Below are 277,332 nucleotides of genomic sequence, written 5' to 3' on the forward strand. Positions count from 1 at the left end.
AATTTTGATTATCTCATTTTTTTTCTATTGCTCATATGATATTTCTTTCCTTTTTTATTACATGACATTATCTTATACATTTTGCTTTTGTCCTTTTCTTTCTTTTTCACACTTATCACACACTATTAGGGTGTGTTTGGTTCAAGGGAAAGAAAGTGATGAGGAGAGAAAGGTTAGGGAAAGAAAGCCTTTCCTTGGTTTGGAACTCACTTAAAAGACCAAGGAAAGAAAGAATTTTGTGGGACCCATATCAAAAATCTTTCTCCTCATGTATGCACGGAAAGGTTGTGGAAAGGTTGGAAAACACACTATGTTGTATAAAAAGTCCAATAGACCCCAGCTCTAGGTACTTTTCTTTATTTCACTTTTTTTAATAATTTTTTTATTTCATTGTTCATTGGTAATCTCTCTCTTTATATTTTCTCTATTCATTGCCTAATATTTTTTGTCCGGTCTCTATTTCTATGGCGTGAAATTAAACTACTCACACAAATAGCCACAATTTTTTCCAGACACATGTTTATATATATATATATTCAAGAGGTCAAGGGTATTTATGTCAATTACTATATATAAATCTTTCTTTCCTTCAACTTTCTATACCACTTTCTTTTATACCAAACAACCAAAACAATCCTCTCACTTTCTATTCTCTTTCTTTCCTCATATAATCTTTCCTTACTCTTTCTTTCCTTTCACTTTCTTTGATCATCCAAACAAACCCTTAATCTATCAGTGTAAGAAAATATTTTTTTATAGTTGATGTACCAGGAAACTAGGTTTGACATTTTACTTTGCTTTGGAAGATTGTAGATACATCAATGACCATAATCTTTGTGCGTATCCCATCAATGACTATTCACAAATGATAAATATTTAGGCACATTCATATTAAATGGAAAAAATTAAATAAAAAATAATTAAATCACATCAATCAGTATCGTATAGTTTTTTTTTTCTTTTAATATATAGGAATAGTCAAGATAATGTATCTAACATAATTTAAGCATATTCAAAGACGAAAAACAAGTGCTTTTAAGTAAAAGTTAAAAATACTTGGCAAGTCTGAGGAACCCATAACTTCAGTCTAAGGGTGTGTTTGGTTGTGAGAAGAAAGTAAGAAGAGAGAAATAGGTGAGAGAGAGTGTGAGAAGAGAGAAAGATGTGAGAAATAGAGTAGATTTGATGAATTGTTTGATATAAGAGAAAGAAGAGAGAGAAAGGAGAGAAAGAAGTATGTCTGATATTTAAAATGACATAAATATCCTTATACCATATACACATATATGTATCATTTTTATTTTATTTTTATTAAATTAAGGTCAAATAAATTCACATTCCACTGATAAAAAAATAAAATTCACATTCCACTATATAAAAAAGAAAATAATTTATTCCAAAAAAAATAAATTACGTCAATTAACAATTGCAAATATTAATGACAACTAAAGTGAAATACTATAATGTAATACATCCTTTTTTATCCAAATATATATCATATGAGATGGGAAAATAAAAAAATCTTGCAAACTATCACAGTTCATTACGCAATGCTGGAACAACAAGCAACCCCAACGTGTAAACAATATAATAAAAACCACAAATTGTAAAAAAAGAAAAACACAAGTTAATAAAGCAACACATGGGTATTTCTGGAAAAAGATAAACTAAGTCCACTTCTCTCCTCTTTCTCGGCACTTTAGCGAAGAAACAAAAAGTGGGTGGGGTCCATACATTTTGGGTCTCTCTTCCCTCTTTCTCTTCAAACCAAACATGATGAGTTTGCAATCTCTCTTCTAACTCTCTCTTCCCTATCTCTCTCCTCCCTATCTCTCTTCTACCAAACACACCATAAGTCTAAGTAGGAGTACAACATAATTATGGAATGCAAATTTAGCAAAAGATACACAAATACAATATCACAATATGTTTTAATATACTTAAGATCCCATCATACAAAATGTCAAGTAGATAAAGGGTAATGTTATTGCACAGCTATAAAAGTGGAAGATTTCTCTCTTTTCTTCTACTCCCCTCCAAACACCCAAACAGACAAGATAAATTCAAAATATGACTCATGACTTAATGTTATAATGTGGTGTGATTCATGCAACTAATTTGACTAGATAGAAAAAGTTTTTTTTTTTTGTTAAATGATATGATATACATTTAATAAAAATAAATAAATGAGAATTGCTCAATATAAAATCATTTTTACATATGGAATATCAAGACTCATTGAAACGGACATCGCAAATGTCATTTAAGGGAGATGTAATGGTTGATTTTTATTTCTTGAGATGTGATAAAGTTGCAGGAGAAAATAGAGGATATTGTAAAGTTTCACAACAATTTACAATTTAAATAGTGCTTTCAGTAAGAATTGGAATTCAAGCAACGAGCATCAAGATATGACTATCCAAACATTATACATATTCCAAAAGTTCACTATGGAAATGAAACGCGAAGCATTCTGGTTCTGCAAATATTACTCAGTAATATAAATGGATTGTAAACCAAGAGTTCTTAACCAATGCCTGAGCCAGCATCCTTGCGAGGTGCATCAGCTTTTATGCGCCGTGGCCTGACAATTCTGTCAATGAGCCCATAGTCAAGGGCCTCTTGTGCATCAAATCGTTTTACCCTTTTCAAGTCTTCGGTGATCTGAAGATATGGATTAAAAATTAATTTTCCAGTAAATAAAACTCATTATGAAATTTCGAAATAAACATCCATGAAAAAATGAACTCTAAGATACACAAAATGGCATAAACGTAAAACAGACTTGAAACAGAATGAAGCTTAGATATCGAAAGGATGAATAAACACATCCTTGTAAAAGCAGAGTCAATTGAATTTAACTTCATCTACAAAGGAAATCCAAATATTTTTCAAGAACTTTTTTTCATACAGAGAAGAAGTTATTTGGTCAAGCAATCATACAATCATAACATACAAAACAACAGAAGTTATAGATTCTAATTTATCTCCACAGAGAAGAAGTTATTTGGTCAAGCAATCATACAATCATAACATACAAAACAACAGAAGTTATAGATTCTAATTTATCTCCATGAATTCCATTTTAAAGTGAACTGACCTTCTCAACAGGCTGGCCTGTTTTGTTAGCCAACTCAGAGAAAAGATAATCTCTGATTCTAAGAAGTTCAGTTGCTTCATTTTGTATGTCATCAGCCTGAAAGAGTTTTCACAATGTTAGATTCAAAATTAAAAGCAACAATTTCTTAAATACACAAATTCTTATCGATGACATCTATCTCAGAAAAAAGGCAGGCATACCCGACCACGAGCAGCTCCTGCTGGAGATTGGAGAACAATTCTTGCAAGAGGCATTGCAGTACGATTTCCCTTAATACAACAGAATATTACAAGATGATTAATAGATCAACAAAACTATTTTCATAACCTTAGAGAAGTCAAAGACTCAATACTGCAGGAACAAAGCACAAGTAGCACAAAACCAATTTAGAAATGAATGTCACAACAAAGCAGAATGGAGTACAAAGCGGAATATTTGGAATAAGATTGTGATGGAATTAATGACTGAAAAAGTAGTAAAATGTTCACTATTGTTCTTTCTTCTGAATTACTTTTCATTTCCATAATTTCAAACTACCGGACCTGCCAACTTTTTCATTTTAACATACAATCGACAGTTGATATTGCTGGTAATATGATCATTCATGACAGTTAAGGTTGTGCTATAAATATAATACATGTTAGGTACTCACCTTTGGCGACAGAAGTAGAGAAAAAAAACTCATTTCCTTCTTTTGTGGTTATATATAATGATAATGATAAGAATATCATGCAGTCATTTTAAATGCATATAAATGTCAAGCATGATCCTTAATCATATTTGTGGTGGGGATAATGTATAATACATAGATATCTCTTCTGTAGGTAAGTATAAAGTCCATTCAACAAAGGCCATCCTTGATTATATTGAGAATGCAAATCTCTAACCGTACAGTCCCGTAATGTAGGAAATCTTTTTATTGAATGCAAATCGATAACCTTAAACCCCGTGCTATGACAAGTTTAACTTCTACAAGTTGTATTAACAGACAGTGGGATAATACAATACCTTCTCTCCAGCTGCAAGTAGAAATGCTGCAAGACCATAAGCTTGGCCTATACAATGGGTGCATATAGGAGTCTGCAAGCTTTGCATGGTATCGTAGAGAGACATGCATGGCGTAAGCTGCAAATGTTGAAAGTTTAAGCGAGTTAAATAGCTGATCGTCAAAAGGAATATTAAACTAGAAACAAGAGGATTTTATTATTGACCACCAAACATTAGAATCATTACTTACATCCCCACCAGGACCATTAATGTACAAGTAGAGCTTCTTGGAGTTATCTACACTGTCAAGATACAGCAACGTTGCCAATATTTGATTGCTAAATTCTTCATCTATCTCTTGTCCTATGAAGATAACACGTTCTCGATACTGCATAAAATAATGCAACAGTTCTAAATAATTAACTTAATAAAAAGACGAAAATAAACTCGAGGTTCACATCTGATCCATGACTACGTCATAAAGTAACCCATTACTATGTTCCTTCACCAGTTCTTAGATAAGCGTACAATTAGCAATACATTATATCAAGATGTAACAACTTACAAGGGCATTCCATAAATCAACCCATTGATAAGTTCCTTCACCAGGTGTTCTATAGGGGACTCTAGGAGTTCCAATGGGCATCATCCGAATTTGTGCCCTTACTGGTTTCTGGTTAGCATACCTAAAAACATAAAAGTTTGGCATTGCTTGCATCAGTCTATTTATGCAATGATATATATAATTTTCACTTAAAATTATTTCAGTCTTCTACGAATTCTAACATATTAATTGTTCCCAAGTGACATAAACCATGTTTTAATCCATACTTTCATTGGTCAAAGAATATTAAAATAACGCTCTTCGCAAAATTACATTTGTGATTAAAAAAAGATAACTACTATATATCACGACAAACTGTCTCCTGAAGGACTCACAAATTAAAGATAACTGATTAAGATCTCTCCTGGCCGGAAAACCCTCTTGGGAAGCAACTAATTAGCAAGCATTAATATTTTACCGTGCTACCACTTATGCTTTTGCGACCCCATTTCTCGCGACAAATATCATTTTCCTTAAAAAAAATACCAATCATAATATTTAACACCACGGTTTGTCCTCTACGAACACGATCGTGGTTTAGAATTGCCTGCTAATCCGAAAATAATAATAATAACGATTGCTTCCAGCATCTAGGAAAAATGTATCGAAATAAAACCATTGTGTTTGCATCCAACAGGAAATTAACAAAAAAATTATTCATTTGATAAAAAAATGTCAATTTCAAGTGTATAATACCAGTGACATAATCAATTACTTGCTGATACAAAATGAAGATTTCAATATAAGAAATTCCCACAACCCATTACCTGAAATTGAGAACCTTGTTAACTTTACCAAAAAACTGAGAGTTTACATTAGATGAAATTGAAAACGCTCCAAAAGTACCTGAAATTGAAAATGGTGAATGAAAAAAGATACAAAGTGATGAAATTGAATAAGAAGAATGAAATTAAGAAAATGGGCACACGTGAAGATTGGAGTTTCAATCCGGAGTAGATTTTGGTGGAAACACTGAAATGGAAAAAGAGAAAATAACAGAGTGAGAATTAGTTGAAATTGAATTGAAAAATTTGTGGGAGATTGTGTGAGATTACCTAGGAGGAGAATAAACACGGGGGGTTGAAACGGTCGTGTAGGGTGCGACCGTCATGTTGAGGTGAACGACGATGGAAGGAATGGGAGACAAACAGCGGATAGGGAATGTAGTTCTGTGTTTTGAAACTTCCACAAGGAGTAAGATGTCATTTTGATATCGTCATCTAAGATAATTTTTTTGAGATAAAATCTGTTTTAATCATTTAAGGTAATTTAATTAAGAGTCTTTAATTTCGAGTTAATTCTAAACAAGGAGTAAAAAAAATTCAGGTTGATTCCAAAACAAATCCACAAATTGACTTGAGTTAATTCTAACATAGTTATGTTTGCTCGACATGATAAGACAAAAATATGATAAAGATAAGATATGATAAGATGTGATATTGAGAGAGAATTGACACCGACTCTCTTCTAAGAAGAGAATCATGATTCGCAACTCTCTTCTAAGAAGAGAATCATGATTCGCTCATTGAATCATCAATTTATAGGTAGTTTAGCTTGAGAATAAAAAGATCAAATATTCTCATGAGATTTGAGGATTAGTCTCATAACAAGCTCAAATGACCCAAATCTATGATAGGTTAGAAAGAAAGAAAAAAAGACTGATTCACATGACTACAAAAAAAAAAAAAAAGCTTATGAAAATTACCAATTGTCATCGGAAGTTGCTTAAATATTCAGGTGAGATTTGAGGATTAGTCTCTTATAGTTTGTCACTAAAAATGGGAACAATATTCGATACCAACAAATTAAACACATAAAAATTGCTTACATCGAGTTATTGGAAAAAGGGTATAATGAACATGTAAGAAAGGAAGAGCGTTTCTTCTCCCTTTCTTCGCAATTGAGCGAAGAAATGAAAAATTTGTGTGGTCCATCTATTTTGTGCCTCTCTTCCTTATTTCTCTTCTAACCAAACAAGATAAATTTCTCACTTCTCTTTCTCTCTTCTGTAACTCTCTCTTGCCTATTTCTCTTAAAACAAACACACAGAATCACAATATTCCTTTTATGACATCGGGGAGATATTGCTTAAGATAACCCTCACTGTTCTGGTTAATAGCCTCCTCTCTTTCCACTGCCATCCTGCAGCTAATTGAGCTTTTAACGCTTCTAGTCATAATAAAAAAATCTCCTATGCATTCCAGTGATACGAAGAGGAACACTCATACACCACTTTCTTTTTGCAATCTCGTTTCGCGTCTTGAGTTGGGTTCGCTGGATTGTATCCGTGGTGGTTGAGTCAGTTCACTTTATATTTGTTCCTTTGTTTGTTTTTATTATGTTATTTACTCTTTAGGGTTGGTGCTAAAAAGTGTAGTTTGACACTCGTTGCATTGCCTTTTAAGGTTGTTGTTACACTTTTGTTTGTTCTCACTGAGTCAGGTTTTCGTCCCCCGTCGTTCGTACTTTTCTTTTTCATTTAATATATTTTCTTTCTGCTTAAAAAAAAAAAAACTCCTATACTTTGTTTATTTTATTTTTTTGAATAAGATCCAAAATGCTTTGTTAGTATGATTGAACTAAACAAATGCTTAGTGTGCCTTGGTTAAGTAAAAAGGAGATAGTTGTTATCTATAATTAATAAATGAAAAATTAGATTGCGTTCTTTAGAAAACTTCACCAGAAGTCACCAATTTGCCTTGATTTTCTGCTGAATCAGCATAGCAAGTTTGTCCATGTAAAGAACAAACAAGTAAGAGGACATTGGTTTTGTTTATAATAAAAAAGTAAGGGAACACTAAACAAAAATTGATTTTTATTGGTAGTAGGCAAACAAAACTAATTTCAGATTTTTTTTTTAAAATCTCTAAAAAAAAATTCTAGATACTTTTAACACAAAATCTATTTTTTTTAAGCTGAAACAAACGCACCATTATATTAGCTTTGATTATTTTTGAGTTCATCTGTGGTTACTGCGCCTGTTTTGAATGTAAAGATCGCATAACGTTTGTGGTTTCTTCCAGCCACAGTAAACCTCTCATATAGAATCCTTGTTCCTACTTACCATACTATATAAACCTGGTAGCTGCCTAACTAACGAGTTTCAAACTACATTCTTCATACGATTTTGAATAGCATTACTCTTCATCGTGTATTTTTGGTACAAGACAGTTAAGGCAGAGTTGTACTAATAATTTTGCATTATCATTGAGAAAAACATGAACCACAAATGTAATAAATCTGATTTAAATCAATGAGAAAACACGAGCCACACAGGTAATAAATCTGATTTAAGTTTAACGATATACAGACACGGATGTTTTATTATCCAACAACAGAAACCGGCAATGGCAACCCACACCTAGAGTAGAAGTTAGTCCATAATAGACGTCAAATATGGGAAGTAATTAGCTAGTCTCATTTGCACATGTCTGGCAGCTCAGTTCCAGAAAGCATTCCACAAAACAAGCAATCAAAAACAACTACTCATAAGGGTCGTCCAATGATGTGTAGATCAACCTGCAGCCGCAAATGCAAGAATTGTAAGTTAATGGCACATCTTTTTTATGAATATGAAGCCTTTTTTCAAGTCACTTACCAAAATAAGGAGAGGAATAGGATAAATATCAGATAGAAGAGTTTGAAAAGCCGTTGCTTCTTTTCCCAAGGGAGCATGTTGAATATCTCTGTAACATCAACCAGATGCTTTCCTTGACTGTACCTGATCAGAGTAATAACAAATACTGTTACCAGGACCATACTAAGCACATTCCAGTTTATTAAGCTATCATGGTGATACTACAAATTTTAAAAATAATATAACACAACACAGTTGTAAACTTATATACATTATGGTATAAAACAAGCACTGCACCTTGTAAACACACTAAAATGTTGTAAATTTTAATTTTCATCTGATTATCACTGTATTGCCATCTATATCAGCATAAAAGTTTATAACAAAAATGTAAATACAAAGCAGTATCAAAAGGGTCTGTGAAACGTCTGACGTTAATACGTCAACACAAATATGACTATTATTTTGAGGGGACTGTGCTTCTATGGTCTCAAATGCTTTAGAGTTGCTGCAACAACAATAGGTCATTTTCGGCTCAAAGTTACTGATTCAGACATCACATATCTCCCCCAGAAAACATGGATGAGATTTAAGAACCAATGAACACATCCAAAACTGTAGCCTACTTAGCAATTACAACAAACATGATTTGAAATAGCAAAATGCAGTTGCAATTGCAAGTTCAAAGTTTTTATAGCATCCATGATCAATTGCAGTCGCATCAACTACATTTGTCTGCACTTCTTCACAATATCAAGGATTACAACGTAGCTGAGACTACAGATGCAATTTAAAACCTTGCAAATAAATAAAGTATGAACCAAAATACAATTACAGCTATTGCATTGGTTTTCCATTTTTGTTTCATGCACCAAGGGTATTGTCACTTCTTTCGTTGGAGTACAAAAATAGAGATGATGATGGTCAAGTTTGGTTCAGTTTGAGGTTCAAACTGCACTTTGTTAATCTGAGTACTGCTGCTAGGGGGTACAAAAATAAATATCACTTCTTTTGCTGGAGTACAATAATGAGCCTTAATTAATCCTCTATTTTTATAAATCAAACCATGACATGGGATCTTACTAAACTCAGAACTGAACCACTGCTCCTGATTGGTTTTATTTTTTTAATTCCTAAAAAAAAATTATAATGTTTTGACCTTTACATAAACTGAGTACTACAGCTAGATGAGTAATAGAAGAATAGAAGATCTAGAAAAGAGTGAGGTTTGAACAAAAACTAAACCAATTTGTGGCCTTATGGCTTTATTATACTAGACAACACTATCAATCATGCCCCAGAAAATCAAACCAAACCAAGATAACCAAACAACAAATTGGAAAAAGAACTACCAAATTGAAAATTGGGTTGAACAGTTTGATTTGATTCTCTCAACACTCCTGCACTCGAGTTATAAAGCGGAACAAACCAGAGACACAAAATTCTTTCAAACCCTCACCCAAACTACTGATCACACATGAATGCTTCCCCGTGAAGAAGTTTCTTAGAATCAAAATATCTAGGAATCATTAGCAGCGAAAAAAGCTTAGCAATTCCATGAAACATCAACCAACACGTACTTTATAGCGCTATCAAACTGGTTTATCTTATGTACAATTAATGAGTTACTCTTTACAGAGCAGTCGTAGAACTAAACTACTACAATGCCGAATAATGCCAAGATCCAAATTTCTAACTCAAACTACCATTCACTCATAAATCCGAGTGCAAACAATGGCTAATTTCTACCATGTTTCTCAAAAACATTATAATGTGTAATCAGTATCTTTCATTAACAATAAATTTTCATGGCTTATTTCAAGACTTATATTTAGATAGAAAACTTACAATCTATAATTGTAGTAGAGGTAAGGAGCACACAAGAGTGCCATAACCCAGTGTCCTGTTACAAGGTAGAAACCGCACAGGGCAGCTACTGTGATATACTCAGGCATAACCATTTTGTTTATTCGAGATGCAGAATCATATGGATTTATATAATCAAATTCAAGGTCTGCCAGGCACATTAACTGAAATAATAAAAAATGTAAAACAAAGTTAGCATTTGAATATGCAATAGATCAAAATCAATATATCATAGATACCCAGTTGAATTATTGAGCTAAAAAACAAAGCTTTACATAATGGGGCGATTCAAGTTGACTAAAAATAAAAAAGGGGGAAAAGAATGGGTTAAAGGGTTTAGAGTTTGACCTGATAAATAAGGATTACAATTAAGGCAATAAGGGTGAAGAAGGAGAAGAGCCATGCGAATATATCAGCCATACTCCTTCTCTAACTTGTGATTTTTCAGTGCTTGTATTGTATCTTAGCTCAATGAATCAATCGACGAAAACTGCGCACGATAGCAGCTATGAGGGAATTGTGCGCAGCACGGAGAAGAACAGAAGAAGGAAACCTACGAGGATCGAGGAGGCTCCTGAGGTACAATACAATTCGGAGAAGCTAAGAATCGTGTCATGTGCCAACCAATGTTAACGATCCACTTCACACAAGGAACCAATACTCTACTCCCTCCGTCTCACAATATTAGTCGTTTAAGGTTTGTGCACGGTTATTAAGGAAATGATTAATTGTGTTGATTTCAATGGTAAAATTAGTAACATTTACTAAAACACCCTTATTAATTGTAGTTAGTGGAGTAGTTAAGTTGGATGAAATTCAATAAATAAGGGTATAATAGTGGAAAAAAGTAATAAATGTTGCATTGGTATTGTAAAGTGACAATTATTTTGAGAAAAATAAAAAATGCTAAAGAGACAATAATTGTGAGACGGAGGGAGTATTTGTTTTTATTTTATGAATCGTGTTTCAACAAATTCGTATGGTCTCAAATATAAGAAAATATTCTTTTTTTAGATTTATTGAATAATTAATGTATCTGCTTTACAATGTAGACTAGATACATTAATTACTCAATGAACCTAAAAAAAGAATATTTTCTTATGTTTGAGATCGGAGGGAGTATATCTTTTTGAGTTTTTCCCCTAACAAACTACACGTACTTTATCTTTCTTACATAACAAACTATTATCAATAATTGTAAAACAATATTCCAAAGCAAAATAATTTAATTTTAATAATTGTAAAACAACATAAGATAAAACATATTCCAACTTCACATTAATTCAAATTTAACTTTTTTCAAAAAAAAAGAAAAATAATCCAATTTTCTTTTGTGGTGGCCCGGGTTCGAAATAATAATAATCCAAATTTAACTCATTCTTCACTTAAACAAAATTTATTTTCCTCCAACTCTTTTAATCAAAATATATGTTTCAACCATTGTGTGACATAGATTTAAATGTTAAGATTACTCTTTTGGTAAGGTTTAACTATTGGTGCAAAAACATCATTAACAAATCAACATATATTTGAATCTCTTTATTTTTTTTTCATCATAATTACTCTTTTATTCTGTACTTAAATTTTTTAATAATTTTACTAATTTTATTTATAGAATTTCAACTCTTCATGAATCAATTGTTATAGGCAACCCAATTTTGTTCAAAAATAAACTTTCTTTAAAAAAATAAACTTTAATTTTTCAAATACATAACATTAATTATTTTTATTGAAAAGACATAAGTATGAACAATTGAAAAAGAGTATAATTAAATAATTGTATCATTAAACTATCAAAACATTGGTTAAATAGGAATAAAATTTTGTACTCAAACGACAATTGAAAAGAAACATATTATTTAAGCTTTTTTGGTTACCCATATTATTTAAGTTTAATTGCTCTTTCGATCTCCTATTTTTTCAAACTAAAGAAAATAGTCTTTTTTTTATATCAAACTTTTTGGTCTTTATTTTCACGTATGTTACAATTTTAGTCCCAACACGTGATACTCTCAAAATGTTAATTTTTAGTCCTAAAAAGTCATTGTTTGCCCTAATATTGAATCTTTAGACAAAATATCATTTGTGATACCAAAAATCGCATTATTCAGATTCCAACTGTCACTGTTTATAGGGAAAAAAAAAGAGTTGAGACCAAAATTGTAACAAATGTTAACATAGAAGGAGAAAAGTTTGATTTAAAAAATGGATGCTATTTTCGCTAGTTTAATAAAATATGTCAATGAATCTTATTTTTACATGTGTATTCAATCAAATTACAGCACAACGCCACTATTTTATATTTTATTTATAAATATTTTCACAAATCTTTAACTTTCATATAATAATAATATGTAAAAAATTACGGATTATCCGTGTATACAAATTAAATCCTTAGCAAATAACTAATAAATTAAATCCTTTGAGATTCCATATGTATGTTTTTTTGATCCTAGACATAAAAGAGTTAATGGAGCTAAGAAATGTCACAGTTTGCCATATTATTCGGGAAGGAAACCCAATGCGGAGACTTTGTGGCTAAATTTGGAGCCACTTCTCATAATGATATTTTTCTTCATCTCTATCCATGAATCTCCTTAAAGCCCTTAAGGTCTGTTTGGTTCAACAGAAGGGAGGGGAGGGAAAAGATTTTAATGGATAGGAGGGGATGAGTGGGGAGGGGAAGAGAGACATTTTAGTTAAATATATGTTTGGTTCAAACTAAGGAAGATGTGGGAGGAGATGATTTTAATTAAAAACATGTTTGGTTCACTAGAGAATGAGAGAGATTTGAAAATTAATTTACCCTTTTGCCTTTAAAATTTGGGCCGTGTTAAGGCACAAGTTAAAAATTCCATAAATGACAAATATTTATTACAAAACATTAATTTTCAATCTCTAAAAGAATAAATTGACACAATTTCCTAGACAAAATTTCAACTTTATGTTCTTAAACATGTGCTCTAAGGGCACAAGTTAGCATTACCCTAGCTTAAGAATAATTTTGAGTTTTAACATAAAATTTAGAATAGTTTTGTCAGTGTAATAAATACATTAGGACAGATGCATCTAATACACTCTTTTCTAGAGAGTAAGTAGTTTTTTCCTTTTGTCTTGTTGTTACTTTTAACCTTGTAAAAAAAACTGATGAAAAGAAAATTGCCCTCTCAAAAAAAAAATATTGATGGAAAAAAATATAATTTCATAAAAAATAATTGTTGATTAATTGTCTTGTAAGTAGAAAAGAATGGTGGAAATATTAGTTTTTTAATTTAGACTTAGATTCAGGTTTTGTCTTGAATTTTTACTAGTTTGGTTTTAGTTTCCTCATTTTTATTATAAGATAACATCTTAAATGAGCTTAATTTCGTGTAGGTAGGTCTGATGTTGTTGGCTTGACACATTAGAATGTGTCTTAAGTTTCAAATGCAAACTTAAAAAGAACTATTATTTATAATGCTTAATTATGAATTCAAACGAGTTTAGTTTCCTACCCAACTCAAAGATTATTAACTTCAATAATACTTGTAAACACTCAAATGAGATTAATGAAATTGATTCTTTTTGTCGTGATACTTATAATACTAGACATTTCGTTTCTATTTATGTCATTTTATTATGAACTATGTACAACTCAAGTAAAATGCTTAAAAAAAATCAAGTAAAAATAATTATAATGGGATGGAGAAACTAAAATTTATTGATACAGAAAATTTCATTACATACTCGACAGGTGACATATGTAAAATTTCGTGCCGAATGTTACTTACTAATATGTGATTAATTTTAGTTTCTCGTATGTGAGATATTTATATAATTGCATAAAATTCCCTGCAGGAGAAGTGATATGCCAACGGTATTTTATAGCAGAAAATTGACTAAAATCATCCAAGGAAATGAAGAATCCATTGCCACATTCTCATTCTGCATGGTGCATGAAGAAACGGCTGGCTTTGATTTTGAGCAGAGAAAGAAATTCCTTGACTCCAAGCCCACTAACTTCTCGTCTCGCTTCAAACCTGCACCAACTCAAAATGATTGTTTTTTTTAGGCAACTCACAATAATTCAACACACTCGTGAATGTGAACCATTATCCTTTTGTAGTTTTAGTACTATTTTTGGTAGTTGTTTTCAAGATTTGAATGAAATAACATGAGTGTGAATTTTACTTGAAATCATGATTATGTAGTTTACATAATGAAAATTGTGTGAGACAATGAGAACCAAATTAACCAGTCCATGAATGAAAAACAGAACATTACTTTACTTCAGCTCAAAACATAGAATTAGGGGAAAGATTTTAGTAAGAAGTCATTACTTTGGAAAGTGAATTGGGAGTAATGAAGATCATAACACCTTGGATCAGTGTTCTTCAAAATTGGCCTCCTCTTATCCTTCTCGTAAAACACTAACGCCGCCTTTATCAAATCTTCAACTGTGTCCTCAGACAACATCAACATCTGAATTGCGCCCAAGCTGTTTTCGATTGTCACCTTCAGTAGCAGTTTTGATGGCCTAAGAACAGTGTCATTAGTTTGCATCTTCAGCGTCAGAGGAGTTGAGACAAACCGACGATCAACATTGCCAGAGGGTTTCTCTGGCTGTGAATTATGGAGTTTACGGCAAGAATTCAACGGGGTCTTACCGGAGGTTTTTCTCCGATGAGCCTGTGGCGGAGAAGTCATGCTTATAAGGATAAGAATTTTTGCTTTTGTTAGTTTTCCTTATTGTTTTGTTTAGAGACAGGTTAGCACTAGCATGTATTGCTGTTATGGCTTTGAGTAGTCTTGTTTTGAACTTAATTAAGAAGCAAAAGTAATAGAAACAAACAATTGAGATTTGGTTGGTTATGGTTAGGAAGCTTCTCAGAAAGTGGCGGGATTTTTAGCTTTTGTACGAGCAATTGTCCCGGATAGATAGCCAGTGGAATTTTAACGTTTGTTTAGAAGAGGATACACTCTAATGTCATTTTCTCAAACATCTTCACAAATATCATTCACTAAGGGCTTGTTTGGTATCAAGTTGGCCATTATTTTTGTAAAAGCCACACTAAGTAGTTTCAACACAACTACACTATCAGCCTCAGGGACCGAGCCAATAATTATTTGAAGCCAGAGAGACCAAGTATAACTGTATAAGGAATAATTAAAGAATAATGACTTAAGTAAAATGTTTATGTAAGTTCGTGTGTTTTAATATGTTTTCGTCCTTGCATTTTTCTTCTTTCTAAAACAACTCATGTAGGTTGTTAACCTTTCGGTTTTAGTCCCTAACGTTAACTTCCGTTGAAAAAAAAGAGTTGCTGGCAAACGGAGTCACACGTGGCAAAAACTAAGATGGCAAAAGTGGCTTATGTGGCATCACAGACGATAGGTGACTAGATTTTAGGGACCAAAACCAAAAACGCAAATTTGAAGAGGGACGAATTTGAAAAAACGTAAACATTAAAATTTGAAATTTAAAAATCAAATCTTCTTCATCCCTCTTTTTTTTCTTCTTATCCCCGCCATTTTTCTCATCTATTGCGCCCCTGGAAAAACCCACCACCTCATGGCAATGTCTTCTCATTCCATTGCTAATTCATCTTCAATTTAGTTGCTTATATGTGGTTGCAACAAAATCATGAGGATGTTCATCTCCAATTCAAATGAAAACCCTAAAATTTAGTAACACATTACAAGGTCTTCAAACTCTAATAATTTATTTTTCCTGGTTTGTTGTTCTGTGTGTGCTTTAGTTTGTAAAGAAAATGATAGCTCAAGGAATAAAATAGTAGTAGTGGTACTTCAGAACAAACCATGAGTCAACTTTGTCAAAATTCCAGCTGAAGATAAAATTGGCAATAAGTAAAACAAAAACTATATGAAACAGTGGAAAGAATAAGAGTCAAAGAAGATGGAAAACAAAAACTATTTTACCATATTTTCGTTATTTTAATAATATTCGATCTATTTTTTTTCTAAATTATTTGTATTTTTCCTTCTTCTTTTTTGTCAAAATTTTAATAAATTGATTTTCGACCCAAATGTCGGTACCTTGTGGAAGTCTCTTCCCCGTTCATAAATCCTTTTACATTCAAAATCAATTTGTGTCGTCGCATAAATACACTAAGTTCGTAATTCAAACCATTTTTGTCTTTTAAAGTTCGTTTGTAATCCTGTCAAGGTCGGTCTCTGATGTAGTTTTTCTACATGTCATATAACTATGTACACGTGAGTATATATAGGATCGTTTTCCACAGGGAGTTGCGTTATATCATAAGCGTTTTCACAATTTTTCACATTAAGGTATCATTTATAAAATGTTTGTTTGTAACACTATATCCATAAATGACAATAAAGTAAACACGAGAAAAGATCGAACTATTTCGCTTGCGGTATAAGATAACGAGCAAGCATAACAGCAGCAATCTCTCGATCGATTAACAGACTCTAGCTTTATAACCAATATTATTACAATCATTTCTACAACATCCTTCGTGTCCAAAGCGACATCGTTATTTCTAAGTTAGCGTTTAAACATTCGTGTCCAAATCCCTTAAACGATAACAAAGTCGATCGGATAACTTAATCGACCGTGTCCAGCCTGATTAAGTATCCGAAAGCATTAAAATCTTGATTAAAAGTAATTATCAAAGGTTTACAAACTTGTCAAGAGTGATATAACATAAGATAGATTGTTATTCTAATTCTAGATTCAAGAGTTCGTGTCCAAATCGTCTTGAATCTCTTTGAAAGCATTAAAAGCAAGAATAACAACAATATTGAATCATTAAGCTAGAACCTTATGTATTAAAAGATCAAAAGATTACATAATAGCTTGATTGTTACCTCAACACTACAAAGAAGGTGATAGTTACACATAGACATGTAAACTAATGCAAGGAATGAAGGAAAGATGAAGATTCCATGCCAAGATCCTTGATGTCTCAATGAATCTAGGGTTGAATCTACTCCTTAATCACTTGCTTTGTGTCTCTCTCTTGGAAATAGCTCTGACCTCTCTCTTAGAATGTATAAAAATATCAATGGAATAGTGAATGACCTAAAAGAGAGGTAAGAATGCTATTTATATGGGCCTGTGTTTTTGTACCTACGCTAATAGCGCCTGCCACGCTAATAGCGTGGTAAGTCGGCCTATAATCTGGCCAATGGGCTGCTGCCACGTTGGCCTTGCCCTGCTTCTACGCTCCATCCACGCTAATGGCGTAGCTTTCTGGACTCATTACGCTAATAGCGTATCTCACGCTAATGGCGTGGTTCTTCATGGCCTGCTACGCTCCAGGTACGCTATTAGCGTACCTTTCTGGAGTGATTACGCTAATAGCGTAGCTTACGCTAATGGCGTGTTCTTCACAAGTGCTCCAGATTCACGCTCCAGGCGCGCCATTGGCGTACCCTTCTGACCTTGGGCTTTTCTTCCTCACGCTAATAGCGTAGGACACACTAATGGCGTGGCTTCCTTGAATTTTGACTTTTCTTGCTCCTTGCTTGTATTTTCCTGCACAAAAAGGGTAGAATAAGGCTCAAAAGCATAAATGACATATTAACACAATATTTGGAGTTTTCCATAGAGAATCTTGCAAAACAAGTCACTAAAATGCCTAAACTCCTATATGAAATATATCACCTTTAAACACTTATCAGACTCTCCCCAACTTGGCTTTTTGTTTGTCCTCAAACAAATCAATTGAAAAGGAAACTAACAAGGCTTTGGACAAGGTTTTCAACATGGTGTCAAACAATTCAAAACAAAAATAAACAAATGGTGATTCAAATAAGATCGCGTGGACAAGCATGAAGTCCTCCGCTACTCTAGATTCAAACTAAGAATGCGAAAAATGTCCTAAGCACAAACTATACATCATAAACTTCAAAACATAAACATATCTATCTATGAACCACACCTAACACACTTCTTTAAAAGTAAATGCAATGATATGATAACAATAAGTGAGGTAATGAACACACATCCAACAATCATGCTAACATCCTATTTAAGTTATGTGTCCATCCAAATATCGTCTCAAAAAGCATAAAAGCATGAATCAAAAGGTCTTGCAAGGGTTATAACTTGGCTGGGCTACAAAAGAAATGTCATATGTGGGGCAATTGATCAGAAAGCCTATCAAAGAGGAACATTTTTTTTTTGTATCACAACTTGAAATCCATATACTTCCCTACCAAGAATTACAACCTTTGGTGGTTAACAATCAAACTTATAACCTTGACAACTTATTCTATTTTTTTATTTTTCTCTATCTTTTTTTTTTCTTTTTCAAATGTACAATTTTTTCTTTGATTCAATGTTGTCAGGTTATTTTAACAATTTCACCATAAACTTGACATATAATGCCTCCTTTTCTCCCCAACTTGAATACAACAAAACTCTAATTGAATGTTCCCCTATCCTAAGGCAAGGGACAAAGTACAAAGAGGTTAAGGGTTCAACAAATTAAAAATTATCAAAGTCCTTTCAGAGACAAGCATGAACTGGATTTATGAAAAATTTCAGACAAATTCACTAAGCATTGTGCTTATGAATATTGACAGTTCATGTTTGAGGACTTGATTCATTAGGCTCAGATTGGGGTATCAAATACTCGCTCTTCTCACAGGTAGGCTTTATGTGGTCAAGTAGGTTACTCTCAATTCAAAAAGTACCTTGATCCTTTCCATGCTTTCAAACAATTCAAAATGATTATCAGATTTAACATAACTAAAACAAGTTAAACGGTGATTATCGGTCTCCAGCATATAAACAACAGATTGAAGCTACCTCACATTTATGTTAAGTACTAAGTGGTTCAAAAATATTTATGTTTATGAAAAGAATTAAATGATATATGTTTTGTGCAAAGTACAAGTTTCAAATTCTTATTAAAAACCTAGAATAACAGGAAACCAATACCTTGGCCTTACGCTTTCTCACAAGTAATATCATTATCACTCACCTGCTTTTGCTCAAACATGGCTCCATGGAGCACTTTAAAATTTATTGTTCATGAGCAATTTTCTTTTGAGAGACACAAGCAAGATGTAAACAAAAATTTCATCCAAAACATAAGTTAAAATCCACAAGCTAAGTTATTAAACCATAATAATATAAAGTACTAAAGTATCAGGTCGAGCACTAAAAACCACAGTGCTCGAAGAGTGCAAAATATAACCAAAGTGCAAAATACAACCAATTAAATAAGTTCCAACATGAAATAAGGAAAGCAAAAGTTCGAAAGCGAAAAGAAAAAACATCACTAAAAAGCCATGATCACATCACTGATCATCATCAGCATCAACATCATCCATCTCTAGATCCTCCTCCACATCATCATCTTCACCTCCAGCATTTTCAGGCTCAGGTGTAGCCTCATCATCAACAGCATCTGCCACCCCCACATAAGGACCTGGCCTGCCCTCAGGCCAATGAACACAGCTCTGGTACTGGTCAGGTGTCATGACCGGGTAATCAGCATTTCCCGGATACATGTGAGCATTGTAGAGGTCCTGGTGTATGCCCATGTTGCTCCTCCAAATTGCCTCATTCTGATCCATTAAGAAGCTATTCTGGTCCCTCACGTACTGGTTATGCATCTGCTGCTCCAGCATGAAAGTCTGCAAACCTGAAAAATCAAAGGAACCAGGGCCCTCAGATGGGCCACCCTCATCATCAGAAAAGTGGCTTTGGGAACACCGCTGCTCTCTCTTCTCCCAGGAGCGGATAGAAGTATCATTAATGGTCCCCTCAATGTCTTCATCATAGGGTCCAGCAATGGCTACTCCATGGGCCTTAAGCAAGGCCATGATAAGTCCGGGATAGAATAGTGCAACCTTCTTCGCACCGGTGGCAACCTTCAACGCCACAGCCTTCAGCTCATTGGCTATTATGCGAGCAATATCAACCTTGACTTTCTTCATAATACACCAGATGAGTGGTAGGACAGCTTTTGGGGCATCGGATGTATGGGATCGGGGTAAAGCATTGTGGACAAGAAATTGGAACACTAAGCAGGCCTTAGCATTCATCTCTTTTGTGAGAGCATGCCTGATCTCTCCCCTATCATTCTTCACAAAGAACCTACCCTTGTTCATGATGTCCCGCTCAATTTGCTCATATGTCCAGTTTCCTTGAGCATTTCTCCTAGCATAAGTACACAAAGGAGGGTCAGTTGGATCTTCTGAAGGTGGAAGGACTAAGGGATTGCCTAGGAATTCATTGATTGAATCCCTATCAAAAGGGATTTGCTTTCCTCTCACATATGAAGTCCAAGAAAAGGCATCAGCCATGGTAGTGGGTGAGGCATCAGGTGTAGCATTGCAATAGAACTCCTTTACTAAATCAGTGTTAATCTCAGTTGTAGGATAAAGGATTTTATGCCACTTACGATCAGTGAAAATGTAGAGGAGGTCACAATGTTCACCATCGGGGTGAATGTCAAAAGTTTTCTCGTGCCAGGTTTTGTATTGAGCCATCTTCTTAAACCTGGCAGAGTGGACAGGGGTGGGAAAACGGTTTGGGGTTACAGGTGTGGCTGAGGTCGAGGCAGCTTTGCCTCTTGGACGTTTGGTCCCGGTAGTTTTCTCAACATTTTTAGGTGCCATCTGCAACAAAACCAGGAAAAACCAACATATTGCATAGAAAATATTAGCACAAACTAGAATTGGTCATTTAAAAACATCAAAAATTTTTGAAAATCTGGGCAAGTAGGAAGAACCACGCTAATAGCGCCTGCCACGCTAATAGCGAAATTTTCTGGAAAAATTTCGCTATTAGCGTATTTCTTCGTACCTGCAATTTTTAAATTTTCAAAATTCTTGTTCCTGCAATTTCACAGCACAAACCAGCAATTTTCAGCCCTAGATTTCATCCTATGTCTCTAAAACACAATATAATCTTGAAAAGGAATCAGAATCACAACATTGGCACACAAATCATTCAAAACCCTTATTTTTCAATTTTTACAAAATGGGTCAAAATCAAAAGATGAATGTTTGTTGCATGTGGGTTATGATTCTTGTTCCTTTTCAAACTATAATCAATGAATAACAGTCTCTAATCACAAAGCAAAATTCTAACCCTAACCCTAACCATTGCTAATCATGTCATAACATGTATTTCTCAATTCAAAAACAAGGAAAGGAAGGAGAATCAAACATGTTAGTGTAATGATTGGATGCAAGCAAGAATGCATGATGCAAGGATGAATGCTTGGAACCAATTGAACCACAAGAAAAGGGTTTTGATTTTTAGGGTTAGTGTGTGAGTGAGAGAAGTTTTTGTGTGTGAGAGTGAAAAAAGAAAGAATGAAACCGTAAAAAGGGAAGAGGAGTGGGTTGTGGGAAGTTAAGGGGAGTTAATCCCCTGGGCCCACCAAAAAAAATTTCTCCTACGCTATTAGCGTAGCTTTCTGTAGCTCCCACGCTAATAGCGAAATTTACCCTATTAGCGTGATGCTTCAGGATCAGTTTTTTTCTTTGTTGTTTCAATTCAGCTTTCAATGCTTATGTACTACTACTATATGCAATAAACATAAAAAATACTTACAAAACTGGGTGTGCCTCCCAACAAGAGCTTGTTTTACGTCCTGAGCTTGACGCATTTTGAAGAAATCAAGGCTCGATTAGTGAAATCGTCGACAAACACCGATCAATTTCACCACCGAAGTAGGGCTTAAGTCTCTGCCCATTCACAGTCCAGTTGGCTTTTGTGACTGGATCCTCAAGTTCAACAGCTCCATATGGTTTGATCTCTTTAACCATGAAAGGTCCGGACCACTTAGACTTCAATTTGCCCGGAAACAGTCTTAGTCTTGAATTGAAAAGTAACACCATTTGCCCCGGCATGAATTGTCTCAGAATGATCTTCTTGTCATGATACTTCTTGGTCCTTTCTTTGTAGAGCTTTGAAGATTCATAAGCTTGATTTCTCAATTCTTCAAGCTCATGCATTTGAACTTTTCTTCTTTCACCGGCCTTCTCTTGATCAAAGTTTAGGAACTTCAATGCCCAAAATGCTTTATGTTCGAGCTCGACCGGTAAGTGACAAGATTTGCCATAGACCATTTGGAAAGGAGTGAGGCCTATAGGAGATATGTATGCAGTCCTATATGCCTACAATGCTTCATCAAGTTTAGCCGACCAATCCTTCCGAGATGTAGAGATCGTCTTCTCAAGTATTCGTTTGACCTCCCGGTTGGAAACTTCGGCTTGTCCATTTGTTTGCGGATGATACGGTGATGCTACTTTGTGCTTGACTCCATAATGATCTAGGGCCTTGGCAAGTTGTGTGTTGCAAAAGTGTGACCCTCCATCACTAATAAGAACTCTTGGTGTACCAAACCAGGTGAAAATATTCTTCTTTAGGAACTTCACTACCGTCTTGCTATCAGCTTTAGGCGATGCCACGGCTTCCACCCACTTTGAAACATAATCAACAGCTACCAAGATGTACTCATTTGAAAATGATGAAGGAAAAGGGCCAACAAAATCTATACCCCAACAATCAAACACTTCCACTTCAAGGATGAATTGTAGAGGCATCTCATTTCTCTTTGACATTGATCCGGTTCTTTGGCATTCATCACAATGCTTGCAATGTAAATTGGCATCTTTAAAAAGAGTTGACCAATAGAACCCGGATTGAAGTACCTTTGCGGCTGTTCTCTCCCCGTTGAAGTGACCTCCATAGGGCGAATTATGACATTGCCATAGGATCTTCTTTGCCTCTTCATCATCCACACACCTACGCAAGAGATTGTCCGCTCCAATTTTGAACAAGTAAGGCTCATCCCACACATAGTGGTTAGCATCATGGAGGAACTTCTTGCGTTGTTGCCATTCAAAATCCGGAATGAACCCGGTTGCTTTGTAGTTCACCATGTCGGCAAACCACGGTCTCACATTGATTGCAAGCAACCTTTCGTCGGGAAATTCTTCACGAACTTCCGGTTCATTCTTGGTTACCTCATTGTTTGTCAACCTTGAAAGGTGATCAGCTACAAGATTCTCCGTGCCTTTCTTATCTTTGATCTCTAAGTCAAACTCTTGAAGCAACAACATCCAACGGATGAGCCTTGGCTTTGAGTCGGACTTAGTAAGGAGATACTTGATAGCTGCATGGTTAGTATAAACAACAATTTTGGAACCTACAAGGTAAGAACGAAATTTCTCCATTGCATAAACTATTGCAAGTAACTCTTTTTCAGTTGTGGCATAATTAATTTGTGCCTCATTTAAAACCTTACTTGCATAGTGAATAGCATGAAAATTTTTGTCCTTACGTTGACCCAAGACCGCACCAACAGCATAATCACTTGCATCACACATTAATTCAAAATTTAAATTCCAATTAGGAGCAATGATTATTGGCGCAGTGGTCAATCTTTCTTTCAAAGTTTCAAATGCTAAAAGACATTCATTATCAAAAATAAAAGACTTATCTTTGTTGAGCAAGTTGCTCACAGGCTTTGCTATCTTTGAGAAGTCTTTAATGAATCTCCGGTAAAATCCGGCATGACCAAGAAAACTCCGAACACCTTTGACATTCACCGGTGGTGGAAGCTTCCCAATAACATCGACCTTTGCTTGGTCTACCTCAATACCCTTAGCAGAAATCTTATGACCAAGGACAATACCCTCGGTAACCATGAAGTGACATTTCTTCCAATTGAGCACCAAGCTAGTTTCAATACACCGCTTCAGCACGGTATCCAAGCTATTCAAACACATATCAAATGACGAACCGAAAACTGAGAAATCATCCATGAACACCTCCATGCATTTACCAATAAAGTTGGAGAAGATTGCTTGAACACACTGTTGAAAAGTTGCGGGTGCATTACACAAGCCAAATGGCATTCTTCGATAAGCAAAAATACCAAAGGGGCAAGTGAAAGCCGTCTTCTCGTGATCATCTGGGTTCATGGCAATTTGATTGTAACCAGAGTAACCATCTAGGAAGCAATAAAAGGATTGACCGGAGAATCTTTCAAGCATTTGATCCATGAAGGGCAAGGGGAAGTGATCCTTCCTTGTTGCTTGATTGAGTCTTCTATAATCTATACACATCCTCCATCCGGTGACGGTTCTAGTTGGGATCAACTCATCTTTATCATTAGTGATCACCGTCATTCCTCCTTTCTTGGGAACTACTTGAACCGGGCTTACCCAAGCACTATCCGAGATAGGATAGATCATGCCGGCTTCAAGCAACTTCACTACTTCCTTTCGCACCACCTCTTTCATGTTTGGATTCAAGCGGCGTTGTGGTTTTCTTCCATCATAATCTTGTGCATACAATAAGATGGACTTATCCCTTTCAAGTCGGATAATTTCCACCCTATCGCTTCCTTGTTGGCCTTGAGGACCTTTACCAACTTTGTTTCTTCATCGATGGACAAGGAGCTACGAATGATCACCGGTTTTGTACCATCTTTCTCAAGAAAAACATATTTCAAATTAGATGGTAACACATTTAATTCTACCTTGGTGTCATCAACTTTTGCTTCTTCCTTGGATTCTTCTTTCAAATCTTCAAGTATGGCTTGATTAGGAAGAACCTCCTTCAAGGAATCTAGCTCCTTCAAACACTCTTCAATGGAACTTGCTTCGTCTTCATCAATAGCATTGAGTGCGTCCACCAAAGCACTCTCAAGGGGTGTTCTATTGTGCAATTGCTTCCGAGTAGTCAAGATGACTTCTTCGGTTGCATCCATTTTGAAACATGCACCCTTGTCTTTCGAGTACTTCAAGGCTTCTCGGATGTTGAAAGTAACCTCTTCATCATTTACCTTGACCTTCATGATATTATCATCAAGATCAATCATCATCCGAGCCGTTTGCATGAAATTCCTTCCCATTAAGATAGGCACATCCTCATCTTCTTCGACATCCATAACCACAAAGTCAGCCGGAAAAATAAATTTGTCCACTTTTACAAGAACATCTTCGGCCATACCTAGTGGTTTTGCAAAGGATTTGTCGGCCAATTGCAACATCATCCTAGTCCGCTTTATACAAAGGTCACCAACTCTTTTGGCAACGGACAAAGGCATGAGATTTATGCTTGATCCAAGATCAAGTAGTGCTTTACCTACATGTGTTGTGCCAATAGCTACCGGTAGAGTAACTCTTCCCGGATCTTGCTCTTTCTTAGGCAACATTCTTTGAATAATAGCACTACAATTGGCATCAATTTGGATTGTCTCTTCATCGTTGACTCTTCTTTTCTTGGAAAGGATATCTTTCATGAATTTTGCATAGACCGGCATTTGCTCCAAGGCTTCTGAGAATGGTATATCAATTTGCAACTTCTTGAAGAGTTCAAGAAACCTTGCGTATTGCCGCTCTTTGTCTTTCTTCGATGGAGCATGTGGGTATGGTAAGCGTTGAGCCACCACTTGCTTCTCAACTTCTTGTTTCTTCTTTATTCTTTATATACACTTCCTTCTCTATCTCTACAACATCCTCCTCGAACTTCTCTTTATCCTCCTCATTGACAACTTCATCATCCTTCTCTTCAACAACAACATCTTCACCTACCCCTTTACCTACTACTCTACCACTCCTTGTAGCAATAGCTTTTGACTGCTATGCTTTGTGATGCTCCTTAGGATTTGGTTGAGTGTTAGCGGTGAAAGTTCCCACTTGCGGAGGACCTTGAGCCATTTGTTGTGCTAACTGACCAACTTGCGTTTCAAGGCCTTTGATGGACGCGTCGGTATTTTTCTGGTTAGCCATGGACATTTGCATGAATTGCTTCAAAGTTTCTTCGGTGCTTTGGGAATTGTTAGGTTGTTGGGGGTTATTTTCTGGTGGAAATTGGTATTGATTATTGAATGGTTGTTGGAATTGAGGGTAAGGTTGTTGGTAGAAGTTTGATTGTGGATATTGGTAGTTATTGTTGTAAGGTGCTCTCCATGGTCTTTGAAAGTTTTGATTGGCCGGATATCTTCCTTGAAAGTTGGAAGTACCCGGATTTTGGGATTGTTGTGAGGTTCCGACTTGTTGTGGTTGGTTAGGTCTTTGTTGGTTTCCCACATAGTTGACCTCTTCCTCTTCAAAAGAACCGGGTGCGGGATAATAGCCGGTGGGATGATCCCCTGTACAAAGTCCACAAGTATTGACTTGAGCGGTTCCTCCTTCTTGCTTGAGAGATTCAAGAATTTGTTTTGGCATAGCTCTCATCTCCTTTTGCATAGCTTCTATTTGTTGAGTGAGAAGCTTATTTTGAGCCAATACCGCATCATTTGCTTCTAGTTCAAGGATACCAGCTTTCCTTTGTTGCGGATTCCGGTTGTGAGAAGATTTTCTTGTGTTGAGAGCCATTTGGTTAATGATTTTGACAGCATCAGCTGGATTTTTCATAGCAATAGAACCTCCAGCACTTGCATCTAGCATCGTCTTGGACATGTCTTGAAGCCCTTAACGAAAAAGATACAGTTGCATTTGGCTATCAAAACCACGCTTTGGACAATTCCTTAGCAATGATTTATAGCGCTCCCAAGCTTCACAAAGAGACTCACTTTGGCCTTGAGCAAAAGTTGTAATTGATGTTTTAGCCTCAAGATGCCTATCCTCTGGAAAGAATCTTTCTTGAAACGCTTTCTCTAGCTCAGCCCAGTTTTCCATCAAAGAAGTTGGTTGATCAATATACCACTCCTTTGCCTTCCCGATTAAAAAATGAGGAAACAATTTCACAAACATACCCTCTTCCTCATCTTCCTTCAAACCAAGTGTCCCGGCGATACCATAGAAGTTGGTTAAATGTCTATATGGATCCTCATGATCCATACCGGTAAACTGGTTATGAGTTATCAAGTTTATCAACCCCGACTTCAGCTCAATTGATTTGGCATTTTGATTTCCAAGATTAGCTAGCCTCCTCGGACTAACCCACATTGGTAGAGCATCATTTTCACCTTCATTAGCCATGACTACTTCTGGTTCACTCCTTGGAGATGATAGTTCAGACGAGTGTGAAGAACCACTAAGTGAAATAGTATGCACCGAACCGGAAGGAGAAGGAATAAAAAGTAAAGATTCCGGCTGAGCCAGCCTGGCTAATCTCCTAGCTTCCTTTGCTTGCTTCCTAAGTAACCTAGCAGTTTTCTCAATCTCAGGATCAAATTGTAGGTCTTCTTTAGCAACGGTACCTCGCATAAACAAAGTTCACCAAGACTATACCAGATGGTTAGCATAAAAAAATAATGAATGATATATGTATATGCATGAAAGAATTTTGTGCAAAATTTGACTTAACATGACAAAATTGTTTCAATACTTATGATAAAAATTTCCGTTACTCCCCGGCAACGGCGCCATTTTGATGTAGTTTTTCTACATGTCATATAACTATGTACACGTGAGTATATATAGGATCGTTTTCCACAGGGAGTTGCGTTATATCATAAGCGTTTTCACAATTTTTCACATTAAGGTATCATTTATAAAATGTTTGTTTGTAACACTATATCCATAAATGACAATAAAGTAAACACGAGAAGAGATCGAACTATTTCGCTTGCGGTATAAGATAACGAGCAAGCATAACAGCAGCAATCTCTCGATCGATTAATAGACTCTAGCTTTATAACCAATATTATTACAATCATTTCTACAACATCCTTCGTGTCCAAAGCGACATCGTTATTTCTAAGTTAGCGTTTAAACATTCGTGTCCAAATCCCTTAAACGATAACAAAGTCGATCGGATAACTTAATCGACAGTGTCCAGCCTGATTAAGTATCCGAAAGCATTAAAATCTTGATTAAAAGTAATTATCAAAGGTTTACAAACTTGTCAAGAGTGATATAACATAAGATAGATTGGTATTCTAATTCTAGATTCAAGAGTTCGTGTCCAAATCGTCTTGAATCTCTTTGAAAGCATTAAAAGCAAGAATAACAACAATATTGAATCATTAAGCTAGAACCTTATGTATTAAAAGATCAAAAGATTACATAATAGCTTGATTGTTACCTCAACACTACAAAGAAGGTGATAGTTACACATAGACATGTAAACTAATGCAAGGAATGAAGGAAAGATGAAGATTTCATGCCAAGATCCTTGATGTCTCAATGAATCTAGGGTTGAATCTACTCCTTAATCACTTGCTTTGTGTTTCTCTCTTGGAAATAGCTCTGACCTCTCTCTTAGAATGTATAAAAATATCAATGGAATAGTGAATGACCTAAAAGAGAGGTAAGAATGCTATTTATATGGGCCTGTGTTTTTGTACCTACGCTAATAGCGCCTGCCACGCTAATAGCGTGGTAAGTCGGCCTATAATCTGGCCAATGGGCTGCTGCCACGTTGGCCTTGCCCTGCTTCTACGCTCCATCCACGCTAATGGCGTAGCTTTCTGGACTCATTACGCTAATAGCGTATCTCACGCTAATGGCGTGGTTCTTCATGGCCTGCTACACTCCAGGTATGCTATTAGCGTACCTTTCTGGAGTGATTACGCTAATAGCGTAGCTTACGCTAATGGCGCGTTCTTCACAAGTGCTCCAGATTCACGCTCCAGGTGCGCCATTGGCGTACCCTTCTGACCTTGGGCTTTTCTTCCTCACGCTAATAGCGTAGGACACGCTAATGGCGTGGCTTCCTTGAATTTTGACTTTTCTTACTCCTTGCTTGTATTTTCCTGCACAAAAAGAGTAGAATAAGGCTCAAAAGCATAAATGACATATTAACACAATATTTGGAGTTTTCCATAGAGAATCTTGCAAAACAAGTCACTAAAATGCCTAAACTCCTATATGAAATATATCACCTTTAAACACTTATCAGTCTCAAGCTCAGATAAAAGGAGAAGGCTGAGTTAGACCTCTACAACCAACATAATACTTTATCGAATCTCTATGATATAGACCAAATACGGAATAATGTGAATTCTAGGTGGTTGTCCGAAAGCAACACACTATATAACTTGAGTACAATGTCAAATGAGCAAAGATCGCAACATTGTCGCCTGAATGCAATGAAATATCAAAATATTAACTAGAGTACAATAAAGTATAAAACTAATAATATTACTAGTTGCCAATGAATCTAGTAACATGGTAATTTTTATTTTATTTTTTACATTTTTTAGTAAAAAAAAACATATTAATTAGATTAATTTGGGGACCATGACCTAATATATATCTCACTAAACATTTCAATATAGCTAATCGTAGCATATAAAAAAATTATTGAAAATGTGGGGGAGACCATGGCATCTAAAGGCCACCACTATCTCTGCCACTGATCAGCGTGATTGACTTCAACTCACTGGAATATCAAATGCACTAAGATGTTATTTACGTTTACAAATATTTTGGCCTACTAAAACTAGCTAGGAACTCGGATCCTCTACAATAGACGATATGAAGGAGTTGACTATTAATAGAACGTTAGATTATGTTGTGATGGGTTCTCTCTAGAGAGATACACTCCCAACCCACTCCCTTCCACCGAAAACAATAATGTACATTACAATTACATATTGATATTGTGATTGTGATTGTAGTTATGCTGCAAATCTTTATATAGCGAGAAATATAATCAATACAGTTGAGATGCCATTTATTTTTTTTTTGAAAGAGATGCCATTTAGTAGACACCCCAAAATGTTATATATTACGTGCAACAATTCAAAATTATGATCGATGTATACTTTTTTTCAATAAAATCTATATAAAAGATTGCAGTTCTTGATAATCCTTATTAATGACCATTTTTATTCATCACTAGACCAACTCAAATGGATTGAGGTAATTCATTTGTTAACAGTAACAATCCATTACGGTAAAGAAAACCAGAAGAAGATGAAGAAAAAAAATTATTCTAAAAATTTGCAACAACTATTATTTTTTTAGTTTAGGTCGAATGAAAACTTAATTAGGGCGAATGGAGACTAGTTAACTATATGAGGTGAATCCTTTAGGTCTAGACTTTTATTTTATCTTTGAAATAGACTTCAAGATGGTTGTGGATGGCATCCATAAACATATTATTTCAAGTTTGGAGACATCATTAACGATTACATGGCCTATGCTTTCTTCTGCGTTTTACTCATATTGAACCGATCGAACTTCACAATCCATAGAAGAAAAATGTGAGAAAAGGAAGAGAAATGATTTGTGAGCCACCAATAAGACAATTGACAACGTGTATTTATACGATGCGATACGATTTTTCGTTTTTTTAATATTTTTTTGACCGACCATGACTTGCATGCACATCATTTACACACAGACAAAATGGTATACATGATTGTAAGGTTGTCTTGAATGTAGTTGTTCAAAAATCAGCTCTTGAAAAAAGAAACAAATATATTTAGTGGAGAGATGGATGAATATGTGCTATGAGATTCAATTGAGTTACCAATGAGATCTACACTTTAGGCTAACGTCGGTTATTAGGAAAGAATAAATAACAAAAGAAAAGAATGATTATGGTCCGTTGATTTTACATCCACCCATGACCGCATGATTTCCATTAAACATGGAGATTAGAGTTTTGAGTCCTTTAGAATGTTCCACATATCTGTTCTTGCCTTTCGTGTCTCAAATCCTTAGTAATATTTAGCATCACTCTAAACTTTAGGCACAACGGTAAATCAACTAACTAAGACGAATAACAAACTTACTAAAAAAGAAAAAAAAAAACTAACTTTGTGACAACTGTCATAACTATTGTGGCACGATTTGGGTGTAGAAGATTGGCTTGGCTCATAAAAAATCACGGCGCGATTTCATGCAATCATGGCGCAATTGAAGACAATGGTACAATAATACAATGTACGGTTTCAGACATAGACCCTGGGTAGTCGCCCGGGCTCCAGCCCAATTTTTTTTCAATTTATTATGTAAATCCCTATGAATTTTTAGTATAAACCCCTATAAATTGGACAATTTCTTTAGTTTTTTTTATTATTTGCTTGCAATTTCTTATGTAAACCCTATAAATGTGTTGCAAAATTTTTTCGCCTGGGCTTTACAATAATACAATGTACGGTTTCAGACATAGACCCTGGGTAGTCGCCCGGGCTCCAGCCCAATTTTTTTTCAATTTATTATGTAAATCCCTATGAATTTTTAGTATAAACCCCTATAAATTGGACAATTTCTTTAGTTTTTTTTATTATTTGCTTGCAATTTCTTATGTAAACCCTATAAATGTGTTGCAAAATTTTTTCGCCTGGGCTTTACAATAATCTTGGCTCCGCCACTGGTTTCAGATTACAACACGATCTAGGCAAATCGTGACAAGATTTTGTGTGGGCCTAGGTACTATATATGCCTTCATTCATCATTTTTTGGGTTGCTTCAAGAGATAGAATCCTGTCAAACCAAAGAGAAAACTTTTAGGGAACTTAGAGGTTAAGAGTTGAGTGTCTTTGGTTGAGATTTTTGGGTTTGGAAATACTTCACAAAAACCTTGGGTAATGTGATTTGGGAAAATATTAACAAAAAAAATCTCTTGTATTCTCTTAGGATATAATGGGATTGAGTGACTTGAAAAATGAGTAGTAATTAGAGTTGTTCTTTGTGAACTTGAAATCTAATTTCTTGTAACCTCTTTATATCACTTATTTCTTAGTGGATTGGAGAGATCCTCACCCCACTCCAAATGTATGACATATGGTCCGATCTAGATAAATAAAGATTTGTGTGTTAATTTTCTCCACTCTTTTATTTTTGTGGTTTTTCTTCACACTTAGATCTAAGTATATATGTTGTTGTTGCTTGAAACTACTTTGATTTGATTACTACTTCTTTTTTATTTAAGATTCGAATTCACAACACTCACAAACAAATCACTAACTTAATAAAAAGACAAGTTACAGATGAGATATGGAAATGTAACTAAGCATGTGATATATAACCAACTTCTCAATCTTTGATAGTAGACAAGTAAACCTGTCCACCCTTAAACAAGATGGCAACATTTAACCGTCATCACCAAATGTTTTTGTCTATTTCCCTTATCGTTATTAATTGTTTTGGCAAAAACATCCCAAACTGTGTATGACTGTGTCATGCGACGTTAAGTTTTTAATACCATTGATTCCTTGTGGTCAAGGATATGAAGGCAATTCCTAGGTATACTTTCTCTTTATGTGATGTAACCGGGTAAATTAATCAAAATCAAATCAACTAGAATTATTGACCCGGTCAACTTTGGTCAAAAAATAATAAAAGTTCTTCTCTCAAAAAAAAAAAAAAAAACATAAAAGTTCTTGATATATTTCAAAGTGAGTGATGGTAAGATTCATTAACCTTAGACAAAATTATCAAAAAGAGATAACCGTACAATATGCAACTAAGCAAATTAATCATTATAAGCATTGTAGTTTCTAATGAATGGACTGATCCGTCATCGTTTAAAGCTTCTTTTTTTGAGAAATCCAGCATGACGATTATAACAGTTGCATTGCTATGTTCAAATTTGTAGGCCACACATGATATGATACTCGATGCATGCTTAATTCAATTCCGCATGCAAATTAATCAGTTTACACTTCACACTACATTGAAGATCCTATTCCTATGTCTATGTGATGCTACATTATCAATCAATTATATCAATATTTAACATCAAGCTACAAATAGGATCAAAAGCACATGACTTGCAACAGTTTGAGAATCTATCTTTTAAAACAGTGGTTATTTTAGTCTATGCACCAAATCATTTACACCCATCAACATCATCCTCACCGCATAGACCACTCAACTAATTGATGATTAGTGGGGGCAGAGAGTCAATCATATTTATCTCAGCCTCAAAGTATGAGTATCCCATGCTTTTGGCCTTTGACCCACACCCATCCCATCTTTTTCGGGAAATACTTGTGTGACATTAATGTCACGGTGACATTAAATCTGAGCCACACATTGGGTGACATTAGATGTGTTGTGTGGTCCAGATGCAATGGCAATGGCAATGTGTGGCCTAGATGCAATGGCACGGTGACATTAATGTCACCAAAGTGCCACCCATCTTTTTCCTGTATATAAAGTCAGATATAGCTTAGAGTACCTATATAACTGCTCATATAGCTAGAATGCCCGGTGAAACTAGCTAGGAACATGGATCCTCTACAATATACTTTACGATGGAGTCGACAATAATGTACATTACCGTACAGATTGAGATTGCGATTGTAGTTATGCTGCGAATCTTTATATTGTCAAAAGTTTGTAGTTCTTGATAATCCTTATTCATGATAATCTTTATTCACCACTAGACCAACCAAATGGGTTGAGGTAATTGATTTGTTAATGATAATAATCCATAAAGAAAACTGAAAGAAGAAAAAGATTGACGACAAAGGAGAGGGAAACTAAATCTCACCAATAAAGTATTTTAGTTAAGAGAAATGTCATAAGATGTTAGTAAACTAAATATCAAAATATTGCTTTGGAAATTCAAACACAAGTTTTGCTATTAAATTTTTTAACATGTGTTCTATCCCTTAATTGATTACTCCTAAGCTTCCCTCATTTTTTTACAAGCATCAATTTTGTTTGAGTTTAAAAAATGAAAATGCTTATAAAAAGATGGAGTGAGTAGCAAGCTAAGGGTCTTCAATTAATTATCATTGCCATTGCCAGTGCCACCGATAATCAGGTACAACAAGCTATGGTGATGTATGCAAAATATGATTGGAAATTAAGTATAACCGTGCATTTCTACGACTAAGTATTGCAATTAATATCTACGGTTATTACGATGAAGGTAACGGAAGATATAACTAGGTGGAATAAAAGTGTCATAATTAATCACGAAGAGATAAAGAGATGTGTAATCAAAGACATTTAACCTTTGCAATATGCTATGTGAAATAATTAAGTACGTAAGAGCGTGAAGGAACGTATGATTAAAAGAGAAGGTTGCAAAGCTAGTTGTTGATATATATATAATTAAGCATGCTCCAGGATTGCTCTATGTCATACCTCCTTACCATGAAAAATATCATCAGAGCTGTGTACTGCAGTTTATCAAATATTTTAAAAAATTATACTTATTTTTTTGGTATAATCATATAACCAAATATGTGTATCATTGGCTCGTCCAACAAGCGTCATGGAGGTACTTGTTTTCAAACGATGACCAGCAGCAAGGACATGCCTAATTATATATATAAGGATTTTTGATATCCTCTTTCGTCCTAATTGATCTTAAGAGGCAAGAGTCAAAAGGATATATTATGCACAACAGTTGTACTTTATAAATTGGATCCCCCAGGGAGTGGGTGATGACCTCATTTGGCATGAGTTTCTACAAGCTACTGCGCAGTTGTAATTATTTTTCATTAGGTTATATGACATGATGAGCTGCCGAAAGATATATATCAGAATGTCTATAGTTGATTTTGACCATTATTTTTTTAAACAACAATACCAGATTAACCATTTCATATCAAATATACAATTAACTGAGTTGATTTCTTTTAAGAGATTAATTTACATGATGATATTGGAGAAAAGCTCACTGGGATTTGGCAAACAATTACGTATAAACAATTTTCATGTGATGTTGAATAATGGAGATTAGTATCAAATATATGGTGTGAGTTCTTTGGAAGGATATGGACATGCTCATGTTTTCTTATCCATTGGAGATAAACTCTCGAATTTGGTAAACAATTATGTTCATGATATTGCGGTGGAGTTCCAACAAACATATGGAGAAATCAATAGTGTATATACTGGATGCATAATTGGATCCATCCATGTTCACATTGATTTATTAGTTATTCAAATTTAGATTATATATTTTACTTATTTAAAGATTAGGTTTTCAAAAGGTGAGACTCAAACTTAAAAAATAAATATATGACAGACTGTAGACCAGACTTAAACCTTAAAGAGCCTAACTCGACACCTATTCTCACACTTATCAATAAGCCAATGAAATAACAAGTGTGGGCTTTCAATTTTAAGCAATTCTTTTCAATAAAGTTTCTTTGTGAAATTTCATATTTTTCCCTAATATAAATTGATTCAAGTAAATGAATGTTAGATCAATTAAGTTGTTGATGCAGAGTGTTCTAACACTAAATACGGAAAAGTGGAAAAATGCAGATTTAAACTTGCGTCCAAACGTATCATTATGTCTATGTAGTCTTTTTATTGATAATATAAGGTAAGATAAGATGTACTTACAAGACACTTTACTTGGTAATGTAATATTCTGTTTTGCAATTATATATCCATCTAAAATTAATGTATTTCAACATTTCAACATAGGATGTCCATTGTTCTTTCAAAAAAAAAAAAAAATAGGATGTCCATTATGGCAATGTTTTTTGTTTTTATCATTTAGGGGAAAAAGAGAATGACATGCTTGTGATTTTTTTTTTTGGGTCCAATACATGCTTTTGATTTTACTTTGCCAATTTATCATAAATATGAAGGAATATAATTATGTTAAAAATATACATGCTGTGACGTTAAATTTAGAAATGTATTGCTCCACCATCCAATCTCATTTTTTAAATTTATTTAAATAAATTAAATTTTTTAAATATACTCAAAAACACACTCTCAATTATAATATTAAATTTTCTAAAAAATTAAATATACTCAAAAGTTTATATACTCAAATTTTCTAATATCCTCAATTATATTTAATTTGAGTATATTATAGTTCAGATACATTAATTTTTCAATGAATTTAAAAAATTAAACTTTCCTTATATTTGAGAGAGTAGTTGAATGTGAATACTTTTGCCTTTTTCTTTATATTTATAAACCATTCAATTTTTTCCAGCATTTTTAAAAATTATATCTCTAACAATATATAAAGGAGGTAAAAAAAATATATATAAAGGGGGTTATTTTCCTTCAAAAAAAATAAAGGGGGTTATTTATTTTGGGTTGAACATCTTCTTTCATTTTTATCCTTCATTCAAAATATTATATTACTTTAATTATATTATTTATAAAAATTGATTTTATGTTAGAAAAATCTAGAGATTTTATTTTTAAAAAAATCTGAAGTTATTTGTGTTTATTTGCTACCCAAAAAAATCATTTTTAACTATTTGCTACCCAAAAAATCATTTTTAACTAGTTTATGTGTTACCTCTTTATTTTTGATAAAAATTAGATTTTAGGAAAAGATATCCTAATAGTTTTTCATTTTAGAGTCAAAATATTTTCTTTTTTATAACACTTAAAAATGACAAAAATAATATTTTTTTTTTAAAATAGATTTTTTTCTAGAAGAATCTAAAACAAACTCCCGCTGAATCTAATTAAATCAACCAAAAAATTGTGACACAAATGATATATACTTGGGACCCTTATGACTATCACAATATCTAATATCTTAAATGGATCTCAATACCTTGAAGGAATTAATCTTTACAAATGCATGCGAAGAATACATTTAGTTTACCAAAAAAGAGTCTCATTAAAATAAAAACAATCCACAAAATAGAAGAAACAATCACAATGAATAAGAACAATATTGGTCAATATAAAAAAAAATCTTATTTTGATCTCATATAAACAATATTGTGTTTTGGTACCATATTTTTCTTTCAATTTTATCTCTATTTAATTATTTTTTACCATTTTAATGTCCGTCTTTCACGTTAGTTGATGAAAAAAAATGCAAAAATAATACTCCCATTAACTTAGATATTAAAGTGCTTAATTTAATAAATTAACAACAAAGTACAACTGCAACTAAAGATTAAGAGGTTCTATTATAAAATAATATGATAAGTGTGGTAGTAGAATAGTTAGGGAAATGCTAACCGGTGTCATCGGGACACTGATTAAACATACTAAAAAGTAAATTATATAGCAGTTTTTTTTTTACAAGAATTATATAGTAGTTAATGCATTGAAATTGTGTAATTAATTTATAAAAAGTCAAACAGTTTTCTTTTATAGTAATAATTTCCTTTTTTAGTATGCTTAACCAATGCCCTGTGGCACCGGTTACCATGACCCTAATAGTTATACAAGTGATTATTATTAGGGTTAATTATGTTTTTGGTCCCTACAAAATTGCGACTTTGTAAGTTTAGTTCTTACTTAATTTTAATAGCTTTTTTAATCCCTACAAAAAATTTATGTACTCAATCCAAATTTGTTTAATTTATGCTTAAACTCTTAAGTTTTTCAACAATTTTTTACAGGCGTGTTAAGAACGTTATTAAAAGGTCCTCCAAAAAAAATATCGCAAAAATTTGATTTCTACGTCCATATTTTTGTTACTTATATCTTAAACTTTTGTTGTTTTAAAAAATTCATATTTAATTTATTTCATGTTAAAAAATTATAGATTTTAGTAAATGAACCTTTCATAGTGTTCTAAACTTGTATAAAAAAAATCGTTAAAATTTTTTAGAGTTTAAGGATAATTAAACAAAATTTATTTTAGCAGGGACTAAAATTATAAGTAAAATTTTTTTTAGGGATTAAAAAAGCTATTAAAATTAAGTAAGGACTAAACTTAGAAGGTCGCAATTTTATAGGGACCAAAAATATATTTAACCGTTATTATTATTACAAAATGTTTTTGTTTTTGAAATAATGCAAAATGTTTGTTTTGTTCTGTTGACGTTGGTCCCTCCGTCTCTCCCAAAAATAGTTTAGACAGTGAAAAATACGCAATATCCAGTCTGGTCTAAAAGTCTATAAATAAGAGTCGTGTCCGTTTTTAAAAAATTCCCGCAAAATATACCGCTTGTTTGCGTTAACAGACAAACCATCCATCCAATCCAGCGCATCATCCACCATACACACTCTCTCTACATTACACGTCATTCTCCCTCTCCCGCCGCCGGCAATCTCTCTCTCTCTCTAGGGTTTCTTTTCTCCGGCGCCGGCGACGATGATCCCTTACCAATCTCTCCACGACGCCGAGATCTCTCTCGGTCGCAATCTCACCTTCGCCGAAACCCTATGGTTCAACTACTCCGCTACCAAATCCGATTACTTTCTCTTCTGTCATAACATTCTCTTCCTCTTCCTCATCTTCTCCCTCGTTCCTCTTCCACTCGTTTTTCTTGAAATCAAACGCTTATACCCTTTCGATGAGTACAAGATCCAGCCCAAAGTTCGTTTATCTCTCCATGAAATGCTTAATTGCTATAAAGATGTCTTGAAAATGTTCTTCCTTGTTGTTGGTCCTCTTCAACTCGTTTCTTATCCTTCCATCAAGGTAATCACAATCACAATCACAATTAAATTAGTTAAATTACCGTTTTAGTTACAGTTATAATTTTGTGTTTTGTTTATTGTAGATGATTGGAATTAGGACGGGGTTACCGTTACCGTCTGGATTTGAGATATTATCGCAATTATTAGTGTATTTTTTGGTGGAGGATTATACGAATTACTGGATCCATAGATTTCTGCATAATAAATGGGGTTATGAGAAGATTCATCGAGTTCATCATGAATATCAAGCTCCAATTGGATTTGCGGCGCCTTATGCACATTGGGCGGAGATCTTGATTTTGGGGATTCCGTCTTTTCTTGGACCGGCTATGGTTCCTGGTCACATGATTACATTTTGGTTGTGGATTGCATTGCGCCAAGTTGAAGCCATTGATACACACAGCGGGTACCACTTTCTGTCATTTTCCTTTTTTTGTTGATATTTTTTTGACCAAACCGTAATGAATGTCCTTTTGGAAAGTGCTTTGGATCTCAAGGATCTGTAATAGTGGGTTGCTTTTTGCTTTTATGGGGTCTGAGTGAGATCTATAGTTGCACACACCTTTTACTCCTTTGATTTTTTTGTGTATTATTTTATTAAACTTTCATTGAGTTACTGTGTGATCTGTGTTTCTTAGTAAGATTATTAGGGATAATAATTGCAGCTGATACAGTTGCAATTGCGGTTGGGAATGAGTTAACTTGCCACTTTAACAACCTTGCTTGTATGAGGTTGTGATGCTTCAATTTTCTGACACGGAAAATGCTAGTGTTTACAAAAATACTATCAGCGTAAGAATGTCAATAAATTTGATCCATCAATTTGCAGCCAAATGCAGAATTATTGTCGGTTCACCCATTCAAACAATTGGACGTAATACTATTACTTTATGCTGAAAGTTCGGTGCCTTAGAAGAAACCTGTTTATGATCTTGGGGGGGTGGGGGGCTCTGTTGGAAACAGAATTTTGTTGAAGGTTGCCTCTTTTTAGAACACTTAATGTATTTTATAATTAATCAAACAAGTAACAAGAAGTCCAATTAAAAATATTCCTGGACAAACCTTTGAAAGTTTATGCTGTAGTGCATATATTGTTCTTGACTACACCAAGACGTAAATCTTTCCGGCATTTTCTGTCTCAAGGGTGTAGAAACTTTTTACAAGCTTTGGCTCTGACAGTCTAAGACAGAAGTTGCTCTTAACTATGAATCTCTCTGTTTGCCATCTCACTTCATATTCACATACATACATACACACACACTTACACATATGGCTGAAATATTTTATTGTCCTTTATCTTTTACCTAATATTCATTTCGGTCTTAAGATTCATTTTTGTCCTTTATCTTTTCAAAATCGATCATTGTTAATCCTTTTCTCATAATAAGTTAAATATGAAATGGAAACAAAAAAAATGCTAACTTGGCAAATGTTGTCCCGTTTAAATTGTCTTTAAATGGTTGATAGCCGTATTTAGATTATTGTGTCTTTACTTTGTGATTTTGTTGAAGAAAAAAAATTTGAAGGACAATTTAGGGATTTTGGATGACAGTTGGGAGTTGGGACACTAAGTATGCCACCTTATACAACCATTGCTAAGTCAACATTTTTTGAGTTCATATGCTGTGAGAAAAGGACAAAAGTTTACTCACTTGGAAAAGATAAAGGACCAAAATGATTATTAGGAAAAAGATAAAGGATGTAAAATGTATTTTAGCTTATACATATACATGTGTTATGTACATATACATAATATAGTTGAATGTCAAAAATGGTAGTCTAACCAATTCCTTTAATTCGCTTCTACAGTTAATTGCTATAATTTTTTATACATAATACAATTGAATGTAAAAATTGTAGGCTCAAAATATTGATGCAGTAATTGTTTATATCAATAGATTGTCTTATTATATTTGGTTAGTGATAGTCTTGCTGAGGCCGTGCTTATATCTGGTGGATTGTCTTTAAAATAGTGATTATATCTGGTGGAATGTCCAGGCCGTGCTTGCAACTTGAATTTGAAATAATTGCCAATCTTGTCTGTAGGATTTAATATTCGGTGACCATTGATAAACATCAGCATGATCAAACCCCCTCTTTTTCATTAGATAGATATCTACTCACCATTCTTCTCCAGTTTCTGCATTGAAATTTGGTACCCAACTTTTATGTTTGATTGCTTTACTTATCATATGTCAGGTATGACTTCCCCTGGAATCCCACAAAATATATTCCATTTTATGGTGGCGCTGAGCATCACGATTACCATCATTATGTTGGAGGACAAAGCCAGAGCAATTTTGCATCAGTTTTCACATATTGTGATTACATCTATGGAACAGACAAGGTTAGATCATGATTCTGAAATTCTTCTGCTTAACATAAATATCTGTGTAATTTTCTCCACATGTGAAATTGATTTGCAATGATTTTGCTTTGTTTATGTCACAGGGTTTTCGGTATCAGAAGAAGATACTTCAAAAGGTAAGTTTATTAAGCATTGTCATTGAGAACCGTGATTTGCCTGTTGTGGCTTTAATTAGCTTAAGAGCATTTCCATTTTGCTCAAACACCTTCCACATTTTTCATTTTGTTTAGTATACTATACAATAAATGACTGATCTTTTTCCCCACTTCATTGTCCTTTTGTGAATTGATTTAGCTGAAGGAAGATTCGACAAATGGTGCAGCGCGGAATGGAAGATCATATAATGAACAGGACAATTATAAATCTGAATGAGACAGAAGCATTTTAGGTGGTATATGTTGTATGTTGGTCTTTTGAAACTACCAAAATTTCTTGTAGACATATAAATAGTACTAGTAAAATAGATGTCTTTGGTTAGCTTCAGGATGAAGACTAGTAGAACGGGGCTTTACGAATTGTGATTTTGTTTTACAAGAGTGGGTTGGGGAAGAAATTTTTCTGTTGTCATGTTTTGGAATTCGAACATTCGGTTTAGCTTCATATCTATGTAAGAATGATCATTTCCCTGTGGATTGTAAATTCTGGAAATGTGAAACAGACTTCCTCCTCTGGGTTGCAATTCAAAAAGCATAATAAAATTTGGAAGTTCAGTTTTATGTGATAGCCTGTCCGTGCACAGGTAAATGCCCCAATGTAGTCTAACATGAGCAAGTTCTGATGGATTGGATTGAGTCCAGGAACCCAGAATATGAGTAACGGCCATTTAATATTTTCAGATTATCATGAAACTCGTTAAAATCATTCTCTGCATTTTTACAAGCATGTTATTTTTCTTATGCTATAAATTGTTATATGTATTAAACCTACAGCTTAAAATTTGATTGTCGTTATTACTTAAAACATCGATTTTTCTCAAGTACTTTGAGACTCTAATGAGGTAGATTAAAATAGTGAAAATATATGTAAAAACTAAATATGATGAAAGTATCTTATTTACTTGCTGTTAAAGATAAATAAATTAAAAAATTGAAACAATTACTTTCCATGATCACATTTATTAACAAACGGGTGATATCATCATATGGTTTACTCTCATTTTATCTTCAGACGTTAGCAGGATATAGTATTGTGTAGTTGTAACCTAAGAACAAGTTCGACTTTGAAGAATAGCATATTCATTAACTTCTAATATAGTCAATAGAAGACAATAAACATCAGCCCGTCTAGCTCAGTTGGTAGAGCGCAAGGCTCTTAACCTTGTGGTCGTGGGTTCGAGCCCCACGGTGGGCGCTTTTTAAGGTTTTTTGAACCAAATTTCAATTTTTTTTTTTTTTTTTGTTGCAAGAACCACTTGACAGACAGAGTAAACGAAAGCCCACTAACATTTTGGGCTTAAAACAATGCCCAAAATTTTCTAAGTTTATTTTTCACACCGCCTATTTATTAGAATTTTTTTGGTCACAGCCTATATATTAGTATGTATTAACTTCAAAATTTTAGTTGCTGAAAAAAAAAAAACATAAATTTTTCCAACCCCATTGCTGCTAAGTCTAAGTAACATTTTTTTTGCATTAAATTTTCACGGAAAAAAAAATCAAAATAATATATTAATTTGGCATTGAGGATGGTCAACTACATGAAAAAAGTTTCTGAAAAATGCAGGCACTCTTATAGCAAAACATAGAGCCATTGCCAGAAACACAGCTAAATGTGACCCGATTAATGGGACCAACAATCACGTGGTTATGTGCCCAGCTGTTTCTAATCTTAAGTTTTTTCATCTTTTAAAGTTTATTTATTATCAAAGATTTGTTGGCCCATTTTAGCTGCTACTTTTTTATAAAGTCAGTGATATTGCAAATATGCTTTCTCAATTTTTCATACTTTCTTGGCCTTCTTTTTCAAGGCATGATATTATTACAAATATCAGTTTCTCGATAATTTTCATATACGTGGGTGAGAATCACTGCTTGACTCAAGTCCATAACCAAAATTGACATCGGTTTGTTAAGGATCAAGCTCCTCTAAACCAATTCACTTTATAAAGCAAAGTAGGTGGTGTGAGTATCAACTGTTAATAAGTATATCAATGGTTAATATTGTATACACATGCCGAGCAAAGACATTGGTCAATTTCCTCTAAATCAATTCACTTTAGAGAGAAAAATGAGTAGTATCAATCATAAGTAAACAAATCAATAGGATCATGTTAACAAATCTTCTAATCACATGAATTAAGTTTTACTATCAACCAGTTGAATAAGATAATAATCCAAAAATTATGAACGAAGCTGAATCTTTAGCAACCTATGGACTTGGAAGAATTAGAATTATGCCTCTTAAGGTTATGCCTCTTAAGGTTATAAAACTAAAGATTCAGCTTTCAGAATTTCCTATTGAATTATGCCTCTTAGAATTATCCAAAAATAACACTAATAGTCATATTACAATCATTTTCGGGAGAATTAGAATTATGCCTCTTAAGGTTATAAAACTAAACTTTTAATATTGAGATAACATCTCATAGTCTATAATTTTTATGATCTTAACGGTAAAATTTTATTTAAAAAATTAAAAGTCATTAGAGATGTTAATTCTACAAGTTGCAAAATAAGACAAAAGAGTTGGGAAAATTACAAGTATAAAGCTTTTTTTTAGCAAACAAGTATAAAGCTAGCATATAGTTTCTTCCAAACATTGTAGCAAATGGCAACCATTGATATCAATTTATATAATTAACACGCTTAAAAAATAGTATTTTTCTTATAAACATGGTTCGACTGAGTAATTTATTAACTCTTGAGGTTGCAAAGTAAGAAAAAAGAGAGTAGCTCAAGAAAAAAGAGAGTATGTTATGATTAATCCCACTCTTAGGGAAGAGAATCAATGTGCGGATTTTTTTGCCAAGTTTGATGCTATTTCTGATGTTGAGTTTCTTCGGCATGAGTCTCCTCTGGTGAACCTCAAGAATTCTCTCCAAAGTGATGCGGCTGGAATTTTCTATTTAAGAGAGTAGCTCTCTTTTTGTTTTGTTTTTCTTGTTTTGTTTTAACATTGTACACCCAAAAAGTAAGAAAAAAGAGTTGGAAAAGTTATAATTATGATAGGATTGAAGATGTATTTCCTATAGTAAGGGGAGTTGAATAGCTCAATTGATTGTTAAGGGGTTGGAGGTTCAGATTCAATGACTCAATTTAATTACTTCTTTCATCCCTAATTATAAATATCTCTTACTTTTTCGACATATATTAAGAAAAGTGGATATTAAATTTAATATTAATTTTGAATGAAATAAAGTAACTTTGCCTTTGCTAAAAAAATGTATAATTTTTACTTTTTCTTTATAAACTTTTATCAAAAGTCTTATCTATCTAATGTGAGATTTGAATTTTTTTTTCCAATACATCAGCTCACATCCAACAATATTATTGGACTTGGTGTGTGTGTAAATGGAGGATGACCTGAATCGATATACTTTGATGTCAACTTGAATTTTTCACAATAATAATAAGGGGTATGTTTTAGAAAAAAAAAAAAGTAATAAATGCATGTAGCTATTTGTATATGGACTTATATTTAGGCTATGTTTTGATAACTTAAAACTAACAAAGCGGAATGAAACGTAACAAAACAAAGATTTTCTTCCATTATTTTGGATATTAATGTTACGACGGAATGAAACTAATCTCTCATTTTATTGTTTGGAAAGCGGACAAAACGGAATGAGTTATAACTTTTTTATTCTAATTTTACCCTTTTATTTGAAAAAGCAACAATAAAGCATTGATAGTTATGATTTTCTGCAGCATAGCATATGCATAGGCAGCCCATCACTCATCATCCGCAAATTCCACTTCCCGTTGTCACTAGATCAACAACCTTAGCATTACACATTTGTCAAAACAAAACAAAAAACCTAGCATTACGCAAATCACTTGGAATGTCAACCTCCAAATCTGCTACACAAAGATTACGAGCTATCCAATTTGGAGTCCAAGCATCAATTGTTCACCACCACCAACTATCCAAAAATCAAAACTAGACAGACATACTAGGCCACAACTTGACCAACATGACACACATTACCAATTCAAAGTCAATACATGTTCATAGTAATCATAAACAAAATAAAATAAAACCATCACAGTTATGCAACGGGTTTGCATTAGGATACCACTTTATTCATGAACTCAAATAAAATCAACTTTAATCATATGCCCGGTGAAATTATGAATTCATACCACAATTGAAACAAGCCTATATTGTTTTATGATAAGAGTCCCGCTCTTTACCAAATGGATATGCTCATTCCCAAAGTAAATGTCTGAATTGCCCCTGCGTAAGTTAACATGCGCTACGTGAGTTAAGTCACGTTACGTGAGTTAACTCACGCTGGGTACTATTTTCGTTCAAAACCCAGCAGGCAACCACAAAGCTCCATTTTTTTCTTTCCATCCACCTCCAAAAACCCAAAAAGTGCGAATTTTTGGGTCAAAATCTTCATTCCAAATCATTGCAAATCGTCAGGAAACAAGTTTCTACGCTTATCAAGCATCAAAGAACAGGTAATGTACCGTCAAAACTCATCCTTTTTTCCTGGTTTTTCTGCAACTTACATCATTTTTTTTCAGTAGGTGATAGGGTTGAGCGTGAGTTAACTCACGCTAGTTGTAAGTGCTGCGTGAGTTAACTTGCGCAGGAAGATAACACTAGCGTGAGTTAACTCACGCTACTGTGTTGCCCATACTTTGAATTTTTCCGCCACTTTTTTTACTTGCTTTGCTTGCTGCACAAGTTATTTATTTATTTTTTCTTTGTTATTTTTTTTATTGAGTAGGCATTGAGTGACATGGTTGAAAATGTGGCGGAGGATGCCGTTGAACCGAAACCGGGCAAAAATAAGCTTATGGCGAAGCTTCCGGCGTAGGCGTAGGTTCCGGCGAAGGCAAACCAACCAATGATGTGAAGTTTAAAGTGAAAATACCTTTTCAAGTTGAAGCTCACATAGTTCACAACCAAGCAAAACTGGTACCTACCGGGAACTTTGAAGAGAAGCCTAAACTGGTACATATCGGTGTTCATGTTATTGAAGTAAACACCGGGTCATTTTTTACAACAATTGAAAGATGGAGAGATCGTGAAGAATTACTTGGTTGGGTTCGTCGACAAGCGGCAAGGGCCGGATTTACTATTTCTATAGATAAATCTAGGACAATATCGCCATACATGACGATGCAATGTGAGAGGAGTGGTGAATACTAGCCACATAAGACGAGGAAGAAACGAAACCTTGAAGGCACGGGCACAAGGAAATGTAATTGTCCGTTTAGGTTGAAATGCTTCTTTGATAAAAAAAAACTCAAGATTGGTGGATAGCAATGCTTTGTGGAATTCACAACCATGACTTGGCGCCAAAGTTATCCGGCCACCTTCTTGCGGGTCGACTAAAAGTGGAGGAAAAGCAAAGAGTTATTGACATGACAAAGAGCTTGGCAAAGCCTAGGAATATTCTCACGGATTTGAAGGAAAAAAACAAAGAAAGTTTGACACTCATCAAGCAAGTGTATAATGTGCGAACTAGATGGCGCAAGGGGCAAAGAGAGGACAAGACGGAGTTGCAATACTTGATTACAAAGTTGGAGAAGCATCAATATGTCTATTTCACAAGAGCAAATAGCGAGGAAACCACTCTTGAAGATTTATTCTTTGCTCATCCGGATTCAATTGATTTGCTTAACACTTTTCCCACCGTTTTGGTCATGGACTCCACCTACAAAACCAATACCTACCGAATGCCTTTATTTGAGATTGTTGGTGTCTCCTCTACCAAAATGACCTATTCAGTTGCGTTTGCATTTCTTTCCTTTGAAAAAAAGAATAACTTCATTTGGACACTTGAGATGTTGGTTGGTCTTTTGACATCAAAACGCAACATTCCTAAGGTGATTGTCACCGATAGGGACCCCACTTTGATGAAAGGCGTTGCCGAAGTTCTCCCTAAAACGGACCATGTACTTTGCTATTTTCATATTGAGAAGAATGTCAAATCTAGGTGTGTAACAGCCCGATTTTTCGCTATATTTAATTTAATTGTTTTTATGTGTGTTTATATATGCTCTTATGTGATTAATTGCCTCTGTGTGTATTTTTGGTTGGGAGCTGTAGAATTCGGTGCTAAAAGGGTATTGTAGTCATTTTGGACTCAAGGGTATTTTGGTCATTTTGTGAGCGGGGGGTAATTTAGTAATTTTGATAAGGATTATTTTTAATGCTTAGTGAGAGCCGTTATTATTTTACTAAGTACTAGGGAGTTATAGTGAATTGTTTTATAACCGGTAAGTGACCGTTATTATTTTATTTTACCGTTAAGAGGATAGAAACATTTTGAATTAGATTAGTAATGGGTTAGGCCTGTTAAGGAATTGTGAGTTGAACCCAATTATGTAGAGCATATATAAACTCTAGACTTTAGAGAAAATAGGGTTTCATATCATTTTACACATTTTTGAGAAGAGGTAGAGAGAGAAAGAGCAAGAGAAGAGAAGGGTTTGAAGAGGGAAGCTAGAGAGAGCTAGAGGAAGGCAGAGGATTCAAGGATTGGAGCTAAAGTGAAGCCTTAGCTTGAGATTGTGAAGAATTAAGGTAAGGGGGTTATAATTCAACCATAATTAATAGTTGTAGCTTATTCCCTAATATTTTGCTTATGTGCTTAATTGAATAAGTGGTTGATTTGAATTTGGTTGTAGAAATTCGTGCTTAATTGTGATGATATGATTATGCACATGAATTGAATGATAATTGTGTTGTTGTTGTTGTTGAATTTGTATGTCAAAATGGGTATATATGAACATGATGAGTTTTTGTGTGAAATTGATGTAGAATCATGTTGTGGTTGTTAGATTGTGGATGATTTCATGATTAAATGATGTTGTTGTTAGATGTGTGGTTGATGAATTGATGCATTGGGTATCATGAATTGGTGAATGATGATGAGCTTTGTTGTTGTTGTTGAAAGTTGTGGAAGTTTTGGTGAATTGGTGAATTTTGTTGAGTTGATGTTTTAATCTTAAAACTTATGCATGTTTGAGTGTTTTGAAATGTATATGACCTATAAACATCTTCTGAATTAAGTTTTGGGGTTTGGAATGATCAAAATTGGGATTTTGGGGTGAAAAGGGGTTGGAACCCATAACAATTTTGACAGAAACTGAGCCAGCACGCTTAAGCGTGCTGCAACGTGCTCCAAGCGAGCAGTTTCTGGACCAGGACGCTTAAACGTGCTCCAAGCATGCTAAGTCCAGAAGCTAGTGGAACTTGGACGCTTAAGCGTGCCCAGGACGCTTAAGCGAGCAGCACCCTATTCAACAACTTTTAATTTTTCGTTTTGTGCACTTGGGGACCAATTCGGGCTTTCTAAAATGTTTCTTTTGATTTGTTTAACCTCTGTATACACACTATAACCTACAGGAACATTGCTTGAATCGAATTGGACTTGATTTTGTGGATTGAACTAAACTTTTGAAAAATGGTCCAAGAACGTCGATTTTTCCGAAACTCGTTTTCCTCATGGAATTGGAGTAGGGTTAAGGTTGTATACTAATTATATGGTTTCTAAAAATGGTTGCGATTGGTTTCATCAAGTCTTTACTTGTTTTGCTTTGAAAATGGTCTTTCTTGAAAAGTGATAAAGAGAGAGACGAACTTTGTGATTCTCATGATTTTGTCATATTTAGCAGGTGAAACGTAAATGTATACTCTACTGCACTTATATGTGGCCTAGAGGTATACTTAGTTGAGGCATTGGATCTTGTTTACTTGGTTTTGGTTCAATTGCTTCAATATTGTAAAATTGTGGAATGATAGACGAACTTTGTTGAAAATGGTTTTAAGAGTTGATTGCTTTAGAAATCCTTTATACATAGTTTGATATGATTGTAAGAAGATGTATGAATGGTTGTTTGGTGATGATTATGATGTTTGTCATCATGTGTTGTATTTTCTCCTTTACTTGGATTGTAAAGATTTGTATGGAGTTGTTAAACTATATGATATAGTTAAATGTGATTATAGCCGTTGATTTATAGCCGTTGATTATGGCCGTTGAATTGTTGTGAACATATGCATGGTGGATTGAGTCATATGTTCATGCATCATATGTCGTGTCGGATGTTATATCCATATTGCCGTTGACTATAGCCGTTGATAATGATGTTTTTGTTGCATCATGGGTGACGACCTTGAGGAGATTTGGTACCACATGCATGTATGCGTCGAGTATAGGTGCATATCACATTGGCATGAGTCTTGATTGCTGTCGTTGTATAAAGAATGATGATGATAAGTGAGTGACGACTACATATTCTTGTGATGATTGAAATTGTTTTGTGAATGTGTATATGGAAGTTAATTGCTCATGTTGATTGGTGGAGAATTGAACTGATTTATGTCAAATTGTTTATATATTGATTATGATTGATGTGAAGCTAACCTCCAGTGGTTTTGACCGCCTACCTGTCTGTATGGATGGGTAAACGCTGTGCATGAGTAGTTCGCTTTTGGTGAGTGCTTGGATAGCGGGAGCTAATCTCCGTTATCGTTTTGGAGTCGTAGGTTTAGGCTCTGATTAGGTTGCCTGTGTCTTTATGCTCTTGTTGGATTTATTTTATTGTTGAGATTTACCCACTTGCCGGGATTTGGAGGATTTATATGTTGATGTGTATTGATCATGGCATGTATATTTTGGAGATGTATGATTGTATCCACTGCGACTGTTGAGATATTTCTATATATGCATGATGTCTTTGGATTTTTGTTGATGACGTAGCGTCTATTTCTTGAATATATGTATTATTCGCGTGTTTTATCGCTTTAATAGAGATGGGGCGTTACAAGGTGCATCACGGATTGTAGAGTCAAAGCCAAGCCTTCGAAAGGAAAAGTTGTTGACAAAGATGCGAAGGAAGCGGATGATGACAAGCAATGTGAGCTTGTTAAGAAAATAGTGAGGGCTTGGAGAGATGTGGTTAACTCTCCTACAGAGGATTCATTTGCAATTGCATGGTTGACATTCAAAGATGAGGCATGCCGACCGTTTCCATTGTTTGTTAAATATGTTGAGGAAACTGTTTTGCCCCTTAAAAAGCATTTTGTTAAGGCATGGACGAATAAATACTTGCATCTAGGGTGTAGAAGCACCAACATTGTTGAATCGGCTCATGCACAATTGAAAAAATACTTGATGAGTAGGGTGGGAGATTTGGCATCATTTTGGGATGAAATTGACAAAATGTTGAAGAACCAATTTGGTGAGATACAAGGGAGTTTTGGGAAGAGCATAACCGTCATGGTACACATACAAAAAAAAAAACAAGTTATTCTTTAAGTTGGAGGGGTATGTCTCTAAGGCCACTTTGGGTTTCATCGATGACGAATTTGAACGCTCTAGGAGATTCGGCTTTGCAAAAGAAGATTGTGGTTGTGTGCAAATGGCAATGTTCGGGTTACCTTGTGCTTGTATTCTTGCCGAGAAGAGAAAGAAAAAATTGCCTATTCTTTTAGATGAAATTCATCCTCATTGGCGAAGGTTAAGTGTAATTGGACAAGAGGTTGACGCACATTTTTCTGTTACGGAGGAATGGGACGCCATTCAAGAACGTATCAAGAGGTCCCATTACAAGATGAAACTCTTCATCAAATACAAGTTGTGTGAACTAGGATTTCCGGAGAAAACAATGTTGAAGCCACCTCCGAGAAAAGTGGCCACCAAGGGGGCACCTAAAAGGGTGAAGTCTACACCGAAAATGAGGTCCACGGGTCGAATCCCCTCTAAGTGGGAGACTATTGATGTTCAAAATCCCGATAGTCAATGCTCACATGGCAAGAGTAATGTTCCAAAGAGTAAAGGTTCACGTCTTGGCACTTGGTCCTGCTCACAAGCTTCGACTCCTACTTCAAAACCAAAACCTTATTTGCAAATACCATACATTTCACAAATTCCAAATCTCATGAGACCTTACGTTGAAGACATTGTGAATGTTAGAGGGGATGGTAATTGTGGTTTCCGGGTCGTAGCTAGGCACATGGGATTGAATGAGGAAGATCGTGTTTTGGTTCGTCATGCACTTATTAAGGAGTTGAAAACTCACAAGAGTGACTACTTGCCGATATATGCTACCGAGAGCCGTTACAGACTTATCTTGGTTGGTTTACACCCTCCAACAAGTAAAAGTGGTATTGCACCTCCAGGGAAGTGGTTGACCTCTCCGGATATGGGTCACATTATTGCTAGTTGCTATAATAGAGCGGTTGTTCTATTGACTTTGCCCAAAATGGGTGGTTCATGTGAGACATATTTTCCAATCCGGAGTGCTCCACCACTTAAGCCACATTCCAACATAATGTGCCTTTGCTTGATTCCCGACCACTTTCTTCATGTGAAGTTGAAAGAAAATTGTTCGATGCCACCTCCTTCTACGGAGTGGATGACTCACAAGATTGGTGAGGCGGAGCAATGGCTTTTTGAGTTTTTGGATAGACAAGCCGCCTTCGATGAGCTCATGTTTAAGGAGCCGAAGCCGCCAAAGAAACCAACAAATGAGCACAATCCTATTACTTTGGACACTCTGAAAAAGCCAAAGCAAGAGTTCGAAGTCATGGATGAAGACGAAGATTATGCACTATCACTAGTCTAGTTAGATAGGTTATGACACTTTTGGGTCGGCTGGTGTTCGTCCTATTTTTTGGTGGTATTACACCCCGACATATTTTTTGGTGGCCGATTGTGTAATTTGGATATTTATGGCCAATATGTAACTAATATTATATATTATATAAATATATGAAATGAATTATTTTTTTGGTGGCCGGTTATGTCACACCAATTATTGCTCGCATTACGTAATTTAACGATGAATTTCGGTCATTTTGACCGTTTATGTGAGATTATGTCATTTTAGAAATTTATGGACAAATTTGTGTAGCTTGGATCATTTACGTGTCATTTTAGAAATTTATGCACAAAAATCCCTAGGATGGAAGAGAATATCACGCTAATCCTACATCACGGTGGTGGTTTAGAGTGAGATGAGTATCGGAGGCTGTAATATGTTCATGGTGAATTATGTGTTTGGGGAAAAATGGATGTTACAGAAAATGCTTGAAATGTTAATCCTGAAAATCTTGTTGCTGAAAATGCTGAACATGTTGCAGAAAATGTTGGAAATGTTAATGCTGGAAATGTTGTTGCTGGACATGTTGCAATTCCTCAAAATGTTGTCAATGTTGTTGCAAATGAAGTAGTGCATGGACATGTATGCCTCTTAAATTTTAAGGATCGATTTGGTAGTAAGTGTAATAATTTAGGGACTGATTTGATTTAATATTTTATGATTTATGGACTGATTTGATTGAAATGTTGTTGCAAGGTGTTCCTATACAAGGAGATATGGTATTAGAGGGCCAATTATTTTAAATGAGAAGCCTAAGCAAACACCAATGAAAGGTCATGCACCAACACATCCAACTGCTCTTGACGTTATTAGAGTACCATATCCAAGTTATGGTTCATCCAATTCGACTCAAACTAAATTCATGGAGTTCATCCCAACCCCCAAATTTCCAAAGAAGTGATGTTTGATGGAAACTTATTTAAAATATGCTTTTGGAAATGTAATATTTAGATTTGTCTGAATTATGCCCCATAGTTGGGTTTCTTTTTTCCTATGTACTATTTAAGACTTATGACTTGTTAATGCCCCATAGTTGCGTTACTTTTGCCTATGTAATATTTAATACTTAAGACTTATGACTTATTTGATTGTATTTTCAAGGATGAAGTTGTGTGTTCTGACTTTTTTACTTTGTTCTACACATATATGCTTCAAGGATCAAATTGATACCTGTTTATATAATTCAAGAACTTATTTGGGCTCTGTTTGGTAAAAATAGCTGATAGCTTATAGCTTATAACTAATGACTGATGATTGATTGCTTATAAGCTAATTGAAATGTTTGGTAAAATTAGCGGTTCAGCTAACTGATAAATGTAAAATGACATAAAAGGGCATTTTTAATTCATAATAAAATTTATATCAATTAATATTTGAATATTTATAATTTGGTATTTAAATTTTTTTAATTATTTATATCTTTGATATTAAACTATCAAATCAAACTTTATTCAGTAACATTTATTTTATATTTATTTTCATTTAAGTGTTTATACTTTGTTTTTGTTTGAGGAATGTATTATTATTATTATTATTATTATTATTATTATTATTATTATTATTATTATTATTATTATTATTATTATTATTGTTATTATTATTATTATTATTATTATTATTATTATTATTATTATTATTATTATTATTATGTATTTTTTTGTCAAGATTTTATATGTATTATTAACATCGGATTATATTTACGTTGAATACTTACTTTACTGAATTACATTTACGTATTTAAAAAACAAAGAATTATTTTACTAACAATAAGAGCATGCATGACCCTTTCTAAAAAAAATAGCAGTATGTACCTATAACTAAAATAAAAGTAGTACGTGGCTTTCGTAACAAAAACAATATGTACATTTTTTTTCTTTGAAAAAAAATGTACATGTCTGGCACCTAACGTTTATTCAAAAAAATAAAATTGTCCAACAATTAACGTAACTATATATATTAGTTTAAATTACAATAAATTCTAAAGGGAAAAAAAGAATTTTAGATAAAACAATAAGGGTAAAATTGGAAGAAAAAAATGATAAGCTATAATCTATAAACTCAAACGCAAATTAGAATAACGTTTGGAAAATAGCTTATAAGCTCGTGAAATAAGCTATAAGCTCGTGGTGAAAAAACATTATCAAACAAAACTTTTTTGGTCAAACAAGCTTATAAGCTATCCGCTATAAGCTATAACAATAAGCTAACTTTGTTGTCTTACCAAAAAGACCCTTGATGGTTTTTTAATATAATTTAGGGATCATCTGATAGTAAGTCAATTATAATAGGGACTAAATTGCATAACATTTTCTGCAATCAATCAATTTCGTCCTTGAAAATTTTGGACACTATCGACCAAATTAGTCTCTGTTTATGTGGCATCTGACATGGCAACCAATATGAAAGGTTAACGGTCACGTCACCACCGTTAACACCCAGAATGGATGGAGGGACTAATTTGAATGACATATGACAAATTTAGGAAAAAATAGCCATTTCGATAAATGGTGAAACGTTTTTGTCCGATTCGTACAAATTCAGGACGAATTTGACCATTTACTCGGGTCTAAAGAGATATGAGAGGTCTAAACAAAATATTTTAAATGCATATTCCTTGACAAAGCAAATCCATTTTTTAATCTAAATATAATGACGTCACGCATTGCACTTTTAAACTGTCATCCCTGTCTGAGTGCACAGCTCCTCGTTTGGAATTCAATAAATTCCACAATGTCCCGTTCTGAATATACGTCCAATAACAAACGTCGTTTACCGTAAAAAAACGTCACGAGAAAAAAGCGCAACTGTAAACAAATTAAAATATACGCCCAAAAACACATATATCAAGGAGAAATGATATTTATACAATAATATACGTCCAAAAACGCTTATATAAGGAGAAATGATATTTATACAATTATTTTGTAATAATTTTTTAACAACTTTTATTTGCATTTGTAAAAACAAACTTTTATTTGCATTATATTTTTATTCTCCCTCATTATTTTTCTCTTTTCATATTGTTTTTAATCAATAAAAAATGAGAAAAAAAATATACTTTTACAAAAGTTGTGACAAAAACGTCCCTCCATTAATCTGATGGTACTAAATCTCTTTAATCATATACTACTCTATATTAAGATGGTACCAAATCTCTTTAATCTGATGCTCTATGTTCAAATTCAATTATGAGAATATATCAAAGTTTTTTTTTTTTTGAAGTAGAGAATATATCAAAGGTAATTAAAAATTTATCACTCATTATAGTTCTAATCAACTTGAGCGATTAACTCTTACAACAGTGTTGAGATTCCAAATTCATATATTCATTCGTATTTCATATAAAAAACAAATGAAACAATACATGGGTTAACATCTCATGGAACAGAAATTTCACACATTTAATTGTGGATTCTTCATATTTTACTTTTATCCTGCTAAAAAAAATATTTAGACGAAGTTAAAATGATTTTGTAAACAAATGTTATTTTCAGATCTCATTCAAATTATAGGGACTATTGAATATCAACCTAACATACAAATACAATTATTTAGACTTGAAAAATTTAACAATATTTCTTTAAAACGTTATAAGCACAAGGGAAATGTTAACCAGTGCCCCGGGGCACTGGTTAAGGATGCTAAAAAAAGAAATTATAAGTCAAAAAAGATACTTTTTAAGCTTTTAATGCATTGATTACACGACTATCAATATATTTGCTTGATTAACCGGTGCCCTGGGCACTAGTTAACATGACCCTAAACACAAATATCCTTTCCTTTTAATTTCTTCCTCAAAATAGTCAAGAAAATTATTGTACTTGAATACAAAACCGATTAATAGTAATTATTAAAAATAAATAAATAAATCCAACAAGAATAATAATGGAAAAAGAAAACCATATAGAAAGAGAAAAAGTAAGAGACAAGGACAAAGTAAGACCCACCAAAACAACCAGAAAAAAACAAAGACAAAACCACATAAAAACCAAACCCATCAGCGCGTGTACACCACCCCCAAATCATCACGTCTAAAGTTCCACACGTGGCACTTCCATTCCATCACAACCTCGTTACACCTGCATCACACAAGTTAATGTTCCCCACGCGCAGAATGTCAGCGCGTGAAAAAGCTAACTCTCTTCACTCTCATTCGCTTTGCCATTTCAGTCTCACACAAACAAATACACACATAACACACTCTTCTTCTTCTTCCGATGAAGATGAAAAAAAACCAAACCACAAAAAAAACATAACAACGTTAAAAACTTAACGGTGTTTTATTTCACCAATGGCGGCTACTACAAATACAACGACGGCGGCGTTAGATACGAATTCTTCAGAAGAAGCAACGGCGAAAGCTATTCAAAAACGTTACGAAGGTTTAGTAACGGTTCGTAACAAAGCGATTAAAGGTAAAGGAGCATGGTATTGGTCACATCTTGAACCGTTTCTAATTCAACACAACGAAACCGGTTTACCCAAAGCCGTTAAGTTACGGTGTTTTCTATGCGACGCCGTTTTCTCCGCTTCTAACCCTTCACGAACCGCTTCTGAACATCTCAAACGTGGAACTTGCCCTAATTTCAATTCCGCAGCAAAACCCATTTCATCAATTTCACCGGAAACTTGTTCCGGTGCAGGTGCGGTTGTTGTTTCTTCTCCGCCGTTGTTGGGTTCTTCTGTTCACCGACGTAAGAGAAATTCACCACCAGCACCAGCACCACCTCCGCAGCAGCAGCAGTTGTTGCAGTATGGTGTGGATCCGATGCGGGTTGTGACGCAGCAACAGCATTTGATGTTATCTGGTGGGAAAGATGATTTGGGAGCTTTGGCTATGTTGGAAGATAGTGTGAAGAAGCTGAAGAGTCCTAAAACTTCACCTGGGGTTGTTCTTCAGAAGACACAAGTTGATAGTGCTATTGATTTTTTAGCTGATTGGGTTTATGAATCTTGTGGTTCTGTTTCTTTTTCGAGTTTGGAGCATCCAAAGTTTAGAGCTTTTCTTACACAAGTTGGTTTGCCACCTGTTTTTCCTAGGGAGTTTGTTGGGTCAAGATTGGATGCCAAGTTTGAAGAAGTTAAGGTTGAATCAGAAGCAAGGATTAGAGATGCTATGTTCTTTCAAATTGCTTCTGATGGATGGAAAATTAAAGATTATGAAAATGATCAGAGTTTGGTGAATTTGACAGTGAATCTTCCAAATGGGACAAGTTTGTATAGAAGAGCTGTTTTTGTGAATGGTTCTGTTCCTTCAAATTATGCTGAGGATGTTTTGTGGGAGACAATAACTGGCATTTGTGGGAATCTAGTTCAGAATTGTGTTGGGATAGTTGCTGACAAGTTCAAATCTAAGGCATTGAGAAACATGGAGAATCAGAATCATTGGATGGTGAATCTCTCTTGTCAGTATCAAGGTTTTAATAGTTTAATCAAGGATTTTACTAAAGAACTTCCTTTGTTTCGAACAGTGACTGAGAATTGTATGAAGGTAGCTAATTTTGTCAATTACACGTCTCAAATTCGGAATAGTTTTCAAAAATATCAATTGCAAGAGTACGGTCACACATGGTTGCTTCGGGTTCTTCCAATGCGGGAGTTTGAGGATTTTAACTTTGAACCTGTTTATGCAATGATTGAGGATATGTTGAGTTCGGTTCGCGCGTTGCAGTTGGTTCTTCTTGACGAACCGTTCAAGATGGTATCCATGGAAGATAGGAATGCTAGAGAAATTGGTGACATGATTCGCGACATCGGTTTTTGGAATGATTTAGAAGCTGTACACAGTCTGGCTAAATTGGTGAAAGACATGGCTAAGGAAATTGAGACAGAAAAGCCATTAGTTGGACAATGCCTTCTCCTTTGGAATGAGTTGAGGACAAAAGTGAAAGATTGGTGTTCCAAATTCAACATTGCAGAAGCAGCAATAGAAAAGTTGATTGAAAGAAGGTTTAGGAAAAACTACCACCCTGCTTGGGCTGCTTCATACATACTTGATCCTCTTTATCTAATAAGAGACACTAGTGGAAAGTACCTTCCACCCTTTAAACACTTAACACCTGAGCAAGAGAAAGATGTTGATAGACTTATAACAAGGCTTGTTTCAAGAGATGAAGCACACATTGTTCTAATGGAACTCATGAAATGGAGAACAGAAGGGCTCGATCCGGTTTACGCACAAGCAGTACAAATGAAGGAGAGAGATCCTGTTACTGGAAAGATGAGGATTGCTAATCCACAAAGTAGTAGACTTGTTTGGGAAACTTATTTAACTGAGTTCAAATCCTTAGGAAGAGTTGCAGTGAGGTTAATTTTCCTTCATGCAACTTCTTGTGGATTCAAATGTAGTTGGTCTATGTGGAAATGGATTTGTTCTCATGGTCACTACAAGACTTCATTGGATAAGGTTCAGAAGTTGATTTTTGTTGCAGCTCATTCTAAATTGGAAAGAAGGGATTTATCAAGTGATGAAGATAAGGATGCAGAACTGTTCACCTTGGCAAATGGTGATGATGATGTGTTGAATGAGGTTCTTGTTGATAGTTCATCAGTGTAACAATTTTTTTTATCCCTTTTTCTTTTTGAGTTAATTTAATCAGCTAGGAATTTTAATTTTTTTAGGATTTATTATTGAATTCTTTCCACTTCCTTTTGTTCTTTTCTGCCATGTGATTTGAGCAACTTCCTTACCAAACTCAGCATGATTTTCAAGTTGTTACAAATTCTAAAAAGGCTGGAGAGATTGTAACACTACAGGAAGAAAAAAGAAGTGCATAATTGATTGTTGATTACAGAATGGTGAAGGATGTTGTAGGAATTCTACTCCTTTAGTAGTTTGATCAGATAAATAATATTTGTAAAGGGGAAGTTTTTGTCAGTTCTCCTTTGATTTTAAGCTTCTTTTTTTCTCACCATTCAATTTTGTAAATTCAGAAGAAAGCATGCAGCATTTGGGGTAGCCTTTGGCATAATAAATCATCTTATTAGAATCTGGTTTAGTTATATATCTATATATTTAAATATTGCATTTGTATAGTTTAGAAAGAATGGAATAGAATCTTCTAAGTTACATGTCCATTATTACATTTGTAAAATCTGGAAAGGTGCTATGCTTTCAATCACACGACTAAATTGAATCTGTCTAATTCAGCTTTCTGTCTCTAAGTCAAAGGGAAATATGGTACCAAAGACCCTATCCTAACTTAACTTTTTGGCCACTTAATTAGTCACATTGTTGATTCTTAAAAACATGCACCTTGTGTCCACATTTTTGTGTGTCAGCAGCATAATATAAACAAAGGAATCCGTTAAGTAGCAATTTGTTGCTGATGAACAACCTTAAACTTGAAGGATTCTGTAATAAAACCTTAAACTTGAAGGATTCTGTGATGCCTATGAATTATGATTAAGTTCTTTGAAGCACTGACACAGACGTCAGACAGTCAAACATGCCACCATCTGATAGACACAAATAATAATTAAAAAAGAAGTAAAGTAATTGAATTTAATCACGTGTCAATGTCGTGTTCGTGTCAAACTAAAGTGTCGATGTTGCGGTTAAGTCACTGTGGTTGAAGTTGTACTCCACTTATATAACCACCGGATTCTTTGGTACTACCGAGGGGCACAATAGTGTTACACAGCAAGCAAAAAGAGTGTTGTACTTGTCAAGAACTTCACTGTTTAGATGTTGAAAAAACTTGGAGAGACTGTCGTTGAATTATTGGTTTTTGGTAGAACTTTTTTGGCCATTATCAAGAGGGGTTAACCAGAAGAATCCAAGAAAGGGACTTCAATTATAGCTATAGTTTTTTACATGGAGTATTAATTTTTACATGAACATATAGCTATAGTTTTTTTATATAAAAATAAATGACTGAAATTGTTTGAGAGTTTAAAGGTTGCTTAATTTTTTAACTCTCTTTGGGGTTAACCAGAAGAATCCAAGAAAGGGACTTCAATTATAGCTATAGTTTTTTACATGGAGTATTAATTTTTACATGAACATATAGCTATAGTTTTTTTATATAAAAATAAATGACTGAAATTGTTTGAGAGTTTAAAGGTTGCTTAATTTTTTAACTCTCTTTGGGGTTAACCAGAAGAATCCAAGAAAGGGACTTCAATTATAGCTATAGTTTTTTACATGGAGTATTAATTTTTACATGAACATATAGCTATAGTTTTTTTATATAAAAATAAATGACTGAAATTGTTTGAGAGTTTAAAGGTTGCTTAATTTTTTAACTCTCTTTTAAAAACCTGCATAGTTTCAGACTAGGGATGGAAATGGGCTAGGCCGGGCCGGGCTTTGTAAGGCCTAAGCCTGGCCTGCTCCAAAAATTATAGGCTTGAGTCTGACCTATTACCCGTCATAGGCTCATTTTTAAGGTCTGGTCTGGCCTTTTTAAAGGCCTGATGAAGCCTGAAAGCCTATTTAAAAGCCTATTTTACACCAAAGTCTAGCAACATCTATAAGACTACTACTAAATAGGCCAAAACATATGAAGGCCTAAAACACACGAATATGTCTGCTACTAAATAACGAAATCTTACGAATGTCTAATCACACAACTATATGTGGTACTAAATAACCAAATCATATGAAGGGTTGAGTTTATGAAAAAATCTTCAACAATATCAATAATGAAAGATATATTATATATATAAAAAGCTTAATAAGCCGGCCTGACAGGCTTAATAGGCTTTTTTCTAAGCCTTAGCCTGACCTATTTAAGTAAATAGGCTTTATATAAAGCTTGAGCTTGGCCTTTTTATTAAACGATCTGGGCCGAGCTAAGCTTTAAATAGGCTAGGCCGTAGGCCCCTGTCGGGCGGCCTGGCCCGTTCCCACCCCTATTTCAGACCCAAAAATAAAACTTGCATAGTTTTTTGGACATTGATGAGTCTTTAGTAGTCAAACATAGGGTTTGATTTCAAAGGGACAGGTCCACCTAAATCTAGCTCTTGTTCTGTATCCACCTTGAACCAATCATAAATTTATTGAAAAATAATTACTAGTCCAATCCAAAAATAATATTTAAACTATATGTTTATTTTATAATGATATTTTAGTCCAATCCAATACCTAAAAATGTAAATTTTATAGAAATTAAAAACCCATTTAACCTTTTATTTTACAACTAAAAAACAACCTTTCTTTTACAAGTTAGAGTTCATTTCAATAAATATGGAAGATTTTATATAAGTTGGAATAGTCCTAAACACATGTAGGGCCTGTTTGGTTCGGCTTCTGAGAAGCAATTCTAGCCCAAAATCAATTCTCTACAGTGCCAAAAGCAATTCTAGCCAAAAACAACGTGTTTGGTTCAGCTTTTCAGAATTGCTTTTATCCTCCAAAAGCAATTATCCATGAAGCTACAAATCCTAGCTTCTAGCTTTTCTAGAATCAATTCTCCTTGAACAACGTGTATATGTTTGTATATTTTATTATTACAACATGTTATTTTACTTTATTGCACTTTATCAATTCTCATTCTTTATCAATTCTCCTTTAGCTATATCTATTTTAGTAATTATACATTCAAAAGCAATTCTACATAATTGCATCCAAACATAAATCATTTTGTTTAATCAATTCTACATAATTGTATCCAAACATAAATCAATTCTCTCAGAATCAATTCTGTCAGAATCAATTCTGTCAGAATCAATTCTATCAGAATTAATTTTCTCAAAATCAATTATATTCAAAGCTGAACCAAACGGACACGTAGACTAGTTAAAGTAGTGACCACTCTAATTATCTTAAAAAACAACTACATTTGCTTGCTGGTAACCATATTCTTCAAATTATTTATTGATGTTCCAAGATATTCCACAATTGGTTGTTATAAATTACTACAAGATATATCAAATTTTTTGAGAGGGACCAAAACAGATGAAGATTTTCGGCATGAAACAGCACAGAAGATGTTAAGAGTTGAGGAGTGATTCTTCAACAACGAATTTTTTGTTAACAACCTTGTTTCTTTTTGGTTTTCTCTTTCCTTCTCTTTAGCAAATGCTTGTCCCTACTTTACATATGGCTGTGGGGTTGAAACAAAATTTATTAAAACTAATTTGTTTGCTAAAGGCCTAAAGTCACATACCTTAAAGTCTTTAAACTGCTTCAAATAACTGTTTATTGATTTTGATGGTGCTCATAACAGTTTATTGTAAAGTTAAAGGGAAATTAGCACTGATTTTTATATACTATATTACTCGTATTTTGTTATAGCTTATAGTAGCATTAATTTAAAGGACAACATGGTTTGAAATGACAAAATAACATCATAGCAGAAACAGTTTGGTCAATGAAATTGTTGGCTTAGCAGCTACGTCTTAGATTAGGAGTTGAATCTAGCATAATCAAGTGAATTCGTAGATTGGTTTTTGAATTCAATACAAAAATTACAGTATAAAGCACAAGTAAAGTTTTGATTTGAACAAGAAACTTAACCTCAATTTCCTATATCAGAACTCTCATGTCGAATTCAACGGAAGACAAGTGAATGGGGTTACTTACAATCTCAGACAACCTTATTTAATCCCAGCTCCTATATTATAAATGATGTACCTTCATACATTTGACACATTTTAGCAAATTATATACAATGAATTTCTTCCTTAAAAAAAACCTTAATGTAAACTCTGATTCATAATATTATATACGCCATAAACACATGCACTTTAAATTGAGCTCAAAAATATGCAATAGACGTACTAAAAAATTTAACAAATCCGACTTGATATCTAAAAAAAAAAAAAAAAAAAAAAAAAAAAACTTGATATCATCAAGTTAAAATCAGAATTTAATGAATAGAGATTTGAGCATATGCTTACAAATATTCTTATTAGCAGAGTAATTTTTATAGACTAACTATATATTCTCCTCACACTATTATTATATGCTTAAGCACCAAGTCACCCGATATTGGGTTATTGATCACATCAGTACTACTAGCTTACAACAAGATTTAAAACATTACTACCTCCGTCCCGGTATAATTGACCTACTTTGGTTTTTCACACAGATTAAGAAAAGTGTATAAATAAAGGGGAAAGTGGAATATATTGTATTGGGAATGATAAAAGTAGTACTCCCTCCGTTTCAAAATGAGTGTCGTTTTAGGTGTTTACACACATATTAAGAAATGCAATGATTAAAAGAAAGATAATGGTTATTTTACCAAATTATCCTTATTAACTATTGGTTAGTTTTAAAAGTAATACTTTGAAAGTAGTGTGTAGAGTATTAATTGGAGGGTACAATTGAAAAGAAAAAGTTATTATTGCATTGGAAACTGAAAGCGACATTCATTTTGAAACAAATTTTTTTGGCTAAAGCGACACTCATTTTGAAACGGAGGGAATATTATTTAGTGTTATATTGTATTGAGAATGATGAAAGTTGTATTGAAAATTGAAATGGGTCAGTTATTTTGGGACACTTTTTTTTAGAAAATAGGTCAGTTATTCCGGGACGGAGGGAGTAATTTTTTGTAATAATTGATCATAATGCGCTTTGTATGTTTTCCTCAACAGTAAAAAACAAAGGCTAATTGATAGTGTACTCATTGTGCTCATATGTGGCAATTATGCTTTCATTGATAATGGCAAAGGATGGACCCTCTTCTCTTTTGAGAGAGAGTAGATTTGAGTTATCCATCATTTACCCTCATGAGCACAACACTTACCCATTATGGAAAAGCTGCAACTATTATTATTTCACTCGTATTTTACTGAAAATTTCTTCCTAGTAACATTTACTCTCTTGCAGTCTTGCTAACAAAATACATATAATTTGGACCAATAGTAAATGTATCTAATTCAAATTTCTTACTAACATTCTACTCACACTTTTTTTTTTGAAAGAAACATTCTTCTCACACTATTATTCACTCTTTTGCTATTTTACTTATACTTCTAATATAAGTGAAATAGTAAATGTATCTAATTCAAATTTAGACCAAATACATATAATTTGGATCGTATACTTGTTTTACTTATATTAGAAATAATTAGTAATAGATAAAAATAAATAAAATAAATGAGAACAATCTTGACATGGGCTGTGATTTCCCACAATAACAGTTTCTCACAGTTTAACATCATAATGATCTCGTTTGAAAATTTCATACTAGATGACTAATATCATTATACAATAATAAAACATGATGTAGACGAATTTGGACATTCGCATTTATTTGAGATCAAACGGTTGAGATGCAAAACTATCTGGTAAATACATCAAAACCAACTTCCCTTTTAACACCCTCTATTTTTTATTTATTTTAAGGATTGACACGCCCTCTGTTGTATGAGACTATGATATATTGTCATTATTATAGTCATAATTAATATATACATCCACGTAGCCATTTGAAATACGAATCTCTCTTTTCAGTGATGGTTTTCATATTCACATACCCACCACTCCAATGTAAACAGTGAAAAGGTAAAAAGATTAAACAAAAAAAAATGGTGCAGCCTCTACTTTAGGTGAATGAAATGAGTAGAAAAGTAGTAAGTATGATGATCACCCCCTCGTTGGGTTTTCTAATTACTCATTTAGTGGACAGACATATATCATTGTCGGCAAAGCCTTACAAAAAGCTTAGTACACTGCTTGCCAACTAAAAGTTCATTCTCTCACTTTCTTTTTTATCTCTCTTCACTATCATGCCATTGTATTGGTATAGTATATGAAATGGATAACTCCACTATATTTCATGCAGTTGAGATAACCTAGAATTCATGCATTCGTATGATTTTAGCCGTTCGATCTTAATCGGATGGTTTATATCAATTTTGTAAAACATTTTCGAACAAAGTTTAAATGTGAATCATATGATCAAGGACCATATGAACTAGAAATGCATGAGCATGATTGTGTGACTGCATTCAATTTAATACCCATATGCTACATTGCTACATGTGTTGTGAACCTCTCTACATTTGTGGTTTCAAGTGAAAGGAAATATAATGATTAGTATTGGACGACACTAGCTTTATACAAAGAATCTTCCCCTGTTCCAATGCTCTCATTATGTACCCTTTTTCTAATCTTAATTCCCTCTGTAGCTCTTACCCCCTACCCAAAAAATTAAGTGTAGAATTAGGTTTACCTGTTCATTTTCTCTAACCTCAAAACCACCATCTTCTACAACATCGATTCACTTGTAAGTTGTAACACCTTCAGATTATTAATTCGATTTTTGCTATCACTTGTAACTACCTTTACAAGAACAACATATTTAATTTATTAAAAAAATTTAGATTAATATTCAAAGTTTTGTAACTTTTAATGATAGTTTTATTTTTAAATATTCTAATTTTAATAAATTAATTATTAATATTTTTACTTTAATATCAAATTCATTTTTGTTTATTTTATATTTTTATTAGATTTCGATTTTTACATTTTGAATTATATTTCATAGAGATAATCAATAATTTATTTTCTTATTTATCACGTTGGCTTCTATCGGAGCTCATATTGAGAATAAGAATTATAACTAAAAAGATTGAATATGATAAATTTTAAGATAAACTTATCATATCCTGATATCTCATCAAACATTAAATTAAGACATAATATGATACAATTATGCTACCATATTCCTTTCTCTATTTTTTTTATAGGGGAAAAACGTATAGCATTTCATTAGATATTAGTTCAATTCAATGATACATTATGGTACATTAATAAAAGTTAGGGACCAGCAAAAAATTCTAGCTAATGTATAGCCACCTCATTCGTTTATCTTCAACTAAACTCGATATGAGAGTTTGTGAAAAATAAATTTCAACAATGATACATTCATCTAATATGGAACCAAACTCCGTGATATTGGGTTGACGGTTGTTGAAATAGTCTACAGCTATCTTGGTATCAAATTCGAAATCCACATTAACGAGTTGTAGACCATGCATCCAATTAATGGCATGAAGTAAATCCATAGCTTCTCCAAACATAATACTTTCTCCGTCCTAATAAGGTACACATTTGCTAAAAAAATTACATCTCAAAATGAATTCTACTTTCAATTTTTAATGTAATATCAAATATGAGAAACACAATGACCGACTTAAGTGATTATTTAACTTCATTAAAGGACAATTTATTTGAAAAAACCGAGTTCGAATCCTCTTTAAAACAATCATTGAATGACTGGATTTTATTTTACTTTCGACCGAACTCCGCATTAGGGTTTGTTCTTCTACAAACCCAATGGTCAAGACTCAAGACAAGAGAAATTTGAACATGATAAAATATTAGCTGACTTCGTTTGGGAAAATACTTCAGTGCCATAGCAATGGTGTCATTGGTGCCATAGAACCAATCCTGGCCGTTGATGTGTGTGGATGTGTGTGTGATGTGTGTGTGTGGTGGAGATGCAATGGTATGGTGCCATTGGTGCCATTAATGGCACCAAAGTGGAGTCCCTTGGTTTGGTATGTCATTTTCTATCCATCCCAGAAGAGCATTGATGCTGTTGACAGAAAGAAGAATACCGTTGTGACTTATGCTTCAACATGGGTACCCACACAACACCAGAAGAACTCATTCACTTCTCTTTATTACTCTCTAGTTTAAGTTTTCGTAATCATTCCACTGCACCCTTTGTTTCGTTATTTTCGCAAAAATTAATGACATCCCAAGTTTCAAACTCTGTCTCACCCCTTTTTCATCTTGCTTTTCTCTTTCACTAGTTCAAATTATTCTTATCCAGCTACTAATAATTCTGACTTTAAATTGTTTGAATATTAAGAAAATTATCTCAACAAATTAAGCAGCCATCAAATGCTTTTTACTTTTGATTCAAAATGCCATTCAAGGACTTTCTTCACATGTCAACTTCAAAAGTGTAACCAAGTGCTCAAAAACTAATTTGATGTAGTAGTTAATCTTTGCATGCAAGAAAGATTTGTTGATTTTTTAGTAACAAGAGATGATAAATTTTTATACCAATTATTGTGGCTTTTTTCAAAGTGTTATTATTTTCTTTGAAATATATGGTTGGTCTAAAACAATTCATTTACTCCCTCCGTTTCAAAATGAGTGTCGTTTTAGGCGTTTACACACATATTAAGAAATACAATGATTAAGAGAAAGAGATTGGTTATTTTACCAAATTATCCTTATTAACTATTGGTTAGTTTTAAAAGTAATACTTTGGAAGTAGTGTGCAGTGTATTAATTGGAGGGTACAATTGAAAAGAAAACGTTATTATTGCATTGGAAACTGAAAGCGACACTCATTTTAAAACAAATTTTTTTGGTTAAAGCGACACTCATTTTAAAACGGAGGGAGTATTTTATAGGCAGAGAAATCAAAGTAGACAGTGCAAAATAAGTGCTTTTGACTAGATTTTAAATAAAAAGTCATTGGACAACTCACATCTTTTAAAGTTCCATGTCTAAATTTAATTGAAAGTCCCATGTATGGACTAAAAACGCTTCTTCCCTATTAAAGACCATATGGACCACCCTAGTTAAACCCTTAACTAGGTTCTTTCCGTTCATAGTCAAAAACTGTAGTAACATTTTATTTATAACCTTAATAAAAATGCTTACCTTTTGGACAGAAAGATACGGTTTGAACAATTTGTTTGCACTGTTGTTTCACATGGCAGTATGGTACATTATTTTATTGTACCTTCCCAGTGAGAAATTTAGCTGTGCTTTAAACGTAACTTCAAAAAGTCTATGCTCTTTATGTACTATTTTCACCAGCCCCAGGCTCAACATGGTTTTCCTTACACGTCTTTGTTTGATTATAATGTGGTCCTTGTCCTTCCTTCTCATTGCTCTCATGTAAGATTAGATTATGGTACAATTTCTTCATCAACAATGTCAGATTTAATTATTTGTTCATTTTAGCCTTTTCTAGTTGTAGCTACTAGCTAGTGTTTTAAAAATATGGATTATTCCAAGTTGCACTTCTATGCATTTCTTCCATTTGAACAAATGAGAGAAAAATATTTCCAAAATGTACCTATAAAAATTGTTTGCCTAAATACAAAGAAATGAAATTGTTAATTTAGAGAACCCATAAATCACAGTTTTGTACCCTGATGGCTCAATTCGTTTTTAAAGGGTATAGCTTTTTGACTAAGTGATATATTTTAGTCTATTATTCGAGACTTCGAGTGTTTGATTACTGATAAGTGTGCATGACAAAATATTTGTCAAAAGATTTAAACTTCTTGAATGAATTTTGGTTAACTTAAAAGTTAGACTTCACGTAAAAAGAAGCATGGAAGGCCACTCAATTTAGAATCCACTCTATAGTAATCTATAGTGCCATTATATATCTCAAATTGTTTTAAATTTGAAATGAAATTTTGGGAGTATATATTATAAAGACAAAACAAAAACGCAGATATATGAAAACAAACTAGGAGCCTTAACGGGAAGCTTTGAAAATATAAATTGGTTAAATCTTAGGCAACACAACATACAAGCACATAAAAAGAAGGCTTCGAATATAAACTGGATAATTTTGCTTTCGATGGCGTTTAACCTGAGAAAATCCAATTCATACATATATGTTCTCCATCCTTTAATCAATGGCATTATAGATTACTATAGATGGATTCCAAATTGAGTGGCTTCTTTTTACGTGGTAATTTTGCTTTCGGTGGCGATTAACCTGAGAAAATCCTGTTTGAAGAAAATCCAATTTATGCATATATGTTTTCCATCCTTTAATCATCCTAGCACAATTGTTTCAAAAAAAAAATCATCCTAGCACAATTCCTCAAAAAAAAAAAAAAAAACCATCCAAGCTCAAAAGGTTCACACTATTTTTGTTCTTACAAATTATGACATATACACTATTTCTTTGCCTTTATTGAGTGTGAAATTATCCATCATGAGACCGTTTTTGCATGAGTTATATTCAGTCTTGTGACGGTAATAGATCTCAAAGAAAAGGTTTTTGGTTAAAGAGGAAGAGGTTGTTGTCGTTGGTGATCTTAGGTGGAGGAGGTGAGGCAGAGAAGAAGGAGAAGCAAGATTTAGTGTTGGGTGTAGGGGCGAAATTGTAAAAGCCACTTTTAATCTAAATCATTAAATATGATTAAATTTTTTGGTAATAATTTGCACCACCCGCTTAGTAAAAAAAAAAATTAGTCAATGTAATTAAAATTTGAGTTTTGAATTTACAAAGATTTATTAGTATTATTAATGCAATTTGACCTTAAGAAAAGGGTAGGTTTTGCCTTTTGATGTTAATTGACTTTCTTACAAGTTTAACACATGAAGTAAAAACTTAGTTTTAGAACAGGTCTAAGAGCATCTCAAATAGGAGTGCACTGTTTTATCCTTAGAGTTGCTACCTATGATCACAATAACGTGTAAGATTTGCTGAGTCCTTAAATGGATGCGTTATTGGAGTCCTTAGCAATTCTACCTTGATTGTACATTTGTACTATTGGAAATGGTACGAGCATCCGAGGTCAAAATAAGATACAAGGTCTCTTAAAAACTGTTGTACTTTGGTCCATACTTCAAGTCAAATGCTATTGTAAATCGTAATATAACTGCCACTACTTCAACCTTACCATTTAACCACATTAGTTAAGGACATGAGGATTCCCTCCTAAGTTAACCAGCCAACTTAAGGTGATATGTACAGTTGTCTTTGATCCTCGGTTCATTCAGAAATATAAATGAAGCGTACAAAATTCTAGTTGCAAACCAAGTTTGAACCAACTTTAACAATGCAATAATTCATAAACCCGTTGACAATGTAAAATGTACCAAAAGAAGAAACTCATCATATGAAACTAATCAGATCCGTTTATATCAAGTCTTGCCTTTGTTAAGAGACTAATTTCAGGAGATTCTTACCCTGCATTTTGAAAAGATTAAAATTCCAGGTAAACTTATGCATTCTAACTACAAAACAACTCTAATCATTCAGCAAGACTCCCCCCTTTAATAGTCCATGCTACTAAGTCTTGCAAAAAAATAAATCAAGGCATATTATTTGGTACTTGGCTCATTCTATACCCATCTATTCAGTACAAATTCCTCTTGACAAGCAACTTTAAAAGAAAGGAAAACAACTTGTTGGGCAGGGGAGTTAAGAGGTGCATTTTCTTTCCTTACAACAAAGTGATATTTTACTGAATCTCATTTACCACAATATTTTTCAGAAAGTTATTCTCTCTGATCAATGAAGAATTCCTAGCATATGCACAATATGATATTCAGTGGCCCGGTTGAACCGCAGAGGTCAAATGTCCAAAGAATTTGTTATATTCAGATGAATAATCTATATGATTACAACATATATTTGACAAGCAGATCACTGTCCAGTTTCCAAGTCCGTAACATCATATCTGGAGATCGTCCAATGAAAGTTCTTGAGCTGTTGTTAGCATCTTCAATTTCTACAAAAGAAGAAAATAGTATGCAAGGATCTTTATGAAAATTTGCAAGCTAAGGAAACATGCTTGACTTTAGAAAGGCAACACTTCAATACCGTAATAAATTGTGCAGGATCATCGATACTTGACGAGCCCAGAATAACTTCCCTCTTGAGCTTTCCGGTAAGCTTGTGGCAAATCCTAAGCTGTTGGTCAAAACAATGTATCATATTAGTAAAGCTGGAAGGAAAAGGAATAAATAAAATAGTCTCTTTCAATCAAAACATTGCACAAACCTCAGATCTAGTCGCTCCACCAACAATGAATATAAATATTCTTTGCCCCATCTTCTTGAAATCACTGGATGAATGTTTAAGCACCGAATCGCTATATGCCAGCATCAAAAGATTAAAAGTAAATGTGAGAAAGTTTGGCAATGGAAGATCGTAGTCGCAATTTGACAAGACAAGATACTTGGCAGTCCCATAAAAACTATCTACCTAATAGCAAGCTTATGCATGTAACAGAACTCCGAAATTAGGAGGATAATGAGATGGAGGTGACGAAGGAAGAGAAAGGGTTCGTTAATGAAGTGGAAAATATATTGATCTCATTAAGCAATTATCATGTTTATAATGACTTGTATAGGAAAGGAAAGTAAAACCTTGAATATCCATCGTCAGAACCTCGAGGTCGAGCCCAAGTTGGTGTTCGCCTTGATCTAATTGAATGAGCGGGAGGATTTTGAGTTACGGATCCAGCATATGGTGTACCGTGGAAAGATGGGCTTGGATCATTTAGACATGGATAGTCTTCCTTCGATAATTCATTTTTGCTAACTTTTTCAATGAGTTCCTGGTGATGGATAATCAAATCATCATAAGAGGGGTTCAATATTACAGCAAGATTAAATGATACATGCGGAAAAACATGCTCTACCATTCCCGCTTGTAAGCTTTTCAATTGAACTTCAATATACTGCACAATATTTGTTTAATTTAATTTGCTTGTGTATGGACTAATCCGAGGGGTCCAACCCCACCGTCCAGTTGTGGCCTGTGGGGGGGCCATTTAAAGCCAGAGCAAAGTTATGTATGGACTAGCCCACCGGAAATAGGCACCGGGGGGAATCAAACCTGAGACCTTGAGAGGAGCACACTCCAAGGTCCCAAGCCAACAGCACCTGGCCAACCCAAGTGGGTTGTGAGTGATATAATATTATTAACACATTTGGCTATGCATTTGTATATTGACCAATCAGACATACATCCAGATATTAAATTGCCAAAATTACCAATCAAACATGCATGTTAACTAGCATATTCACAACATGAATTGTAGTTGGAATCTTCAAACAACCTATCTCTGGTTCTTTAGACAACAGATAAAACAGTAAGTTCATCTTTTATGGAATTAATCAAGGAAAGACAAAAGATAATTTTCAACAGTAGCATTACCCATGCTATCCTTTCCCATCACCTTTTCATAAAATTAATACATATTTGATGTGGGAAAATTGCGTCAACTTAATTTGTACCTCAATTATGGGATAAAAGCGTGATAGTTGCCATGTCTCTTCTTCTGCACGATTTTTCCTTACTGCACGCTTTTTCTGGTAATTTATGAGAAACACTTTTCACATATAACGTTGACACTGAACATTCATATGATTTAAAATTAAACTATAAATTATCTCTACCTTATGCATATCAAACTTAAGACCAAAGCCACTGGTTGAAGTTTTTTTGGCATCAGGTTCTCCCCCTAGCACTCTCAAATTATTTATAGCAATCGCATCATCATTTGTCAATTTTGCCACCTGAAAGACATTTGAAAGGTTAAAATATTGCATAGCACCGTTACGGTGTTCAGAAATGGACGAAAAGCATATGTAATCTAATTAAAAGAAGCAATGAGCTTAAGTTAAAATTTAGTCTGCACAAGCCGAAAGAAACTACACCTTCATCAAATTAAGACCCTTTTCACCCTCAAATTTCTCAGGATATATGGCTGCCAGAATCATTAACAATCGCAACTTGTTTTCACGAGATGTATCCTGCATAAGAAACATGAATAAATTTAACTAATGAAATGCAAAAGTGTTAGTTGAGGTAATTTCACAACCATTTCGTGTAATTGATTTTTCTTATTTCACCCGCTAAGTAGGTGTGAGGTACACCCTTTCATTTCCCATCTCAGAATTACTTACTTCTTTCGTAGTCAGAAACTTGATTACATCTTTCATTCCTGCATCTCCAAAAACAAGATCTTGTTCTAGCTGCCCAAGTTCCCGAAGTCCTGTCTCCCTAATAATGCTGTTAACTTTTCCTGCAATCTAGATGGAGAAACTCATCATTAATATATACAAACCTACTATTATCATACATAATCGGCACCACTATTGTAACAACTTAACTAAATTACTAAAACCCTGGATCAATCAACTGTTGAACAAAGAACTTTAACTTCAGAACAAAAGTTTGTTTATTCTGTCATCCACTAGCTAGAATTGTGATAAAAGCAACAATGTTATGCAGGATAACGGTCTCTTTTTGGTCTCTAAGCAAGGATACACAGGCATTGATGTTAGCACAGTAGCACGAAAGAAACTTTTACTTTGATTGCAATCTGTAACTAAGAATTGATATAACTTCTAAAGTAATGAAGTTGCTGATATTATAATAAGTCTTGAGGGAATCAAGGGGTGTTTTACGGCCCCTTTCTTTATTCTCAACAAAATATTCCCTCTATGTAAAAAAGACTGGGCAATTACTCAGTGTCGCCTTCCCATGTATTCCTTTTAACGGGAGATGAGATGATGAAAATGGGGAACTAAAATACAGGTAGAAAAGTAATGAAGTTGCTGATATTATAATAAGTCTTGAGGGAATCAAGGGGTGTTTTATGGCCCCTTTCTTTATTCTCAACAAAATATTCCCTCTATGTAAAAAACACTGGGCAATTACTCAGTGTGGCCTTCCCATGTTTTCCTTTTAACGGGAGATGAGATGATGAAAATGGGGAACTAAAATACAGGTAGAAAGGGGTAAAAGGAAAACATTGGAAGGCGACACTGAGTAATTAACACTGGCGCAATTACTCAGTGTCGCCTTCCAAATATTTCCTTTTAACCCAAGTATAATTAAAATAAGGTATTGCTAGAGATTACAAAAAGACTTTTTTTTTCCTTTTACAGGGGTGGTGGCGGCATTAAGGAACCAAAATACCAGTAGAACCAATTAAACTACATATAGTTTAAATGTGGTATTGCTAGAGTGCAGAAAGATTTTTTTTTCCCTTTTAAAAGTATGTATTCTTTCGCTTTCCTTTTTATCTAAAATCCCTTTAGCTTCAACAACTGTGTGAGAGGTCTGCTTCCACGTGAAGATAGAACATTTCTTTACCATGTCATACAACAATTACATTATCTTTCTGAGTATCAAGATTGCATTGCACAAGAACTAACCTCTACATGGAGGGAGAGCTTGTCGATTTGTTCACTGTATTGTGGAAGTGCTTGAACCATCTTCTGTAAGTCCCTTGTTGACATTTCACCACTACCCCTATAAATGGAACAGCAAGTTTTGTTGAGATGATGATATTAACCAGATGAATGAACGAATATGTCGATCAAGTACCTATCTAGGCTTAAATTTTAGAAAGGACAGACTATTTCAATAATAATATAAGCATGCCTCTGATTTATTTTCGAATCTAGGAACAACATTTTACACAACAGAGATTTACGTTAGATATATAAACCAATCTTCTACTTTCATGAAACTTCAGCTTTTTAGGAGAATGGGTCTGTTACATGGGATTAGAACCTATGTGCCAGGTTATCAGGAGTTCAATCCTGCCGTGGCATCCCATTCTTCTAAAAAAAATTGAATGTCAATACAAGATAGATTGCCTCTCACTTTTAGCCCAAAGAGTTCTTGCATGAGAAGGTGCATTAATAAGTTTAAAAAAAAACCTTGGTTTTGGTAGTATTTAAAATAAAGGAGGTTAAACAGTACACACATTTCTCGGAGAAATGAGTCACGGTTAGAAAAAAAATAAAAGTTGCATTTAATCATTGGACTATTTATTTTTAAACTGTGTTTTCCTCTCTCCAACAATGATTCATTATTAGGCACTTGTAACTTTCGTAAAAAATTCGGTACTACATAGCACTGTTGTTAAAATATCAGTAAATAAATAGTTTTTTAAATAATACATGTTAAAATATTCTAGAGGCAGCAATTTCAAAGCTACATTGGAAAAGTTGTTATGTGACTACAAGATAGACACATAATGGGTCCAACCCTTCCCTTGACTCTACCATTGTGAAATCTTTAAAGCACTATGTCGCCATTTTCTTAGCAGTATTGTAAAGTCACCCCAGGATGAATGTCTGAATGGATGTTTTAAAAATGACATACACAATTCTCCCATAACACCCGTTTATAATGTTAGAGGAGCCCAAGGTTACTTTTGGAGGGAAGATAAGCAGATTCGAACTGGTTGAGTTACATATTCACACAGAAAAAACATCATATTGAAACAACATCCAAATATCAATCTTGGTGGTTAGTACTAGAGGTGTGGCTAAAATATTTAATGAAAACAGAAACAGCACAGTTAGCATACAATGCACACATGGGTGCGCGCAAAAGAGTTTTTTCCGTGTCCATACTAAATAAGTTGAACGTCATAAACTAAATAACTTTCATGATAGTAACAAAAGCTTTCCGGATTAGGCAACAATGTTATTTTCAAAATTGGTTAAATCATTACTACAGTGGGTTCAGAATCAAAAGATCCTGGCAAATCACAATGTCATTGATGAAAAACTTTGAGAAAACTCCGACTCACCTCGAACCATGCTGGATTTGTGCAGCTTTATTCTTTGAAATGAAGTTGGTCATCTTCTCATGCAACCGTTCACTAGCCTGGCAAGGCCATCAAAATCATTAAGTATTCAGGTTGCGTAACTAATAAAAAGTAAACATGACTCTACATAGTAGATTCAAAAGCCTAAACAGAAATGACAGAACATACATCAGCAATATGTGCATGACGAAGTTCAAGCCATATAGGATCATGATCTTCCAGCAGAACCTCTTTTCTCTCGGGTGGACCACCATTCCTGCCAGGAATCTATAGAAAAGTATATTTGTGTTAAATTCAAGTAAGCAGACACAATTTAGAGAGGGAAATAAGAGAAACTGTATAATACCTCGTGAACATATTTATTTCCCTCCATATTCAACAAATCACGGCACATGGCATCATAAGTCCATTCATGTATCACAGGAGCAATCTATAACATCCAGAATAGAATCCTCGCTATAAGCAATATGATACAGTCTATTGAAATGACTCTACAAGCCCATGAGCAAAATAGAGATAAGAAACCTGATCGATAGTTCTATCAATGATAAGCAACTCGCATGTCTCAGTTTGAGGAAAATTAGGTACACTCTTCTTATATTTCATAAGACAGTCCCATACACCGGCAGCAAGCTTAGTAGGAATAAGATCATGGAAAGTAGTCATTGTGTTCGCATCTAGTGACCTGGCAGCACGAAAGCGAACAAAAGGAAATTCCTGGAGAAATTTACGTGATTCAAAACATTAAAATGTTTGAAACGTTATGTCATTGTTATAATTTTCAATTTCCAACAGCAAAAAGTCAAAGAGCATTGACAACATACTCTTAATGAAGCAAAAACTGAAGCAATCCGAGTAGCCATTACATTCAAACATGCAACAGCTTTCCTATTATTCTCCTCGTCCCCAAATAGCTCCTCCAAAGCTCTCTCATTGTTTGTAATGAAACCCTGCAATTAACAGGACAAAAATGAGGAAACCAGACAATGGGATAATTATAAGAATGAGATTATACACTATAAAAGACTTCCAAATGACCAGATTTAAAGGTTAATAAATTTGCCTCAAGTGAAAGTGGTTCAACAAGCAGATTTCATGAATTTTGGGCTCAAAATGTGTAGCTAATAGCTATAACAACAACAACAACAACCAAGTCTTATCCAATTAAGTGGGGTCGGCTACATGAATCAAACAACGTCATAGTGTTATATCAAAAACCATGTCTTTCTCCAACTCATTTATCTCTAGATCCTTCCTAATAGTTTCTTATAGTTTTTCTAGGTCTACCCCTACCTCCAGTCCTTTTTATAAGAGTCAAACGAGTCAACAAAAGTTATGTATTATTTGGTTCATAATAAAGACCAAATACATCAACTTTTGTTGATCAAATTGTTTCTTATAAAAAGAATTGGAGGGAGTACTTCATTACAAAAGACTCAATATTAGTCCCTATTTATACAGTAGGATACACAAACTCAATCTTAAATCAAGACCGAATCAAAATAATAACAATTAAACTCTGATCCTAAGAGATACTCTAGATCAATATAAAATATAATATATTTTCCAATATAGTTGTGCATATATTGCGAATTAAATTTTCACGGATATATCAGAAAGGAACAACATGTTATATTCCTTTCCTCCTTTTGCTATTTTTTAAAAATAATATAGATATAGATATATTGTTATAAAAAAATATATATATATATATATATTGTTGCGACTAGCTAATCATTTACTATTTACACTTTCTATGTTGTGCCCACTAAATCAAAAGCAGCACTTCACTCTCCCACTTTTTTTTTTTGCCCCACTAAGCTTAAAGCCACACTCCACCCAAATCCAGTCCACGAATTTCATCTTCGGCAAAAGAACAAATATTGCCAATGGTGGGTAGTGGTGAGGAATAACTAAAACCAATGGCAATGAAAATGTACGATTGCTTTGCTTTTGGGGTAAACAGAGGTCCAACAAATACATTTCGATAACTAAAGCGGTCAAACACTGTATCGCAAGGTAAAAGAAAGAATAGCAAGAGAACAATCTAATGAAGGAATACATGGTAGAGTTGTGATGAAGGCATAAGACCACATACAGTCTGGGTTTGACTAGACACTGCTTATTCTGCTATTTTTTCGAAGGGGTAAACGAAAAGAAGAAGAGAAAAACTGTGTTACCACCCAAGGTTGTTTAATTTGGAGTGTCAGGAGCCATTTGCGTGTTTTCACGGAAAAAAAATCACTATGTTTAGCATTTCCATTTATATTCTAACACAGCTAACACATTCTAATAAGTTAGTTTAACTGAAATAACAACATAATGATCCATGTCTTGGCCTGCATTAATAGCTATGTACATTATATATGTGGAACTGGACAAACCCTAGGTGCGCGTCTACAAAATTGCTACTGCTAACTATTGAAAGGGAAGAAAAGTAATCACATTCATATGAGTGAAGATGTCTAATGTGGAAGGCAAAAGAGAATGAAATGAAGTACAACCACGTACCACATACCTGACTGTCGATGGCAAAATACTCTAAATTCATCTGCAATGAAGGGTGAAAGGAAAAGTTCACAATAAAGCAAAATATGAAATAGCTTTCAATGAATATTTATTTAAATACAGTTCCTAAATATTTTTAAAAACAAAACTTCACCTCTCTTAAAGCACCTATGCGAGGCAAAACTAATGTATCATTCTTAATCTCCATCACCAATTCTCTGGCGATAGGTGAACTGAAGAAAACAAATGCTCTACAAAAACACAGAATATAACAGGCTTGAAAACCAATAAGTGGAAGTGAAGAAGAAATTGCAAAAAAAAGAGATATTATATAAAGAACGCGTACTTTCTGTATAAGGGTTTCCTTCCAGACATGTCTGACAAAAACATTATTACACTGCCAACAAAGAAGATGGAAAATCAATAAGAAACAATTCTATAAAACCCGGTGGCATAGGTTAACAAACCATTTTCAGAGAAGCTATATGAAACTATCTTACAGACACAAGTTTATAATAATGGAAATTTGACTATTACACGATATATGCATTGTTAGAAGTAGAGAGAAAGAGAGATAGTGATAAAGAGACTGAGTATTGAAACATCTTATAGATAAGGGAAAAAAAAGTAAATTATAACTAGAGACAAATTAGTAAAGTATATTAAACAAAGAATCAGATTCATAAAAGATAAAATAGAAAGGAAATTTATTGCAGAAACTATCAGTAAGAGAGTTATATTCCCAATTTCCCAGAATGACTTTAAATTGCATGCTTACAGACATTGTTAACCTACTTTACAACAAACAAAATATGCATGCCAAACAAGGCAGTAGGAGCACAGAAATTGAAATGGAAAAAAAAAAAAACAAGTTACTAAAAAGTGGGGGGAAAAACAACAGTTGAATTCTCTTCAAGAATTTCCCTTCACAAAGGAACTTTCCATTCACCTACAAACTATCAAATGTACTGAATGAATCCCCCTAACTTTATTTTCCCTATTTGTTAGATCAATCCCCTTTTCATCTCTCCAGACTAACTAACTAATGGATTGACCAACTAACACAATGGTTGGTCTTATTCTATCTAAATGATACATCCAGACATACGTAAAGGAAGAGTCACGAAAAATGAAAGTCAATTCTTTGTACAGTTCCAAATGAATAATTATAAAATTGAAAACTGACAACAATACAGTTCCTTCTTTTATTTTCATGGTCAGCATCTGATAGGGGACTAGGGCCCAAGGACTTGGGGAACCCTCCCTTAAAATACTCCATTGAGCATCCCGTACTACTTGATGTGAGACTTAGGCACCCATAATACTCAAGTCCCTACCATAGCAATGCCCATGAGAGCCGACGTCCTGGCAAATACACTTTAAGACGTTTCACTCAGCCTTTCGGGTCAGCCCCTCTGTAGGTAGACTTTTTTGAGACACAGGCAACTAGTACCCAAGCATATGGGGAAGCCCCCCTCAAAAGCTGACTATCCGTGAGAAAGAACTAAGCAACATAAATACTTCATCGAGCATCTCATACTACCCAATGTGGGGTTTAGGCACCCCCTAATACCCAAGTCACTATCAACACCAGCACTCTTCAGTGCTTTTGTTTTGGATTATTTGGGGATAAAATATTTTTAAGTAAGGCGTCATTTTTAATGTTTTACTTTAATTATTTGGGGACAAAATCACTTTTTATAATTGTAAAAATATACACAAAATGACTAATGAGAGTTTAATTGTAGTGCTCTGACAGTGTAAATGCACTTTACACAATCATCCAATAGAATTCCGTCACACCATACCCTCTTTCAAAATATGTTAGTTCAATTAATTAAGTCTGAAAATTTATCTTTCTCAGTTCGCACGCCCAAATTGTTCTAGGCACTTGACGCTTTGACGACAACCCACTCCGTGTCTCTGCTGTATCGTTCTCCATCTCTTCAATAACAGTCTCCATCATCGTTCTCGGCACTTGACGGCAACCCACACTGTTCTAACACACTGTAAGTAATTGAGGAACAAAGAGCCAAGTAATTGAAGGAGTGTTTGATTGACCTCATTGGAACAGAAAAATAGAAGATCCACCGCCTTCTTTCCCAGAAATCAGACTTTGAAATCTCTTGGTGGGTGATATCGCCCAATTTCTAATACAAGCATGTTGATGCTCATCATGTAACAAGTACCTGAATAATACTAGACTTTCTCCAATTCCGAAATCTCACATCTCTGTCAAGGATGCCATGAGTGCAGTGCGTGGTCGGTTGTCGTCAAGTTCCGAAAAAGGATGGTTCGCACTTCGCCATGATTACTTGTTTCTAGAATTAAATTTTAATTAAATATATTGAAGAGATATGACGTGGCTGAATTTTATTGGATGACTGTGTAAAGTGCCTTTGCACTGTCAGCACTACAATTAAACTCTAAAGTCAGCATATACTAGTACTACTGCCTTTGCAGTCTATGAGCACTTTACAGTCTCTGAGCATTCTCAATTTAATTTAAGGTAATTCATTAAAAATGCCACAAACATAAGAAAGTATACGTACTTCTCTCTGGTAGGCTGGATGAAGTATATAGCATCCATGGTGGGCAATGGCTGCCTTCGCTTGTATATGTCTTCAACCACTACAAAAAGAAAAATGAAATCTCATACCATGCAAGAAGAAATAGAACTAGTGTAAAATGCAGGTGTTTCATGAATTTTCTTATGCACTCATTGACTAAATCCAACATTAATAGTTTAATAAGTTTTTTAATATTGAATGATTAGATATTAAAACTTAGTCTTATACCTTAACAAGGATGTGTGATTAAAGCCTATAAGCTATAACGTTGACGAGTATGAGAAAAATCGAGTTATAATTGAATTAATAAAGGCTAAAGTCTTTCTACCAGAGTGCTATTTTATGGCACCAGACTCTTAACATTGTTTTTGGGAGGGTGGTTCTCTTTTGCAAATCTTGTGCGAGATGAATCACTTTTTGTGATCTAATATATATTCCATTTTGGTTTGTTCAAAAAAAAAAAAATAAAGGCTAAAAACTGGCATCAAATCTTAAAATTAGCTGGCAGCTAATTGCAGGCGGAAGACAAAAGACTGCAAAGAAATATTCCCCTTCTTTTGAAGTTAAAAAATTTATCATAGCAAATAGAAAGAGAAGATACATTAAACTTCACTTTTTGTTGCCCTCCAATTTGGGGCGGAATGCAGGAGAGTGACTTCTATTTTAAAAATTGTCATTTACTATTTTTTACACTAAAAATTTAATTAATTCCATTTTCTACTAGGGTTGCATAGATCTTTGGAATTAGCCAATTACAATCCTATACTTTCTCCTTTCTTGTCTGGTTTAAGTTTATCGTCTAAACATAGGGATGGAAAATCTTTCCAAATTCCATCATTTTCTTCCATTATATTGTACATCTTTCATTACCATTACTTTCTCACTAATATAAATTCCAAAATAGCAACCTAGTGCCCTAAAGCTCCACCCATGCAGGAACCAGGGAATGCTTGAATCCATTGTGAGTCGACTATAGACATCTTAAATTGCATTTACAAAAGGCTGATTCCGTGACTTAACCCGGTAACATTTTAGTCGCACGGCAACAATTCCAACAGTTGCATTGAGGCCCCCTTCCAATAACTCAATCCTCTTTGAAAATAACATTTTAGTCGCACGGCAACAATTCCAACAGTTGCATTGAGGCCCCCTTCCAATAACTCAATCCTCTTAGAAAACAGTGATGAACACTGTTAGCCCAAGTTCTATCAATCAAAGACTTCTAAGTTATATCAATATAAGCAATTAGTAAGTGAGGAGTGGAGTTAAGGTTAGCTTGGTGATTGGAGTGGCGGAGTTAAGAAGTGGAGTGATAAGGAGGCCGAGGATTTTTGTCAAAAAAAAAAGGAGGCTGAGGATTATATCCCCACCGGCAACATAACACTAACATATACTAACATAATAACATTTGCCATTTCAAAACAAAAAGTCAAAAGCAGAGCCTCGGCGCATAAGTTGTAGTTGCCAACATGGGACTAGATGGATTAGGGTCACGAAATAACCCTCTTACAAATGCAACATAAGACTGCCTATAATAGGCATGATGGTTGCAAAGCCTTTTCTGACAGCAGGCCCATTTAAACAGAGTAAAATGAAATCACCTTCCTTAATTTGCGACTTGTAAGTCTATTTTTTCTCAAGACATATGCAAGAACATATGTTAACTACTTCACTGCCTATCCTGCCATAACCACTACACTCAAAATCCTTCAGCTGCATCAAGCTAGAACTAATCAACAAAAATAAGGTTTTTCATTTTTCTCAACTTTTTTATCGATAGTTTTTTATAGTTTGGTCAAGGGAAGGCAAAAGGAGGGTTCATAATTTATCTTTATTTTTAAACAAACACAGCAATTTTTGGAGTATAAATTATTTCCCTTAACATTGGAGTATATTAGAAGAAATCAACAAGAATGGCATAAAACCCAGATAAAAGAAAAATAATGGGAGGTTTTTTACTGTCTGTGGACAGAAACAACTAATGAAAAATCCATCTTGTGATTCTTACATGAAACACCTTCATCGGTGATATCCGCCATCTTGCAAGAGTGAGACATTATCTTTACAGTGAGTTTGTCCATTATTAATACCTGCAGGCAAGAAACCCATGAGCCAAGACATGATGATGGTAAACAATTGAAGGATCATGATCTTGATGTTATGACTTTTAGATGAAAGAAGAGAAATAATAAGGACTTTGAATATGATAATGGTTTGAATGTGTAATATTCTTGAATTCTTGATAATGATTTGATACTAACTTAATAATGACTAAGATACAAAAGACTAAAAACTAACCCCTATTTATAGGGATACAAAGACTAAACACTAGCCCCTATTCATAGGGATACAAAAGGCAATCAATAGCCCATATTTATATTTATATGAATATGAATACAATGAGATTGCTTTTAGAAACAACCATCTTGTGAATTGCTTTTATATCTAACATACCCCCTCACACAAGAGTAAGACCCCTCTGGAATTGAAGCATAGACAATGCACACGCCCACCATTGTGTTGAAATTCAACTTCTATTCTGAAGAATGGGGACAAGCATTGAACTCTATTTGGTCATAGAAGATGAACACAACACTAAAGAGAATCCCAAAATGGTTTTTTTTCCAATCCATGGCAGCAATGGAGGAAATAAAGAGTTCATCCAAATAAACTACACAATGGCATATTATACTTCTTAGACTATTTAAGATTCACCAGCAAATAGGAGCAATTTCCTTACAAGGCTGCCAATTTGTCTCCAAACTCTCTCTCTCACACACACACACACACTAATGCCTCATTTTCATCAGTTATCTCAAGCTTTCATCAATTAAACCTTTTGCAAGAATGTGTCATTATAGTCGGAAATCATATGCAACAAACTATACCAGCTCAATAGTTTATATTAGTACAGATATAGTATACAAAGAAAAATGATAAAATTTCCACAATCATCCCACTTGGAATTATGCCCAGTTGCTGACTGCTTATGAAATGCAGCACATTGCAGTGCTAGGTCTAAGAATAAAAGAAAGAATGCTGAAAAGATTTGTAAATCATCCAAAAATTAAAATAATAATAATCTAAAGAATCCAAGAATGAAACTAAAAAATGAATCTAAGACAGAAGGGTGGGCCCATCAGTATTTTGGAGAAATTCAAATAAATGAGGCAGAGATCATTCAACTAATGGCATTTTATACCTTCCATGTAGATTTTGAATCCCCTGTTTTCGCTGACCTGAGCATTTCATGTAATAATCCTGGAGAAAATTTAAGAACACAGAAGTTAGATGAAATTATCAGATCAGAAAGCAATTTGCCGTGGTTAAGCAATTTTGTATTAGAATGTTAGAGGCAATAAAAATTAAATGCAAAAAGAAGTTGTCCTTGTGAAGGAATTATCCACTTCAACATATCAAAATATGTTTGATTTAGTATATCTGCTAATGAAAAAAACAAAACAGTGCAGCATTGAATTAGGTGCTGATATTGATTGGAAAAAAATGTATCATATGTCATATTGATTTGAAAAAAATTAATGAATAATCTCTCGACTCTTGAAACAACTGTTAGATAATAAAGTATTGGGTATTGTTAACAACAACAACAACCAAGCCTTATTTCACTAAGTGGGGCCGGATACATAGATTAAACGATATCATAGGGCTCTATCATATACAATATGTCTGTCTAACTCATTAATCTTTAGATCTTTCTTAATAGTTTCTCATAGTTTTTTTAGGTCTTCCTTTGCCTGTGGTGATTTGACTACTCTCCTTGCTATGGAATCTACATGTCTCTCTACATGCCCAAACCACCTAAGCAGTAAGCAGTTTCCACCATCTTTTCTACTATAGGTGCTACGCCAACTCTCTAATTTTTTGTCATTTCTTATCCTACCCGTCTAGTCTAGTCTTACCACGCATCCAACACAACATCCCCATCTCTGCAAAAATTCTAATGAGTTGGATCGATATATGGTTTATGATAGAACATTATGACGTAGTTTGATATGCCTTGGCTGTTGTTGATTTCATTCATATTGTAGTTTTCCTTCTTTTTTTTAGGGAGACAAAAGATAAAAGAATAAAAGACGTGAGATGCTCAAAATGAAAATCTAACTTCGAAAGACACATCCCAACTCAATCAACAGATCCTACTAAGCATTCTTCACCATTGAACATATTAAGATTTTGAAGTCAGAATAAAAAATTACAAGCGCCAAAACACAAATTATATTAGTGTTCACTAAGATCAGAATCAATGCGTGAAAATAACGCAGAATTGGAAAATCAACCATTAACAAACACTGTTTTTACTATAGTATTAACTAAAAAACAGAATCAAAGAGAAATAATCCAAAAAATGAGAATAATTTTCAGGAAATGGAAAAGGAACTTACTCTCGCGGCTAATTTGTTTGAGGTTTTTGTATTCACCGCCATAAGAAGATGAGGAATCATCGGACAAAGACATAGACATGGTGGCGAAACCGTTGATCTCGATCGGAGACGAGAAGTAGAAGAAGATCGGCGATGATCGGAAACCTAATTTCAGAGGCTATGAAGAAAGAAGAAAAGAAGAGAAATGAAATAGAAACGGTTTGTTCAGTGAAAGAAAAAGGTTGAGATTACGGTACGGAAATGAGGATTAAGAGTTGGATTAAGGAGAAAATGATGATTAGAGGTAGTTGAAGGAAAGAAAGAGCATGACGTGTTGAAAGTTTTGAAGAAATTTCTGAGAAGCGTAGTGGACCGATTGAGGACGAGGTCCTGAGCCGGCACCGTACCATACCATGTCGTTGAACCGCTAGTGGGCTCCACCCCCTAACGCCAACGCATTTTTACCTTCTTTTCCTTTTTTTCTTCTTCTACGCTTTTTTTTCTAGAATTTTTTGTTTACTTATCTAATTTCTACATTCTTTTTTCTTTCTATTTCTACATTCTTTTTTCTTTCTAGAGAAAAGGAAAATTATGATTTATGATTATGACTGCTTGCTTAGCCTCGTTTAACATTTCAGACTAAAAATAAAATGTGGACCGGTGCAGTTGTACGTACATTGACGACAATTTAATGAAACGTGTTTTTTTTTTTGGTATAAAACTAAACGTGTTTTTCAATCTTTATTAAAAAAATATTGAAGAGATTCATTAATTGGCTATAAATTACGGTAAATACTCCCATAATATATATATATATATATATATATATATAGAGAGAGTCAGGATCCGTTGACACACACGGATTCGTTGACACCAAATTTTAACCGTTAAATCTAACTGATCCAATGGTTTACAAGTTGTGCGTCAAACTTATAATGCATTGTCTCTCCTCTTTCACATACGATTGAACAAGTCATTCTATACTTTCCCAATTACGGATTACGGATTGAAATTTATAAACTACATCTTGTCTTGATTCTATCGATCAACCCAAAGAATTAAAAATCATCATGGCAAAATTGTTAGTGAGTTTTGACTAATAATTCAGGAAAATTGGATTTATAAATTTAAAAAGTATTGCTCCGTTTACAATTTGGCTATGGGAGGTGGTGAATTCTTATGATTTTATAATCTTAATAAAATCAATAACGGTGACCATAAATTAGAATAAGATGAATCGAGAGATTTTCTAAAGGAAAGAAAAGAATTAAGAGATTTTAAATTGAAACTGGTGATTCTTCATCATTGAAAAGGGAAAGAAGGCATAAAAGATATTAGGTTAAATATAATTATATTTTTCTTTTCAATTCATCTCCATTTCTCTTTCAAAAAAAAAATTCATCTCCATTTCTAGTTGAATTGTGAGTTTTTGATTTGTATGAGCACATTAGATGAACGAAACAGGTAAACGAATTGTAGAAAGAGATGAGGGGAAGTCATAGAATGCACAAAAGTAGACGAGATTGATGGCAGGAGAATGTGAGTGTTTCGTGCAGAAATAAGAGAATTGATGGGAGCCTTTGGATTAAATGAGAAGGGTTATGATTTGGTGTCAACGAATCTGTTGACACCTAGTGTCAACGGATACTCATATATATATATATATATATATATATATATATATATATATATATATATATATATATATATATATATATATATATATATATATATATATATATATATATAGGGGGCATATCAAGTGAGAATAGGTATCTTATGTGAGAATAGTAGGAATAAATCTCAACCATTAGATCAAAATGCATCATTAAGATTAGAATCCAAATTTTAAAAAGTCACGTGATTTTTTCTTCTCCTAATTTTCCCTTGATCTTTCTCTATTTCTCGTTCTCCCCTAGATCCTTCGGTTCATCCTCAGCCCACCGCCACCATCAGATTGGATTGAAGTGAACCATTCCCCCTTTTTTTTTTTTATTTCTTCATGTCCCTTCGTATCAAACCAGTTAATTACTCCCTCTCCATTTATTTCTTCACCTTATTCAAACTTGTTTTTATTTATAAATTAATAATTAAAATATAAAGTTCTATGGAATCTTCATATTTTTTTTGAATGATATGGAATCTCCATTGTTGAAGCCGCAAGAGCTGAATGACCTTAAATTTTCAAAAGATTCAATTTATAAATTAGTCTAATTAAAATATTCAGAAGCAACGGTTAATGAGAAGTGGGTTTGAACGGTGACATGAATGCAATTTCGATTTTCTTGTGAATGTTTCAGAGAGAGAGAGATAGACGATCTGGTGAGAAGAAAAGAGAGGTTTGCCTTGGTGGGCGGTGACTTCCGCGACAAAGATGGTTCGACGGCAGGGTGACAAATCTGGGACATAGACTCTGCACATAAAATTAAGAGCTGGAATTTTTTTGTGTGATTCCTTCTTTCTTTCCAGATTTTCTTTGCAATTCTCATGGCTTCCGGCAATGGCAGTTGCCAGCTAGTATGTGCTCAGAAAAGAAGATGAAAAGGTTTTCTAATTAATTTGGAGTAACCAGATAGAGTGAGGCACGTGAGTGATTTAATAATGTTTTAATCCAAGCCATCTATTCTAATCCAATGGTTGCGATTTATTCCTACCATTCTCACATAAAATACCTATTCTCACTTGATATGTCCCCTATATATATATATATATATATATATATATATATATATATATATATAACACACATACATACATACAATATACTTTATAGTAAATACCTAGGATAAACTATGGAGGGTGCCTTGTCAAATTAATTTTCTTCATCTTAATCATATCACAAATTTTAATTATTTTTTAATAAACTAAAATGGAATTATATTACCGAACAGTTAAAGACTTTTCAACACAAGGTGTGTGAGTAGGGATGGGAATAGGTCAGGCCGGCCAACAGGGGCCCACGAGCTAGCCTACGACACACCATACTTTTTTTTTTAAACAGAGAAGGCCTACGCTTTTTTAGAAGTCTATTTAGCTTAAAAGGTCAAGCCACAGGCCATTCAAAAAGCCTTTTAGGCCTATTAGGCCGACCTAGTTAAGTAAATGTGAATAATATTATTTATTATTATTTTATATTTTGTATTTTGAATTAAAATAAAAAATTGTTAACTTAAAACAAAATGTGTGAGGAAGAAAATACTAAAACAAAACTAGCAACAGACCCGTGCTAAGCACGGGGTTAGACGTCAATGCAGATATGAGAGGTCATATGTCAAAGCGAATTGCAATGTTGTATGCATTAAGAAAATGGAAAAAAGATTAACGATAAAGATGATGTTAATGATAAAAGGGCAAATTACATCGACCTTCCTTGAGACTTTCTTAAACAACACAAGCACAGAGTCTAATTTTTTCCAATTTCATTTCAATAACCTTCCAAATACACAATTTAATTTCAGTCATCTTGGTTTGATATATCTTGTATTTGTTTCCTCTTTTGACAATAAGTTGAATGAGGTTTTTTTTTTCTCGCAATGGAGAAACAATAACAATTGTTTTTACCAACAATAGAATCAAATTTCGACTATTAAAGAAGAGACTAAAAGAGAATATATAGATAGATGGATGTTGTAGTTGGCTAATGAAAAAGAAATAATCTTTGATATATCTGTTTTATTACATTAGAATTGGAAAATTAAACCACGTTGACAAAGGAACAGTGAGTGATCTAATCAGTTTGAAAAAATCACTAAAGTCTTAAGTTTGGTCGGAGACTAACTAATCTCTAATTGTTCGGGCTTTTAAGAAATCTTCTCTGATGCTATGTTCCTTAAAGAATATACGGGATAATTGCAACATTCTGCTTAGACAAATGAACATAATGATCACCCATATCTATAGGAAAGGAAACCATTGTGCTGACAAAATGGCTAATATAGGGCTTTCTTTAAACTCTTATATAATTTGGTTAGAAGGTCATTTTTTGCCCTCGTTTATTAGAAAGCCTTTTGTGAGGAATCTTATGGGATAGCCTAATTTTGGATTTTGTCTAGTTTGGGGAGTTTTTGGCCTAATCCCCCTCCTTTTTTTTTTCTCTCTCTCTTATCTAGGTTACATTTTGAGGTTGTAGCTCTTTGCTACTCCTCCTTTTTGGGAAAAAAATGGGAATAAAAAATGGTTGAAGATTAAGAGAGTTCATATCCGTATAAAGAAATTAATTGCTAACAAAATGGAATTAACAAAGCTTAAACCGTGTTAAATTATAACGGAAGTGCTTGTCATTTTGATAACTAAATAAGGGAGATTATTATTTTGTTAGTAAAATAGAGGGGGTGCTCGTGTTATTTAAGAAGACCTTAAGGGAGGTTAGTATAAATTCTCCATGATTTTTTTTGAAAGATTAATTTGCCCATGATAAAATCATTGAAATAGTTTTTATTAAATAAAAATATGCAAAATATTATAAATAATAAAGATCTCGTTGTTGATAAAAATATTGTTGTGAGTCCAATGTATGAATCGTACAACTATATTATTTAATGACTCGTTAATAATTATCCAATATTTTTTATAGTTATACTTCTAAAGTCTATAATAATTAACAATCTACAACAATATTTTTTTTTTGGTAAGATGAAAAATATTATTTTATAATATGATATCAAGATAAACAAAAAGCAAAGATAGATTATCTATACAATAGAAGCAATCTTGAAAATGTGAAATTTTATGAAAAATAGTTGTATGGTTGTAATAAATATTAATCCCGTGTATAATCTATAAGTGGAAAATATTTTGTAATTTTCTCAGAGTTATGTTATTTTATAATTTGAAGTTGTTTTTAGATTTTTTGTTGATTTTTTTTAAACTATAACAAACAAATACAATGATCTTTAAAGTGGTTTTTTAAAAATTATTACAAACCTCGTAGGCTCCTTTGTTATAGATTAAAATTAAAAAAAAATGATATTCAATAATATATAGATTTTCTTTAGAGATTTTACAACAAAAAAAAAACAGAATTTGATTCGTCCAGTGAGGATTGGTGAGAGGCAACGGTGACGATGAGTCTTCCCGGTGTAACGAAAGGTGTCTGCAGGCACGTTAGCACTCCAACGTTCAAGTCACTAATGGAACTAAGAAAGAGTGTGTAGAAAGTCTGGTAAAGAGTGAATCGTACCTTGGAGGTGAAGCTAAGTCACCCTTATATAGACGTGCGTCAGAATAACCATCTTCAGGATATGTGGCGTGTGATTTGAGAGCGGTTAGAGAACACGTGTATGGAGATCGTTGAGCGGAGGCGTACTCGAATGTGATGCGGTGCACCATTATTGGCATGTTCTTCTAGGCGTAGTGCTTTTGTGTGGTGGACGTCTAACCCACATGTCAGTTAAGGATTGGCCTTCTGGCCGGTCCAGAACATAACCTATTTTGTTCTTTCAAAAAAAAAATTGTGTTTGTTTATCATAATAAAATCATTTTTATAAAAAATAATTTAAATAGTTTGGATACAACAATATAAAAAGAATTTTTTATTACAAAATCATATCAATCTTTTGAAAGTTATTTTCTCTCTTGTCTAAATAGGATTTTTGTTACAAAAGACACAAAAGGGTAAATATATGCTGAGGTGTTAAAAGATTAAGATGGGGCAAAATTGTATTTTTATTGGTCATTAACTTTCATAGTTATATACAGAGAATATATTGTTTTGAACTCTTTAGATGGTTAGAAGTTGAATTATAGATCAAGTTTGTTTAGTCTTTTATTTATTCTGATTGGGATTAAGATTTAAAAAAAAAAAGTTAGTGTGTTTTATCGAGTTTGTTTTAATTTGTTTTTAAGAGAGAAAAATAGGGGGAGATTGAAGCAAAAGAAACAAAATGATATAATTTTGATGACATGTCAAACTATCAAGAAGGTGTAAGATTGTATTTTTGGTAGACGTTAAGTAATTAGAGAAGAGAATAGATTTATTCTGATCAAGATTAAGATTAAGTTTGTTTATTCTTTTAAAAAAAGATTAAGTTAGTGTGTTTAAAGTGAGTTTGTTTTAATTTGTTTTTAAGAGAGAAAAATAGGGGGAGATTGAAGCAAAAGACACAAAAGGATATAATTTTGATGACGTGTCAAGATTTTAAGAAGGGGTAAGATTGTATTTTTGATAGACATTAAGTTTCATAATTAGAGAATAGAATAGATGGTAGAAAGCTTAAGTAATGGAACCGAAGAGTAGACTAGGTGATAACTCCCAAATACAAAATTTGGTTGAACCACCAAACTTGATACTCAAAAGAGAAATACGGCGTATTTCGCTTTCAACCACCAGGATGTCTGTAGCCCAATTGTGTCAAGCAAATGATGCAAAAAGTGCTCCTTGTGCTTGAAAATATGTTTGTTTCTTTCATTTCAAACCACTCAGTTGCAAGATAATCATAAAAGATACATAGTTGAACGTTGTTGTTTAGATGAACCGCCTAGGTGGCCATACTGAAGTAAATAATTGAAGGGATTTTAAGACGGGTTTTTCAAAAATTTTAATCCTCTTTGCGGAAGAAATCCCATTGAATTAAATCATTAATCACAAATCAAACACATACTTAAACAATTTAAGGATTCATGTGTTTACCTCTTGAAGAGCAGAACCTTTGTAGTAGAATTGTTTATGATCACGAGCAAAGCAAAGCAGCGATACCTCTAGTTAGTCCACACGAACAGTGCTCCTCCAAAACTCGGTGCTAGCCAAGGAATCAGAAGTGCAGAGAAAAAGGGTTGCTCCAAAAACCTGTAACCAAAAACTTCAGTACTAGAGTTCTATTTATAGAACTTCTAGTGTGCTCTGCAAGTCAGAAGTCACTATTGGGCTTCAGTAAGCCCAACAACGAGTTTAGTAATTTTGCTAACTAATTAGCGTTATTTACTAAACGCACCCCTTATATAAGTCATACTTATATATTTCTCTTTTGACTGTTCTTTGTGTGTGACCCTATAGGTTCTAGTCACGTTGGCAATAATATTAAATCTAATATTTAATATTATAAACAATGAGCGGTATCTAGGAACACATCATTGCTACCTAAGTGACAAGAATGTCAAGTGATCTAACGAAACTTTTCCATGATAATACTTATGTGTACAATTACTCCTTTGTCTCGATATCTTTATTGATCCCAAGGCATAGATATTGTCACCCTTGTATAGATCAATGTTTATATTTCTTGATTCCGAAATATACTGAATAACGAATAAGTCCAATATCTTATATTGACTTAGTTCGACATGGCCATGCAGTTTTACAGTCATATTTCATCAAGAGACCTAAAGATATATCTCCTGTTTATGAGGAGGGACAAATCACATCTAGGACACTGATAAGTGTCATAAAAGTGTTAATTTCATGTTATATTTTAAGCACTTTTTGTTGCTTGCTTTGCAAGTAATTGAAGGAAAAGCCGAGAAATAAGTGTTAAATACCTTATTACGCTTTACTTATCATTACTCTATCTTTTTGTGCAGGAATTAGCCTCAAGACACTGATCAAAGACCAAAAATCATGAAAAAGTGCAAAATGGCAGAAGCTGTCCAGCAAGCTTGAAGAAATGGCGCTAATAGCGTATTCTACGCTATTAGCGTGTTCAATGAAGTGCCAAAGTCCAGAGAGATACGCTATTGGTGTATCTGGAGCGAAGATGCCTTGAAGAAATTTCGCTATTAGCGACTTTTGCGCCATTAGCGTGAACTCGCAATTGCGAGCTCCTGTACTCGCAGCTGCGAGTTAGGACGGTTTGCTCAGCTCAAGTGGCCCACTTGCTATTCCTTGAAGATATTTTCTAGATATTTTGGGCTATATATCTCATGGACATAACCAGTTCATAATATATACATTAGGAGATATAATTAGTTCAAAAGAAGTTAATATTAATCTTAGGAAATATCTAGGGTTTTTAGTTTTTCTTAGGCCTTCACTTGTAAGATATTTTAGAGAGAGAAATAGGGTAGTTCTTCATAGAGTGAGAGTGATTTTGGAAGTTGGATCTTTATTCCTTTGTTGAGACATCACAAGGTGTAATGAATCTTTCCTTTTCAATCCATCCTTGCAAGGCTCCCATGATGATGTGTAGCTAAATACTCTTTGTTGGGATGAGAGGTACTTGATCCTTGCTAAACATGTAATCTTTTGATCTTGCAATATATGGTTCTAGCAATTTATATTCAATATTGTTGTTATTCTTGTGTTAATGCTTTCAATGAGATTCAAGATGCTTTGGACACAAACTCTTGAATCTAGAGCTAGAGTAGCAATATATCTTAGGTTAACTTACTTGACATCTTTGTTAATCTTGTGATAATCACCATAATCAATAGTTAAATGCTTTCGGATACTTAATCAGGCTGGACACGGTCGATTAGGTTATTTGATCGACTTTGTTATCGTTTAAGGGATTTGGACACGAATGTTTAAACGATACCTTAGAGTTAATTATATCACTTTGGACACGAAGGATAATTTAGAATTGATTGTGATAATGTTGTTTACAAAGCTAGAATTCGTATGGACCATTAGGTTACGTGTGAAGCTTGGTTAAGGAACTCTACTCCTAACAAGTTTCAATCCTTATTTATCTCAACTTTTACTTTTTGCAATTAGTTTAGCTAGTTACATTTCAATTCAAACAAACAAGTACTCTTAATACTTGGAATGATAATTGATGTTAAACTGTCCTTGATAACGCACTATTCCCTGTGGAGACGATACACAAATACTTATCTTGTTTGATGCTAAAAACGAATTTCATCAAAATGGCGCCGTTGCCGGGGATTGGTGTTTAGATATCTAGGACACTCATGTCCCTCAGCATGCTTCATCAAGTACCCATCAACCAACATTATGGTTATCCTTTTACAGACAACGTTAGAATGGCAACAAAGCACTTGAGTCCACATCTAGGGATCATAGTGGTTTCAGGTATAAGAGCGATATACACTATTATCATTGTGAGAATATCTTATGACAATTGCATAACTTAATATGTAGTATTCTCACGGCGGGTCAATCCAATATAAATATTACTCCTAATATTTATATCTATGTGAAGACTTGATAACTCTTTATCCATGATCTGTGAGATGTGATCATCAGTCTACCCACATAATAGTCTCTATGCTTTAATGATATCCCACTTCTCAATAAAGCTTGACTACAAATACTTTTATAATAGTTTCCTTATTTTTAACGGGGTCTCACAATTAAGTTATACTTAATGTTCCATTAAACGGACTAACTATTCTAGGGACTTTATTATTTTGAAACAAAACAAAATCAATAAAGAAACGCCTTATAATTTATATCTTCACAATATATATATTTATATCAATATCATGATACAAAACCAAACCCAATCAATATAGGTTGGTTATTAGGGCTTACTCCAACAATAATCTCTTGTAAGAGTTGGATTCATCACATCAATTCCCAGCAAATGAGAAATCAAAGACCAACTAGAACAAAACAAATGTAGTGCAAGAACAAATGATTAATGTCCTTGTATGAACCACACCCACCCCTACATTGTTGATGCTGAATATGAGTAGACGCAAAGCATTATCAGTTGTAGGAATGTGATTCTGAAGAAGACGTCAAGCAAAGAGGCAGACTTTAAGAGGTGTCGCCTTGTGCCAGACGATGTCTTATTATTTATGTGTTGTAGTATTTTCCATATATGTCAAATAATTACAAGCATGACTAACTGTATAATGTTGAGATGAGTGAATATTGCCACATGTCTGAAACCTCAACCTGCATCACAATAGTGTGTATCAATGCACAACACTCGTCAACATGTTCCTCCTATCAGGCCAATAAACACATGCGCCAATTCCACGCCTCCCAGTCCTCCCCCATCTTAAATGATTCATCTTAGAGACTGTCTCCATGTTGTTCTTAGCTTACTAAAAAAAAATAGCCAAATTTGTCGTTTAAAACTCCCCCTCCAACCAAGAATCCCACGAAATCATAATAGATGACTTGTCACCAACACAATGACCTAAGTTAGACGAGAACCAAGAACCTACCCCTAGACCTACACCTTCACTGATTGCATAAAGACTTTTCTACCAAACTGAATCAATGAGAGCACTATTTAAAATGAGAGTGAGAGGGTTAAATCACAGCCCCTGGATCAAATCGAATGTCTGATATTTATTTGTGATACCTGCATTGCTACACACATGTGATTGTCTTCTCTTCTAGTTAAGTGGCTAAGCGCCTTCATCCCTCTTCCGTTGCTACAATTAAACCCAGTGTTCATCACATAATCAGGAACAACTCAAAACAACCCATACAAAGTCATACTCCGAAACTAACACCATTTCAGCGCATGTTTATTGAACCAATCCCACAACCTCCTCGACAATCACATATTGTTCCTTCACCTCATCGATCTCCCTCATTTCATGATCCTGCTCACCATGCACCGTGTAATGATGGAAAAAACATAACCTCAATATCCATTTCATATAAGTCATTTATCGCATAGTAACTGTTCAAAACTTCAATTGTCTTTTGCAAAATAAAATCTTTAACATCATTGGAGTTGTTCGATGCAAAAGATGCCAAAAAATGTTCCAAATAACCTTTGATTAGAGAGAATTTCTTGAAGTATGAAAATTCATTGCCTCAAGAAAAAAAAATCATGCGTGATAGGGCGCCAACAATTTGGATGCATCCAATATTGCCTAAGCGATCATACATACTCAAAATCTTTCATTTACAACATTCACATTATAATAATGACATAATAACTTCTTATACTTTGTCAAAAAAAAAACTTCTTATATGTTAGATTTATGTTATTTGTCCTCCCGACACAAAAAAAAAAATGTTGAACTAATTTTTAATTTTTCTGTTGCATATGTTGGTATCTTATTTATAATGATTGCATAGTTAAGCAAATACATTTTTTAATTACGACGTGGTTGGATAAATGCTTTCAATGACAAATATCATGACCTTGATATGCTTTTGCCCTCTCTTTTTTTACCCATTGTATCATTCATATAGAGGTAAAAGTTAAAGAACGTCTTTTTTTGGTCGAGTAGGAAGCTAATGATCGTTTTTTTTTAAGAAGTTAAAATAAAATTTATTCAAAACGTAAAGAATCCCATATAGCACAAGGAATGCTAGGCTAGGATACTTAAAAGCAACATACAGAGGAACAAAGGAAAAGTGTGCCGTATATACACGGAACACTCAAACAAACACTCATACATCAAATGCAAATTTCTAAAAACAAACCAAAAACAACCTCCACCGAGAGCCCCCGAAACCAAAAAAACTAAAACCCCAAAACCACAACTACAAGAATTCCCCAATTTACTATCCAATTCAAAATTGCATTACTGAGGGATTTATACCCTCAGTAATTACTGGCGGAATAACCCCTTCGTAACACAAAAAAAACCCTCAATAACGTTACTGACGGAAAAAACCCTCAATAATTCTTTGAGTTACATCACTGAGGGATAAATCCGTCAGTAATATTAATGAACCTACCAATTTTTACTGGCGGAAATATTCCGTCACTGATGAAGAAGCACATGACATTGCATTACTGACGGATATAAATCGGACACTAATGTTGAGACGGATTAAGTAATCCGCCAGTAATTCGAGATATCCTTCGGTAATGTTGTCACTAGTGTAAGTAGTGTATAAGCTGACCCAGATTTTTTACTTACTCACGTGAGTTCTGAGAAGCATCGTGTGTTTCCCTACTCTCCCCTCACACAAAAAAACCGCTTCTCCATATCTCAGTTCGTCGCCGCTGATTCTCTCTCTCAGTTCACCGCCGCTGATTCTCTCTCAGTTCGCTGTCTCAGTTCGCCGCCGCAAGCTTTTCTCACAACAACAAACAAACCCAATCACTGATTTTCTCCCAGTTCGATGAATCTTCAACTATCTTCTCCAAACCCAGCATCTCTCTCTCAGTTCTCACTCACCTTAAGCCAAGGTAAGCCAGCTGAATCTCTAATTTCTCATTCATTATCCAATTTATTGTTTTAGGGTTTTAGAATTTTTTTAGGGTTTTATAATTGGGGAATGGGAATTGGGGATTGTGGAACAGTCATATAGGAATAAACAGGAGATGGAAAAAAAGTCCAATGTAGGTAGACGAACGGGAAATTTTGATGTAGAGAAGTGAACACTTGTGCATTAGGATCAACTTTCTTTTAATAGATAAATGTAACTAGTAGAAATTGTTATATGTTTCAGTTTAGTTGATCTGCCATCTTATAAATTCTACAAAAATAATATAATACATTTATCAAAAATTACAAATTATAGGTTGTAGGTACAACAGAAAATCAGAAGACAATTAAGTTATGGTTGATGCTAAAGTAATTCAACATTGATATACATGATAATTAAAATGAGGCAAAAGCAATATATTTCTTTACACATTGACAATACACGCAGTGCATTTAGATGTTCAACACTGAAAAAAAATGTGACATCATATTCATAAGTATATCAGCTTCTGAATTGTAAAAACATAGCCTGTTTTCACATTATTTCTGAAATTCTGAATTTTTTGAGTTGCAAGCTATTCACAAACTCTTTCTTCTAATGCACTTGGCGTGATATTGTCTGTGTACTCTTGTAATTATTCAACAAATTTCAACCTTGAATATGTTCAATTAAAGCTTCTGGTTTGTGTGGCATGTGACAAATGCAAAGGAAAATTGTTAGCTCTAGGAGAGGAATATTGTAGCCTATTCTCTTTTACTCTATGAGAATTACCTGAATAGAATATAATAGATTTTTTATAACAACCCCTTAGCAACAACAATTACTCAAGCCATTTCATTCATTCTGTTTTTGATCCACTTAGCAATGATTATTTGATTAGCATGGCAACATCCAATATGTTCCTTTGTATGATGTACCACATAGAACTCGTGTCTAACGTTTTAAAAACTTGTCACTTGTTTTATCTGTATTCCCCGACCATGTGAGATGTACTGTTTTTGAATTTCAGTGTTACTTTCATTGCATGTTCTGATCCATTTATGTTGTATAATAGTTTTCTTGCAAGAATGTAAATATGATGTATGATGCGAGTCTTAATGATACACCATGACAGTCCGTCTTTCACCGGCTTTCGTTCATAATCTAATTTAATGATTGTCACTCAATTCATCCATCAAACTGATTTTTTTAATTGTTTTTTCAATATTAATGTTATGAAAAATGTGAATTCTATTTTGCATCTTCATATTTATTTTTCTTTATACTTGCATATTTCATCCTGTAGAATGGCTCTAACATCATGCAGTCTATGAATTAAAGTTCTTGCGTGGACTTGGAGTTTGCATAGGCTTAAAATAGGTCCGAGTTTGTTCTATGAATGGTGTTGGAATCCCCGTGAATGTCTTTCTAGATAGATGAGTGTCGGAGGCTCTGTGGGGTGGCTGTTGGTTTTGGTTAATTCTGTTGCTTTAGGTACCTGTGGTGCCTGTGCCAGCTGCTGGTGTTTCTGTTTTTAGGCTGCTGCTAAGTTTTTTCCTTACCTTTGTTGCGTGCTGTTTGTGCCTTGCTATTGGGGGGTTTCTGTTTTATTGTTTACTGGGATTGCACCTATATGCCTTGCGCTGGGTGGCTTTGTATATGGTCCTTTTTGACAGCATTCCCCTCTTCTCAAGGGGTTGCTTGTTTAATATATAATTGGCTGTTCAAAAAAAAAAAGTCACTTTTTATTATGTTTTGCTTTTCTAAAGTTATCATCTTTTCCACATTTTTTTGATATAAAAGTTATTATTTGTTTAAAGGTGAACCCCCCCCCCCCCCCCCCCCCCCCTAGATGGTTATTTAAAAGTTGTTAGAGATCTTTGCTCCAAATATAATTGTGTTGATGATTGCCGATGAAATACAAACTGGATTAGCAAGAACAGGGATATTGCTGGCTTGTGAGTGGGAAGAAGTTCGTCTGGATGTAGTGGTTAGTGTTCACCTTTACCTCTTATATATCCTGTATCTCAATTTCATTTACAGTTTTCTCAACAATGTGTTTAAAAATTCATAAAATTTATTGTGCCTATGCTTGTTCATACTGCTTTTGGATTATGTGTTCATGTTAGAATTAACTGTAACCCCTTCCGAATACTCTTACTCCTTGTCTATTGTATAGATGAACAAATATGAACTCATATGATATTATGAAATTACTTTCTGAACCATGACTGTGTACTGGTATGGACCACAAAGGCGTATAAAGATGAACAAATATGAACTCTCGTTACAGATCAATATTTCTTTAAACTATATAATGAATGAATTTTTCGTTATTTTATTTTTCTACTCGGTAAATTCACTATTAATATAGTCTTTATTCTTATGAGATTATCATATCATGTTATATGCATTTGCTGAAGCTTTTCAAAGGTAGCAGGATAATTATATGGATACTTTAATAATTATATGGATGAGGCTTCACAAGAAAATCCCCAAAACACGGGAAGAGGAGGAAATATGAGCGAAGATCACCGAGAGGGAGATCAAGATCAAATTTGTCCGAATATTATGATAATTAGTTTTTTCTTCTTAGTTTTCTAGATTGTAGGAATCTTATTAAAATATTTATGATTTTGTATGAAAATTATTTATGTATTGTACAAATATTATAATGATATGTGGTTTAATTAATTTGTCTTATTAAATAAAAAAATTTATTTCTTTAATTTATTTGTGTTTATTTAATGTTATTTCTCTAATTAAAATCAAAAAGTGGGAAGGGATTAAAAAAAAAAAGGTGAAGTACATTACTGGCGGACATTTCCATCAATAATGCATATTCGATTAACATTAGTGGGGGGGATAAATCCGCCAGTAATATTATGACAAATCTGAATCTGCATTACTGAGGGATTATTCCCTCAGTAATTACTGGCGGAACAATCCCTCAGTAATTACTGAGGGAATAATCCCTCAGTAATGCTTTGTCAGAACTACCTTTCTATTACTGAGGGAAAATTCCGCCAGTAACATTACTGACGCCAGTATTACTGAGGGATGGTTTTTGTCACCAAATCCGTCAGTAATGTGTATTACTGAGGGATTTCTTTCATTACTGAGGGATTAATTCCGCCAGTAATAACCAAAATACTTGTAGTAACCGCCCTCCAAAATAACCATCAAACCTACCAAAAAACTGTGCAGCCGCACCTTGCTTCTCTTCTGCAGCTCAACACATTTAAGCACATGTAAAAGCACCACCTAGAAAACACATAGCTCAATTCTTGAAACAAGCTACACTGTCTAACATCCAAGTATTTGAGAAAGTCCATCAACAACAAACTCATAGAAGAAAACCCATAAAAAACAGCGGCACAACCACAAAAACCAACATCACCATCACCAAAACTACCATTAAACACCACAAAAACCATCTACCATTAAACACCACAAAAACCATCATTACTCCACACCAAAAACCAGCACCAGCCACCATGAGCATCACCACCAAAAACCAACACCAGCCACCACGAGCATCACCACCAAAAACCACCACTTTACATTCAAACTTCCGACCCAACAACAACAAACCACGTTTTGAGAAAAATATTGTATTAATAAATCTAGCAACAATTTTTTTTATTGATGATTAATTATAAATGTACCAGTCTTGTATCATTTTTCTTTGTGGTATCATTATGAAATAAATGTAGAGACTAAATAGTAATGAGAGAAACAACTATAATAAAATAACATTGTTACCGTGTATTTTTCCTGTAAATTTATACACTTCTTAAGAAAATTTGTTACCATATCATTATTTTAAGACATTATCCACTAACGAAGAGAAAATGATTATATTAAGTTGCTCACCATCATCCCTGCTGCCTCTAAAGGCCCAGACATCAAGAGCTTATGCAGTTCCTCCGATCTAAATTAATTGAAGTCGTAAACTTTTTCATGTCTTTAATCATGTCCTTCGTGCTAAAATCCATGCTGATTCGGAAAGCGGGCCTCACTACTATATTATGAATGGTTTGTAGGTTAAAAGAAACCTTTTTGTTACGTCCTCCACACGTTAACTATTTTGAATCTAAGCCTTAAAGCGAGTATATGAAGGTCTCTAACTATAATTTTTATTTTTATAAAACACAATCAGAGAGCATGTATACCATTTATTATATATGTCATTCCCATTGGTTTTATTTTGTGCAACTTTCCTTTCATACGTTAAATATGTCATTCCCATTGGTACTATATCTTTGAACAATTAGCCGCCTCATGATATGTCACATTCAGTGTGATTGTTTTGATTGCACATATAATTCGTGTTGGTAATTTGAGTAAATACAGTGTTCACTACCATGCATTTTCACAATGTGATGGTACAAGATACATTTTCTACAAGTTAGCGGGATTATTTACTTACTGTTGCAGATGCATCGTATACTAAGTATTGAATTACAATGACACATCTTGTGTTGCTTGATGCAATTTTTTTTTTGTCAGGTAGCCTAGTGGCTTGAATTCACCTTATAAGGTGAATAAGTGGGGTGTCCGGGGTTCGAACCCCGACCCATGCATATAATAATGCATTATCCTACCAACTGAGCTATGCTCACGGGACTGCTTGATGCAATTTAGTTAATCAATTAGTAATACGTTGTTTTTTTTTTTTTTTTTATAAAAAAAAACAAATAAATGTTAACTAGTTGTTGTTGATGCTTCATAAGTTCAAAGATTTAAGTAAAGGGTAATGTTAACGAGTGTCCCTGGGGAACTCTTTAAACACTTTAATTGGTAAGTTTCTTATGAAAAGTTGTGTATTCAATGAATTGGAAACTGTAACAGTTGACTTTTCAAATGAATAATTACTAAATTTGGAATCCTTAAAGAGTGCATCGGGGGCACTCGTTAACAAGACCCTTAAGTAAATTATACTCATCTCTCTGTTCTAATATTTATCAAAGAATATGAGTTGATAAAAGACGACCTCTTTGATAATCATAAAAATTAGTTGTTCCAATTGAAGTCTACATGATAAACCTTTTTGGTTATATACAAAATTAAAGGTGTACGAGAAACTCAAGTCAACATTGAGTTGTTCGATCCTATTTTAAATTAAGGTGTACGAGGAGATTTCAATTACCTTTAATTCTTAATGTTAACATCATTTGCTCCCGATCCCTCCAATCTCATATGTAAGAAAAGATTTTTTTTTTATTTAAAAATTCATTGAATAATTAATGCATCTAATACACAATGAAGACTAGATACATTAATTATTCAATGAATCTAAAAACAATATTTTTTTTTATATATGAGATCAGAGAAAATACTTAACAAAATATCATATGTCTTAGCCGACCTCTCCGATCAACAAAACTCTTCGCAACGCACGATCCTTGCGGACGCACAGGTATCTACACTATAGTTTACCAATAAAATGTACACCCTCCGGTCACAAATATAAGCAAAAATTTATGTTTTAAATTCATTCAATAAATGATATATATAGTCTTTATTGTAGACAACATACATCATTTAATGAACATCATTTATTCAATGAATATAAAATATGAATTTTTGCTTATATTTGTGACTAGAGGGTGTAGTAAACAATAAAGTAAAATTGGAAGGCGGTGTAGAATTGGGCCCATTTAGTTAGTTTGAAGTTGAGAAACAAAGCCCATAAAATTTTCATGCACGGTGATCATCCTCGTGTTCATTATACTAGAAAGTTCCATTTCCATTTCCATGCCTCAGAGAATGAAATACGAATTGTGAAATGCAATCCGCATAAAAACCCAACCACTATTTTATTTTGTTCAAGATAAAATCAAATTCATCACACTTTTGAGGTTCCTTTCCTTTCTCTCCAATCGCTCTCAGGTACTCTCTTTCTCTCAATTCTCATAAATATTTTGTGGCTCTGAATTTCGATTTTGATCGTTTCATTTCGTTCTGTGCCTGCTGATTTTTGAATCATTTAACCGATCTTCATATTCTTCCTGTTTTACTCAATCAGTTCTAATCATGTTTAGTTTATTTTATCCATTCTGTATTTGATAATTCGTGAATTCGTGATTTTTATTTTTGCCTTGCTTTGCTTAAATCGTTCTACGAATTATGATGATTCTGTTGTTGTTTGAAATGAGTATTTCGCTTCTGAACTTTACAAGTATTTTAATATTTGGTAAAAAATAATTTGGAAGATTGCTGATATTGAATTATTTTTTGAAATTGTGTTTGAATTGAATCCTTTATTAGTGTTATGAAATTTAGGGTTTATATTATATTATTTGCAATTGTGATTTAGTTATCTTAAATGCGCGATGTACCTCTAGTGAATACCGCACCTAGAAGTATTTAATATTTTGAAAATCATAACAAAATGTAGCGTATTTGGAAGATTGTTGGAAGGGATTGTTCATATTGAATTGCATATTTTATTGATAGTTGTATGGTTTATACGTTATTTGTGGTTGTGATTTGGTTATCTTAAATGCGTTTTGTACTTTCAGTGATTACTGCACTTGGAGTTTGAACGGCAGAATGCAAGGACGTGGTGGTGGGCCTGGTGGTAGGGATCCTTTCTCTGGTGGGCCTTTCGGTGGTTTTGGAGGAATTGGTCCCTTTGGACCTCCTGGGAGTTTAATGTCAAGTTTTTTCGGGGGAAGGGACCCGTTTGATGATCCTTTCTTCACGCAGCCTTTTGGAGGGATGTTCCAGTCTAGCATTATGGGTGGTCCTTCTGGGTTTCCTTTTCCTCCGGAAATGCATCGTCCGGGTTTTGATCTCGCACAGAATATGCACAATATGCAGTTACCTGGGTTTCCTTTCCACCCGGACATGAATCAATCTGGGTTTCCTTTCCACCCGGACATGCATCCATCTGGGTTTCTTGAGCATCAAGCTCGTGCTCCACCTCCAGAGCCTAGTAATCGAAGGGGCCCAATCATTCAGGAATTGGACTCTGATAATGAAAATGAGGATGAGACGGAAGAGAAGAGAGAAAATCCAAAAAAGCATAGAAGATCAAACACTGAACCCTCTGTAGAACATCCAGATGATGAACTTGAAGGTAATATGTGTTTACTGTTTAGAATTAACCAATAGGGGCTTGTGCTTTTTGCTCTATCCCTCTAAAAAATTGTAGTTTGTATTTGTTTTGGCTAATTTTTATTGGGTTGGGGGTCAAGTTGCAGGGAAGAAGATCAGACATTTGCAGGGTAGAAATGAGTACAACAGATTCAATGCAAGTGAGCTTCAGCCTCAAACTCGCAGTTTCAGCTTCCAGAGCTCCACAGTCAGCTATGGTGGACCAAATGGAGCATATTATACTTCATCAAAGACAAGGAGGACCGGAAGTGACGGAGTAAGCTTTTACGCTGATTTACAGCTAGACTAAATCAAGGATTTGCATAATGTTATCTTCTGATTCCATCTTCATTGTGTTAGGTGACACTTGAGGAGAGCAAGGAGGCTGATACTTCCACAAGGCAAGCTTCTCACAGAATTTCTAGAGGCCTGCATGACAAGGTATCCTCTTTGGTAGCGATATTATATTGAGTTGGTTTGGTTTTGGGATCACTTTTGCTGTGTTTCTTTTAGTGGTTTTAGCCACGTCCTTACTTTAATTGAATTTACTTTTATCTAATATTTTGTAGGGGCACACCCTTTCAAGAAAACTTAATCCAGATGGTAAGGTGGATACTATGCAGACTTTGCACAACATCAATGAAGGTTAGTTAGCTTATGCTTAGTTTTTTTTCTTCTTTTTCTGGTGGCGTGATACAATAACTACTATAGCAGTTCTTTACACTTGTATGTCAGCATTACTGAAGGTTTTGCGTTGTTTTTTCGCAGATCAACTAGCTGGCTTTGAAGAAGAATGGAAAGGGAAGGGTCAAAAGTATTTGCCTGGATGGAGCGGGAGTATTGGTGAGTAACTGATTAATTGAGAAATATGGATGATTTATTTCTAGAGTATCTCTCTTATTTATTAAATATTATTGACAGTTTTACCTTTATATACTTGTGCCAAAAAGTTCTGTGAAGTTAGTGTTATTAGCATATTTTGTAAAATTGTGCTAAATTCATAGTTTTATAAATGTGAATTTACTTGAATACTTGAAATACAAGGAAATAAAATAATTGTACCGAGTGATGATATATGTTACAAAAATCGTAAAATCATTACACGTGAAATGCCATGCAGTATTTGCAATTTTTCAGCCAATAATCAGTTTAACGAAAGAAAGACCCCGTTTTATGTTACAATGTATCTGTGGACACATTCATAGCTCTGTTTTTATGCATCAGCGTATGTTTTTACGATGCATGCATCTTTTCACCCCCTATTTCAGTTCTCTGCAACTACCACATATTTTCACACATCTATTTGTCTATTTGTATATTAATTATAACTTCTCATGGGGTGTATTCTGATTTCTGATGTCCATTGTTGTGAAATCGTTATCATGTTGGATATATTATTATCGATTTCTTTATGATATATAGAAAACTACAAAGTTCACCAGTGTGATATTCCTAGCTCATGCTCTTTATTATTGACTAATGGGAAGTAAGGAAACAGTGGTAGAGAAGTACTGTGCATTCAATGGTGTAGAGAGTATGGCTTAGTATGCCTGTTGTGTTGGCAGTGTTTTTTACCAAATTTTTTTAGCGCAGTTTATTGAATGTTAAATGATAAATTATGATTAGGGGATAGTAATATATACATGATGTGGGTACGTTCCTTAATCTCAGAAAATAGTTTACCATTTTTTATTTCCAAATTTCCTGTCTCATTTTTTTTACATAAAAAAGCAGCAAGACCAATGTAGAATTCAATGTGTGGCACACGAGTTATGTATATGGTATTATGTGGGTTTCTGCACCAAAACTGTTAGCAGTATGCCATTTGAATCATTTTAACCTGTTCTTGTTTATGTTTTAGGAGCTAGCCATGGTGGACAAGCTGGGCAGGCTGGGCAAGGAGGTTGGCTGCTTCCTTCATTGGAGCACAGTCATCCTGTGAGAATGTCCGAAGTTGGAGGTAAGGTGGGTTCTTCTCGTGCTGAAGAGAAGGAAAGGACAGGTTCAAATGGCAGGGGTGCATACCACCCAGGAAGGCATGGCCGAAATTAATTTTCTACTGTTGTAGTCAAGTTGACCAGTACTCAAGTCCCATTCACCTTAGCAACAGTGTCATGATATTCCATGTTATTACCTGTTGGTGTCTTTTCTCTTTCCGTCCCCATAGGTATACATGATAATTTTAGCTGTATCTTTTATGCTTTGGTTGGACAGATTCGGCCACTGAAAATGTTATAGTGATGCCAGCGTCTGAGATCTGTACAACTTAGTGCAGCTCGTATAGGGGTTTATATTGCTGCCCGTTAATACTGCTTGTGGTTGTTTAGTTGTATACATGTGTCCTTGTATGAGGTGTTTATCTTGTCCCGTGCAACTTCTATGCCATACTCTATTTTGCTAAAGGATTCTCTGATAAAAATGATGCTTGCATGACAAAGCAATTGTGTCGGGGGAGATCCTAGATTGATTCGAAGGAAGAACCATCTTTCATATAGAAAATTTCATGAAAATACGCACGTATAGAAAAGTTGGGTGTGCCATGGCATAGCCGTGTCCTCTACCTCACCTCTGATTCCCATATCTGACCTAATCCAAAAGAGCTCAGCATAGGGTCTATTTGAAACACGAATATGCCTTGAGAACTCAAACTACAAAGCTCCTTCTCCATTGTGAATGAGGCCATCAGACCCCCCTCTCTATATGACAAGACCTAGAGTCCATTGTGTAATTTCACAAGTTGATATTACTTGACCCCCTACCTACCTTTCCATGTGCTGATATCCAAACTTGGGTGTCAAGTCACAAGATGGGCGTATGAGTGTTTCACATGGTTCAATACTAACATTTTCATCGAATGTAGAACTTTTTATTCAGACTTAAATAATTCTCTTAACAATCTCTCCCAATATTAGTTCATCCATGCATCTGGTATCCTTTCCCTCAGGACTATACTTTTCACCAACTTACGCTAGTGCAACTATTGACTCACACTCATCAATAGAACGACATCCGATAAAAAAAATTGATACAAGGAGTTGGCTATCTTTAGTCAAATATTTCACTCTGGTATCACTATTAGGTCACCGAGGAGAGCCTAAAACATTGTGGAGATTTTCATGTAAGACAAACAACCACGTAAAGTTGTTAGGACATGACATCTTTATCTAAGAGCTTAAACAACACATGGATTCCATTTTTCTGCTGTGTAACACTCACATTTAATACTCCATTTTTCATGTAACACTCACACTTGATACTCCAAAACCAGCGAGAGGGTAGATGACATAAACTGAATTATTTGATAGGATCATGTGTAAGAGACATCGTCATTGATGCATTGCATGTACATATGTCTATAGTGGGTGAAATTTTTCCACTAGTTGTGATATAGATCTGACGAGACGCACCATAAAGTTTATGGGGACAAGATAATTTTTAGGTTCTAGAGGACAAAACATCAACTAAAAGGAGTACACGTGATTGGAATGATATCTAAGAAAGATTGTGAGAATAATAGATTGACGATGAGATTTGGATAATTATGATGTGCCATCATGATTTTGACAAAAATTAAAAAAATTTGGAGTTTAAAAAAAGGGAACTTCTATGGTACACCCGCAAATTAAGGTGTACCGGTACTCTCGCTTAAATTTTTTATAAATTAACTATCATTTTTTATAAAAAAAATAGGTGTTTGTTGACATTTATATTTTAGAAAATGTCATTTATTAGAAAAAACATCATTTCATTTTTTATAAAAATCATACTAAATTTTTTTACATTTTATTGTAAAAAATAATCAAAATTCTCTATTATGAGCAATAAAAATTCAGAAAAATTAAATTTTATTGCGGTGACGTTTTTGGTAAATAAGATTTAGTTATTATAATTATAGGTGATAGAAAATAATATTTTCCTACAAAAAATAACTCATTTAACTATTAATTTAAGGATTTGGTGTACCAATACACTCAAATTGTTGGGTGTACCATAGAATTTGCCTTAAAAAAATCATGGGGTCACCCTGATTTTGCCCCACATTCACCATTAATCGAAACATATATCTAGTCGTTGTTCCCATTGTCATGTACATTCTGTTGAATGATACAACATTAAAGCCTCTCTAGAAGAAACCCAAGTATCTTTGCAAAGTCGCAAATAATATATTATAATTGGAGAATGAGTTGTACTAAACTAATTGAAAATGAAGATGGGAGAAAACCTTCACAGCGTTATTAGATTTGATAAATCTATCATGTGAACTATATATCGATCTCCTCTAAAAAAACTATATATCGATGTGAATGGTATAATATATAAAGAGGAGCAAAAAATTTCTTGAAATTAATTCCAGACACCAAAGCCAATCAAATAATTGGTGGCAAAGTTTAGTAGAAAACAGACGAGTCCATTGACTAGAAAACTTTTGGGAGCTGGTTTTAATTATTGACAGAAAATTTAACAATGTTGGATCTGATTATGTTTCTATTAATTATTAAGTACTTTCCACGTTTAGATGATTGATTTGAGTTGTTTCCAGAGGGTCTCTTCTTCCCCATGTCATATGTGCTTAGAAACAAAACAAGAGTATTGATATTCCAACATAAAATTGGACAGTTTATAAAGCAACATTCAAAACAAGTGTTAATTTGAGAGGTAAAAAATTATTATAAAAGTCCTATAAATTGTTTTTGTATGATTTTATAAGTTGTCCAATTTTTTATGTTTAATTATCAATACTCTAGAAACATTCTCAATCTTGCTTTCTTGGAGTACAAATCTAGAGGAAAACAAATTGCTCGAGTGTAATATAAATAAAAAAAGTACTCGATCGAATGCAATAAATTATGATCAATACTATGAAAATGTAATGTATTTGAAACTGTATCGATTTTGACAAGCACAGAAGCTACAACCTGAAGCTTCTAATCCATCTTGCGTTATTTGGCTACTGCGGTGTAATGATATCAATTGAAGAATCCAAGTCAGCAAGTTTGTATAACAATGTGACACGTAGACACAAGAGAGTAAAAGAGGTGCACATTAAGAAATTAGAGTGGGTATATAAGTGAATGTGTGTGACTAAGAGTGGTGTGAAATATTTGGGATCAATTCTCTTCTCTCTGGATTTCTTCTTCTATGTTTCTTTCTTTCTCTTCTCTACAATTTCTGTTATTGTGTAGTACAAGTTGATCTATTGAAAGCTTATTTTCCTTTATAACTTTTATTCTCATTACATGCGGTTCTGAACACTCCTAGACTATCATACTTTTCAGCCAGATTCTTCAAGATATGAGAGAGAAATATATTACCAAAAAAAAAAAAAAGTGGAAGAAATATTAACTGTGCAGTTATGAAAATTTAGAAAAAAAATAATAATATAGAGAATTTAGTGAATATTCCTCAAGATACACTAAATTTAATACTAGAACTTATTTACAATTCTGGTTGTTAACATTATAGAGAATCAAGAAGAGAGAATAACAAAAGAGATTAGAATTTTAATAGAATACCATAAAATTGAATAAAGGTTACGAGGAGAATATATAATAAACCTAAAAGGACTAGATTACTAATCGTCCTTCAAACTCGCAATGCATTAACATAAAGCCTCAAAAGTTTGTCAACTACGACACCAAAATGTACTCGATGAACTCCCCTCTATGCTCTTGAACTCCGCTTTCAAACATGGTCATAACTTGTAAACTGGTTCAATTCCAAGGAGATAGAAGCACTGTCTCATCACAGTAAGTGTTGCTTCACATAACAAGAGTCTACTAGTTTCCTCAGGTGACCCAACAACCTGGCAAAGGCATTCACATTAATACACAACAAATAGGATTAATATGAACGACATTCAAATTAATAGAGACAGAATTTATGGCCTTGGATACCTGACAATTAGAATAAAATCTCTTTGTGAAGATTTCAGCCAAATCATATAGGTATTCACACAACTTGTTGGGGAGTAAATTCGAACACGAGTCCACAAAAACCTGAAAGATGAAAAATCTCATGTAAGTGCATATATTTTTTAGATTGTAAAATCACACACACACACACACACACATGTATAGCATGCAAGGAATAAAACTCAAAAACAAATGTTTCACTCTACCTCGGTAAATTGTAGTAAATGAAGAGCCAATGTACACTCATCTTTATGATCGAGCACCAAACTCCCATTCTGTCACAAGTTGGTAAACAAGATATGAAGCATGTAAATTTGCACCAGTTATAAACACAAATGCAGTATTGAATCATATCACAATCACAATAGATGTCTGCTTAACTGACTAATATTTAACCATGATATACTCTAGTATAAAACCTGGAAATTAGAAAAATTTACCTTTTTTAGTTCTTCTATGTCTTTACCAGATTTCTCGATAATGGAATAGATCCTAGCATGTGCATACAACAAATAAACAGCAGTATTTCCCTGTTGAACAAAAAGCTTAGAAAGGTGAGACTTTTTTTTTTTTTTGGACTAAAAAGGCGCGACATTTATAACTTTACATTAGTTGGAAATATTTTCTATAAGAAGGGAGCAGGACAAGTTTGAGGCCATCAATAATGGTGTTACAAAATCAACAAGCTTTTCTGTTACTTGACAAACATTTGAAAATAGTAAATGCACCTTATCATTAAGCATCTGATCAAAGCTGAAAGTGTAATTCGTTGATCTATTGATCTTCAAGTCAGCATATCTGTGAACACATCAAAAGCATGAACATGATGGACAACAAGTCTACAACTCATTCGGCATTTTAATAACAAAGGCATAAGAGACAACAGAAATGTCGTAAAGTCAAACCTAAAATCATATGTAGAGTCATTTCATACACCAAACAAACATTCGACATGATAAAAAACCAACAACCAAGCAACCCGTGCTTCAGCTTTTACTATCCATGTCCTTAAATATAAGCCCTCTTGGAAAGAAAAAAGTATCCCTAAATATCAGCTTCCTTTCAAATTACTAGATACATTAATTATTATTTTTTTATAAATATACCCGTAATTAATACTACTAAGCGTGTTAGCAAACGATGAAAAGTTAGAGTCGAACACATCCATATACAAAAGGGTATATTTTTCATACAAAAAATTGACACATTGAATACATACCTACTTCTTTTTAATGTGAAATTTGAAACATTTGATGGCCCTGGTATCACTTTCGATCTAACCAAACAGTGGAAGATGTTTTTTTCTCTTCTATTTCACATCTCTTACTCTTATACCAAATAATACATCAAATCTACTATATTTCTTACTTTTTTCTCTCTTCAAACACTCTTGCCTACTTCTCTTCTCACTATTTGATAGTGAAAAGTTTATGTGTTTTTTAATTAAAGGGTATTTTTGTCATTTAAAAACTAATAGTATTTCTCTCTTCTCACTTTCTATCTAACCAAACCATGGAAGATATTTCTCTCTTTTCTACTTCACATATCTTTCTCTTATACCAAACAATACATCAAAGCTATACTATATTTCTCACTTTTCTCACACTCTTACCTACTTCTCTCTTCACAACTTCTCTTATAAACCAAACACACCCCACATGCCCAAACCACATAAGCCTAGTTTCCAAAATCTTTTCTATTATAAGTACTACCCAAACTCTCTCTAATGTTTCATTTTTAATCCTTTCAAACAAAACATCTTCAGCTTTTCTAAGCTTAATTTATTTTCGTGTTGGTTCTTGAGATCCCAACACTTTGTACCATACAACATCACTAGTCTTACAGTTATTACATATTAGATTCATGTCAGAGATTTGAATAAGTTTACGTTCGAGGCCTAACACAACCCTCTCCTTTTATCCGGGCTTGGGACCAGCTACGTGTAGCAATGTTTAGAACACATGTTCTAAACCTCGAACTAAAAATAAGTATATATCAACCAGATTCAGAACATTAGAGTAGAATGAAAAGCAACACATAAAGTTCTAAAATTCAGTAAATAGGAAATTTTCAGACAATACATCTGGTTCCAATTTAACTCAATATAGTATGTCTACAAGTAAGTTAACTACATGTTAGTACTGGAAAGCATGTTGGGCTGTTGGCTATTATACTTTAAATATGGGAAAACATTATTGAGATAAAGAACTTACTTAACAGCCCCATATCCAATTGCCTTTGATGTTCTTTCAATTACTTCCTCTGTCCAATAGGAACTCTTACCATGTTCAAGACGTTCAAGAAGAGTATCTTTACAGCGCCTTTTAGCTTCATCAAGTAAATCAACCAATCGAACAGTCTCGCTGCTGCGACTCCTAAATCGTTTTCCATCATCGCCACAAACAAGACCAAAACCTACATGAGTGCATATTGGATATTCATTTGCATCCTTTGGAAGCCACCCTGCACGCCTGGAGGCCTGATAGAAAAATCAAAAGAGATGTCTGACATTTAAACTCATTGCAATATCAGCAGTAGAACTGACAATATATCAGTCAATTGGGTAATACCTTAAAAAGCATGTCAAAATGTTGCCACTGCCCAACATCTGTAACATATATATTCCAATTAATCTTTTCGAGTTCCAAACGATACCTGCAAGGTTCAAGTGGCTAAGGTAACCAGAACTTATTTTCCACAGTAGATCTATTTCCTGTTCCATACTCAGATAAAAATACAAGACAAATAGAGACATGTGCACCAGGTTTTAAAAATGATTTGGTTCAGCTCCTAAATGTGTTTCAGTATGTGTGACATTCAAGATAAACTAATTTTGACTAATTGATAACAGAATTTAAATATTCATGTTAGTCACATTGCAGCCTATGAGAAGATATCCAAAAAAAAACTAACCGAAGAGCTGCTAGATCAGTTGAAAAGTAGTTGTAGCCACCATCGCTTTTCCTAACAATTAGTGGTCTGTCTACACCCTCAACAAATATCACACGGGCACCGTCATTGTCTTCAATCAGCCCTAATTTCTCCAGTTTCTCCAAAGTAGGAGGGATATGTGGATTATAGGAGCTCTCTGGCTGTAACCAAATACATTACCAATCACCAATCAGTACAAAGTAAAACATGTTATGTCACTATTAATTAATAAAAATGAAAATCTATAATGAATGCAACATAAACTCAAGATATTCGATTTATTTCTACACAGTATGCATTATCCATTTTAATGCTAGAACTGACCAAATTTAATGTTAATGCTAAAACATGAAATCGAGCAAATAGAGGAGTCATAATAACTACATCAGAAAAAAACAACAAGCTAAATCAAGCAACCAGCCAAACTTTTGGTATATCTGGCAAAAACACATAATCAAAGCCGCAACACATTCAATAAAAGCCACACCAACAGACAGAGTTTGTACAAAACAAACATATATAAGGCACACATAATTCTAAGAGGCCCATCACTAAATTAAAAGAACAGAAAAGGGATAAGGAATTCCTCATGGGAGATTCAAAAGAAACTAGAACCCTTACCTTTTCCTCCAAACGAACTCCAAGGCGTTGATAGACCTTGTTATATTCAGCCCTACTAACCTCACAAATTTTCTGCCATGCTTTTTGATACGTGGGATCCCCTCTCTGAAGTCAAAATTCAGGCATACAAAAATCTATAACCAATTCCACGTGATCTCGCAGATAGGGGGCAGAAACTAGAAGAAAAAAACACAGTAAAATTTACCTGGAGATTGACCACTGACTGACGTGCATTGTACTTAAAATCACTATCACTATCAAACTTCGATTTTGCGGCCTTGTAGAAGGCCTAAAAAAACAGCAACACCAATCATTTCAAAATAACTAAAATAATTTTCCATCAAAGCTAAATAACAATGAGAACATATATAACGTTGTTCCTAAAGATCAATAAATAAAACATTGCCACTTCAAGGTTGACTATTCATTTATACAATTTGATGCTGAGTATCTACAGTCAAACATAAACCCGGACATTTATTCCTTTTTTTTTGTGAAAGATTGGACATTTATACCTGAATTCACATCCTGACATCTTTCTAATTTTTAAGAAAATTGAAGGAGGCAGTGGAAGTGTTGATCTGATTGCATATCTCTTATCTAGTTAGGTTTTGTGGCATTTATAACAAATTAACTCCTAGATATCTAGGAATATATAATAACCATGCAGCTAGTTTAACTAAAAACAATGTCAGATCTGAACCAAAAATAGACAAAACATATGAATAAACACCTACATAAGAAAACTGATATGAAGTTCATTTCCATATGTTATCTCACCTGTAGATCTCCAATATCACATTCATTAATATCTTCTATGTTTGGAAATTTGTCAAAGAGGTATTGAATCAGCATGCCGAACTGCAAAATCAATACGTGGACTATATAAGCCATATGCTCCAATGCCAAAATGAGATTTTTCATGATAGAACGTTCTATAACTTTTAAGTTAACATTGTTAATTTGGTGGCAATTGAAATAGTTCAATATATAAACTATTTTCTTTACGGGTGGATCCCTGTAAAAGGATAGTTTACTTTAGAGATTAAATCTACCTGAGTGCCCCAGTCACCGATATGATTTCGGCGGATGAGACATTCCGGCTGACAAAATTCAAGCATCCGTGCAATTGTGTCCCCAATAATGGTTGACCTGAGGTGACCAACATGCATTTCTTTTGCTATATTAGGCGAGGAAAAGTCGACCAGAATCCTCTTGACAGGAAGTCGAGGAGCCCATGAATGAATACCAGAAGTGAGCATCTTCTGTAAGCTCTGCAGGAGATCAGAGACATTTCATATTAAGATCATAATCTAATTCCAAACGACACATGCTACAATTCAGATAGTGGCCTAGAAATTTGGAGACACGTATAAATTTCTAATTTAAAACTACGAATCAAAATACAATCAATCACCTGTGCTATCCACTTCTTCGATAAGATGACATTCACATATCCAGAACCAGCAACAAAGCACGATTCTACCATCTCTGATGGAGGGAGATTTTTCGCAATGCCCTACACACAATAACGAAAAAAATCTAATTAAAAAAAAGAGTACACCAATCAATAAAAAAGGATTAAAAAAATATCTCAGATTATACCTCTCCAAGTGAACGTGGATTTCGGAATTCCGGTTGCTTCTCTCTAATAATAGGAAAAAGACTCATCGCGTTATTACTGCACCCAGAATTAAAAAAAATTATTAGCTTTAAGCAACAAAAAAGCTTATTTTGGCAATGTAAGTGATCGTTTGTACATAATTTTGATAAGTCAAATTGTTTTCATATAAGCTATTCTAAGAAAGTGGTAAGTTGTTTCTTAAGCAACAAACCCTAACTTACCACTGATAATCAGCATGTTTTACACCGTTTTTATTTGCAACACATGCTTCAACTAAGGGAACAACATCAGGTTCACTAGGCACAGTTACTTTAAGAGATTCTCGAAACAGCTCCGCCAATTGCTTCTTGACACTGGACGGACAATCTAATTCCTATATACAAACACATAAGCCAAAACCCAAATAATCATGATAATGATAAATAATAACAATTTAATTTGGAGAACTTACAATGAACATCGTGGATATGGATTGTGTGTTTCACTTAATCAAAACTCACGAATATGTAGAAGAAGGAGAGAAAGAGGTAGTTATTATTTATCAAAGCTCACGAATATGGTTCTGTGAATATGTAGAAGAAAGGGGGGAGAGAGAGGGAGAGGTTGGTTGAGTTGAGAAACCAAAATCTGAAACCCTAATGCTGCTAATACTACTAACTAGCGTGCTGCCCAAGTCTGTCCGCGCTTTATTTTTTTTTCTTAGAGCCCGTTTGTCATATAGATATAGAGCCAGTTTGTTATTATTTTTTTTTTTTTTATAAAAATAATAACTTTTAAGAGTTTGGCATCCGTGTGTCACAGTTTAAAAAAAAAAAAAACCTAAAAACCTCAAATGAGAAGGTGTTAGCAGCATGTCACAGTTTAAAAAAAATGAGAAGGTGTTAACGGCACCTTCTAAAAAAAAAAACAAAAAAATTTTAGAGGAGAGAGAAAATATGGATAAAAAATTAAACTAATTTTGTAACAAATTTTTTTGGAGGAGAGAGAAAATATGGATCAAAAGATTGAACTAATTTTGTAACAAAAAATCGCTTTCATATAGTTGTATCAGACCTTGCATATATTATGCATTGTCTTTACCAACTGAGCTAAACTCACGAGGACAATGTATAGCTGCATCTAAACAAACTAAATTATTTTTTAAAAAAAATATTTTTTATCGGGGTAAACAAACGCAAAATAGATTCTGATTTTTCATAAAATCTCTATAAAATAATTTCTAAATTATTTTATGGCAAAATCACTTTTATTTTAATCCGTAACAAACGGTTGTTTGGATACATCTATATAAAAGGGATTTTTTTTATTATAAAACTAGTTCAATCTTTTGACATTTTTCTCTCTCCTCTAAAAAAATTTAGAGCCCGTTTGTTATAGCTTTTTTAAGGAAAAAATCACTTTTTTAAACAGAATAATCACTTTTAAGAGTATTGCATCCGTTTGTTACAGATTTTTAAAAAAATCAAAATCTAAAAAAAATCTAAAAACAGCTTCAAATGAGAAGCTGTTAAGAGCAGCTTCTCAAATAATAGATTTTTTTAGAGGAGAGAGAAAATATGATTTAAAAGATTGAACTAATTTTGTAACAAAAAATCCCTTTTTTATAGTTGTATCCAAACAAACTAGATTATTTGTTTAAAAAAAGTGATTTTTATTACAGCAAACAAACGCAAAATAGATTCTGATTTTTCACAAAATCTCTAAAATATAATCTCTAAATTATTTTATGTCAAAATCACTTTTATTTTAATCCGTAACAAACAGGCCCTTATTTTTTGAGAAGCTGCTCTTAACAACTTCTCATTTGAAGCTGTTTTTAGATTCTGATTTTTATAAAAAGTTGTAACAAACACATGCAATACTCTTAAAATTGATTATTTTGTTTAAAAAAGTGATTTTTTTCTTACAAAAAGCTATGGGCCCGTTTGTTACGGATTAAAATAAAAGTGATTTTGATATAAAATAATTTAGAGATTATATTTTAGAGATTATATGAAAAATCAGAATCTATTTTGTGTTTGTTTACTGTAATAAAAATCACTTTTTAAAAATAAATAATCTAGTTTGTTTGGATACAACTATATAAAAGGGATTTTTTGTTACAAAATTAGTTCAATCTTTTAAATTATATTTTCTCTCTCCTCTAAAAAAATCTATTTTATTTTAAGCTGCTCCTAACAGTTTCTCATTTGAAGCTGTTTTTAGATTATTTTTAGATTCTGATTTTTTTTTAGAATTTGTAACAAACGGATACAATACTCTTAAAAGTGATTATTTTTTTAAAATAAGTGATTTTTTTCTTAAAAAAGCTATAACAAACTGACTCTATAACAAACGAGCTCTAAATTATTATTTTTTTAAAAAAAGTGATTTTTACTGCGATAAACAAACGCAAACTAGATTATGATTTTTTTTTATAAAATCTCTAAAAAATAATCTCTAAATTATTTTATGTCAAAGGGCCCGTTTGTTACGGATTAAAATAAAAGTGATTTTGATATAAAATAATTTAGAGATTATATTTTAGAGATTATATGAAAAATCAGAATCTATTTTGTGTTTGTTTACTGTAATAAAAATCACTTTTTTAAAATAAATAATCTAGTTTGTTTGGATACAACTATATAAAAGGGATTTTTTGTTACAAAATTAGTTCAATCTTTTAAATTATATTTTCTCTCTCCTCTAAAAAAATCTATTTTATTTTAAGCTGCTCCTAACAGTTTCTCATTTGAAGCTGTTTTTAGATTATTTTTAGATTCTGATTTTTTTTTAGAATTTGTAACAAACGGATACAATACTCTTAAAAGTGATTATTTTTTTAAAATAAGTGATTTTTTTCTTAAAAAAGCTATAACAAACTGACTCTATAACAAACGAGCTCTAAATTATTATTTTTTTAAAAAAAGTGATTTTTACTGCGATAAACAAACGCAAACTAGATTATGATTTTTTTTTATAAAATCTCTAAAAAATAATCTCTAAATTATTTTATGTCAAAGGGCCCGTTTGTTACGGATTAAAATAAAAGTGATTTTGATATAAAATAATTTAGAGATTATATTTTAGAGATTATGGGCCCGTTTGTTACGGATTCAAATAAAAGTGATTTTGATATAAAATAATTTAGAGATTATATTTTAGAGATTATATGAAAAATCAGAATCTATTTTGCGTTTGTTTACCGTAATAAAAATCACTTTTTTTAAACAAATAATCTAGTTTGTTTGGATACAACTATATAAAAAGGATTTTTTGTTAAAAAATTAGTTCAATATTTTAAATTATATTTTCTCTCTCCTCTAAAAAAAAATTATTTTATTTTAAGTTGCTCCTAACAGCTTCTCATTTGAAGTTGTTTTTAGATTATTTTTAGATTCTGATTTTTTTAAAAATCTGTAACAAACGGATGCAAAACTCTTAAAAGTGATTATTTGTTTAAAAAAAAGTGATTTTTTTCTTAAAAAAGCTATAACAAACGGGCTCTATATGAAAAATCAGAATCTATTTTGCGTTTGTTTACTGTAATAAAAATCACTTTTTTTAAACAAATAATCTAGTTTGTTTGGATACAACTATATAAAAGGGATTTTTTTGTTACAAAATTAGTTCAATCTTTTAAATTATATTTTCTCTCTCCTCTAAAAAAAATCTATTTTATTTTAAGCTGCTCCTAACAGCTTCTCATTTGAAGCCGTTTTTAGATTATTTTTAGATTCTGATTTTTTTAAAAATCTGTAACAAACGGATGCAAAACTCTTAAAAGTGATTATATGTTTAAAAAAAGTGATTTTTTTCTTAAAAAAGCTATAACAAACGGGCTCAAAATCATTTTTATTTTAATCCGTAACAAAGGGACCCCAATGAAAACAAATAGTCTATTTGCAAAATATAACTCATTATATATTTAGTTTGTTTCCAACTATTGTTGTTGAAAAAGTCCTATGTATAGTTAATTGTTATTGAGACCGAAAATATCAAACTAATACAAATAATTTTACTAATCATGTAGTATTGTTTTACTTTATATTTATTTATGTTAATGTTCGAATACCAAAATTGTTTGAGGTAGCTAAATATAAATAGATTTTTTTTTGACAAAAAATATAAATAGATTTATTGCTCCTAAAATTGTCACAAGATAATAAGCAAATGCAACATTTCCCAAGAACCGTTCCTAAGTCATAACCCATGTTCCTTCGTCACATTAAAAAAATCAAAAAAAGAAAAAAACAATGTAAACGATTTAGTAACTTCAAATGAGTGGAGAAACTCTTTTAACAATCATTCTTTGATGATTTGAGACATATTTTTGCCTAAAAAATTTGAACTTGAAATGAAATGGAATAAGGTCTAAATACTTAAAAAAGCAATTTTCAAACGGGAATCGAAATCAAACAAAAGAAAAGAAAAGAAAGAGGGTTTTGGGATTGTGGACGTGGTTTAAACCTGAAACAAAACTTGGATGTATGGTATGGCTTCAACAACCACTAGAATGGTGAAAGGAATATTGCTATTACACCTCTCTTCAACACCCCCTTCTTCTCTTCTTCGCATTACTCGCGACCTTTCTCGCCCTTTCTTCCTCTCCTCTCTTCAATTACAGCGCTCGCATCCCGCCACTGCAATTCGATGCGCTTCCTCAGCTTCAGATTCTGGGAACAACAAAGTATCCTCTCGGCTTTCGCAGGTCCATGAGCTTCTCCAAGAAGCCGAACATCGATCTATCTCCGCTGATTACAACGCCCCCATTCCTAAAATCACTTTGGGTCTGTTTTGTTTCCATCAATTTTCTCATTCCTTGAATATATATATATATGCTGCAAAAAACATGTTTTGATTTTTATATAATTTTGTTGGGTTTCAGATCATGTTACTGTGAATTTTGCCAGAAGTGGAGGACCTGGGGGTCAGAATGTCAATAAAGGTTGTTTTTTTGTTCTATTTTCTATGTCTATGTTTTTTTTGCTTAAGGTGTAAGAATTCATTTTATAAGGTATTAGGAGTAGAAATCATATAGAAAGGCTTCCTTGTATATCATGTTGAATTAATTTATTGTGATAAAGAAAAAAATCTTAATAGCTAAGGAAATCAACATGGGAAAGGATTAAGGACCGTAGCTTCAATTGAGTTTTAAGACATTTCCTGGACCGTAGCTTTTACCTGATTTAATTTCCAACATTGCCTCCCTTATATCAAGCATCTTCAACTTGTAAAATAAATCAATCTTCAAAGGTTTTGTAAAAATATCTGCAACTTGTTCTTCAGCGGGACAATATTTGATCACCACCTCTTTCTTAGCAATTACCTTCTGTTGAGACATCGTGTATCGTGTTGTTAACTGATGCACTCAAAGAAGTTTGTACCGTCGAGGTATTCTTGGACTCTGTCTTTTGAATGCTTTGATTCTGCCACCACTTTGTTACTCTACAAATACTTTAAACATCTTGAAGGCATCACAAGCTTATGTTTTCTGCTAAGTTCAGCGATAAAAGAAATAAAGTACTCCAACTACCAGGTGTTGCTATTTCAACTGAACACAAGTTTGAATGAACTATTTCGAGTACTTTTTTATCCCTCCAAGACTTTTCGGACTAAGAAACTGCTAGAGATAGTTTATTTAGACTTGTGTTCAGTTGAAATACCAACACCTTGTGGTTGCAGGTACTTTATTACTTTATTGATGATTTCAGTAGAATGTTTTGGATATATTTTGTGAAGCAGAAATCATAAGCTTGTGATGCCTTCAAGACGTTTAAAGCATTTGTAGAGAAACAAAGTGGTTGCATAATCAAAACATTCATAAATAACAGAGGGCAAGAATATCTCGCTGGTACAAACATCTTTGAGCAATATGGACTCGAGCATCAATTAACAATAAGATATAATTGTTGAGAAAAAAGTGGTGATCACTGAAAAAACAAGCTGCAGATATTTTTATAAAACCTTTGAAGATTGAGTTGTTCTACAAGTTGAAGAAGATGTTTGGGATGACAGGTTTGGCAGCTTGGCAATGTTCGAAATTAAATCAAGTAAATGCTAGAAGATTATAAAAGCCTGGCATGGCGTTATACTTTGTCATTAAGGAAATGTCTTAAATTGACCAAAATGAAGCCACCGTTCTTAAATCCTTGCCCATGTTGATTTTCTTAGCTATTTTAAGTTTTTTTGCTTGGAGATTAAGAATAGTATGATCAAAGTGCAACTCCTCCTCCTTTACTTATGTATTCATGAACTAAGCCTATAAAAAAGCAAGTCACTCCTCTGTTACCTCTCTGCTACACAGTGAGTGAGTTTTGTGCTGTTATAATGTCCCTTCATATCAGTTTAAATTGACTTATTAGAGCTTATGTACTGGTATAAGCATTTTGTGGTACTACTTGGAGAGAGCTTGTGAAATTAACTTATGACACATTCATAAGTTGTTTTCTGTTTAGTTCTATTAACTCTTTATTATAACTTATGAAAACAACTTATAATTTATATGAAAACAATTTGACTTTATTTTATCATTTGTTATAGAAGTAGCTTATTCATAAATGCTCATGCTATAAGCGCCTCACTAAGTTGTTTATCCAAATAGGCCATAATCCTACAAATTACAAAACCACATGTGTTTAGACCCTGTATCTAATGTAAATTTTGTAGGGGTTTAAAACATATTTAACCATTCGTTTTATATCCATGTTGGGATCATTGGTATGGTACTGTGTGTATTGTGATATGATAGGAAACTGGATTTGTACTTAAGCCCAATAGAGCCTGAATAGGGAAATAGGAACGACGCGGAGCGGTATTCTGTTAGGATGGGACTTTCTGTTATAGAAGAAAGGATAGGGGAGTGAGTAAAGCATTCAAGAGAGTTGTTTAGAGTCATTTTGGAGAGTTCTCTCTTTGGATAGAGAGCCTAGCTTTGGTTAGGAGTTCATAGAACTCTGGTTTATGCATTTCATTTTGTTTCTCCAGCATTGTAAGGGCATTAAGTTCCATCCACTTGCAGTTAATAACTTAAAAACGTTTACCTGCTGATTGTACAGTGAACACCAAGGTCGACATGCGGTTCAATGTTGGAAAGGCACATTGGCTAAGTGAAAGGGTCAGGGAGAAGATTATGCAAATGGTTTGTGTCAGCTAATCCTTTCTCATCACTACCAAATCATGTGATTGACTGTTTGTTTGTTTGTTATATGTCAAATATTTACAAGCTTTTGAAATGTTGAGTCATGGCGTAGTAGAGGAGCTTCTGTGATCTAGAGTTTAATCCTTCTTGCTAAATAATAGTTAAATTTCATACAAAATGGGCTGATTTGCTCATCATCCCTGCTTCAAACCTAAAATACTCTTGCTTGAGCTGATTTTGTTAAATGATGAAACCAATAATGTGCTTTAACTTGAGTTTTTGATATCGTGCTTGTTTGCATAAATTTGTCAAGAATATAGAAAAAAAATATTAGATGGACCTCATAAGAACGGTGCATGTATAGGTTAAAAGTAGCTATTGTATCTCAGTTTTTTCATAAACTTGCCCTTTCTTTTTCTCTATAAATATTTGTAAGCTAATAGGGACTTTTCCGTAGGTAAAGAGTCATAAATTTATTTTAATTGAAAAACTCCTATAAGTTAGAAGCTCGTCCCAATTGGGCTGCAGTTGCCTCATGACTAACATTGTTTACATAAACCTTAACTTTGTACGGTTGCCATTATTTATAAGAAACATATTTATAGGAAACACATAATGATATTATATATTTATTTATACCATTTGTGTATATCTAGTTGGGCTTCAATTTTGTGTTACATTAACTTATAATCTACTTTATATTTTAACAATCTTGAATTGTATTGTTCCTTGGCAGGAGAAAAATCGTATGAACAAGGATGGGGAGCTTGTGATTTCTTCAACCAAAACTAGAACACAGAAGTTTGCCTCTTCCATTCTATTGAATTTTTGTATTTTTTTCATTGTATGCTGGCTGTAAGATTGGCCTTATTCTGCGATTTTTCTTCAGGGGTAACATTGAGGATGCTTTGGCAAAGCTTCAGGTATCTAAATATTTTTTTTTAAACTGCTTAATAGCTTGTTTTAGTATCACATATTATTGACAAATAACATATCTCCTTAAAACTTAAATACTTCAGTGAGACCTAAGAATGGGTTCTGTAACAGTTATCATTGCTTGGTAGGTTACAAATGATTATGTTTTTATAGCTCTCGAATCTTAGTCTCCTACCAGAGACATTATTCTTTCCCAATAATAGTGGCATTTTAAATGAAACTTTCTGTCATGAATGTGACGTTGTGTAAGCTATAGAAGAAAAACTTTTACTTTCTAGTAGTACTGAATTCTATTACTTATTTTTCTCTGGTGGTGGTGAGGTTGGGAGGAGTTTGCTCTGAATTGTTCTGTTTGCAAAACAATCCTGTCTTGATAGTGAACAAACTAGGGGGAAATTGCAGCTTAGGATAGTGAAAGATATCTCATTCATTTTCTTCATTCTCGGGTATTCCCTCATAGTAAATCAAATTCTAAGAGTTTTGGTTCTGACTATTTTTATGATTCTCCGAGGACGAGGAAGTTATAATAATATCGTGAATTCTTGATTGAAGTATTAAAGGACTTCGCAAATTGGTTTCTTTTTTCTACTTCTTCTTTACTATCTATATTGGTTGTCTATTCCTTTTGCTGTTGAGTTGGTGGATTGCCGCGTCCTACTGTCTTTATAACAAAAGTCCATAGTCTACTTATTTGGAACCATCCAAGGATTAAAGAGAAGGAAAATGGGGTGTGGTGACTGTTGTCTCAGTTTTATTGTGGCGCATATAAAATGCAATATATGAGAAATCTTATAAGCATTCCAATAATTTCCTCAAAGAAAAGTCGTATCAACAGTCACTTCACTCTTTTCAACAACCCTCTCTTATTGGGTGAATTCCCCCCTTAATATAAGATCCATTTCCAGAAGTTTCATGTGAATTCCACCCCTTTATGGTAAGAAAGTGTTGAGAGTGAGTGTCGGTGATGCTCCTCTTCCCTTTGAAGTTATAATTATATGTAACTCTTTGTGGTTAGTCCCTTCTAGGATATGACATGTCGTTTTGTAAAGTAGACTTCAGTTATCTAACCTTTCTTCCCCTTAATTCCTTTTCAATTACACAGACTTAGTTATGTTCACTTCTTGTTTTGAAAGATATAACAATGGTGCTTTTCTGTTTATGAAATGGGGAAAAAATAGGAAATCATTGATGCAGCATCTTATGTCCCACCACCTCCCTCAGAAGAGCAAAAGAAGAAAATTGCTAAGTTGTAAGAGCACTTCTCGTTTTTATATACATATTCTTTATTCTTCAGGTTAAAATACGGTTTATTATTTGGTTAACGTTTTGCTAAGGGAATCTGTTAGCATTAGAATTACCAAGGGCTTGTAACCATCAAATGTGCACTTCTGTAGGGCTGCCATAGGAGAGCACAAACGTCTCAAAAGCAAGAAGGTGCAATCAGATAAGAAAGCGCAAAGAAGAAGTAAAAGTAGTTGGGACTAATACATTGTTTTCCAGAATCTTTAAACTATCTATCATCTTAGTAAGTTCGTGATTATTGGCAACTTGAGATTCATTTATAAAGCCTGCTATTACCAAATTTCTTTTATGTCATTCTCAATTAATGTGTTACTTGAATCTCTTGGCTGCAGAGCACAGAAGTACAATCCTTTAATACTACCATAATTGGATACATCATACATATACATCATGACATCAGATGATTGGTTGAACATATAACCAAGGATTCAAACAACATTAATCAACATGAAGGATATCCAAAGTGGTTTTATTGCTGCATAGTGTTGGTCAAATTTGTGATGGAGCTACGATTTAATGCAATAGGAAATTTTCAAATTGAAATACCATATGTTGCTTTTATCTACAATTTTTCCTTGTCAGCTTAAGCCGCAATTACGGGAATTCGACATGTGTCTTTACGGGAAGTCAACAACCCTGGGTAACATGTCCATTTTTGTACTTGGGAGAAGGTTGGGTCCCTTGTGATTTAGTTTCTGATAGAGTGAAAGAAACCAATTCCAGTAGTACATTGCTTTACTATAGAAACATGAAATGTTACCTTCACTTGATAAGGGTTTGGCATTTGCTTTTGATGGTATGGTACTCTGAAGAAAGCAATACTTTTTATTTTAATTCAACTGTTTTGGTGATTTTCTTTCTAAAAGTCATTTTACTTTGCTCTATCCAAACATAAATATTTCTTTAACTCACCTAAATCAATTTTTTATTCTGAATTTTGAAAATCATTTCCTTTAATAATATCTATTATTTTAACAGCAATTTTATTAAAATGAATAATAAATCCGAAATATTTATAATTAGGATTGGAGAATAAGTTATCAGAAGGAAGGAAGAATTTGTGTAATTACAAGAGGAGGAGAAACTTCTATGAGAGCCTCCTCGGTTGAAAAAAATATTGAATATTGTGTTTGATTTTATGGTTGAAATTGGGGTTGCTTCAAAGTTCGTTTGGTTTGATAAAAAAGTACTCCTAAGATTTGAAAGTCGTTAGAAGCACGGAAACGTCCATTTGAAGCAAAAGAAGATTTATTCTTCCTTCTACGTTTGACTGTTTACATTGCCACATTCTTCCAAACATAAAATTCACGCAAATTTTTGTGTTTTTTTTTCCAATACCCTGACTTCTTGCCTTTAAACTGACCCATAAAATTGGAAATGGATTCGCTGTTCAATAGTTTACGATCAATTGAATTCAATAGTTTACAATGATTTGACTGCGTGACTGCATCATTTTTCAGCCGAAGAAATCTATTTTCAGTTGAAGAAATCTCTATCCCATAAAATAAAAGTTGTAAAGAAATTTGATATGCTAGAATGCGGCGGGTTTGAATCGACAATTTCTCACTCACTTACTGTAATTAACATATAGATTTCGCCTTAAAGATTTTTTCTAATAAAGAAAATATTTACCTTAAACTTGGTTTTAGATTATAGAATTACTAAATTACATTTTGCTATACCTTGGTTTTTTTATAAACGTGTTAAAAAAACAATTGGGGTGATAGATTGACAAGAATAAAGAAATACAATTATTTGCAGCAAGTAGCATACAACAAATATAATTTGTCAGTCTATTTACAAAACCAAAACCCTAAAACAAAAACATACCAAAAATACCATGGAGATGGATTAAGCACATTGATCACCGTCTAATAACATGCACCTCCCCTGACCGTTGATCAACATGCTTAATCCATCTCTTACTACCACCACGACCATGACCATCTTTTCCCAAATTACCCCCAACAGCTGAAACATGTGCTATGTCAAGTCCCTTCCCAACAGGAAGAAACACCGACCTAACAACACGACGTGACCTTAATCCTCCTTCCTCAACAATAATATCCTCCCATTTAAAATTCCCACTCCTAAAATTAACATTCTTACATATCAAAACTGCACCCTTAACACTTAACTTAGCCACCTTCAAAACCTTCATCAAATCCTTAATTCCCTCACAATCTACCACCACGAAATCTATCTCTTCAATGAAATCTTTCATAACTTCTTCTGCTTCTCCTACAATGATTTCTGTTGATGTTCCTTGTTCACCCATTTTTTTAGAGTACTCTAGTTTTGATATCTCGTTTGGAACTATGCATACGTGTCTCCCATTTGTGTGCTTTTTTGCTATTGATAAACCTAAGCTTGTTTCGATTACACCTCCTTCTGACCATGTTTCCACTATCATTTTTGCGTTCCATCCTGCTGCCATGGCTGAAATCAGCTCCGCCATGCCGGATCCACGTAAAACCTTGCACTGATGTAGGTCAGAAAATTATTATTAACAACAGTAACGGTTATTTTTACAACATGCGATGAGATTTTGACTATGTTTTGTAAAGTCAAACTCTTATCGCTAAGCTGAGAAAATTTTATTTATTCAAGATTAATATGGAAATGAAAAAGAAGATTAATTCATGCATGTATGTGTGTAAGGATTTGGTTGCTTACAGATTGAACTGTGTCGATGTATGCTTTTGATGCTGTTTCAGGGGACCAGACAAGTTTCATTTTCTCTTCGGATGATGTTTTTGATTTTGTGGGGTCTGAAAATTGAGATGAGGAAAAAATGTTGATAAGTTATAAGAGTGTTGAAATGAATATAAGAAGCCAGCATGCATTTATTAACGCGGCTAGAAGAGATGAGGACCGAGTAGTTTAATTTGTTGAGAAAGAGCATAGAGTTGACATTGGATAAATCCAACGTGTTGGTGAGATATGGATAAACTTTCGCCTTTCTGTTTTGTTCAAAGTCTTTCTTTCTTTTTTGGTAAAAATAAAATTAGTCTTTCTTTCTCTTTCTTTGACGACTTTGTTGCAATGTTGTCAAGCTACCCTTACTTTCTCTCTCTTAGTCATGCGTGTACATTTAAGCCAGCCATGTAGGGATCTTGTCAGCTAACATCCAGTTCAATGTATGTAGACATAAATACCCTTTGAGAAAGAAATAAATGTGGGGATCGGATGCATGCAGCGGAATGGACTAGACTCCGACGATTTAGGGCCTGTTTGGTTCAGCTTCTGTCTAGCCAAAAGCAATTCTCTACAGTGCCAAAAGCAATTCTAGCCAAAAACAACGTGTTTGGTTTGGCTTTTCAGAATTGCTTTTATCCTCCAAAAGCAATTCTCCATGAAGCTACAAATCCTAGCTTCTAGCTTTTCTAGAATCAATTATAAACAGTAAATATTATATTTTATTATTACAACCTATTATTTTCCTTTATTGCCCTTTATCAATTCTCCTTCTTTATCAATTCTCCTTTAGCTATGTCTATTTTAGTAATTATACATTCAAAAGCAATTCTACATAATTGTATCCAAACATAAATCAGTTTGTTTAATCAATTCGACATAATTGTATCCAAACATAAATCAATTCTCTCAGAATCAATTCTGTCAGAATCAATTCTATCAGAATCAATTCTATTCAAAGCTGAACCAAACACACACTTAATGAACTAAAGTTTGTTGCATCTTAGCTGAGATGTTTAAATTTAGTGTTTAAGTGTCTTGTATATGATTATCTTTTGGTGGAGAAAATCTATGAGAAGCCAAAGAAAAGCATTTTAGAACAAATCTTAAATATACAAATCATAAATATACAAGCCTTTTATGATTATCTTTTGAGTTTTTCAACTCCATTTTTTTTTATATCATCATACTGACTCTTTATTATTTCTTGAAATTCGATTTCTAGGTTTAAAAATCGACTAATTTGAGGGATCAGTTCCAATGTCTACTAACAAGAAAAAAGTTATGTAGGATTTGAACTTGAGATCTATAAGGATGATATTGAAAAACTAAGTATACACTTGAGATCTATAAAGTATATATCTTCTCAATGTTTTGTTTTTTAAGAATATATTCCCAATGCATTAAATACACTACTTTCTAATATAAAAAACTACTTTCATTTAGACTCATTAATAAATATAAAATCCTGAGATTTGTTTATTTATAACTAATTTAGTTTTTAAGCACATTTTTGTTACCTTTTTTTAGTTAATAGTGTACAAATAAAAAATGTGCACCTAATATTGTCAATAAAAAATACTTAATGTGGAAATCTATGATTCTAAATTATTACATTTCAATAATGCATAAAATGAAAATCCATAACTTCTCAGCTACAACAAAAAATATCAAATATATCTACCAAAAAAAGATGTATGAACAAAATAAACACTACATATCAAATATGAATTGAGTAGTTTACATACTTAAATAATTAATATAAATAATAAATGATAACAAAAATGAGAAGTTGGATCACTCGATCGATTTGAGTTGAGAGTGGAATGAATCGGGAGAGTTAAGAGATTGAGGTTCGAACCTGGTGATGGTGAAAGAGAAAAATACAAACTGTACAAAATAATTACCTATTTTTAGTCCTAGAAAAGTCTGGCTATATAAAAGTCCTAGAAAAGTCTCAATTAGCAACTTCATTTTATTTTTTGACAGGACCGTCATCAACTTATAATCGAATAAAATCCTTTAAAATTTTGTGTGTTTTTTTTTTCTTTTTTTGAGGGAAAATTTTGTGTGTTTTAATTACTTGTATATATAATAGTGTTTTTTTACTCTATATATCAAATTCGGGTTAATCCGTCTCGCGAGAATCAGCATTACTCTTATATATAATAGTGTTAAAAATGTACTATATGCTGTAAAATTAAAAGGAGTGTTATCCAAAAATAACAATTAAAAGGAGTTACTCGCGTTTTTTTTCTATAAACTTCACGAGTTGTTAATGATTTTTTTTAAGGGATGTTCTTAATGTAGGCTTAAGCACGATTCATTTAATTAATTCAACTCATTCTTAAGTTTAAATTTATTTTTTAAATAAAATAAACGGGTTTGATCGAATATGTAATGAATGAATTGGGCTGGAATATTAATATTAATTAATTGATATACAAATAGCTTACTTAGCTTATTTACACCTTACGCACACCAATATATTGCTGCCCTTGATTAGTTGGTTTCAACTCAAGTGGCAGCAGTTCACGGTTGCCCAACTTGGCCTAGCCTCTTGTTCGATATTAGTATTATCCTAATACAATATTATAGGGTTCATATAGGCCAACCAAACTGAAAATAACGTCCAACCATATATATATGCATGCTCCCATGACCGTATTTTTTTTTAAGAACCATGGCCGTCTTCATGATATTATATACACATATCCCTATCTACTAGCTAGATTAATCTTTCTTTACTTACTATTAATAATATCATAATAACCTGGCTAGCTATTTAAAAAATAAATAACTAACGAAAATGTAGAACGGTGGAATTTTATATTTCAGTACGCAACTACGCAAGTTCCTTGTTTTTCATATTAGATAAAATAACCTTGGTAAATGGTGACTTTAATAATATCATAATAACCTGGCTAGCTATTTAAAAAATAAATAACTAACGAAAATGTAGAACGGTGGAATTTTATATTTCAGTACGCAACTACGCAAGTTCCTTGTTTTTCATATTAGATAAAATAACCTTGGTAAATGGTGACTCTGATACGATGAGATTTTGATAAGGTATGAGATATACTATATGTGGCAACAGGAAAGGGTCAAATAGTCACGTTTATTCTTTTATCCATTGTTTATGCTATATAAGGAAAATGTATAAGATTAGCTTCAAAGGATGCTGTGCCAAAAAATATATATATAGTTCCAAAAGGAAGTGTTTGTCTTTTAGGGGTTCAAGGTCACCATAACGATATGAATTGGGTCCAAGTCACATTCACATCCACGCAGCACTTTGGAAGCAAGTATATTTGCTGACAAATTGCTGATATGTTCGCATACTTACCTAATCAGATAATCCTAAAGTTCCTTTATAACAATTTGTTTGTTTGTGTCGGTTGAGAGATTGTGATCATAATAGACATTTTATTTTTTTGAAGGGATGATCATAATTTGACATGTATATTGTAATGTATGTGTGGATTGATACTTCGCCAAAATCAAATTGATATTAAAGTTTTGTAAAGTTGTAAAATTTAGATTTTATCAAAATCAAGTATCGTACCATTGTTATATAAAACTCATGTTGAGAATTCAAACCTGCAAGTAATAAACAAAATGTGGTTATAAACAAGGTGTGGTACATCTCATAAGTCCTAGCTCAGGCAAAAATGTTAATCCGAAAGTTAATTGAAAAATAAAAAAATCAAACAAAAAACTGTTTTATTTAGAAATTGAATATGTGAGTAGTATTTTGAAAATTTCTAAGTTTTATTTTATCACATTTTTTTATATATATTTTTAAACCATGGAATGAATCTGATTATGCTGAAATGTGTCCTTTTTATGTTTCTTTGTTTTATTTTCCTTTTTTTTCTTCTTTTGTGTTTTGAACATTTCTAAGTTTGATTTATCACGTTTCTCTTTATTTTGCGTTTTAAAACCATGGAAAGAATTTGACCATTCAAAAACTCGTTCTTTTTATGTTTCTCTGCTTTATTTTGTTTTCTTTTTTTATTTTTTTTATTTTTGTGTTTGAACGTTTCTAAGTTTTATTTTATCACAATTCTTTTTATTTTATGTTTTTAAAGCGTGGAATGAATTAATCTGACCATGCATAAATGTGTTATTTTTATGCTTATCTATTTTATTTTGTTTTCTTTTTTGCTTTTGTGTTTTGAACATTTCTAAGTTTTATTATCACATATCTTTTTATTTTATGTTTTTAAACAATGGAATGAATCTGATCATGCTGAAATGTGTTCTTCTTCTTATTTTTTATTTTTTTTGGTTTTGAACATTTCTAAGTTTTATTTTATCGCATTTCTCTTTATTTTATGTTTTTAAACCATGGAGTAAATATGTTTGATCCTTCTTTTTTTGCGTATGCATAAATGTGTTCTAAAAGTGAACATAGACTGTGATGAATCTAAAAATAAAATTAAGAATTTTTTTATGAATATTGAAGGTAATCACACTTAATATTCTGATTTATTTAATTAATGTCATTATTATCCATACAACGAGAATAGATGATTTTGAGAGTAAACGTTGATTATGGGTGTTGATTAATGATTGACAGGAGTATATAAAACAAGGATAGATGATGAACAAGTGAAGGTAACAGTTTCACGAAATGTTGACCCGAGTGTTATGATCGAAAGGCCAGAAAAATCAAAGATACACGCTAAGCTATGGAGTCCACAAAAACCATACAACAACAATAAGAACAAGTCGCAAAAATTTTCAAATGATAACCCTAGTTTGAATTTTGATTTACCTAAAAATGACACTGGTCTTGATAGATACGTGGTGTTAATGTTTAGTCTTTGAACATACCTCGACACATGATGGGTGGTGGCGGTGCTAACTTTTAAGGACACATACAATCCATGGTCAATGGTTGTGGTGGTGGGCGAGCTATGGTCGATGGTAGTGGCAAGGGAGGGTTGCAGTCGATGATGGGTGGTAGTGACAGATGAAATTCACTTTTTTTTTTTTTTATTATGGCATACTTACGTGTTCGATTCACCGTATCTGAACCACTTAGATAAAGTTAGATTTTTCTAACAAGTAGTTTAAAGGGTTTCATCTTATATTATAAGTTGTTTTAACTATTTCATAAAAATTAAAATAAAAAAGGTATTTTTATCTAGAAAAGACAAATTATGGATTATTGTATTAAATTATCATTCATTCATGAAAGATAAATTAAAAAATAAAAAGGATAAAAAAAAAATATAAAATAGTTAAGGATATAATACAAAAAATAGTTTCGCCTCTAAAACTAGGTAGTATAAGAGATTATGGTAGAGTTCATTCGCTTAAATAAGATCATATGAAACTAGAATCATTTTATAAAAAAAATGGTGATAAAATAATTTTAAAACATAAATATAATAAAATAATTATGAATACATAAAATAAATTTTTAGGGCTTTGCATTTAGTGTTTCACAATAGAAGTTTATTTGAACTAAGAAAATGTTTACACGAAAATGAGTCTGCTATACATATGCAATATTCACCGGTGATCTAACTAATCATAGCTAGTCACATATAAATAAAACTAATTACAACGGAAGAATTAGGTTAGTTGTGAGATCAGATAAATTAGTTTGATTGTGTATCAAAACGATTCATCATTTGGTTCTAGTATTATGAATGTGTTGTTGATGATTGATTCCACCCTTCCTAAGCTACTTATCATCTTGCTCTAATTCTACATTTTCTTCACTAGCCATATCGATTATTAACAACTTTTTATCAAGTTTGTGTTTTTAGCAATAAAGCTTTAGTAGCTTAAGCAACCATATTGGAAAAGGTAATTAGGCTCCTTTGAAAAGTGCTATAAAATGTTTGTAACTATAATTTAATTGTTCAAAGAATATTATTTGGTTTCGAAAGCTCAAATTTATATTTTTTTTCAAAGGTGTGTGTTTCATAAAGGTAAAAAAAACGAGGAACTTAGTTTTTGTGCTTGAAGCAGAATAACAAACAAATCAAATTAAGGTTCATATGTGTATTAGTCAATATTGAAAAAAAATTGATCGATTACTTATATATAATATTGTCGATGAAATATTTATCTATAAAATTATGATACTTAACAAGAAGAAAAAAAACGTGCGTAGGTAATCATGTTTGTTGTCATAAACACTTTTGAACCTACAATCTCAATGTTAAATGATCCATAAGCACAATTCGACTATAAAAATGGATAATAGTGTAAATAATTTATGACTTAAAGATCAATTTATAACAAAAAAAAAACAAAAAGGAGCAATTTGTAACAAAAAAACTTAAAATGACTAACTTGTTATAAATATCTATCTTAACGACACTTTTAATGTGTGCTACATGATTTAATGTTATCCATATTTTTGTGTAACCTTTATTATATGTGAGATGTTCTCGTGAGCTTAGCTCAGTTGGTATAGACAATGCGTAAAATATGCAAGGTCCGGGGTTCGAACCTCGGCCACCACCATAAAAAGATGTAATTTGCGTAAACTATGATTTATTAAAATCTATATGGAGAAATTTCAGGAAGAAACATAGTAAAAGAACATTAGAGTGTGACGTGATTAGAAACAAGTCTAAAAGTATTTTAGATTGAGTATAAAAGCTTAATTACTCTTCTTAAAAAAAAAAGTTTTAGATGAAAAAAGTATACCAGATTATTTTTTTTAACAATATTGCTAAACGTCCCGAGAAATATCTTCCCGAGAGGTTCCCGAATGAGTATTCCACTTGATAAATTTCAACAGCCATACCCCACCGCCCCCTTTTTTCTGCACAGGAAGGCTTTTGATTGGTTAATTGTTGGTCGGGATAAACTCGGGACAATATCCTTCCCGTTAAATAGCATTACTCTTTTTTTAATTTTTCTAAAGCTCCAATAAATGCACCATATTTGTCCACATATGTTGTCTTATTTATTGTTCTTTTATTGAAAAATGGTTTTTTTTTTCTCTACCTCTCTCCTATTAATGATTTTTTTATAAAATCTTTTCTTTCATTACTTTTTTTGATAAATTATTTAAATACTTTTTTTGAGGGAAAATTATTTAAATACTTTGTTATTTTTAACTGACATTTGTTACATTTTTCTGTCTTAAAAAAAAATCGTCATATGTGGTGTCATTTTATTTGGATAGATTAAGACATGTGAAGCCCAGATACGAGATACGATACGGATACGATACTGCACCGATACGTCGATACGGAAAAATTTCAAAAATCAAGATACGATACGCCTGAGATACGTTAATAAAAAAATTATATAATTAAATGTACAATATAATTATAACTATTTTTTTAATATGCAAATATATTAACAAACACAAGAAACCAAGCTCGTAGCACATTAACATAAATATAAATAATATTGATGATTAAGAGAGTGGTCATTAGTCAATTACATACGCAATATATACCAAAAAGAGCATCATCAGTGTTATACATCAATGCTACACTATATCCAAAAGGAACATTGTCAGTGTTATACTATATCGATCCAAAAAAAGCACTATATCCAAAAAACAACACATCAGTGCTAAGAGTTAACACTAACATGTAACTAACTTTTACATCTCCTCTCCTCCATTCCCATCATCAAGATACAAATCAGCTTCCAAATCTGGTTCATCCAAAGACAACTCTGCTAACTCGATTCCAACATCATCAAGCGGTTCATGCGCATCTCTACTAATGTCCCACATTCTTGATTGTCCTTTTTTATATCCATCTTCTTTCCTTGACAAGAAAATGGCCGAGCAGTTCGACAATGGCCAAAGTGGACGGCGACCACTTTGGAAGAAAAAGTTGAAACCCTAATTTTTTAGAAAGGGGAAGATGCAATTGATTGTGTGGTGTGGTGTGGGTCGTACTGACACCAAAGAAAGATAAATGAAATGTATATATATTATAGTAATATAATGTTTTTATTCTTATTTTAAAAAAAAATAACAGAAATCAAAATCATATAAAAAAAACACAAGTATCCGTGCGTATCGGGACGTATCGGAAAGTATCGGATAATTATTTTTGTTTAAAATTAAAATTTAATATTTGGATACTCTCCGGATACGTATCGGCAAGTATCGAGCGGGTATCGGTGCAGGATACGCAGGGGATACGGTACGTCATCCATTTTGAAGTATCGGGGCTTCACAGATTAAGACTGATTGCTATTTTTTTTTTACAAAGACGAAAACTGATTATGAATAAATTAACTATATAGCGGGCCAAAAACTAAATTCTCGTAAAAGTATTTCTCGATCCTTCAAAAGAAAAACAAAGGTAATTTTTTATGGGTCTCAAAAATATTTTTTTTTTGAAAGATGGGTCTCCAAAGTATTTAAACACCCTTAAACTTAAACTTGTAACAAAAAATATTTGGATACAAAATATGAAACTAAGTTTTTTATTTTTGGTAGCCGATGGAAAAATGCAGTAAGAAAATCTATACTCTAATTATAAAACTTAATTTTTTTATCATTTTGTTACCCCTTCTTAATTTTTTGACATGTCATCAAAATTATATCATTTTGTGTCTTTTGCTTCAACATCCCTATATTTTTTTCTCTCTTATAAAAAAATTAGAACAAACCCACTCAATAAAATACACTAACTTAAACTCTCTCAAAAACAAAAATACGTACACTAACGTAATCTTTTTTTAAAGAACAAACAAACTTAATCTAAATATCAATCAAAACAAATTTTCCTATAGTTCAATTTCTAAATATCTAAAGAGTTAACAACAATTTACATTCTATTATCTTTCTCTAATTATGAAAGTTCATGACCATAAAAACACAATTTTTCCCCATATTTACATTTTGACACCTCAACATATATTTATCTTTTTGTGTCTTTTATAACAAAACATCTTATTTGCCCAAGAGAGAAAATAACTTTCAAAAGATTGATGTGATTTTGTAACAAAAAATTCCTTTTATATTGATGTATCTAAAAATACTAAATTATTTTTTATAAAAATGATTTTACATTCAATTATATCTGATTGATAATAAACTAAAAAAACATAACTTCGTTCATAAAAAAAAACATAACTTCAAGAAAGTTGCAAAATATATTTCCAAAAAATTACACATTTTCTCCTTCAAAAATAATTACACATTTTCAAGATTGCTTCTTTTATAAAAATAATTTGCCTTTTTTTCTTTATCTTTTTTATAGTTAAAAGAAAAATTATATTAAATAAAAGGAAATAGATAAAGAGACTATGTGCATTAGACCTGACTCATGTACAACCCAAAATGGGGATACAACCTAATCTATCCTAAAAAAAATCACTAATCACGGGCGCAACCCAGTGAACCCGTGTACGGGCGCAAAACTAGGTTGTCAAAATTCAAGTGCAACAGCTCCCTGAAGAAATCAGCAAGCATGAAAGCTCTTTCGAGCTAAAGAACCAGAGTGTAGGCAAACAAGACACCTTGAAACATGTAGATCTAAATGTAAACAACGGAGAATTAAAAAACATTGGAAAAAATTTATAAATGAGTCACTAAACAATATAGTTGAACAATTCATACACGGGACTCATAATCACATCTTTATCAATAATAAAATCTTTATTATTTTTAACATTTTTAAATATTTTTAGTTTAGCACTTCATAATATTTAATAACAACTATTTCAATGATTTTATCATGGGAAAATTACCCTAACCTCCCTTAAGGTCTTCTTAAATAAATTAAACATCCACTCTATTTTTTAATTAAACACTAATCTCCTTTTTTTTTTATCAAATTAACAAGCACTTCCTTTATAATATAACATGGTTTAAACTTTGTTAAATCCATTTTTTTGAGCAATTAACTTCTTCATACAGGTATAAACTCACTTAATTTTCAACCATTTTTCCTTTCCATTTTTCATTTAGGTGATTTTCCAACTTATTGTTCCTAGGTTAAAAGTTTACTTTTTAAACTCTAATGTAATAAAACGGATATATCGAATATTATTTCCTTTTCATTGATCAACCACAATGTCCATCCACCAAAATTCGTCTCATTTCTATATTCTCTTTTGATCTCTTATGTAATAGCCGATGTTTGATTTTATTTGGTGGTAAAAACAAATGTTGTCATTGTTTCTCCAATGCAAGTAAAAAACCTCATTTAACCTAATTGTGAAAAGAAAAAACAAATACAAATAAACCAAAATGATTGAAATTAAATTATATATTCACAAAGTTATTGAAATGGATAAAATGAAGGGAGATTGATGTGTTCGGAAAAGTAGAAGGGGTTATTTAAGAAAATCTCAAGGGAAGTCAATGTAATTTATCCTTTTATCACTAGCGTCAACTTTATCATTATTTTTTTCTTATTTTCTCAATTCATATAGCATTGTAATGTCCTTTGATGCATAAACCCCGATTCGAATTTGCCCGTGCGGAGCACGGGCCCGTGCTCAGCACGGGTCAGTTGCTAGTATTCTATTAAAAATGTAGAATGATTAATAGGAGAGTAAAAAAAATCCAATTTTCAAGATTAGAATAATTAATAGGACAACTATGTTTACAAAAATGATGTGTATATTTGTTGGGTTTTTTTTTGTAGTGGCCGGGGTTTGAATCACGGACATTGTCCCAACCAACTGAATTAAGCTCACGATGACATTTTTTTTTGAAAAAACGAGGACATATTTATTGGAGCTTAACCTATGCAATGTTGCATATGTTAGAAAAATCCTATTTTTTTTCTACAAAAACAATTTCTTGTTTTTTAAATAAAATTTGAAAATAAAAATGATAAAAAAAAGTACATATTTTATTATTCATTTTTTTTTTTCAATTGTGCAAAACGACGTAGTACGAGGGTGTTGTCTGCTTCATTTATAAAAGCTACACAAGTGAACCAGAACTAGGGTTTGGATTTCACAAAAATCGTCGTTTCGGCAGAGCAAAACCCTAATCACAAAGCGCGCAGCTCAAAGCTTCAGCAATCATGGGGCGTATGCATAGTGGCGGGTTCGTTTCCATTCCCCATTCTCAATCGCAATTTCATCTATTTTTTCAATCAATTTCGTTTTCTTCGTTCAAAAATCAATGTTTTTTGTTTTGAATTGTTTCAATTTTTGGTTACAGTAAGGGAATTTCATCTTCTGCTTTACCATACAAGAGGTCTGCACCAGGATGGCTCAAGACCTCTACACAAGATGTAATTCTTCTTTTACCCATCATCATTTTTTTGTCAATGTTCTGTTGTTATGTTATTAATTGATTGATTTATTAAGCTTAAAAATGTGATTTTTTTTATTTGAATTATAGGTGGAAGAGACTATTTGCAAGTTTGCAAAGAAGGGTTTGACTCCTTCTCAGATCGGTGTTATTCTTAGGGATTCTCATGGAATTGCTCAGGTCAAGTTTATCACTGGCAGCAAAATCCTCAGGATCCTCAAGGCTCATGGTATGTTCTTTTCTGTTTGTAATTGTTATTGGATTTTTTTTTTTTTTTTGTCATTTTAGAATATGGGGCGTGTTTGGATTGGCTTCTTTGAATACATTTAGTAGCATAAGCACTTGTGAGACTAATTGAGAGAGCATTATTATAGTGTATGATATTTGCATAAGTTGTTTTCAATTTATTTACATATGGGACGGGCATGTGGGGATTGTTTTATTTGTACTCATTTAGTAGCATAAGCACTTGTTAAACTGATTAGGAGAACTTATAGAAAAGTGTATGGCATTAGCATAAGCACTTGTGAAATTGATTATGAGAACTTATAGAAACAGTGTATGGACAGGTTAGGCACATTTAGATTAACAACCATAGCTTATGAAAACACGTTATATAGGTTATATTGGAGAATTTTGATTTATCTTATCTTTGTTATTGAAATAGTTTATTTATAAGCACTTATCATAGTCACTTATGCTGTAGTTTTAATTTAGCTGTTTATACAAACATGACATATGCAGTAAATGAAATTTCTTTTGGGGTTGATTTTAGGACTTGCACCTGAAATTCCTGAGGATCTGTACCATTTGATCAAGAAGGCAGTTTCAATTAGGAAGCATTTGGAAAGGAACAGAAAGGATAAGGACTCCAAGTTCAGGTTGATTCTTGTGGAGAGCAGAATCCACCGTCTTGCTCGTTATTACAAGAAGACCAAGAAACTCCCACCAGTCTGGAAGTAGTAAGTAACTTATTTGTTTACTCTTATTGGTGGGCAACATGATGCTTTGTTTACCTGTGGTAGTACTAGAAAAGGATGCCGAGCCATTGGTTTTTCTCATGTATAAATAATTTATTAGAGTTTAACCATGTTTTGATGTGTGGAGTAAAGACATTTTGATCTATGTTAGGGATATCTTCCCCCCTATGCCATTGTAGTAAATGTTAACCTATAACCCAAATTTCATTGTTTTTCCTCTTGTCAAGTATTGAGGAATAAATTTTACATTTTGCACCCTTTCACGAAGTCATATTTCTACTGTTTGCTTAATAATATAATGGTTATGACATGTGATTATGAATTCATTTGATACTTTGCTATTAGTTATGTTGAAATTCTATTCTAGCTTCTTGTTTGATATGCTTCTTTGTTTTCTGTGCACACATATCTGATGCTAGAATTGTGTATGTACTAGAAGGATGCCGAGCCATTGGTTTTTCTCATGTATAAATAATTTATTAGAGTTTAACCATGTTTTGATGTGTGGAGTAAAGACATTTTGATCTATGTTAGGGATATCTTCCCCCCTATGCCATTGTAGTAAATGTTAACCTATAACCCAAATTTCATTGTTTTTCCTCTTGTCAAGTATTGAGGAATAAATTTTACATTTTGCACCCTTTCACGAAGTCATATTTCTACTGTTTGCTTAATAATATAATGGTTATGACATGTGATTATGAATTCATTTGATACTTTGCTATTAGTTATGTTGAAATTCTATTCTAGCTTCTTGTTTGATATGCTTCTTTGTTTTCTGTGCACACATATCTGATGCTAGAATTGTGTATGTTCTAATTTGATCCTAGATTTTTATTGCTTTTGTCGGTTGGATGCCAGTATCTTGTATTTTGTGGTGCAATTCTAATGTATCCTGATGTTATTGACTTATCTCTTTTGCAGCGAATCAACAACTGCCAGCACTTTGGTTGCTTAGAGAAGTCCTTGATATTGATGTGTTATGCTGTTCTGCAGTCGCTTTTGGACTAGAAATTTGCTATATCTGATGTAGTATTTTTGGTGTCATGATCAGTCCGGGAAGTCTTGAACTAGTTATTTTACTTATCAATGTCTTATTCCTTCTTTTTTATCAATTGTAGAACTAGCTGTTGTCATTTGAAGATGTGGCTGACTTCAGTTTAGTTTTAATTTTAAGTTATATACATGCTAGAAATCTTTGGAGAAAGCCCATTTTACTGCATTTGAAGGAGATATTGTTTGGTTTTTGAAGGAAAATACACGCTGATCCTATTATGTTGTGTTGGGTTTGGGCTCGAATTTTGTCAATAAATGAAACCAAATTAAAACAGTTCAACATATTTGAAGAATATTTTTGAAAGATTTAGAATTCTATATTTTTTACTTGCTTCTCAAAACTTAATTAGTAGGAGTGTAGAACCTTTCTTAAAAGTGAAATTGCTGAACCTTTCTGTAGATAAGCAATGCGCAGACGTGATTGGTCGTTGACATATGATCTGGCATGTGTTTGGGTAGGTTATTTGTTAATTATGTTTGCAAAATGCAAAGACCTGCTCGGTCATGGTGTGCTAATAGGGGATATGCAATCGTTCTAGAAGTCCACAATAAGGAGCACAAGAATCATTAATTCTATGATTTGATATTTCGTTTGAGAGATTAATTTGATGATTTACTCGTTTTTAATTTAGCAGGGTTGATCCACTCGGTTGAAGTTAGACCCTCTACTCAGTTTAATTATAGAGCAATGATATCCTAACAACCAAAAATTAACAACTTTTGTGACAACCACCAATTTTTAAAGGAAAAGTAGATAGTGAAACGGAAACCAAAGCAATAGAGAGAAAGTAAAAAGATAATGTGAGTATGAGAGATAAAGTTGTCACATAGGTTGTCACAAAATGGTTGTTAGAATATCATTTCTCTTAATTATAACACGATTCAAAGTTTTGTTTTACGTTCATTATTGAGTGAATTGACAAACTTGTTCAAGGTTGCTCTAAAATTATAATGTGTTAGTTGAGCACATGGCATCACTTCAGGTTAGCATTCATTTTAAGTAAAAGTGGACGATTAAATCCCAAGTCCAAGCTAGCGAGAGCATGTAATATTACAAGCACCTCCAGCTCAAGCGTCATGTAAAAAGCTTTAAAACATGAAATATAAAATTTAATGGTTTAATAGTTCACATTCAACCTTCAAATTTCAAATAATTAACTTATCCAATGAAATTTATAAATCCAACTATAAAGCCGACCTTAGCAACTTTCTTTCACACACTGGTTTTCATGGTACACAATATATCCAAAAGACTTCCAACTTACACAACTTGCCTAGATATAAAAGAAGGGTTAATGGTGTTTTACCCTCTGTAATATATGTCATTTCCAAGTTTATCCCCTGTAAAATATTTTTTTTGTTTTACCCCCCTATAAAATATTTTTTTTTCAAAATACCCCCCCTAATAGGCTATGCAAAAACCAAAATTTCTGAAGAAAAAAAATAAATTCGTTTTCGTATGGCCTATTAGGGGGTATTCTGGAAAAAATATATTTTACAGGGGGTAAACCAAAACAAATATTTTACAGGGGGTAAACCCGGAAATGACATATATTACAGGGGGTAAAACACTATTAACCCATAAAAGAATAATAGTTCAAGATTGAAATGTACGATGAATGAACTGATGTAGGGAAGAACATACAATAGAACAATATATTCCCAAATACATATTCCAATACCCACTTTATCAAGTGAATGGGAAAAAAGATACATCCACATTGCATTTGAAGCAAACTACACTTTGGTCGATCCATTGATCATTGTCGCATTACTGTGTAGTACTTGGTCTTATGTTGCGCGCGTCTTGCGCATTCACGTATGTCTTGAATTGTTTTAACACCATTATTGCACCCCTTGTTATTTTTGACTTTTTGTGCTTTCATAAACTCCACAAGGTGACTCCAAAAACCAGCCTTTGGCGAGCATTTATATTTTGGATAATAGAAAAGATATCTGTAGAGCTAAGATGACATAGTTTTCCGAACCTGTGGAATGATATGCCATAGTCATACATGCTGCTAATATCCAATACTCTTGCTACAAACAAAAAATAGATGATTGTTACCTTCCACATACTTGATCACACATACCACACAAATAACACAAGTTTCTAACCTTTGGTGGGAGTTTAAGCTTCCAAATAATACTCCAATGAACTGTTACTCTATGTTGTGTCACAACACTATCATTGTCGATGATTTCCTGATAAGCATTGCGGTTTGTGTAATGATCGTCCCTTTCAAACCTCTAGGTAGCTTACATTGTCATGGGCCGATGGCAGCAGTGGCGTTTGGGAAGTTTGTTGAGTTGTGTCAGAATCAAAAACATAGTAGATGAACTTCATATTCCATTGCTTGGTATTTGACCTCAACATATGCGTTATCGTAAACTCATCACACATGGTGTGAAAATATGTTGATGGCGTAATACACATATGATCAAGAAGCCAAGACTAATTCCAAACCAGTATGGTTTCTCTCGTGTTAATGCTCCATTGAAACCCTCGAGCCACCACCTCTTTAACACTCCATGTACCTGTCCACTCATAGTCCCTATTGTGTTGGAAAATATTTAACTTAATTTTTTTTAGTGATAAGCGAGTCCGGGCTATTTATCAACTTCCATGTTTGCTTTCCAATCATGGCCATGTTGAAAGCTTTGAAACTCATTCCACAAAACTTGAAAGTCGCTTTTTTACTTCTGCCAATCATGGACGGGAATTTCAAATACTTTCGAGTTCCAAGAACTTGTGGAACCCCAAGCGTGTCTAATATACGTTTATGGAGTTCTGCTGTTGTTTATTCACTTTCTTTTCACATATGCTCTGAAGAAGAGGAAGTAGTCTTATGCAGAGATCATATCTTAATGATCAAAATCTTTTAATAAAACTCAGCAAAACCGTAATTTCCAAAAATCGAAATTGGAAATTAAGCACATATTGCATCAGAAGACATTGGAATAATTGCAATTAAAAGTCACTTTTGTTCAAAACTAATTTTCAATGTTTCAAATGTTCTTGAAATTGATCAAAATATTTTTTAATGGCAAATATGACTCCAAAAGTAAGCCTTTGGTGAGCATCTAGATTTTGGAGAATCCACGCTGTTAACATCCAATACTCTTACTACAAACAAAAAATAGACGATTGCTATCTTCATCATGCTCGACCCATACCACACAAATAACACAAGTTTTTAACCTTTGGTGGCAGTTTAAGCTTCCAGATGATACTCCAATGACCTGTTACTCCTTGTTGCGTCATAACACTATCATTGTTGATGATTTCTCAATAAGCATTACAGATTGTGTAATGATCGTCCCTTTCAAACCTCTAGGTAGCTACATTGTCATGGACTAATGGCAATAATGGCATTTGGAAAGTTTGTTGAGTTGTGTCAAAATAAAAAACATAGTTGATGAACCCCATGTTCCATTGCTTGGTATTTGACCTTAGCATATGCATTTCTGTAAGTTGATCCCACATGGTGTGCAAGTCTGCTGATGGGGTAATATGATCACGAAGCCAAGGCTAATTCCAAACCAATATGGTTTCTCCCGTGCCAATACTCCATTGAAACCCTCGGGTCACCACCTCTTTAACACTCCATGTACCCATCCACACATGGCCCCAATTTAATAGATGCACCAAAATTTTCACTTTATGAAAAATATTTAGCTATGAAAAATTTATTGATAAGCGAGTCCGGGCTATTTATCAACTTTTATGTTTGCTTTCCAACCATAGCTATGTTGAAAGCTTTGAAACTCATTCCACAAAACTTAAAAGTCGCTTTTTTACTTCTGCCAATCATGGATTATAATCCCAGATACTTTCAAGTCCCAAAAACTTGTGGAACCCCAAGTGTGTTTAACATACGTTTATGGAGTTCTGTTGGGGTTTATTCACTTTCTTTTCACATATGCTCTAAAGAAGAGGAAGCAGTCATGTGCAAATAATACTAATGATAAGTCAGGCATCTGTGCAGATGAGAGTTGAACCAATTTCGCGTCCAGAACTTCTCTGTGGAAACCCTATATAGACTCGATCCTCGACTCAGATATTTGCTATTCTTTCACATTCCCTTGATTTTCCTTTACGTTTGTCTTTCTCTTTCATCTTCTATCACACTCTGATCATAACCGAATTTCCATTCAGGTTCGCATTTCTCTTTACACAATATGCATCATCGCATAATCAATATTGATTTCCTACTAATTTTTCAGATCTGGATCACGTTATTCATCGATAATCTATCTAGTTGTTAATTTCTCAAATTTCGATCTCGTTATTCGATGAATGATTCAAATCTCGTTGTTCATCGATAATCGATTTCGATGTCGTTATTCATGATATATCGATTTCGATGTCGTTAATTGATATTGATTGTTATGCTAAGAATTATTTAGATCTGGATTACGATGATCGATATCGATTCTGTTTTGATTTTATAGATGTCGATCTCGTTATTATGCTATGAATGATTCATAGTTCAATATTCAATTTCGATCTTGTTATTAGTTTTTCAGATGTGTTATTCATCGATAATCGATGTCTATCTCGTTTTTTATTTAATTCTCGTTATTCATCGATAATCAACTGTTATATGCTAAGAATTTTCAGATCTGGATAGCGTTATTCACGGATAATCGATATTCATTCATGTTTGTTGCTTTTTTTAGTTTTATGATTCTTTCTAGTTTTATGCACCATTGATGCATGCTTTTTTTAGTTTTATGTTCCACTGACGCATGCTTCTTTCCAGTCTTATTCTCCATTGATTTATGCTTTTATTAAACTGTATGTTAATTGTCATTTTTTTTATCTGTTTTATGATTAGTTTGTATTTTCTTTGATCGTTTTTATTTTTTTTTATCATTAGGATGCAACGAAAGAAAACCGGTAAGAAAGGTCGTAATAAGACTGGTAAGAAAGGTGGTCATAAGACGACTCGTAAGATGGCCCAAGATGCCATGGAAAAGGCTGTTTCTTATGCTGCACAGTACAATATGGCAAGTATTCTGACATTTCCTACTGGTTCTTTATTACTATTGTTTTAAGTAAGGCATACCGTTTCCGTAAAAAAAAAAAAAAGTAATGGTGTTAATACGTTTTTACTATTGTTTTAAGTAAGGGATACCGTTTCCGTAAAGAGTTATTCTTCCATGGTCACAGGACCAAATGAAAAGTGTTTGGTCACACACACATAAAAAGATTCTCAATAAAATATTCAATCACTTTTTTTTATCAATTTCCACCTTATTATTAAAAAACATTTTTTTATGTGTGTGTGACCAAACACTTTTTATTTGGTCCCGTGACCATATTAGAATTTCTCTTCCGTAAAAAAAAAAAAAAGTAATGGTGTTAATACGTTTTCTTTTCTTTTTTCTTGTAGGTGAAAATTGCGGAAGAGGTCAACCGCACTTTGGATTCTGTTGTCACAGGGTTGGCATCTGCCAACGATAAGTTGAAAACTATGGTGGAGACCCTTAAAAAAAGAAAATGAAATGGTAAACTCTGGTGGTTGAAATCTGGATAGACGTTTGAAATCTAGAACTGTGTTTTGATGTGTGTAGAATTTAAAGTTTGTAAAAAAAAAAAATTAGTACTAGTATAGTATTCATTGGAACTTCTATTACGGCGCTATGGCTAAGGCTATGGACATAACATAGCAGTATAGGTAGAGGAATAAATGGTGGTTGAATGCAATATACTCAATGCATCACGCTTTGTAGATACTCTTCAAATTTTGTATGCTTGTGTCATACAATCGTCACCATCTTTTACTTCTTTTCGTCTACAAAGGTTAATCTACAACAATATCCCTCTCTATCTCTCAAAAAAAAACAATATCCCTCTCTATCTCTCAAAAAAAAACAATATCCCTCTCTAATATTGCCTATATATTTTGGGAAGATGTTAAATATTTCAAGCGAAATTGTTAATTTGTTCTCCTACCTGGTGGCAGGACCACAGTCAAACACAATAATTTTTATTGAAAAAAATAGATTTAGAAGAATAATAATAGTGGTTTTCTGGTTTTTAATTGGGATCAATCACTTGTTGTATTTGCTTGACAGCTACCCATTGTTTAATTTCATAGTCTTACGAAGATTTTGATTCAGACCCTCTACTCAATTTAATTGACGACTTCAGAATACGATTCAATGGTTCATTGTTATCTGAGTCAATAGAATAGACAAATTTGCACAAGGTCGGTCAAAATAGTTCCAAAATTGGACTTTTAAATGCCAAGTCCAAGCTATATAGAAAGCATATAATTTTACAAACATCTCCAGCTCAAGCGTCAACTAAAGCTTAAAACATGAAATATAAAATTTGATGGTTTAATAAGGAAAATACTTGGATAAAATTTGATCAACCGTTTCATAAGAACTACTCAAACGACAGTGTTTAGAAAAGCTTGTGTGAGGAACAGGTTGAACCGTGCCTATGGTACAGTATGTAAGAACACCTCCAGTGGTGATCTCTATAAATGGTTATTTTATGGGTACCATTATGACAAATCATCTTAAAGCAACTCATTCATTTTTTTACTCCAATGGTGCACTCTAAAAAAACACATATTGGGTCCCAAAAATTTACCTCACATATTAATATTATATTAATAGTAACAAAAAGTACTAGGCTAAAACGCACATTTTGCCCCCTAAGTTTGCAAAAGTTGCAATTTTGGCCCCCTATTAAAAAAAAAGGCAAAAGTGACCCCATGTTTACCCCCTTTTGCAAAACCTCAATTTTGACTTAGTCAAGCCTATGTGTCACGCCACATCACTTAAAAAATCGCCAGCTGTCTATTTTTTGAATTTAAAATAAAGGTAAATGCCACAAGTGTATTTGTAGAATTAAAATAATAAAAAATAATAATAAAAAAAAGGAAAAAATTATGGAAATAAAAAAAAATCAAAAAGGAAAGGAAAAAAAATAGAGGGCACGTGATTCATTCCAAAACACCATCATGTTCATCGTCCACCCAACAAGTTCTTCTTTTCACTATCAATATTCATCATTTACCAAAAACACAAATCACCAAACACAAACTCATAAATTATGGGGATAGTGTTATGACTGTTATGAAGAAAGAATTTGGGGATTTCTCAGTTTTGAAGGAGATCATCTGGATTTCTTAACATGGTAACATTGTCGCTGTAGAAGTCGACGACGCAGAAATCAGCGCCTGTGGGAATGAAAGACCGAGGAGGAGAGAGAGGCTCGTTTTAGGATGCAGAATCGAGTTTCAGAATCACTTTTGAGGAACAACGCGTTTCAGAAGCCTTCTACATCATGTGTTGGGTTTGAACAAGAGAAACAAATGGAAGTTGTTGTTTAATAGCTTCTGTTTAAATGCCACAAGTGTATTTGTAGAATTAAAATAATAAAAAATAATAAATAACAAAATTTTAATAACGAGTTCATGTTCATCATCAACAACAACACAACCATCGCACCATCGCAACAAAATATCCAGTTGTTGTAATTTTGATTCAGATGATGACTCAGCACCAAAATTAAACACCCCCAAATTAATAACAAAATTAGGGTTTGATTTCAATTTCAATTTTCAATTTGAAAGTAATAGACTACCAGCCATGAACAACTCTGTTGCATCTATCTTTAATCCACTTAAAACTCTTCCTAAGAGAGCCTTTGAGTTTAACATCGTTGTTGTTGTTGGTTTGGTTTTGGGTTGGATGAACAGAGGAAGCATAAGAAGCGCTGTAACAACGTAGATCTTGCATGCCTCCTCCGTTTGAAGAAGGTGCAGAGACTTGGAGTTGGAGTGAGATTGAAAAATAGTGGGTTCATTGATGGTAGGTGTTGTTGATGATGGTTGATGTTGATGAATATGTTTGGTTTGAATCTGGGAAAATGATGAATGGTGAGAAGAAGAGGGAAGCATCGTGTGGTTCCTTCTCCCTTTTTTCTGTTTCTTTTTCGCACGTGCCTGCACTTTTTTTTTTGCCAATTTTTGTTTTTTTAATTATTTAATTATACGCGTGGAATAAAAAAAATAAAAAATACACATGTGGCATGACACGTAGGATTGACCTGGTCAAAATTGAGGTTTTGCAAAAGGGGGTAAACATGGGGGGTCACTTTTGCCATTTTTTTTAATAGGGGGCCAAAATTGCAACTTTTGAAAACTTAGGGGGCAAAAAGTGCGTTTTAGCCAAAGTACTACTCAAAATCCATATGCATGCCTGCCATTGCTAGAACGTAACAATTGTTATTATTTTGTAGGCTTTAATATGTGTTTCGTTCCTGCAATTATGAGTCATTTAAAAATTAGTCTCTGTAATCGTTAATCCTGGCAAATTACCCTTTCAAAGTTTAATCATTTAAAATTTCGTCCCTACACCCACTTAATTACTGTCACGTCATCAAATTAGCAAAATGACATGGGAATGGACAAAAATACCCTCATCATCCTTCTTCCTTTGAACAATGCATATGGTGCACTGTTCATCTTCTTCAATTTTTCAGAAACAAACCATGAATCCAGAAATTGAGAAATTCAGGAATCATAAATTGTTCCAGGAATCAACAATTTTTATTATCTATTATTCTTCTTCCCTCTTCCTATAATTCACGTTTGAGCTATTAACAACAAAATTATAGCACATGTTTGAGCTATCCATTTTCACCTCTAGAAACTAAAAGAAGGGTGGGATATGCATTTGGGTTTTACAGTAATGTACTCGTTCAACCAAACGCAGATTCAAGATAGGGAAACAGGTAGAAAATTCAATCCTGTAGCAATGTAGATTTGCAATGACGCTATCAAACCATGACGACATGGCTTTTGTCTGCTAAGAAATGTACAGATTCAAGTTTTCATGTGTTGCTAGTTGATACTTGTACATACAAATACTTTTGCTTAACAATCATAAAACAACACTTTAATGCACATCTTTGAGCTATTAACAACAAAATTGAAGCCAAAAAAAAAAAAAACAGAACCTTAAATTGAAATATGAAAAAGGAACAATTTCTCTTCCCTCTTCCTCTTCAACTCAGCCTCATAATTTCTCAGCAGGAGTATACAACTATGAGTTTCATTATCTTCCTTTTTTCACAACTGAGTTTTATCTTCCTTACACCTCACCATATATGATTCAAGAAAAATGAAAGAAGTTTAAAGAAAAACAACAAAGAGTATTTCAAGGCTCGCTGGAAGGATTGATTTTTCTCAATGGGGTGACAACGTGAAAGATAATAGATGAAATAGCTAGAAAAAAAAACCTCAGCCACAACCACAAGGGGTTTTTTAAGTTCTTTTGGGAGGAAATGGTGTTGCAGAGAAGTGAAGTGAAGGAGGGATGATTTTGAGAAGATGAACACAGGGGTATAATGGTCTTTTTGCGCTTGTCTGAGAAGCTCGGGGGTATAATGGTCTTTTCGCAACTCATTTAACCAATCTATAGAGCCACCTCAGCTAATCAGTGACGTGGCAGTGATTAAGTGGGGAGAGGGACGAAATTAAATGATTAAATTTTACAAGGACAAAATGACAGAATTAACGATTACAGAGACCAATTTTTAAATGACCCCCTAATTGCAAGCCTATTTTGTATTGTAACGTTACTTTATGAGCTAAGAGCATCTCCAATGCTATGTTCTACAGAAATAAGAACAAGCAAGAACTGTTCTTGTTATTCTTAAGCATTGGAGAACAGTGACATGTTAGCTTGGCTGGAGAACGGTTCTACAGGAAGAACACGTTCTAGGACTGAAAAAGCTGTGCCACATATATAGTGATGTGGGACCTTATGAAATGAGAAGCAAAACAAGCCTACATATATATTAAATAGAGGAAAAGTTGTGGGACCATGTGAAATACATTAAGAACACCTTACATTGGAGTAAAACTCAATTGATGTTCTTAAATCCTACTTGGCATCTTTGGTCCCACAAAAATATGTCAAGAACACAAATCTTGTTCTAGGGTTGGAGATGCTCTAACGATTATTACAGCTGGCGCACTCCATGCATGAATTTTGGCAAAAAAACAGCTGGCGGACGAACCTGAAAATGGAACTGCTGGAGGTGCTCGAAGTATTGCCCTTTTAATAATTCACATCCAACTTTCTTGCTCAAAAAAAATAATTCACATCCAACTTTCAAATTTCAAATAATTAACTTAAGATTGTTATCAAAAACGTGACTTAAGTCCCAAAATCCTGGTTTTTGCGACTTTGCGTAGCTTCAACGACTCAAATCCATAGCAAAGTCCCAAAAACAGGCAAAATCCTATCAAAGTCGCACAAAATCGTGAAATCCGTTCAAAATCGCAGGATTTTGATGGATTTTGAAGGATTTTGTTCATTTTTTTGATAAGGGTCAATTTTTGACACTGTTCCTAAATTGACCCGATTTGAATCCATGACCCGGTTCTATAAATACTCAAAAGGCCAAAAATTTTCATTCTTTTACTTTCCCCACACTTCCTCAATAGTAGTTACACGGGATTGTTCATATAATTGGCGATTTATTCGTGATTTATGATTACATATAAGCTTTGCCATTAAATATTTTGTTAGGCCTCTAGTCTTTGCCTTGAAACTTAATAGCCTTATTCACTTGTGATCAAGTATTTTGTCAGGCATTTAGGATTTTCCTTTAAGTATTTTGTCTAGGTATTTACCATTATCATGACTACTAAAGAATATTTGCATCTAGGCTTTGAGTCATTTATGTATATGTATTTTGTGTACTTTGAACTTTAGTCATTTATGACTATACGCAATTTATAACATATATTTAGCATTATTTTTGTTTTGGTAGAATCCTCGATTTTGATTGTGATTTTACGAGTCCCGACTTTGCTATCCTATATCGATTCTACAAAAGTCCTTGAGTAAAATCCTTCGATTTTGATTGTGATTTTACGAGTCCCGATTTTGCTACTCCCTCTCGACCTGAAGTAAAGTCCCGATTTTGATAACCTTACTTAACCAATGAAATTTAGAAATCCAACTATAAGGTCGACCTTAGCAACTTTCTTTCACACACTGGTGTTCTTGATTGCAGAATATGAAGACTTCCAACTTACACAAGAATAGTTCAAGATAATAATGTACAATGAACTTGTGTAGCTGATGTAGCGAAGAACATGAAATAGAACTACATATTCCCAAACGAAATGTATAGAAGTTTCTCTAGAAGCGACACAGGCTTTTCCTCCGTGAATTCACCAGGAGAGACATACAAGGTAATTTCATGATCCAAGTTGCAACATTTTGAACTTTCAACTAGCTGGTTGTCTAAATTACGGGGTTCTGAGCTTTCTGGGGTAGGATTGATCTCACCTTCGGTAGATGGATTTTTCAATCCTCTCTCCTATCATCCTTATCTGTATCATCTTCAGGTGATTTGTCAGAGTCATTGTCGTCATTCTCTTTGCTAGGACTTTCTCCACTACCATGATAATAGGCAAAGGTTAAAACACAAATCCATGAGCATAACATACCCAAAATGTTCTTTAAGTTGATGTGGAATTGCGCAGTAGTCATTATATTCTTCAAGAAACATGCAAGACAAGTAGATTTATAAAAGATGGAAGTGGATTTATAAAACATTTCACACCATATTACTTGTGTCATAATCGAATGGCAAACCAGAAAATAGTCATACAGAGTAATTGCAACATTAAACATTTTCATCACAAAGTCACGGGCAAAAGATATATATGTTTATGGTGAATTTTTGGAACAACTACCATTAAAATGTTGTAATATATCAGCTAGAGGGAGGTATTACGGAACACATACATGATACATAGCTTGTAATAGGCCCATAATATAACAAAGACTGAAATGGTACCATGCAAAAAAGAAATTCATTTCAGAAGGGAGTGATCTGCATGATATGGAGAGACAAATTTATACTCTAGTGGCGGATCTAGAACCTTAGGTCATGGGATGCAAGTTATGCTCTAAAAGGATTTAATACTTTCAATACTCCTCCGTCCAAAAATAGAAGTGGAAATTAGTCAACAAAAATAGATTTATTTGGTCTAAAATTTATACTAAATAGATCAACTATTTTTTTTTAAAGGAACCAAATAAACTAACTATTGTTAACCCATGTTTGCTTATATTTTGGGATGATGACTCATTATAAACAATAAATTTATCTAATAATCCAATTATTAATTATTCTCATAATTATTAATGATTAAACACACAATTATTTTTATAAATACGACATTTATAGCTATATAATCTAACCATTTTAAAAATAGTCGGAATAAGATAATAAATAGTCAACGTATTTTTATAAAAAAAGATAAATAATTTAGTTAAAAGTGACATAATTTATTAATTTCATTGGTATATGTAACAACTCTAAGACTACAACTAAAAAGAAATTGGGGGAGTTTACTAGTAATTTACATATTTGATATTTGATATTCTATATATTATTCGGTCATTATCATAAACAAAAAATTATTTTTGAAGTTTAATAAATAACTAATGTATGTGGTCAATATCATTGATCAAACACATCAATTAATTTATTAATAAAAATAATAATTTTTTCCTTATAATAGTGATAAGATGAGGTATATTTTATGTCTATAAACATTAAAATATATATAATTTAGTGCCAACATATAACACAGTTTCTAAGGCGGGGAACACTCGGCTGCATCCATGGCTACTACTAGCAACATGGCTCCTACGATTTCCGTTTGCTGGCAGCGTCGCTTGCCAGGAAGGTACAAGTGTAACATCGACGCTGCATTCTTCTCTAGTCTTAACCGCACTGATATTGGTATTTGTGTTTGGACTTCGAAGGTACATTTGTCTTGGCAAAACCTGTTAGTTTTTCGTGTAATTATTTAGTCGATGTTGGTGAAGCATTGCGATTACATAATGCTATGCAGTGGTTGAGTGACATGCAGTTTGACAATATTGATTATGAAACTGATTCAGAAATAACTCATGATTCCTTTCACTCTACTCACGACAACATTTCTGAATTTGGTTGCATTATCACTTCAGTGGAGTTCGTTAGGCGAAAAGCAAATGTGTTTGCTTATGCGCTTGCAAGAGAAGCCATGCTATTAGCTAGTCCTGCCATTTATTTTAACATACCCATTGTATTGAATCTATTATTATAGATGAAATGCTATAAACATATTTTTCTAAAAAAGCATATCACACAGTTGGCCCGTCTAGTTCGATTGGCCAAGTAGCATTGTCATCTATCCAAACCTAATTGTTCAAAAAAATCTATCTAAGCCCAAGATCGATAATTATAAGGGATTTACTTTTTCCACCCTAAGCCATACTCGCGTGCCCAATGATTTTTTTTGAAAATACCCTTTGTTCGGATTCTAAAATCCGAACAAGATTGTTAGGGTTTTTCGAATTCTAAAATTCAAAACTTCACAAAGTTCATTTTTTGTGTTGTATTTGATGTCAAAAGTTTCTGCTAACCATCGTAGAATCCTCGCATAAACCACAACGCAATTGCAGGGATTCTATGAATGGTCAACAATGACCATGACACCATAAACACTCCTAAAAAATTAAAAAATGTTTAAGAAAAAGTAAGAAAAGATGGAAAGTGAAGAATGAATGAAATCGTTGTAGATGCAAACCTATTTATAGCCTTAAACCAGTCATAGACCATAACTACATGCAAAGGAAACGTTTTCCACGGTCCAACCGACCAAAAATGCATTAAACACACCACGAACCGTCCAAACCTTTGGTGAAACGCCACAATCCACCTAGTCTAAGTGTTTTCGGATTATACAATTCGAACCTGTCTAAATTTTTTCGGATTGTATAATCCGAATAGCATCAGACCATGTTTAAGTTTCATTTTTTGGTAGGTTTTCATGGCTAATGACAAATGATTTTTTTTAAAGTACAAAAATAATTAAACAGCTTAAAACAACACAATAACATAAGTGATGGATCTTCTAAGAAGGTGTTCGAAGATGTGTTTTTGTACTTGATCCAATTGGCCTGCCAACTAACATATTTCGATCGACATGTCAACTTAATAAAATGAGATTTTATTTGTATCATTTTGTCATTTTAATTTTGTTTATATTTGCATTTACTTTATATTTTTGTCATTGAAATAATATAAATCACACTCTTTAAAAATCTGGGCAAAACATATTTTAGATTATATAATCCGAAAAACCTAATAATCTGGTTCAGATTATGTAATCCGAACCAAAGGTATATATTTTTTTTAAAAAAAAAAAGAACGCGTGAGAAACGCATAGGGTGAAAAAAGTAATAGCCAAATTATAACGGCTATTTTGTGAAATTATATAATTACTTAATTCATAGTGAGTGTGCGTTCAATACAATTAGTCCTGTTGTACTAGCAACAACTTCTGCCACAACTTTAAAGAATGTGCAAGTTGCTTAGATGAGAGAGTCTTGGTGCATTAAGGTGCAAATCTATCAAATTGAGGGTGTGAAAATTAATTAAAGAGCGTTGTTATAGATAGGGCCGTTCCTATGAAATAGAAGGCTTGACTCTCTTTTTAAAATAGGCCCCTTAAAATAAAAACATAATTTTTTTGTGTAGCTAAACTTCATTAAAAAATCAGAATTAGAAGAACTTCTAAACATGAAACGAAATGAAAAAAAATTAAGTGAAAGAAAAGTGAAATTTACCTAACGGTATCGTTTGGATTTATCATTCCTCCGTTGTGGGAAAGGGAAACAAATGGTTTATGCAAAAATGAAATGATTATTGTGATTCTTTTTAGGGTCTTGCTGACAAGTGCCCTAAGGGCATTGTTTAAGGAACCCACAAGAGGAAATTATGTCTTGAAAATACAAGTCAAACACTTGTTAAAGTCATAACGTACAATTTCCAATGCAAAAGTTGCTACTTTTAGATGCTTAAACAATGCCCTTAGAGCACTTGTTAGCATTTTCCTTCTTTTTATTGAAATAACTTTCCAAATTGACTGGTTGAATGATTATATAAATTGGGAGTGGTTTGGTAGCATCAAATTTATGTCCAAAGGAGGATTAGAGTCTAGGAAAAACTCAAACGTGTACCGAACCGAAGAAAGAAAAAGAAGTACTATATATATATATATATTTTTTATTTAAGTGGGGTGTGGTATTAGACTTAATTTATTTTTTTGAGGCCGATAGGTTTTGGAGGTCCGGCTTGCTTGAGCTGCTTGCACACCCCCAAGGCCGGGCCTGGTTATAGACACTCTCTTTTCAACACTTTTTAACACTCACATTTTCTTATTTGATGACATGTGGGTAACACACTTTGAAAATAGATCCTACATAAAGTGATAACTAAGACCCATATGAGTTTCATTCAATAGGAGAGTGGGCGTAAGAGAAAGTGCTAGAAAAAGGGTGTTTCTAGCATTTCTCTAAATTAAATGTTGGATAATTGGTGCAAATGTATCAAAATGAGGGTGTGCAAATGCACACTCTCACTCTAAGGTAGATCTGCCTTTGTCTGCAATGGACTTAGATCACTGAATTCGTACGAAAGGAATCAAACTTAAAACCTTAAGACGAACACGGGTACCACTAAACAAACTCAAATGAGTCGATGGCAAATTATTACCGATAATCATGAGATTATGCAAGACAAAGAGTACCTAGTAAACAACAAAGTCAACTGAATCTGCAATAAATGGTTCATGGGGATCATCAGGAAGGAGTCCAACGAACATTGTAAATGCAACAGTAAAACTGTACTAATTAATAGTTGTACGACATACTCCCTCCGGTCACTATTATAAGCAAAAGTAGACTTTTTAGGTTCATTCAATAAATGATGTATGTGGTTCACATATAGACTATATACATCATTTATTGAATGAATCTAAAAAGTGAATTTTTGCTTATAATAGTGACCGGAGAGAGTAATTAATAGATCTACTGAAGAGCTTAAATAACGAGAAATTCTCAAGCAAACGTATTATTCAGATTTTTTTTTTTTTTTTTATACAAAAAAAGTTAAGTGCATGACATATTGCCTGATTCCAAGGTAATGCAAGCAATATATATCACCAAGGGTTCACAATAGTAATCATGGATGTGCAGACTGCAGAGTCAATGGAATAAGAATGATTTATCTTCTGCCACACACAAATAAAGGGTTATGTTTGTTAAGAAAACTAAAAGTAAGAGGTTGACATTGAAATCAACAAGTTTTGATTTTTTAAAAGTTGAATTCACAACTTTTCACTATTTCTTAAGTACAATTTTTTTTTTTTTATTCTTTTAACCAATATCTTAACTCTTTAGCATTTCCCTCGTTTAAATATATCATTCTAATTTCTCTGTGATTAATGTGATTGCGCCTATACAAATTTATTTACAATGCATAGATTTCTATTTGTGTAGGAAATATAATTATTGAAGCATTTGTTCGCAAGAAATTACACTAGGTCAGCACACATCTTAGTTTATCTTTCATTAATGGAAAGGACACAAAACCACAGACAATTTTCTCATTTCTAGTCTATATATATAGAATTACTCTCTACAACAGAATTTGAGACAAGTCATTGGTGCCCAAGGCATTGCAGCAGAGAAACTTCGTGTCTCCAAAAATGAATTTGATAAAACCAATGACCGAACTCGTCTTGGACGATGCTGAGCAAAGAGCCGTGCTAGGAAGCCACCAAGTGATGTTCCATAAAGATGTACATATCCGTAAGTTATGGCCTATTAAAGTATGAGAAATATTAGCTGTGTTTGCAAAAACAAGGTATGAGAAATATAAAAGAAAATAGACAAATGTTAACTTGTGCACTCTAGGACAGATGTTAAGGAGCTCTTTATAGAAATATACGTCTATTAAAGTATTAGCATCCAATGCAATGTATAGAGTAAGCAAAACCATTCTGTTGATGAATCAAGATGTTGTAGAAGACCATAGTGAGAGGTAGTTGTGATAGTTGTGATTGCTGATATATTGGGTGCATGATTAATTAACTTCCCTCATGTTATGTCTTTCAAGTTTTTTAGTAGTGGTATCGAAGAGAGGTAGTAGGATAGTGTTAGAGAAACAGTTGATGTTCTTGCCTTCTTGGTAAAACTACCAAGATAGTAGAAATGCTTGAAAAAAAGCTTTTCCAAAGGTGGATTGTTGTTGCCGTGGTGGGACTAACATTGAATATTGGTGTTTAGTGCTTAAGCAAAACAGGTTCTGTTGTCCCGTACTATATATCTTCACGGGAGGAGAATGACATTTGCACTGCTCCTCCTAAGTTAAGGGACATTTGCCTAGATATTGATTAAAAGCTAGAGGTACTGGTAATTTTACAATTTTATACATAGATTGTTGAAAAAACTTTAAGCTTTTGCTTGATGTATGTAAATATGAAGTTTATAGATTTATACAGTTAAATTGAGGTTAGAATAAGATTCACTATTCTACTCCGATATGTCAACCTGCAAACAAATAGTGGGGGTAACGGAAAGATTAGAAAAAATGCATAGTAAATCAATAGTTGTTGTTGGAACACCATTTTATAAAGTGCACAGCACATCTTCAACGGGTGATTGGTTTCAAAAGCAAGCTAAACATGACAAACCTGTTGACAAATTCATGCCTTAAACGCCCTATTCTATGTTTCTTTAGTTCAATAATGCAAAAAGTACAAGTTGCTTCAATTCAACAAGGCCTTCGTTCCATTGTTCACTCTGATTAATTTTTTTTATTGCACTATCCCTTCATCGCGAAAGCAATGGCGATTATTCATCAACAAGTATAACAGCTCTTCATCGTGCAAACTTTGTAAAGGACGAGGTTGCTTGATTAGCCTCAGTTTGAGAATGCTAGCCAATTCCCCTCAAGCTATGATGATGATGATGCTTTGTCATCTTGTTCATTTGAGTGAAGGATTAATAAGAATTGAAGAACATATTTAACTGGTGAGTAAGCACTCTCTACTAAAACCTCCGTTAATAATTTTTTCTCATTTGATTACCAATAATATAAATCACGAATCTCTTCTTTCTTTTTGTCAACAGATTTTTATACCATCAATTCCATCAACAACTGTGGTAATATCTTTTAGAAGAGCGCATTATTTAGATATCATTTTTAAATGAATCTCCATAATAATCTCCATAAGGAGGATTAGTTTCCTAACTTTTGACTAGAAACTACTCCTTCCGTTTCAAAATGAGTGACGTTTAAGGTTGTTACACACATATTAAGAAATGCAATAATGTTGTCTATAGACACGACACTTTTACTAAAATAGCCTTGTTTTTTTTTTGAAGAGGCTAAAATGGAATATATTACCAACTCAAAGAGTCTTTCCTAGCACAAGGTGTACAAAGGAAAGACAAACAATGTCGAAACAATATTTACAAGAGGAACCTGTACATAAAGAAGCAAAAAAGAAATAGCTATCAGCCTATGCCTAACAAGGTGAACGGACTAAGCCACCAACCATGATAGTTAAAGGGAAGAGTAGGAAATTTCTCCCTCAACCACCTAAAAGCGAGAGACTTAATCCTATCGACCACCTGACTTATTAAGCAAATTTTGTCGTTAAAATGCCTGTTATTTCTTTCTTTCCAGATTTCCCAAACTGTCGCAAACCAAATAACCTGAGATATAGAGCGGCGCTTCTTCGCGATACCACCACTGACACTAAATTGATTAAAATGATCTTGCACCTGAGCAGGAATGACCGCTGAGATGCCAAGCCATCTATAAATGAAATGCCAAACAGCCCCAAAAATATTACAATGCAAAAACAAGTGATGGGAAGATTCAATCGAACCACATCTAGCCACACACATCCTTGAGTCACGATCAAGAACACCACGCCGATGCAAATTGTCCTTTGTAGGCAACCTGTCTCGGAACAAACGCCAAGTAAAAAACACAACCTTTAACGGGACATCTTTATGCCACAACGAGTCAACAGGAACCGTTGAAACCAATGGAGGATGAACTGATAGGAAATTATATGCACTCCGAACAGAGAATACATTAGATGATTCCAATGTCCACAACCATCTGTCATTCCTATCAACCTGCAAATGAACATTATGAAGTAATAACATTAGTTCTCCCACCTCCTCCTCCTCCCACGCAAACAACCTCCGCCTCCACCTCCATGCGTCACCCTCTTGACCCCAACCTAACTGACTCATATCAAAAACAGATAATTCTTCAAACACCGATAGATCATATAACCTACTAAACCTAACCTTAAAAGACACCACACCACACCAAACATCCGACCAGAATAACGTATGCTTCCCGTTACCAAGGGAGCGTTCGACATGGTCACTAAACCACCTATCTTTACATAAAAGATAAATATCACGCCACCAGAGGGAACCCTCACGACCTCCCCCCTTCAACCGCCCACCCTCCATGCCATACCGCGCTGACAACACCCTAAACCACAAACTACCAGTATTTGTCAACAACCTCCAACACCACTTCCCTAACAATGCAATATTAAACTCACTAATTCTCCTTACCCCCAAACCACCAACCTCCTTACTCCTACAAACAGTGTTCCAATCCACCCAAGCTATTTTCCTGTGGTCATCACTACCCCCCCCCCCCCCCCCCCCCCCAAAAAAAAACATTTTAAAATAGATTCAATAGAGGAGACGATACCTGACGGAGCCTTGAAAAAAGAAAGAGCATAAACAGGCAGCGATGACAGGACAGACTTCAGCAAAACCAAACGACCACCCATAGACAGATGCTTCGATTTCCAACCCGACAGTCTAGTCTTAATACGACAAATAAGTGGATCCCAAAAAGACAAGCGCCGAGCGTTTCCACCAATAGGCAAGCCCAGATACACAAAGGGAATGGAACCCACCTTACAGTTCAGCACCATAGCCGCTTCTGACAACCAAGACATTGCAACATTCACACCTACTAACTGACTTTTCGAGAAATTCACCTTTAAACCCGACAAAGTTTCAAAAAAAATAAGAATAGCACGCATGGACCTGATATTAGCCCACGACTTTTCTCCCAAAATCAAAGTATCATCTGCGAACTGAAGATGAGACACGACGGTCGTGTTACCGTCACCCACCTTATAGCCGGAAAAGAGATTATTGGCCAATAACGACTCCATCAACACATTAAAACCTTCTGTAGCTAACAGGAACAAAAATGGGGAGAGAGGGTCACCCTGTCTCAACCCCCCCTCCCCAAAGAAAACTCATCAGTTGGAGACCCGTTTACCAAGACCGAAGCAGTAGCTGTACCAATGCATTCTTTTATCCATTTTCTCCAAAGTGTCGGAAATCCCATTTTCCCCATAACCTCATCTAAATAACCCCAGTCTATTGAATCATATGCTTTCTCAAAATCCACCTTGAACAGAATCAATTCTTTTTTACATCTATGTGCTTCATCTACTATTTCATTCGCAACCAAAATGCCATCCAAAATCTGACGACCTTTTATAAAAGCCGACTGAGTGTCCGAAACAACGTAATCAATCACAGAGCGGAGTCTGTTAGCAAGCACCTTCGCCAAAATTTTATACATACAACCCACCAAAGAAATTGGTCTAAAATCATTCAGTCGTTGGGGACTATCTATCTTTGGAATAAGAGCAATAAAAGTGTTGTTGATACCTTTTGCCAATCTACCATTTCTGTGAAACTCTGACAAGAACCGCATCACATCATCCTTCAAAATGTCCCAAAAGTCTTTGATGAAACCAATGTTAATCCCATCAGGCCCTGGACACTTAAAGTTATCACAATCCCACACCGCCGCCTTAACCTCGTCCAAACAGAAAGGCTTTATAAGAGCCGCCCCATTTCTATGATTCAAAGTACGAAAATGCAAGCCTTCCATACTAGGCCGATGAGCAACATGAGGCTGAAAATGTGTCGAGAAATGGTTGAACACAGCATTACGCACATTTTGAACTCCTTCAACCAACCCTCCATTCGCGTAAAAGAACGAAATCGAATTCCTTCGACGCCTATTTGACATAATACCATGGAAGAACTTAGAGTTAACATCTCCTTCACGTAACCAATGAATTCGAGACTGTTGCCAACAAATACTAGAATGAATACGGGATAAAGAGAACAGCTCGTCTGAAAAACCATGAAGCTCCTCAATCTCTACACCACTTAAATCAACTGTCTCCCCTTTCAAATCTAAAGTCGCAATTTTCTCCTTTAGGGTCAAAATTCTTGCAGGAAGATTACTAGAATGATGTTGATGCCAATCTTTTAAAGCCAATTTGAGGAGCTTTAATTTCTCTTTCAACACATAGCCACCCCAACCCTCCACCTGAAAGGATAACCACTTCTCGCGAACAAAATTATTATAGCCAGGAAGAGACTCCCAACACTTTAACATACGCAAAGGTTTGGGTCCCCAATTTTCAACATCAATAGCAAGCACCAAAGGACAATGATCCGACAAACCACGAGACATAGCCAACTGGGAGCAACTCGGCCAAGTCAAACACCATTTTTCAGACAGCAAAAACCGGTCAATGCGACTCATAGACTTCCCGTCACCCCGAAACCACGTGAATGTACGGCCTCGGAGAGGGAGATCAATGAGAACAGTACCTTCAATAAAGTTATTAAAATTGTCGCTCCACACTGCATTAAACACCCTTCCGACACTACGACGTTCGTCGATGCAACGGACCACATTAAAATCACCACAGACACAAACATTTTGATTTGACATAGCCCCCAATCTCAAAGATAAATTATTCCATAACATCTGCTGACGAGAAGCATCACACGGAGCATACACATTAAACAAAACAAACTCCTCTTCAGTCTTCACAAATCGCCCTAAAACCACCAAGACATGATCGAAAGAAATAGATGACCACACCTCGACCTCCTGAACATCCCACATAGTAACAATACCACCAGATGCTCCTACTGACGGTTGAAAAGAAAAATCAGCATTTATATCACCCCATATAGATTTACAAACAGACACATCTAGCACAGACAACTTTGTTTCTTGTAAACAGAGAAGAAAAGGTTTTTCCTTCCGCACCAAATTACACACCTCCCTCCTTTTTTCAACACTCCCTAAGCCCCTAACATTCCAAGAAATTATCTTCATGACAAAAAAAACACAACACCAAAATACCCCACCCTCATCATAACCCTCAACATCGATCTACACATCCTCCCCACCACCACCATGAGTTTTCCTCCCCACCCTTGACAGAACATCAAACATATTGTTTTTATCGCCCGCAAATTTAAGACCAACTTTCTTCCCAATATCACATACATCCTCAGACGCCTTCTCCTTATTAGCATGAAGTACCAACCAATTCTCCCAATCATTATTGACAGATGACTGGGACTCATTAATTGAAGCAACATCATTAGACTTAAGCTTAGCCTTAGAACCATCTGACACCGCCTTACGTAGTTTCATATTCCTTTGCAAGGCCCGAAGGACCTCCTTACGATCTTTTTCTGAAAGTCTTACAATTCGTTTAATACTTTGAGCACAGTGACGTAAATAACCATTTCCTTTTTTCTTTTTAAATCTTCGGCCGCTTGTTGAAGAAGAAGTAACATTTAACTGCGGCTTTAACAACTTTGGGACCTCAGCAGCAAATTGTTTTTGTTTATTCACCCATTCCAAACTCCACGGACCAGACGTTGAAGCACGAACCCTACCTGGAGGACACGATAAAGTTCGCTTAGCAACCCGTGTTTTAACACTATTATGATTTTCCACCACTTCACAAGTCTGCGTTGTCATCTGCTCAAAACAGTCCACACTCGGCCTTAGCTTAGCAGCCACGCATGCAGCTGGTTCTTTTGACAAAATCTTCACATCTTGCGACAATGATGGTGCTGTTGGTCTAGATATAGAGGGTGACACATTATTAGAACCTGAGATTACAGGGGATGATTGTTTAACACTTTGATTATTAACCTCCTTATTCCAATCCTCAGACAAGTGATGTAAAAGATCGTCAACATCTCCACACCCTGCGACATCAGCATGAATTTCCGGTGTTCCATGAGAGTCATCATCTAAACATTCCTCGTCATCAAACAGACATGCATCCTCACCCAAGGAGAAACCCCACTCTTCAATAATTTGAAAATCAAAGAGTACCCCATCTATCATTATTTGGGCACTTGTATTGATTATCTCTAAGGTTGTAGTGGACAATAAAATTCGTGCATAATCAAAATGGTCTCTATCCAAAGTGGTATCATCAACCTTCAGCAACCGGCCACAATCATAGACACATAATTTGAAAAAATCTATATTCCATGCATGAAGTGGCACATCATAAATCCGCACCCAAGCACCTCTTTCACGAAACAACGTTTCCTTATTCCACCGAACCGGTTTAGAAAAGAAATTATCAAAAAAATCAGCCGCTTCAGACAATAAAGAACTCACATCACCGTCGTCAAGAGTTCGCAAAAACATCTTATTTGCACCCAAAGGAATGATAACAAGTTTATCAAAACCCGCATAAAAAATCCTTCTTTGTAACACTGGTATAGAATCCCCATTCAAAACAGACACCACCAAACCCTTCGATGCCCAAGACATATCATCATCAGAAGAATTATACTTGGGAACATACCTCTGTTTCGATTGCACCACCGGACCTTTCACTATAACACCCGCCGACAACTCCTCCACCACCTGTTTCCCCGCTCCAACACCCTCTTTAGCTAACCCACCCATCTTTCTTTTTTCTCCCTCGTTAATTTTTTCTCCCTCTACAATTTTATCTTTCTCAGCATAATTTTTTCCTCCCTCAAAATTTTTTTCTCCCTCACCCCTCTCTCTTCCTACTTCGCGTTTGTTACCAAAACGGTCGTAACTCGACACCTTAGCCACCACCTTACAGTCCCCAAACCACACATTGTTTACAACCTTTAACAGTTTATCAATATCTTTCACCTTGCTATACCGTACAAAACCAAATAACGCACCATTAACATTACGTTTCCTAGCCAAATACACATCTTCCATAATTCCACAAACCTCAAAACCTTGCCTTAAAGAACTATATGAAATATTATCCGGAACATTGGTAAAGTAAAAAGATACAAGATTATGGGTTACTTTACCAATTGAAGCGGTTTGTAGTTGCCTTGGCTTCAAAGATTCTGCTGGTCCAATATTAACAGTAGCTGCACCTAACTCCTCATCATGAAAATCCGTATTATTAATTGTGGCTACAGATAGGCGCCGCTTTCCTTTACCATTGCTCCCTTCTACAAAATCATCGAGCTTGCCATGCTTCCTGACTCTAGATTTCAACCGTTTTTGTTTGAGTGGCAATCGCTCTCCATGCCTGCGTGCACCACCACGTGACCTACCGTGACGTGAATACTGCATGATGACCTGCCCGTCGGAAGACAAAATTGGCTTGCAAAAATCCCTTGAATCCTCTGAATCATAATCCCACCATACTGAACCATGCCTATCCCTAACCCTAGACTGCCCGTGCCGCCTCGAACCTCCATGCCGATGATCCTCCCGAAGCCTGTCCCGTCCGTCTTCCACCTGTTCCAGCGCTTTCCCCCTTCGCGGTCTCACGTAAGACCACTCTCCCCTATACCCCCCATTTGGTGGCACCCTGCTTGGACCCCGACCCCCCCTATAGTACCTTTCTTCCGGTGAAGGTGAATACCGTCGCGGTGGCCCATGGTGGTGGAACCTCGGGTTTCCGCTTCTCACTGTCTCTCGACCACGCTCTCTCTCACTCATGTCTCGCCCTAAAATAGCCTTGTTAACTATTGGTGCATTTCTCATCATTATAAATTAAAGTAAAATGTGGTACTTTGGAAGTAGTGTGCATAGTAATACTTAAGGGGTACTATTGGGAAAAAATAATTAATAGTGCATTGGAATATGAAAGTGACATTCATTTTGAAACAATTTTTTTTAGTTAAAACGACACTCATTTTGAAATGGAGGGAGTAAATTTTATGAGAATAAATAATTTATACATATCAAAATAAGATACAATGATAAATAAAATTTTCATATATAATTGTATAATTAAAATATAATTTTATCCATCTAATTTAGTCAATGTTTAAAATAAATTTATGCAAAATTGTTCAAGCATTAAAATAATTCAGAAAATCAGGAACCAAAATATATAAATGACAGAACAGTAACTTTTTAAAATTAAACATATATTTTTTGGTTTCATATAAGTTTCTTCACTTGGAATATTCCTCTTCATATAAGTTAAATTCAAACTTTAGTTCGTATTATTTTGATTATGTGGTCTTTCTCCAAGACTCAATCCTCGTTGGTAAAATAATTTTAAAGAAATGGCATTCTAGAATCAGTAAGAGTTTACTTTTCTATTACTGTTCTGAAGTTTTTCTCCGTCTTCCTGCTTAGAAAAAAAAAAAAAACATACAATGTCCTTTGTTTTTGTTTTTTTTAAAACGTGTGTAAACTCGAGAAGAAAATACGATGTCACTAACAATGTTCGTATTTCGATGTTCATGCAACAGAGAATGGTCTTGTTGAGAATGATTAATATATATTTTAATATTGAGAATATTATAACAATATAAATTGAATTTGATGAATTCATATAAACTATTGAAGTATGACTCATATATACAAGGCACTAAAGAAGACAAGGGGCGGTACGGTTCAGGGGTAATATTGTAAAGTGGATTGTAGTAGTACTATATATATATTGCTTATAACACTTAAACCCTAATTCATCACAGTAATAGAAACGAAACTATAGTTGCGCTATAGTCGCAGAGGTAGGCACAATTGGCCGAATAACGTTAATAAATATCGTGTGTTCATTGTCGTTCTCTTATATATTCTTTTGTTACTAGTTGTTTGTTCTAACATAAACTCACTAAAATCTCCCTCCAATACAATTTGAAGAATTCACTAACTAACTTGGAAGGCATGACATAAAATGTTACAGTTAGAGTCAGTGGCGGATCTTCTCAAGAGCCCATGGTAGCCATGGCTCCCCCCAACTTCAGTATTAATACTATATTAGGCATAATCTATCATAGGTTTCGCAAGTGTTGCAGTGGAAATTAAGTGAAGTTGTTTTGCAACAAGAAGTCGTGGGTTCGATTCATTCTGTCTCCATTTTCTGCATAAATTTTTATTTTTATTGACAAAAAATGCCCTGACATGACACACACCACTGCTCTTAAGGTAGATAAATTTTTATTTTTATTGACAAAAAATGCCCTGACATGACACACACCATTGCTCTTAAGGTAGAATTAAGCCTAACGAACCATTACACCACATAAGATTTTGTGTTTAATCTATGAAACACACACACACACACTATATATATATATTACAAATTTTTGGCTCCCGACCCCAACAATTTTAGTTAAGATCCGCTACTTGTTAGAGTGGACAAGTTTGCATTCCCAACATATATGATGGTGATGGAGATGACCACATTTGAAGAATGTCCTGTAGCCGCAGGGATACCTTTCCTCGCAACTATAGAGGCATTGATTGATGTAGAACAAGGGGAAGTGACAGGGATGGCAATTGGACCTAGGTCCGATGGGCACCCGTAAAAAATACCCACAATGGGTAGGGTAAAACCCCGCTTTTATGGGTATGAGCTTGGGTCCGGGTAATTACCCGCAAATTTAGATGGGTATGAGTACGGGTAAGGGCACTATAATACCCAACCCGGCAACCCGCATATACATATTTATATAATATAATATAATAAATGGTTTATTTATTTTTTGTGTACAACTATTTAATTTATTTTGCTATTTAAGCATAAATCTAAACCTAAAAACTAATACGGTAACCATTTCATCCTTACCTTCATAAACTCACGAGCTACAAATTTATTATTTAAATCAATTTGATGTTTGTTTTAGCATGCACTTTTTATATGTATTTTGAATGTTTTTATTTTATTTTTCGAGGAATATTTTGGATGTTTTTTTATTTGGCTAAATACTACGATTTCTACTATTTTATGAGTTGATTTAAAAAAAATTGGATCATAGTTTTATTTCAATTATGATGTTTTTTATTGTCTTTTTATAATTAAAGTACGGGTAATGGGTACGGGTATAGGCACTTAGATGCCCATAGGGTATGGGGAAAGGCACTAAAGTTGTCACCTACGAGGGTACGGGCTAGGGTACGGGTATTTTTTATAGACGCGGGTAGGGGAAAGGGTACTATAGTACCCTACCCATTGGGTACCCATTGCCATCGCTAGGAAGTGATCTTGAGGTCAAACAATGACTACTTATCCTACAAAGTTGTTGATCATGATCTTGAGGTCAAACAATGACTACTTATCCTACAAAGTTGTTGATCAAATTGAAGGATTGTTCTCCATCGCTGAATGTTGCATTGCTAAGGTAAGAAATGTGCATCCGGAGGTTAACATAAAGAGGGAGAATACAACAAAAAGATGTATTTTATTGGAAGAGGGAAAATTAAACATAACTCAGATCATAATTGAATAAAAGACTTGCATTAATAAAATCCAGCAGATAAATAGAAATTTGTCTTAGAACCCTAATCAAGAGGTGTTTAGTTACTCATGGTAACAAAAGACATGATACAAAAGAAATAAAACATACTCTAAGAACAAAGTTGAGAAGATTTGAGGTTCCTCTTTTTTGCTCCTAGTGTTTATCTTCCTTTTGAACAACCAAGTTCTGAATGAATATTACTATGTGGAAGAAGCTATAATTATAGGCGTTCATTTGTTGGCTTTAGGTTGAAATATTGGGCTTTTTCCCAAACCACAGGGAAAATACAACAAAAAACTATACTTTTTTCGAAAGAGCATGCGCGGGGTGCGTAATAGTGTGATAGAGAGGAGTTGCTCTCTGTCTTATACGCCTGGGGCTTCAACTTCCAGGTTAAAAAAATGACTTGGTGAACGAAAACACCAAAGGAAAACACTCAAAGGAAAGTTGGAGAACGAAAACACTCGAAGAACGAAGAAAAAAGGCAATTTGTTCTTTGAGTGATGGATTAATAGTCTTTTGAGTGTTTTCTTTGAGTGAAGGATTAAAAAACCCTTTTTTTCTTCGTTGATTGAGTGTTTTTGTTCTCCAACTTTCTTTTGGTGTTTTCCTTTGGTTGTTCCCCTTGCATCGTTCTTTGAATGTTTTCGTTCTTAGGACAAAATTCCCCAACTTGTAATGTCTTCAAAGCCGCCTTGAATATTAATAATCTTCATTTTATATTTTCAAAAACTTCTATGAGGTGTCTTGCTTGTCGAATTACATGATTTCTCAATAAAAAATTCAAAATATCTATGAAATTGTCAGGTTTAGGGAAGAAACAAAATTACATGACTCGATTGAAAACATTACAAAATGTCCTTAAAGTATGAACATTTTCTCTTAAATTCCTCCATAATGACTCAAATATTCGATAAAGTGACTAAAAAATATACTAAAAATAATGTAAGATGATCTATCATCAAGCGACCCAACTCTCAAAAACAGACACGTTGGCATAAGAAATCGAAAAAATGCATGTGCTGAGCCCAACCATAAAGGGATTTTATCCAACTTCATATACAAACCATCACTTGTATCCTTCAAATAATAACTTGGGGGTAACTATTTGGATATGGGTCGAAGCCCGTCCACTAATAAGTCCCAAAAGGCTCTTCCCTAAGAGTGTGTTTGGATGGGGTAACTAGAAAATTTCAAAGAATTTAGAATTCTAGGCAATTCAAATGATTCAATTAAATTGACTTCATTTCTAAATATTCTTGTTTGGATGGAAGAATAAAAAAATTAATTGTCATCATTTTTGGGCAATTTTTATAAATTTCAATTTTTTGGGGTCAAATTTGAAAATTTAAATTAGTGTCAATTTTTCAAATTTTGAGGGGGCAATTTATAATTTTTGATAAATTTGAGGGGTATATTTGTAATTTTTGAAAAAAATTAGGGGTCAATTTGCAATTTTTGGGGTTAATTGGAATATTATGAAAATGTGAGGACCAAAATGCGAAATTTGAAAATTTATAAGAATGAAGAAATTTGAAATTTTTATCTTTTAGATGTCATTTGAAATTTTCTAGAATGTGTTTGGATGGGGCAATGTTTTGAGGGAATATAATGTTATGAGGGAATTCAAATACTTTAGGTGAATTCCATTGTTTGGATAATACTTTGACCCCTCAAATTTATTGAAATTTGCAAATTGACCACTAATTTCAATTTTCAAATTTGGCCCAAAAAATTAAAATTTATAAAAGTTCCCCAAAAATGATATTGAAATTTTTTATTACTCCACCCAAACAAAAGTATTGAGAAATGAAAGGAATTTAATTGAATCATTTAAATTGCCTAGAATTTTAAAGAATTTAAAATTCTCAATTACCTCATCCAAACACACTCTAAATTATTAGCCAAACAATGAAATTCACCTAAAAGTATTTGAATTCTTTCAAAACATTACATTGCCTCAAAACATTCCTCCATCCAAACACACTCTAAAAGAATCTAATGACACGTGTACTCTGAGCAGACGACCCCACAAGAAGGTAGCCCAAGCTACCAGCAACAGAGAAGAACACAGAGCCAGGTGAACAACAAATAGGGTTCGTAGCATAAGAAGACACGTGTCAAGGTCAACAACAAGGATAGTTTGTTTCATAGGAGCTCCTACATACCATTAGGGGTGGCAAAAAAATCCGTGCCCACGGGTATCCGCTGATAAAATCCATCATGGGCACGGGGCGGGTAGCTAAACGGGTACCCGCGGGTATAATAAACAAGTATTTAACTACCCGTTATTTTATGGACGTGGACACAGATTTGATGATACTCGTGCCCGCGGGTATCCGTACCCGTTAATAAATTAAATAAATTACTAAAATATTCATGTGTTTATATATATATATATATATATATATATATATATATATATATATATATATATATATATATATATATATATCTCAAAGTTTGGTGTCTCAAAAAAAATCCTAGTTTGGTGTCTCAAATTCTATTATTGAAGCTTGGAATGCATATGAATTTGGATGTTTATTTGGATTTTAGTCTTTTCTAACTTTTATTTGGCGGTTTTTATGCTTTTTGGATGTTTATTTAGATTTTGGATGTTTTTATCCTTTTTATTTTACTTCAAGAATTTGTATGGATTATGTAAGAATCATTATGGTATGATGAATTTGCTTGGGATTATGTAAGAATCATGATTTTTGTTGGATTATGATATGGATTTTGAAATTTGAATGGAATATGTTATGTATGGATCTTTAAAAGTTGAAATTTGTCGGTAATTAAAAAAGTATTTTTCTTTGTAAAAAAAATTAAATAAAAAATCCATGGGTACCCGCAAATATCTGTGGATATCTAAATACCCATGGATTACCCGTATAGAGATACCCGCACGGGTATGAGAACGGGAACGGGTACCATATTTATCCAACGGGACGGGGACGGATATCATACTACCTATACCCACGGATACCCATTGACATCCCTACATACCATAGTTGAACAACCGATAAGGTCCGTGCACAAAACCACCAAAAGAAAAGCTCTACATTTGTCTCTACCTGTATACGTTCGAAGAAGAAGGGCATTATCTAACGAAAGTGTTTTACACAAATGCCATTCAATGCCATCGACTTAAGGATCTTAGGTTCAACATAATCAAGTATGATGGAGAGTTTGACACATTTTCAATTATATATAATCCAAAATATTCAAGAAATTGCTCAAACTATATAATCTGTCTATCTATCTATATCTATATAGAGTAAAATGAAGGGGAATTAGTCACTTTAGTCCCAGAATGGGAGAGGATTCGTCACTTTAGTCCCTGAATGAAGAGAAATTGCAAAACAGTCCCTGCATGGTCAATTTCAGGGACTAAAGTGACTAACAGAGTCTACATTCAGGGACTAAATTAACTAACGAAGTTTGCATTCAGGGACTAAATTGACTAACAAAGTCTACATTCAGGGACTATTTTGCAATTTATCTGCATTCAGGGACTAAAGTGACGAATCCCTTCCGATTCAGGGACTAAAGTGACTAATGAAAAACGTGGAGGGCTCATGAAAAATTAATAGGGTGGGAAAAACAATTCTCAAATAATAATAATAATAGCATTAAGATAAGATTATAAAGCCCGTATGACGGGGACAACAATGTCTTTTTGCCTTGATGACGAAGTAGTGTTTTTTCTCCTAGTTTTTTCATATATAAATCAGCCTCTGGCGAAAGAAGGTCTTTCATTCTTTATACGAGTACCAACCAACTTTCTGCCCCCTATACAGCACTCTGCCTCCGACATCCACTTCTCTTTAACATGTAAGTTCGATTCTCTCCTTCTTTTCTTTCATATATAATATATATAATATTATACTACTATGTTTTTTTTTTTTTTCCAAATTATTTCCTCTCGTTATATTCCCCTTCCCCTATTTAATCAATCTCTTCCCCTGATTTTTGGATTCTTTTAGCTTCTGTTTCTTTTTAGATTCTTTCAGCCCTCTAGTTTCTTTTACATCATTCTAATTGTCCCGGAGTGAATTTGTTTTCTGAAGGCCCCTCCGGGAAAATACGAGGAAGCCGACAACATTTTGCCATGTTTCGTTTCGTACTAGGTGTGCTGTGGACACACAATATGGAGGTATGGCTTACGTTGTGTTTTATCTTTGAATTTATTTTTGTGGATATGTTCATGTTAGTTGAGGAATCGATTCGATGAAAACTAGTAACTATTTTGTGTATTGTGTATGAGTATGAATGAACAATATTGCATCATTAACATAGGTTATAAGTTATTACGATGGATGTATGCCTGTGCTTATTTTTAGCATAATATCCTATTGAGTCTATGTTTAGTTCTGCCGCGAGAAAAATTGATTTAATTTTGGGAATCGGCATGTTTATACAACAGAATATGAAATCATACTTCCATTGGACGATGATGATCAACAAGTCAATAGAGAAGATGCATTAGTATTTATCAATCAAGTAAAAGTTGTCTTTCAAGATGAGATGGAAAAGTTCAATGAGTTTGTACAAGTCTTAAACGATTACAAGGCTCAGAGAGTTGACAGTAGAGGTATCCTTGCAAGAGTGAAAAAGCTGTTTAAAGGGCATTCAGAACTAGTTTTTCGATTCAATAACTTCGTGCCTGAGGAATATCAAATCACACTTCCATTGGATGATGATGAACAAGGTCATCAATTAGCAATAAAAGATACATTTCTCAACCAAGTAAAAGTTGTTTTTCAAGATAAGATGGAAAAATATTTTGAGTTTTTAGAAGCCGTGAAGGATCACAATGCTCAAGGAATTGATAGAAGAGGTGTCGCTGCAATAGTGAAAGAGTTGTTTAAAGGGCATACACATTTAATTTTGGGATTCAATACCTACTTTCCCAAAGAATATCAAATCACACCTTCATTTCAGGTTGATAGTCATGAAACTGGTTAGTAATTTATGGTTACTTCACTTCGCATGCTTTATTTGTTTGTATATTTATTCTATCCACCATGCTTTTGCTGCTGTGCCATCAGCCATATTTATATGCCGGATATTTAGGTTATCGTTGTTATCTTTGATGTGTTCCAAACGAATCAAATTGATATATTATCATTTCCACAAACTTGCAACATTAACATAAGACACAAATCAACAATTTCAGTGCCACAATATTGAAAAAGTCGTGGCATCCTTTTCTCAATTGCCCAAACTGTAGGTTTAATAGCCAAACGAACATGAACTAGGCAAGAAATAGACAAGGCACCACACTCAAGAATAAAAAGCAAAAGAGAAACTTATGCAGTTATGCTCAACTCACGTTCTAAAGGAAAATATGTTTGGTATACACCTACATGCGGTGGTGTGGTGCATACACCTTGAGACAAAAAGAGATGATTGGTGATTTGATAGGAATAGAGAGAAGAGATAAAATGAGGTGTAGGGAAACTTGAGGTGTCAAATGTCATGATTCGTTTGTGGAGAAATTTTATTTTTCTTTTTCCTCAAAACTTTCCAAGTGGTCTTTGCACACGCCTGTTTATAGAGTTTTTAGTTTCTCTCCTAAATATTAATATCCAGGGAAGACTAATAAGAAAGACAAATTTATAAATCAATTAGTATAACAAAATAAATTAAAAAATTCCTAAAATTTATTTCTATAAGAATAAGGGGGATATACAAAATTGCGCGAATTTCAGGAGAATTAAACTAAGAAAAGAGACTCGAGTTGCTAATAATCAATTTGGTTTTATGTCTGGGAGGTCGACTATGGAAGCGATCTATTTACTTCGACGTGTGATGGAGTGATATCAGACGAATAACAAAGACTTGTACTTAGTCTTCATTGATTTGGAGAAGGCATATAATAAAGTATCTAGAGAGATTTTATGGAAAGTCCTAAGAAGAAAAGGGTTAGGATTGCTTATATTAGAGCCAAGGATGTGTATGAGGAAGCTTCGACTAGTGTGAGGACGCAGGATGTGGCTATTGACGATTTTCCCATAACGATAGGATTGCACTAATGGTCAACCCTAAACCCTTATCTTTTTACTTTAGTTATGAATGTACTTAAAGAACACATCCAAGAGTTATCACCAAGGCATATGCTTTTTGCAGACGATGTAGTCTTGCTTGGAGAGTCGAGGGAGGAATTGAATTGGAGATCAAAGACAAGCCTTAGAAGTGTACGACTTCCGCATGAGTAGATGCAAGAGATAGTAATGTAACTTCTGCAAAATGCGAAGTAGTTCTACCTTGGAGGTGGAAGTGGGAGATCATATCATACCCCCAAGTTACACGGATTAAATATCTTTGGTCCATATTACAACGAATTAAATATTGTGGGTCAATAGTGCAAAATGATGGAGAAATGGTAGCATATGTAAATCATCGTATTCAAGCTGGGTGGTTGAAATGGAGAAAGGCCTCATGTGTTTTATGTGATAAGAAAGTACCGTTTAAGGTGAAAGGGATATTCTATCGGACAGTTGTCAGGCCGACGATGTTGTATGGTACAGAGTGTTGGACAGTTAAGAGAAACTATTAAAAAAGATTTAGAGATTAATGAGTTGAATCCAAATATGGTTTATGATAGAACACTATGACATAATTTGATCTATGTAGCCGACCCTTCCTTAGTGGGTTAAGACTTTGTTGGTGTGTTGTTGTTGTTGACGACTTAGAATTGCCGTTGCTTTTATTCTTATTCTCCCCTCTTGGTCCTCATCAACCCCCATAAACTTGTTTATCTGGTTATATGTGTCTCTAAATTAGTATGTTTTTGTTGTACTGATTTAGAGACTCATTTGATGACGTTTTGCACGATAAAGGATTAAGTTGTGACACTTTGCATTATTGAAGAACTAAACTTAAGATAGAAATATTTTATGTAACAAACGGATGAAAGTTATATCTTTGAGTTTGCGATTCCCTGCAATCGGGATGTTTGCACATTCACACCGTCCGTCGATCGTTGGTGGTCTTTCGGTTTAAGATCGGTATTTTAAAACATAAAACGACTACCAAAGTCCTCCAACCATGTGAATAAGGAAAATTCAGAGACTGGGAATATAATCCCATTTCGTATATTTGGAGTACTAAAAATAGGGGTAACGGCTCACACTTTTGTCCATGGGATAGTAATATCCACTAATAAGAGAGGTAGTCTTACTTGATCACAAGTAGTTGAGCACAACATTTAGGTGCGCTGTTAGGACATAGAATAATGGTTAGTTAGAATAGTTAAAGTTGTTATAGAAGTTAGTTAGCAGAGGTTGTTATAGGGCTATTTGTATAAATAGAAGAATACAATGTAGAGTTGATTATTGTTGAATATTGCAACCATTTTTTAAAAAAATAAAAAAAATTGGTTAACATTTGTAAATAGAGAAATGACTCTATTGAGAAAGGGGGAATCCTTGGAGGAGATATTTCTCTCTATTATTTCCTAATTTCTTAATAAAATTGGTCTTTCTTTGGAATCCATTTCTTGGGTTCTTAACGCATGCACACACAAATCATTTGATTATTTAAAAAAGACGCTAACACACCAAAATACACACCATTTAGTTATTTCAAAAATACTCCATTTGATTATTTTTTTCTTTTTACCTTTTCTTAAGAGTGTGAATGTGTCAAAATGGTGTGTCAAAATACGTGCGACCAACAAAGTATTTATCCCTATGAGAATTTGTCTTGATTAAAAGAGATGATAGCAAAAATTGTTTGAAAACTAGTGGCCATTTATCCCAAGACAAAATGTGGGAAATAAATAAAAATAAACCAACTAAAATTCCAGAAACTTTGCAATTTTAAAAAACAGCAACTAAAATCAAGATTTTTTTCTATCTCATTCTAGTATCTTTTCTTGATTATTGGTATTTTATGTCTCACGTGACTGCAGGGGAATCGCCTGGAAATATGCTTTCCTTACTACTTTGGTCTTTTCCTATCTCTTTGATTACTTTTTGTTGGGGAGTAGGATCCATAAAATGCCATGTCTATTGTTAACACTCTATCTCATGTTTTTAATTTTTACTTAGGGATGAAAATTGATATCTTTTTTATTTTACTGGTAATGAAAATGGATATCTTTTGTTTACTATATATTGGCATGATGACATAATAAATGCAAGTACTTTTATAGAAATGGTGGATCGCACATAATTGTGTATATATGTTGGTCTCGATTTTTATTTTGGGAAAAACAATAATAAAAAAATAATAAATGTTTCTTTATCTCCTCACCTTGCATGATATTATCACACAGACAATATATGCTTTAGGAGTAAATGATACAAGAATATATTTGGTAGTCACCTAACATTGTTGTTGTTGTGATACAAAGGGGATAAAGTGAAGAAGGTGGCAGAGATCGATAAACTTCCATGGGATGTACTTGATATCATTTCCAAAATTCTAGATTTTGACGACCTCTTCCAATTTACCTGTGTGTGCAAGAATTGGAGGCATTTCATAAAAATTATTGGAAAAATTTCATAACATTCGAAGAACCATTACTTGTTAAAAAGTCCTCCCATGTTATGAAATCTTTTTCCTTCATCAACATAGCTAATCAAAAAGTTTATCACTCAAAGATGATAAATTATTTTTGGCACTATGCCTATTCTGGGTCTTCGAGTGGATATCTAATCATGACCGGAAACAATAATTCATTTCTGCTAATGAATCCATTTACAAGAAGAAAGAAGGTAATCAATACCTCAACATTTAAAGTTAATTTTTCTTATTTTGCTTACCACGTCTTACTGGCTTTTGGCAAAGGCTCTGAGGAATTTGTCTTACTGGCTTTATGTAAAAGGTCAAACAGTTTGCATGTCTATCAATCTCGAAATTTTGATTGGGTTACTTATTCGAGATTGGGATATCCATGGATGATTGTTGACTTTGTTGTTTTACATAATAGTATATATGTTGTCACCGATAATGCCAACATAGGAGTACTCAACCTGAATTCTGCAAATATAAAATTTCTAGAGCTGAAGAATACTCCTAGTGTAGCTTCTTCATCACACTTAAGGTTGGTTGTTTGTGATGGACAACTTTTAGTGGTTCATACTATGTCCAAGGTGGTATTTATTGTGTATAAGATAGACTTCTCAACTATGAATTATGTTAAATTGAAAACTTTGGGTGATACTGCATTATTTTATGCTCCTGGAGGAAGCTACCATGCATTGAGCAATCCGAACATGTGGGGTTATGAAAGAAACTCTGTGCATGTCATCAATCATTCAGCTACAAAATGCAAAGTGTATTTAGGGGATGATGCCAAGCTGCCAAAATACATCGAGGATAATGCACTTCGAGCTCCTTTTACTGGAAGGCCCTACTTGTTGGACTGGTGTTTTAGACATCTACACTACGAGGTAGATTATTCTATAGTTGAGTAACCTAGCTTATTATACAATGTGTAGCTTGTGATTTTTGTACTTGGATCCTATTTCTAGTGTTTCATTTTGATTTAGCAATAATTCAATTAGATTGAAAAACTTTGTAATCTATATATATAGACAGGATCCGTTGACATCTGATGTCAACGAATTCGTTGACACCAAATATTAACCTTTGATCTCTTTTGATCTAAGAGCTTATATTTATTCATTTAAAATAACACGTGAACTAGACATCGAATAAAAAATTAGTTTGTTAGGATCTATTGACAGCGAATCAAAAATTACATCACAGTTTTATGAGATTGAGAACAAAGGCAAGATGAGTATTTTGACCTAATCTAAATCCAAATTCCTGAACCTAGTCAAACTGCCAATTTATTTGATAATGGTCAAATTTCTTATCAATTTTGTTTGATGTTATTTATTCTAACAAATTCGTATGAATTTAAATTACATTAATCTGTCGTGAAGTTTCTGGTAGGATTGTTCATACGAATACAAAAATTGAGATCTCATTCTCCTAAATACAGGAGGATAATCTTGTGAGAGTAGTTCACGTGGTATTTTAAATGAACAAAGATAAGCCCTCAGATCAAAAGAGATCAACGGTTAATATTTGGTGTCAACGAATTCGTTGACACCTGGTGTCAACGGATCCTGTCTCATATATATATATATATATATATATATATATATATATATATATATATATATATATATATATATATATATATATATATATATATATAACATATAATATAAATTATTTTTTATTATTAAAAATTTTCTAAGAAGTTTGGGTACATATGCATGTGGATACATTGAAGATATGCCAACAATCTTGTAATTAAACTTATATATTTATGTAAAATATTTGTATGAAATTACCAACAAAATTTCTTCTAACATAAATTAAATAAATAATATAATAATATTCTTAAAAAGAATTAAATAGTGTAGTAAAATAATTTTATTTTTTTTGGTGGTGAGTAAAATAATTTTATTTAAAAGAACCATATCGTGTTCACATGTTATAAGAGATTTTATTCAAAATTAATGAGGGGTTACTGGCCGCGGCGAAACTATAATAAATTTAAGGGTAAAATATGTTTTTAGTCCCTTAAATTATAATTTTTTTGGTTTAATTCATACAAAAAATTTATTCAATTTTTGTAAATATTTTTAAAAGAATTTACAAAAAAAAAAGTGTTTTTAGTATTACCTTTGATCTCTATAAACAAAAATTAAGGACTAAAAGTAAAAATAATCTTAGGAATTCACACACAAAAAAAAAAAAATCTCAGGAACTTTAACTTAAAAATGGCAAGTGCTGTAGAGACTAAAAACAAATTTAATCTGAAAATTAATCAATATGTAAAAAAATCACAATAATTTTACTTATATGAAATGTAAATTAAAGCATCAACAAAGAAAATAAAAATTGACAATAATTATTTAGAAAAGTTGGGCAAAGAGTGCTTCAAAGCCAATTTTATTCATAATTGACTATTTACTAAATTGATTATTTACTAAATAAATTAATAATGTCTTTTACAATGTAAATAAATATGTTATTCGTAAGAAACTCATTGTCCATTTAATTTGTTTATGACTATTGTCTTGATTATTTTTATTGTTGAATCGACTTGGAATTGATTAGAGATTGATAGAAGGTTGTTATCTCTTGAGGAGAGGTTAGATTTGGGATCGGTGAATTGTGGCAAAATATAATGAAAAAATTGGTATGTTTTCAGATTGAAGAACGTGATTTTAATGGAAAAATGTGATGTGAATGGGATGAATATGAATAAGTAAAGGGACTATTCAAACTCATATCTTCCTGAAGAATGACGGGCAAATGTATTGTTTTTGTTTTAGGTAGCTGGTAAAGCTGACAATGAACCGAACCAACTCGAAAATAGTTCGGAACTCGATTCGACAATTAGCTCGTTGAATTTGGTTCATGAACCAAATGAGCTGAACTTGGGTTCAAAATGAAGTTCGTTAATTAAATGAGCTGAACTTGAACTATATATAGTTCGACTCGTTTGATTCATGAGCTGACTTGATAATATATATATATATATATATATATATATATATATATATATATATATATATATATATATATATATAAACACTTTGAGGATATTTTCAATTATAGTTTCTTATTTATGTTGATTTTTGTTTACTCTTATTTGAACTAATTCATATATCTTGTTTATTTCACAATATCTTTCTTTTCTTTACTCATAATGTACTTACTTTAAAACCAATTTTGATCCATCTTTGACTATCTCTCAACATCAAGATATATGAATTTGAATCTATCTCTTTTTTAAATAAACTTCTAATCCTCAACATGCAATCATGTAGCTTCTGTCAACCTTTTCTTGAATTCCCCAACTTGCATGATAATTTATACTCCCTCCGGTCACTATTATAAGCAAAAATCAACTTTTTAGGTTCATTCATTAAATGATGTATCTAGTTTATATTATTAACCAAATACATCATTTAATGAGTGAACCTAAAAAGTTGATTTTTGCTTATAATAGTGACAGGAGGGAGTATGTAATAGGATGAGTCATACTAGTTTGATGATGGGTGAAGAATTTATTATATTCACATCAGAATTATGTTTTCTATTTTACTATTCCTATAAATTTGTTTTAGTAAACCATATTCTTACAAAACCATTAAACAAGATAGACCGAAAGTGAAAGTAAAAGGAAAAGAAGATAGTATAGTCTTCACTATGAGGTTTGCAAATATAGAATGCATAACTGATGTCCCACATCGAAAGTTTAGTAAGTAAAGGTATGAAAATTGGCTATAAATACAAGGAAAAGATGAGTGTAGCAGATTAGTGGAGCGTGTGGTATTATAATGACCAACTTTCCACAACTAAATGCAGTTAATATTTTTTTTGGGACTTGTAGTAAAATGTTACTATTTTGCCTTTAAACTTAAATTTTGGGGCTCTATGTTAAAAGGCCTTTAAATTTAAACGTGATGAACCTAACGAGTCAAACCGAGTTGTTCGAGAACTATACATGAGTTGAACTCGAGCTAAAAAAATAGTTCGTATAGAATTCGAGTCAAGTTTTGAGTCGAACAAATTTTTATCGAGTTGAGTTCAGATGAGTTTGGTTCGACTCGACTTATTTCCAGCCCTAATAGCTGGTGTGTTTTTTGGGGGTTTAGGTGTTGACCAAACAAATTTTATATACTTAGATGGTTCCAAATTTGGTGTTGACCAAACAAACTTTATATACTTAGTTCCAAATTTCCAATTCTCAATAGAAAAGCAAAATCAATTGTCTTATGCAATTACAACTGAAATAGACGTTAAAGAATGCTTCATAATACTATATAACTTCAAAACTTTTTTGAAGTCCAAACCAATATCTCAGCTTCTGTTATACTTTTTTTTTAGGCGAGCTGCTACAATTAGTGTTGCTGATACATCATAACAAAAACAATTTACACACAAGTATTAAAACTAGTGAAGGGGGTATACTACTTTGAAGATATACTAGTGTGCTGCCCGTGCGACGCACAGGTGGAATCACCGTCAACCACAAACTACACAGTGCCACCACGACACATGAACAAAAACTAAAACTATGAAAGTTATAAATTTTTTGGATAAGTTCTTGCACCAATTCTTTTAGGATAACAATTACATTTATGACATTCCTTATATTATTCTTGTTCTATTTCGAGTTATGAAATTAATTTCAAGTTTTATAATGTGTTATGTGACTACTTGTAGTGAATTGAATAAGAACTATTGTTTGAAGGCGAAGTTTCACTAATGTGAAGAAAAAATTGATCGGTTTATCGATAGGCTGAACAATAATGCACACACTACACACCACCAGTCCCCATGACACATGATTGCAAACTACAACTATGAAAGTTATAATTTTCTTGGATGAATTCTTGCACCAATTCATTTGAAATAACACAGGAAATATTTTCTTAAAAGTCATTTATGTATACGAAAGAAAACTCACAAGATAGACAACTAAATTACAAAGGAACTGTATAATATGAAATTACTAAAAGTCATTGGGGAAAAAAAAAACTACATTTTTTTGGCTTTTTCTTGCAAAGTCCTCGCTATCCCAACATTTTAGGCTTTTGCAACCCCTTTGTGTCCGGTAAAACCACTTCGACCGCAAACACCATCCCATTAAAAAATAGAAGAGAATGAAACTTTGCTAGTCCTTAAGATTATTAGTTATTAATCAGTATAATTAAATTTTGATCGGGTATCGAACCAAACAAAGTAGGCATTCTCTACTTCTACTTAACAAAATTTGTGGAAGAATCGCACCAAAATAGGTATTCAATTAATTTTTTTCGTTTTTCTTTCTATAGACAGTTCTGCATTTCTTATATTTTTTGCTTTATTTATATTATCTTTTTACAAAATCTTGTGTTCCATATTTCTTCTTCGTTTTCCAAAATTAAGTAATTTGTTTTTTGGCTGTGTTAGATTTGAATTAGAGCACCAACTGATGTTCTCTGTTAAATTGATATGGTACATGCATTGTGTCAAATAGATGTATCCCTTGTGGAGGGAACCTAGGATAAGTATGTTAAATTGTTTTAGTGCTCTGTTTTATTTTTCCCTCTTCGTTTATGTATTGTTCTTGAAAAACCAAAATTGAATCGACCAGACGCTTAGTTCAGTTAGTTATATAATGACATTTTTGTTTTTTGTTTTTAATTTGAATATCTTAAGCCTTCTATTATATGAGACTACTATCGATTTGAGTTATAGAATCTAAAAACTGTGATTTTCCTCAGTTCATCTTAATGATTTTGTTTCAAATGTTCATGATAAAAATTTAGTTGTGTTGAAATGTTATATAAAATGCATTTAATCAATGCTATTGTCGACGAATGAACTAAATTTTACACTAATATTTATTGAATTCTTTTTTTCTCTAATTCTTTTTCTACTGGTGACATCTCGTAAATTAAATGATTTGTTTAAAGACTTAGTCCTGTTTAGAGTTAATTTGCACATTAATAAATATGAATATCACTTATTTGTTGGTTAACATTTAAGACTATTTGAATAGAATGCATAGAAAGTTTTGGATAAGAAGTAAAAAATGATTTGATCATGTACATAAACCTTTGAAACCTTTGAAGCCAACCTCACCAGTTTAGCCTATTAATTTTTGTGGGACCATTAAAAAATTATAGAAAAAGAGGAATCAGCCAAAATTGAAGGCCTACAATTCATAGGCTGCAATAGGGCTTTTTGTGGGACACCCCCTATGAAAAAATTTGAGTTGAATATTTTATTCAACTTTAATTGTGGTGTCTTTGTTAGTGTATTTTCTTCACTCTACAATGGATTTGGCTATTCTCAATTGTATAAGAGTTTGGATATGTCATCTGCACTAAGCATGACACAATTTACAAGTCGCAGTACCCAGTACCATAAACAAAAAAAAAATGCTGAAACCTGGAATGCAGAAATGCATAAACAACATAAACCATAAACCCAAAGCGCAGTTCTTTAATTATCAAATCCCATTTCAAGCTCTGGCTTCCAATCAACATTTGAAGATGCCATGTTTGATCAAACTATCCAAGGAACAACATGAACAACAACATAAGTCAAGCTATTCAAAAAATAAAAAGCAGAGTTTATGTAACATTGCAAGGCGTTCTATGTCATCCTTAACTAAACCGAGCAGTTTCTTTAATTATTACCAGAAATGCAGCACCAAAATCGCACAAACGTAGTACCATAAATGCAAAACTCAGAAAACAGAAACACTAAAACTATCATGGCATGGTATTTTGAAATATGAATTGAACTAGGGGTCTCTCATGGAATGGTGATCAATCAAACAATGCATACAAAACAATGCATACAAAACATTAACAAAGAATGAATGATTAGGACACAAATTCTCAAGGATCAATCAATCCCCTTTGCCAATTTCACAACAATATTAGTCAAGCCATTAAAAAAAACAAAGTTTATGTAACATTGCAAGGGGTTCTATATCATCCTCAAATAAAACCCTAAATTTCCTAAAATCAAATCCTAATAAATTGAAACTAATTCAAAAAGATTTGTTTTGTCTTCCTAATCAAGTGTTACTATTCTCTATGTTCATTGAAATTTTGATTTTTATTATGGTTTGTTCTCATTCATATGAGCATTTCAATCATTCAAAATTTCTATCTCTTGTGTGTTGTTGTTTTGGGGTGACATTGGGGTGTCAATGTCATGTGACATTTATCAATCACAATGTCACAAGTGTACAAAAAAAACAAAAAATCTTTATGTGAGAGTGAACTATCGACTTCATAATTAATCACTTCGCCTTATCCCAAGACTCGTGTTTGGGTGGTTGTGGATCGTTAATGTATAAATAAGAGCACAACGCCCTCCAGAAGGACCAAAACAGCCTCAGGCGCATCTGTTGAAATTTTGGGGCCTAACTTATCCTTACAAAATCGGCTTGTGAGGTGAGGATTGACTCCTCTTTATAAACTCTTCTCAATCTCAAGAATCTTATCTATCCGATGTGGGACTTGGGTTTTTCCCAATACACCCCCGTCACGTCCAGCACTCTTTGGGCTTGGTGCGTGAATCGGTAGGTGGCCCTTGAATTCGACAAGCTCTGAATGTGGGACTTGGGTTTTTCCCAATACACCCCCGTCACGTCCAGCACTCTTTGGGCTTGGTGCGTGAATCGGTAGGTGGCCCTTGAATTCGACAAGCTCTGATACCATGTTAGAAATCGTGGTTGGGCCTAACACAACCCTACAAAACTGGCTTGTGAGGGGCTTGTGAGGTGAGAATTGCCCCCACTTATAAACACATTGTCAGGTCATCACCTATCCGATGTGGGACTCTTAACAAACCCCCTCACGACCAGCACTATTGGGCTTGGTTCGTGGACATAAACACATTGTCAGGTCATCACCTATCTGATGTGAGACTCTTAACAAACCCCCTCACGACCAGCACTATCGGGCTTGGTTCGTGGACATAAATGGTGGGTGACCCGATAGCGGAAACCTGATAGCAAGTGGATCTTGGAGAGACTCTGATACCATCTTAGAAATCGTGGTTGGGTCTAACGCAATCCCACAAAACCGGCTTGTGAGGTGAGGATTTCCCCTACTTATAAACACATTGTTAGGCCATCTCCTATCCGATGTGGGACTCTTAACACACTCCCTCACGACCAGCACTATTGGGCTTGCTTCGTTGACATAAATGGTGGGTGGTCCGATAGCGGAAACCTGATCGCAGGTGGTCCAATAGATCTTGAAGAGGCTCTGATACCATCTTAGAAATCGTGGTTGGGCCTAACGCAACCCCACAAAACCGGCTTGTGAGGTGAGGATTGCCCCCACTTATAAACACATTGTCATGCCATCACCTATCCGATGTAGTCCTCTTAATGGCGCCACCACAAAAGTCTTCTAGAAGCATCTGGAGTGATGTATGGTAACTTATAAATTATCAAAAGTGCACAGGTTATCCAAAATTGCATTTCTGTATTTGACGAACATTAATGTTAATGTTTCTATTCGATAGTACTCACATCTATGGTGTGCATACTTTTGGTCATTGTGCTCACTGGAGGACATTTAAAGCTGTTATTGATGGTAAAGGTTGTGATGAAAGTAGCACTGCTCCTCATTGCAACGGGTAAATAATTAATTTTTGGCAATGACAATTTAATGTGGATTTCCCATTATTTTATGCAGTTGAAGTAACCTGGAGTCCTGGACTAATTTGTTTCAGGTGGATAGAAATGATGGCTCCTGTCTTCTCAAGAGCTGTAAAAAAGGTTGTTTCAGGTGGCACATGATTCAGGTACACCACTTTGTTTCATCAATGTAATTGCAAAAGCATTGTTTTGTAAAACACATTTGTGTTTACCATTTGCGGTTTATTTTACAGAATGACTTGATCCATGCATGGGGACTAGATATGCAGCTTGGCTACTTCTCTCAGGCAAGTTATATATATCAATTTCATTATTTCACAACCTTTTTTACAGTGTTATGAAGTTATATATATCAATTTCATTATTTCACAACCTTTTTTACAGTGTTATGTTATGTTCATGTAATTTTGCTTTCATCTGGTGTTGCTAAATAGCGGCACTATTGTTTAGAAAAATTTGGACGAATCACTTATTCTACGATATGCTATTGTGTAACAGAATTTTAATAAACTGCTATTTTCTGTCATCCATGATTGACAACACTTCTGACCTTGTTTATGTATGATCATATGGTGATAGAACAAAAAATGTTGGTGTTGTTGATGCTGAGTACATTGTCCACTACAATCGTCCCACTCTCGGAGGCATGAAGCAAAAGAGAGCCATGAAACATGTTTCTAGAAATGTCTCAAAGCAACTAGATCAATCAACCGCTACAGCAGCTGTCCTTGTGAACTCGTGGCTGAGGGTGCAAGAATTTTTAGTTGAAATATCTGTGTTTCTTAGTATTTAATTGAGTTGGAAATAATTGTACATTAATGCGATCTTATAACATTTGATTTTTTTTTTTTTTTTTAAATTACTTGTTCGAGGTCTTAGGTTCAATTCTACATGTTGCCACTTTAAGTGATAAGAAGATTTATATTTAACCATTGAGCCAATGCTTCTTAAACTTATTCATTCTATTTTGACAAGATAAAAATATTTATTATACCACACGCTTTTACTTTGACAATGAATTATTAATCAAACAAAAGTCATAAATTATCCAATTATATTTTATTTCATGATGAGAATATTTTTAATTAAGTAATGTGACAATTGTACAATGTTTCTAATCTAATAACAGATACAGATTTCTGCAAGTCTGGGTACTTAAAAAGTGTTTATTTTTTCTATAAGTGTTAATAATTTTACGAAATCCAGTTAATTTCATCCGTATGTGCATCTATTAATTTATGTGTAGTTAAAATATGATTTATTTTATTTTATTCTATTTTGTGTGTATCCATTATGATATTCATTATGTACCGGTTCATGTTGAATTTTATTTTCGGATATCATGCATACATAATATTGGTCATTTTTAATTATATGTCTAACCCGGACAACGCCGACATAACAGTAGACAATCAATTATAAATTGCATAATTGCATGATTAATTCTTTATATCTCAAATGTTAAAAAATCCTAATATCTCTCATATAATTTCAAGTATTTAATATTAATAATATAATATAATCCAATAATTAATTAGACCTTTTATTGCTTAATATGCTACAATATTAAAACCGTAAAAAAAAAATCATGAAACGAATATAAATTTTCCATAAATTGATCACAATTCACATATAATATAATTACTATACATATTTATACATTGTCTAAGATTTTAATTCGGTTAGCCTAGCGTAGTTGGTCTTGGTTTTGTTTCATTGTGTCTTGGTCGTGCGTGTTGTGTGTTCAACAGGCACATTCTACTTTTTTTTGTTGGTCGTGTGTGTTGTGTGTTCAACACACGGTGAGGCACATTCTAGTTTTTTTTTTTGTGTTGGTCGCCTGTGTTTTGTGTTCAACACACGGTGAGGCACATTCTACTTTTTTTTTCTCCCATTTTCGTGTGTTCAACACACGGTGAGGCATATTCTACTTTTTTTTTGTGTTGGTCGTCTGTGTTTTGTGTTCAACCATAGTTTTAAAACTCGGCTCGGTCATCGACTCGACAGAGGCACTGAGTCACTGAGTCGATGGTTGAACCATCAGGTCATTGGTTGAACCGCATGACAGAATCGGATGACTCGGTTAGATAACCCGGTGTTAAGATTAAATTTGTATAGGTATTTAATTAGATTAAATCGGATTGAACCGGTGACTCGATTACTCCAACAACTAAAATATTAATATATATAAAATAAAAATAAATATCCAACAAACATAATTTAATAGACTAATTATTCATGCGATAAAAAAAAGCGAAGAGTAATTATTCATGAGCTTTAAATAAAATATTTGAGCTTTATAATTATATTTTTGTTAGGGAAGCTTTATAATTATATATGTCTATGATTTTGTCCGTTAATATTGTGAGTTATTTTTATAAAAAAAATCGATAGGTATTTGCCTTGTAAAGTATTAAACATTAATTTTGTGAGGCATTTTAATCACCTAAAAAATAATAATTGATGGGTATTTGCATTGTACAGTATTCAATATTTTGACAATTATAATCTTATCCAAAAATTTGCTTAATATATTCTTATTAAAAGAAAATTTAAAACAAAATGAACAAGCACTTTAGTGGTTAGGAAGTTGTTTCTTATTGGGTGGGTCACAAGTTCAACTCCCATCTGTGGCATTTTTTGTAACATGATTTAAGTTAAAAGCAAAAAAAAAAAAAGAGAAGAATCGGTTCAACCCATAACTCGGCCGAGTCACCGGTTTTTACCGAGTTTGACCGGTTTTGACCGGTTCTCGCCGAGCCAACTGCATGGCCGATCCGAAGGTATGCTCGAACCAGTCTACCCACCGGTTCCCGGTTCGACCGGTCCAACCGGCCGGTTCGAGCCGAGTTTCAAAACTATGTTTCAACACACGGTGAGGCACATTCTACTTTTTTTTCTCCCATTTTCCTATCATCTTCTTCGCCCGTCAAGTCCGAAACGGGTTGTTTCGACCCGCGGTAAGATCCGATAGGTTTTCGCTTAATTCACGATGAAATTCAGCGATTTTTGCGTGCTTTTGGTCGGAATTGAATGGCAAGAAGAAATCATATATTTTTTTTTTGCAAATCAACAACAATCGCAGATAATAGAGAGAAAAAATATGTGCATTAATTAAGGCTTATGCTGTGCAACATTGCACAGGTTAGAAAAACCCATTTATTATTTAGGCTTCTTGCAAAAAAACGTGATTAAAATCTTCATTCACCACTGTTCAATATGGCCTTAGCTGCGGATTGGTGTTTCACCACTGTTCGGTTTGAAAGTGATAGCCAAAAGTTAATATCACTGCTGATTGGATCTAGAAAGAGTCCTAGAAACTATTTGGGTAAAGTAATTAGTGGCATTAGGAAGTTAGAAAGATGCTTCCAGATGTGTAGCTTTAGGTGGATTAAGAGGAGTAATAATAATGAGGCTCACAATTTGGCCAAGTACGCCTTATTAGATCCAGGAAGGGTGTGGATAGATGATATCCCCAATCCTATTATGTACAATTCCACTATTCTTCTTTAATTCCATTTTTTTATCAAAAAAAAAAAATACCCAGGTTGATCAATGTTCTTGCACATAATATTACCTTCAGAGGGCTTAAACCATTTGGGTTGTAAAACGGGGAAGAAACTTACAGAGAGAAATAGAAGAGAAGAGAAGAGAAGTGAGTGATTGAGAGAAGAGAAGTGAGTGATCGTGTGCAGAAGGTGTATGGTGTGTCCTCCTGTTAGACTTCACCCATAAAGATGAGAGAGATGGGGAAGAGAGAGAAAACATATGTATAGCATAATACGGTACTGATGGTGCATGATAAATCTGTGGACACATCAATCATCTAACCGTACACGTCACTTATCCACGGTGGATGATATGCTTCACTTATCCACCGCAGAAGGCGCCATAATATAAAACATGTCAGGATTTTTATGCTTTCATCAAATCCATGAAGTCGGGTGTGGACGATCAATATTCAAACTCAATATTTTAAGAATTATAAAATAAAAATAATTTTTTTTTACCATTAGATCAAGATCGAACAACCACCAACATTATAACCACGTGATTGTGGAAAAGTACCAACAGCATGGAATCCAATTTGATAAGTAACAAGTTAAATGTATTAGCAATTTCCATATCTTTTATTTTGATTTTCTTTTTGGTGGTGTATATCTTTTATTTTGATTTAGAAGTACAGGAAAAGGCATCAAAGTTATTAGCAGTTGCCAAATTTAAAATGTATGAAATATATTGCTTTTAAACTGGAACGTACTCTCTCCGTTTCATATTACTTGACCTATTTAGAATATTTGCACTATTCATGTAACATGCTTTGATTCTATTTTTCTACTAATATATAAAAACCAAATATAGCATATAAGATGTTGTTAGATTCGTCTCGATTAATATTTTCAAAATATCAAATTTTCGTAATTTTTTCTACTAGATTATTAAAGAAATTTAAGTTTAAAATTATGTATTGGCATACGTGACAGAGTCAACTAGGTCAAGTAATATGGGACGGAGGGAGTAGTAAGTACTCCCTCCGTCCCAGAATAACTGACCCATTTTCTAAAAAAAAGTGTCACAAAATAACTGACCCATTTCAATTTTCAATACAACTTTCATCATTCCCAATACAATATAACACTAAATAATACTCCCTCCGGTCCTTATTATAAGAAAATTTTCAAAAAAAATTTTGGTCCTATTTATAAGAAAATGTCACAAGTTTTAAGGTGTAGTTATTGCATAAAAGACTTTTATATCCTTCATTTAATGTTTGTCTTTTTAATATTGGTGAATGTACTTAATGGTTCACAACTTTCTATAGGGGTATATTTGTAAAATTATTTAAAAAGTTGCAACAATCAATGATTGTATTGGTTTTTGCGTTTTTTGGTTTTTCTTCTTATATTAAGGACCGGAGGGAGTACTACTTTTATCATTCCCAATACAATATATTTCACTTTCCTCTTTATTTATACATTTTTCTTAATCTGTGTGAAATGAGCCAAGGGGTCAAATAAATTGGGACGGAGGGAGTAGTAATCATCAAGAGTGAGAAATTCCTAAAGGGTCAAAAACAGGTCTTAGTGAAAGTCAACAACCAGCACATCTACTTGTTTACTCATACAACTAGATACTCAACGAGGTTCAAAAAAATGGTTCAAACATTGAGCCAAATAATAAATTAATCTTCCCCACCTGAGATTCAAATTTCAACACACACACTATACTGTAGTATGGAATACATATGAATTAAGAAGCTTTTAAGCTGCTTCTTTCTAGAACCCATACTCATTTTTTTTTTTTTTGTCTTAGATGAAGTGGTAATCCACTGAAAATAAACTCACACACAACTGTGAGATCCTGGGTTCGAACCTGGGTCACGACGTCCAGCCTTGCAATTTTAGCATTTGTCAGTTGAGCTAGAACTTTTGGACACCCATACTCATTATTTACTCTAGAATACTTTTGGACAATATTTTCGTTGATGACATGAAAAGTTAATATGTTGATGTTGAGGTTTGAACTCTGAATTTGCCATCCTTATTTCTTAATTATACTAATGCCTGATAAGGATACTTTAGTAGGTTCTTTCAAAAAAAAAAAAGGATACTTTAGTAGGTAAACATTTTTTTAATTTATTTGTTAATTTTTATTGTTGTGTATCTAGGTTCAAAATACACGAGTTTGGGTTCAGTTTTTTATTACCTATTTTACCATTCATTTAAACTATTTTATCTTTTAATAATATTATTTTAAATTTTAACTAAAAAATTAAATCTATACTATATATAAAGAAAATAGGCTTAAAATACATGAGTTTGGACTGAGTTTTTCACTACCTAATTTACCCTTCATTTAAACTATTTTATGTACTATTTTTTTTTTTTAAAAGCTAAAATGGAATTTATTAATATAGCAATGAATCTTAACCAGCACAAGGAGTGCTAGGCTAGGAGTCTTACGGTAGCAACAAACAAATGATGATGGAAGCCCCCAATGGAAAACCCATACACTCGTGAAAATAAAAAAAAAATCCAAAAACCTATAGGAAACGTCTCCTAACAAAGGGCTATCTCCGAAATAAAGAAACACCAAAACAAAGCTAACACCAGGATCAACGAAACAACATAAACAAAATCCTCAAGCATCGTCACAACTGCCACAAAAATAACTTCTACCACCCACATTCTGCTGCTCGCACACAACCGTTGAACACCAACTTAAAAACCTATACCACAACCAACAACCTTTGAAAAACAGCCAGAAAAAAAAAAAACCTCAAACACCACCATTAGCTCTCCTAAGCACCTTCACCCAAAACACATCTCATAAACAACTGCAAAAGCCAACCAAAAATCCTTGTACCATCACCAAAAACCACCACAAACACCACCACAAAAATCAACACCATTACCACCACCGTCACCAAAACTACCATTGACAACCACAAAAATCACCATTAACCCTCACCTAAAAGCAACACCAGCCACCACGCACAGCACCACCCAAAACCACCACAAGCATCACCACCAAAAACCACCACGAGCCCCGCCACAAAAGACCCAAAATTAGCACCACCAAGAAAACCACCATGAAGTACCACAAAACCAACACAACCAAAGATCCATCGAAACCATATAAGTTCATAAGCGAACCTAGATATGATCCATCACCACCATCGTGACTGATCCATCACCACCTATGTTGCGAGCAAACGTAACCTCCACCACAACCAAGAGAGAAAACAAGTCAAATAGTCTGAGACCCAAGAAAACCAAACAACCACCGGCAAGCATCCAACGACACACCACAAAACCCACCAACGTCTCAGCCAAACGAAACAAATAAAAAACACCAAAAACACAAACCAACCTTTACGACGACAGAGAGCAACCGCACGTCGGAAAGGTACAGTGGTGCGGAGGACAGAGACCCTCGTCGCACCACCATCCATTTGATCTACATGATGACGACGGCGAATTTGGAATTTGTGAGGAAGAAAGGAGTGCGACGATTCTAGGTTTTATGTACTATTTTATCTTTTAATAATATTATTATTTTAAATTTTAATTAAAAAACTTAAATTCCATTAAAATAGGAACTACCCCACTGCAACAGTAATAATATTATCAATATTATACATGAAGGGGATGAAGATTTTGAGCTGAATTTTTTATAATTTCAATTATACCCATAAACAAATTTTCCTATATTAAATTGTTGGTGGTATTAAAAAAGATAACGATTTATATTATATTTGTTAAATTATTGTTGTTATTGAAAAAGATAAACATGGTTCTTTGGTTTGCTACAATTTGAAAGTCACAAATATTTGTACTTGTAATTTTAATAAAAATCAAAATTTCATATAAAATATTGTTCATAATTTACACGCGTTATCACAATAAAGAAAACGGAAAGACAGACACGTGAATGCTCGTCTTTTTGCTAGTACAATAATAAAATAAATCATTCGTTGTCAGGCAAATACAATATTATTTTTTTTTGTAGAGGAGGCCAACGTTATTAACTCAAGAGTTGGGGGAAAACACCACAAGTGTCAAAATTTACAAGAGATTGCAAATATGGGGAGCATAATCAACTAAAGTGATATGAAAAAAGCGGCAAGACCATATTGTGCGTGCAAGCATATGGGTATATCGATTTATCTCTCTAGATGCAATACAAATTGTACTATTCCAATCTCTACTATGGAGCAAATCACGAATTTCATTGACAATGGCGGAGCTAGAAAAAAAAGCTAGAGTGGACCATTAAAATTAACCGTTGAAAAATTGTTTAAAGCCTCGCAGAATAGATCTATAATTGAATTATTTAAATTTTTCGGGTGGGCCACTACATCACTTTGCGGGAATTTGGATCAACCGAAACCTAAAACCGACACAAAATTGTATAAAAGCTCGCAAAATAGACCTATAATTGAATTATTTAAATTTTTCGGGTGGGCCACTACATCACTTTGCGGGAATTTGGATCAACCGAAACCTAAAACCGACACAAAATTGTATAAAATCTCGCAAAATAGACATATAATCGTTGATTTTTTAATTTTTGGGGTGGGCCGTGGCCCACCTCAGCCCATGAAGGGCTCCGCCACTGTTCATTGATCATAAGAAGTAGAGTCCTGCTCTTTACCCAATCAGTTTCGCTCATTCCCAAAGTAAAAGTCGAAAATGCCCCTACGCAACTTAACTTGCGCTAGTGCATTTGTTACGTATGTTAAGTCACGTTACGTGACTCAACATGCGTAAGTGTTATATGAACGTGACTTAAGTCACGCCAAACTACAGCACTAGCGCAAGTTAACTTGCGCTAGTTGGCCGGTGAAGAACAAACGTTTTTCCAACTTTGGTCAGCTTTTCAACATTCAATGTACACGTTTTTTACCACTTCACACGTTTTTTTTTGACCATATTTATGGTAGTTACAACCTAGGTTCACATTTCTACCTATAAATATCCCTCCATACTTACCTAATTCCTCACACCATATCACTTTCTCCCCCTCCTCACTCTCTCCCTCTATTTCTCTTCTTTCTTTTCTTTTTTTCAATATTCTCTTTTGGGGTAAAAGGTGATCAATTTTCGTCGGGGTAAAATAGTGAGTAGCCGACTTGGGGAAGTGATCGACCCTTGGGATAATTTTAAACCTGTTTTTTTAACCGCATAAACTTTTTACTGTGGGTAAAAAGAACTTCTTGTGGTAAAAAAAACATATTTAAATTTAGCCCAAGGTTTGATGATGTATTTTCCCCAAGAAGGCTGCTCACTATTTTACCCCACGAAGATTGTTCACTTTTTACCCCAAAAAGGAGAAAATAAGTAGATTTAGTGAATAACTTCAACATTATTGTATGACAATTGTTGTAATGTGAGAATTATTAATAAAATAAGATATTGTTATATTTACTTTTATTTATATTTAGTCCATTTACTTTTATTTATATTTAGTCCATTTGCTTTTATTTTTATTAATTTAGTCCATTTACTTTTATTTATATTTAGTCCATTTGCTTTTATCAATAATTTAGAATAATGTTAACAAAATAATTTAGAATAAAGTTAAGAAAATAATTTAGAGTAATGTAAACAAAATAATTTAGAATAAAGTTAATAAATTAAGTTAGATTAATGTGTACAAACTAATTTACAATAATGTTAAGAAAATATTTCAGAATAATGTTAATAAAATAATTTAGTATAAAGTTAAGAAAATAATTTAGATTAACGTAAACAAAACAATTTAGAATAATAAATTAATTTAGAATATAGGCCTTAAATGTAACAAAAAAAAAAAAACCAAGGCATAATTGAAAATTATTTAGTGCATAGGTTTTATATGCACTAAATTCAGTCAAAAACAGTAAAAAAAACGTGTAAAATACAATAAAATCATGGTTGAATAACCGACCAAAGTCCAAAAAACGTGTTCTTGAGTTGTGACCACCGGCCTAACTAGCGTGAGTTAACTCACGCTAGTGTAAATCCTGGGCGTGAGTTAACTTGCGTAAGTTATAACAATCAACTTATAAAATTGCGACCAACTTATAACTAGCGTGACTTAAGTCACGTAGCGTGACTAAAGTCACGTTCATCTTATAACTGGCGTAAGTTAACTCACGCTACGTGAGTTAACATGCGTAGGGGCAGTATGGACTTTTACTTTGGGAGTGAGCAAAACTGTTTGGGTAAAGAGCAGGACTCTAAGAAGTAAGGGAGCGTAGTTTGTATGGCCTTTCTTGACCATATGAAATAGAGATAGAGAGTTCATCTAAAAAATTATGTCCTTGATACCCTGAAATAGAGATAGAGAGTTCATCTAAAAAATTATGTCCTTGATACCCATATCTCGTGAAAGCAAGATGCCACTACAAATGGCCCAAGTTTCCACAAAAATGGCACTGCTAGAGCTCACCTTGCAGTAGAAACCTCTCAGAAAATTGTCATTTTGATCTAGCAAGATCCCACCGCAAGCCAAGGAACCCGTAAGTGAATAATGAGCACCATCAACATTCATTTTGAGGACCCTGCAGTTTACCCCGCACTGGTGTCTTCTCGTTTTAACTACTTTGTTTTTTTATACTCACCATTTCTTTCACAACCCAAAACAAGCTTCAGTTTTCTACTTTCGGAACCGCTATCAGATTTATTTATTATAAGCGTAAATCCTGACTTTACTGCTTGACAACGAGCCCAATTAATCATCCCATCTTGATCTTCATATTTATTTTTCTCTTTAGTAACAAAATATTCTACAACATCAATGAAATAGACCTTTGAATCTGAATTTCAAACAATAACAGGTTCAACCATATCTATTTATACATAACAAAATAAATTGTGTAAAAAAATGATTAAAATACTAAACAAAGGACTAATAAAACTTAGGGACGAGAGGAGGAACTCATGATCACCATTGACGAACCTTCTAACTAGGCTATTGATACTAGTGCAAGCCTAGTCGACATGTATCTCACGGATAAACCAATTCGTGGATGCATGATGACAGAAATAATTGCATAAATTTAGCACCCAGGCCGTTAAAATTACAGAGATTGAACCCAACTTTTTCACTTTCAAATTATTCCACTTCCGAAATATGCAAACCATTCTCAAAAAAGGTCCATGGTATTTTGATAATAACATCCTTCCGGACAATACGCCTGCACAACATATCTACCTGCAATATGTACCATTCTCGATACAAATACATGACCTCCCAATAAGTTTCATGGCTGAAAAGGTGGGGAAAGATATTGGAAATTTCATTGGCGATTTCCTAGAATATGATGTCAAGAACAGTTTAAATCATCTCAAAACATACATGTGCATTCGCGTTCTCATTAGCATCGCCAAACCTCTCACGTGAAATACGGTTTTTGTCCTATATAATTACGTTCAAGAACAAGGCGACCGATGGATAGCATACATACCAATACACGTGAAATAGGGGTAATATTGGTATTTTACGGAGCTTTAGAGATTTGGGGGCCTAAGAATAAATTTTCTAAATATAAATGTTCTCTATAAAATTTAGTTATAGTTATGAATTATTGTCCGTGTAAAATTTTCTACACACAAACTTTCAAATGCCTCCTTTTCATGCACGCCCTGTATATACCTTGCAAAGCAGCGATCTTCGTTTTTTTTCTCTTCAAGCAAAGAAAGGAGGAAAGGTTGGTTCTGGGATGGGATTAGCCAAACAAAGGATTATGAAGCCTGATACAAATGCCTCTCAAATCAATTTCATCCTATATAAACTTAGATTCAGTTATCTGTTATACTTACATATTCTTCTGATCATACAAGAATTTGCTTCAGGTTCGTCTTTCTCTTTACAAGATATCATTGTTATTTTTTCGTATTCCTGTGATCATAACAGAATTTCCATTCAGGTTCGCATTTCTCTTTACACAAAATGCATCATCGCATAATCGATGTCGATCTCGTTGTTATTCGATGAATGATTCAGATCTCTTTCGATGTCGTTGTTCATGATAATTGATATCGATCGTTATGCTAAGAATTTTTTAGATCCGGATCACGTTATTCATGGATGATCGATATGGATATCGATTTTGTGTTGATTTTTGATCTCGTTATTATGCGATGAATGATCATATCTCGTTGTTCATCAATAATCGATTTCGATGTCGTTATTAATTTTTCAGATGTGTTATTCATCTATAAATCGATGTCTATCTCGTTTTTAATTTTTCAAATATCGTTATTCATCGATGATCAAGTGTTATATGCTTAGAATTTTTCAGATCTGGATCACTATTCATTCTTGTTGCTTCTTTTTAGTTTTATGCACCATTGATGCGTGCTTCTTTCTAGTTTCACGCTCCATTGACGCATGGTTTTATGCATTGATTCATGCTTTTATTAAGCTATGTTTTTCGTTATTTTTTTTGTTTATTTATTGATGTATTAATCTGTTTTATGATTAGCTTGTATTTTCTTTAATCTGTTTTTGCATTTTTTCTTCGATCTTTTATGGTTAGGATGATAGGAACAAGAATCAGAAAAGGAAAGAAGACGGGAAAGGAGATAAAGCCAGAGAAAGTGAACCAAGCCACAGTGAATGTTTCAGGGGAAGTGAAAAAGGCTATCGATCTTCCTGAGGCAGTAGCAAATCTGATGAACATGGAACCTAAAGTGGTAATTTATTAAATTTGTTTAAATTAATAAACACTTATGCTTTTTTCTTTAAGAATAACCTAATCTGATTTTTCCTCTATAGTGGAGAGATTTGATTGGAGGGCTAAATGATGAGACACCTGAAGACATTGCTGAAGCCATAGTGAATTCTGTCAACACACATCCTTTGGTAAGCAAATTACTCCTAAGCCTGATTTAGATTTTAAGATAACATTACTTCATTAATATTTATGGAGTATCAACACACAATAATGAGAGTACATATGCTTGTTCATAGAGTATGTTATTTTAGATTTAAGAGATTTTTCATTCAAAATTTATTAACTGTTCTTTTTGTTATGTATAAAATAGATGTTGTCCTTGAATAATACTATGAGGTACTTGAGATCTATTGCAAGTCAAGTCATATCACTTAACCAAAAACTTGATGTGGTCGTTGGAGTGATGATGGGGAGTGAGGAAAAGGAAGGGACTGTTCCTAATGACATCCCTGAGGTGAATCAGCTTGATTTGAATGATCTTGAGGGTTTATCAGACAATATGATGTTAATGAACCAGCAGATGGTAAGTTATTAAAGTTTGATTAGTTGATGAAAATTTTATGATTTTTTTTCTTTAAAGATAATATAAACTGATTTCCTACAGTTCAAAGAATATTCCGACATGAAGGCAAAGCAAGCAGAAGAGTTGGCTGTAGCTATAGTGATGTCTGCTGACACAGATCCTTTGGTAACACAATAATCTTATTTCAGTTCTTTTCTTTTAAAATAATACTCACTCCGGTCCTATATATAAGAAATAATTGACTTTTTAGATACATTTGATAATTGATGTATTTAGTCTAAAATATAGAACAAATACATCAATTATCCAATGTATCTAAAAAATCAATTTTTTCTTATGTATAGGACCAGAGGAAGTACTGTTTTTGTTTCTATTAATAAACTATTGTTTGGATTTGCGATTGCTTCATGTTTCTCACGTCCCAAAGCACTCTAAACGTGATTTCTGTGAAGCTACAATTGCAAGTTTCTATGTATTCGTGTGTTTGTGGCCATATTTCCAAACAGGGGCTAAATGAGAGGAGGAGTGTATCATTGTTTGAAGTTCTTACATATTATTTGAGATTTTTTTCTTTAAAATAATTTACTGTTGTTTTTTTTAATAGTTGAAAGGACTGTATCATGGTTTGAAATTCTTAAATGTTGTTTTTATTAGCAAAAATAAAGTTCTTAAATGTGTTTTTTCAGTTTTTGAATTTTGTCTCTTTTAAATAATATTAACTATTGCTTGTTTTTTTAATAGACGAAGCAATTGTATCTCGGTTATATGCGCTTGAGGAATATTGTCAAAGAAGTCAACGGTACTGACACTCAGCTTGATAAGATAGTAGGTCTGTTGGGAGATGGAAAACGAAGGAAGAGTAGAATTGTTTGGGGAGATGGGAAAAAGAAGAGTAGACTTGGTTGAAATCTGCCAACGAGAAATTGGGTACTATGGGTGAGATACTTAGAAAATGAAACTGGATTGGCTTTTATCCTTGGAGGTTGAAATCTGGAACTGTTTTTCTCTGTGTGGAATTTAAAATTTGTAAAAAAAATATATACTTTCAGTGCACGCCCTGTATATACTTTCATAGAAGTAGAGGATGATGTATATTTTGGCTGTGGACATAACATAGTAGTAGAGGAAGAGGTATGTTCGAATCCAGGGAAATATAGGTATAAATGTGTTTGAATCCATGGAAATATACGTTCAATGCTCGCCCTGTATATACTTTCGTTTCCCTTTTCTTCTTCATTGAAGTGTTGGTTTCTTTTCCTTCTTTTTAGTTTCAAAGCAGCAATCTAAGCCCATAAACAAGTATACTCTTCTCTAGTTTTTACACACTCCCGGTTTAATTGGTTACAAGGTCCTAACTAGACATTACGGTTTTACTTTTACCAATTGTGCAATTGCTATCAACCATACCATGTCTCTATTTTCCATTTAATGTATCACAGATGAATTCTTTTTTTTTTTTTTTTTGGTACAGATCTTAATTAGTCCCTCCATGAACTGGCAGATGAATTCTTTTGCTCTGCATCTACATTGCATAAATTAAAAAAAAAAAAAAAAAACTGTTTGCCAGTTCTAAGATTGGGTACAAGCAATTACGAAGAGATTGGATAGTATATTTATTTAATTTACGCAGTGTGGATGCAGGACCAGAGATCAATTTGTATAGGTAGTGAATTCAGATTTTAAATGGTAGTATTAATCATTTCAACTGTTTGGTACTACAAATTCAAACCACTATACGTATTTTTTTTGGGTACAAAAACCGGTATACGTAGTTTTTTTCTTAGAAGTGGTATACTTATATTCAAAATTAAATGATACTATTCAAAATTAAATGATAACACTATAAATTAAATAAATTGTAGTAATAATGTATGCAATGTGAACTGGCAGTTAAATGATTCTATTCAATCTTTTTTAATCCTTCCGTGAACTGGCAGAGGAATTCTTTTGCTCTGGTCCTGCATCCACATTGCATAAATTAAATATACCTTATCTTAGAATTTGCCTGTTTTAATCCCTTCCGTGAACTATTTGGTCTGAAATATAGTGATATGACATATTTTAAATGATTTTGTTGTGGATATTTTATAATTTAATAGATTTTTATCTTTATTTAACATTAGATCATATGTTTTGTCATTTAGAAAGAAATCAATCACCAATTTTTAGGTATATTACCCGTGTATTGCACGGGTTGGATTATAATTTGTATCAGAGAAAATAAAATTGTGATAAGTATAATCACATTTTTTTTTTCAATTGATGTTTATGTTCCCATATTTATTTAATCATATATATACATTATAGAATAATAAAAAGGTGATATCTTTTTGAAACTTATGCTTAATTAGATTAATATTAGTGATTATTAGATAGAATAAGATTATAAGAATGAAAAGTTTTTCTATGAATTGCAACGCATCACCACAATTCTAACTTAAAATCAGATAATATATAAAAGAGAGTGAGACTTTCCATTTAAATAGTGTCATATCAACATAGTTCTAGTTAAAAAAATATCCAACGCTTTTAAAATTCCAAAGACACATTTCGATATTAATATGCTTTAAAGATCATAGATCCGTGCTCAACTTAAGACACTAACCAAAATGAATGATATTTAGTAACATTTCAATAAAAAAATATAATAGCAAAAAATCAAATTAATATCTTGTTTCATTTTATTTTATTTTCTTTTAATTCTATAAAAGCTCAAGTCTTTTTTTATTTTTTGAATAGCAATATATATTATATATATAGGGGATTAAATCTCAAGTATTACACCAATAAGACAGATAAAAGCCCTCAAAACACCCAGCAAAAAATAAAAAACACAACAAATTTTCGACACCACCAACAAAGATCAATAAAGCAGCCGACAATGATTTGTTGCTTCAAACGATCAGACGCGACCACCACTCAACTTCCGGTAAGACGGAGGAGCCACCAACAAAGCCTAAAAGAACCAGAGTCAAGAAACTAGCACCTGATCTCGAATCAAAAGTGATCGGCCCACCAGACTCCCAACACCAATCAAAAAGGCACCCCCTCAACTCACGAACCACCAGAGCAGACACCATAACCTATTCAAAAACTCAGCCCACCAAAACCCAGAAGCCAAATTCATAAGACAGAAACGGTGGAACAGTAGCGCAAATCGATCCAGCTCGAACAGAAACAAACTAAAACAACCACATAATCAACCACCACAAGCACCGCCATGAACACCGATTCAGCGCCACCCTCTGGATCACTGTACCTACTTACGTAGCGGAGGAGAAAACCTCTACCCATCCAGGAACTGGATCCGCCACAACTGCACGACCCTTTGCAGACCTAGAGAACGTCGCCAACTAAACACCGACGACGAAGGGGAGGTTGGGAAAGCGCACAGAAGCTCGGACGACTAGGAAGAAGACACAGTAACCAAAAACCAATGCGAAACGAGCACAAGCCCTTCTCCACGAAAGAAAACGGAACAAAAACATATACCCAAGCAAACGAACAACACAACAACGGCGACCAGCCCCCACAAAAATCTGAAGGTACATGAATGATTGCTACCGCCAACACATAGCGTCTACGCACCAAACCCTTTCGAGTAACATCCAGAAAAGAAAGAGATCGCCAGAACCAACACAACACGACACAAAACAGCCGACCGACTGCACTCCGGTGACACAAAACGAAAATAGAGCCCCAACTGTGACACCTTAAATCCCAAAAATAATTATTACTATTATTTATTCAAAAATAGAGTTTGATTCGCAGCGAAAAGTGTCAAATAAAAACTTCCTAATAATATAAGAATTCTTCCACAAGATTTAAGATATCACATTGACTCATAACTAACACAATTCACAAGTCACTTCCTTGAAAATTATAATAATATTAACATCGAACTCTTTGCTTTTGAAAATACTTTCTTTACATCATAGAAAATGGTTTTCTTGAACAAAACTAAATAAGTAAGCATATCCCTGTCCCTTTCCCAGTGTCACTATCAGAGCGGAGCTTTTCCCCCACAATAACAGACGACACAAGACAAGTCTTCATGGAAGGCATGTATACTTGACTCCAATACTCATAACCTATAGAACTACGGTTTCGCAACCGCAGGGCCAAACCAACAAACACAAACAACGAAGGGGTGAGTTTCGAGAACATGTAATAGTATAAAATAACTGAGAAGAACACATAAGCAATTAAGTCAAAGTCCTATCACATCACAAACATAATATTCAGAACCTTGAAGAATATACTATATCAACTCAATCTGCACATTAGTAAAAAAATTATCATTAGAGCATAAGAACCAAAATCTTCACAAACACAATTTCACAATAAAATTGCAAAATAGTCACAACACATATAGTCATCAAAAACCATCTTCATAAGAACATCATATGATCACCTTTATCGTCTCACAATTACACTTATTCACCAACTACAAATCATCATCAATTTTTATGCATATGGACTCAGTCCTAAGACTTATATGAATGTGGTACCACACCTATCATCACCAAGTTGCCAGAGGTATGTTACTGGACTTTTTCATCACCAAATTGCCAGAGATATGTTACTGGACTTTTCATCACCAATTCGTCACCATTTTTCCTAGACTCAATTATAGTATGCATGCATGAGACCGACTCGTCAAGTAAATACACATCATCACATCATCAATGCATCACATGTGTTAATGCAAGACTCTCTCTAATATGCACGAGGTCATGACAAAACAAGACTATCACCATAGTTAAATATCACCATTTTCATCACCAAATATAAATATACATCACCATTATCATCACCATAATTTAAATAAACATCATCTTTATCATCAATATAAATAAACATCACTGTCATCAGCATCATTATATTATAAACATCTTCATCCTCATCGAAAAAGCATTTAAAGCAAAAAAAAAAAAAAAACAGAGTGCTAAACTGGCCAGCAAGTGTAAAAAAATTTAATTCAACAAAATTACAGTATATATTATAGCCGTAACTGTGAGATTCTAAATGACGAGTGTGTGCCTTGCATACATATACTTGTAGTAATAATGTATGCAATGTGAACTGGCAGTTAAATAATTCTAAATGCATGTTTTTATTATAATAAAAACATAAAATATATGAATTTTCTTAATGATTCCTTTTTTTTTTCTTTCATGAAATATACATTCTAAACAAATCCATTTGATATAGTTGAGAAAGTAGACATACACGTATCTATTGAAATGTTTTTTTAACTAATATCTACTAAAATGGCGGTCCATTGTTTAATTGGAGCTTACATGAGACCTTTTAAAATGAGATGGATGACTAATAAAAGAGTACACTATATTCGCAAAGTACATTTAAACCTCAATACAAACAAATATGTATATGATTACCTTCGGAGTTGGTTAAAAGAGTAAAGAAGTATGCCGATAAGCAAGAAAATTTGATCATCTCCTCTAATATATAATAGTCTATATTTATCTACATCTATCTATACTAATTATGATGATGCGACTATTTAGATAAGCTCCATCACCTTATTCTTTGTTGAAACCTTCATCCTTTGTCTCTTCGAAAAATCTCCAATTTAAACTCCAAACAAAAGTGCAGCCATCTCTTTTCCTTTTCATCTAAAATAAAAATGATAATAATTAGTCGAATTAAGTAATGTTTTGATTAAAACTAAATTATGTATTAACATCAAAGGTGGAATAGAAGCAAAATGAGAGCATCTTCGGTACAAATTGCATAATTTTTAATTTCATTGAAGCAAATATAATGATTAAAGACATATACTTACATGAGACACCATCTTTCACAGGTTTTCGGGCAGTAAGAACACAATAGAAGCAACAATATTTAGTCTTCTTCTCGTAATTCACATGGAAAAATAGTTATACCCATACTAAACAATAGAAAATATAAGAGAGCAAGCTAGAAAAGAATACTAACAAATGTTATGTCGATTCTCAAGTCAATCATAAAAATGTAGAGCAAAAATATTTGACCAATTTATATAATAGTAGATTAACAAATGTTACGCCAATTCTCAAGTCAATGAGAAAGATTTAGAGAAAAATATTTGACCAATCTATATAATAGATTAACTTAGTCTCTATCTTACTACATAAATCAATGAATAACAAAGATATATGTGAGTAGCAAGAAAGATGACCAAAAAATCACAATATAAAATTGAAAATTACCATCGAAAGTTGTTTGGAGAAAGTGTTGATCAATGAAAACCAAATTTTACACTACAAATTAAACTCTTAGTAGATAGATGCACATAGAATAGAATATCCTTTACTATTAACGCTAGAGTTGATGAGCTGTCACCTTTGCCCTAATCACTCCCTAATTTCCCTCCTAAACCCATCTTAATTGTTATGCTAATCTGTCAACCACCACAACAAATCTCAGCCGTTGTTACCTGACCTTTCATATACTTCCATCAACCAATCAGATCTTCAGCTTTTACTATTCTCCCTCTATAATCCAGCATTAATTGCGAAGCCAATCTGCTAACCACCCACTACATCTCAGCCTCATTTAACATGACCTTTCATGTACATCCTTCAACCAATCAACTTCATTTGCTTGCCCATCTATCCCTCTATATAAACACCCGAATGCACTTATTCCTTACCTCCATATTTTTTACGTACAACAATTGTACTCTTCATTATGGAAAGAGATGCACAAACACGGTTAGTGTTGCACTGTTTTAAGGGTACATTATAAACATGACCATCACATGCATGTTTCTTTTAGTTCTGCAAAGTTTTTTTTTGTTTCAACAAACAATATAGCTACAAATCAAATACTTATGGATTTCTGGTGAGTTCTTTGATTAATATCATTATAGCAATCTATACTTTCTTATACCCATGTTTGATATTGATTCCTTTTTGTTTTATTAAGATGTTGGCATATGGTTTGTGAGCAGTGGCGGAGCTAGAAAAAAAAGTTATGGTGGGCCATAAAATTAATCGTTGAAAAATTGTTTAAAGCCTCGCAAAATAGACCTATAATTGAATTATTTAAATTTTTCGGGTGGGCCACTACATCACTTTGCGGGAATTTGGATCAACCGAAACCTAAAACCGACATATAATTGTATAAAAGCTCGTAAAATAGACCTATAATTGAATTATTTAAATTTTTCGGGTGGACCACTAGATCACTTTGCGGAATTTCGATCCACCGAAACCTAAAACCAACATAAAATTGTATAAAAACTCGCAAAATAGACCTATAATTGAATTATTTAAATTTTCGGGTGGGCCACTACATCACTTTGCTGGAATTTGGATCAACCGAAACCTAAAACCGACACAAAATTGTATAAAATCTCGCAAAATAGACCTATAATTGTTAATTTTTTAATTTTTGGGGGTGGGCCGTGGCCCACCTCAGCCCATGAAGGGCTCCGCCACTGTTTGTGAGCTCACATTGGTTGATGATTGTGGTAACAAGTGGAATTGCATTCCCTATCTTGGATCACTTCCATATCAACACGTCAAGATTGGAGGGAAGTGGAAATAGATGATTGTTGCACGCAGGATTGATGAGAGAATGAAAATTGTTATTGGTGCTCCAATGGTTGGGTCGAATCACACGCTGTGTTTTAGTATTGACCGTGCTTAGAGTTTAGTGGCAAACTTTTGAAGGCTTTTTTAGCTGTTCTTCAAGAATTTTGATCTGATGTTTGTATATGACTATTGTCTATTAAGTTTGATGGAGACTTGATATTTTTTTTTGGTGCTTCAATTTCCATTCTCAGATTGAATTATGTATGGGGTATTTTGAATTAAGACATTGGTTATCAACCATTATGTGATCTCTTGATTTCAGTACTTAACAACATCATTTTTTATTCATGATACCACTCTAATGATATAAGTGTGTTCGAATGAGATTCTTATGTTATTCATTTTGATTTTAAACTTCTTAAACAAAACAGTTGCATATTCTAATCAACTTTCTATATAATCACATTTCTTTTAAGTTTATTATTATAATGATGTATACGATTGGTTTTGCAAAGAAAAAAAAACAAATTTGAGCTGAATGGACTATAATATACTCCCTCCGGTCCTAAATATAAGCAAATTTGACTTTTTAGGTTCATTCAATTAATGATGTATGTGGTTCATAATATGGACCACATACATCATTAATTGAATGAACCTAAAAAGTTAAATTTGCTTATATTTAGGACCGGAGGGAGTATAATATATAGAACATCAAAGCAGTAGCTCCATTCATCATTAACTTCCTATATACTACATTGCATACTTAATTATGAGTCAAGATCCTCCCTATTTTGTTCCATTATCAAAGTTTTGATATATAAATGTTCCAAGTGATCATTGTCAAGCTTTTTTTTTTTATCGTTTTACATCCTATTGATCATCAGTTTAGTGATAGTTGCATCTATATAAACTCTTGCGTGCCGGATATGTGGTTGCAAATTTAGTTCAATTGGTAGGTTCATTGATGTGGAATTCGAATAGGCGTATTTAATAGTATAAGCATACATTTAACGATTAAATTGTGTTTGGCAATGTCACATTCTTATCGAAAACATACGCTTGGCAGATGAAAAATGAATCGGTTCCCATCTTATAGGTATGTCGCCTATCTCTTATTGGAAAAGTGTGCTCTTTTCTAATTGCATTCTAATAATTGTGCTTTGCTTGATACCTGTATCAACATTAACTAGAGCCAAGCTATTTAAAATCAATTGTGGATTTTTATTGGAAGTATAAGATGCAGGCTTAACTCTTAATTGCAGTTACATAGGTAACTACATCCTTTTTTACAGTCATGAGACAAGCTATTAAATTTTTTCACGTAGTTTAAGCAATGGTCATAATTATAACTATTGGCATGTTTGATAATTGCTTGGTATTAGAAAAAATTTATTAGTTACTATCGATAATGCTTGGTATTAAAAATTATCAAGCAAAACGGAACCATAGATAATTGTTTGGTCTGATTTTTTTATGGTCCAAAAGCTACTTTAATACAAAGTTAAAATTAAGGACTTTAAGAAATATGTTAAAGTTGTTCGGCTACTTTAATTTTTTAAAGCGAACATGTTTAAATTTTATCATATGACTTCTATTTGGTATCATATGTTTATAATGTTGCGACTTCATCGTTTAACTCTTGCTCGGTAGGACCCGTGCGATAGCACGGGTCAGGAGTCTAGTATATGTGTGTGTGTGTATATATATATATATATAAAATAATAAAACAAGTTTAGTATTATACATTTGTCATTCTATGACCAATTCCTTTCAACATACTCTTCCTAAATAATTTCTAAAAGAGGGAGCTATTAGCCTAATTTTTATTTTCTATTTGTTAATTTTATTATTTCCTTAAATTTAAGTTCTTTAGTATTGTGGCTTGATATATTGTTTTTATCACCCCAATTAATGTATTATTTTTTGAATTTCCTCCTATTAAACTCAATCCTTTTTCAATGTGATTTTTCACTTGCCTTTGACCCTTCTCCTTGAAAACGTTTCAGAGGCTTTTACTATTGTTTCTTTCAAACACAAAGCATCGTAAGTTCATTGCATTCTTAGCACCTTATTTCCACACACAATATTAACGCAGCCAAAACTTTCGATCCTTTTTTACTTCAATCTACCTCCTTTGTCTACTTGCATTAACAATATTCAAGCCACTAATTCATGTCTCTTATTCAACAGTTTCTATTTCTCAATTTTTTTTTCTGTAATGATGCATGTGGAAATCGCCACATTCTCCTCCTCCCTCCTCTCTGCAGAAATCGCCACAATATCCATCACGTCTATGTAGGTTTTACAATCTACTTCAATTTCACTTCCATTTTGCATTTTCCATATCTAATGTTTCGTCTAATCAAATGTCAGCATGAGATTCTTAATGGGTGTGTGTTTTATCTTTTCTTGATTTTATTTAGTTAGATTAAATAAAATGTGTTTTATCTTACTCAGGTGATTAAGGATTTGACAAATGCAGTAACAGATTATTGTTTCGGTGCATAGGCTTGGCATACTAATTGTATAGTGGTTATATTTTGATATTTTCGTTTGCCTTTTAAAAAATCTAATGTCAGAGGCTTTTAACATAGCAGCAGGGAAGCTCTCTCTAATTATAAGTGAAAGTTCACAATGTTTTATTTCTCCATTAATTTCTCTTAGAATCCTTTCTTCTACCAAGTTTTTTAATTCATCATCCTCAACTCATTTATTGTGGGTGTGTGTCCCATGATTTTAAAGGAAAAAAAACAACTACACCATTCGCATGCCACATGTTGCACCTTCTTTTTTCATTTTGATATTTGTTCTATAGGCCATATAGTGCAGTTGCAAGTCTATCTCATTTTTGGATCTGAGTCTTTTTTGGTATGTAGGTTCTCATTTCTTTACTTTTTTTGTGCAGGTATTATTTTTTGTGTCGGATATAGATAAAGATATGCATGGTAAGACACGTTATGGTTTTTTAATTTGGCATTTTTTTTCTTCAGTTGCTTCTCCTTTTCTATTTCCTTTTCTCATTTTTTCGAAAGATAATTGTTTCTCTTTTCAAGTAAGGTTGATGTTATAATCTGCTACCACAACTTGGAGGTCAGATTTCTCCATGCTCATATCAATTGTGGCTTCTATTAATCGATAAATGATCTCACGTATTGAAAAAGTGATTTCTAGAGAAGGCATATATTCTAAAGATTGATAGAGAAAAGTCGTTTTACATGTAAGCAATTTAATTTTTCTTACTACTTTGCACTCTTCTTCATTCCTGCTATTGAAAGTTGTCTTACTTTATTATTGTCTCCTCTTCATTGTTGCAATTTCATGTTTCCAATTTTGAAAATACTTTCTTTTTCCTTTGTAGGTTTTGGCTATAGTATCGATTTATTGGAAGTGGAAGAATGTTACCGAGCACACTCTTTAGGATCTTCTTCCCCACAGTGAAACCAAGAAAAGCTTATCGAGGGAGTTACTTATTTTATTTTATTTGACCATTTACATGTACACAATTTTCTCTTGGTTTTTTTTAAATTTGTCATTGTTGTTTTGTACTTCAATGCAAACATAGATGATCCAACAATTGATGATCTTTAACTTAAATTCAACAATAGCTTTTGTCTTTCAGGGAGCTCCTGAATTATTGTGATGTGAAGAAGCATGTACAAGATCATTAAGAAATACAATAGAATGGTCAGAAAAGACGCCTTGATGTTTGAACATATGGAAGATGAACGCGTCATTCCAAATATTCCATGTTTTGGTTTTGATATGTACTCTAATTTGTTAGTGTCATGTTTTGGCTTCGAAAGTTTCTTCAAATACACAACTGGTTACATGATTTCGCTAGGTAGTGGTTTTGCTTCGGTACTACTACAAGCTGTAGCTTTCTAAAGTCTAAGCATTCTTTTTCTATTTCACAAAACCTTCTGGACATTCTTACATCATACTTAATTATTATATTTCTGGACATTCTTACATCATACTTAATTATTATAAATTGTTATGAATTATGATAGACAAATATAAATCCGTCCACGTGAGCTTAACTCAGTTGGTAACCATAATGCATAATATATGCAAGGTCCGGAGTTCAAACCCCGGCCACCACAAAAAAAAAAAAAAAGACAAATATAAATCCAATGCCTAAATAAACATGATACATAAACAATAAACAAAATTGTAGTTTTTTTTAAAAGAAATAAAAATTGTAGTACGTATTATTGATGATTTTATTTTACTAGATGTGTTATTGATGATTTTTGTCGTATGTTATTTTTTTAAGTCACACTGTCGAGTGCTGCTTTCAACTATTGATGAATATTTAAAGAGTAGCGGTACTTTCTTTTAAACACTCTCTCTAATACTCACTTTTTTATTGGTTTAAATCATTGTGGGTCTATATTTTGAAAATTAAACTCACAAAGGGGTGGGACATATATTGATTTCATCGAATAAAATAGTTAGTGCTAAAGAGAGTATTGAAAAATAAGTGTTGCTAGCATTCATCATATTTAAATTATAGAATAAAATATAGGCCTAATAGCAGTTTTAGCCCCCTAAGTTTCAAGAAGTTGCGATTTTGGCCCCCTAAGAAAAAAATACAAAACCACCCCCTAAGTTTTGCCCCTTTGGAAGTTTTGGCCCCCTAGGCCAATTTTGACTCAGTCAACGCACACGTGGACACCACGTGTGTATTAGAGAGTGTTAATAGAAGGTTTAACAAAATTTAAAAATATGTTCCCTTCTACGACAACAATAGCAACAAAATGAAATGGTAGCATACATAAAAAAAAAGGTTTGAACTTTAATCATCAAGATACATTACGAAAGACTTCGTGATAAACAACATTTGAGGTCGTATCAGTATTCTCTCCATCTCCATCAACGATTAGTATTTTCAATGCTTGTTTTGAAGTGACTCTTGAGATTGCAACGTACAACTGACCATGCGAGAACACATGACTCGGCAAATAAATTCCAACACTTTTAAGTGATTGCCCTTGACTCTTGTTGATTGTCATGGCAAATGAAACAGATATTAAAAATTGTCTTCTTTGAAATTTGAAAGGAATTTTAACATCAGGTGGTGAAAGAGATAATCTGGGTATGAAAACTTTTTCGCCAATGTTACTTCCAGATATAACCTTTCCTTCAAGTACAAATTTTCCCATTTGGTTATGATTAACCTTGTTCCATTGCATAATCCTAACTTTAGATCAATATTTCTCAAAAGCATAATTGGAACTCCAATCTTCAATCTAATCTTGTGATGTGGAAGTCCTGAAGCATTTATTATGTTGAGAAATTCTGGAGCGTGGACATCATCAACAACATCACCATTTCCGTTCTGTGTCAATGTACTATCATAACTCAAATAGGTTTTCTCTTCACCAGGCATCAAGTCTAACATGTGATCGTTTATCTGATCCACTATTGAGTTTGTTGGAGCAAATATTGCTTTGTCCTGAAGATATGATATATCAGTCATGAACGGAAAAACCATTCCACATTAGTCTCAATCTCGCATACGGTAAAAATAAACCTATAAGCCGATAAGTTATTTCAATATTGCATAGCTTACTCTAAATCCTCTAGTGTAAGATCGATGACTTTACTTTTTCTTCCATTCTTCTCAGTTTCTCTTGCACTATCTTTCTCGACTACATAACCAAGGACAACTACAACAAAAAAAATTGCATTATCATTTACCTAAACAACTAAAAACAAATTCGTATAACTAAAAGGTAGGATTTCATACCAGCAACCACGTCCTCTTCCTGAGAGATCAAAATGTCTTTGTAGGACATAAATTCAAACACATTCTGAGGCACATTGCTTGCATTCACCTTAGTAAATCTCGAATTTCCCATCATGGTAAGTTTGTACTTGTGTGGCAAGAGTTGGTAATTCCCCTCGTTAAATCCTACCATGACATACTCTAGCTTATATGTTTCTCCTTCTTCAACCATTTTTTGAATCGTTGGCACCAGGTATTTACGAATAGTGGCATAGATCCGTTCTCGCTAAACAAAAATAACATGTCATTAACATAAACCAGAATATATGTAATCGTAGTGGCATATTGAATTAGTGTTTTTTTTGTTATACATGAAGTTTATATATTATACCTTCTCATCAACCAATATCATGTTCATGAAGATGATCTGGTCTGGATTTTCCTTATCATGGATGAGCCATATATGGGCCACACGTACAATCAACTTCAAATCTTTCTTCCCACCTGTCACAGTTGAAATGGGGGTGAAAATGTTTGCAATCTTATCAATTGAAAGAAAGTGTTGTTTTTGCTGAAAGAACATAAGAGTTGTATTCTCACAACTAAGTCCCACTTATATACTCCCTCCGTCCCTATATGTAAACCCCCTTTACCTTTTTCACATTTCTTAAGAAAAGTTGTTAGTGTAATTAATGTGTCTATTTTGTGTGTTAATATTACCAAATTGTCCTTTGTTTGTATGTGTATTAAATTTGACTTTACATATTTCAAGACAAGTTAGTAGTATTAACTAGAGGCATGTTTAGGAAAAAAATAATAAATGCATCTAGTAATTTGAAAAGGAGTTTACATTTAGGGACAAATATAAAATCAAATGGGTGGTTATATATAGGGACGGAGGGAGTAGTTAAGAGTTAATTGTGTTGTTGGTTATAGGATAGAGTCTTAAAGGAAGATAACACTTGTAGGTTTTTGGTTTTGAAAAACCCAAATAATGTGCATGGACATTAAACATTAGTAGCACGCTGATTAATATGTCAATGATCATAGTCTTCTATTGGTAATAATTCCTATCCGTTGCAGCCATAAAAACCATTACTGCATAATTAATTGTAATGCATTATGACGTTTCCAATTCCAAAAGTTGTTAATGTCAATCATAAATACCAATAGTTGACATTTGGCGTGGACATTGGTTTACTACTGAACCATCTATTCATGACCTGAATTTTCGATTAGCAATAATAAGTAATAATTTTTCTTACCAGTAAGAATTCTTACCAGTAATTTTCATATAAGAATTATATTATGACTATGAATTATCCAGTCTTTATGGCCTCAATTTTAATAGTTTATGACATATCCTTGTTCATTATTTTTTGGCTCCATGAAGGATGATGGTACAATTTAAATTTATTGGTAAACAATCATCCATAAATTGCATTTAAACTTAATAGTCAAACGAAGAAACATTTTAAAACCATTATTTTGCCTCCATGAAGGATGATTGACAATTTAAATTTATTGGTAAACTATCATCCATAAATTGCATTTTAACTTAATAGTCGAACGAAGAAACATTTTAAAACCATTATTTTGCCTCCATGAAGGATGATTGACAATTTAAATTTATTGGTAAACTATCATCCATAAATTGCATTTAAACTTAACAGTCGAACGAAGAAACATTTTAAAACCATTATAAAGTCATTAACAAAACAAAATGAGATCTACGGCTGAGATGTAGGGAGTGGTTGGCAGATGGGATTATTATTAACTAGATCGTCCACCCGTGCTGCCGCACGGGTCATATATAGTTAAAAACATTACTTGCAATTCATTATAATACAATTATTCTTTCTAGTTCCTAATGATAAATATTCTATTTTTTTTAATGAAGTTATTATTTTTACACTCCTAACTCAGGATCTTGGATAATCCACTGCAGTTGACAACAACTTAATTGTTGCCCAATTGACGCCGACTCACACACTTTGCAAGTTAACTCGTGAGCCTATGATTTCTTTGAACATCCAAAGATTGTTGTTACATCTATGTTTTGTACATCCAACATTCAAATATTGAGCCTACCAAATCATTGATACAAAATTGAAAATGGTCACCACTCGAAACTCAAAAGAAAGATGATATTTGTATTTTATTAGTCTCTAATTCAACTATATAAATTGGTTTATAAGATGGATATATAATTATATTTGAACTATATTTTACCATTTTAACTTAATTAATTCATTTACACAACGAATTAAGTTTTTGAGCTGAACTCTCTTCATATATACGTAAGTCCTAACTAAAAATTTTGGTTATGTATGCAATGCAAACTGTTTTTTTGACAACATCTATGCAAACTGTTATGATGGCACTCCAACGTGATATATATAGACACACCGCAACTCACATGAACGAATTCTGCAGTTTCATGCTCCAAAACATAGACTCAATAAATCAATTGCATATAACTTTTCATTTTTTTCTCTCTAAGTATGAAAAGTGACGAGCATTATTTGTTTGGAACATAAGTGAATTATATATACAAAAATGATCCTAAATCATATCAGCTCAATAGTAAAAATTTAACGTTATAATCTTAAATATTCAAATCTCCTCAATGGTTTTTTTTTTTTTGAGCAAATCTCCTCAATGGTTTTTATTAAAATGATCAAGTGTCAATTTCATTAAAAATAATTTCACCATTCTCCCTTTATATTAAAAAATAATACACAACATCTATAAAATCACAAAATAATAAGCATGAACCACGAAGGTCTTATAACTGTTGATTAAAAAAAAACCAATGAAAGCTATCTAATATTTGTGAGCAATCTTTAGTATGTGAGAGGCGAGCTTTTTTGGTTTGGAGAACATGACCATGTGATCTGAATCCTTTATCACATTGACCTTTGAATCCTTTTAACCCGTGCGACGCTCGGATGTAGTATTATAGCTTGCTTATTTAATATATATCTATGAAGAACACATCTTAATACATGATATATTTGAAAAACAGATACAAAGTCCTGGATACAAAAGAACAATATGGAAATACACCAAACAACCAAGACCATACCGTTTCTAGACTCCCCACTAAACAAATCAAAAACAAAAAATAAACTTGGAACAATACAAAACAAATCAACTATACTAATTAAGTAGAAACCCGTATTATTGAAACATCGGCAAGTAGAAAACCAAGCTGAAATAATAAATGACAAAAAAAATGTCTTGCACAGCTCAAGAAGGCCGCACCACTTGATTTATCAGCACACCAAAAGGCATGACTCAAGACAACCTTTCATGCATAACTTGTTGATTTTTCCTTCAACAAATACAATGTGTTTCCGTGGTTTGAAATCGACAGATGGATATGTAAGATATTCGATATCAGATCACTCTTGCTCTTAATCTCATTATTCTCGTGGCGGTTTCTGGTATTGATCGATTCAGTTTGGATTTCAGAGGTTACAGAGATAGGCAGGTTTAGGGTTTAGAACCTCAAATAGATGGCTGGAGGAAGAAGAAGAAGGATCTGATGGGGTGACATGCATGAGGACGGAAGGAGGATGAGTGAAGAACAATTAGAATAATGGCGTGAAAGGAACATGAGAAGAAAAAAGATCGGCGACATGAGTTCCATTTTGGATGAAGAGGAGGCGATGAATGAGTCGAGAAAGTTGAGAGGAAAGATGGCGATGAGGGAGTTTGTTTGGGTGGGAGTGTGAAGAGGTGGGATGGGTCTCACGCATAAAAAGATAATTGGAAAATTTGACTTTTCTTATTGGAAAATGAAAGTTAATTGAGATGAAGCTTCTTTATGCATTGGAAATCTGGTTCCTTAAACGTTGAGGGAAACGATGCATGTTTTCCAATGCTCTAGCTCATAAAATGTGGAATTTGAATTTCAAATATTTGGAGCCATTTTTTTAGGTTTAGGGTTATGGAATCAGGGTTTGCATGTTTGCTAGGATTAGATATAAAAGATTATGTATTAGGGAGGGAAAATGAGGATGAATTAGGGCTAACATGTCAGCTTGGCAAGTGTAGCTTTTATAATAAATAAATTAATGATAATTTGGATTAATTTTATACGGGTTAAAAAAATATGTTAAGCTCCCAATTTGATTAATTTGGATATAATATCTTGAAAATCAGGATTGCTCACAATTTGATTTTTAAGAAGAAAAACGGGTTCTTCTGCAAAATGTACCGAATCATCTTCACTGACTCACTCCATCACGCTGCCGCATTCTCGCTGCTCCTAGTGTCTCCTCTTCTGATTTCTGGTCATTCATATTTTTCAATTCATAAATTCTGAAGTAAAGTTTATTTTGTTAATTGAAGCATACTCGTTGAATGTGGCTATGTACATACGTTTCTAGTTATTTTAAAATAAAACAGTGGTAGTGCAATAATTTTTCTAAGTAGTAGTGCTATTGATTCATCTTTATTCAAGCAGTGGTTGCATAACTTGCAAACAGGGAATGGGATTCTAGCCAATGGTACAAATGTACAATGACTTTGAGACAAATTATAATCCTTCAAAAGACATATAGGTGATTCATTAGGTTATTGAGGACGAGGTCGCTATTGCCTTTTACTTTATTTGTTTTAACTTTTAACGCCACTTTCTCCGTTTTAAAATACATCTAGGTATCAACTACTTCACACATGTCAATGAACAATTTTGAATGTTAATATATTTAATTATTTTAAGTAAAAAATATAAAATTTAATATTTTGAAAATATTTGTTGAGACAAATTAAACATTTTTCTTGCCAACATTTGTATTTATATATTAGTTAAAAAATATGGTCAAAGTAAGTCATATGAATATGAATAGTGCATATTGCAAAAATATAACATGTATTTTCAAACGGAGAAAGTAAATGGTTAATCAAAATGTCGCTTCATAACTGATAGCTCACGGTTCTTTCTACTTGCAAGTATCGTTTGGGTTTCTAGGTAGGTGCTATGTATGTTTCATCACCAACAACAAGGTGATGTTCCTTTCAAAAAAAAAAAAAAGTTTATGCTATCATTGTCGAGGATCAAGAGGAGCAACACTACTCACAATATCAATTTTTTACAACCAACAAATCCTCAAAACCTTAGCTTATTGACGGTGGATGCATAAATCATATCTTAATGATCAAAGTCTTTTAATATTACCCAGCAAAACTGTAATTTCCAAAAATCGAAATTGGAAATTAAGCACATATTGAACTAGAAGACATTGGAATAATTGCAATTAAAAGTCGCTTCTGCTTAAAACTAATTTTCAATATTTTATATGTTCTCGAAATTGATCAAAATCTTTTTAATGGCAAATGTGACTCCAAAAATAAGCCTTTGGCGAGCATCTAGATTTTGGAGAATCCCACGCTGTTAACATCCAATACTCTTACTACAAACAAAAAATAGATGATTATTATTTTCATTCTTCATCATGCTCGACACATACCACACACAAGTTTTTAACCTTTGGTGGTAGTTTAAGCTTCCAGATGATACTCCAATGACCTGTTACTCTATATTGCGTCACAACACTATCATTGTTGATGATTTCTTGATAAGCATTGCTGACTTTGTAATGATCGTCCCTTTCAAACCTCTAGGTAGCTACATTGTCATGGACCGATGGCAACAATGGCGTTTGGAAAGTTTGTTGAGCTGTGTCAGAATCAAAAACATAGTTGATGAACCCTATACTCCATTGCTTGGTATTTGACCTTAGCAGATGCATTACGGTAAGCTGATCCCACACGGTGTGGAAATCTGATGATGGCGTAATACACTTATGATCGCGAAGCCAAGGCTAATTCCAAACCAATATGGTTTCTCCCGTGCCAATACTCCATTGAAACCCTCAGGTCACCACCTCTTTAACACTCCATGTACCCCTCCACACATAGCCCCAATTGTTTTTAATAGATGCACCAAAATAAACACTTTGTGAAAACTATTTAGCTTTGAAAAATTTAGGGATAAGCGAGTCCGCGCTATTTATCAACTTCCAAGTTTGCTTCCCAATCGTGGCCATGTTGAAAGCTTTGAAACTCATTCCGCAAAACTTGAAAGTCACTTTTTTACTTTTGCCAATCATACGGATGGGAGTCCCTGATAGTTTCCGGTCCCAAGAACTTGTTGAACCCCAGGCGTGTTTAACATGCTTTGAAACACTTGAAACTCATTCCACAAAACTTGAAAATCACTTTTTTACTTCTGCCAATCATGGACGAAAATCCCAGATACTTTCGAGTCCCAAGAACTTGTGGAACCCCAAGCGTGTCTAATCTACGTTTTGGTGTTTATTCACTTTCTTTTCCCATAGGCTCTAAAGAAGAGGAAGCAGTCATATGCAAATAACACTAAGTTTACATCTGTGCAACTCTTTGTGGAAACCCTATATAGACTCGACTGGACTCGGATCTTTGTTATTCTTTCACATAGGTTCGTCTTTCTCTTTAATCTTCATCTCTCCCCTCTGAACATAACCGAATTTCCATTCAGGTTCGAATTTCGCATTTCTCTTTGCACAATATGTATCATCGCATAATCGATATTGATCTCCTACGATTTTTTCAGATCTCAATCACGTTATTCATCGATAATCGATCTAGTTGTTAATTTTTTTGATGTCGATTATTCTATGAATGATTCAGATCCTGTTGTTCATCGATTTCGATGTCGTTATTCATCGATAATCGATCTAGTTAATTTTTTAGATGACGAACTCGTTTTTATTCGATGAATGATTCAGATCTTGTTGTTCATGGATAATCGATTTCGACGTCGTTATTTATCGATAATGGATAATATCAAGAATTTTTCAGATCTGGATCACGTTATTCATGGATAATCGATATTTATTCATGTTTGTTGCTTCTTTTCAGTTTTATGATTCTTCTAGTTTAAGCACCATTGATGCATGCTTCTTTCTAGTTTTATGCTCCATTGTATGCTCTCCATTTATGCTTTTATTAAGCTTTATGATAATTTTCCATTTTTTTCCTTTCTTTTCTTTGTTGCTGTATTTATCTGTTTTAACTTTTATGATTAGCTTGTATTTTCTCTGATCTGTTTTATTTTGTTTGCACCTTCATTATCTTTATCATCACTAGGATGCAAGGAAAACAGACTGGTAAGAAAGGCGGTAATAACACTGGAGAGGAGGAGATACAACCTCCTAAGGAATGGACTAAGGAGGAGGAGCAAGCTCTAAGGGATGCTCATGAGGTTTTTGGCGAATCATGGGATGCTATTCTGAAGTCTAAAAGGTTCAAGGCAATTTTTGCAGGCAGGGTCGAATATATGTTACGTGTAAGAATTTTTTTTTTCCTGTTAATCTTCTCTACAGGTTTGTTTGCCTATCACTTTAACCAAACTGTGTTTATTTTTATTTTTTTAGAACAAATGGAGATATATGAAGGCCCAAGATGCTATGGAAAAAGCTGTTTTAAGTGTTTCACCGTACAATTTGGCAAGTATTTTGACATTTTTTATTGATTCTTTATTGTTGTTCTTAAGTAATAGTGTTAATATTTTTTCATTTTCTTGTAGTTTAATCTTCTTAAAGATGTCAACTGCACATTGGCCGATACTGTAGTTGGTTTGAAATCTGCCAACCAGAAGTTGGATGCAATGGTGGAGATACTTAAAAAATAAAAATGGTTGGTATAAGGCTTTTTTACTCTTGGGGGGGTGAAATCTGAAACTATGTTGTCTTGTGTGTACTCAGGGAGTGAGATCTATTTGGAACTATGTTATGTTGTGTGTAGAATTTGAAGTTTGTAAAAAAAATCTGAAGTGCATTAGAACTTTTATTTTGGCTGTGGACATAACATAGCAGGGTAGGAAGAGGAATAAATGAGTGTTTGAATGCAGTATACTTCAATTCAATGCATCATTAATGCACGCCCGGTATATACTTTTCGAATTTTGTGTGCTTTTGTCGTATAATCGTCCTAATCCCTTTAATATTGCGTATACATTAGAATGTGATTTGGGAAGATGTTAACATTTCAAGCGAAATTGTTAATTTGTTCTCCTGCATGTGGGGATAGAATAGAATATTTTGTCATAATTGACTATAATTATTTTTTGTAATTAAGTTGTATCATAATGAGATAGTTGACAAAACTTTACACAATAGTTAAATGAATGATTTAATATTGCGTATACATTAGAATGTGATTTGGGAAGATGTTAATATTTCAAGCGAAATTTTTAATTTGTTCTCCTGCCTGTGGCAGATCACAGTCAAAGAAGAGAATAATTTGTTCAAGGTCGGTCAAAATAGTTCCGAAATTTTATGAACTGGAAAATACATCTCTAAAAATAGGAAAAAATGATACTCCCTCCGTTTTTTAATATAAGCAAAATTTACTTTTTAGGTTCATTCATTTAATGATGTACGTGGTTCATAATATGGACTACATACATCATTAAATGAATGAATCTAAAAAGTCAATTTTGTTTATATTTTGACACGGAGGGAGTATGATATATATGACCACATAAATGAACATCAACACCGTATAATGCTTGGTAAGGATACTCTTCTTGTTTTTATAATATTATTTACCGGATTCTGTGCCACAAGAGTCTGCTTTTTCCCTTCAAAAAAACAAAAAAAAGTCTGCTCACTTTTTGGTTGTGTCTGCTGTCCGGGTACAACGTCACATAATTTTGCCTTTTGTTTTTCTGAAAATATAACGTGTTCATATGCGAGTCCATAATATGGTTCTCGATTTTAAAGCTTCATTGATGCTCCTCTCTAGTTAACTGCCTATATCCGGTTATCCTGGTTTTTAATTTTGTTTTACATTATAGAAAGGGAAATGCTAATAATTGTGCTAAGAGCACACTCTAGACAAATTTTATTATTAAATAAGCAAATTTTAATATCTACGAATTTGGCAAATGGTTTATAGTGGACCAACATCTTCCACCATTAGACTCGACTATTTTGTATGCAACTAAAAAATAAGCTTTTGTTTCACATTAATTTTTTCTCTTCAGCTCTTCTTTCTCCCATCGATACACTCTTATTTCATCCTTCAACCATCCGCCTGTATTTAGACAAACTGGACAAGGACCTTTTGAGTTCCTTTCATATGTTATTAGCTAAAACCACCGGAATGAATACCCTTTTGTGTGCATTGTTGATTTGCATATTTTTGTTGCTGAACAACACGATTTATGTAGACATGGGTCACTACCCTAAATCGTGAAAACGCCAATGAACCCATTTTGTGAGATGGTTTTGTGAATCAAATCTTTGAGGGTTTTGTTTATTAGTGATGATTTGATAACTCAATTTATGGCGATGAGATGAGTGTGAAGTGTCAAATTGATTAGGTTGATGACAAACAGAGGATTTTGGCTATGTTTTGTAGAGGTATCAAAATGAGCAACTGCATTGGTGCTGGTGTCGGTCAAGGAGGGGAGAAGAGCCACACAGTCGGCGTCAGTGAGGAAGACAAACAGTGCAGATGTGAAATGGGGAAGAAAAAAAATCAAGTTCAGGAAGTGCATCATACAATACAATTTGGTATAACTAATTGATCACACGTTAGTTGAGCACATGGCATCCCTTGGTATCATTGTTTGCATTCATTTAGAGTAAAAGTGGACTTCTAAATCCCAAGTCCAAGCTAGATAGAAAGCATAAAACATGAAATATAAAATTTGATGGTTTAATAATTCAAATCCAACCTTCAAATTTCAAATAATTAATCTAGCCAACGAAATTCGGAAATCCAACTAGAAGATCGACCTTAGCAACTTTCTTTCACACACTAGTTTTCATGACACAATATATCCAAAAGATTTCCAACTTACACAACTTGCCTAAATTCAAAAGAATAGTTCAAGATTATAATGTACAATGAACTGATGTAGGGAAGAGCATGAAATAGAAGAATATATTCCAAAACGAAATGTACAGAAGTTTCTCGAGGCACAACGGGCATTTCCTTTGTGAGTTCACTAGGAAAGACATACAAGGCGATTTCATGATCCAAGTTGCAACATTCTGAACTTTCAACGGGTTGGTTGTCTAAATTATGGGATTCTGAGCTTTCTGGGGTAGGATTGATCTCACTTTCCGTAGATGGATTTTCCGATCCTCCCCTGTCATCCTTATCCGTATCATCTTTAGGTGATTTGTCAGAGTCATTGCCATCATTCTCGTTGCCAGGACTTCCACCAGTATCACCTTTAGGAATACCGTGAACCAAATCTGGCCGAGCTTCCACACCAACTCGCCTAAGGTGCAACTACCATGATAATAGACAAAGGTTAAAACATAAATCCATCAGCATAACAAACTCCAAATATGCAAAATGGGATACTTGCATATATACCTGAAGATGTAGGTTGACTTCATCTGGTCGTGAAAGGAAAGGAAAATCTCCACCTGTTTTCAAAGATGCGCGCCTTGCCTCAGGATATCTTTCACTCAATTGTTCTTTAAGTTGATGAGGAATTGCGCAGTAGTCATTAGTCTTCAAGAAACATGCAAGACAAGTAGATTTATAAAAGATGAAACAGGATTTATAAAACATCTCACAGCATACTACTTGTGTCATAATCCAATGGCAAACTAGAAAATAGTCACACACAATTATTACAACATTAGAAATTTTCATCAGAAGTCACAGGCAAAAGATATATGTTTATGGTGAATTTTAGAAACTGCCAGTAAATGTAATATATCAGCTAGAGGGAGGTATTACAGAACACAAAGCTTGCACTAGGCCCACAAAAGCAATAAGTCAACAAATTAATCTATAGAAAGAAAATAACAGACTGAAATGGCACCATGCAAAAAAGAAATTTATTTCAGAAGGGAGTGATCTGCATGATAAAGAAAGGAGCAAATTTATACTAAGATGACATACATCCATTATAGTGATAAATGAATCTGAAAGAAGAAGGGGTCCCACTGAAGCATCATCTGTTGTCAGCGACATTCTGGAGGCCAAGTCTTCTCTAGAAAGGGTTTCCACCTGAATATGTCACGCATTACAGAATCAAATAAAACAATCAAGTTATTTAAGACATGTAATACAAAATTATACAAGTTTATCATATACAGGACACCGAAATGCATGCATTTTAAAAGAAATGCACAAGTTTACCATATGAACTCTATTTGTTGTCTAAAAGCAAGAAAACTTCTAGCATTCTAAAAGGCAACAGTGGCAGACTATTAGTAAGCATGAGATTATGAGATAAATAGTACCTGAGAAACAACAAAGTCAACTGAATCCGCAATAAATGGTTCATGGGGACCATCACGAATTCCTGTTAAGACATACCGCTTCAACAAAAAAGAAGGCGTCCAACTAACACTGTAAATGCAACAGTAAAAATGGACCAATTAATGGTTGGAGGACATAATAGATCTAATGAAGAGCTAACAGGCATAATAAATAACAAGAAATGCTCAAGCAAAATGGATTATAAAGATTTTTTTTTGTACAAAAAAGTTTAAGTGGATGGCATATTGCCTGATTCCAAGGTAATGCAGGATATATATATATATATATATATATATATATATATATATATATATATATATATATATATATATCACCACGGGTTCACAATAGTAATTACAGATGTGCAGAGTCAATCGAATATTTAAGAGTGATTTGTCTACTGCCACAGAAATAAATCCATTATTTAAATATATCATTCTAATTTCTTTGTGATTAATGTGATTGCGCCTATAAAAATTTATTTACAATGCATAGATTTCTATTTGTGTAGGAAATGTAATCATTGAAGCATTTGTTCGCAAGAAATTACACTAGGTCAGCACACATCTTAGTTTATCTTTCATTAATGGAAAGGACGCAAAACCTCAGACAATTTTCTCATTTCTAGTCTATATATATAGAATTACTCTCTACAACAGAATTTGAGACAAGTACATTGGTGCCCAAGGCATTGCAGCAGAGAAACTTTGTGTCTCCAAAAATGAATTTGATAAAACCAATGACCGAACTCGTCTTGGACGATGCTGAGCAAAGAGCTGTGCTAGGAAGCCACCAAGTGATGTTCCATAAAGATGTACCTGTGACAGATTCAACCAGTTTACTAAATATATCCGTAAGTTGTTGAACTCGAACCTATCACCCAAAAAAATGTGTATGTTTTTCAGACAGATATTTAGACTCAGTATATGCAGCTAGCAGAGAAGTTTGTTGTTAAAGCTAATAAAAGCATGTATCAAGTAGAACGCATTTCCTCCTCAAAAGTCACATGAACAAAACATTCGGTTAGCTAACTTTCATTCTGTAAGGAATTATTCCAATCATTCATAGAATTAACTTGCAGAAGAGATTAACCATACGGAGATTAAAGTACCAGAAGTCCAGAACTCGAGTCTTAACCAAATAAATCATATTTACAGAAACAAACTATATGCTTGCTGAAATGCTATCCGTTGGAAGTTGGAATAATTGAACTTTCGATAAAAAAAAGACCCAAGACTTTAACTAAATATCATGCCATAAATTGTAACCGGCTAGTAGCTCAAATAATCATTAAACCTTTAAAATAAAGTAGGTTATCCTGCAATTTCTGAAGAATAGCAATTTATTTAGGCTCACATGCTGGATCTTAAAATCTAATACAAAAGGACTTGGCTTCCAAAATATGGAGAGGAAAAACACATCATTTATTGTAAACAAGTTCATTTGTAATAGCAATTTAAATTATTAAGCGAGCATCTTCAAAGAAGCTCTTAAAACTGAACTCCTTACTTCAGTGTATACTTGGGCTAATGTGCCAAGATTGTAATTCCATGCTTAGGCCAACTCTCCAAGATTTTTAGTTAAGGTTAGATTTTCACTTGGGCTTGGGTTGTTTGGCCAACCCAATTTCTATAGCATGTTGAGAAATCTTAAAAATATCAAGGAGTTAATACAGACATCCCACACAATATCCAAAGTTATAACATGTTAAAGCTATTAACAAAATCTTAAACGTGCGCAAAAATAACTTTCCCCTGATATGAACATCAGAGGATGCACACAATTGAAAAGTTGTTAGAAGCTCAAGAGAAGTTTAAATAACTCTTTAAACTAGCTGCAAACTATCAAAAAAGAGCTTTCCATTAATTGAAATGCCAATTTGTTCAACAAAGGGTACATGTACCAATGTTTGATACCAAATAAAGCACAATCGCTCCAAAAACAAACAATTTATATATTTAGCCTCAATGTGAGATAATATTTAGTAAAACTCTACAGATGAAAGACAACAGAGAATTTTAAGCAACAGTTTGATAGAAAAATTGATAGCACAATGCACAATGGAGGTTTGAGGAGATCATACATGGTGCACATCAATAGCATCCAAGAACTTTTCAAATGCTTGAATCCACTCGGTGTGATGCCATACACGAGGTATATCTACAGATATGACACGGTAACCCTGCATTAAATGAACACACAGGTAACTCCTTCAAGAATTGCAATACATGAAAATTATTGAAAGCATACACAGGTATACAATCATCAAATAAAGTGAATTCTAGTATACTCGTGTCAGCAGGCAATATACGACAAGAATATTTTATCGCATGGTGCTATTTATTACAAAGAACATTACACATAATGTATTAATGATGCACAATCATCGTTTATAGAGACAGTTATACATATTTTGTCGTATGGTGCTATTTATTACAAAGGATATTTTGTCGCATACATCGGTTGTAGAGACGGTTGCACATTATTAAATACATCACAATAAATATCTTCCATATAAAGTGAGAGAGCTATTTTTATAAAAACATGAAGGGAGCAAAACTTGACCATAAATGGATAGTCCAGAACTCAAGATTAAAAGTTATTTAATGATCACATAACCACTTAAAAAAATCACATACTTGGTTTTAATCTTGACCATTTTGTCAAATCTATCTTAACCACTCCTATATGTTGTACAGCTAATGATTATTTTTGTCGTAACAGCATACTTTCACTCAATACGACCATACGTGATAGAAGAAATGAAAACAGAAAAGGCATTGTCAAACCAAAACAACCAAAGCGAATAAATCATAACCATTGAAACATGCATTTATAAAGATATAGTGAGCAGCAAATAATCTTCAAGTAACTCTTCTAACATCAACTACCCAAGTAAGATGGCATGTTCAACTTTACATCTTTTCAACTTCCACTATAAGGTATTGTTCTCACTCACTTAATGAAAAAGAAACTGAATCAAAAGCTCTATAGTGTCGATACTTCTAATCGAAGACATGTCCAGTGTCAATGTCCGACACAGACACATGTAATTACATTCAATCATGTCATTTTCTTAAATTACTACCAGCGTCAACGTGTCGGTGTCAGTGTGTGCTTCATAGAATTGAATATAATAAAAGCAATAGAATACCTTGATGGATAATGACATAATCTGTTTGTAGTAAACATCAGCAGTTCCAGCAGTTCCAGGAAGACATATAAGTGGAGGTACAACTTTAGGACCAAAGTCATAATATCGCCATTGTTTTGTTCCAATCTACAAAGAATGAATCATGAAATAATGAAAAACCCTTAATCCCCAAACTAGTGAAATAATTGAATTAATAAGTAAACAAATTGAGCTGGATCTAGATATTATGTAGGAATGCAGAAACAGTAGTAAATTTGGAATTATCAAGAAAGGAACATACGGGAATTTTGTGAAGAGGAACTTGAGACTTGAAGTGAACGTAATCACCAGGCGCCGAAAAAGCGCCTTTCATCGCTAACCGGCTACTTTGATTTTGATTCTGATTCTGTTCGATTCTTTCGCCGATCTTTTTCAATTCTTGCGATTCAGCACACAAAAAAACAAAACCACGATGATGATGAATGATGATGATGTATAATTGTACTATGCATTATTAATTAATACCATTGTTTTTGCACGCAGGCATATACCATTTCGTGATTTTTGATCTGATCCAATGAAATTAGTAATTACCTCTGTCAAATCTACTAATTAATTCTTGTTCTTTTCATTACAGTTATTATATATTACGCCGCTTACAAACAATCATTTTTACATTCGGTGTTTTATTCCTTCGCTTTTTCTCGGTTTTTTTAGGTTTTTAAAGGGGATTTTTTTTGCCCCAATTTTTAATTCATTGGGTCAAATAATATGTCTCATTCTATTAATAATTGACATATTTTCTTTTTCTAATTATAATAAAAAATTTAGACGAGTAGGACTCAAAAGGTACAAGGATCAAAACAATTTTAAGGCTAAAAAAACGCTTACAAATGTACTTACAGTTCATCCATTAAAGAGACTCTCACATCTGACAACACAAGTAGAACTCACATGTCTTTATAGGTGAATCAACTTCTTAAAAAATAAACCAACATTCATTAGTTTAATAATTGACATGTTAAATCGTAGTACAATACAATCTCACAAAGTGATGTATTCAACGTTCTTTGAGTCAGAATTTCCAACCTTCTTAACATAGCCTTTGATCCATCCACCACCACACCAAACAATTTGTCCCTTATATACGTTGTTAAGCACCATCATTGTTAAACTTAATCCAACATTCATGCTATGACTTCCAACCTATGTAAACAATATCCTTCATCCGAGGTCTTCTATGAAGAGGCCCCAAATTGTAGTCTTCAATGTCTCTAACAAAAATAAGAATTAACAATCAATTTAATCATTATATTATCACTCTCTTCAATTTACTTCGCAAAATATATAAATGTAATAAGTGTCTACAACGTATATAAAACATGTATTATGTTTATCTACATGTAATAAGACATGAATAATAAAGAGAGAGAGAGAGAGAGATTTTTTTAAGGAAAATGCTACTTCTCAAGAAAAATAGAAAAATAGCTTCAAGAATTTTTCAAGAAATAGTTGGCAAATTTTAATTGGATGATTTATTTGTCCACTTCCTATTTTTCAGCCACACCTCCTTGAATTGTGGCAAATAGTGCATTGTGATTGACTATTCTTTATTCTTGAAGAATTCTTGATGTTATTTTTCTAGAGATATAGCATTGCTCTTTTTTTAATATACTTGTAAGGCCTACAATAAATGATTTCATAGATTATAGGACTATGTTTTTATTTTTATTTTTGTATATTTTATGAATTAAATACTATAGAGTAATATTTTATTAACCAAATTGGTGATTTTTCTTAGTTTCAAATAATCTAACCACAAAACACACACCTAAAAAAGTAAAGAATTGTAGGTTAGAGTCTATATCCCAATATTTATAGGACCCAATTTATTAATTTATTCTTCGGCTAAGAGCATCATATGTACATACATTTTTGTCTTTCATACAAACTCATATGAGCTTATATTTTTATTTCATTTTTTCATAATTTATTGTAGAGGTTATCCACCGAATATTCTCTCTTCAAACATTTGTTAGCTCTCTTAAAAAAAAAATGTTTGTTAGCTGTCAATGCACACCATAAAATCCACCCCCTCTTCACTCTTAATTTGATTAACACTAGTGTAACGCCCCGTGCCAAGCACGGGATACATTTTATTTAAAATTATTTAAAAGGTTTTACATATTAACAGATTTTTTAAATATCATTGTTTTTGTTTCTTTTCATCCATAATTTCGGCGTTATGTGGTATTTTATCTTCATATTTAAAATTGAAACAATAAATCATTTATTGAGATGAAAAATAAAATGTTAAATTTTATAAAGAGATGATTATTTTTGTGAAAGTGATAAAATATTTAACAAAAGTATAATTAAGCCTAAAGGATAAAAACACTATAAATAATTAAAATATTCCTAAAAAATTAACCAATTAGTAAGAGTTCATTTTTTTTAAGGGAAATTAGTAAGAGTTCATATTAGATTTCGTTTATCAGTCATTCAATATATCCATTTATCAAATGGATATGATTACCTATGTTTTAATTTTCCACTCTTAATAAAATTATTATTTTTTTACTTAATTTCAATACTCTCTCAGATCTCAATTATAAACAAAAATACCATTTTTTTTTATAAATTGACGGCCTATGGAGGACACACCATATATCCATGTGTGAAAGACCACCAAATAAAATCATTTATAGACAGGCCTAAAGTACCCAACTTATCTGTGCAACAGTTTCCCTATCTGAACATATATGACATCATGAAATTCATTAATTGCAATAGAGTAAGACAGTTAAGCATCTATTTTTGATATGCCAAGGAACAATTTGAATTACTTGATGGCTAAGGTGTTATACCCTAATTTTGGACCTAAAAATACTTGTTCAATTCTTCGTTTCTTGCATTATAAGTCATTTGATATGTCTCTGATCAATTGCATCTCTCTCTACATTTTATTTCAACGTTGTTTGCAAAATTCACATGTAAGGGTATTTTAGTCATTTCCTGCATTTAACTCATTTTAATCCTTGAAAATTGTTTGAGTCTTTTAAATTGGTTCGTATAAATCCTTGTTTCAATCTCGTGTCAAAATTCACTTCAAAAATATCAGTTGAGTCATTTTTTTAGTCAGTTTAGCCCCTAGGGGCATTTTAGTCATTTCATGTGATAAAATTTCTTTTCAGTCTTTTAAAAATTTGTTTGAGTCTTTTCATTTGGTTAGAATAAGTCTTCATTTCAATTCTATGTCAGAATCCATTTCAAAATTCGCATTTGAAGTCATTTTGAGTCAGTTTTGCCCCTAGGGGCATTTTAGTCTTTTCATGTGTTAAAACCCTGTTTAAAATTCTAAAAATTGTCTCTGGGTCTCTTAATTCGCTTGTATAAATTCTTGCTTTAATTTCCTGTTAAAAATCCATTTTAAAATTTCATCTGAGTCATTTTTAGTCGTTTTAAGCCCCCAGGGGCATTTTGGTCATTTCACATAATATTCCTGATTCGTTTTAATCTGCTTTGTTGTTTTTAATCGTCTCGCTTTACGTTAATTTTCATTTTTACTTTTTCAATTCAATTTTAGTTTTAATTTTCATTTTAGTCCGCGCACTTTCGTTATTTACATTTTAATCCCTTTTAAGTTTGTTAGAGTCCAAGTGCCACGTGTCCAAATGTTATTGGTCTTTAAAAGTTTGTTACAAGTCAAGTCCATGTGGCATTTCCTCATTGGTCCAAGTGTCCCTTTCATCACCTATATAAGTCAAACTTGTGGTCAATTTTTCAATATTCAATCACTTTCCACAAAAAATCACAAAATAATAAAAAAATCAATTCCTTTCTTCCCTCTCCTTTTCTCTCACGTGAGACTAACTCACTCCACCACAATCACTTTTTTTCCTCCATAACCACCACCACAACCAACTTTCAACCACCACAACAAACTTTCTCCTCCACCCTAACTAACTCCTCCAACCTCCATAACCACCATAAACAACCACAAAACCATTACAACTTCATCTTCAACCTTCACCAATTCTCCATAACCAAACCTTCAACTCCCATCTTCATCTTCAACAATCAAAAGCTTCAATCAATTCACAAAATCACATCATTTTGAACGCAAATCACAGTCCAGAATCGCAAAAGGATCACACACCGGAACCGCAACGGAATTGAGGAAGAAGAAGGAGTTAGGACGCAAGCGACATCGACGGAACAGAGGTAATGTTTCTTTACCTTTCTTGCTCCAATTTCGTGGCTGTAATTGCTGTTGTTGAAGCTTTGTTCTTCGAATTCGTGAAAAGTATCGATAGATCCGTAAAGAGGAAAGAATTTCGAGCAAAAAGATGTAAGAAAATTCGGTTTACAAAGGTTTTGAACTCCGGCCACCGTGCCGGTGCCGGAGCTCTTTGCCGGAATCCTTTTCTCTTCGCCGGAATACTAATGAAGGAGATGAAGCTTGGTTTAGAGAGAGGGAGCCGTAATGCTTTAGAGAGAGGAAGGAAAATGCATATAAGCTTTTCTTCACGTGATGGTTGTTTTAAGTTGTTGTTGTTCCCTTTTATTCCATGCATGCCGTCCACCATATTATCATGCTCCCTCTCTGTCCTGGTCTTGTGATTAATCAAGTGGCTCCTGAAGCTTCTCTGTGGGCTTGGGCCTTTGTTTCTTTGCTGACTTCATTTTTTGCTCTAATTTTTGCTATTTTGGTACTGATAATTGCTAGTTACACTTTCTGCGTATCTTCTTTTCATAATAAAATTCCAAGAAAATTACTGTTGGTTTTTGATGCTTTTTTGAGGTTTCTTGATAATTCTTGCATGTTGAATCTTGGTTAAAAATGTGTGAAAAAAAAATATTTGGTTAATTGTTTTTTTTGTTGTTAAAATGTTGCTAAGAATTTGTAAGAATCCTTGAAGATCTTGTAGACCTTTCTTGCAAGTAATTTTGGTGTTTGGGGACTATTTTTTGGAAGGCAATTACATGCAAAAAACTCATTTCACTAACATGTAGGATATATTCTTGTCTTTGCTTACTTTTTTTAACATTTTTGTGGAATTTTGATGTGGTTTTGATCTTGAAATTTTGTTACATAATTGTGGCTTCGAACATGTGATTTCTTGGAGCGAATTTGCCTATTAAATGTGGTATATGCTCGCTGTTTTGAGTTAAATTTTTGTGGACTTTGTGTTGTAAATAATGTGAAATGCTCTTGTGAAATAAAGTGCATAAAGGACTTGAAAATCTTATAATCTTTGGCATGTCGATTTTCCTTGATTCTCCTATTTCTTTCCTTGGAATAAGTCACCTAAGGTTTCCAATGTTGTGATAATTTAGGTCTCTAACTTGCTTTAGAAGTATATTGAATTTCAAGTCCTTTTGTCACTTTTTACTAAAATTGTTAGTTTACTTTACTTGCAAGTTATATTTGTTTTGCCATGCTCTTGTCATTTTGTTTCTATATCATTGGTATTACTAACCCACTTTCACTTTATGTTTCATACATCCATAAGCATTTCATCTCCTTCTCATATTCTTTCCCTTTATGTTCTTGCAATTTAATTCGTACCAAGACTTAGAATGTAAAGACTTAGGAGATTTTGTAATATTTTACTTCATGCATTTTTTTAATTTCTTGGCAAAGAGGCCATAGAATGTATCTAGGCCAATGATGTAATAAGGACAATGGACTCTAATGATGTACACCGACACAAGCACCGACACATGCACACACACCACTTTAGATAAATAGCTAGAATATGCATGTTTAGATGTATGTTTAGGATTGTATGTTTAGATGAATGTTTAGGCTTTATACTTAGAAAAAATCAATTTTCCAAAAAAATGTGAACAAACATCATTCAAACCATTTTCAAAATAAACCTTGGGGTCCAAAACCCCATTGAATTTTCCTTTTTATTTTCTTAATCAAAAATTCAATGAAAATTAATCATACTTTGACCATATTTTGCAATTCACTAATCCAACCTCACAATTTCATAAATCTCATGCCCTTGAGGCCTCTCAATCCCCATTCTTCAAAAATCCAATTTTCAAACTTAAAATCAACCAACAAAAACAAAAACATTTTTGGAAGAGAACTACGGTGGATTTGATCCCTTAATCGGGTACGTAGGCAAGGAACAAAATTCCTTCAATTCAAATAAAATAAAAATTCAAAAACATTCTTCTCCCTCCAATTCTTCACTTAGAAACTCTTAGGTTTAATAAATACTTTTCAAAATAGCATTTAAAAATAAAGCGCGCGCGTAGAAATTAAAGACGGTTCCTATAGGTTACTATAGTCGTTATGGGTGCCTAACACCTTCCCGTAGCGAAAACAACTCCCGGACCTCGATTCTCAAGGGTTTTGCTTACTTTTTCCCTTCCCAAGAAAAAATAAGATATCACCGGTTTAAAAGGTTCAAACGTAATCAATGTTTGACACCCGAAAACCAAGATAAAACAGCTGGCGACTTCACTGGGGAGATTCGAGAGTTACGCCTAGTCTTTATTTCCACGCTTGCGCTTGTATTTTTACTTGTTTCTTTTACTTGCTTTCCTATGTGAATAAATGTTTAATTTCTTGCAAACGTGTGGGGTGAGAATATCAAAAGTCCTGCACCCGGGCTGAGTGAACTTAGGATTTAGGAGGGATATAATCGACAATTCATTCCGGGGGTTGCCTCGTGTTTTGGATTATGCGATCAATCCCACATAGCTAAGGCATTTTGGGGGTGATGTTGTCGGCGCGTGTTTGTCGCGTTTAGGCACTTTGCTTCTAATTGTTCTATGACGCTATGAACCGTAGATAACCAAACCCATCCATGGCCATTTTCTAGGACGTAGTGCGGAGGCTAAACCGAGTGTCGTCTCGAGTTTTAGTCGTCACGCGATACTACACTCAAGTTAGACCTTCCACGTATAATCATGGAGCGAGAGTTGTCTCGTAACACCATGAGATACGTCGGAGAGGTTGCAGCTTGGGAACCTTTTTAGAACCCGGTTACTATTATCCTAAAACCCTAGTTTCACCGGACACCGTGTCCACCCATGACTCCTCGACTTTGAACTTCAACCCACCATGTTTTCTCCGAACTTGAACATAATCATGCATTCATGCATACATGCATACATGCATAAACTTTTTCCCATGCATTTATCGGAGGACTTAGACAAGTCATCTTTTGAACATCACGGATGTGAACACCAAATGATACCATCTCAACTAAACTTCTAGTTTTGCTCAAGATCTTCAAGTAAAACCGTGTTTCTCCGTGATGTTCACAACCACTTTGACAAGTCCTCCGACAAAAAAGAGAGTCTTTTCGCATTTGCATATCATGCATCATATGCATCATTCATCGGTCACAAATGGCTTCTCGTGCTCATTGTCTCCTGGTTCTTCTGCCGCAGTCTGAAAAGTGGCTCGTGCTCGCAAAGTTTACCAACCAGATAAAGTTTATCAGACAAGATTGTACAAGAGAAGAAACATGGCTAACCTTGAGGAAGAGAATGCCAGCCCCTCGGGCCAGCCCATTAAAGAGTCTAATCTGGATGAAATTCTGAGGCTTATTAAAAAGAGTGACTATAAAATTGTCGACCAGCTGCTGCAAACTCCATCAAAGATATCCATCTTGTCTCTGCTCCTGAGCTCAGAAACTCACAAGAAAGTGCTGATGAAAGTACTGGAACAGGCCTATGTTGATCATGAAGTCTTTGTGGATCAGTTTGATGGAATAGTGGGTAACATCACTGCTTGCAATAACTTGGGGATTTGGTGATGATGAACTCCCCAAAGCAGGGAAACATCACAACTTGGCTCTACATATCTCGGTGCACTGCAAGTCTGACATGATATCCAATGTGTTGGTGGACACTGGATCATCCCTGAATGTAATGCCTGAATCCACACTAAGGCAATTGAGCCATCATGGAATCTCTTTGAGGGGAAGTAGCTATCTGGTTAAGGCTTTCGATGGATCTCGCAAGGATGTTCTTGGGGAAGTAGACTTGCCAATTACCATTGGTCCTGAGACATTCCAAATCACTTTCCAAGTCATGGACATCAATGCTTCTTACAGCTGTCTCCTCGGAAGACCGTGGATTCATGACACTGGAGCAGTCACTTCTACTTTGCATCAGAAGCTCAAGTTCATGAGGAATGGTAAGATTGTCACTGTGCATGGTGAGGAAGCATACCTAGTTAGCCAAGTGTCATCCTTCTCTTGTGTTGAAGCAGGGTCCGCTGAAGGGACGTCGTTTCAAGGATTGACTGTTGAGGATGCAGAACCCCGGAGGGCTGGTGCTAGCATGGCTTCGCTGAAAGATGCCCAGAAGGCTGTTCAAGCAGGGCAAGCTGCTGGCTGGGGCAAGGTGATTCAGATCTTGGAAAACAAGCGTAAAGAAGGCCTTGGATTCTCCCCGACATCTGCTGTTTCAAAGGGAACCTTTTACAGTGCTGGGTTCATCAATGCCATTGCTGAAGACGCTGCTGGAAGTGGTCACGTGCCTGCATTTGTTATACCAGGAGGCATTGTGAGAAATTGGGAAGCCATTGATGTTCCTTTAGTCATGCATGCTTCCATGTAATGTGTCTTCTTGCTCATGTTTTTCTTGTTTTCAAAATAACAATCCTTTCGCTCTGCCCAAGGCGAAAGTGATATCATTGTAAGGGCGTGTTTGTTTCGGCATTGCCGTTTTCAATAAAAGTTGTCGTTTTTCTCACGACTCCTTGTTTTTTTTACTTTTTAGTGCCTTTTTCTTGGAAATAATGGTAATGCCAGAAAAAACCAAAACATTTGTTATTTTCTTATTAATTTCAAAAATCTGCATAGAAAAACTTTTTTCTGAAATCATTCCAATCATATTATGCAGATTGAACCATAATAAACCCGTTGAACACAGTGACCCTATGGTTCCTCCAAATTTTGAATTCCCTGTATATGAAGCTGAAGATGAGGATAATGATGATGAAGAGATACCGTATGAGATCACTCGACTGCTCGAGCAAGAAAGAAGAGCCATTCAGCCTCACCAGGAAGAAATTGAGCTTATCAACCTGGGTACTGAAGAAAACAAGCGAGAAATCAAGATCGGTGTTGCACTTGAGCCAGAAGTAAAAAAGAAGATCATTCAGCTTCCCCATGATTATCCAGACGTCTTTGCATGGTCCTATGAAGATATGCCGGGTCTAGATCCCAAGATTGTGGAACATCGGATACCGACAAGACCTGAATGTCCTCCTGTCAAGCAGAAATTGAGAAGGTCTCGTCCAGACATGGCTCTTAAGATCAAGGCTGAAGTGCAAAAGCAAATTGATGCGGGTTTCCTCATGACAGCTGAATACCCTGAGTGGATTGCCAACATCGTACCAGTACCAAAGAAAGATGGGAAAGTCCGAATGTGTGTTGATTACAGAGACTTGAACAAAGCCAGTCCGAAAGATAACTTCCCATTGCCTCACATTGACGTGCTTGTTGACAGTACTGCTCAATCCAAAGTGTTCTCCTTCATGGATGGTTTCTCCGGTTATAATCAGATACGAATGTCTCCTGAAGATAGAGAAAAGACGTCCTTCATCACTCCGTGGGGAACGTTCTGTTATAAAGTGATGTCGTTTGGCTTGATAAATGCTGGTGCTACCTATCAAAGGGGTATGACTACTCTGTTTCATGATATGATTCACAAAGAGATTGAAGTATATGTTGATGACATGATTGTAAAGTCAAGTGATGAAGAACAGCATGTTGTGTATTTGGAAAAGATGTTTGAAAGACTAAGAAAATACAAGCTGCGGTTGAATCCTAACAAGTGTACATTTGGTGTATGATCTGGAAAGTTGCTAGGCTTCATTGTCAGCCAAAGAGGCATTGAAGTTGATCCTGACAAAGTCCGAGCCATCAGAGAGATGCCGGCCCCTCAAACTGAGAAGCAAGTCAGAGGTTTCCTCGGACGTCTGAATTACATTTCAAGATTTATATCTCACATGACCACTACTTGTGGACCAATTTTCAAATTGCTCAGAAAGAACCAGCCTGTCGTATGGAATGATGAATGTCAGGAAGCTTTTGATAGCATTAAAGAATACCTGTTGGAGCCACCTATCCTTGTCCCACCAGTGGAAGGAAGACCTTTGATTATGTATCTGTCAGTGTTAGATGATTCAGTGGGTTGTGTTCTCGGTCAGCAAGATGAGACTGGTAAGAAAGAGCATGCTATCTACTATCTGAGCAAGAAGTTCACCGACTGTGAGACTCGGTATACAATGCTTGAAAAGACCTGTTGTGCTTTAGCCTGGGCTGCCAAACGCCTGCGTCATTACATGGTGAATCATACAACTTGGTTGATATCCCGAATGGATCCAATCAAGTACATCTTTGAAAAGCCTGCTGTTACTGGGAAGATTGCGCGTTGGCAAATGTTGTTGTCTGAATATGATATTGTGTACAAAGCTCAGAAAGCAATCAAAGGAAGTGTCCTTGCTGAGCATCTTGCTTGTCAGCCTCTTGATGATTACCAGCCAATTAAGTTTGATTTCCCTGATGAAGAAGTTATGTATCTGAAGGCAAAAGACTGTGAAGAGCCACTGATCAATGAAGGGCCAGATCCCAATAGCAAATGGGGATTGGTGTTTGATGGAGCTGTTAATGTTTATGGTAAAGGAATTGGAGCCATCGTTGTAACTCCGCAGGGGCACCACATTCCTTTCACCGCTCGAATAACTTTTGAATGCACAAACAACATAGCTGAATATGAAGCATGCATCTTGGGCATTGAAGAAGCCCTTGACCTGAGAATTAAGCACCTTGACATCTATGGAGATTCTGCACTTGTTATCAATCAGATAAAGGGTGAATGGGAGACTCATCATGAGAAGCTGATCCCTTACCGTGACTATGCAAGACGTCTGTTGACATACTTTACCAAGGTTGAGCTGCACCACATCCCTCGGGATGAAAATCAGATGGCTGATGCTCTTGCTACCTTGTCTTCCATGTTCCGTGTCAATCACTGGAATGATGTGCCTGTAATCAAAGTGCAGCGTCTTGACAGACCCGCTCATGTGTTTACCATTGAAAATATGCCAGATCAGGCTAAGGAAGATGTGAATGATAAAAAGCCTTGGTATTACAACATCAAACAATTCTTGCAGAATCATGAATATCCAACGGGTGCTTCCAACAGGGATAAAAAGACCTTGAGACGATGGGCTAGCAAATTCCTTCTGGACGGAGAAATCCTATACAAGAGGAACTACGACATGGTCTTGTTGAGATGTGTTGATAAACAAGAAGCTGAGAAATTGATGCATGATGTACATGACGGTACCTTTGGGACCCATGCTTCGGGTCACACCATGTCATGAAAACTGTTAAGAGCCGGCTATTACTGGATAACTATGGAACGTGACTGCCACAAGCATGCTAAAAGATGCCACAAATGTCAAATTTATGCTGATAAGATCCATGTGCCTCCACATGCCCTCAATGTTATATCTTCCCCATGGCCTTTCTCTATGTGGGGCATTGACATGATCGGAAGGATTGAACCGAAGGCTTCCAATGGACATCGTTTCATTCTAGTGGCGATTGACTACTTCACCAAGTGGGTTGAGGCTGCCTCCTATGCAAATGTGACCAAACAAGTGGTTGTCAAGTTTATCAAGAATAACATCATCTGTCGATATGGTGTTCCCAACAAGATCATCACTGACAACGGTTCCAATCTGAACAATAGCATGATGCAAGCTTTATGCGAAGAATTTAAGATTGAACATCACAACTCTTCTCCTTATAGACCCCAGATGAATGGTGCAGTTGAGGCCGCTAACAAGAACATCAAGAAGATTGTTCAGAAGATGGTCACTACTTACAAAGACTGGCATGAAATGTTACCTTTTGCCCTGCATGGTTACCGTACTACAGTGCGCAGTTCAACCGGGGCAACTCCCTTCTCTCTGGTATATGGTATGGAAGCAGTTCTCCCTCTGGAAGTGGAGATTCCATCTCTCCGAGTGATCATGGAAGCAAAGTTAACTGAGGCTGAATGGTGTCAAAGTCGGTATGACCAGTTGAATCTGATTGAAGAGAAACGTATGGATGCTATGACTCATGGACAGTTGTATCAAGTGCGAATGAAGAATGCTTTTGACAAGAAAGTCCGACCTCGAGAATTCAAGGAAGGCGAACTTGTATTGAAAAGAAGAATAAGCCAGCAACCCGACCCAAGGGGCAAGTGGACACCTAACTATGAAGGTCCTTATGTTGTCAAGAAGGCTTTCTCTGGTGGTGCTTTGATTCTTACACACATGGATGGTGTTGAACTCCCAAATCCTGTTAATGCCGATATAGTCAAGAAATACTTTGTCTAGAAAGAAAAGAACAGCGTGGTAGGTCGAAAACCCGAAAGGGCGGCCTAGGCAAAAATGCGCTTCCCGGTGGATCGAAAACCCGAAAGGGCGATCCAGGCAAAAGTTAGGGACAAAAAAAATGAATATGAAAGAGCTCGCTGAGATTGTACGCAACTCAGGCAAGAATGAGCGCCTCGATGAGCCGAAAACCCGAAAGGGCGGTTCATGCAAAAATGAGGTTGATAAAAGACAAGTAACTATATCTGGCAAATAACCATCACCCTTGGGGCATCTGCAACTGTCAATGATCGTCTTCATCAGAGGCTTCTGTACTTGTGAATTCAAAATTTCTATGAAATGTAGCGGTCATCGTGTTCAATGTATCACCAACCAATAAAATTACCATTTTCCAAGCTTTGTAAATCCGTGAAGTCACGCCTTTGGCAGACTCTCACTCTTTTACATCAATTTGAGCCTTTCTGCTGTTTGAAACTCTATTTTTCTTTCTACTTTCAATGCTTTATACAAAACAATTTCTTTCTCTTTGATAATGTCGATGTCTGAAACAAACATTTTTGAAAATTAAAAAAATCTTTTCTGTCTATTTTGAAAGCAAACCTGAGCAATAGGGTACATTTCAATGAACATGCATGAATAAATGAATGTCAATGTTTCTTTCAATACATGTTACAAGCAGGTTACTCCCCAGGATGGTCTGTGGTCAATGGCAAGAATGAAAAAACAGAATGAAAATGAAAATGAAAAAATGAAAAATGAAAATAAAAAGCTCGCTAAGTTGAAAACCCGAAAGGGCGGCTTAGGCAAAAATGAGCACCCCGCTGATTGACAACCTATGAAGGCAATTCAGGCAAAAATGGGGCAATGAAAAGAATCTATTCCCCGGTGAATCGAAAACCCGAAAGGGCGGTTCAGGCAAAAGTGGGGTTTGAAAATAAAAAAATGAAAAATGAAAAGAGTATAAAAGCATTGACCTCAGATGCGAACATCCAATGTATACCCAGCACTGACACGCCTAGCAATGGCGACCTGTATCCAAGAACCTTCCAAGGGTCCTCTTTTACAAGTTTTATTGCCCTCAGCCATGGTTTCGATACGTCTCTCAACGACGGTCTCTCCAAAGAGGTTTTCCCCCTGTGAATATGTTGCAGCACGAGCCACTACGTGCCCAATCTTCCAATGTTTTGTCTATCTCTGTGAAACTTTCTCTGTCAAATTACAAACCAATCATGCATTTCAAGCATTCATACATGCATAATCATGCATTTTATGTGCTCATACATCCAATAATCTTGCTATACCATACATACATGTTGCATGTCCAACTGTCAACTGTCAAATTCAATGCCAATGTCAATGTTAAATGTTAAATGTCAATGTCAAATGTCAATGTTAAATGTCAAATGTCAATGTCAAATGTCAATGTCAAATGTTAATGTCAAATGCCAATGTCAATGTCAAATGTTAAATGTCAATGCCAAATGTCAATGTTAAATGTCAAATGTCAATGTCAAATGTCAATGTCAAATGTTAATGTCAAATGCCAATGTCAATGTCAAATGTTAAATGTCAATGTCAAATGTCAATGTTAAATGTCAATGTCAATGTCAAATGTTAATGTCAAATGCCAATGTCAATGTCAAATGTTAAATGTCAATGTCAAATGTCAATGTCAAATGTCAATGTCAATTGCCGAGCCAATGTCAATGTCAATGTCAATGTCAATGTCAATTTCAATTGCCAAGCCAATGTCAATGTCAATGTCAATTTCAATTGCCAAGCCAATGTCAATGTCAATTTCAATGTCAATGTCAATATCTAATGTCAATGTCAATGTCGATGTCAATTTTCAACTCAAATCAATGTCAATTTACTCTTGGGCCAACAAAAATGGTCATGTCTATTTGCAAATCGGGTCAATGACAATTTACCCTCAATTGGTATCTTGTTAAACCAAACACTCAATTTGTATCTTGTTACTGGTCAAGTGCCAGGTTCAATTCAAAAAGAACCACTTGTACCTGCTTATATGTCTATGTTTCCGGTCAAACGGCAAGTTCGATCCAAAGAACAGTTTGTACCCTTTGCTTATGTTTTGTTTCCGGTCAAACGGCAAGTTCGATCCAAAGAACAGTTTGCACCTGCTTACATGTTGTGGTATTGATCAAGTGGCAAGTTCGATCCAAAGAACAGCTTGTATCTACCCTCTGTCTATGTCTCCGATCAAGTGGCAAGTTCGATCCAAAGAACAGCTTGTATCCATTTCTTGTTTGTATTTCTTGGTCAAGTGGCAAGTTCGATCCAAAGAACAGCTTGTACCTATCTTTTGTTTGTATTCTCTCGGTCAAGTGGCAAGTTCGATCCAAAGAACAGCTTGTACCCATCTCTTGTTTGTATCTCTCGGTCAAGTGGCAAGTTCGATCCAAAGAACAGCTTGTACCTGTCTATTTGTTGCCCGTTCTTTCTACCTTGATGTCTATAAATCCTTGGGTGGTGTGACACAGCCCGTAGATTCCGGTTCGATTGTCTTGCATTCATAAATGAAATATTGCATGGCATTCATGTTTTTGAAAATCTGAAAACGTATTTTTATGTCCAAAAGCAGTGCAAATGTTAATATTTAAGTATCTTCGTCCCGTCAATTCTAAGACTTCGTCTCTTGACTCCCCGGACAAAGAAACTTAAATAGGGGCAGCTGTTATACCCTAATTTTGGACCTAAAAATACTTGTTCAATTCTTCGTTTCTTGCATTATAAGTCATTTGATATGTCTCTGATCAATTGCATCTCTCTCTACATTTTATTTCAACGTTGTTTGCAAAATTCACATGTAAGGGTATTTTAGTCATTTCCTGCATTTAACTCATTTTAATCCTTGAAAATTGTTTGAGTCTTTTAAATTGGTTCGTATAAATCCTTGTTTCAATCTCGTGTCAAAATTCACTTCAAAAATATCAGTTGAGTCATTTTTTTAGTCAGTTTAGCCCCTAGGGGCATTTTAGTCATTTCATGTGATAAAATTTCTTTTCAGTCTTTTAAAAATTTGTTTGAGTCTTTTCATTTGGTTAGAATAAGTCTTCATTTCAATTCTATGTCAGAATCCATTTCAAAATTCGCATTTGAAGTCATTTTGAGTCAGTTTTGCCCCTAGGGGCATTTTAGTCTTTTCATGTGTTAAAACCCTGTTTAAAATTCTAAAAATTGTCTCTGAGTCTCTTAATTCGCTTGTATAAATTCTTGCTTTAATTTCCTGTTAAAAATCCATTTTAAAATTTCATCTGAGTCATTTTTAGTCGTTTTAAGCCCCCAGGGGCATTTTGGTCATTTCACATAATATTCCTGATTCGTTTTAATCTGCTTTGTTGTTTTTAATCGTCTCGCTTTACGTTAATTTTCATTTTTACTTTTTCAATTCAATTTTAGTTTTAATTTTCATTTTAGTCCGCGCACTTTCGTTATTTACATTTTAATCCCTTTTAAGTTTGTTAGAGTCCAAGTGCCACGTGTCCAAATGTTATTGGTCTTTAAAAGTTTGTTACAAGTCAAGTCCATGTGGCATTTCCTCATTGGTCCAAGTGTCCCTTTCATCACCTATATAAGTCAAACTTGTGGTCAATTTTTCAATATTCAATCACTTTCCACAAAAAATCACAAAATAATAAAAAAATCAATTCCTTTCTTCCCTCTCCTTTTCTCTCACGTGAGACTAACTCACTCCACCACAATCACTTTTTTTCCTCCATAACCACCACCACAACCAACTTTCAACCACCACAACAAACTTTCTCCTCCACCCTAACTAACTCCTCCAACCTCCATAACCACCATAAACAACCACAAAACCATTACAACTTCATCTTCAACCTTCACCAATTCTCCATAACCAAACCTTCAACTCCCATCTTCATCTTCAACAATCAAAAGCTTCAATCAATTCACAAAATCACATCATTTTGAACGCAAATCACAGTCCAGAATCGCAAAAGGATCACACACCGGAACCGCAACGGAATTGAGGAAGAAGAAGGAGTTAGGACGCAAGCGACATCGACGGAACAGAGGTAATGTTTCTTTACCTTTCTTGCTCCAATTTCGTGGCTGTAATTGCTGTTGTTGAAGCTTTGTTCTTCGAATTCGTGAAAAGTATCGATAGATCCGTAAAGAGGAAAGAATTTCGAGCAAAAAGATGTAAGAAAATTCGGTTTACAAAGGTTTTGAACTCCGGCCACCGTGCCGGTGCCGGAGCTCTTTGCCGGAATCCTTTTCTCTTCGCCGGAATACTAATGAAGGAGATGAAGCTTGGTTTAGAGAGAGGGAGCCGTAATGCTTTAGAGAGAGGAAGGAAAATGCATATAAGCTTTTCTTCACGTGATGGTTGTTTTAAGTTGTTGTTGTTCCCTTTTATTCCATGCATGCCGTCCACCATATTATCATGCTCCCTCTCTGTCCTGGTCTTGTGATTAATCAAGTGGCTCCTGAAGCTTCTCTGTGGGCTTGGGCCTTTGTTTCTTTGCTGACTTCATTTTTTGCTCTAATTTTTGCTATTTTGGTACTGATAATTGCTAGTTACACTTTCTGCGTATCTTCTTTTCATAATAAAATTCCAAGAAAATTACTGTTGGTTTTTGATGCTTTTTTGAGGTTTCTTGATAATTCTTGCATGTTGAATCTTGGTTAAAAATGTGTGAAAAAAAAATATTTGGTTAATTGTTTTTTTTGTTGTTAAAATGTTGCTAAGAATTTGTAAGAATCCTTGAAGATCTTGTAGACCTTTCTTGCAAGTAATTTTGGTGTTTGGGGACTATTTTTTGGAAGGCAATTGCATGCAAAAAACTCATTTCACTAACATGTAGGATATATTCTTGTCTTTGCTTACTTTTTTTAACATTTTTGTGGAATTTTGATGTGGTTTTGATCTTGAAATTTTGTTACATAATTGTGGCTTCGAACATGTGATTTCTTGGAGCGAATTTGCCTATTAAATGTGGTATATGCTCGCTGTTTTGAGTTAAATTTTTGTGGACTTTGTGTTGTAAATAATGTGAAATGCTCTTGTGAAATAAAGTGCATAAAGGACTTGAAAATCTTATAATCTTTGGCATGTCGATTTTCCTTGATTCTCCTATTTCTTTCCTTGGAATAAGTCACCTAAGGTTTCCAATGTTGTGATAATTTAGGTCTCTAACTTGCTTTAGAAGTATATTGAATTTCAAGTCCTTTTGTCACTTTTTACTAAAATTGTTAGTTTACTTTACTTGCAAGTTATATTTGTTTTGCCATGCTCTTGTCATTTTGTTTCTATATCATTGGTATTACTAACCCACTTTCACTTTATGTTTCATACATCCATAAGCATTTCATCTCCTTCTCATATTCTTTCCCTTTATGTTCTTGCAATTTAATTCGTACCAAGACTTAGAATGTAAAGACTTAGGAGATTTTGTAATATTTTACTTCATGCATTTTTTTAATTTCTTGGCAAAGAGGCCATAGAATGTATCTAGGCCAATGATGTAATAAGGACAATGGACTCTAATGATGTACACCGACACAAGCACCGACACATGCACACACACCACTTTAGATAAATAGCTAGAATATGCATGTTTAGATGTATGTTTAGGATTGTATGTTTAGATGAATGTTTAGGCTTTATACTTAGAAAAAATCAATTTTCCAAAAAAATGTGAACAAACATCATTCAAACCATTTTCAAAATAAACCTTGGGGTCCAAAACCCCATTGAATTTTCCTTTTTATTTTCTTAATCAAAAATTCAATGAAAATTAATCATACTTTGACCATATTTTGCAATTCACTAATCCAACCTCACAATTTCATAAATCTCATGCCCTTGAGGCCTCTCAATCCCCATTCTTCAAAAATCCAATTTTCAAACTTAAAATCAACCAACAAAAACAAAAACATTTTTGGAAGAGAACTACGGTGGATTTGATCCCTTAATCGGGTACGTAGGCAAGGAACAAAATTCCTTCAATTCAAATAAAATAAAAATTCAAAAACATTCTTCTCCCTCCAATTCTTCACTTAGAAACTCTTAGGTTTAATAAATACTTTTCAAAATAGCATTTAAAAATAAAGCGCGCGCGTAGAAATTAAAGACGGTTCCTATAGGTTACTATAGTCGTTATGGGTGCCTAACACCTTCCCGTAGCGAAAACAACTCCCGGACCTCGATTCTCAAGGGTTTTGCTTACTTTTTCCCTTCCCAAGAAAAAATAAGATATCACCGGTTTAAAAGGTTCAAACGTAATCAATGTTTGACACCCGAAAACCAAGATAAAACATAAGGTAACCATTTTTGGATCACTTTCAATCCAAATATTATGCCAATTTTTCTGGTAAGCACGTTCCATTGCAAGAATGACTTCCATAATCTAAGCAAACAGAGCATTACAAATTGCAAGGTTTGAAACAAAACAACCAATACTCTTTCCATGATTGTTTTTGTAGGTGCCTGCAGAAGCTGTTGGTCTTGGATAGCCTTAAGTTATGCCATCAGTGTGTCACTTTATCCAACAATAGATAGGTGGCTGTCAAATAACCTCATAATTTTGGTGTTCTTTGATGATGAGTATCCATTTTAAAAGCTTTCAAAATAACAAAATCAAAAATAGTTGGACCATTTGTTAACTTTATAAGGTTACCACATAGATAAGCTTGAGTTGTGATCATAGCAATAATTGCATTTCTTGCAAGTCTTGGGTTTTTTTTGTTACAAAAGTCTTGAATTATTAAAGCTGATTATTTCTACGATACCAAATAGGATAAACAACATTAAATAGAGACAAAGTAAGTTATATTTGATTTGAGATTAAAAAAATTATTTATTTATTTATATTTAAGATTGGAAAGAGTCCCTGAAAATATATTGGAGATAGTATTTTTCTCGGAAACAACTTATCTATGAAGAGAGAAAAAATGAGAAAACAATTTTCTTTAATATTTTCCCTCAATTTTATTTTATTGGAGATCAAGGGTCACAAATTAAAACACTCTAAATTAATGTCCTTTTACTTTACCGTAATGCTGATTTCCAAATCGTTATTTTTCATTTTTCAAAAAGAACCACCCTCCGTTCTCAAAGTTCCTAATTGAAACCAACAAACCCAAACGCAGGAATAAAAAGGTATAAGATATGTGCCAACTCCCTCGATTGAATGTAGAATTGTTTTTCATTATAAAGACTGAACTCATCTAATATCATAATCTATATGGAACCTTTTGAAGTTAAAGCGTGACCAAAATATGGAGCATAAAAAAGACATAAGGTGAGTGTGACAAAAAAAATTCTCTCTACCAAAATAATAATACATTTTATTTAGTTCATATGTCTCTATAATTTCAAAGTTGAACGTGGTCCTAGTTGATGAAAAAAGATTTTGTAACATTGATTTTCCTATCCCTAAAGAAGCAAATAAAACGATTTAAGTAAATGAATAGATTTTTACTTTCCAATCATATTAAACAATCAAGTTGATAATTAAAAATAAAGAGTTTTATTCTTCAACATAATATCTGAAGAGAGTACATTCAAACCGATGTCTCTTCAAAATGAATTGACAGATAATCAAAATTATAATTAAATACCATAGTATATTCCATATTAAAAATAAAAAATAAAAACAAATAAAGGTCACTCATTCGAATTCAATTCAATGACATTCATTTTAGTTCTTGTATTATATCTTTTGTATTCTCTTTCAATACCGCCCCAGTTGGTTTAATTTATTCCCTTCTTTAAGGCTCCGACAAGTATAACTTCTTCCACTGAATCCTTAATTATTATTTTTGTTTTTGTGTGGAGGGATTAAGGAATCTAGAAAGGTTAATTGGCTTAAGAGAGATAAGGTGTATCCTGTTCAATATATAACTTCTTCCATAGAATTCTTAATTTAATTATTATATTTATTTTTGAATTTGTGTAAAGTTTAAGACACAAGTAAATCGTTAATTGATAATATGAAAACTGAAATATTTTTCATTGAAGTGTCAATACATGCAACAATAGTGACTTATTCAATTGAAAATTGTAATTATATTGTCTATAACATGGACTTTATTCTACTACACTAAAAACAGACACATAACATTGACATAATGGATAAACAACTTAAACGTAACCAAGTCACTTGTAAATGTTATTTCTCTATCTTCACAATCTTTTTGACCGGTTGAACAATTGCGTCAGATGTCTCACAATCTTCGTTTATTGGCAACATTCTCTTCTTAGGAGGTGCAAATGATTAAGAATCTGAGTCAATAACATCTCTCGCGTTCACATGTGGAGTTGTGGGACTTGTTTCAGAAAACTTATCCATTAAATCCTATCATAAAAATTGTCAAAAAAGTACATTTAAGCTTACTCATAATACATGTTTAAAAAAAACAAACATACAAAAAAAAAATTAAGCTTAGCAATTTGAATCCAGTTAAATGACATTCATTTTAGTTTTTCCACCATCTCTTTCAAATTTTCTTTCAACACCCACTCCAGTCATGACTCCAATTACATCTGCATATATAACATAAATTAAAATATGGATTAAATTACAATTTAATATTATAAGAATATAATGTATACTTGAATCATATTAAACAAAACGTTTTATTAGCATTAAGAGATCTAAACGGTTACTTAATTATTAAACCTATTAATTCAACCTTTAAGGTAATTATACAACGTTTAAAAATAATGTGTAATATTGAAATACCATTAAAAAACAAAATATATATGAATGAGAAAAATCAAGGTTGAAAAAAAAATTATATTGAAAAATAAAACTATATTTTTACCAAAAAGCAATTAATTTATTATTGTACTGTTGTAAATAAACAATATCAAATAATCCAATTGATACGAAGAAAGTGGTAGTCACTTACCAACCAAGTAGTTGTTGTAAAAATCATTGAAAACATCAGATGCATGTGTAAACGAATACACGTTTGTTGGGACCAAAATAGTTTTAGATAGTTTGACTTTTGTGTTGATTGTGAAATTCAGTTTGTATTCGCCGCGTGATGGTCGATATGAACCACTGTTGCAAGCAACATCAAATGAGGAAATCGTGAACATCATTCCCTCTTGGAGTTGCTCCTTGAACTTGTAGATCAATATTCTTTGTATAGACGCACCAATTCGATCACTCTAGATAACAAAGATTAAAGCAATATACTTTAAACAAAAAAATAAAAAAAATACAAAAAAAAAAACAAAAATGATATGAAAAAAGTATCTTTCGATCCATTAGAACCAACTCCATGAAAAATGATAGTTTTTTTTTATTTTTGTAGTCTTGAACAAACCAAACACGAACAACCCTCACAACAAATGTCCACGATTGTTTTTTTGGCGAAACATCAAAGATGAAGTCGTGTTTCTAAGACATTTTCCTTTCCAATAGAAAAAAATTACATAAATAACTTAGAATATAGATATCAAAGAACATAAAAAGAAGAACTATATTTTGTGATTGTTGTGTACTCGTACCCAAAAGCGCTACTATTTATATAGAAAAATAGTACCATAACGGTTAATATCTATTAATTATTTTGACCGTTTTAAAATTAATATTATCAACGTCTTTAATATTATAAAATGTGCATTAAACGATTAGATTATATTTCATGTAATCTACAAATAATTAACTTCATAACATGTGAAATTTAATAATATCTTATTAATATTAAGTAATATAATTTTGTAACGAATAAAAATTAATTATATAACCTTAAAAACTTATTACTACACTTAAATTTTTAATTAGTAGGTTACTGTCATAGTGTAGCAGACCAAAATTTAAAATATAATTTATTCAAGTTAATTATTATAATTTTGTAACCTACCAAATTTTTAATGTGTCGTATAAATGTTAATCGAATACTAAATATATTAATAATTATTTGATTGTAACGTACAAATTTTTAATGTAACATATAAATTTTAATCGAAACAATAATTATATTAATAATTATTTGATTTTAACATACCAATTTTTTAAAATGACATATAAATTTTAATCGAAACAATAATTGTATTAATAATTATTTGATTGTAATGTACCATTTTTTTAATGTAACATATAAATTTTAATCAAAAAAATAATTATATTAATAATTACTTGATTGTAACCAACTATCTATTATATGTACAATTTAATGTTAAATAAAAAACGGTTTTTAAAAATAATTATAATTATTAAGCTTGTATTAAAAATTAGGAGGAATTTTTTGAACAAATGCCAAGTAGGATTATGATGATGTGGACATCTTTAGATGGGGGATTTTAGAATAAGCTATTTCTAAAAACTCTAAATTGTTAGTATAAAGATTTCTGGTCTCTTCCAAAGCTAACTTACCAGGATCTTTCAATTACAAAAGCACCATACAAAAGTCTCACTAGAAACATCACTGATAGTCGTTTACTCTGTCTTTAAATAATTTGTTTTATATAAAAAAATTATCCTTAAATATATTATTTTCAAGTTATTAGATACATAAATAATCGATTAAAATTTATAAAAATTACCTCTAATATTTAATGTACGTATTTTGGTGTCATTGTTTAACTAAATAATTGAAAGGCAATTTTAGAACATCAACACATAAAATAAAATATCTCTAAAAAAACATAAAATAGAATAATATAATAGACTAAAATATTGCATTTTGTATAATGGATTAGTAACATCACATTTTTAAAGATGTTAACTAGCTCATTCAAAATCAATTTTCATCAACCCTAAAACCAAACACATGCTTCAACGATATCATATGTTGATTAGGATCGAATCGTAAAAAACCATAACCATGTAAAACAGTTACAATAGGCAATCTATTTCGTTCCCTAAAAGTGTCACTTCGATTTTATAGTTAAGCCCATCCTTACAAAAATGTAGGTTTGGCTAGAACATGGAGTCGGTATTTTATGGCAATCATATCATTTTCATATATAATGTAGAAGAAGCAAGCTAGCCTACTTCTTATAGACTTCAAAGTATGGCTACTCCAAAAAGTCTCATAAAAAAGAAAGATTTGCGTTGTCAAAATTCAAAACACCCAAAAGTTATAATCGAAAATATGTTTATATTAGCCCGGATATTGGTTAAAGAAGCTGAAACAAAAAAGTTTTAAGTTGAAGATAACACTTTTTAAGTTTATGAGGCATTGACCGTACAACTTCCAAAGTTTTTATGGAAACTATATTTGTTTCCTTAACCAATGCCCGAACATCGGTTAACATTTCCCTTAATATAATCATCAATATTACTCCCCTCCGTGTCAGTTTTAGCCAATTGCACACAAATTAAATAATGAAATGAAATAATCATTAGACATAACACTTTTACTAAACTGCCCTTACTTTATAAGAAAAAGACAAACTTAAAGTTGCATTGAAAATTGTGTGAGAGAAAAGTTTGAGTATTTATTGAGGGTAAAGTTGAAAGAAAAAAATTAAAGTTGTATTGAAAATGTAAAGTGACATTCATTTTGAAACAAGTTTTTTTTGGCTAAAGTGACACTCATTTTGAAACGGAAGGAGTATAAAGAAAGTAGTTCGAGTACTTGAATTCAATATCACGCTATAAGAAAGCAAACGTGTGCTATAAGAAATATTATAGGTGGTAGATGACCTTCCAATATGTAATGAGTGAGTGAGGTATCGAACGAGTAATCAAAGCTTGAGGTCCAAATTTCAACTCATCTCTTAAATGAATTAAATATTAGGGCCCATAAGTTTGATCATTAACGGTTGACATTTTACATGTTTGGTTTATTACCACTTTTAAACAATAAACCCATTGACCATATGAAGAAAAAGAATCAGTTGAGTCATTAGTAAGTTTGGTACAAAGTTTCTTCAATCACTATCGGACAATGACCTAAGAATTGCAACAAGATTGCATTTCATGAGTCAATCTGTACCAGAAAAACGAAGCGGCACTAACTGAACAACTTAATCATTTTCAAAATTAGCATTGCAGTTAATATATAACCAAATGCTTCTTAAGTCACTTTAGTTTGAAAGCAACAACTTTGCCCCCCAAACAAAGGATGATGTCCCCTCCAGAATTACTACTGTCTAGTGTTTACCTTATATGGACATTCCAGAAATCAAATGGAATCCTCCTACATTTCCACAGCTTATATTAGTAATAGTAACTCTTGCAGCAGCGGTTTCCCTGTCAAGTTACTCGACAAAAGCTTTGCGCTTCCTTGAATTAGAATTTGGAAATCTTTGAGCAGCACTTTATGCTACTCAAAATTGATGTCTGCATATAAAAACCTTTCCATGACAAAGATTGAGGTAAGATGATAAGCACTAATTCACACAGTATATGATCTTAAATGCATTCATGGTTTAAGGCTTTAAGCCACTCTTGATAGTTTAGATCAAGATTCAAGGACAAACTGCCAATGAAATGTGAAAGAAACGTAAATTTCTAGGAAGTATTTGATTTAAGTTAATTAATTGTCATCAAATTCCCTTGAATAAATATCATTACAATCCACATGAACAGAGTGACATGACCAATAATCAAAATTTATCAGTTTGGTTCTGTTCAGATTCAACTTCATTGCAATGATCACCTGTTAAGTACTCAATCATCATCCTAAACTGTCCGCCATAAAACGGCGTTAAAATGTGAAAAACAAATAGGCTATATGCTTCTAGTAACTCTCACTCTAAAACTAAGCAACACTCATTATGACAGAAACTTATTTAGACCAAATGTCATCACTGGCACAACTTATACCTGCACATCGGCAAGCAGTAGCAGTCTTATTTATCATCAGAATCAAAGAATGACAAAATCATCTTAGCAACAATACCAGCATTATATCCTCAAAGCAAAAATAACTAGTAAATTCATCACCAACTGACAAGCCAGTTTAAAACCCAAAAAAACAAAGCAAAACAAGTAAATAAAAATTACTGATAAGATGTTTGGAAGAGTTTATACAATATGTCAGAACATAAGCATTAAGCACTTAAACCAATAGTTGAATGCTAGTGCACTCAAAAATCAATCAAGAAGACATATTCATAAGTTGAATTGTACTTATTTTAACAGGTTCCAGGAAAATCTTCTGAATACGTGCTTATCAGGGCTTCAAGTAAAGGTCTACCACTCCAACATAAGCCACGACTTATTGATTTTTGATAGTCAAAACCGTAACACAACCACAATTGAGGCTGCACTGACTGCTCTTTGCAGAATTAAAGATCGCAACATGACTATAACCATTATTTAAAACCTTAGCGCTTAATTGAATAAAAATACTACTAGGCACTAGCATACTAGCATATTGAATAATTAATTAAATTGTTCATACAATCAAATTCAGAGTACAATTTCATATTACCAGGCAATAATCAGAATCAGAATCTGAATTCAAAACATAAAAAAAAAAAAAAAAAAGAGCATAGCATGAAACATAATTAGTAGAGTATCATATCAATCTGATCTCTCAAATCAGAAATGAAGAATGTACAAGGACTAACCTAGAAGGCATGCATAAAATGGAAGACTAAAAATAAACCAAATTACAAAAAGAGAAAAATAAACTAAAATATCCATTGTAAAAGAAAAGAAAGCAATGACAAATGCAGCAAAAGAATCACCAAGATGAAGATCCCTTCTTGATAGACCCAGAAGAATAAAACTCAAGATACCACTTCACAAACTTCCTCAACCCTGTTTCCAAATCAATGGTAGGTTTATAACCAAATTCCCTCTCAGCCAAACTAATATTAGCATGAGTGAATTTAACATCGCCGTTTCTCGGCATAGGAAGCACTCTCTTCTTTGCATTAACCTTCAAAAGCTTCTCCAAAATAGCAACAAGTTTACTCACAGGAACAGGTGAAGTATTCCCCAAATTGAAAACCCTAAATTGAGCTGAACCCTTCTTCTTCCCACCACTCCCAGTACTCTTTTTCGCCGTATCCAAAGCCCCTAAACAACCCTTAACAACATCATCAATGTAAGTAAAATCCCTAGCCACTGATCCACCATCTGGTGATTCAAACACTGTTATCTGTTTCCCCTTCAAAATATCCTTTGTGAAGAAGAAATACGCCATATCAGGCCTTCCCCAAGGCCCATAAACAGTGAAAAATCGCAACGCTGTGATCGAAAGCCCGTAGATATGATTATAAGTATGCGCAATTCCTTCGCCGGCTTTCTTCGTTGCTGCATAGAGACTCGCCGGTTGGTCTGTTCGATCTTTCTCCGAAAACGGAACCTTTGAATTCAATCCGTAAACGGAGCTAGACGAAGCCCAAACAATTGCTGGTTGAGGATTTGCAGATTTGCAAGCTTCTAGAAGAACGGTGAAACCAGCGAGGTTGCTGTGAACGTATGAGTTAGGGTTTTGCATAGCATAACGAACACCAGCTTGTGCCGCGAGATGCATCACGTGCGTAAACGGAACCACATCGAAAAGCTTCTTGAGAAGCGCACCGTCGTTGATGTCACCTTCCACCACGAAAATTCCGGCGCGTTCTAGAAGCTTCTGACGAGCGTGTTTTAGGTTAACATCATAGTACCGATTGAAATTATCAATCCCAAGAACACCGTCGCCGCGGCGTTTTAAAGCGAGTGCGACATGACTTCCGACGAAACCAGCGGCGCCGGTGACGAGAACAATTTTGTTGGATGGCGAATTCCGGCGGGCTGATTTCGATACAAGACGTTCCCAGTGAGAACCGCCCCATGAGTCGCCGAGGACACGGCGGGGAGCGGTGGTTGACGGTGGTGGAGGGTTGAAAGTGGAGAATAAAAGAAAAACAAGGAAAGCGGATAAGAGAATGCAGATGAATGTGTATCTTGAATGTGGAGGGTGGATTCTAAAGCGGTGATGAAGTTTATCCGGTTTTAATTTCCCCGGAGTTGAAGGTGTTGTTTCGTTATTCACTTGCTGCGCCATCTTATTACTCTCTAAACCCTCACTCTTTCTTTTACACTGCCACCACTGAACTCTGTTAGACGCGTTTTTTATTTATTTATTTATTTATAGACCAAGTTTATGCGGTGGGATAAATATGGCATGTACACCATGGACCAAGTAGAAAATTTCGTAAGTAAAGCAAATTAAATGGAGATTTCAGTCATTTATTGCTATGATTAAAATGGGCCTAATTTATTAACTACTCACACGGTTTATACATCAAATCATCAATAAAGATATGGATTTGTGTTTTTTTAGGAAATTAATTGGGTGCAAGGGAAATTTCGATCTGGCTGACCTATATGATTTTTCATTAAAACCCGTTCCGTTTTAAATATTGTGCCAGTGCAACACAGTTGTTGAGTTGTAACGATGGGTGAGTTTTATTTAGTTATTTAAATATAAGTAACTAAACTTATATTTAGTTGTTGAGTTGCAACATTTACTTATAAAACTCACCCATCGCAAAATTTTAACGACTGTGTTGCAGAAACTAAATAACTAAACTTAATTTTAGTCGTTATTTACTTATATATGGACTATTTTAGAAGCGCAAAATGTTTCTATAAAAAATTAAGTTTAGTTTCTAATTTTAAGTTTAGTTTCTGAATATGTGCTTTTCAAATTAGGGACTATCCTTAATTTATCCTTAATTTATTCACTCTTAGTCCCTAATTTTAAGTTTAGTTTCTATAAAAAATTATCCACTCTTAGTCGTTTTTAATTTTTTTTAAAAATTTTCAAATTAGGGACTATCCTTACAAACTTCAAAAGTATGGAGGAACAAAATTACCATTAAAATTTTATCTTTTATTTATTAAAGTTAACCCGAACGCAAAATGTTGCCCTAGATTTAACCTAATTTTTTCGCGTGACTTTACTATATTAACCCTAGATTTAATTTATGCAAAATGTCATCTCTTATTTCTAAAAGTTAACCTGTGACCCAGTATTAACCCTAAATTTGACTTAATTTTTTCCGTGACTTTACTATATTAACCCTAGATTTAATTTATGCAAAATGCCATCTCTTATTTCTAAATGTTAACCTGTGGCAGTATTAACCCGAAATTTGACCTAAATTTTTCGCGTGACTTTACTATATTAACCCTAGATTAAATTTTTGCAAAAAGTCATCTCTTATTTCTAAATGTTAACCTGTGACGCAGTATCTCTTATTTATCAAAGTTAACCCGAACGCAAAATGTTGCACTAGAATTAACCTAATTTTTTTGCATGACTTTACTATATTAACCCTAGATTTAATTTATGCAAAATGACATCTCTTATTTCTAAAAGTTAATCTGTGACGCAGTATTAATCTTAGATTTGACCTAATTTTTTCGCGTGACTTTACTATATCTCTTATTTATTAAAGTTAACCCGAACGCAAAATGTTTCTCTAGATTTAACCTAATTTTTTCGCGTGACTTTACTATATTGACCCTAGATTGAATTTATGCAAAATGTCACCTCTTATTTCTAAAAGTTGACATGTGACGCAGTATTAATCCTAGATTTGACCTAATTTTTTCACGTGACTTTAATATATCTCTTATTTATTAAAGTTAACCCAAACACAAAATGTTGCCCTAGATTTAACCTAATTTTTTCGCATGACTTTACTATATTAACCCTAGATTTAATTTATGCAAAATGTCATCTCTAATTTTAACCTAATTTTTCCCTCCACACTTTTGCATTTAATGTTTATCTAAAGTAAAATAAAATTATGTTCCTAATTATAAGCTGTTTTTTTTGTAAAGGAATAACCGTTAACCCGTCTCGCTATACTTAACTTAATCTCTTACTTATAAATCTTAACCCGTCTCGCTATACTTAACCTATGTTACGTTACTTATAAATGTTAACCCGTCTCGTTATACTTAACCTAATTTTAACCTAATTTTTCCCCCACACTTTTGCTTTTAATGTTTATCTAAAGTAAAATAAAATTATATTCCTAATTATATGCTATTTTTTTAAAAAATCTCTTACTTATAAATGTTAACCCGTCTCGCTATAGTTAACCTAATTTTAACCTAATTTTTCCCTCCACACTTTTGCATTTAGTGTTTATCTAAAGTAAAATAAAATTATGTTCTAATTATATGCTGTTTTTTTGGAAAGGAATAACCGTTAACCCGTCTCGCTATACTTAATCTAATCTCTTACTTATAAATGATAACCCGTCTTGCCATACATAACCTATTATGATACGTTACGGTATCAAGGATGATGTCATGGAAAATTATGTTATGGTACAATTCCAACGTCAATGCTTCTTAATATTATGAAATACTAAATGACAATCATGACATTCATCTAAACTATTTTGCTACCTATTACCGTCAAATATTACATTCCATATGACCCGTGCGTTAGCACGGGTCGATCGTCTAGTAAGGACTAAAATTGAAAACTCTTGATTTTGTAGGGATTAAAAACATATTTACACCAGAATAAAAAATAAAAAACAGGGAATGTTAACCGGTTAAGAAAAGAAATACAGTAATATTACATTAAAAGGTCATGCATTCAATGTCTCAAAATCTTTTTTTTTTTTTTTGAAAATGTCTCAAAATCTTAAAAATATCATTTTTAACTTAGAATTTCTACATTTAGCTTCCTTACCTAGTCTTTCCAAGACATTGATTAACATGACCCTAAAAAATATATGTATATTAACATGAATATAAGAGAATAATTCAGTTTGCATGCAGATGTAATATTTTTTAAACATGTCTCCAATCAAATACTTTACATACCATTTTTATAAGTTTTTTTTAAGGAATTTTTATAAGTTAATTTTAAAAATATCTTTATAAATATTTTTTGAGGGGGGTCTTTATAATTTTTTAGGGTGTCTTTATTATTTATGTTGCGTATGTATTTTGATTAGAAGTATACGCAAAATAAAATTTATACTGTCAGGGACATGACATTAAACGTTTTTTTAAAGGAAATAACAGTTTAACTTATAAGTGAATATATGAGTAATAACTATTTTGTCCATAAATGTGTAACGAATAATCATAGGTCTCAATGAATCAAAATTTCAAAGGTCTTTGATGTAGTATTTTTGCATCAAACAAAAGTAAGTATTTATAAATCGTCTCCTCATGGACTAGTGCGATATCACGGACCGTGCGACACTAAATATCATTCTAAGTTTAAAAGATATATTTTGTCAAAAAAAAAAGTTTAAAAGATAGATTGTTTGTTTGTTTGTAAACTAAGTTAACTATTCTAAGTTTAAAAGATAGATTTTGTCAAAAAAAAAAGTTTAAAAGATAGATTGTTTGTTTGTTTGTAAACTAAGTTAACTATTTTGCGAATAATAAAAAGGAGATTAATAAGGCGTGAAATTTGTTAGGATTAGAGCTCCTCAATCAAGCATCACACATAACCTAATGATCATATACGGATTCTAGCTCTTCTTTGATATTATCACGTATCCCTCGACAATACCATTCGTGTCCAAACAATATTGTGAGATCAATTGTATCGTTCAATCGTCGATGTCTCAAACTATTGAATGATCCAAGAGTCGTTCTTATCATTTAATCGACGATTTCTCAATCTATCAAATGATAAGAAAGCATTAAGTTTGGATACAAAAGGTGATTATCAAAACATCCATTCCATGTCTAGAATCTATGTTTTGTCAGATGATTATTCTAAACCTAGATTCAAAAGTATTTCTCAATCACTAATAAATCAAATATAAGCAATTAATTAAAGTGCAAGAATAATATCAATATCAAATCAAATGCTAGAACCATATATTTATAGATCAAAGATTACATGTTTAGCTAAGATCAAGTACCTCTAATCCCAACAAAGGAGATTTAGCTACTCATTGTCATGGAAGCCTTGCAAGAATGGATTGAAAGAGAAGGATTCATTACAACTTTGTGATCTCTCAACAAATGAGGAATAATCCACCTTCTACCACTCTCACTCTATAAGAACAAGCCCTATTTCTCTCTAAAAGTATTACAGATGAAAACTATGAGAAAAATTAAGATCTCCTCAAATGAAATGATCAAGGGCTATTTATAGGAACTCTGATCTGCATCAACTCGCCTCGCGATCTCCTTCATTCGCCATGGCGAGTTGAGGTTTCTTCACTATTGGGTTTGTGCCACGTCAGCTTTAGGAGTTTAGGCCGCCCTAACTCGCCCCGCGAGTTGATGTGCTCGCCATGGCGAGCAAATTGATGCTTCTGCCTCTGCTGGCTTTCTTGTTACTAGCCAATGCGAGTTGGATGCGAGTAAACTGTGCTTCCTGCCTCCTATTCGCCTTTATTACTCGCCACTGCGAGTTGGAGGCAAGCACATAGGTGTTTTCTGTCTCTTACTCGCCTTTGATACTTGCCACTGCAAGTTGGAGGTGAGTAGATCCATCATTCTGCCTCTTTTGTACTTTTCTCTATTTTTCTTCTTTGTTTAGTGTCTTGAGGTAAATTCCTGCACAAAAGGTTAGAGTAAGATATCTAAAGCGTAATAGGGCAATTAACACTTATCTCTCGGCTTTTCCCTCAATATCTTGCAAAGCAAGTAACAAAAGTGCCTTAAAATATATCATGAAAGTAACACTTCCTAGCACTTATCAGTCTTACTAACGAATATCCTAAAAATTGTTTATTAGAAATGCTTAATATTTCAATTTTCGATGCTTTGAATGCATAAGTTTCCATAAAATATTTTGCGAATTTCAAAATAGTCATTTCATTGTGTACTATGTTACTCCATCCGTCCCATAATATTTGACACAGTTGACATTATTACGTATGTCAATTCATAATTTTGAGCTTAAATATCTTGAATAGTATATTAGAAAAAATTATGAAAATTTGATATTTTGAAATACTCATCGAGACAAATCTAACGACATCTTATATGATATTATTAATCTTTGTGTATTAGTAGAAAAATATGGTCAAAGTAAGTTAGGTCAAAATTACACATTTTGAAATGTGTCATCTATTGCGGGACGGAGGGAGTATTCAAAATAGTCTTTCACGTTAAAATGTTTCTTTAATATTGTCATATTAATTCTTCAATATATTTGCATATTGTATTATCAGTCTTTATAAGTATTTATTTATTGTCGTATCAATCCTTGTATGAAACGAGTTAATATTAGCATTGAAAGACTATTTTAATGTCTGAGACTATTTTACCTAACGAAGTGCAGAATCAAGAACTATTTTGAAATTTCGCTGCATTACGAAATTATTGTGGCTACTCATTACACATTCAATAATCAAAATGACTATTATCCCGACAATTATATGATATATATTTGCTGTCAATAAGTGTGGTGCTGTGCACAATATACCACTTTTTGTCTTCTCATCTCTACCGTTGATTTTACAAATTTACAATATTTGATGATGGACTCTCTGCACCTTACCTGACCATCTGTTTATCTTTCCTTTGTATGATATGGATTCTTCACAAATTTTAATTTTCCATACATGATACATCCTCTACACCTCTCTGTTTCAGTTTTTTATTTATTTTTTATTTTTAAGGTGATTATGGAGATGATAACTTGGATAAAGGTACAATACATGGAAGGAAGAATGTTTGCATTTCCTCATAGCAAGTAAAACTAAAGGGGATATATTGTTTTCTAAGTTAGAATGAGTACTCTTATTCATGGGATTTTAATTTTTAAAGGGTAAATCAGAAGTAATATACCAAATTTTCTTCTCTGGAAATTCAGAAGACAGAAGATATTGGTTGACAATACTCCTTGGTGGAAGGTAGTGCCTTTCAGATTATGCAGTATCAAATCTTAGGCCTACATTATTACTTCCTTGTTGTAATTGACTCATCCTCAAGTAAGTAGTAACCCACAACTAAATGAAAGTTTTAATTTCAGTTTTATGACTTTAAACTATTTTTATTATCTCAAATTCAACACATCATAGACAACTGAGATAAATACTTTGATCGAAAACATTTGAAAGAGAATGAATTTGCTCATTAATATACTTGATACATAAATTGCAAATGATTCTATCAGCATTGAGCGGCGATTCCGTATTCCCTTGATCAATATAGAGTATATTATAGGCGGTGCTTAGGGTGGTGAAATGCCTCATATGGTCTATGATGGATTGATCCCTGAAAATCGTTCAAAACTCTAACAATGATCGATGATGCTCTCCGTAGTTATAAGTTCATTGTATTTATTTATGGTCTTCACAATTGAGAAAGTGACACAATCAATGTTTGTTCAATAAAAAAACATGGAAACCAAATATTAGTATCTCAAAACCCAACTTATATTTGTTCACAATCAACACTGATCACATTACTATCTCAACCACAACGACATGGAGAACCACAACTTCTACTTAAAAGTTGTGACGCCGAACATTATTGAAGTTTTGAACAATTTTCAAGCATCAACAATCGTAGAATACACACTTTCCCTCCCTACCAATTGCTTATATGATAATATGAACAGTGAATATAATATTCAATTCTATTTATAAAGATCTGGATTTGACAGTCGTGGTGTGGGTATGGCAAGCAGGGGTGTCTTCTTTTTTAGAACAATACCAAATTTCTCTGACACCTCCAGATTTTGTCCTTGAGGTACTGTCCAATCAAACAAGTGCACAAGGGTGGCTACAAAGTACAAAACCGTCCTCTCAGCCATTGCTATTCCAGCACAAATCCTTCTTCCAGAGCCAAAAGGGAAATAGTTGAAGTCATTCCCACTATAATCCCATTTACCATCCAAGAACCTTGTAGGATCAAATTCAAGTGGGTTCTCCCAAACATAAGGGTCTCTATGAATAGCCCAAACGTTGATAAAGACACGAGATCCCTCTGGAATTGTATAGCCTCCAATGTTGGTGGTTTCACTTGGGCAGTGAGGGACTAAAAGTGGAAGTGCAGGGTGCAAACGAAGAGTTTCTTTCATCACTGCTTGTAAGTAGGTTAGCTTGTGAATATGAGACTCTTCTACTAAGTTATTTTTTCCAACCACAATTTCTAACTCCTCTTGAACCTTCCTCATCACTTCTGGTTTGTTCATCATTTCTGCCATTACAAACTCAATTGTGTTGGAGGATGTGTCTGATCCACCCACTACCATGTCCTGTTTATGTCCATCCACAATATTGATAACAAAAAAAATCAATGTCAGTAATCAAGATTTTGGTATTTTAAAACTTGTTACAAATTGGTGTCTACATTTTGTTTGATTAAACATGATTTCAAAATAACTTAATTGTACTTTTTGTACTTAGTATAACACGATTGTCCTATTTTAGTGTTCAAGTTTGAACTGTACGATTGACTAAATATTCGTGATTGTGCAACTTCGGTCCTCAATGTTTTAATTGCACGAATTGAATTCTCTAGGTATGAATTGAATCTTTTAGGTATTGTGATTTTGATCCTTACATCTCAGCGACTCAGCGTCATTCAATTTCTGACCGAAATGCTAATATATCATATGAAGGTATGACCTTCACAAATTTCATTGATAACAAGTTATGTACCAAGTCATGCCTATACGAGACATCAGCATCACATTTTTAATAAGAAACTGAACCTGAATTGAACTGACAAAGCAAAATCACACAATTGTGATATCTAGATGACATAATTCCAGCATTCAAATACATAGATGACTAAAACTACACAATCATGATATTTAGAGAATCCATTTTGTACAATTAGAACATGAAAAGGCGAAGAAAAGACTCAATGCATGCAATTATAATTTGTGGACCAACACCAAATACTTCAGATCAAATTCATTTTAGTTCTAAATTTCATCTAACCCAATGCATCAAACCTATCAATGTTATGGTACTAATCCTATATATATTGCAAAAAAAGTGTGAAGAAACTAAAATAGAAACGTTGGTGAAAGTAGCATACCATAAGAAGAGCCTTAACATGAGTATTTGTAAACGGTGTCTTAGAATCACCCTCCTCCTTCAAATTCAACAAAAACTGCAAAAAATCCTTACTTCCCTCAACCTCCTTCTTCAATCTTTCACCAATCATCTTTTCAAATATTCCATCAAAACGAGGCACCAAAGCATTCATATCTTTCACCACACCTTGCAAATCAAACCGGGCCAACCCGGGGAAAAAATCCGACAAATTTGGCTTCCCCAAAAGCTGCACCATCTCCGCCACCGCCTCCCTAAACTCGGCCCCTAAACTCTCCCTCTCTTCCCCTTCCACCCCTGCACCCCACATCATATTCGTAATCACATTCAACACCGTTAAAAAAACCTGCTCACCAACATTCACCGTTGACCCGGCCCGATCATGAATATACCCGACCGTTTTCCTCACCTCACCTCGTCGGAGCTCGTAAACGGAGTCAAGGGTTGTGTTACTAAGCATCTTCACAACACAGATTTTTCTCAGCATACGCCACTGTGGACCGTAGGGGGTCCATACTATATCGTTGCCGCCGTAAGTGGCAGCTCTACCGGCGGCAGGGACGTCACGGTTGGCGAAAACTGTGTCGTGGTCTTTAAGAACTTGGCGTGCTGTGGAAGGTGAAGTCAACACGATGCCGAGTTTGCTTCCGAGCCAGAGCTTGTAAATTGGGCCGTGGGCTTGGGCTAGCCCGGCGAAGTAAGTGTGAAGCTCTGGATCGAGAGATAGAAGGTTACCGAAGATAGGAAAGCCCGGTGGGCCTGGTGGTAGGTTTTGGGTTTTAGATTTGAAGAAGTAGAGATATATGTACCATGTGATTATGGAAATTGTTAAGAGTGATATGATTAGTGTTGTGGTGTCACCGTTGTACCAATCTTTGAGGTTTGTGAGTGAAACCATGGTGTTATTGCTATTATTTGTGTTGTGTTTGAGAATTCGGAAAGGAAATACAATACAGTAGTTGAAGATATTATATATTAAGGAGATAACGGGACAGGCGGCAATAATAGAAATATGCAAAAACGACAAATATGGATTTTTAAGGACGGTGGATGAGAATAATACGACAATATATACGGAATCTACAAGAAAACAAACAAGGGAGTAAGGGCAATCAAGTAATAGACATACTAATAATATACTAGTGCCTGTTCATTCATTGTTATATAAGCTATTTTGTCGTATAAAACCCGAAGTAGGATTTTTGTACCAAAAAAAAGTTACCCGAAGTAGCATTTTGTACCAAAAAAAAGTTCTTCCACAAGTTCTTGGTAGTTTATGTTATCTGTTTCGTACGGCGATTATGGTTCATGTGGACGCGGCACATTTACAATCTCTGATCACAGATATTTAGATTAGATACAGCCACATGCTAATAAATATAGTGGAGGTAGTTTCCCTTAAAAAAAAGGTAAGTGGAGGTAGTTTCACTAAAAAAAATGTAAGTGGATGCAGCCTTTAGCTTATAAGTTGATTTTGTGAGTACGAGTTAAGCCTAATATAAAATTTAATATGGTATTAGAATTTGATTAAGAATGATAAAGTGGGAATGAGGCACAAACATCATGCTAGTTGTGATTGGACTCATGACACAATAGACTCTTGTTTAGCGTGACGATGAATATTGAAGTTGTTTTGTAGTTTCATATTGCAAAGATTCTCGATTAATTAGATGTATAAAGGCATTTGAACACATCGTTTTATGAGTTAGTTTTTGAGAGTGAGATCAAAGTCCATTTAACTTTATAGTAGGAGGTTTACAACAATGATCCAAGTTGTTTAATATTTATCAAATTTCGATTTTTTTTTTGTGTGAGTCTTTTTTTTTTGTGTGAGTCTATTTTCATATTTATCGTGGTAAATGCTCGATCCCTACATTTTCGTATGAGGTTTTAATCATGCAATATCGACAGTAAAATTTTCATCAAATTTTTGTTTTTATAAGTCTCATGTCAAAAGTTTAATTGTGATATACATCAACAAATCACGGCCAATCATGTGTGTAATTTCAGAAGTTGTTACGATTAAATTCAATCATTTATTTTTTTAAATGTAATCTTTTTTATTAATTTGATGATTAAGATTGATCAACAACTAAAAAAAATTCACCAATGATGTACACGAACTAAATCCCTCTTACAAATTGATCTCAAACAATTTGTTTGACCTATAAATTAGAACAAGAGAAAATGGGAAATGGTCTAAAACATAGAGATGGTGGTACTGTAGCAAGTGGTTGCCCATACAAAATTGAAATTGAGCCGAGGAGCTTTTATCACCCCAAAATCATTTTCGATGTACAAATCCTAAAAAGGGCACTTTTACAAAATTGAAATTGAGCCGAGGAGCTTTTATCACCCCAAAATCATTTTCGATGTACAAATCCTAAAAAGGGCACTTTTTATGTTGTTGATGAATATTTTTACTTCCATAGATTTTCTAGAAGTCTAGGATCATTAGATAGGAATTCGAAGATGAAAAGAGAAACAAAGAATATCATTATGGTGTAAACAAATAGTTTGACCTTATTTCCCCTACGAGGGAATAAGAAAAATCAAAACCCTTGCCTTTCCCATTATTTTTTCGGAACTGTTCACTGTTAAAGGGATTTTCTCAGAGTTTAGAATTATTTTTGTGGTAAAAATAATTTTAATAGGGGATGGCCCAATGAAATTGCTAGGAATGGTAGCTGTTCATAGGTAGCTGTTCATATGTGGTAGACGGCAGTGATATGATGGAGGAGGCCTAAGCTCTATGTCTCAATCCCTCTCCATAAATATAACCATCACAGCCAAAAATACAAAAAAAAGAGCCAATTTCGATCAATCCAAACCTGCAAAAAAAAAATCACCAGAAACAGAGAAAAAACCTTTGAAACCTTTTTTCAACAAAACCAAACACATCAAACAGAGCCTTTCAAACCATTCACAGATCCGGTACAAAAATCGTCGTACAAAAACCGCAAGTTTGCAGGCCAAAGCCGAATAAGGTAGAAAAGGGGAATTTTTTTTCTAGATCTAGGTTGTTTGATTTTGTTTTTGTGAATTTTGAGTCTGAAAACGTATAGAGGAGGGGGAGTAGAAGAGAAAGAACAAAAAAAAATAAAAAAGGAGCAATTTTTAACTCCGGTGCGGCGGCGGCGCCGCGATGGCTCGCCGGCCACCGCACCGGAGATAACTCCGGCCACCACTCTACTTTCGGAGAAGATAAAGAAAGGAAGGAGAGAGAAGAGAGCTTCTCTCTCTAAAAGAAGGTAGAGAGAGAGAGGGAAAGAAAAAATGAATAAAAAAACCAGTACAACCTATATATACTACTAAACCGAACCGGTTCAGCCTTTGAACCGGACTGAACCGGTCTAACCCTGTCAGGCCCACGCCCCTGCATCCTTTAGGTCCAATCTGCATCATTTTCTTCTTCTTGCACCCCCAATATTACTGGCTGCACCCCCAAAAATTTTAAAAATCAAAAAAATTTAAGTTTTTTTTTTCAAAATTCAGGAAAAACGTTAAGATTTTTTTTCGAAGTTAAGAAGATTTTAAAAATTTCTGGAATTTAATTTTAAAAAATTAGAAAAACAAAATCGAAGTTTAAAAATAGGGTAAGATTTTTATCTAAAAAAAGGTCTTTTTATTTTTCTACAAAGAATAGAATTTTGGAATGGATTTTTTTTAATGGCCGAGATTTTGTTCAACATTTTGACAGTCTGTAGGATTTCATTGTGAAATTGATATAACACCCCAAATTTTAATACTAAAAATTATGTTTGTTTTTTTAAAAAAAATACATAAATAAAGTGGAAAAACTTTTTAAACATAAGTCGTAAATTTTATTCACAATATATATTAAAGGTTCATTTTCAAAATGAAGGTCAGAGTTATATAGAGCTTTGCATGACAAATAAATAATTTACAAGACACAATTACATCCCTACGCTAAGGGAGAATTTTCTATCAAAAGTGTTGCCCAAAATGAAAAGGACTCTTAGGCCGATCTTTAAGTCTATAATACATAAAGTTGGGTACTGGACCCACCACTAACATCATCCTAAAGTCTTTCTTCCTACCAACTACGTGAGTGTATGTTACACGTAAATGCGACCCGTCTTGATGCTGAGTTAAACCCCCAAGGCAAAATACTTCGCTCATTCGTGAAGGTGAAGTCTTCATCTTTCACCGTGTATCTCGGCTTCCTTCGAAATCATCATAATCTAATGGTGTATAGCTCACGCACCCACTGAAAGGGTCACCAATCCGAAAATAACAGATATACAATAGCGGAGCAAGATGCATAAACAGAATAAACATTATACGTGAATTAGAGATCTCATTCTAACTCACGTACGTAAACAAGTATGAAAATAGTGCTCTTAATAAAACTCATTAAGACTCGATTCCTAATGCAATATTTATATGTCGATGCATATGATTTCAGAATTAATACCGCTCTGCAGAGGGTTGTGGCAACGTCACTGGGGAGATGAGTATCTCACTCATCTATCAGACTCGATGATCCACATTGGGATAAGGTGGTTCCATTCTGAAATACACACCCCGTGCGACCTCTCCGATGTGCACCTCGTGTTTCCTCTCTGGTGGCCACGTAACTATGAAATGCATGAGCATACAATTCTCCATATATGCATAAGCATTTCTAATCATATGCAATTTCTCAAATATATCATCAACATATGTAACTCATTATTCTCAAGAATACGACTTTGCATATGTAAACATTTCCTCATCTTGACAGCCACGTATTCTTGAACACGTAAGCATATATGAAGCAATTATAAAGATAAACATCACGTCATTTTTGTGGAAAAATATATAAAAATATAGAGGTGCCCTTGCCTATATTAGCTTTCCCCCCAAACAAATACGTCCTTTTCTCTTCTACCTCATTTAGTCATCAAAGTCCCTCAAGAACTGAATAGCCTTCCCATAGATGATATTCTAAATTTTCTCACATCAATAACAACTCCAAGTAAAGGCCTTTCTTTCTCCTATCACTGATTTTTCCAACTCCCACTCAAAATTTCTTATAATCTCACATGTCTCTCAAAGTTGACAAAACCAACACTCAAGAGAAAAGAAAGGGAAAATGAAGAAGTAGGGAGATGATTGGACTTGAGAAAGAGCAAGACAACTTGATCATTTCCTCATCTGGAAAGCCACGATTTTGAAGATTAAGAATAGGCCCAAGACGGGTTACATGGTTAATAACATGCCCATTTCCTACTCTGGTTTGTAGAAGAATGGATCTTGGTAATTAGGCATGACACCAAAATCCGTACATGCGAGTACCCGTCTAAACCCACTCCAATTGGACGGGATTTCTCGCTTTGACTAGGTTTGGATATGAGTTTGGGTTTTTCTCGATTTAAAAACATGGCTACAAGACGGGTTACAGGGATATAGGTATCCACCCCAAACCCTCACCTAAATCCATCCCCGAATGCTAAAAATTACTTTATCACTCTTTTTATATAAATAAAAACGCAAATCCTAAACCATTTCACTCAATCAGTAAGAATGTCAGTATGTGTTTACATTCACCCGAGTTTTCTCTCTTCTTCCACATCTCACACCCTCAATCTCTCTCTTCTACATTATAACATTGCCCTATGGGCTGGAAAAACTTCTTTCTGCATTTAAAAAAAATGATTCGCTTTGGATACGGGGATGGGACGGGGATACTCGAATCCGCCAGAGACGGAGACAAAATTCAATTTCTCATCCCCGTTGGGTATGAGTAGGGTAGTAGGTAAGTATTTGACAGTAGGGGACGGGATGGGAAAGACAAAACCTATCCCGACCTCGCCCCATTGTCTTGCCTACTGGTAATTTGGAGTCGATTGTGAGGCAAGTATAGTCTGACAAAAAATTGTTTCATCCAAGAATCAAACTTGGGTTCTCCCGAACAATTCGTCGTTTAGTGAATCTCATTAATCACTTAAGTCTGGTTAATTTAGTTGTCGTAGCTCGTTTTTGAACCTAAATAATATTACTTTTTACAATACAAAAAAAATGAAATTATTTTTTGTTTTTAGTTGTGTCAAAACATGTAATGTTTTTAGTTGAATGTTTATTCTATGTTGAACATATGATTTGGATGTCATTACTATTTTTTTTGTTTTGATGTTTTTAATGTATATTTCTATTTCAAAATTTCAGTTGTTTTTTGTTTTTGTATTTAACATATAATTTATTCTTCGCTTTATATATGAACTATTTTCTCTTTTTACATTTGTTTGTGCGAGTCAATATTTTTTTCTTCCATTTGTACGTGAGAATCAATATTTATCACCGTGTTTTTAATTCAGCGGGGACAATTGTTGATATATGTTGATTTCATTTTTCTATCCTTTGTACGTGCGAATCAATATTTATCCCCTTGATGCTTAATTTAATGTCTGTGTGCTTTGGTGGTTTTTGTATTTTTGATGCTATTGCTGAGTGATACTATTTATTCTTAACCGAAGATCACAGTTAGCCTACAGTTGTGTGGAATTGGTCTGTGCACATTGTTTTCGACCTTAAATAAAAATTATCAGTCAAGGCTCCAAACTAACGTGTACAAACTATATTTCTCATAGTTCATCATTCATCTATTCAATAGGAATGTGATGTACTTTTTTCTTTTGATATTACACACTTATCTCATAAACTTTTTTATTTTTATGTTCGTTGAGACTTAGGCAAAGCTTTCTTCTACTGTGCAGAATTCCAAGTTTGACTTTGAGTTTTTTCCAATCGGTGGTTGTGAATGTTATTCGAGGGGACAATGAACTTGATGAGCATCTAGATTTCTTTTTTGTTAGTCTGTGAAAGCATGTAGATTCATATGGTTTATACAATACATTGTGTAAACAGTTTGTCCGTTTTGTATTGTGTTTTCTACAATATGTTTAATATTTCTTTGTGTTTTGAAAGTGCATGGGTGAAAAAGGGAAACAAGGTGAATAGTTTCGAACAAAAAGGGGTATTTTTTACATTGTGAAGTTGAACAGTCTGTGAAAGGATGTGCTCTTTATCAATGCATCTTTAGCACAACAGAGTACAGAAAGAGAGATTGTATTCTTCTTTGTGGATTTCCCCTTGATGGTTAATATTATGTATGTGTGCTTTGGTGGTTTTTGTATTATTGTTGCTGTTGCTGAGTGATAATATTTATTCTTAACCGAATATATTTGGTCTGCTCACGTTGTATTTGAACTTAAATAAAAATTAACAGGATATTCCAGCCGTGCGTTGCACGGGTTCGTACACTAGTTAAGGAACATGCTGCTAACAAGTTTGAATTGATTGATACATAGTTACAGCTAGACAATCAAAGTCATTATTCATTCTTGAACAAAAATTGACTTTTTGGGATGAGCAAATTTATTTTCAAAATTGAGTGTGTTGGAAACAACTCTGAGATAGTTGGATAACCCTATGATGATAAAGCAAACAGGGAATTGATTGAAACATCAAGCCATGGAGACCGAACCACACGAGGCAGCATGGTTTTGATATTGCAAAAGCTCTACAGAAAAGGAGTGATAATAACGGATAGGAATTAAGAGGAGGATGGAAACTACAGATAGACAAAAATAGCATCGCTTGGTTTTTGGTGGCACTAAAGTTTTCTCAACCTTTCGGCCTAACTGTCTCCTGAAACAGATGAAATAAGAAAAAAAACTCTACAATTTAACTGTAATTTGAAATTATCTATTTTTGGAACATAATTGAATTTCATTTATATCATTGCAAGTGGACAACACAAAATAACCGAATGTTCAAATTCCAAACAGACATCACTTACACTGAACTAGAAAACAGTTCAATGTTACACAAAAATTGCAAGCAACAAAATGTGTGTCAGTTTGTGGTTTACAAGGAAGAGGAAAAGACAATGTCACTCTCATCATCGCTACTAGATGAATCACTATAATCCGAACCACTAGCGACGCTCATAAAGCCAAAGACATCCTTATGATAGACTTTATTGTACCATCAAATTTCTTAGCTGGAGAATAACACATTTTGTAATATAAAAAAGCATTCGGGGGGAGGTTTCCCAGCTCCCTCTCATCAAATTCTATCTCTCAAAAAATCACCGTTGAGAAAGAAATGATAAACTAAGCAAGAACAAAAGGGAAAAATTAAAGAAAAAGGAGAGGATACCACGAGAGTAAAGGAAATGATAGGAGCAAACCCAAAAGAGAGATAGATGTCAACAAAATCACTATATTCAAGAACGACTTCAAATACTTTGGAAACATTTACAGGAATTATACACTCACATCAAGCATATCGAATACAACTTTACGTAAAAACCTGCCAATGGTTGCGACTTGCGAGTTTGAATCCACGTGGTGCCAATTTCTGGCTCGAACCCATAGAGACAATCATAACAAGCAAGTATAACCATCACGCCACTCAACGCCTTTGTGTCAAAACTTTACCATTACAATTATTTAACTGTTCAATAAAGGCAGCGTTTCAAGCATATATTTTGAAAATTCTCCAATAACAAACAAATTGAGAAAGTTATGTGAATACACTACATGTAATGTAATTAAAGCTTGAACTTTAAATATGTTGCAATCTATAATGTCATAAGATACATTAAGTACTAAATAGGTTTGTTTTGGTTTACATTGTAAAATGTTTTTGAAAAGAACCGTACTAATGAACGGATTCATAATAATTCTGCAATAAAAGAAGTAAGAAAATAACATTTAAATAATTAATAACCCCTCTTTTCCAGCATAATACTAACAATAGGGCCATTTCAAAATACATTATCTCATTGGGATTTTCATTCCAATAGACATAAAAAGTTGATCTGGCTTGAAAATACTAGGAATCATTGTTGGATCATGTTAAGGTACAATACTAGGAAAGTTTACACACATAAATATAATCAATGTTTCCAGTTTCCTCATAGCAAGTGAAGGGGATATATTGTTTTATAAGTTAGATTGAGTACTCATATTTATTATGGAATTTAAATGGTAAATCAAAAAGAATGTGCCTAATTTTCGTCTCTGGAAATTTTAGACAGAAGAATATATTATATATATCGCGAAGAAACATGTCAGCATCAAAAGTATTGCTTATACAGAAGACAAAATGTATTCCCACTTCACTACTTTCTTGGTTATAATTGGCTCATCTTCAAATTTTTTAGACAAATGAAAACAAAATTCTCTTCCATTTTTCTTCTTTTTTATATAGTGTAGCTAAATAAATTATTTAAGACTAAACCTCAAGTAAACCACGTCTCAAATTCAATGCATACACAACTTGATGAATACATATTTTTATTGAAAACATAGAATGAATATGCTGAGAGAAATACTTGATACATAAATTGCAAGAGATTATACTAGCTAGCATTGAGTAAATCCATATTCCCTTGACCAATGTCTCAATTATAAAGATCTGGATTAGACAGTCTTGTTGTGGGTATGGCAAGCAGGGGTGTCTTCTTTTTTAGAACAATGCCAAATTTCTCTGACACCTCCAGATTTTCTCCTTGAGGTACTGTCCAACCAAACAAGTGCACAAGGGTGGCTACAAAGTACAAAACCGTCCTCTCAGCCATTGCTATTCCAGCACAAATCCTTCTTCCAGAGCCAAAAGGGAAATAGTTGAAGTCATTCCCACTATAATCCCATTTACCATTCAAGAACCTTGTAGGATCAAATTCTAGTGGGTTCTCCCAAACGGAAGGGTCTCTATGAATAGCCCAAACGTTAACAAACACACGAGATTCCTTTGGAATTGTGTAGCCTCCAATGTTGGTGGTTTCACTTGGGCAATGAGGGATTAGAAGTGGAAGTGCTGGGTGCAAACGAAGGGTTTCTTTCATCACGGCTTGCAAGTAGAGTAGCTTGTGAATATGAGACTCTTCTACTAAGCTATCTTTCCCAACCACGGCTTCCAATTCCTCTTGAACCTTCCTCATTACTTCTGGATTGTTCATCATTTCTGCCATTGCAAACTCAATTGTGTTGGAGGATGTGTCTGATCCACCCACTACCATGTCCTGTTCATATAAAAATGATTTTAATAAGTTCAGTTGTTAGTATAAACATGTGTTGTTTCTTCTTTCTTTTGTTGTGATCGATTATGCAGTTTTAGTGTTAAAGTTAATTGTGAATATTAACTCTCTCCTTAAATATAAACTCTTTTTTTTTTTTTTTTGGCTTTTGCACCGGTTTCCGACTCACCAAAGGTGGGCGACTAATCCGGCTCGTGCGTAGAGGCATGCGCACTGGCCTAGCGTTGCCCCCCTGGAAATTGAACTTGGTATTCCCCGGATACGTCTTTGGAAGGAGCTCCTTGCCACTGGAGCCCAAGCAACTTGGTTTCCTTAAATATAAACTCCTTTGAGTTTGTTCTTTGTCCATTTGTATAAGACTCATTTTAAATTTTAAAGTGGATTAGTTATTTCTTTAATTTTTTTAATTTTTTACCTCAAAAAAAAAAAATCAATATACCATCATTCCTTTTTTTTTGAAGGAATATACCATCATACATGTTACACATTTTTCCTGCAATATGGAATAAATATTCTTTGAGCATATTATCTAATTCTCCGTCATAAAAGATAAGCTTACAAAATTAATACAAAAAATATTTTTAGAATTTCCTATTTTTGTCGAGAGTCATGTCTTTAAGGACAAAGAAAATAACAATTATTTATTAAAAGGGAAATGCTAACCAGTGCTAAGACAATGGTTAAGGAAGCAAATATAATCTCGCATTGGAATTTGCATTCAACTCCTCAAAAGTTTAAAAAGTGGTATTTTCAACTTAAAACCTTCTTTTTTTGGTTTCCTTAACCATTGCCCTAAGGGCACCGTGTAACAGCCCGATTTTTCGCTAGATTTATTTTATCCCTTATTCTTAAAACTTATTACGTCTTGCAATTGTTAAACCTAGATTTTTCCCTCTAATTAGCTATAATTAATGCTAAGATGTAAGCCCTAAAAAAGTTCCCCCCCCCCCCCCCCCCCCATCAGATGTGCTATCTTTCTCACTAAAGCTTATCCCCCAAGCTATTGTTTACCCCAATTTTTCTCCCTATTTTTTCCCTCCACTTTGCAAGCATTAACTCACTCTTTATTCCACTATATATACTGTGTGCTGTCACGCTCCATATTTTGTAGTTTACCTTGGAATATGAATTGTTGCATGGGAAATAGATGGAATTAATACACACTGGGCGCATGTGTCTTTCTATTCGGTATGTGCACTGCATGCATTTATTAACTTAATTTCAAGTTTTCCAAGGTCGTCCTATGTGCAACCACCGTTTTGACTTCCTTTTTTACTCCCCTTAGATTTAAATATAGATAAATGTGCCTTTCTTCTCTACCTTTCATTATCCTGAAAATAGTCTTTCTTGAAAATTTCTCAATGTAAGTTTTTCATTTTTGTTTTGTATTTTCCTTTTTGAAGTTGTTTACTTCTTTGCCATGAATTTTTTGAGTTAGATATAGGTTTAACTATTGTTTGTGACTCATGTGATAGAGTTGAGGTTTCTTTGGATTGGTGGGAAGGTGGAATAAGAGTGACTTGGTTCATATGTCAACAAGCAAAATGAACTCCGGCAACGACGCTTTCGCCAAACTCTAGCTGTCGTCATGCACACCGAGGTCGCCAAATACCATTGCCAATGTCTCAATCTCTCTATATTATAGTCACACCTTTCCTTCATTTGGAGTTTCCTTTTGCAATTGATGTTTCCTCTCTTCTTTAAAAAGGTGGAGTTCTATGGATCCCTTTTTCTTTAATGTCTTTTATTAGATCATAGATAGAGTGACTTTCGCAAAAGGACTTTTTGTGCAGTCCAATACAGTACCAATTCAATCTCAACCCCACATTTTAAGCATGTTTAATTACGTTAAGATTAGTTCTATATTTTCCCCCCAGATTTTTTATGGTTATTTTTTGTATATATGTTAGTCAAAAACAATTATTTTGCAGTGAATGCATTGTCTTTCATGCATTGTGAAGATTGTTGTTGTGATCTAAAGTGGGATGAAACCTCTATTTTTTTTTTCATTTCAACTTTTCTTTTTTGTATTTGTAAATAATGTTGGATCAAGTTTTCAATTGTTGTACTGTTGTAGGAGCTGCTATGTGTAATTTCAATTCCTTAATTTAATTAATTTAATCTCATGTGAAATTCAATTTTTTAAATGACATGTACTCTTGCAGTCTTGGTGCCACTGCCGAGATACTGCCGAGAAGAGTAGTTGTTCGTCTCTGATTGGGATTCATGAAAGTGAAGGAAAGATATGGAATAATGGAGTAATCCTGCTAGGCTGCCATATGATTGTGTAATTTATTGAGGCATATGCATTTGTATAAGCAACAATTAACCAAGACTGTTCAAAAGCATATTACAATTTGTAATTTAGAATGGCTGCCAGATTGCACAGATACTTTGTTGCATAGGATTTCCATTTCTAATCAAACAGATGATATGTAACATTCATTCATTTGCAAACACTGCACAAACATATACCGTAAAGTTTTTAAGGGTTGTGCATATATGTAACTGTTTTCATTTATATTGTTTTGTCCGTACTTGAAACTCACGACACAACTGCGAGGTTCAAAACTCGAACTTGGATGAAAGTTAGGTTTTGCAGAATTAATAAAATAGGATCAAAATTTGTTTTGGTTACAAAAATAAGATCAAAATTGCGGATTCAATAAAATAAGGGATCAAAACTAGAAAGAAAAAAAAATTGTGTTTAGCTAAGTAAAATTGTCTTATTTTTGGCAGTCTAATTTTATTTATATATTATTAGTACCAATAATACATTATCATGACAAAACTAGATTAAAAACATATTTGACGTATAGTTCACCCGTGCGGAGCACGGGTGCTCGATCTAGTTATTTATTTAACTCTCCTATGTGTGTTATATGTGCTCTTATGTGATTATTTACCTCTGTGTGTATTTTTGGTTGGGAATTGTAGAATTCGGTGTTAGAAGGGTATTTTAGTCATTTTGGACTTAGGGGTATTTTGGTCATTTTGAGAGTAGGGGTAATTTTGTAATTTTGATGAGGATTATTTTTAGTGTTTAGTGAGAGCCGTTATTATTTTACTAAGTGCTAGGGAGTTGTAGTGAATTGTTTTATTACCGGTAGGTGACCGTTAGTATTACATTTTACCGTTAAGTGAGTAGTAACATTTTTGGTTAGAATAGAAATGGGTTAGGCCCATTAAGCCATTGTGAGTTGAGCCCAATTAAATAGAACCTATATAAACTCTAGTGTTAGAGGAAAAATAGGGTTTACCATCATTTTTCATTATTAAGAGAAGAGGTAGAGAGAGAAAGAGAAGAGAAAGGTTGAAGAGGAAAGCTAGAGAGAGCTAGAGGGAGGTCAAGCTTCAAGGATTGAAGCTAGGATTGGAGCTAAAGTGAAGCCCTAGTTGATTTTGTGAAGAATTAAGGTAAGGGGGTTAGACTTTGATCATAATCACTTAGTTGTAGCTTCTACCCTAATTTCCTACATAAGTGCTTATTTGAATAATTGATTATTTGTGAAATTAATTGTTAAATTCGTGCTTATGTTGTGATGCAATGTTTGGGTATGTAAATTGAATGTTAATTGAGTTGTTGATGATGAAATTGCAAGCTTAAATCATGTACATATGTATGCTTTGTGTTTTACCCAAAAATTGATGATATGAGATGTTGTTGTTGATGAATTGTGATAAATTCATGATTAGTTGTTGTTGTTGATGTTGTGAGGTGTGGTTGTTGATGTTAGAAACCTTGGGTAATCATAATCTTTGATGTTGTTATGAATTTGTGTTGTTCTTGAAGTTTTCATAAAAATGGGTCAAATGATGATTTTTGTTGTAAGGATGTTTTGGTGCAAGTTTTACATGATTTTGAGTGTCTTTTCATGTTTGGAAATGTTTAAACAAACTTTGGGATCAAATTTGAGCTTTGGGAAGTCAAAATTGGGGTTTTGGGGTGAAAAAGTGAGTTTTTCCCGTAACAGGACTGTCCCAACTCGCCACAGCGAGCTGGGGGCGAGCAGGAGGTGCTCCCTGTGAGCTTACTCGCCTCGCGAGTAGATTTACTCGCCACGGCGAGCTGCACAGTGGCAGCATCCCCTGTTTCGCGTTCCCGCGTCGTTTTCACTCGAATTTGTTTTGAATTGGCCTTCGGTGTAAATGTAACAGCCCGATTTTCGCTAGTTTTATTTTATTATTTATTTATGTGTGTTGTGTGTGTTATTATCTGATTATTTGCATCTGTGTGTATTTTTAGTTGGGAATTGTAGAATTTGGTGTAGAAGGGTATTTTAGTCATTTTGGACTTAGGGGTAATTTTGTAATTTGGTTGAGGATTATTTTTAGTGCTTAGTAAGAGTATTATTTTACCAAGTTACTAGAGAGGGGGTAGTAATTATTTTATTTACCGGTAAGTGACCGTTAGTGTTGTAATTTACCATTAAGTGAGTAGTGACATCTTGGGGTGTTAGAATAGAAATGGGTTAGACCCATTAAGGTTGAGAAATAAGCCCAATTGAATAGAGCACATATATAAACTCTAGTTGTTGGTGAAAACTAGAGAGAACAAGGGTTAGAGCAAGAACAAGGGTTAGAGGCAAGAGGGAGATTCACCATCTAGGAGCCAATTGAAGCTAGAATTAGAGATTCTTGGTGTTAGAGGTAAGGGGGTTAGTCTTTACTCATAATCACTTAGTTGTAGCTTCTACCCTAAATTTCTACATAAGTGCTTATTTGAATAATTGATTATTTGTGAAATTAATTGTGAAATTCGTGCTTATGTTGTGATGCAATGTTTGGGTATGTAAATTGAATGCTAATTGAGTTGTTGATGATGAAATTGCAAGCTTAAATCATGTACATATGTATGCTTTGTGTTTTACCCAAAAAATTGTTGATATGAGATGTTGTTGTTGATGAATTGTGATGAATTCATGATTGGTTGTTGTTGTTGATGTTGTGAGGTGTTGTTGTTGATGAATTGAACCTTGGGTAATCATAATTGTGGGGTTTACCATGACTTTGTGTTGTTTTTGTGGTTTTGATGAAAAATGGGTCAAATGATGATTTTGGTTATGAGAATGTTTTGGGGCAAGTTGTATATGATTTTGAGTGTCTTTTCATGTTTAGAAATGTTTAAACAAACTTTGCAATCAAATTTGGGCATTGGGGAGTCAAAATTGGGGTTTTGGGGTGAAAATGGCTCTTTTTCCCGAAACTACTGTCACAACTCGCACTGCACTCGCAGTGGCGAGTTGGATGCGAGCAGGAGTGGCTTCCTGGGAGCTACTCGCAGTTGCGAGTAAAGTTACTCGCAGTTGCGAGTTGCACAGGGCAGCACCCCCTGTTTCGTATTCTTGCGTCTTTTTCCCTCGTTTCTGTTTTGATTTAGTCTTTGATGTAAACATGGAAGTTGTAGATGATCTTGTTATCTTTCCAATGGCTTTGGTTTGACTTGAAAATGATTCTTGGTTTTTGAGTTATGAGGCAAATACTCCGAGGAGGTCTTAGAGAAAATTTTACGAAAAATCCGCATAACTATTTCTAAATCGACCCAAACCCTTTGGATTGTTTCCAAACTTCAAACATATGTTTTATGAGTTCAATTAAGGTGTTTAGTGGTATTTAAACTATGATGTGGTGAATCTAACTTGTTTTGATTTGAAAATGGAAATTTTTGTGAAAAGTGATAAAGGGAGACGAACTTTGTGATTTTTGTGAATTCCTCGTACTTAGCCGATGAAATGCTTATGTGTCCTCTACTGCACTTATAAGTGACTTGTGAGAATACATGGCATAGGCAATTGAGCTTGTAGACTTGGTTTTGGTTCATAACCTCTAGTGTTTATTTTTAAATGGTGACTTTTGGAGACGAACTTAGTAGAAAGGAATCTTGATGCACTAAAGTCTCATGAATCTTTTGTGAATGGTCACATATGATTACATAACTGTGTTTGAATGATTGTGGAAGGTCGAGAATGATGTTTATCATAAATTGTTGTGTTGTTCCATTTTACTTGAACTATGTGATGTAAATGGAAATGAATTGTAAATCGATGTTGATGAATGTTGATGAATTTTATGTGAGATGAGATTGTTGAATGTATGGGCATGATTCTTGATAATGCAATGTTGTTGAGTTGTTGAAATGTAAATGGAGGTGTACTTTTACATTGTTTGATAGTTGTGGGAGTTGTGCATTATCAAGTCATTGCTATATGTCCATGCATCATGACATGTTGTTGTTATTGTTGTTGAAATGTAAAAGGAGGTGTCCTTTTACATAGTAAGAGGAGGTGTACTCTTACTTAGATGTTTTTGTGGCATCTATTGTTGTTGATCTGGTACCACATGCATATATGTGTCAAGTCTAGGCGCATTGCATAAATTGAATTGTCAGATGGTTGTGTTTGTGATTGTTGATGATGGGTGGTAAGTGTGAACTTGTATTGCTTGTATGATTGAATGTTGATGTTGAACATGCATGCAAATACTTATGAATTCTTTTATAATTATATCTGTCTATTATGATTTGATTATGATTAATGTAATGCTTACCCCCAGTGGTTTCGACCGCCTACCTGTCTGTATAGATGGGTAGACGTTGTGCAGGACTAGACGCTTGGTGAGTTTGCTAGTTGGATGTTTGGACGACGGGAGCTTTCTCCGTTGTCGTGTCAGTGTCATAGTATCTAGGCTCTGATTAGGTTTAGCGTCTGATGTTGTTTTGGATTCTGTTGCTATGTTGTTGCTATTGTCCACTTGTCGGACTTGGAGTATTTTCATATGAGGATTTATTTGACCATGACATGTATATGTTGAAGTTTATGATTTGAATTCCGCTGTGACCGTTGAAATATTATATATATGCATGATATCTTTTGGTTTGTTTTGAGACGTAGCATCTATTTCTAGAATATTTCTGATGTATTCGCGCGTTTTACCGCTTAATAGAAATAGGGTGTTACAAGTTGGTATCAGAGCCGTGGTCAGTCTTGTCTGGACTAATAGACTAGTGTTTGCTGATAGTTCCTGTTCGTATGCGAATGGTAATGAGTTACCTTCGGTACTTGTCCTTGTGTTGTTGTGCTGTTGTTCTTATCTGTTGGTTGGTTTTATGTAGAAGTGAGATGGCTGGTGGTAGGGATGATGCGGCAATTGCTCAGGCTTTAGCTTCGATGGCTCAGGTGGTAGAAATATTATATATATGCATG

At 33.7% G+C, this 277,332-nt stretch overlaps 17 protein-coding genes, 2 long non-coding RNA genes, 1 other non-coding gene and 2 pseudogenes across 26 annotated transcripts; 12 read left to right on the forward strand and 10 right to left on the reverse strand.

Moving 5' to 3' along the window:
- Window positions 1-2,262: 2,262 nt before the first annotated feature.
- Window positions 2,263-5,869, reverse strand: CLP2 (CLP protease proteolytic subunit 2). The gene is made up of 9 exons (XM_085731771.1): window positions 5,747-5,869; window positions 5,620-5,663; window positions 5,459-5,537; window positions 4,653-4,773; window positions 4,338-4,475; window positions 4,109-4,225; window positions 3,301-3,369; window positions 3,101-3,196; window positions 2,263-2,664 (listed from the first exon to the last, which is right to left on the reverse strand). The coding sequence occupies exons 1-9, from the start codon at window positions 5,800-5,802 to the stop codon at window positions 2,527-2,529; spliced, it is 858 nt and encodes a 285-aa protein (XP_085587897.1). The 5' UTR covers window positions 5,803-5,869; the 3' UTR covers window positions 2,263-2,526.
- Window positions 5,870-7,873: 2,004 nt separating this feature from the next.
- Window positions 7,874-10,799, reverse strand: LOC146901512 (protein cornichon homolog 4-like). Its single transcript, XM_085733745.1, has 4 exons — window positions 10,483-10,799; window positions 10,117-10,298; window positions 8,290-8,412; window positions 7,874-8,210 (listed from the first exon to the last, which is right to left on the reverse strand). The coding sequence occupies exons 1-4, from the start codon at window positions 10,552-10,554 to the stop codon at window positions 8,174-8,176; spliced, it is 414 nt and encodes a 137-aa protein (XP_085589871.1). The 5' UTR covers window positions 10,555-10,799; the 3' UTR covers window positions 7,874-8,173.
- Window positions 10,800-13,816: 3,017 nt separating this feature from the next.
- On the reverse strand, window positions 13,817-14,921 carry LOC146901513 (uncharacterized). Its single transcript, XM_085737430.1, has 2 exons — window positions 14,454-14,921; window positions 13,817-14,153 (listed from the first exon to the last, which is right to left on the reverse strand). Exons 1-2 carry the CDS (start codon window positions 14,818-14,820, stop codon window positions 13,996-13,998), a joined length of 525 nt encoding a protein of 174 aa, XP_085593556.1. The 5' UTR covers window positions 14,821-14,921; the 3' UTR covers window positions 13,817-13,995.
- A 22,893-nt stretch (window positions 14,922-37,814) lies between these two features.
- Window positions 37,815-41,391, forward strand: LOC146901514 (methylsterol monooxygenase 1-1-like). The gene is made up of 5 exons (XM_085731995.1): window positions 37,815-38,308; window positions 38,391-38,713; window positions 40,507-40,654; window positions 40,759-40,791; window positions 40,970-41,391. The coding sequence occupies exons 1-5, from the start codon at window positions 37,979-37,981 to the stop codon at window positions 41,045-41,047; spliced, it is 912 nt and encodes a 303-aa protein (XP_085588121.1). The 5' UTR covers window positions 37,815-37,978; the 3' UTR covers window positions 41,048-41,391.
- Window positions 41,392-41,952: 561 nt separating this feature from the next.
- On the forward strand, window positions 41,953-42,025 carry TRNAK-CUU (transfer RNA lysine (anticodon CUU)). The gene has a single exon. It is a non-coding gene; the product is annotated as a tRNA-Lys (tRNA).
- Window positions 42,026-46,113: 4,088 nt separating this feature from the next.
- Window positions 46,114-51,426, forward strand: LOC146901516 (PKS-NRPS hybrid synthetase cheA-like). Its single transcript, XM_085737062.1, has 3 exons — window positions 46,114-46,746; window positions 49,611-50,081; window positions 50,140-51,426. Exons 1-3 carry the CDS (start codon window positions 46,114-46,116, stop codon window positions 51,424-51,426), a joined length of 2,391 nt encoding a protein of 796 aa, XP_085593188.1.
- Window positions 51,427-55,636: 4,210 nt separating this feature from the next.
- LOC146901517 (uncharacterized) lies at window positions 55,637-58,451 on the forward strand. The gene has a single exon (XM_085733369.1). It carries the CDS (start codon window positions 55,754-55,756, stop codon window positions 58,016-58,018), a length of 2,265 nt encoding a protein of 754 aa, XP_085589495.1. The 5' UTR covers window positions 55,637-55,753; the 3' UTR covers window positions 58,019-58,451.
- An 11,109-nt stretch (window positions 58,452-69,560) lies between these two features.
- Window positions 69,561-84,565, reverse strand: LOC146901518 (SNARE-interacting protein KEULE-like). Its single transcript, XM_085737631.1, has 21 exons — window positions 84,203-84,565; window positions 83,002-83,060; window positions 81,808-81,889; window positions 79,782-79,860; window positions 77,576-77,626; window positions 77,384-77,480; window positions 77,240-77,272; window positions 75,546-75,671; window positions 75,247-75,438; window positions 75,068-75,151; window positions 74,890-74,988; window positions 74,704-74,780; window positions 73,313-73,409; window positions 72,056-72,181; window positions 71,807-71,902; window positions 71,546-71,665; window positions 71,384-71,458; window positions 70,511-70,701; window positions 70,143-70,233; window positions 69,963-70,052; window positions 69,561-69,870 (listed from the first exon to the last, which is right to left on the reverse strand). The coding sequence occupies exons 1-21, from the start codon at window positions 84,279-84,281 to the stop codon at window positions 69,814-69,816; spliced, it is 2,001 nt and encodes a 666-aa protein (XP_085593757.1). The 5' UTR covers window positions 84,282-84,565; the 3' UTR covers window positions 69,561-69,813.
- A 17,383-nt stretch (window positions 84,566-101,948) lies between these two features.
- On the forward strand, window positions 101,949-105,694 carry LOC146901519 (glycine-rich protein). Of its 2 annotated transcripts, none has more exons than XM_085738114.1 (7): window positions 101,949-102,083; window positions 102,716-103,275; window positions 103,394-103,569; window positions 103,653-103,733; window positions 103,862-103,937; window positions 104,061-104,135; window positions 105,154-105,694. In XM_085738114.1, the coding sequence occupies exons 2-7, from the start codon at window positions 102,747-102,749 to the stop codon at window positions 105,342-105,344; spliced, it is 1,128 nt and encodes a 375-aa protein (XP_085594240.1). In that variant the 5' UTR covers window positions 101,949-102,083; window positions 102,716-102,746; the 3' UTR covers window positions 105,345-105,694. The 2 variants fall into 2 exon arrangements, with proteins under 2 accessions (XP_085594240.1, XP_085594241.1); XM_085738115.1 differs by having other exon boundaries at window positions 103,400-103,569.
- A 2,974-nt stretch (window positions 105,695-108,668) lies between these two features.
- On the reverse strand, window positions 108,669-115,009 carry LOC146901520 (arginine--tRNA ligase, chloroplastic/mitochondrial-like). Its single transcript, XM_085738116.1, has 16 exons — window positions 114,832-115,009; window positions 114,602-114,753; window positions 114,362-114,437; window positions 114,174-114,275; window positions 113,812-114,030; window positions 113,537-113,617; window positions 112,962-113,045; window positions 112,757-112,861; window positions 112,118-112,296; window positions 111,775-111,859; window positions 111,418-111,683; window positions 109,933-110,002; window positions 109,645-109,734; window positions 109,411-109,479; window positions 109,187-109,288; window positions 108,669-109,095 (listed from the first exon to the last, which is right to left on the reverse strand). Exons 1-16 carry the CDS (start codon window positions 114,838-114,840, stop codon window positions 108,985-108,987), a joined length of 1,800 nt encoding a protein of 599 aa, XP_085594242.1. The 5' UTR covers window positions 114,841-115,009; the 3' UTR covers window positions 108,669-108,984.
- A 3,609-nt stretch (window positions 115,010-118,618) lies between these two features.
- Window positions 118,619-124,603, forward strand: LOC146901521 (Class I peptide chain release factor). The gene is made up of 8 exons (XM_085738117.1): window positions 118,619-119,149; window positions 119,248-119,307; window positions 121,418-121,500; window positions 122,237-122,301; window positions 122,390-122,423; window positions 123,615-123,685; window positions 123,831-123,961; window positions 124,071-124,603. Exons 1-7 carry the CDS (start codon window positions 118,846-118,848, stop codon window positions 123,919-123,921), a joined length of 708 nt encoding a protein of 235 aa, XP_085594243.1. The 5' UTR covers window positions 118,619-118,845; the 3' UTR covers window positions 123,922-123,961; window positions 124,071-124,603.
- Window positions 124,604-125,466: 863 nt separating this feature from the next.
- On the reverse strand, window positions 125,467-126,665 carry LOC146901522 (uncharacterized). The gene is made up of 2 exons (XM_085738118.1): window positions 126,415-126,665; window positions 125,467-126,220 (listed from the first exon to the last, which is right to left on the reverse strand). Exons 1-2 carry the CDS (start codon window positions 126,472-126,474, stop codon window positions 125,603-125,605), a joined length of 678 nt encoding a protein of 225 aa, XP_085594244.1. The 5' UTR covers window positions 126,475-126,665; the 3' UTR covers window positions 125,467-125,602.
- A 10,676-nt stretch (window positions 126,666-137,341) lies between these two features.
- Window positions 137,342-139,843, forward strand: LOC146901523 (small ribosomal subunit protein uS15-like). Its single transcript, XM_085731584.1, has 5 exons — window positions 137,342-137,446; window positions 137,564-137,636; window positions 137,747-137,885; window positions 138,432-138,618; window positions 139,561-139,843. The coding sequence occupies exons 1-5, from the start codon at window positions 137,424-137,426 to the stop codon at window positions 139,592-139,594; spliced, it is 456 nt and encodes a 151-aa protein (XP_085587710.1). The 5' UTR covers window positions 137,342-137,423; the 3' UTR covers window positions 139,595-139,843.
- A 966-nt stretch (window positions 139,844-140,809) lies between these two features.
- On the reverse strand, window positions 140,810-225,411 carry LOC146901524 (uncharacterized). Of its 2 annotated transcripts, XM_085732405.1 has the most exons (9): window positions 225,099-225,411; window positions 224,819-224,944; window positions 223,748-223,846; window positions 222,340-222,482; window positions 221,646-221,754; window positions 221,302-221,409; window positions 220,765-220,905; window positions 220,250-220,677; window positions 140,810-140,966 (listed from the first exon to the last, which is right to left on the reverse strand). In XM_085732405.1, the coding sequence occupies exons 1-9, from the start codon at window positions 225,168-225,170 to the stop codon at window positions 140,954-140,956; spliced, it is 1,239 nt and encodes a 412-aa protein (XP_085588531.1). In that variant the 5' UTR covers window positions 225,171-225,411; the 3' UTR covers window positions 140,810-140,953. The 2 variants fall into 2 exon arrangements, with proteins under 2 accessions (XP_085588531.1, XP_085588530.1); XM_085732404.1 differs by lacking the exon at window positions 140,810-140,966 and having other exon boundaries at window positions 220,171-220,677.
- Window positions 143,720-145,482, forward strand: LOC146901525 (uncharacterized). Its single transcript, XR_015022167.1, has 3 exons — window positions 143,720-143,851; window positions 144,576-144,705; window positions 145,092-145,482. It is a non-coding gene; the product is annotated as an uncharacterized LOC146901525 (long non-coding RNA).
- Window positions 170,951-176,815, forward strand: LOC146901526 (paired amphipathic helix protein Sin3-like 1). The gene is made up of 4 exons (XM_085735643.1): window positions 170,951-171,027; window positions 171,264-171,349; window positions 171,620-172,156; window positions 175,556-176,815. Coding segments are annotated over exons 1-4 (780 nt in total). The 5' UTR covers window positions 170,951-171,025; the 3' UTR covers window positions 175,711-176,815.
- On the forward strand, window positions 195,418-198,308 carry LOC146901527 (uncharacterized). Of its 2 annotated transcripts, none has more exons than XM_085736017.1 (6): window positions 195,418-195,693; window positions 196,380-196,536; window positions 196,619-196,705; window positions 196,888-197,100; window positions 197,182-197,265; window positions 197,842-198,308. In XM_085736017.1, exons 2-6 carry the CDS (start codon window positions 196,381-196,383, stop codon window positions 198,004-198,006), a joined length of 705 nt encoding a protein of 234 aa, XP_085592143.1. In that variant the 5' UTR covers window positions 195,418-195,693; window position 196,380; the 3' UTR covers window positions 198,007-198,308. The 2 variants fall into 2 exon arrangements, with proteins under 2 accessions (XP_085592143.1, XP_085592142.1); XM_085736016.1 differs by having other exon boundaries at window positions 195,420-195,693; window positions 196,388-196,536.
- On the forward strand, window positions 215,834-218,333 carry LOC146901528 (uncharacterized). 2 transcript variants are annotated; one of them, XM_085732407.1, is made up of 4 exons: window positions 215,834-216,847; window positions 217,519-217,717; window positions 217,806-217,877; window positions 217,958-218,333. In XM_085732407.1, the coding sequence occupies exons 2-4, from the start codon at window positions 217,520-217,522 to the stop codon at window positions 218,060-218,062; spliced, it is 375 nt and encodes a 124-aa protein (XP_085588533.1). In that variant the 5' UTR covers window positions 215,834-216,847; window position 217,519; the 3' UTR covers window positions 218,063-218,333. The 2 variants fall into 2 exon arrangements, with proteins under 2 accessions (XP_085588533.1, XP_085588532.1); XM_085732406.1 differs by having other exon boundaries at window positions 216,395-216,907.
- Window positions 225,412-250,502: 25,091 nt separating the features above from the next.
- On the reverse strand, window positions 250,503-252,307 carry LOC146901529 (UDP-glucuronate 4-epimerase 5 pseudogene; annotated as a pseudogene). Its single transcript, XR_015021411.1, has one exon. The product of XR_015021411.1 is annotated as a UDP-glucuronate 4-epimerase 5 pseudogene (transcript).
- A 6,118-nt stretch (window positions 252,308-258,425) lies between these two features.
- Window positions 258,426-261,022, reverse strand: LOC146901530 (flavonoid 3'-monooxygenase CYP75B137-like). Its single transcript, XM_085732408.1, has 2 exons — window positions 260,063-261,022; window positions 258,426-259,271 (listed from the first exon to the last, which is right to left on the reverse strand). The coding sequence occupies exons 1-2, from the start codon at window positions 260,975-260,977 to the stop codon at window positions 258,651-258,653; spliced, it is 1,536 nt and encodes a 511-aa protein (XP_085588534.1). The 5' UTR covers window positions 260,978-261,022; the 3' UTR covers window positions 258,426-258,650.
- Window positions 261,023-269,334: 8,312 nt separating this feature from the next.
- LOC146901531 (flavonoid 3',5'-hydroxylase CYP75B138 pseudogene) lies at window positions 269,335-270,192 on the reverse strand (annotated as a pseudogene). Its single transcript, XR_015021412.1, has one exon. The product of XR_015021412.1 is annotated as a flavonoid 3',5'-hydroxylase CYP75B138 pseudogene (transcript).
- Window positions 270,193-271,605: 1,413 nt separating this feature from the next.
- Window positions 271,606-272,773, forward strand: LOC146901532 (uncharacterized). Its single transcript, XR_015021413.1, has 2 exons — window positions 271,606-271,838; window positions 272,296-272,773. It is a non-coding gene; the product is annotated as an uncharacterized LOC146901532 (long non-coding RNA).
- The last annotated feature ends 4,559 nt before the right edge of the window (window positions 272,774-277,332 follow it).

The sequence above is a fragment of the Medicago sativa genome, chromosome 8, assembly GCF_051527215.1.
Source record: "Medicago sativa cultivar Bolivia chromosome 8, Bolivia_mono, whole genome shotgun sequence".
Taxonomy (NCBI): domain Eukaryota; kingdom Viridiplantae; phylum Streptophyta; class Magnoliopsida; order Fabales; family Fabaceae; genus Medicago; species Medicago sativa.

What these genes read in the sequence shown, in the direction of transcription:
- CLP2 (XM_085731771.1), bottom strand. Translation starts at nt 5,802, where the DNA reads ATGACGGTCGCACCCTACACGACCGTTTCAACCCCCCGTGTTTATTCT. An exon ending in CGTGTTTATTCTCCTCCTAG is followed by an intron (nt 5,664 to 5,746) that starts GTAATCTCACAC and finishes TTTCCATTTCAG; the next exon opens with TGTTTCCACCAAAATCTACT. An exon ending in TACTTGCAGCTGGAGAGAAG is followed by an intron (nt 3,370 to 4,108) that starts GTATTGTATTAT and finishes TGTTGTATTAAG; the next exon opens with GGAAATCGTACTGCAATGCC.
- LOC146901512 (XM_085733745.1), bottom strand. Translation starts at nt 10,554, where the DNA reads ATGGCTGATATATTCGCATGGCTCTTCTCCTTCTTCACCCTTATTGCC. An exon ending in TTGTAATCCTTATTTATCAG is followed by an intron (nt 10,299 to 10,482) that starts GTCAAACTCTAA and finishes TTATTATTTCAG; the next exon opens with TTAATGTGCCTGGCAGACCT. An exon ending in CTATTCCTCTCCTTATTTTG is followed by an intron (nt 8,211 to 8,289) that starts GTAAGTGACTTG and finishes TTGCGGCTGCAG; the next exon opens with GTTGATCTACACATCATTGG.
- LOC146901513 (XM_085737430.1), bottom strand. Translation starts at nt 14,820, where the DNA reads ATGACTTCTCCGCCACAGGCTCATCGGAGAAAAACCTCCGGTAAGACC. An exon ending in CTCCCAATTCACTTTCCAAA is followed by an intron (nt 14,154 to 14,453) that starts GTAATGACTTCT and finishes GAGTTGGTGCAG; the next exon opens with GTTTGAAGCGAGACGAGAAG.
- LOC146901514 (XM_085731995.1), top strand. Translation starts at nt 37,979, where the DNA reads ATGATCCCTTACCAATCTCTCCACGACGCCGAGATCTCTCTCGGTCGC. An exon ending in TTTCTTATCCTTCCATCAAG is followed by an intron (nt 38,309 to 38,390) that starts GTAATCACAATC and finishes TGTTTATTGTAG; the next exon opens with ATGATTGGAATTAGGACGGG. An exon ending in ACATCTATGGAACAGACAAG is followed by an intron (nt 40,655 to 40,758) that starts GTTAGATCATGA and finishes TTTATGTCACAG; the next exon opens with GGTTTTCGGTATCAGAAGAA.
- LOC146901516 (XM_085737062.1), top strand. Translation starts at nt 46,114, where the DNA reads ATGCTTTGTGGAATTCACAACCATGACTTGGCGCCAAAGTTATCCGGC. An exon ending in TTCTCCCTAAAACGGACCAT is followed by an intron (nt 46,747 to 49,610) that starts GTACTTTGCTAT and finishes TCGCTTTAATAG; the next exon opens with AGATGGGGCGTTACAAGGTG. An exon ending in GGAAGAGCATAACCGTCATG is followed by an intron (nt 50,082 to 50,139) that starts GTACACATACAA and finishes TATGTCTCTAAG; the next exon opens with GCCACTTTGGGTTTCATCGA.
- LOC146901517 (XM_085733369.1), top strand. Translation starts at nt 55,754, where the DNA reads ATGGCGGCTACTACAAATACAACGACGGCGGCGTTAGATACGAATTCT.
- LOC146901518 (XM_085737631.1), bottom strand. Translation starts at nt 84,281, where the DNA reads ATGTCTATGTCTTTGTCCGATGATTCCTCATCTTCTTATGGCGGTGAA. An exon ending in TTAAGTTTGATATGCATAAG is followed by an intron (nt 71,459 to 71,545) that starts GTAGAGATAATT and finishes ATAAATTACCAG; the next exon opens with AAAAAGCGTGCAGTAAGGAA. An exon ending in GCTTTTATCCCATAATTGAG is followed by an intron (nt 70,702 to 71,383) that starts GTACAAATTAAG and finishes ATCCATCACCAG; the next exon opens with GAACTCATTGAAAAAGTTAG.
- LOC146901519 (XM_085738114.1), top strand. Translation starts at nt 102,747, where the DNA reads ATGCAAGGACGTGGTGGTGGGCCTGGTGGTAGGGATCCTTTCTCTGGT. An exon ending in TTTGCACAACATCAATGAAG is followed by an intron (nt 103,938 to 104,060) that starts GTTAGTTAGCTT and finishes GTTTTTTCGCAG; the next exon opens with ATCAACTAGCTGGCTTTGAA. An exon ending in TGGATGGAGCGGGAGTATTG is followed by an intron (nt 104,136 to 105,153) that starts GTGAGTAACTGA and finishes TTTATGTTTTAG; the next exon opens with GAGCTAGCCATGGTGGACAA.
- LOC146901520 (XM_085738116.1), bottom strand. An exon ending in ATTGGATATGGGGCTGTTAA is followed by an intron (nt 110,003 to 111,417) that starts GTAAGTTCTTTA and finishes ATGTGTTCACAG; the next exon opens with ATATGCTGACTTGAAGATCA. An exon ending in ATCAGATGCTTAATGATAAG is followed by an intron (nt 109,735 to 109,932) that starts GTGCATTTACTA and finishes TTTGTTCAACAG; the next exon opens with GGAAATACTGCTGTTTATTT.
- LOC146901521 (XM_085738117.1), top strand. Translation starts at nt 118,846, where the DNA reads ATGTATGGTATGGCTTCAACAACCACTAGAATGGTGAAAGGAATATTG. An exon ending in GGGTCAGAATGTCAATAAAG is followed by an intron (nt 119,308 to 121,417) that starts GTTGTTTTTTTG and finishes CTGATTGTACAG; the next exon opens with TGAACACCAAGGTCGACATG. An exon ending in ATGCTTTGGCAAAGCTTCAG is followed by an intron (nt 122,424 to 123,614) that starts GTATCTAAATAT and finishes GGGAAAAAATAG; the next exon opens with GAAATCATTGATGCAGCATC.
- LOC146901522 (XM_085738118.1), bottom strand. Translation starts at nt 126,474, where the DNA reads ATGAAACTTGTCTGGTCCCCTGAAACAGCATCAAAAGCATACATCGAC. An exon ending in ACATCGACACAGTTCAATCT is followed by an intron (nt 126,221 to 126,414) that starts GTAAGCAACCAA and finishes GACCTACATCAG; the next exon opens with TGCAAGGTTTTACGTGGATC.
- LOC146901523 (XM_085731584.1), top strand. Translation starts at nt 137,424, where the DNA reads ATGGGGCGTATGCATAGTGGCGG. An exon ending in GGGCGTATGCATAGTGGCGG is followed by an intron (nt 137,447 to 137,563) that starts GTTCGTTTCCAT and finishes TTTTGGTTACAG; the next exon opens with TAAGGGAATTTCATCTTCTG. An exon ending in CAGGATCCTCAAGGCTCATG is followed by an intron (nt 137,886 to 138,431) that starts GTATGTTCTTTT and finishes GGTTGATTTTAG; the next exon opens with GACTTGCACCTGAAATTCCT.
- LOC146901526 (XM_085735643.1), top strand. An exon ending in TGTGGACACACAATATGGAG is followed by an intron (nt 171,350 to 171,619) that starts GTATGGCTTACG and finishes TTTATACAACAG; the next exon opens with AATATGAAATCATACTTCCA. An exon ending in GGTTGATAGTCATGAAACTG is followed by an intron (nt 172,157 to 175,555) that starts GTTAGTAATTTA and finishes TGTGATACAAAG; the next exon opens with GGGATAAAGTGAAGAAGGTG.
- LOC146901527 (XM_085736016.1), top strand. Translation starts at nt 195,462, where the DNA reads ATGCCTCCTTTTCATGCACGCCCTGTATATACCTTGCAAAGCAGCGAT. An exon ending in TGAACATGGAACCTAAAGTG is followed by an intron (nt 196,537 to 196,618) that starts GTAATTTATTAA and finishes TTTCCTCTATAG; the next exon opens with TGGAGAGATTTGATTGGAGG. An exon ending in CTGCTGACACAGATCCTTTG is followed by an intron (nt 197,266 to 197,841) that starts GTAACACAATAA and finishes TTTTTTTAATAG; the next exon opens with ACGAAGCAATTGTATCTCGG.
- LOC146901528 (XM_085732407.1), top strand. Translation starts at nt 217,520, where the DNA reads ATGCAAGGAAAACAGACTGGTAAGAAAGGCGGTAATAACACTGGAGAG. An exon ending in GGGTCGAATATATGTTACGT is followed by an intron (nt 217,718 to 217,805) that starts GTAAGAATTTTT and finishes TTATTTTTTTAG; the next exon opens with AACAAATGGAGATATATGAA. An exon ending in GTGTTTCACCGTACAATTTG is followed by an intron (nt 217,878 to 217,957) that starts GCAAGTATTTTG and finishes ATTTTCTTGTAG; the next exon opens with TTTAATCTTCTTAAAGATGT.
- LOC146901524 (XM_085732405.1), bottom strand. Translation starts at nt 225,170, where the DNA reads ATGAAAGGCGCTTTTTCGGCGCCTGGTGATTACGTTCACTTCAAGTCT. An exon ending in TTGACTTTGTTGTTTCTCAG is followed by an intron (nt 221,410 to 221,645) that starts GTACTATTTATC and finishes TGACATATTCAG; the next exon opens with GTGGAAACCCTTTCTAGAGA. An exon ending in AAGTCAACCTACATCTTCAG is followed by an intron (nt 220,678 to 220,764) that starts GTATATATGCAA and finishes TTATCATGGTAG; the next exon opens with TTGCACCTTAGGCGAGTTGG.
- LOC146901530 (XM_085732408.1), bottom strand. Translation starts at nt 260,977, where the DNA reads ATGGTTTCACTCACAAACCTCAAAGATTGGTACAACGGTGACACCACA. An exon ending in ATGTTAAGGCTCTTCTTATG is followed by an intron (nt 259,272 to 260,062) that starts GTATGCTACTTT and finishes GGACATAAACAG; the next exon opens with GACATGGTAGTGGGTGGATC.